Source organism: Globicephala melas, chromosome 12, assembly GCF_963455315.2.
Source record: "Globicephala melas chromosome 12, mGloMel1.2, whole genome shotgun sequence".
Lineage (NCBI taxonomy): Eukaryota > Metazoa > Chordata > Mammalia > Artiodactyla > Delphinidae > Globicephala > Globicephala melas.
In genome coordinates, this window is record NC_083325.1 from 69,998,110 (window position 1) to 70,245,101 (window position 246,992).

The window sequence follows — 246,992 nt, forward strand, 5'->3', positions numbered from 1 at the left end:
ACTCACATTAGGTGGAATTCACCAATGCAATCATGGGGAAATAAAGCTGGGACTCTCAAATAACCTTTTAAGAGGTTAGCACTTGCTCCCTTGCCCAATCTGTCCCTGAACTAGAGTATGATTCTGATTGCCAGTAACTTTCACAGACCTAAATGAAATTCACATGAACGGTTGCAACTGAGACTTTTGCTTCTGCAATGCACTAGCATACATGTTATTTAATGCAGTTCGGTTGTCAAAAAACTGAGAGAATTTTTAGTATGTTGACTAAATTTTTGAAATTTCTTTACATTTCATTAAACCCGGCAAACAGAAACATCTCCAAACGATAAAATAAATTTATTTCAATTGGGCACTGGGGAAAAAATGGTGTTATTCTAAAGCAGGACCTTCTTTATGATCCTAGCGGCTTCATGGTTGACTAAAATGGTTAGAAGTTACAAATGAGTAATCCAAGGCAAAATCTGTCCCTAAGCAAGAGAACCACCTTTTACCTCTAATAAAACAATGCAAATGGTTCTCTGATACTTCTCTACTTTATTAAGGTTAATCAACATGGTATTTATATATCTAAACATTTACTGTAAATTTTCAGTGATGTTTAGATTCTAAATTACCTTTCCATAATTAGGTTAAATTTAGGCACATTGGTTTGTATTTTATAGAAAACGTTTATCTTTAGGTCACAAATAGGAATGAGCTATAATTTGCAAATGTTACAAAGGTGATTCCAAATCTCAGCTAAATTCTTTCCAAAATTGCAACCACTCTTTCAGTCTTTCATAAAAATAGAGACCAAACATAATTGCTTAAACTTATCACTGTTGAGAGATTCTGGTAACTAAGAAATTCCTGAAAGAGTAATAAGCCGTGATTATTGGAAAGCTCAGAACACTGGCAAGGCTTAACTGCAAAGTACTTAACAGAAGGCCACAAATTTTGTTTTCCTAAGAGGAGCTAGGAACTACAGATGTCACTGAATAGTGCATTGAAATGGCATTGCCTAGGGTGAGTGTTGCACAGAAACTCCAGGTCACCTCTTCTTGATCTATTATTTTGGATAAGCTTCCACTATCATAGCATGGCCCTGTAAAGGAAAATAAAGTTCAATTAGAGCAATCAAATGCAATGAATCCAGCCAGTACAGAGGCAGCATAGAACAATGGGAAAAATATAGGCTTTGGAACTTAATCCTGGCTCTGCCATTCAAACACTGTGTGATCTTGGGAAAGTTATTAGCCATTCTGAACCTCAACTTCCTCTCTAAAATGGGGTTCACGGTGCCCACTTCAAAGTGTTTTTGTGAGCACTAGATAGCATACAATGTATGTATACACACACATACATGTATACACATGTGTATCAGAGTCTATCTAGAAGAGTCTGACTCCTAGTAGATGCTCCGTAAGTGGTTACTATTAAAATAAGCCAGAGGGGCTTTTTTAGCTGTATAAAAATAAACGCAATACAGTGAATCCAACAACAGCCTTCTCTCTCTCCTAGATAAGAAAACTGAGGCTTTGAGAGGTTAAGTTACTCATCCAAATCCACAAAGCTATTAAGTAACAGGGTCAGGACTTGAAACCAGATGATTCCAAAACCTGGTCTCTTCTTTACTACTCTATGCGGGTGAAGATGATGATTTGAGGTCCCACAAAGGTAAAAAGGCAGAAGATCCCTTTCCTAGTACTAGGCACAGTGCTACATCCAAGTTATCTCCCTAGTTGAAACCTAGTATAGAAATTAATGATTTCATGAGTCTAAATCCTATCTGATAATCATAGTCATTCTATCTTTTGGACTGCTATCGAACTAGTTAATAGCCTAACTAATCTCCCTGCTTCTAGATTCAATTCAATCCCCACAAATATTTATTAAACTATTATTTATAAGGCACCAAGCTGAACACTGTGTGGGTACAAAGTTTTGCTACACGGTCTGTATCCTCAATCTAACATACACTGTAGTTCAAAACAAACTGCTAAATACCTTGATACAGGCACAAGCAAACAAAAGAATATGGATGGGAAGGATTGACTGACTTGGGGTTGTCCTAGAAGGGCCCATAATAAGGTAGAATATTCCTTCTCCTGTTTTATTTCAACTGTGTTGTTTTCATGTTCCAAATCTTTTATATTGCACTAGATCAGTGGTTCTCAATGGCAGTGATTTTGCTCCCTCCCCTCCCCAGAGGACATTTAGCAATGTCTGGAGATATTTCTGGTTGTCCCAACTGTGTGTGTTGGCAGGGGGGCAGGGGGTGGTGGGGGGGAGTGAGGGGGGTGGTTTGCTACTGGTATCTAGTGGGTAGGGACCATGTTAAACACCCTACAACACACAGCACAGTCCCCTCACCCGCAACAAAGAATTATCTGGCCCAAAATGTTACTAGTGCCAGAGCTGAGAAACCCTGAGCCACAATGATGGATTCCTCCTTTGATCTAATCATGTTTGTAGCACGCATTTGGCTCTTGATGAAACAATGCCAAGTTTAATCTAGTTTCTAAGATGCATCATGTCCTTCTTCACTATACTGTAAACTTCTAGAGGTAAGTAATAATACTGGATATTATTCTTTGTTCATCCACAAAAGCACCTAGTATTGTGTTATTAATCCTCTATGTGCTAGATTAAAAAATTAGGGAACAAACACTCAAAACCAAAGGACATTAACCTATGTGGACTATGCACTGTGTACAATGCTATGCACTAGTTACCTCCCGCATTTAAATTTGGCATAGAAAGATAAGAGGGAGGGCTCCAGTCCTGATTTACCATGGTTTTCTGTAAATGAAGTTACAACAGATTAGAAAATACTTCTGATTGTGAAGTCTAAAATATTCCAACCTAAAAATAACTGATCCCTTGCTTCTTCAAAGTCTCTGAGAAAAAGCCATAAATAAAGGCTTTTAAATGTAAGATGTTTATACTTTTACATATCTTATTCATCTTGGTCGGCAACAGATAGTTTCTGTTATCTGGAGAAAAATCAAATCTGTTTCCATCAGGGTTGGGAAAAAAAAAAAGAAGGAAGTTTTGTAGGAAGTTTCGTCAGTAACACAAGTAAAGCAGATAGAAAAAAACTGTAGAAAACCATAATTTTCCTCAGCTAAAGAGCAATAGGTTATCCAGAGGCAAATTAATTCTCCATTAAGGTATAGTTCAGTTCTCAAGAAAGACTTGGAGAGATTTTATGGATAACGTCCCATGGTGACTACATAAATGGATAAAATTTTATTATTAAAGAAGAAAATATATCGAAGTGTGAATAATGATAGTGTCTGATGAGGGGATTATAAGTGATTGTAATTTTATTTTCTAAATACTTTTTGTATTTTCATAATTTCCATAAGGAGCATATATAACTTTTATAAACAAAAAACATAAACATTATTTTAGGGGAAAAAAATAACTTGGATTTAAATAGATTCTTCCTTTCAAAGTACTATCAGAATTAAAGTTGTACTCCCTCCCCACAAAAATGGGCTGCTTTTTTCTCAGTTGTCTGTCATCAGAAAAATCGCTCTAAGACTGTTTCAAATTAAGCTAAATCAAACATTCTTGGATGAATTTGCTTTGTTTCCAAGAAAATGACTTTCTGGAAGCTCCTATGAAGCTTCTGTGACATACCTGCCCTCCAGCTGCACAGGCGGCAACTAACCCATACTGGCCTCCTTCCTTCTGTAATCTGTTGGCAGTTGCCATGACCAACCGACAGCCAGTGGCTCCAAACGGGTGCCCCAGGGACAGTGATCCACCCCAGACGTTAAACTTCTCCAAAGGAGGCGATCCAACCTGGCTCCCACAAAAATAGACACAAATATAAAGATGAGTTTACTTAAGAATCAGACAAGGCTCGTAGTTAACAGGTAGTAATGGCAATAAAGGGAAGTAACTAACTTAAGCCAAATCACAAGTTATTTTACTGCAAAAGAAAGAGATTCTAAATCAATTCTGAAAGCCAAGGGCCCACTTATTTTTCATCTAACATCAGAATGGATGAACAAAGACAACCTAAAATTTTGCTTTTATTTTATTTTTTGTTTTTTAACATCTTTATTGGAGTATAATTGCTTTACAACGGTGTGTTAGTTTCTGCTTTATAACAAAGTGAATCAATTATACATATACATATGTTCCCATATCTCCTCTCTCGTGTCTCGCTCCTACCCTCCCTATCCCACCCCTCTAGGTGGTCACAAAGCACCGAGCTGATCTCCCTGTGCTATGCAGCTGTTTCCCACTAGCTATCTATTTTACATTTGGTAGTGTATATATGTCAATGCCACTTTCTCACTTCGTCCCAGCTTACCCTTTCCCCTCCCCGTGTCCTCAAGTCCAATCTCTACACCTGCATCTTTATTCCTGTCCTGCCCCTAGGTTCTTCAGAACCCTTTTTTTTCTTAGATTCCATATATATGTGTTAGCATACGGTATTTGTTTTTCTCTTTCTGACTTACTTCACTCTGTATGACAGACTCTAGGTCCATCCACCTCACTACAAATAACTCAATTTTGTTTCTTTTTATGGCTGAGTAATATTCCATTGTGTATATGTGCCACATCTTCTTTATCCTTGCTTTTATTTTTTTCTAAAGAATTTCCAGGAGGTATTTTTCAACTAGGAAATACATACATGTAATGAAACACAACATTCTTCAGAAGCAGCAGCAGCTTTCCTCTTCATATATTTTTTTTAAACCTCTTCATATTTTTATTAGCAGGTATTAAAGCTCCAAATATTAAAGTGCTTTGGAAATTCAAGCTGTTTTTTGGCTACACTGCACAGCATGCAGGATCTTAATTCCCCAACCAGGGATCGAACCCGTGCCCCCCTGCAGTGGAAGCAGAGTCTTAACCACTGGACCACCAGGGAAGTTCCTCGAGCATATTTTTAACCAGAAACTTACCTTGGCTTTTCTACCCATGTAGTTTTGTGCAAACCAGTCAGAATCCATGGCTTTCAAATTAGCCAAAATCTGACCCTAGAAAGGAAAATAACTCAATAAGGACCTTGTTAGTAATGTCCCTCAAGGCGTTCTTTGAGTTTGTCTAACTTTAAAGCTAAGCAAATCTTTAAATCAGTTTTCAGTGAATATTTCCCAAAGAAACAATCTGGTACTTTTGAAGGGCCTCAAAGTGACAGCTTCAAAAGGTATGTTTTTTAGCACTGTGTGTGTAGCCCTGGATTCCTCCCATCATGCCCTTCCCAGCAGTGTAAGTCAGTACTTCAAATATAAAGCTCCACTCTTGTTTTACTCATATTAAATGATTATAGTCCTTTGATATGTGTCTTTAAAGTGACTTACTGAGAAAGCTTCATGAAATTCAAAAGCATCAATATCATTCATTGTTAATCCTGCCTTTTCTAAAACTTTTGGAGTAGCATATGTTGGTCTGAAAAGAAAAAAATAAGTGATACAATATTAAAACTTTAATTTTTAACCTAAGAGCTCCTTCATATTCCCCAAACTGAGTTCTACATAATTATCAGAGTGTCTTCCACTCACTCACTGATTCTACTGTACAAATATTAAGTGTTGGTGATACAATATTAAACTGAACAGACATGGCCCCTGCCCTTTGCAGTTGATATTCTGGACTCAGAGAAATAGATAATAAGCAAGTAAACAATTAATGAGAAGGACAAATTAATAAAGTGAAGAGCTAGAAGAACACAGAGTTCAAAGGGCAGAGCATCAGAAGGGGCATGGCTAGTTAAAGGACATAATGGAGGCTAGTGAGGGTAGAGCCTCGTGAGGGAGGGAGAGGAGTCTAAACATTAGGAGGTTTTTATAAAAAGCTATTCTGAAGACTGTTGCAGAGTGTGTGGCAATATGAAAAAAATGCTTATGACATCTTAATGTAAAAGAAGAATACAAAATTGTATATATATTGTAATTATAAATAGAGAAGTATAGGAAAAAGTGGAAAAGACTCTAAAACTATAAAATGATAAAGCAACATAAAAGATTACTATTATTTAAAAAACCCAACTCACAAGCCAATTATGAACTCAGGGCTTAATGTACTTTAAAATCTATGTAAGAAACATTGGTAACCAAGTATTTTTCATTATAATCCTAGGATACACATGCTACCTACCCAAGTAAAAGCTGATCTTTCGGATCCTGAGACACGTACACGAAATCCCTAGGTAAGAGAAGAGAGGAGTCAGCTCTAGTACTAAAATAAAGAAACCAGAGGTAATTTATTTCAACACTTACTTTACCTCAAATATGCCTTCGGTTTATAACCCATGGCCAGAGCTTTTTCCTCTGCCAAAATCAGCACTGCAGATGCACCATCGGTCTGAAATGTTGACCGGAACAAAAATGTTAAATTCTGCAGCCTCTCTGGTGGTCTTTATTCAGCCACCTTCTATGCCCTGTTCCTAAATCTACCAACCAGTGACACTTATACAGTGCCTCTATATAACAAAACCTTGGCATTTTATCCATCGTTAGGTCACAATTCAAACACACACACCAACCCACTTTTGGAAGACGAGGGTACAAGAGCCTATTCAGAAAGTACCGTAATTATCAAAATGGATGAGGAGAATAGGTAACTCTAGAAATATGTGTTCATGATAAACTAAAAGTTTTTTGCTTTTAGTGCAGAATATGAGGAATTTTATGAATTAAAACAATCTCCAAAAAAAATCTATTTACTGATTTATTTTTACATTTTCTGGACTGTTTCCCAGCTGCTTCCTGCCTGTGGCTTCGAGGTGATTTTCTTCTATTTATAGACTATAACAATGGGAGAAGAAGAAATAGGTAGATAGCTGAGAACATAAGAACCATGGCCTTCCCTCTCTGGACCTACCCCACGTGCTTTCTTCCAACTGACAACTGAGAAGTTGGGGGACAAAGAAGTACCACTCACAAAAGCCCTTTACCATTGCTTCAAAAAAAGAGTTCAAAAAAAAAAAACAAAAAAACCCAAAATTCCAAAGGAAAGGAAACTACTCCCTAGAATTTGCAAAATCAAAACAATTTCTACCACATCAGACCATAGTTTTACAACTCAGTAACTGTGAAGAGGCTATGTAGCCACTACTGATAGGCGGGCATAAAGTCTGGAAACACAGGTGACTATACATAATGATATCACATCAATAACATATTCAATGTGCAGTTGTGCAAAATTGCAGTGAATGTGGTGCGTTAACAAAACCTCTGAAAATCCATGTATTTGTGATGCATTACCTCTGACGATTCGTGTTTCTGACTTTTGATGAATAAACCTGAACCTTTTGCACACCCCACGAGTAATCAAGGGGGCTCAGATCTGCCAGGAGTGTAACCCATACCATATGGCCCTATCATCCAACTTGGTTTTGGAAATAATCACCTAACCAGCCCTTCACCACTCAGGCTTTACAGAGCGGTACATCATCCTGTTGGAACCACTTCAGGCACCCTTGCCCGAGCTCAAGAGCAGGCATTAAATCATCATTTACCAAAGTCAAATATGTCAAACATTTGCCTATGTTTCTAGACTGTATACCTGGGTAGAGGAGTTACACTGTCAAAGAAACATTGACCAGATGAACTATATCCAGAAGACTACACCCAAGGTAGTAGGAGAAGGGAAACCACATCTCCCATGCAGAAGCAGAATCAGCAGGGACATTCAATTGAGGAGAAGAAAAAAACCCCAAGCAAGGACATGAAGCTACCTGCATATAAGTAAAATAACAACAACAGAAAATGAGGGTAGATTTATTCCACGATGCTTATAGGAAAGTAATTTGCGGGCCGGCATAAAACATAATTTTCTAACAATCAGAGGTAGGAGATGTATCTCGTCACTCTCTCTGCCTACTTTCCAAGTCTTATACGACTCCCTGTATTCATATCCTATGTTCCAACCAAGCTTTTCCCCAAAGAGGTCCTTGCTCTCGTAACTAACTCCTGATTTTGCATTTGCTGTTCCTTTTGCCTAGAATGCCATTTATACACTACCTGAATTGGCTTGTACTCTTCCTTCAAGATTCTCTGAGCAAGGGTCACCTCCTCTAAGAAGCCTCTTTGACTCACCCATCTATGTATCTTCCCCAAGAGTCTATGCTTATAGCCTTCACAGCACTTTCTCACTACATTACAATAAACTGTTCTTTTTATCTCCAGTGCCTAGCACAGGCAGTCAAAGTTTTTTGACTGCTGAAGTGCCTGAAGAGAACAGCTGTTTTGTAACAGAATGGTGACTGGGTCACGAGACTACTATGGCTTTAAAAACTGTAATTCTATTTTAATATTATCTTTGTAATGAGGAAGTGTATTTTTAAGTCTCTATTCATAATACACACAAATAACTCTATTTCAGGCTTTTCTATTGAGAGTACACAAATATAAAAGATCACTAGTAAACACATATAGCACACATAGTTACCAGAAAAGAAGAATTTGCAGCTGTCACTGTGCCATAGGGCTTGATGAATGCAGGTTTTAGTTTGGCCATTTGCTCCAAGGAGGAAGGACGAATGCCATTATCTTGAGTAACTGTATCTTTTCCTATAAAAATATGAAGTTTTTAACTCTAAGGCACAAGCTTTATATATCTTCTCCAGAGAAATACACTTTAAAAATTACAAGAACAAATAAAATGTAAACCACAGATATTCACTAAAAAGAAAGCCTTTTATAGTTATCAAGGTATTACCAAATTTGAAAATAAATTCTTAAGACTTTTGGGAAATAATCTAAATGATTTAACATTAGAAAGGAAACCCTATTTTCTTAAGATATTCATTCACATTTGGCTCTTCTATACAGAAGAGATATGAATGAAGAATTTTAAAAACAGGTATGCACATAAGAACTAAAACATATCTGCAAGATCTAAAGGAGACATAAAAATTTCTCTTTTTAGAAGTTTTACCAGGGACTTCCCTGGTGGTCAAGTGGTAAAGAATCCACCTTCTAATGCAGGGGACACGCATTCCAGCCCTGGTCAGGGAACTAAGATCCTACGTGCCTTGGGACAACGAAGCCTGAGTACCACAACTACTTAGCTCGCGCACCTCAACGAGAGAGCCTGTGTGCCGCAAACTACGGGGCCCACGCACTCTGGAACCTGCGCACCACAACTACAGAGCCCACACACCCTGGATCCCATGCACCACAACTAGAGAGAAAAAACCCGCACGCCACAACTAGAGATAAGCCTGCGCGCCGCAACGAGGAGCCCACATGCCTCAATAAAGATCCCGTGTGCTGCAACTAAGACCTGACACAGCCAAAAATGAATACATAAATAAATAATAAAATAAAATCTTAAAAAAAAATGTTTACCTACTGTTACAACAAGGATTGAAACTTGAGTCCATGTTTAAGAATAAAGGCTGAGTGTTTTGGAAAGAGAACCATCATATTTACTGGAAAGTCACTGGGGTCTTTGGAGTTTTAGAAGAAATCCAGAACTCCCTAACAAGTATCAAGAGCATTAAGAGATTCTCCCCTACAAAGTGAAGCAAACTGTTTTACCCGGTACTTTGAAGGGCACGACATCAGAAAGGAGTCCTTCATCCTGTGCCTTTTTGGCCAGGCTGTGTGAGCGCAATGCATACTCATCCTGTTCCAGCCGAGAAATAGCAAAGGCGGCAGCCAGTCGGTCTGCAGAGTGGCCCATGGTCTCATTGGTGGAGAACTCGGCCACTGCTGGAAGCTGGGAAACGAGATATTCAGGACCAGACACACTGTTATCAGGTGCTATACCACACCTAGGGTTATTTGGGAAAGTTAAAGTCTACTATCAATCAAGACCAAGACAAGGGAAGTTCCTTCTGAGCAGGGCATCTCTAAAAAGGGCTTACAAATTCAAATCTTCGAACCACTATTTTTTCTTTCTTTCCATCTTGACCAAATAATTAACCCTTCCCTGTAACTAACAGAATCTGCAACTGCTAGAGCATAACTGAACCGATGCTGTCTCCCCTAAGTCTAAATCTCTGCAATGGGATGCTTCGGCAACACAAGTCTTTATGTAAGCGTTCACAATTCTCACCTCGGGTGACAGGAAATTCAATCTGAATTTAGAGATTAAAGACAGTCGCTGACCCAGCGTCTTGGCCTTATTGAGATCCAGCATCATCTTCCTCATTTTCCTTGAGTGGCGAATAGGGACGTCAGACATTAACTCTACACCGCCTGCCACGACCACGTCACACTGGCCGGAAGCAATCAAGTTGACAGCTACAGGGCACAGGGCACAAGTACATGAGCATCTCTTGTATAGATAAACAGGTCATTGGTAATTTAAGCTGCTTTTCCTTTTTTTAAATTTAGGCTTCTTGATTTAAAAATTGTATGATAGTTACTAGCATTGTACAACATGTGTAATTAAGGTTTTTAACTCTTCAGAGGGATTAGGGTAAGTTTTTGAAATGACTAAAAATACATTCAACGCACTGGAGAAAAACAAGTTTCATTCAGGCTGTATGGACATCAACTTCCGGAAGTATCCACTGGACCAACTCTCAAACAAATCGTATTCTAAACCAGAACTTTTGGCATATTTTATATGCTCCCAGCTTTAGTTTCCATAATGACTTTTTTCCTATAAAGAGAATTTCAATTTCTACTAGAAGCTAGAGAAATTCTGGCTTTTAGATAGCAGACAGCCCCTTTCCCTCTTTATGGCCACTGGCAAGTATTGTGTCACTTTACCCAGAAGCGGTCCCATGCTGCGTGGAGTGGAGAATGCCCCCATCCCTGCCTCTGGCTTTATCCCCTGCCACCCCTTAGGTGGCAACCTGGACTTGATGTCACTAAGAGAGCACATGATGACCGTATCTTTCACGTTTCCTGTCTTTTCACAATAAGGGTTGATGCTACAAAATGTCCCACAGATTTGCTACGTTTTTTAGGAGAATTTCTAACTAATTATAAAAATGCCTAGATGTGGGGAAAAAGTAGAGGAGAAGAGTTGTATCACCTAAAGCAGTGACTTATCACTGTGACAATGGTAGAGGGAGGAAGGCCACAATCTTCGTGGGGGAGTATCATATTAGAATCACCTAACTAAAATCTAGCAGGTTATAAACTTCTCATGCCTCAAATCTGGAAATATCCCTCCAACAAACAATCCCTGAGATAGCCAGCCACACTACTGATGGAGAAACTACAAGAATGGTTGTGGTCCTCAGGTATGGAGGGCAGGAAAAAGGGTTGAGAACTACCGTCAAAAATCAAAAACTTTTGGGCTTCCCTGGTGGCACAGTGGTTGAGAGTCCGCCTGCCGACGCAGGGGACACGGGTTCGTGCCCCGGTCGGGGAAGATCCCACATGCCGCGGAGCGGCTGGGCCCGTGAGCCATGGCCGCTGAGCCTGCACGTCCAGAGCCTGTGCTCCACAACGGGAGAGGCCACAACAGTGAGAGGCCCGCGTACCGCAAAAAAAACAAAAATGAAAACAAAAACAAAAAATTTAAACATTACCTTATTTTTTGAAACACACAGATCATTTATTTCTGTTAAGAGTAGTTTTTAAAGATCATATAAAAGACAAAAAGAACCAACATGTACCTTCTGCGGTCAAAAAAACATACCTGTGGTCATGGCTTGGTTGGAAGAGATGCAAGCCATGGTGACAGTGTGAGCAGGAGTCCTGTCAGAGAAGCCAGCTCCAAGGGCAGCCTTCAGGAAACAGTGAATGAAAGCATCACTTAGGAAGGCAGTGCTACATGTAAATGGCGCTTTAAGCGATACTTCACTGTATGGTACATCAGGAAAGGATTTGAGGTCAATAATCCATAGAGTAATATTTAAAATAAAACTAAGCACATCACAGAAATGGTTTACTAATTTTTTGTCTAGCCATTAACTGACAAGCACTCTGCCAAGTTCCTTGTAGCCATTTTCTAGTGTGGTATACAAGCCTACAACAGTCTTGCAGTTCACCTAATTTCTTAGCAATGCTTTTCTCAGAGCTTTAAGGACATTAATATGTAATTTGATTTTAACTTGTTTAAATTTGCAAGTAAACCTAAAGTAAACCTGCTAGACACAATTGAGGGAATGATGACCTATATCATGGTGTGGGGCTCTCATGATCTATGTTCCTGCAGTTATAAGGCTTAGTAGTAAAGCAAAGTCATCAAACATGAAACTCATTTCTGAAGAACTGACTCATCATGAACAGATTCCCACACAGGTCCCTGCCTGCTTACACGCGTCTCTACTTTCACTGACTGCCTGATATTTCAGACAGCACACCGTGATCCAACGCAAAGAGGAACTGGAAAACACGCCAAACACGCAAGAGTTCAAGTTGATGAAAGAAATTTTGGAAAACTGCCTGAGCCTCAAGTGAACCTCTGATAAATAAGGAAGGGTTAGACCAGTTAACAACTGGAAATGAGAAAACTGGTCAGGATGATGACACAAGAGGTGCTTCAAAAGAGAGTAATTTGAGGGGCCTTGAGAAAAACTGAGGCCCTCCTTTAATCTAAAAATGGACATGAGGACATCTATTATTTTATTATACTATTTATTGAGTAAATTATGCTGCCAAAAAAACAATGAATGCCTGATTCCATTTTTGTTTATGTAAGTAACTAATGCATAGGTGCAAAAATAAAATACTTACTTTTATAATATTAAATTTTCACTTTAAAAACAAAGCTCTCAACAGCTCATCTCCCCCACCATCATTTACTATGAAATTCTGGTTCCTATTAAGAGAATTAATTTTTAGTGGCCTTTTTCTCAAACTATTTATCCTCAGAATACAAGATTTTCTATAATTTGGTAAGGTTAACATGTTTCCAAAGCTGAGATTAAAGGGTTCTGCTTCTTAACTGATTTTTGTCTTCATACTTATACTACCTATACTAGTTACTGCATTTACCACCATTCACCATAATCCATAGGGACAGAAATGTGTTACAGTAGTGTACATGCAACATGACCTTACTCTGGTCTTTCCAGTGAGGCCTGATACTAAGTGCCCAACACTCTGTTGAAAACTACCCACTGGCAAGTGCACCTCAGCCTCTCAATGTAAACCAACCCAGAAGGAAGAGAGAGGCAAGTCTCCAAGGGAAAGGGGAGGAGAGCTTCCCAGTAGGGCAAGTGTAAAGGGCACTGAGGTTGTAATGGCCTGATCCTCACGTGGTCCTTTCTAGCCTGTGTCACACCCTTGGCCCCAAATGACTCTCAAGATTGAAGGAACTTTAAATAGAAGTGGTTGATGGTGAACCTTGTCTACATGTTTCTATTTAAAGTCTGAATAGCTCTCAAGGCAAGCTTAGGCTCTAGATAGTACAATGAGGGGAAAGGAGGAAAATGCCTCTTAGTTAAGTTGGAGAGCAGGGAAGTATGCTGAGGCCTTTCAGTGAAGTCAGGTTCATGGGAACTCAGCAGCAGAAGCCTTTCAGGATTTCATTATTACACTATTAATACAGACAACAGGTGCTTAAAGTTTTCTAGCTGGTAGTCACAGTAGCCTTTAGGTTACAAAACAACTATAGAGAGACATACTTATAATATATCCCCTCAATTTAGCCTTTAGTATTAGTACAGGGCTGGGAGAGGGAATCTACCACATGTCAATCAATAGCTGAGATTTGCATATGGACATAAAATTTCCAGAAAAAAATTTAGAAAAAAAAGCATTATGGCTTTAGTGTTGGGATAGAACAGAAATATAGAGAAAACTGAAACAGATTTAATATTTACTTTTTAAGCACTCTTACAAGAGTCACTTTGTTTTTTTCAGAATATAAAAGTTGAAAATGTTGATATACTCACGAAGTTGTCATATTTGATACATTTAGAATTGTGAAGGTCCAGGAAAAACAAAAAAATCAGGACAGGGAAAAAAAACCCTCTTCCTGTTCTTTTTTTTTTTTCGCGGTACGTGGGCCTCTCACTGTTGTGGCCTCTCCCGTTGTGGAGCACAGGCTCCGGACACGCAGGCTCAGTGGCCATGGCTCATGGGCCCAGCCGCTCCACGGCATGTGGGATCTTCCCGGACCGGGGCAAGAACCCGCCTCCTCTGCATCGGCAGGCAGACTCTCAACTACTCTCAACAGGAAGCCCCTCTCTTCCTGTTCTTAATTCTTTCCTGCCTCCCTTACAATATACAGTAGCTGATTATGGCGGACTTCGGTAACACCAGGCCTTGAGCAGTCTTAACATATACTAATGAGTAAAAAGGGGGGACAAAACAAATACTTTCAGTCCTGCTCGTTTCCCCTTCTCTTGGCTGACAGTGGTGAAAGTTACTGACCTTCCAACTATACTGAACACAATAATATGGCAAGCACAAACCAGAAATAAAGAAAATGCTTAGCACACTGAAATGTGCTTTGGAGCCAACTTTACCCAAATAGCCACTGTTGAATTGAAACAAAGCCCAGAAAATGTTTTTGGACTATTCATTATGAAATGCCTGTAGAACGTGCTGCAGAAGTTCCAAGGCCTGTCATATCTCAGCCGCCCAATAAACACTACATGGCGCTTTGCCAACTAGGGTAAAAGTAAACACCTGTGAAATAGTTAAAAAAAGAAACTGCCCTATGTGTCATCTAGTCAAAGGGAAAAAATGAATAAGCAAGGCTGCCTCCAACAAAAACCGTGTTATGAAATAAGTTCTTTATAAAATGTTGAAATTTTAAGTTAGAGGCCACAATATCTAGCATTACTAAAAGTCACATCAACCATACTTTGCCATAATCTCTATTTTCCTAAGAGAAAACAAACTAAAATATCACAAACCAGCTTAAATAATTGATTTGGTATACAGTATAAATATGTTCTAGTATAGTGTACATCATTTGATTTATACTATAATTCTTTGAAATATAAAATAATTCAAGTAGTAAAATCACATTTAAGTCAAATATAACTTTAATGAATTTTAAAAACTTTTAAAGAGTAAATTCTATTAATTAAAACTCAAATTGATTCTCCTATCAATCTTTAAACAATACAAAGTTTGTTTTACTCACCTCTCTAGCCACATTGCTTGTTTTCACTTCCTGTATAACTGTGCCGAAGATGATATAATCAACAACATCCTTTGGGACACTGGTCCGATGCAACAAACCCCTGCCAGCAGAAGTCCAAAGCAAAGAAACATTTCACACATTCAAGATAGTGCCATAGATCATCACATAAAGCACTACAGTTAACTTTGGTTAAAAGGTTAACTTTGGATTTAAGAGTAGAGACTGGATCTTTTCCTTAATTTGACAAGCATGTGGCGCCTTACCAAAGAAATTAAAGTCTAATTTAAAAAGTCAACCTCTGATGCTCAATTTAAATAGGAAGAATCATAAATAATTTGGAATATAATCTATAAAAGTTTTAAATCACTATGTTGTACCCCTGAAACTAACATAAGATTATAAATCAACTATACCCCAATAAAAAAATTAAAAAAAATAATTTGAAATAGGATAAAACAGATACATAAACCAAAGTTTTCAGTCAAAAATCAAAGAGGGAGCTTCCCTGGTGGTGCAGTGGTTAGGACTCTGAGCTCCCAATGCAGTGGGCCCGGGTTCGATCCCTGGTTAGGACACTAGATCCCACATGTGTGCTGCAACCAAGAGTTCGCATGCAACAACTAAGGAGCCCGCCTGCTGCAACTAAGACCTGGTGCAACCAAATAAATATTTTTAAAAAAAGAAGAAAAGAGAAACAAATAGAAAATTAAAGAGTAAAATCCCAGTTATGTTAAATTTGAAATATCAATATAAACACAATTTAAATAACGTATTTTTCTAGTTCTGATCACTGATAGAGACTAGAAGCAATAACACTCCAGTAGGAATGAGCACATCTTGAACTCAGACTTGGTTTCTAAATGCCATTTACTAGCAAAGGTATTAACTTTTCTTTTTAAATTAATTAATTAATTATTTTTGGTTGCATTGGGTCTCTGTTGCTGTGTGCGGGCTTTCTCTAGTTGCGGCGAGCAGGGGCTACTATTTGTTGCGGTGCGGAGGCTTCTCACTGAGGTGGCTTCTCTTGTTGCAGAGCACGGGCTCTAGGCGTGCGGGCTTCAGTAGTTGTGGCTCGCGGGCTCTAGAGCGCAGGCTCAGTAGCTGTGGCACACGAGCCTTGTTGCTCTGCAGCATGCGGGATCTTCCTGGACCAGTGCTCGAACTCGTGTCTCCTGCATTGGCAGGCGGATTCTTAACCACTGTGCCACCATGGAAGCCCTAAAGGTATTAACTTTTTAAAAAATGACTGAGGCCAGGTCTAAGGCAAGAAAAGTACAAAGTGAACCTCTCTGATCTTTTTTTGTGCCAAAAATAAGAAAGCACTCAAAGATTAATGGGACCATAGCAAAAACAGGAACAAGGGTGTACACATTTGACAAAATTCATAAAACTATATACTTAAAAATATGTGCATTTTATTGTATGCAAATTACACTCAAAAAACAATATTATACTAAAAAACAAAAGGGCCATAGAAGCCAACTTGAAGGAACTCCCACAGATAAACTATGGGATAATCTGAGCTTCAAAAAGAACAGTGACCAAGCTTGGCTTTAACACAATTAATAAATAAAAATTTATAAGTCCACATCACTTAAAAAAAAAAAAAAAGGAAAGCTGTTCTTTACAGAAAAATACCAACCAATAAATATAGGAGGAATAAAAGAATGATCAAAGTCATAATTTTGTAATCTCTAATGTAATAACTGTAATAATGTAATAACTGTAATGTAATACAGTTAACTGTATAACTGTATACATAACTGTATAACTGTATACATAACTGTAACTGTAATGTAATAACTGTAATAATCCAGGCAAAAATTGTCAATGAATGCTAAGATCATTTGGTCAAAGGTTGTTGGGGAACAAGATGTTTACATGGTGTTAAGATATCACTTTACAGGTGACTTACTAATTGCAAAGGAAAAAAATACACCTTTATAATCAAGAGATCTAGTGGTCTGATCACCATGACCGAGTGATTAGATTTAACATTACACATCATGCGCCTCTTAACATGATGCAATACCCATGCACTTGACCTATGAAGCATTCTTACCAAAAAATGTTTAACCTGAATCTAATCAAGCTTAGAGATCTAACTTCCAGTTTACAGGAAGTTCAGAGGAAAGTTAAATATTACTACAAAGAAACATCCAGAATGTGGGACATTCTACAGGCCAGCTGGCCTGGTCTTTTCAAAAAGTCACTCTCATGGCGGGTGAAGTGCAGGGACATCCTAAATTAAAAGAGACCAAAGAGACATGTTCATTTGTAATATGAACTTTGACCAGGTCCTGGTTTGGAAAAAAAAAAAAAATTAAAAGAAAGGGCATTCTTGGAACAAGTGTGGGGGATTTGACTATGAACTGGTTACTAGAAGTTATCATACAATCATTATCATCTTAGCTATGGTAATGGTATTGTGGATAACAGAGAAGGTCCTCATTCTTAGGAGTACTAGCTGAAGAATTTAAGGCTGAAGTATCAAGATGCCTGAAACAATGTCAAATGCTTCAAACCATATAGCTATAGAAAACATGGCAAAATAATAACACTTATTAATGCTAAGTGAGGGGTATTTAGGTGTTCACTTTCAATTTTATTGTACAGTTGACATCTTTTAAGACAGAAAGTTGAGGAAAAACCTGTAAATCTCCAGCCTGGGACCATAATCAGAAACAGCACCATTATCAGGAATGGGAAAGTAAGCTGGCTTCAGGGAAAAGATAATTTTTATTTTTTACATGCTGAGCTTGAGATACCTAAGAAAACAGGTCAAATTTAGAGATTTGGAAGTCCTCTACATAAAAAAATAAAGATTAAGTAGATGAGATTTTTAGGGAAAAGCATGCATACAAAGAAATGCAAAGTTCTAAGGACTAAAACTTACTAAATACCTTTAAAAACGAGATAGAAGAAAGGATCCAGTTTTTTAAGAAGTAGAAAAGAAACAGTCAGAAAATGGAAGGAAAACCGTAATGGCGTAACATGAAGTCAAAGGAAGACAGTTTCAAGTACAGCTGACAATGTCAAATGCTACAGAAGACAAAGTCATTGAGGTCTGAGAAAACATTGGTGCGTTTAGTGATACAGTCATTATTAAGAGAAGCTTCCAAAGTATAGTTACTGTAGAGCAATGGGAATGGAAGCAATTATGGGATTAAGGAGAATAAATGGATAGTAAGAAAAGAAAAGCAACTGCTGCTTTCATTCATTCTTAGAGGTTGGCAGGAAGAGAACAAACAGAACAAGATGGGCAAAAAGGTGCAAAGAAGGGTTTTTTCAAACTATGAAAGACCTGTAGCTGCTTAAAGACACAAAGGCAAAGCATCAATGAAAGATAATGCCTTACATGTTGACTCTCATCAAATTATTCTTCCATCTCAATCTCATGCAACCACATCTAATTTTACATTTTTATTTGGTTTGCACAGGAACCTTCAGGTCTCATTCTAGGCTTTTTTCTAGATAAATAACCACATCCCCATCCCACCAGGGATACCAAAATCTGAGGATGCTCATGTCCGTTAAATAAAATGGCAGAGTACAGTTGGTCCTCTGTATACACAGGTTCTGCATCTGTATTTGCATTATTTGTTCAGCTATCCTCGTACAGTATGAAGTTTCTAAGATAATCATCAAATATATGTATTGTATTTAGCCTGATCAATGTAGGACTAGCCTGATCAATCTAGCCCTACATTGTTTACAACCAGCAGCTAGCTACAGTACTCATCAAGGAATACTGTCATGCCAAGAAATAGTCACGCCTACAAAATAAAGGTCGCTGACATTCACCAGCTGCTTGAATTTGTGTAGCACATGTGGCTAAAATGAAGAATCAATGAATCCGGTAAAATCTACTGTTTTTTCTCACCACATAAAAGTTAACATATCTTAGATATGGAAATTCCATTAAACATGCTATTTCAAGTGTAAAAACTAGAGAGAAGTACTTTTAATGAAGTAAGAACTAAAATGAAACTGCATTTACTTACGAAAGCGCTGCTCTAGCCAAATCATGTGGCATCAGGTCTTTATATCTGGGGAAAGAAAATAATTTAAACCAAAAGCCTAGAGCTTTAATAAAAAATGTTTTTCATTCTGTTTGAAATACGTAAAGAAATAATCTAACATATGATGCTATAAATGCACTTAACATCATTCCAAATGAAGAAATAGTGTGACTTTGCTATTTGTCAGCCTTAAAAATCTGGCAAGCCTTGACTCCTTTTGAGCTGGCTAAGAAGCGAACAAGAATCTTGCCTACTGTCGTATTGTTCAGCATGACACATGTTAAATATTTAACATTTAATATTTTATTTAATAAAATATTTTTATTTAAACCCCACCTTTTAAGTTCTCCTTTATTTTATTTATCTTTATTTTTTTTGCAGTACGCGGGCCTCTCACTGTTGTGGCCTCTCCCGTTGCGGAGCACAGGCTCCGGACGCGCAGGCTCAGCGGCCATGGCTCACGGGCCCAGCCGCTCCGCGGCATGTGGGATCTTCCTGGACTGGGGCATGAACCCATGTCCCCTGCATCGGCAGGCGGACTCTCAACCACTGCCCTTTATTTTTAAGTCAAAGATTTAACCATTGGATTAAATAAGAATATTCATTCTTTAAATTCCTAAAAATTAAAACCTAAAAAATCCAAAAATGTTTTTATTTTTACTCTGAATCACAGAAGAATCATCAGTAGTTTTAAAAATCTTTCATAGGTAAAACCAGTTCCCTCAAATTTAGAGCAGAATAACTTGGGAAAAAGTTGTGTGTCAATTTTAAAATGTCTGAATCTATGAGTTCAATAATTATTTAGCATTTTACAATCTTTATTCTCATGCTCCTATACCCCTCTCTACCAGGATGCGTGATAGACTCCCAAATGTCACTGCTGCAGTGTACTCCTAGGAGTGCTTCCAAAGTGCTTTCTACCTGTAAGAAAAACTTGGTTTTTCAAATATCACTCAAGTTGAAAGCAAAGCTTCTTCAAATCAAACAGAAAAAGATCTTTTTCTACCTAGAAAATGATCTTCTATTATAGAAGACTCATTTGTCACCTCAATCATAAGATTAATAATATGACTTAACTATTTGTCTTCTTTATAAATTCTTCCTTCTATATTATTTTTTGGTCACTTTTGTTCTGTACATGAATATTACCTTAAAATTTTTATTCTTTCTTCTCTATTAATTATATTCTCTTACGTTACTCAATGCTCTTCTCTGTGTCACTAAATTACTCATGAACTTTATCTTCTTTCTCAATTAGGATCCTAAATTAAACTAGAACACAATAATAAAACACAACAAAAGGAATAAACCCTATGCTAATGTGAATATCTCAAACTTCACGCAAATACCAATTATCAAAGCAAATGTTTAAATAATGTAAGTATAGTTGAGTGTGTTTGTATTTTTTTTAACAGCTAGTAAAACAGTCGGAATCAAACTTCTACACAGTATACAAACAGCCCTTACAAAAAAATGGTCTTCCTAGCCAAGAACTTTTCTCTTGATGGAACTTTCTTTTCCTACCCTGTTACTGCTGAGTACAAGGAGGATCCCCTCTCATCACTTCTCTGCTGCTAAAGCTACAGATTCTTACTCTTACTGCTGTTGTGTCAGTACAGGAAAGTTATAATACTATATTGAGAGAAGAGGGTGAATGAAGAAACTTCACCAGCATTCACTTACATAAGAAAAATACTCTCTAGGTTCTAAACCATCGTTTAAAAATGAACGTTTATTGTTTGTGTACGTATGCGCGTGCACACGTACACACACACAGGTCTGTATCTTCCACAAACGGTGCCATTATACACACTGCTCTGAACCTTGCTTTTTACACCTAACATATCTTCAAGATCTTCCCATATTAGTACAGAAAGGTCTCGTTATTTTTAGCAGATGCCTGGCATTCCCTAGCAATATTTTTAAGTTAGTAACTGTTAGTTCAAAATACAAACAATAGAACAATCTAAACAGAATAGAACCAATGTTTCATTTAGTTTGCACCTAGTTCCCAAAGCCCATCGTCAACTTTTGGACAGCCTGGGCCTCACTTGGGGACGAAAAAGGAGGAGAAAAGTCTAGGGAGAATAGCAGTTTGGTTCTGGGGAACTTGGGGGCTGGTCTAGGATCATTCTTATTCCATTTATTTGGGGTTGTGCTGTACCAGGGTTTGGACCAGTCCATCAACTCCAATTCTGATAATTTCCAGGAAACCAAAGCCACAGACTAAAGGCCCTTCAGAATGCCCATGGGCCCACATCCTCCATATTCAAACTTCTGAAGAGGCACAGAAACAACGTACAGTACTTATCTTCAGATGAGGAAAGGATATCTCTGTTAGAAGCAAACTATCTGGTCCCACACTAGGTTTTTAAAATATGACTGGTTCAATCTAACACTACATGAGGCTTACTCAGCAGAATGGATAAAAAACAAATTTTGTCACATTATTTCACCACTGGCTTGACTTATTCTGTATTAATTTCATGAAAATGTTTTTCATATATTAGTCTACTAGCAATAGTATTACCTACTGGGTTACACTGACAAAGATCCCTTTTGAAAGTGCCTTAAAAAAAGGAATAAATAAAGTACATGGGGTGATGGATGTGTTAATTAACTCGACTGTGGTAATCATTTCACAATGTATATACATATATATATACAGTTTTTTAATATGTATATATATACATATATATATATACAGTTATTATTTGTTAACCACACCTCAATACAGCTGGAGAGAAAAAAGAAAAAGACAGAAAGAAAGAACATGTAGCAAAATCATTTCATACTTACGAAGTGCCTGACAGCAAAAATGGAGTGCGGACACCATCCACCACCACAATGTTCCTCAGGTTGGGTTTGGCTAAGGTTCGCTTCGATTTCGCCTGGACAGCTTTAAGAGAAAGTTCAAAGAACAATTAACTAAAATATATGAAGTCAGGGATTTCCCTAGCAGTCCAATGGTTAAGATTTCACCTTCCAATGCCGGGGGTGCGGGTTGGATCCCTGTCAGGGAGCTACGATCCCACATACCTCGGGGACAAAAAAACCACAAAAACATAAAACAGAAGCAGTATTGTAACAAATTCGATAAACACTTTAAAAATGGTCCACATCAAAAAAATCTTAAAAAAAAAAATATATATGAAGTCAAATGACTTTTTACATTTTTTTTTTTTTTTGCGGTACGCGAGCCTCTCACTGCTGTGGCCTCTCCCGTCGCGGAGCACAGGCTCCGGACGCGCAGGCCCAGCGACCACGGCTCACGGGCCCAGCCGCTCCGCGGCATGTGGGATCCTCCCGGACCGGGACACGAACCCGTGTCCCCTGCATTGGCAGGCGGACTCCCAACCACTACGCCACCGGGGAAGCCCACTTTTTACATTTTTAAAGACAGACATTCTAAGAAGAATTATATCATTCAATGCCAAGTTGCATTTGTCATTTACCAAACCACTTCAACTAAAAAAAAAAAAAAAGATTAAGAAATTAACTAGCATTTACAAATTTCCAAAAAATATTTAAATACAGAGATTATACCTAATGATAAGGTTGTTTATGCCATTAACAAATTGTTTCTTGGATTTTTTTTAATCAAATGTTTGACAATCTATTCCACTGAAAGCAATCAATTAAGCCTGCCCCTAATATTAGAAGTTACAATGACTGATATCGTTTAGTCTTCATATAGCTTAATATTCTTGCTTTTCTATGTAGAAATAAAGGCATTTGGTTGGTGACTACTGCCATTCTACAAAAACCCAGAATGCTTCCTGAATTCTGGCTCAATTTGTCTAGTTATTTTCTAACATCAAAAGAGCAACCTTGGGGCTTCCCTGGTGGCGCAGTGGTTAGGAATTCGCCTGCCAATGCAGGGGACATGGGTTCAAGCCCTGGCCCGGGAAGATCCCACATACCGCGAAGCAACTAAGCCCGTGCACCACAACTACTGAGCCCACACGCCTACAGCCCGCGAGCCGCAACTACTGAAGCCCGTGCTCTGCAATAAGAAGCCTGTGCACCGCAACGAAGAGTAGCCCCCGCTCGCCACAACTAGAGAAAGCCCGTGCGCAGCAACAAAGACCCAACGCAGCCAAAAATAAATATATAAAATAAATTTTAAAAAAAGAGAGCAACCTTTCTCTAATGTTTTAATTAAAAAATAAAACATGAACATATCCCGGTGGTTAAAAGAAGAGAAAGATAAACATAACTAAAATATGGAGAGTAAAACTAAAGTTCCCTCTTTATGTCCTCTGCTGCCATGTAATTGCCTTCCCAGAGGTAGATACTGCTAATTTGGTGTATATTCTTTACCACTTTTTTTCTTTTTATGCATGTACATGCACACACTTGTGTATTATGTTTACTTTTCTGACTTAACAATATAGCTGGAAGATCTCTGTGTTTGTGTATCTACATGTGTCTCATTCTTTTCTTATTGCCGTTAATGCTGAAATTCATCTCCTATCACCATTCCTTCATTACCAGAGATAGAGAAAAATCCTAAAGAATTGGTAATAAAATTTTAACAATCACCTTACCACACCCACTTATGTCATAGAGAGCTACTTATGATAAATATCGACAACCAACTTTAAGAAAATAGTAGTGAAAGCTAAGAGTCATGATAAAATGGGGTACAAAGATTCTCCTCGCAGCTCTAATTGGTTGGTGAAGGAGATACAGGCACGTGGAGATTATCAAGGAGACTGTAGCAAAAACAAGCCTGTAGTGCTAATGGCCAAAATAAAGGCAGTATCATTGTGAATGGAAAGGAAGGGACCAATACAAGAGATTTTATAAAGGAAGACTATGTATTTTGGTGACCAATCAGATATGGAAAGAAAGGAAAACAGGATTATAAAGGAAGCTTAGAGACTAAGAAAACCTAGTTATTCTACACAGAGTAAGAACTGGTTTTGGAAGAAAAGTGACCTCAATTTTAAACATGCTAACTTTGAGGTGATGGAGAGACACCCAGGTGGATATGTACATTTGACAGAGAGCTAGAAATGCAAAACTAAAGCTCCAAAGAGAAGTGAGGTGTAGCTGGGAGAGCCATGATATATATGCATTTTAGAATACAGAAGAGGCAGATGCCCCCTTGGTCTTGCCTGCCACTCCCTTACGTTGTACTCAATAAATCTCGCTTTCTACCCTCACTTCTGGCTTGGTAAATTCTTTCACCACCCATGTTGCCAGCCCCATTGCCACACTCTGTGGGCATTTTGATGGCCAGTACAGGGACCAGACCACTCTCTCCTCTCTCTGCCTTTTCTGATCCGGCTTCCAACAGGTAGCGATCGGCCTGCTGACTCAGGGCAAATGGCCACGTCTGCTCCTTGGTGGGACCCAAAGGCCTCCAGGACGAGACTCCAACTTGCTCTCGCTCTAAGGGGTACATTCTGGAAATGGTCTTTTCTCCTCTTCAACACTGCCGATGGTCTGAGGTCCCTGGAGACCGGGGGACTGCGTATCCTGGCCAAGGCAACTCTTCAGCGGACCTAAAACCCAGTCCCATACCGACCAACCGTCCCTGCCTAACCGGGTGGCAATGTCCTTTGGCCCTAGCCTTGGTACTCCTCACTTCCAACGCCTGGTGCAGTCGGCAGCAGCGGCTTGGCGAATCCAGGCATGCTGTGAGATTCCCCTTCTCTTTCCATCCTCCCTTGAGGACCGTCCATCCTGATCCACCAACATTTCCAGGTACTTCAAGTGAGTCACTAAAAAAACGATTTCATTCCATCAAGCTACAAATGGTGACAAGACAAGGATTCCAACCACTAGAATCAATATAGTTGACTACTCTTGAACAGGCCTCCCCAAATTTCTATTCACACACTATCCCACAGCCCCAGAGCTGATCAGCAAAGCCAACTGGGACCCCACATCGCCCCTTCTCAGCAGAAGTAGCATGAGATGATATTGTCACCCAGATGTCAGTGATTTGACTTTGCTGATCTGTTGGGGGGAAATGTGGAGCTTAACAATACAACAGCCATCTTAGGCTGGGGAGGTCCTTTCAAGATAAGACAATCACACCCTCCCCCAATGGAAATTACCAACGGTCGCAAGCAGTTGGTATACCAGGAAGATTGAGCTATGACATACGTAGCCCTAACCACCATAAGGGTAGAACATTAATCCAAGCGTGACCAAAAGGGACCAAAATGAAGCCCAGTTTCTCTTCCCCCAGGGAAGACCCCCTCTTGGTCTCGCCCGCTGCTCCCTTGCAGTGTACTCAATAAATCTCGCTTTCTACCCTCAAAAAAAAAAACAAAAAACAAACAAACAAAAAAAACAGAAGAAAAGTAGAGACATATTTTGCAGTGCCTGCTCACCCATAGCCCCCTCTAAATGGAGCTGCCCTGCTTAGAGTCCCTGCAAAGGGGCAATCATAGACGTCATGTCCCTAAGCCCACACCCAAAGCTGGTTAGATTCAGGGTGGGTACTACCTGACTACCTGAAGTCAATCCATAGAGTGGCCAACCAGTAACCCACGTCATCTACCTACGAGTGATAATCTGCATCTGATTCTCTCTCACAGGAATCTAAGCAAAGCATGGAGAAAAATACCAATTAGTTGAAGCTGAAAAAATGCCATGAGGAAGAACCAGGGTGATAATAAACTGAAATTATTTTTAAGTCAGAGTTATGGGGCAGCAAGAACCCTGAGCGAGCAAAGAAGCCAGCAAGAGGAGTGAAGAAGAATATATATAAAGAGAAGCAGGAAGGCCAGGAAAGTGACACACCATGTGGCCATGACTGAGACAAAGTGGCTGCCCCTAGAGCTGCTTGGTTCCTAATACCTCCCTAGCTGTAGTACTCAAGCCCTCTTCTCCTTAACTTGAGTGGGCCCCTTACTCACAATAAAGGACACTTGGTTTTGTGATCTCCCCACATTTAGAGGGCAGAGAGAAAATGTGGGACAGAGGGTAAACTTGAGAGGTGGTAGGAGACTGAGGAGAAAACAGTACATGAAAGCAAAGGCAGGAGAGTATCAAGGAGCAGAGGATGGTCAAATATTTCAACACTCAAGGAGAATGAGGACTGAAAAAAGGCCGCTAAGTCTGAAGATCTGCAGATTACTTGTCACTGACCTTGGAGAGAATAAAGTGATGCGAGGAAAAGTCAGATGACATACCATCACATCATTCCACTTTTTAAGAACTGACCGCATGTTCCTTTTACACACTTTCAGATAAAATTCAAATTCCTAACTCTTCCAACAAATTCCTTGCTTTACCTGGTTCCAACTGAATGATCCAAAAACATTCTCCACCACTTCTCAACATGTAGCAAGATGAGCAAGCCCCCAGTGCCTCACAGCCTTGACTTCATTGCACACCCCTTGCCTTCATTCATATACCCTCCCATCTGAGTGGCTCCTTTCTGTCCATCTAATCCTTACCTACCCTTAAGGCCTAGTTCACATTCCACCTCCTAAATAAAGCCTTCCCTGATAACTACAGCCACCTGTAGTTCCTGCCTCTTAACTTCTAGGGCAACCTATGGGGCAAAAATTGGCCAAACAATTTAGCATATTATAAAGTAATTAAAGTAATACTGGAAGTCACATTTAAAAATAATATTCATTATATATTGAACAGTCATCCAAAGGACTCTAATTCTGTTTCATGTGAACACTGGCTCCTAATCACATCAGAATTTTCTCAAAGGCTCTTTTTTATATATTCCACAGTGCAATGCGCACTCAGTAGCAATGTAGTATAAGAATCTGAATAGGGGGTTAAAATATCTGGGTGCTAGTCCCTGCTCTGCCAAAAATTTCTTATTTGCAAATATGGGAGCTAGATTAGATGACCTCAAGCACTCCTCCCAACTCCAAACCTAGTATTCTATGGCTGACATATACATTCTGTATTTCACATACATAATTAAAATCAAAGCAGAGGGCTTCCCTGGTGGCGCAGTGGTTAAGAATCCGCCTGCCAATGGAGGGGACACAGGTTCGATTCCTAGCCCAGGAAGATTCCACATGCCACGGAGGAACTAAGCCCATGTGCCACAACTACTGGGCCTGTGCTTAGAGCCCGTGAGCCATAACTACTGAGCCCGCATTCCACAACTACTGAAGCCCATGTGCCTAGAGCCTGTGCTCCGCAACGAGAAGCCACCAGAATGAGAAGCCCGCGCGCCGCAATGAAGAGTAGCCCCCCCTCGCCGCATCCAGAGAAAAGCCCACGCACAGCAACGAAGACCCAATGCAGCCAAAAAAAAAAAAAAAAAATCAGGGCTTCCCTGGTGGCACAGTGATTAAGAATCCACCCGTCAATGCAGGGTACACGGGTTCAAGCCCTGGTCCAGGAAGATCCCACATGCCGCGGAGCAACTAAGCCTGTGTGCCACAACTACTGAGCCTGCACTCTAGAGCCCACAAGCCACAACTACTGAGCCCACGTGCCACAATTACTGAAGCCCGTGTGCCTAGAGCCCGTGCTCCGCAACGAGAAGCCACTGCAATGAGAAGCCCACGCACCACAACGAAGAGGAGTCCCTGCTCACCGCAACTAGAGAAAGTCCGCGCACAGTAACGAAGATCCAACGCAGCCAAAAATAAATAAATAAATAAATAAATAAACAAAAAAACCTTTCATTTAAAAAAAAATCAATCAAAGCAGAGAGATGACATGCCATATAGTATACCATTGTTTTATATATATGTATGTCTGTGGATATAGATATATAGATAAACAGATGGTCCTTGACTTTCCATGGTTCAACTTATGAATTTTTAACTTTAGGATGGTGCAAAAGCAATACACATTCAGTAGAAACCATACTTTGAATTCTGAATTTTCATTTTTTTCCCAGGCTAGCAGTAAGTGGTATGATACTCTCTCATGATGCTGGGCAGCAGTGAGCCATAGCTCCCAGTCAGTCACACAATCACAGGGGTAAACGACCAATACACTTACAACCATTCTATACTCATACAACCATTCTGTTTTTCACTTTCAGTACAATATGCAATAAATTACATGATATTCAATACTTTATTATAAAATAGGCCTGTGTTAGATGATTTTGCCCAACGTGTTCTGAGCACGTTTAAGGTAGGCTAGGCTAAGCTATGATGTTTGGTAGATTAGATGTACTAAATGCATTTCTGACTTACAATATATTCTTTTTTTTTTTAACAAACTTATTCATTTATTTATTTATTTTTGGCTGCATTGGGTCTTCATTGCTGAGCATGGGCGTTTCTCTAGTTGTGACAAGTGGGGGCTACTCTTTGTTGTGGTGCGCAGGCTTCTCATTGCAGTGGCTTCTCTTGTTGCAGAGCACAGGTTCTAGGTGCATGGGCTTCAGTAGTTGTGGCACACGGGCTCAGTAGTTGTGGTTTGCGGGCTCTAGAGCACAGGCTCAGTAGTTGTGGCGCACAGGTTTAGTTGCTCCGCGGCAGGTGGGATCTTCCCAGACCAAGGACCAAACCCATGTCCCCTGCATTGGCAGGCGGATTCTTAACCACTGTGCCACCAGGGAAGTCCTGACTTACAATATTTTCAACTTATGATGGATTTGTCAGGATGTAACCCTATTGTAAGTCAAGGAAGATGCATAGTATATACAGCCATCAAATAAGTCAAAATTTCCATCAGACACATTTCCAGTCAACCTGATGACTGGAAACATCAATAAACCTGTACCCCTCTATTCTAATTCCTTCATCCTAACAGCACCGTCAAGCATATTCACATGCAATTCACATGCAATCCAAGAGGAATTAGTTACAAAATTACTGCAACCTAAAACCTGTTCAGCATGGGTACATTCCCACTCCCTCCCCTCAAATCAGCTGGTTACGTTCCTTTGTCTTATCATGTGCCCCCTTGCACCACTATCACCATCAACGTTAACAGAAATCGCTAGGACAGTGTTAGACACCAGGGACTCTAAAAGTCTTAAGTCTCAGAAGGGCTCACAACATAGTTGGGGAGACAGAAACACAAAACACTTTAAGAGCAATATGAAATAGAATACTCTATGTGCCACAAAAATGCCTTCCCTCTGTTGGTATGCAATGTGACCTTCTTCTGGTTGGCAAAGAATCAGATCTGTCTGACTGCAAAGTCCTGGGTGAACATTAGAATTAGGGAAAAGGTGAAATGAGATAGAAAGGAATTATTCTTTGTGAGCCTATACAAATCTATATTCTAATTAGAATTTAGAGGCCACAGAAAATATATTTGTTACATGGCAACGTGAAACTTTTCTAGGTGAGATTAGGCAACAGACCCCTGCTAATATACTTATGTAAAACAATATAAAAATATCATCTTGTACATATATATATATATATATATTTTTTTTTTTTTGGCCGAGCCACGTGATATGCGGGATCTTAATTCCCCAACCAGAGATCGAACCCATACCCCCTGCAGTGGAAGCACAGAGTCCTAACCACTGGACCTCCAGGGAATTCCTACCTTGTACTTATATTGAGTTTACAGTTTTCAAAGTGCTATGAAATATCTTCATAACTACTTGAGGTTAACAAGACTAAAATTATTATTCTTTTTTAGATAAAGAAACTAAAGCACAGGGAAGTAAAGTGATCGGTTCAAGGCCAAACTGCCCAGAAAGAAGTAGAACTGGAACAGAGCAGAGGTCTTCTGAATCCTAGTAAGACGCTTTTTCTATTAAGCTATTATTCAAGTAGAAACACCATAATAAAACCAAAATCAGAAGTCATAGTCAATACAGGACCCAGGCAAGGAGAACCTGTCTGGGGATTTTTAGCGCTGGACAGTGAAGATACATACCTACAGTAGGTTCTGCAAAAGTATGTATTCAACAGTGAAGAAGTCTTTACCAAGGGTCTAAAAGACCATATAAAATCAACAAATTTCCTTCCTTTTTCATTTCATACTGACTGAACAACCTTCCGTTATTAACTGGTTCCACAGTCACACCTATTTCATGCACACATCCTCTTGCACATGGACTAAGAGGATATTCATTAACAGAGAAGCCTGTCACTGAAAGTTTGAAAAGTTACCTTTTGGCTCCACAGCAGTCTCCAGAGTGTTTGTACGCTAATCATCTCTAGGACTGACAGCCAGTAGCTGATTAAACTGACCAGTAAGGTTCATGGAACCTGCGTGACTCCATCAGGCTCCATATCCCAGAAAGCAGCCTCCTGTCAACATCCTCGATCCCACCCTACACCATGTACTGTTGTTACTGATTGGTCCTATATTGTTTTAATTTAAAGGCAACAGTGATGTTCATGTTGCTCAACAAAAGGGAGAGTTAGCAAACTAGTTTTGGTTTTTATTCAAAATTCACAAATTTAGATTCTAGAATCTAACTTCTAAATCAGACTTTTTTTTCTTTCTTTCTTTTTTTTACAAATTACTGTACCTGCGGCAGCTCGTAACTGGGAGGAACAGCTCAGAGGTCTCATAGCTGGAAGACAAAATAAAGTGTTTACAAAAAGCAGTACAATTCCATGTCTGTGCAAGATGCTTACACAACCAAATCTAATCTTAAAAAGAAAGAAATGAAACTTACAAAATCTGAGGGTCCATTGTGATGTACTGGGAAGATATTTTAAAGTGTAAGTCAAGAGGGAAGTCATTCTTAAATCTAAAAAGAGAAGAACAAAAAGACTTTCTGGGTTATTTGAACAATTTGTAGCTTAGAGTGTAGTCTATGATCTCTGATATCTCATCCATGACTACTATAAAATACTTTAAAATTTACTCTATTACCAACTACCCTTCCTCTAATAATATAATAGCTACACTGACATAGTATACAAACCACTAATCTAAGCAGTAACCCATCTAATCCTCACAAGGACCTATGAAGTACGCATGATTATTACACCCTTCGTAAGAGATGAGAAACGGAGGCATACAGGGATTGAAAGACTAGTAAGAGGCAGAGCTGTGATTTGAAGCCAGATAGTCTAGCTCCAGAGTTTACGCTTTTCTCTAGGGCCAAAGGAGTAGAGCCTGCTGGACATGATCATGAAGCTACCAATGTGAACTTCCTGATTTTGATGGTTGTATTGTGATTATGCAGAATGCCTTATGGAATGTTTGTATTTGAAGGGGATACACACTAAAGTATTCAGAGATAGTGCAGTATCACATCTTAACTGCTGTAAGAAAAAGAAGTTCATACACTGCACTTGCTACTTTTTTATAAGCTTGATATTATTTCAAAATAATAAAAATATAAACCCCTCTATGTTAAAATATATAAAATATATTAAATACTTCCCTAAATTCCCAAAAATGAGTTCCTACAAATCAGTAAGAAAAAAATTGGCAAAGGATATGAACAAACCGTTCACAGAAACAGAAATATCAATACAAATGGCTCTTAGATACATGAAAAGATGTTCAATCTCATTCATAAGGGAAATACAAATTAAAACGGCACCGAGGTATAATATTTGACTTAAGGGCTGGTATTCATCATGTGGGAGCCTGCACACACAGGCTCTCTCATACACTGCTGCTGAGGGTGTAAACTGATGGCACCTCCACAGGTGCATCACTATGGAGGGCAATTTGGCAATTATTGTAACTGTCAAAAAACTGCAACTGCACCTAACTTTTGATCAGTAATTCCACTTCCCTGAATTCTTATTTACATAGTTGGTCTGTGTAACAAAAGAATACATCAGCAATGATGAGATGTCACTTTCGAGATTAGGCTGTTAAGAGATCCTGCAGCTCCCGTCTTGGTCCGTCTCTCAGATCACTCGGTCTAGGGGAAGCCAGCTGGCACCTCAGGAGCAGCCCGATGAAGAGGCTCTGGTGATGAGGAACTGACACCTCCTGCCAACAGCCATGTGACTGAGCTTGGAAGTGAATCCTCTAGCGCAGACAAGCTTTCAGATGACTACAGCCCTCGCCAGCATTCTGACTGCAACCTCATGAGAAAGTCAAAGTCAGAACGACCCAGCTAATTTGCCCCCAAATTCCTGACCGTCAGAAACTGTATGAGATAATCAATTTTTACTGTTTTAAGCTGCTAAATTTTGGACTAATTTGTTACACAGCAACAGCCAATATAAAAGCCTTGTTTAACTTTTCTTAGGTCATCATTGACTAAAAACAGATGCCCTGTGGCTTCCAAAAAGAAAAAAAAACCACATTTACCAAATATATGGATTGGAAAGAGATGGAGGAGTCCAACCTCTAGGCTTACCAGCCTAGGTATACTCAAGGGACTCTGGCCCTGGAGACACAAATTGGCCCATGAGATGGGCACCACTTTTCCAGAAGCTACATTTGATGCCACTTGAGTCTGGAATATAAATCCCCATAAGTAAAGTTCCTCTTGAAATAAAATTCATGAAACTAGTCAAGAAAATATTGATTGAAAAAAAGGGGGACCTTGCTCTAACAGATATCAAAACTTTCTATAAAGTACCAGTAATTAAACAGTTCAATTCTGGCACAGTAATAAATGAAACTAATCAACAGAACAGGATGTAGCAAGTTCAGAAGCATACTCATGTGTATGAGCATTTAGTATGTAATAAAGATAACATTTCAAATAAGTGGGAGAAAGGTGAATTACTCAATAGATTTGTTGGGAAAATGGCTAACCATTTGAAAAAAAATTAGATCCATAGCTCACACTATAAGTACAAATTACAGATGCATTAATCTAAATATATATTTTTCTAGCTTACTACAAGAATATATCAGAGAATATTTTTATAATCTTGGGGAAAGGCTTCCAACATATGGTATAAAACCTAGAGGCCATAATGGAAAAGAATAACTAAAAGAACTGATTAAAGAAGCATTTAAAATATCTACATAGCAAAAGACACTAAAATAAAGTTAAAAGGCAAACAATAGATTCAGAGAAAGTATTTGTAACATGGAAAACAAAGGGCTAAATCCCATACTCCATAAAGAACTTCTACAAATTACAGGAAAAAGAGAAGCAATCTATAATGGAATCTGTGGTTTTCACCCCAATATCCATTTCACACCATTATGTAGTTGCCACATGTGGTTTACATGGGACTGAATCCAGCTCAACTCCAGGGTTTAAACCAATCAGAATAATCTCATTCTCTTTGGTTCAGGCAACCAAGGCCTAAAATAATGGTGCATGGTATTGCCTTGACCACTGGTATCGATTTAGGGATGGTCTTAGTCAGTCTGACATTCAAGTCTTCTGCCTGGAATTCTGGAACATACTCTTTCCTTCTGAGGCTTGGCATGGCTAGAGCAGTTTGCAAACATGATAAAAGCTAGTTTAAGGGTAGAGCTGGTCTCAAAGGAGGACAGAGCTGAAAATTCAGAAAAAAGAAACTAGAGCCCTGATTGAATCGTATCTGAAACCCACCCTCCCACTGTGCTTTTCCGTTCTGTGAGTCAACAAATCCCCTTCATTAAGCCAATTTAAGTTTAATTTTCTGTTATTTGCAGCTGGAAGGCTCCTTCCTGAAACATGACCAAAAGGAAAAATGAGCAATTCACAGAAGAAAAAAAAATGTCAAATAAATAAAAATTTAAATGTTCAACCTCACTAACAATAAAATTTTTTTTTAATTAAAACAAGGTCATTTTGGGGTTAAGTGGCAAAAATTAAAAATATGGTTAGCACACAATTCTTGTGAGAATGGATTTATTTAAGCACTTCCATATACAGTTGATAAAAGTATAATTGGTAAGGCCTTTTTGGGAGGCAATTTTTATTTCTCTCTCAGATTCTGAATTGTGAATTTCTGAGCCTAGTAATTCTTCTTATTGGTCTTTAAGCAACAGAAATATTCAAGTTGTATATGTAGCAATCATAGATCTCTAGCCAATAGAAATACTCAAGATGTAGATGCATACAGGAGGAAATGGTTAAATAAATTATAATATTACAAACATACCATGGAATACTGTTCAGCAGTTTGTAAAGAAAAATGAAACATAATGACATACATGTATATAATGACATGCAAAGATGTCCACAACATATATTAAATGAAAAAGCAGACTGCAGAATAATATATATATAGTAAGACTCCATTTTATGACAGAAAGAGACGAAAATCCATAAAGCTGAATCTATATATGGAAGAGATAAAGAGGGACTGTCATTTTATATTCTTCTGTCTTCTTAAAATTTTTTTTACAATGAGCATCTTATTTTTAATGTACAGTATAATTCTAGTTTTATAGAAAATCTGCATATACTAGTATCTTGATAGATAGATGAAAACATACAAATGCATTTAAAAAGTCCAGAAAAATACAAAGCAAATGTTAACAGTAGTTATCTTTGGGTGGTGGAGTTATTGGTATAGTTATTTTCTTTAGACTTCCTGAAGTTTCTGGGAAAAAAATTAAATAGAATATACATCCCATCAAAAATTAATAAAAAGTAGAGACAGATTTCAAAAGAAAGAAGGACTAAGCAATATATGACCTAGTTATTGTCATCCGCTTTAAGCTTTAGGAAATACATTTTGACTCAAGGATTTGGGGAGCCTGGGTAGGCTTGAGTAGGGTGTGCAACTACAGAAAGATGCATGAAGTTGCAGGAACCTAGGAGCAAGTAACATGAAGAAGGGGCTAAACAAGTAATGAAAGCAAGATGGAGTGGCTCTAACAGCTCATTATTACAGTATCATTAAGACACAGTCCACAATATCCTTAATAGCACAAACACTAAAGGCAAACCGCCCAATCCAAATCCTGGCTGTACCCTAGCTGTATGACCTTAAGCAAGCTACTTAATTTGCAAAAAGGATTCTTGATGACCTCCAAAGGCCATTTTCTTTCTCTGTTTTAGGAGTAAGATGTAGATAATTCATCTGTAAGATGCACCTGTAAACTGTAGATAATTAAAGTACCTACTTCATAGGTTGTTGTGAGGTGTGTGTGTATATATATATATATATATGGCACTTAGAACAGTGCCTGATACATAGTAAGGGTTATACATGTGTTTGCTATTAATTTTAGTGGGTGATGGTATAAATGTATTTAGTTACCCTTTATGTAAGACACAGTGAGAAGCATAACATTTCTGCCCTTGATGGAGATTATGATTTTGCTCAGAATACAGGAAACAAAAAAATCAAGAGCCAAAAGCGTGACCTAAATCAGGGGATGGCAAACTTCAACCCATGGGTCTCTAGCTAACAACAGATTTTACATTTTTAAAAAGTTGTAGAGCAAAACAAAACAAGGAATATGTGACGGAGATCAATGTGGGTTGTGAAACCTAAACTCTTTACTATCTGGCCCTTTACAGAAAAAGTCTGCCACTCTTGATCTAAACAGTAAGTGCTACACCGAATTAGATGCAGAAAGAGCATTATGTGGGCAGGAGGCAAGCTTTGAACTGTAAAAACCTTATGAGATGGAGGGCCTTTGGAGGTCATAAAGAATCCTTTCTGCAAATTAAGAGATCACTGCTCATGCAGTTTCTGCTTAAGGTGTTCACAGTGATGAGGGATTCACTATTTGACTTGAACTTTAAACAGAAACCTCTCTTCTTTCTTTCCATACTCCTCAATTCAGTCTCAACTTCCCTGCCATTTACCCCTGCCTCTTCCTGCTCCCTCTCCTGCGGAACAGTCAATCCGGTGAACAGTGAGACTTAAATTTATGGCCGAATCCTGGCTCTGCCACCTACCAGAAAATTTACATAATCTCCGAGCCTCCCAAACTTCATCTACAAAATGTAAATAACAATTTTGGGATCGTGAAGATTAAATGAGAGGATGGTGAAAGGGCCTAGAGGGCCCTCAACATTACTTTTTGTAGTCAATCACTTGATTCCAGGACTCAAGCCTATCTTTCCAGCACAAAAACAGCTTTCAGGCAATGCAGAGCTCTTGACTAGAAGTTAACAGACCTCTAGGCCTATTTCTACCACCTGCGGCCATGGGTAAACTCATTCACCCTGATTCATGGGCTTCACCGATAAAGTGAAGGGGATGATGAATGACCGGATGATCTCCGGGTTCCCTCCGGATTAGAAAATAATCTTGAGCCCTGGATCTCGGAGCGGGACACAGGCATGTCTCAGCTCCTCCCACATTCGAGTCCCGAAAAAGCCACACGACCGAGACCCACCCTCGGTAACATAAAAGGGGTAAACCCCGGGCCCTGTACCGAATCTCTATTGCCGCCGGCCTGGCTCCAGGCAAAGCAGGTGAAACAACAACACTGGAACACAGGCCAGCGCTTTAAACCGACACAAACACAAGCCAACAGTTCGTTAACATGCGATGATAAATTAAAAGACACAGGCGACACCGCTGCTCTGAGCTACAAACCGAAGGCTAGGCCAAATTACTGCCCAAATTGCACTGGTACGGGAGAGCCCCATTGAGAAGCTTCCTTCCGCTCCCTCGAACTCCACAGCCCCAGGGAGAGGAGGAGGCCGCGGGCGTAGTAGGTGGGAAAAGAAGTGCAGAACTCGCCGGGGAAAGGCCAGGCGGAAAGCCGAGGGCACGCGCCGTCTCACCTTAGCTCGCGTGGGCTCAGACTCCAGCTGCCAGCAAGGTTTGGATCCGAGCGACGGGCCCCGACTGGATCAAGGGGCGGGCCCTGCCGAGAAAGGACCCTTCAACCTTCCCACCGGCTCCGCGGGCTTCGCAGGCCTTCCGGGCTGCCCTCCGGCTGCCTGACTGGAAAATCCGGAACGCTGTCCCTCTCTTCCCTGACCTTCCTTCCTCCCCGCGGAGAAGGTGTCCTTTCCGCCCGGTTAGCCAGAAGCAAAGGGCGAGGTTAAGGAACCGGCGGCAGCTCGCCATAGCGGTTTTAGTCAGGCAGTACATCGGGCACCTGGCCAGAGCCAGACTACGGAAAGAAAAGTCCTCTGCTTGGCTCCCCCGACTTGAAGCGCCTTCCACTTTCGTCCGCTTCTGCTCAAGATGGTGGCTTCCCGGGCAGTTGGCAGCCTCAGCCGCTTCACTGCCTCCAGGATGCTCCGTTGCCCAGGTGAGGCCTGGTTGAGGGCGCCCAACAGCCCCGGGCAGAACTGCTACGGAGACCCGAGCTTCCCCGGAGCCTCGTCTCCCCATCGCTGCCACCTCCCTGCCCCGGCCCAGGGTCCCAGCCCTGGATAAGGGGGAGGGATGCTGCTCTGGGATCTGGTCTCTTGTTCCCTGGCGCAGGGACTGACATTTCCTCTCTCATGAGTCCTGCAGCGATTTCGGGCTCCATAAGCCCTAACGTTTCTGAGCCCTGTCCACCCGGTCTGGCACTTTCCGCTGGTCTCCTCATTTCATTTAATGATGGCCTTGAGCCTGTTCCTACGAGATTGGGAGGACTAGGAGGACTAGGACAGTCCAGTCTGTCACATCTTTGTGGCTCCATTGCACCTTGCCTGTAACAAGAGGCATCTTAAAACCTTGTGTGAAATTAACCAGCCTTGCAAATTACTGCCATTCCCTGCCCCTTTTCCCCAAAACCTTTTTTGTACCTATTACCACACTTCAATAGGAAGCTCAACTCTTGCAGTTCCAATAATCCCAGTATGAACGTATAATATATTGATTTTCAAGGGGTAGGTTCTGCAATTTGCTAGAAGAAGCATTTTTTTAAAATTACGCAGATACTCTCTTTCTTAAGGAGCAAGGTGTTAGATAATTTTACAACTATTTCTACCCTTGTTTCTGACGATACCCAGTTAGCTTGTATTAGCTATATTGTCTTTTTGTCTTCAAACTGGCGGTGAAAGTTAAAGTGGGTGACTGTGGAAAATCAAGCATTTTCCTTTCATCTCAAATCTTAAGGTGAAATGTGACTTTTTATTGCATGTTGTACTTAATATCGGTTACTTAATTAGAAATATAATTTATAATATGCCTTCCTCCTTCTGAACCCCCCGGGGTAATACCGCATGCTGTTTTTGGAGGAGTGCCTGGAATCTCCCTTTACTGTAAGGGACTAATTTCGAATGATTGAATCTCTTCTGCTTTCTTATTTCGACCAATGTTTTTAGTCTCCACAGGACTGCTTTGTGTGTGTGTGCGCGCGCATCAATCGTAAGATTACAGAAAATTGAAATGCTGTGAAGACTGGGGAAAGGGATTAAGAAAAAAAGAATCACCCATTCCCTTACTACTCACATACCTACTGTTAGCATTTGGTCATGTGACCTGACAGTTTGTCTGTTTTCCACATTTTTGGTTTAACACTTTAAAAATATCAAATGTATATTTTTGAGCTTCCCCTCCATTGATTTTAAGGTAATGCAATTAAAAGCATTAAATTTGGAGTCTGACTTCTGGGTTTGAATCTAGCTCTGCCTTTTACCCTCTGGTGACCTTGGGCAAGTAATTTCTGTGTCTGTTTTCTCATTTGTGAAATGGGGAATAATACCACCTTGTGAGCTTTAAAGGAGTTATTTTAGGTGTAAAGCAGTTTTTCGTGGAGTAAGTGCTACTGTTAACGTTAATAAACGTTAGCTGTTATAACTCTTTCCTGCCCTGAAGAACTATGATTCTATTGATACAGATATGAGACTTTTTTAAAGTAATTTTTACATTTTACATGTGATAAAAGGTTACACGCCTAGTTTTTCTATGTTTTTTTATAGAAATATATATACACACATGTGTGTATATATTTTGCATTGTGTTTTAACCTATAAGAAAATATGGCTTGGGGAAGGAGGGTTAAATTGGGAGATTGGGATTGACATATACACACTACCATATATAAAATAGATAACTAATAAGAACCTACTGTATAGCACAGGGGAACTCTACTCAATACTCTGTAATGACCTATATGGGAATAGAATCTAAAAAAGAGTGGATATATGTATATGTATAACTGATTCACTTTGCTGTACAGCAGAAACTAACACAACATGGTAAATCAACTATACTCCAATAAAAATTAATTTTAAAAATTAAAAAATATAGCTTATTATAGCTATTGCTCCTTTTAGTAGCAATGTATAAATTTTGAAAAAAAGTCTAGAAAGTGAATTTAAAATTACCTGCACACCTGGATTGCCATTTAGACTCAACAGACTAACCCTAACCCTAACCCTAACTGAAAGTCTATGCCAAGGCATTGCCAAACATTTAATGAGATTATGACGTTTAATGATGGATGATTAAAATCTCTTGATGCTGCTTTGTATTTCTTGAAGTTTTGACCCATTCCTGCCTGAGTGCTACAATTCTGAGTGTGACTATCAAATGAAAATCACATCTTGACCAAAATATCTTGTTTATTTCCCACTCTTACTCTAAATTCAAATTCCTGATTACCTAAGTGGTAGAATAATTTCACAGGAAAAGAATTGGAGGCAAATACCTTAGTAGATGGTGTATATTTAAATTTGACTCTCACTTCCTTAATCCTGTCCCTTCCCCCGGTACTAAATATTGAGAAAAGCTGTTGATTGTTACAACAAAACTAACACTTTCCTATTTGAAATTTGTGTTAGCAGTAATCCAGCTCTCTGCACTGCTGTAGTCTTCGATCTTGTAGGTATCTTGTAGGTATCTTCTCGAGTTAAATTATTTAAATGATTACAAAGTAGGCCAGAGGTTTCTCTCTCTTTTGCTGGCACAGGAAATATAGGCTAAAGTTCACCCAGCTGCTCTACCGCAGGGGTTCCCAACCCCCGGGGCTGCAGGCGAGTGCCGCCTGAACCATCCCCCACCCCACACCCCCACCGGTCCGTAGAAAAATTGTCTTCCATGAAACCTGTCCCTGGGGCCCAAAAGGTTGGGGACCGCTGCTCTAAAGTAAGCTCTCCTAATTAGGAAGTGAGGAAGGCTGGATTCCAAAAGCAAAGCTACTGAGTACTTCAACTTGATTTAGTTGACTGTGGTTTGAAATTGTTTTCCAGACACGTTTGTACATTTGCTGGTTTTTTCTTTGTTTCTTGTCTCTATTGATTTAGAGGAGGTTTTGTGTATGTCTATATGGGGGGGAAAGGTAGGTTAGTGGATGAGAGTTTATGGTTTATAAGCTAATGAGCTCAAACCTGTTGTCTCAAATATTTGGTCTTCAGAATTACAACCCACGTCCAAGCCCCTTCACCTGCTCTGTTTTCTTTTTTCCTTAGGCACTTATCTTCTAACATATTTATTTTTATTGTCTTTTATCTGTCTTTCCACCCCATCTTCTCCCACCCTGCATTCCTGATCAGTTCCTTCTCACTAATTCAGTTTACCCTGTTCTAGCTAGAATTGCCTATTATCTGGCTCCCCTCCCACAGAATTTCTACTTCATAGGGAAACTCCTTTCTATGCCAGGCCTGTTTTCACCTCCTCCACAAAGACAGGGATTTTTGTCTTTCTGTTCACTCTAGGCCACACTAGATTTTTGTTGTGGAATATAAATGACTATGAGATGATGTTGGAGGAGATTACAGTTTAGTTGGGGGAAACACCTGCTACAGATGCAACGATTAGAGAACAAAACAGTGAGTAATAAAGATAAAATTTGGGCAGGGAAGGCAAAGATACTTGTAGACAGAATCTCAAGATAAGGCGTTGTGGAGCCATGATACAGATATAAAGAAGGAAGAGTCACAAATACAGATGACACACATCTCAAATGATGGAAAAGCAAAGGGAAGTATATCGTTAGTGAAGTAGAGGCACTGGAGATTGAGGAGATGGCTGGCTTCTCTTATCTTAATTTACTTTGGTGTAGGACTTTGACTTATAGGTACTTTTATAATCATTACATCACTTTTACTCTATCTTTATAAGAACACTGAAATGCTCTGAGAGACTTGTACATGGTCATACAACTAGTAAATAATAAACTTGATGGTCGAACCCACGGCTTTGGACTCTCGGGTCCTTTGTCTTTGCACCATGAGGGCTGACTTGGATTGCTTAAAGAAAAACAAATGCAGACAGAACCAGCGATCACCCCACTCTGCTTCTGGTGCCATCTAGTTGTTTTTTTTTAAATAGTATGTTGTTTTGCCTTTGAAAGCAGTATAAAGCTGCTTTTTCCTGTGCCTTCGCTTCCCCTCCTTTAAAGAACTGCCGGATAGAGAGAAACATGGAGCCTCTAAAGCCCCTTGATTTTATTTTTCATGACACTGGAAAGTCCATCTCTCCATAGAAATGCAAGAGGACCTGGCTGGAGAACATGCTTGAGATATATTTGGAATACATTCGGAACTAACATTATGGATCGCTTTGTAGATTACTTATTTCTTAGTGTATTTGTTTCCTATTGTGGCCCTAAATTTCCACAAGCTTAGTGTCTGAAACAATAGAAATTTATTATCTTACAGTTACGGATGTCAGAAATGAGTCTCACTGGGTTAAAATCAAAGGTGTTGGCAGGGCTGTGTTCATTCTGGATGCTCTAAGGGAAAATCCATTTCGTTGCCTTTTCTAGCTTCCAGAGGCTGCCTGCATTCCTTGACTTCTTCAAAGCCAGCAAAATGAGTTCTCGTGCTGCCATCTCTGGTTCTTTTGCCTTTTCTCCTCCTTTGTAATTTCATGGGGTGTACCTGAATAATCCAGGCTAATCACCCTGTATTAAGGTCAGCTAATTAGCCACCTTAATTCCATTTGCAGCCTTTATTTCCCTTTGCCATATAACCTAACATACTGGGTTTCTGGGGACATGGGCATCCTTGAGAGGCCATTCTTCCACCCACCACATTTAGTATCCAGATAATCATTTGACCTGATAATTGAAACAAAAAGATACAGCAGTGGTCACAATAATGGCTTAGAACACTTTGTTTTGTTGTGGTTGTTATAAAGTCCAGCTTTGTTATGTATAGCAGGTACTATGGAAATTCTGTTTTGTAAAATAATTAATTTTGAAATATCTTTTTCTTACAGGTTATATTTGCCGCAACTTTACAAGGTCCTCTGCTTTGCTGAGTAAGTTTAATTTCTTGTTGACATGCTTACATTGCTTTTTATACTTATTTAGCAATAAACATGTTTACAAATAAATTTTCCTTCTCTTTTTAGCCAGAACCCACATTAACTATGGAGTCAAAGGGGACGTAGCAGTTATTCGAATTAACTCACCCAATTCGAAGGTACCTAATTCAACTTGCTGCAGTTTATTTCTACTCACTACATTCATTAATCCAGTCCTGAATGGCAAAGAAAGAAATCCACCAATTTGGCAGTAATCCTATCACATGAACTTACAGTTTTGATGGTTAGAGTTTGAGAAATTGCCCAAGGAATGCAGTTTTCTTCAGCAGAGGTCCTTGTTTAAGAATTCCTCCTAGTTGACTTTAGTTGTCAGATTAACATCAAGGATTAATAAAACTATCTTTTTGTTACACTGTAGAATGATAAGGTGGTTTATTAGATAAGAAGCAAATTATAAGCTTTGTTTATAAGAATTAAAACTGACCTACCCATCTTAACTATGAGGTTATTAAATTGGCTTCCTTAACCTGCCTGACATAAGTCATTATTCACAGTAATTTGGCTGGGTTAAATGTCGTTAAGTTTCCTACGGGACCTGAATGACCCGGTGCAGTTCATATATTAGAACTCAAGTTCTGTTCAAAGTGGAGCTTCATTTGTTTTTGGCAACTTCAAAAAAGCATACAGCATTAATCCAGTCTTTTGCCAAGAAGAGCTTTACTGCAGGAACTCATGCTTTTCCCTCACCTAAAGTTGGTGTAAAGATTTCATATTTCAGAAATCTTATTACCAGAGGCCTCAATGAAGTAAGAGGGCCTAGATGTAAGCAATTAACGACTATCACAAATTAAGGAAAGTAAGAGGCAGTCCCCCTCACTAGAGTAAATCTTAGCATTTACTGAGCAATGATTCAAACTTAAGACATTTTTTGTAAGTTGACCATTTTTCCTGAACACAAAAATAACAGATACCTATAGTAGGACATTTTAAAGCAATAAAGAGGAGAATAACAATCATTCATGCTCCAAACCCAAAGATAACCACTTTTAACATTTAATCCAGTTTCAGCAAATAATATTCTAAAAATTAAGATCATACTATATGTCTAATTTTTTTATTTTTTTTTTTTGCGGTACGCGGGCCTCTCACTGTTGTGGCCTCTCCCGTTGCGGAGCACAGGCTCCGGACACGCAGGCTTAGCGGCCATGGCTCACGGACCCAGCCGCTCTGCGGCATGTGGGATCTTCCTGGACCGGGGCACGAACCCATGTCCCCTGCATCAGCAGGCGGACTCTCAACCACTGCGCCACCAGGGAAGCCCTATATGTCTAATTTTGATTTCTTTTTTTCCTTAACATTATACAAATTTTTTCCATGCTGATAAATGTTTGTAGACTTAATTATAGCCTGCATATGATTGAAACTTAGGAATATGACCTCCTCAGGAATACGAGTTCCTCCTTTAAGTAGAAATATTTTTAGAGGGAGGGGTGCTTACAGTTGCCCAAAGCAGCTGAATAGACAGCTGCTGGGTTGTTTGTTTGTTTCCCTGTCTCTTTCTTTTAACAGTATATTTCTCCTGGTTAAACGTATTTCCTATAATCAAAATAGCATTTGATGGCGATTTGCATATCTGTTACTTCGAATTTAAACCCTTAGATTTATATGTATTTCCCTTTGGTAGGTGAATACTCTGGGTCAAGAAGTGCATTCAGAGTTCATAGAAGTAATGAATGAAGTCTGGTCTAGCAATCACATCAGAAGTGCTGTCCTTATCTCATCAAAGCCAGGGTGCTTCATTGCAGGTGCCGATCTCAAGTAAGTTTTAGGAACTTTGAAGTCACCTTTTACCTTGGCTAACGGTATGTTTTTTTAGGCCTAATCATTTCTCATTTTAAAAGAAGGTAGAAGTAAATATTCTCTGCAAGTTTTTTTAAAATTATTTTCATGAGTTTAATAAAGTTAATAAAAAAGAAGGACTTGTTGCTTAAACCTTATAAAACTGAATACAGCCTTTCTTTAAAGAAGTTGAAGTAGTAGTTCAAGGAGCAATGTTTGAGTAGAATGAAAATAAACTAACAATGAGATACCCTTTTTTTCATCCACCAGACCAGCAAACATTTAAAAGTTTGAAAATATATTAGCAAGGACTTGGGAAAATGAGAAAGTTAAATATTACTAGTAGGAATGCAAATTGGTACAGCCACTTTGGAGAGTAATTTGATAAAATTTAGTAAAACTGAAAATGCACATATCATATATTCAAGTGATACCTCTTCTAGGTATATATGCTAGAGAAATCCCACCCTTTGGTTTTAAGGACCCGTGCATGCATAGGGATGTTCAGTCCTGTATAGTTTTTTTAAAATAGTGAAGAATTTGAAACAAGCTAAACGTCAGTCATGAGGGAAATAGATAAGTAAATGTGGAATATTCACAAGATAAAATACTACAAAAACAATTCAAAGGAACTAACGATCTACAGCATAATGTTAGAACTCAAAAACATAATGTTAAGTTAAAAAAAAAGCAAGTTACAGAATGTTTGATACTGTTTATAGTTTATATAAACATTTAAAAACCATACATGAATACTTCTCTGTATTATTTATGGATACAAATATGTAGTTGGTTTGAGGAATACACTACAAACATGAAAATGGTTGTTTCAGGGTAAATGAATTGGCTGGTAGAACTTCAGGGGTCAAAGGCTACTTTACCAATACAGCTAATATTTTCTTTTTTTTTCAATGATATAATGTACGTATATATAACTTCTTTAAAATTCTTTAAAGCAAAAGTAAGGAGAGATGATGCCTTAATATTAGTTTACTGGGTTAAAATGTTAACGGTTATTAATTCTGTCAAAATATGGGTATTTGTTATATTATTTTTTGCAGTTTAGGCAATGATAGCCAGCATTATTGGCTTAGTAATTTGTATGTATGGTGTTTGTATATTTTTAAACTTTGTTCAATATTGTATACCCTTCTTTTTTTATGTATAGTAATTAGAAATTCATAAATATTCTGTTTGTTTATGTTTATTTTTTAGAAAAAGCAAAGTTATCTCCATCAAGTGCTTTCTCTTCTAGCTTGGTTATTTAAGCCTAGTAAGACACTGATGTACCTGGTAGTAGCTACCTAAATCCATAGGAAAATACTTGTAGCTTGTGTGAGGCTAGCTGAACAAGTCCCAGCATATAAAATGACAGAAAATTAGTTGTCTTTGGTCAAAAGTAAAAAACCCACAGCTTAAATGTGTTCAGAAACAGTAAGTAGCAAATGAAACAAACTGAAATTAAAGGACATTGAGGACAACATTATTGTAATAGAAGCCTTTTTTTCTGTCATTCTGATTGATGTTTAATCCGAAAGCTACCTGATAGTGAAAATGTTTAATCTGCTTGTGAAAATATTTACCAGAAGATGATTTTCTCATGTACAGAGCTTTGTAATCTAATGATTTGTTACCAAAACAAACACAAATTTATTCAACATGTTTTGTTTCATGTTCTCTGAATCCAGAAATTTAACACTCTTTATCGAGAGATGATATCACTGATATTAGTGCTATCTGAGGCAAAATCATTCTTAAACTTCTGAGTGTTTGAAGATTCACTACCGAATATTGATATATGATAGGATAAGGATATGGTGGATGAAGTATTGAACAAAATAGGTTATGGTTTTATCTTTGGTTTCTTTTGGTTCTCTTCTCTCATGTTTACTGCAGCATGTTAACTGCTTGCACGACCCCTCAAGAGGTAACACAAATATCACAGGAAGCACAGAGAATGTTTGAGAAAGTTGAGAAGTCCACAAAGCCTATTGTGGCTGCCATCAATGGATCCTGCTTAGGAGGAGGACTTGAGGTACAGATTTATTCCAAAGTCATTGAGACAACGGTCCAGCTCATTGTTGGGATTCACCTGCTGCAAACCTTTAGCTACTATTTTGCCTTAAAAAAAGTTGTTGAGGGAGAATCAGCCTTGTTTTTAGCTACCAAATTTCTGGATAGGTTTTTATCCTTATTCTCATGGCACAGAGCAAGTGAACCAAAGTGTCATGTTTTCATTTACAAACTGAGAAGATTTTGAACTAGCTCTCTAAGGCCCCTATCAATTCTAAAAAACCTTGTTAAAGTTTGCGAGGCAGAGATTGAAAAGTGTGATGCATGCTGTTGAGCTACTGAAGTCTAGTTGAGACACATAACGCATAATGTTCGTCAAGCGTATTGTGAGTAGTAAAGATGGTAAATAACACAAGATTTGAGAGAAGAGATGCTTACCAAACTGGAGCATGTAAGAAAGAAGGAGGGGAAAAGAAAATAACATTTATTGAACATTTATCACATGCTGGGTTCTATACTAGACACTTTCACGTGTATTAATTAAGGAAACCTGTGTCTGGTCCTAAAAGATAGGCAGAATTTGATTAACCAGAAAGTAGTGGGAAAACATTCCACATGTGGCATGGTGTGAGCAAAGACAAGGATAAACAAAGCCTAATTAGGGCACCGTAAGTAGGCCTGCTTGATTGAAGAGTCTTTACATCACACAGGGTTTCTTAACCTGGGGTGCATATATAATTATGTGTGCATTTTTCTGTTGAGAGCTTCCATACCTTTCAGCAGATTTTCAAGGAGATCTGCAACCCAAAAAGAGGTTGATAACTTAGGGGAAAGGTATGGAGTAAGGCCAGAAAGGTAAATTGTAGAAAGCATCAAATGCCAGCCTAAGGAATTTCGGTTTATTCTGGGGGCACATTCTTGCTTTATGAGTAATATTTAGACCCTCACATATCCTAAGATGTTACAAACTTACATTTTTTAACACTCTAATTTTCTTTCATTTGTTTGAAGCTTGCCATTTCATGCCAATACAGAATAGCAACAAAAGATAAGAAAACAGTTCTGGGTTCCCCTGAAGTCTTGCTGGGAATCCTACCAGGAGCGGGAGGCACACAAAGGCTACCCAAAATGGTGAGTTTAAGATACCCATGTTAACTTGAGAACCTCGGTCCTATGTGCCCCTTTAGATCTATTTCCTCTGTACAAAAGGTATAATATGGGTATTCATTGTAAAATTTAGAAACTGGACTTCCCTGGTGGCACAGTGGTTAAGAATCTGCCTGCCAATGCAGGAGACACAGGTTCAAGCCCTGGTCCGGGAAGATCCCACATGCTGCGGAGCAACTAATAAGCCCATGCGCCACAACTACTGAGCCTACACTCTAGAGCCTGTGAGTCATAACTACTAAGCCTGCGTGCCACACTACTGAGCCTGCGCTCTAGAGCCCCTGAGCCACAACTACTGAGCCCACGTGCCACAACTACTGAAGCCTGCACACCTAGAGCCCGTGCTCTGCAACAAGAGAAGCCACTGCAGTGAGAAGCCTGCGCACCACAACAAAGAGCAGCCCCTGCTCGCCGCAACTAGAGAAAGCCCGCGTGCAGCAAAAAAGTCCCAACGCAGCCAAAAATAAATAAATAAACAAATAAATAAGTAAAATTTAGCGCTTCCCTTGAGGCGCAGTGGTTGAGAGTCCGCCTGCCGATGCAGGGCACACAGGTCCGTGCCCCGGTCTGGGAAGATCCCACATGCCGCGGAGCGGCTGGGCCCGAGAGCCATGGCCGCTGAGCCTGCACGTCTGGAGCCTGTGCTTCGCAACGGGAGAGGCCACAACAGTGAGAGGCCCGCGTACCACACACACACAAAAAAATTAGAAACCAAATACAATGTGAATATATAGGATCAATAACATTTTATTCCTGATATTTGTTTATTTTTTCAATTCTACTTTTTATTTATTTTTTCAATTCCTTGATCAAAATGATTGATCAGGGTCCTTTGTTAGTCCCTGAAGAAGGGAAGAGATAGATAAGATACATGTCTTGCTTTCTGGAACTTACAGTTTAATTTGTTCCTTCTCTGCACAGTATGATCTTACCAGTTTTTCAAATCCCTGGGTCTTATTTCATGATAACTGTTAAGAGGCAGACCTTTCCCCTGATTTGGATGATCTCACTGTTGTATTCTATAGACCCAAAAGAGGCCCATCAGGCTTTTGAATTCTTAAGAAGAAGGGAAGGACAGTCAGACCTGGGGGCTGCAGAGCAATCCTAACATCAAACTCCCTGAACCTCATAGCCTCTGGTACTGTGGGTTCTTCAGGGAAAACAACACTCAGCAGAAATACTCTTTGCAGAGAAGTCGATAGGAGTTGGACATAGAAAAATGGGAAAGTTTATGGTATTTGTTTTCTGATAATAAATAGTGTGCATTCCTTCATAGGAATTGCCAAGAGGATTTACTGAAAGAATGAATAAGCCTATATGTGTATAGAAAATATTGCTGTTTCTTTTGTTTTGTTATAGTTGGTTCTTGAATGTAGCTAGAAGCTGTTCGAGCACCTACATACAAAGCCCTAGTTGAGTTCTCTTTTTGTTAAGTCTAAGATTCTTTCTAAAGACATTGTCAAAACTATGAGATTTCTCAGTCTCTACTAATTCTGGTATAGGAATTTTAAATATACAAATGATAGAGAAGAAACTCAGAATGACATAAATGTACAATTCTAGGAAACATGACATTTTTTCTCTACTTTATCAATCCATAAGACAGAAATCCTACATATTGAATTAAAAGAAGAGATATAAAGACATTTTTAACTTCAGGCAGAGGTTTCTAAAACTAAACTTTACCTAAATGTGTATCAGTATATAAAATTTCGTTGATAGATATATAACATAAAAATCTGGTTTGAGTTTTCTCATTTTAATATTTATTTTGCTCAGTTGGATGATTTGTAAATTGTAATTATCACTGATTTTTTTCCACCTTTGCTCTAATCCTTGCTTGCTTGTTAGGTGGGTGTGCCTGCTGCTTTTGACATGATGCTGACTGGTAGAGGCATTCGTGCAGACAGAGCAAAGAAAATGGGACTGGTTGACCAACTGGTGGAACCGCTGGGTAAGTGCTAACATGCTTCAGAATTGAGCCTTATGAAGTTATTTATTTTCTTAAAGAGTTAATATCTTGAATATTGGTTATAGTGAAACCCAAACACTTAAGAAATGAGTCATTATTCTGAAGAGTGAAGTTTTCTAAAAATAGCTAATACTAAATCATTTTCAACATCACCCCAATTTCTATTTTACGTTATTTATAATTGGGACATTAGGAATACAGAATTGAATCAAGTCATTATTTTTGGTTCTTAAATTACCTGTATCATTATCCATGATAACTATTCTTCAGTTTTTTGTGTCTGTTTTAATAATATAATAAACATGTATGAAACAACCAACCTAAGGATATTAATAATGGACATCTACTAATGTGCTGCTTCCTCCCATACAATTTCCTTGCCTCTTCTCATCCAAAGAAACCACTATTCCAGATTGTATGTTCATCACCCTCTTACATTTCTTAAAAATCAGCATTGTTGAGATGTTATTTACATGATAATAAATTTACCAGTGTTTAATGTACAGTTTGCATTTTGACAAACGTATATAGCTATGTAAACACCACCACAATCATACAATAGAACATTTCTAGTATGTATCTTTTTGTGTCTTTCATTTAGCATACTGCTTTTGAGATTCATCCATGTTGTTATATGTCAGCAATGTATTCCTTCTTGTTGCTGAATGTCATTCCATTGTATAGATAAACCATAATTTGTTTATCCGTTCACCAAATGATAGACATTTGAGGTGTTTCCAATTTAGAGCTATTCTAAATAAAGTTGCTATGAACATTCATTGACAAGTCTTTATGTGGAGAAATATTTCATTTCTTTTGGACAAATACTGAAGAGTGAATTGGCTGGACCATATGATAGATGTGCTTATTAGCTTTTAAGAACCTGTCAAACTGTTTTTCCAAAGTGGTTATACCATTTACATTCTTACCAGCAGAGTATGAGAGTTCTAGTTACAACCACTTTGCACGCTCAGTCTTTTTAATTTTAAACATTTCAATAAGAGTGTAGTAATATGTCATTGGGGTTTAATTTGTATTTCCCTAAAGACCAAAGATACCGAACTTATTTCATGTGTTTATTTGCCTTCTGTATATCTTCTGATAAAGTGTTCAAATGTTTTGCCCATTTTGTTTGATTTAGCTGTTTTTCTTATTACTGAGTTTTCAGAGTTCTTTATATATCAGGATATAAGTCCTTTATGAGATTTGTAATTTGCAAATATTTTCTCCCTGTCTATCGCTTGTCTTTTCATTATCTAAGAGTAGAAATTCTTAATTTTGATGAAGTCCAATGTATCAAAGTCGTCTTTTATGGGTCATGGTATTGGTGTTTTAGAAATCTTTTCCTAACAAGATTGCAAAGATTTTCTCCTATGTTTTCTTCTGAAAGTTTTGTAGTTTAGCTCTTACATTTTGGTCTGTGCTACTTCAAGTTAATGTTTATGTTTGGTGTGAGGTAAAGATTGAGTTGTTGTTGTTGTTGTTTTTGTTATGTGATTATGAATATCCAAAATGTCCTGGCACAATTTTTTGAGAAGACTCTTCTTTCCCATTGACACCTTGACACCTTGGTGGAAAATTAGTTGATCCTCTGTGTTTGGGTCTATATCTAGGTTTCCTATTTCCAATTTATATGTCTTTACTTAAGACAGTGTCACACTGTCTTGATTATTGTGTTTTATAGTAAATCTTGATATCTGACAGTGTGACCCCACCCTCCACCTTGCTTCTCTTCTTTCAATATCATTTTGCCTATTCTAGTTTCTTTGCATTTACATATGAATTTTAAATCATCTCATCCATATCTACAGAAACATCTGCTAGGATCTTGATTGGAATTCCATTGAATCAATGTATCAATTTGGGGAGAATTGACTTTTTTTTTTTTTTTTTTTTTGCGGTACACGGGCCTCTCACTGTTGTGGCCTCTCCCGTTGCCATAGCTCACGGGGCCCAGCCGCTCCGCAGCATGTGGGATCTTCCCGGACCGGGGCACAAACCCGTGTCCCCTGCATTGGCAGGCGGACTCTCAACCACTGTGCCACCAGGGAAGCCCGAGAATTGACATTTTAAAAATACTGAGTGTTTTCATTATGAACATAATATAACTTTCTGTTTACTAAGGTCATCTTTAATTTCTCTCAGTAGTGTTTTATACTTTTCATTGAACATATCTTGTACACATTTTGTTAAATTTGTACCTAAGTATTTCATACTTTTGTGCCATTATACTTTTTTAACTTTAATTTCTCATTAATTACTAACATATAAATACAAATGATTTTCGTATGTGGACCTTGTATTCTATGATTTTGCTAAATTTATTTATTAGTTCTACTAGGTTTTTCTGTAGATTCCTAAGGATTTTCTACATAAATAATCATGTTATCTACAAATAAAGACATTTTGGCTTCTTCCTTTCCCATCTGGTTGGTGTTTCTTTTTCTTGACTTACTGCAGTGGCTAAGATCTTTAGTACAATATTGATTTGAAGTGAAAGCAGATATTATTAACTTGTTCCAATCTTAAGAGAGACATTCACGTGGATGCTGTAGGGTGTATAATGTTACATAGGTTTTTCATATATACCCTTTATCAGATTGCAGATGTACCTTATTTATAGTTTGCTGAGAACTGTATTGCTTTTTCTGCATCTAATGAGATAATTGTTTGGGTTAGTTCTTTTAGTTTATTAAGTAAAGTCATTTACATTGATTTTTGACTATTGAATTCATTCCTGGAATAAACTTCACTTGGTTGTGATGTATTATCCTTTTTATAAAGTGCCGGCTGAATCAGCTAAAATTTTGTGAAGGATTTTTACGTCTGGTCATGAGAGATAATGGTCTCAGGAATAATATTTTTTTTCTTGTGATATTATTGCCTGGTGTTGATATCTGGGTAATTCTGACTTCATAAAATGAGTTGGAAATATTTCTTCCTCTTCAATTTTCTGGAAGATTTTGCATAGAATTGGTATTATATTTTCCTTAAACCCTTGATAAAATTCACCAGTGAAGTTATATGGACTTGGAGTTTTGATTCTTGGGAAGGTTATAACCTATGAATTCAATTTCCTTAGTAGATATGGGGCTATTCAGGTTGACTATTTCTTTTTTCCTTTTTTTTTTTTTTTTGGCCTTGCCACGTGGCTTGCAGGACCTTAGTTCCCTCACCAGGGATTGAACCCAGGCCCCTGGCCATGAAAGCACCAAGTCCTAACCGTTGGACCACCAGGGAATTCCCAGGTTCGCTATTTCTTTTTTCTTTCTTTCCTTTTTTTTCTTTTAATTGGAGTATAGTTGATTTACAATGTTGTGTTAGCTTTGGATGTACAGCAAAGCAAATCACCATACATTTACTTATATCCACTCTTTTTTAGATTCTCTTCCCATACAGGTCACCACAGAGCATTGAGTAGAGTTCCCTGTGCTACACAGCAGCAGGTCCTTATTAACTATCCATTCTATACATAGTAGTGCAGGTTCACCATTTCTTTTCTTTTTTTTTTAAATTTTTTAAAAAAATTTATTTAATTAATTTTTTTGCTGTGTTGGGTCTTCATTGCTGTGCTCAGGCTTTCTCTAGTTGCGGTGAGTGGGGGCTACTCTTCGTTGAGGTGCGCAGGCCTCTCATCGTGGTGGTGTCTCTTGTTGCGGATCACGGGCTCTAGGCGAGCAGGCTTCAGTAGTTGTGGCATGTGGGTTCAGTAGTTGTGGCTCGCAGGCCCAGTAGTTGTGGCGCATGGGCTTAGTTGCTCTGTGGCATGCGAGATCTTTCCAGACCAGGGCTCGAACCCATGTCCCTTGCATTGGCAGGCGGATTCTTAACCACTGCACCACCGGGGAAGCCCCAGGTTGGTTCACCATTTCTTGAGTGAGCTGTAGTTGTTTGTTTTGCAAAGATTTTGTCCATTTCATTTAAATTGACAAATTTATTTCAATAAAGTTGTTCAGGGACTTCCCTGGTGACTCAGTGGATAAGACTCCACACTCCCAATGCAGGGGCCCTAGGTTTGATCCCTAGTCCGGGAGCTAGGTCCCACATGCATGCTGCAACTAAGAGTTGGCATGTCACAACTAAGGAGCCTGCCTTCTGCAGCTAAGACCCAGCACAACCAAATAAATAAATAAATATTTTTTCAAAAGTTAAAAAAATATAAAGTTCATAATACTTTATTATTATTCTTTTCATATCTTTACACTCTATAATAATGCTCCTCTTTCATTCCTGATATTGCTAATTTGTGTCTTCTGTTTTTTCCCTGATGAGTCTGGCTAGAAATTTATCAGTTTTATTGATCTTTTCTAAGAATCAGCTTTTAATTCCATTGGTTTTGTTTGCTGTTTTATTGATTTCAGCTGTCTTATTATTTATTTCTTTCTGCTTGCTTTTGGATTTAATTTGCTCTTCTTTTTCTAGTTTCTTACTAGAAACTAGTTTCTTTCATTGATTTTAGGCCTTTCTTCTTTTCTAACATAAGCATTAAAGCTATATATTGGGAATTCCGTGGCGGTTCAGTGGTTAGGACTTGGCACTTTCACTCCTGGGGCCTGGGTTCAATCCCTGGTTGGGAAACTAAGATCCTGCAAGCCGTGCGACACAGCCAAAAAAAAAAAAAAAAAGACAAAAAAAGCTATACATTTTCTTCTTGGCATTGCTTTATCTGCATGTTTTAATGTTATGTTTTCAGTTCCATAAAGGTCAAATATTTTCAGATTTCTCTAGTGATTTCTTCTTTGGCCCATGTATAATTTAGAAGTATGTTGTTTAATTTCCAAATATTTGGGGATGATTCAGATATCTTTCTGTTATTGGTTTCTAGTTGAATTCTGCTGTGATCAGAGTATAGTCGATCCTTATTATTTGAGGTTCCCTGTCTGTGAATTTGCCTACTCACTAACATTTGTCATAACCCCAAAAGTGATACTCGTGGTTCTTTTGCAGTCATTCATAGACACGTACAGAGTGGCAAAAGATTCAAGTCTCCCAACGCACATGTTCCCAGCTGAAGTCAAACAAGGCACTGTCTGCCTTCTCATTTCAGCTTTTATAAAACCAGCAAGTGTCCTTTCCATGGTCTATTTACTGCCACATTTTCCTCATTTTGTGCTTTTTGTTTGTGATTTTGCTGTTTAAAATAGTGAGAGCTAGGAGTGGAAAAGAATTGAGTCAGAGTGAGGGAAAATGTCTTTAAGGTTTCTCTTTACTCCCCCAGTAAGGAGGCCTTAGCAGAGGTACCTGAAGAAGACCTCGGTTGAAGGTCCCATATAAAGAGACTTAGGAATGAAGGCACATGGGCTCGGAATGAAAATGTATGTAAGAGCATAGCCAGTCAGGGAGACCTGAGTCATTGACTGCAACTCCCATTAAAGACTGCAGTGCGTCGGCTGGGCACCAAGTCTGGTATGGGAAGGACAGCTTTCTCCATGATGCCTGCGAGGCCTGTAATTGCCTTTGCTTGGACCTGAAATATCACATAGGTTTTTGGTTAGGCCTGGACCCCTCAATTTCTGCAAATAGTCATGTGGCCATAACAGGTATTTATAATTACCTACTTCTACCCATTCCATATTTCCTTTGCCCTTAGGGAGTACATCAGCTGGTCACGGTTCTTTGTCTGGTAGGGTGACCTTCATTCCTAAAAGGTCTGGGCCACTAGCAGTCCTGCATGAATTGGATTGTTGTAATTTTCCACTAAATAATTGTAGGTCACAGTAGCCCTAAGAGACACCCCAAGAGATCTCCCATATTTGAGACATACTCTCCCTTACCTTCATTGTAGTAGCAACCCAACTTCCCCTGGTAATCAGGATTAATCACCCCAGCCAGTATAGTAATCCCTTCTCTGCCTGTTTCAGAGGCATGAGGGGCCCAGAGTGACCAGATGGCAGTCTCATCTTCCAGTTCAATAGAATCATTGTTATGTCTCCTGATGGACTTTGGAACTAAATCCTCTAGACCAGCAGAACCTAAGGTTGTAGGACAGAAGCACATTCTTTGTTGGTAGATCACTAGGGGTAGTAGCAGAGCCATCTCTATATGTACTTCTGGATTCCTGGACCCGTGAATCCTTGCTATGGAAGATACGACACCGTATATTGGAGGTTGATTTAGAGCATATACAGGATCCTAGGTGATACTGCCCTAGCCTTACAAAGTATTACCACCTACCTAGTGCTCTGAGTCTTTAAAAGTCTATTCCAACATTCTCTCAATCCAGCTGCTTCACGGTGATGGGGCACGTGGTGAGTTCAGTACATTTCATGAGCATGGCCCATTGCCACACTCCATTTACTGTGAGGGGAGTTGCTTGATCAGAAGCAGTGTTGTGTGGGATACGTGATGGTGGATAAGGCATTCCATAAGTCCACAAATGGTAGTTTTGGCAGATGCATTGCATGCCAGGAAGGCAAATTCATACCCGCAATAAGTGTCTATTCCAGTAAGAACAGAGTGCTGCCCTTTCCATGACGAAAGCAGTGCAGTGTAGTCAATCTGCCAGAATGTTGATCACCTTGGGAGGGTCCTGGTATGAGACAATCAGTGTTGGTCTGTGCTGCTGATTGGGCACTGAACAGTGATTGCACCCAGGTTGGCCTTGGTGAGTAGTTGTTGCTAAGCCCACGCACAGCCTCCATCCCTGCCATCATGGCCACTTTGTTCATGAGCCCATTGGGCAGTGACAGGGGTGACTGGGGAAAGAGGCTGACTGGTATCCACAGGATGGATTATCTTTTCCACTCGATCATTAAAATCCTCTTTGAGATCACCCCTTGTTGACCATTCACATGAAACACAAATATTTTCACATTCTTTGCTGAGTTTTCTCTTTCCCAGTCAGCTGCTCATAGGGAACTTCCATGAGGCCATAGGTGCAGGCTGAGAGAGAAGCAGGAGTAAGGGTATTTTGGCCACTTCCTCATGCAACTTGTACCTTTAGGGTCTGCTCAAGCCCAGTCTCATGTATACCACTTCCATTTGATAATGGAGTGCTGTTGCGCACACCCAGCTTTATGGCTTAGTGGGTTAGACAGCATCCATTTCATGACAGGCAGCTCAGATCACATAGTAACTTGGCCCATGGTTAAGCTTAGAGTCTCCACTAAGGCCCAGTAGGAAGCTAAAAGCTGTTTCTCAGCAGGATAGTAATTATTAACAGAGGATGGTAGGGCTTTGCTCCAAATTCCTAAGGATCTGTACTCTGATTCGCCTGTAGGGCCTGGCAACGACTCCAGACAGCATCTCTGTCTACCACTGATGCTTCAGGCGCCTTCAGGTCTGAATCGTATGGTCTAAAGAGCAGAACAGCTGTTCTAGTCCTAAGCCCAACTCAAAACTAGCAGCCTTCAAGTTACTCAGTAAAGGGGCTAGAGTAGCACATCCAAAAAAGATGTTGCCTCCAAAATCCACTAGGTGTTGTGCCTGTTTTTTGTGGTGGGAGGGGCCAGATGCAACAACTTATCCTTCACCTTAGAAGGAATGTCTCAGCATGCCCCATACCACTGGACCCCTAGAAATTTCACTAAGATGGATATGTCTAGAGTGGTTGGTACTTCCAGCTCACGAGGTCCATTCAGCGTAATATCATCAATGTAACGAACTGGCATGGTATCTTTTGGAAGGAAAAGGCAATCAAGGTCCCTGTGGGCTAAATTATGACTTATGGATGTAGAACTGATCACTCCTGAGGTAAGACAGTAAGGGTATATTGCAGGCCTTTCCAGCTGAAAGCAAACTGCTTCTGGTAGTCTTTACTACCAGCTATCAAGGAAAAAAGCACTTTCCAGATCAGCAAATACACAAGAGGTAAAAGGAGATGTGTTAACTTGCTCAGGCAATGAAATTGCATCTGGAATACCAGCGGCAGTTGCCGTTACCACCTGATTAAGTTTACCATAGTCCACTGTCATTCTGCAGGAGCCATCTGGTTTCTGCACAGGCCAAAAATATATAAATTGAATGAGGATGCAGTGGGAATCACCACTCCTGCATCTTTCAAGTCCTTAATGGTGGCACCAGTCTCTGTAGTCCCTCCAGGAATGCAGTATTACTTTTATTTTACTATTTTTCTGGGTAGAGGCAGTTTTAGTGGCTTTCACTTGGCCTTTCCCACTATAGTAGTCCTTATTCCACAGGTCAAGGAGCTAGTTGCTGAGGATATCTATTTCAATCGTGCATTCTGGAAGTAACCAAAGGATGAGTTCAGGAACCCACTAGGCCCACTGAGATAGAACTGAGCTAATAATCCTTTTACCACATGACCTTATAAACCCCTGTCCTGTCTGGTGGATCACAATAACATTTTGAGTCTTTTGGAATTACTCTCAGTTCCGAGCCAGTGTCCAGTAATCCCCCAAAAGTCTGATTATTTCCCTTTCCTCAAGGTAAATGACCATAGAGTCCCTTTGGGGAAGATTAACAGTATAATTCCCTCAAGGAGCTACAACCTCCCCTTTATTCAAGGGGTTCTGGGTCTTTAAACTGGCTCATTTCTGAGAATTGATGAGGGCGATGACTTTCTCTTTCCTTTCTTTTTTTAAAAAACAATTATTTATTTATTTATTTTTGGCTGCGTTGGGTCTTCGTTGCTGCGCACGGGCTTTGTGTAGTTGTGGGAGCGGGGGCTACTCTTTGTTGCGGTGCTCGGGCTTCTTATTGCGGTGGCTTCCCTTGTTGCGGAGCACGGGCTCTAGGCGTGCGGGCTTCAGTAGTCGTGGCTCGCAGGCTCTAGAGTGCAGGCTCAGTAGTTGTGGCGCACAGGCTTAGTTGCTTCGTGGCATGTGGCATCTTCCTGGACCAGGGCTCGAACCCATGTCCCCTGCATTGGCAGGCGGATTTTTAACCACTGCGCCACCAGGGATGTCCGATGACTGTCTTTGGTAATTCACGTTATTCTTAGGTTTACTAGACCTAGAATTCTGAATCCAGTGGGCCACCCATCATCTGTTTCTTTCCTAGGAATGCCATGATAAACTAGCCAACGCCATAGGTCTCCACAAGTCAAACTATTCTGATTACTATTTACTTTGGCTCTGCTCTCCATTTTGGTAGCCATGCCCCATTTGCTTTTGGCAATTGAGTGTTGCTCCTTGGCCCCTGCCACCCCAGAATCCCATTATCCCCACTGCATTTAGGGATCCTAGTTGATGGTAGCAGTTCCCACTGTAATTTCTGACCTACAGAGAGGAGCAACCACAGAGCTCTTCAAGGATGCTGGGACTCCCCTCCTAAGTTGATTTCTCTTGGTCGTGGTGAAAGGTGTGTCCTCTGACCCTTCCAGGGGGGCTGAGCAGGTCCAGCATGATAAATCCAGGCTAACATTCCAGTTTCCTTAAGCCTTTTAATATTTCCTCTACCATACCAACATGGTTCTGGCATTTTGGCTTCGTTCAGTACTGCTTGTTTTCTATATGTCCCATCTGTTCTTTGTTCCTTTTTTCTTCTTTCTGCTTTCCTCTGGATTAATCTTTTTTTTTTTTTTTTTTTTAGGGGGGGGGCCGTGCCATGTAGCATGAGGGATCTTAGTTCCCCGAGCAGGCATTGACCCCATCTGCCCTGCAGTGGAAGCACAGAGTCCTAAACATGGGACTGCCGGGGAATTCCACCCGGATTAATCATTTTTTATCTTCACTGTTGGACTTTTACTTTGCTTTACCCTTTTAATGGTTGCTCTAGGGTTTACAGCATACATCTTTTTTTTTTTTCTTCTTATTTGTTTATCTTTGGCTGCGTTGGGTCTTTGTCGTTGCACGCGAGCTTTCTCTACTTGCGGCGAGTGGGGGCTATTCTTCATTGCAGTGCTCTGGCTTCTCATTGGGATGGCTTCTCTTGTTGCAGAGCACGGGCTCTAGGTGCGCAGGCTTCATGAGTTGTGGCACACGGGCTCAGTAGTTGTGGCTCGCGGGCTATAGAGTGCAGGCTCAATAGTTGTGGTGCATGGGCTTAGCTGCTCCGTGGCATGTGGGATCTTCCCGGACCAGGGCTTGAACCTGTATCCCCTGTGTTGGCAGGCAGATTCTTAACCACTGTGCCACCAGGGAAGTCCAGCATACATCTTTAACATGTAATCTGTCTTGATATATCATTTCACATGTAAGGTAGGAACCTTTAAAGGGTATACTTTCATTTCCCCCCATTCTTTTGCTATTCTTGTTATACTTCTGCATGTATTATACATTCCTTAGCGTATTACTATTTTTGTTTTAAACAATTATCTTTTAAAAAGATTTAAAAAATGAGATGATTCTTTTCTGTTTACTCATATATTTATCATTTTTGGTGCTCTTTATTCTTTGTATAGATCCAGGTTCCCATCTGGCTTGATTTTCCTCCAACCTGAAGAACTTCCTTTAACATGCTCTATAGTGTAGGTCTGCCGGCAGTTAATTCTCTCACTTTTTGATTTGTTTGAAAAAGTCTTCAATTTCGAAAGGTATTTTTGATAGGTATAGAATCCCAGATTTCCAGTGTTTTCCTTTTGGTACTGTATAGATATCTACATTGTGTTGTCGCTTGCATAATTTCTGAGGAAAAGTCTGTTGTCATTTTTATCTTTGGTCATCTGTATATAATGTGTCTTCTCCACTCCTACCCCAATCCTCCCCAAACTGCTCTCACGTTTTCCCTTTATTACTGATTTTAGCAATTTATTTATGATGTGTCTTGGTGTGTGTGTGTGTTTTAAATGTTTGCTATACATGGGATTCATTGAGCTTCTTAGATAGTGAGCTTGGAGTTTTCATCAAAATTGGAAACTTTTTGGCTATTTCTTTTTTTTTTTTTTTTTTTTTTTTTTGCGATACGCAGGCCTCTCACTGCTGTGGCCTCTCCAACTGCGGAGCACAGGCTCCGGACGCGCAGGCCCAGCGGCCATGGCTCACGGGCCCAGCCGCTCCGCAGCATGTGGGATCCTCTCAGACCGGGGCACGAACCCGTGTCCCCCGCATCGGCAGGTGGACTCTCAACCACTGTGCCACCAGGGAAGCCCTTGGCTATTTCTTTAAATATTTTTCCATCTCCTCTACTGCTTTTCTTTCCTTTGTTGTTGTTGTTGTTCAGGGTGATTTTTCTTTATTTTTTATTTTATATTGGAATATAGTTGATTAACAATGTTGTGTTAGTTTCAGGTGTACATCAAAGTGATTCAGTTATACATATACATGTATCTATTCTTTTTCAAATTCTTTTCCCATTTAGGTTATTACAGAATATTGAGCAAGGTTCCCTGTGCTATACAGTAGGTCCTTGTTGGTTATCTATTTTAAATATAGCAGTGTGTACATGTCAATCCCAAACTCCCCATCTATCCCTCCCACCCTCCCATCCCCCCTGGTAACCATAAGTTCATTCTCTACATCTGTGAGTCTGTTTCTGTTTTGTAAATAAGTTCATTTGTATCGAATTTTTTTTTTAGATTCTGAATACAAGCAATATCATATATTTGTCTTTCCCTGATTTACTTCATTTAGTGTGATAATCTCCAGGTCCACCCATGTTGTTGCAAATGACATTATTTCCTTCTTGTTTTTTTTTATTTCCTTCCTTTTAATGGCTAAGTAATATTCCATTGTATATATGTACCACATCTTCTTTATCCATTCATCTGTCAATGGACATTTAGGCTGCTTCCATGTCTTGGCTATTATAAACAGTGCTGTGGTGAACATTGGGGGTGCACATATCTTTTGAACCATGTTTTTCTCTGGATATATGCCCAGGAATGGGATTGCTGGATCATATGGTAACTCTATTTTTTACTTTTTTAAGGAACCTCCATACTGTTCTCCATAGTGGCTGTACCAATTTACGTTCCCACCAACAGTGTAGGAGGGTTCCCTTTTCTCCACACCCTCTCCAGCATTTATTGTTTGTACATTTTTTGATGATGGCCATTCTGCTTGGTGTGAGATGATAATTTCATTGTAGTCATGATTTGCATTTCTCTAATAATTAGCTATGTTAAGCATCTTTTCATGTGCCTCTTGGCCATCTGTATGTCTTCTTTGGAGGAATGTCTATGTAGGTCTTCTGCCCATTTTTTGATTGGGTTGTTTGGTTTTTTGATATTGAGCCACATAAGCTGTTAGTAAATTTTGGAGATTAATCCTTTGTCGGTCACATTGTTTGCAAATATTTTCTCCCATTCTATGGGTTTTTTTTGTTTTGTTTATGGTTCCTTTTGCTGTGCAAAAGTTTTTGAGTTTAATTATGTCCCATCTGTTTGTTTTTGTTTTTATTTCCATTAGTCTAGGAGGTGGATCGAAAAAGATGTTACTGTGATTTATGTAAAAGAGTGTTCTGCCTACGTTTTACTTTAAGTTTTATAGTATCCCGTCTTACATTTGGGTCTTTTATCCATTTTGAGTTTATTTTTGTGTATGGTGTTAAAGAATGTTCTAATTTCATTTTTTTTACATGTAGCTGTCCAGCTTTCCCAGCACCATTTGTTGAAGGGACTGTCTTTCCACCATTGTATAGTCTTGCATCCTTTGTAGTACATTAATTGACCATGGGTGCGTGGGTTTATTTCTGGGCTTTCTATCCTGTTCTGTTGATCTATATTTCTATTTTTGTGCCAGAACCATACTATTTTGATGATTATAGCTTTGTAGTATGGTCTGAAGTTAGGGAGCCTGATTCCTCCAGCTCTGTTTTCTTTCTCAAGATTACTTTGGCTATTTGGGGTCTTTTGTGTCTCCATACAAATTGTAAGATTTTTTGTTGTAGTTCTGTGAAAATTTGATAGGGATTGCATTGAAGCTGTAGATTGCCTTGGGTAGTATAGTCATTTTGACAGTACTGATTCTTCCTATCCAAGAACATGGTATATCTTCCCATCTGTTTGTGTCATCTTCGATTTCTTTCATCAGTGTCTTATAGTTTTCAGAGTACAAGTCTTTTGTCTCCTTAGTCCCCTACCCCTTTCCTGAGACTTCAGTCTCACATATTTTAGATTACTTGATATTGTCCCAAAATGAAGCTCTGTTTCTCTTTTTCAGTCTGTTTATATTTCTCTTGCCATGTATTCAAGTTTCCTGATCTTTTCTTCTTCACAGTATAATTTGCTATTAATCCAATTGCCTATATTTTTTGTTTCAGATATTGTTTTTTTCTCATATTTAGAAGTAATAGTTGATTCATTGTCACATCTTCAATTTCTCTTCATTATGTTTCTGTTTTCCTCTGCCTTCTTTAACATATGGCATGAATTCACAGTAACCTTTCTAACATTGTGTCTGCTTATCCTATCTTTTTTTTTTGCGGTACGCGGGCCTCTCACCGTCATGGCCTCTCCCACTGCAGAGCACAGGCTCCGGACGCGCAGGCTCAGCGGCCATGGCCCACGGGCCCAGCTGCTCCGCGGCACGTGAGATCCTCTCGGACCGGGGTACGAACCCATGTCCCCTGCATCGGCAGGCGGACTCCCAACCACTGCACCAACAGGGAAGCCCTATCCTATCTTTTCAATTCTGCACCTGTTTCTATAGGTCAGTTTGTCTCCTAGCTGTAGGCCATGTTTTTCTTGCTTCTTTTCATGCCTTTATGTTGGTTCTTTCCCTGGCCACAGGTAGTTTCCTCTCATGCATGTGCAGAATGATACTTCGCCTTAGTTTCAAGGGGCCCCTCTGTAGATCTCTGGAGCTCTCCTTTTGTGTAGCAACTGCTCTCCAGTATTCTTCCGTAATTCCAGCATTACATTATGACTTTTGCGGACCCTGTGCGCTTTTGTCATTCAGACGTTTGGGGCTTAGTTCATTTTCTTCCTCTTCCACGGAGGCTGAAAGTAGGGCAAATGTCTTAAGGTGGAGAATGGTTGCATATTGTTGCAGGCTTCTCCCTCTACTGGGATTTTGTTCCCTATACACCATAAGAAGGCACAAGATTGGCTTTTCAACCTCAGCCACCTCTCGCTCCAGTGTGGCTCTTACAAGCCTTTGACTGAGAGCCTGGTAAGTGTCTGTTTTCATAGCTGTGTGAAAACAGCCTTTGGCTCTTCTGAGTCTTTGTCTCCTGCCTCCAGCAAGTTTGGTGTCAGGCTCTGCCTCAAGCGAAAAATCAGGTGCATGTTTTTGGCATGTCCCTCTTTCTGTACAAGTACTGCATGTGCTAAACATTATGACACTATAAGAGATTTCCCTCTAGCTTCCAGCCTCTTGCACCACCTTAGAACTTCACAAATGTTCCATGCGGGAAAACTAGCTTTGCGTCTGGTTTCTTCTAGTACTGACTTGTTGTGTATGACCACCAAAAACTCTGTTCATTTCACTTTCCCTCAGTAGCATCCTTCTGCTTGAGCCAAGTCCAATCTTCAGCCCACACCCAAAAGCATCATGTACCCCCAGGAAAGACAATGTCCAGCAATCATCAGTTCACATTGGACAGGCTCTTCCCTCTCTGGAATTCTGTTCATATAACCTTTGTTGCTTCCACAGCTCTCCAGTGTCTTTACAAATGTGATTTTGCAATTGATTTTTTGTTTTCCAGTTTTGCAGCAAGAAAACAGGCCTCATGAGACATAATACATCCTACTCAGAAGTGGAGGCCAGACTTAAATAGGGCTTAAGACTTGTTTTCTACCAGGAGGAGGTTGTTGCACCTTCGCTCAGTGTGACTTCTCTTTTTGAGTCCATAGTTCATGACATTGCCACCTACCGGTCTCTAGTCAGACTTAGAAAGCTGCGCTGAAAGTGGGTGCTGGAGCCTTCGGCTTTGGCCTGCCTGGGTTTGGCCCACCTGGGACTGATCCAAGCCTGATTTACATTCCAGTCTGTTGTGTTCATCTTTACAGGACCAGGAATAAAACCTCCAGAGGAACGGACAATTGAATACCTAGAAGAAGTTGCAATTACTTTTGCTAAAGGACTAGCTGATAAAAAGATCTCTCCAAAGAGAGACAAGGGATTGGTAGAAAGTGAGTGTCATTATTAAAGAACTAAGGCAAAGCTTCTTTCCCGGGAATTTAATTTTATTTTCTATAAATCTGAAATGAGGAAGAGGTAAGTGCATTATTTACTCTTAAGTGTAAAGTCAACCTTAAAGGATGCAATAACTCTTCTCTAGGCTCAAGTCCTGGACCTTACACTGGTTAAAGACATTTTTTTTTAATTTTTTATTTTGGAAAATTTTAAATAATACCAAAATAGAATAATGTAACAGTGTATTAAACACCCATGTACCCAACACCAAGCTTTAATACTTATCAACTAATGTTTAAAGAAGTGCTTAGGTTGAAATTTAGATTGTTTATGTCAGAGTAAAGAGCAGTTCTTTCAGATGGCTAGAATCACTGCGTTTTTATGGAGTTTACAGAACAAACTAACAAGGGAGGCTGGGCTCTTTCCAGTAAGGATCTAAAAGCATTTTACCTTACAGAATTGACATCGTATGCCATGAGTATTCCATTTGTCAGGCAACAGATTTACAAAAAGGTGGAAGAAAGAGTACGAAAGCAGACCAAAGGCCTTTATCCTGCACCTCTGAAAATAATTGATGTGAGTTTTTACCCCGTACTCCCACATTTCTCATGTTTCTTCCCTTTGTCTAGAGCAAGTACTCTTCGTTGCCATTCTGCACCATGTTTGCCAGTACTGAAGTTCCTCATGCTGCTATCAAAGTACTTACCAAAAATAACACAAGAGCATAGCAAGCTATGAGGATTTATATAAATGGATATTTGGGGAAAATTAGTGCCAGGCATACTTTTTAGTTGATGAGCTTAAAATTACCAGTTATAAACCAAGAAAGGAACCTATGTCATATCAGTATAACAAAACCAGTAAAATATTGGACATTAATTAAGAGGTAGTTGAAACAAAATTAATGGCTGTATTCTGTCCTTAGTCAAAACCATTGTCATTACCTAAAATGTCTCATTGACTTTCCATTGCCATAATTATGAAAAAGATGTAATGATATAGAGAAGTTCTGGAAAAGCTCAAGGAGGATGATTAAAATGATCACAGAGTTGAAGTAACATCTGTCTCAAGGTAGACTTTAAAACTTATAAAATCTTCAATCTGGAAAGTCCCAGATCAAAAGAGCAATAATTGAAGACAAGATCAATAATCAAAGATTTCAGAATTGGAGAATGAATTAGTCAACAGGTATATTTTGAGCCAAAGACACCAAAGTATATAAAATATGAAACGTGGTCCCCTACTTCCATTCACCTCACACAGTCTGGGTTGGGGAGATTAAACACATATATGTGGTAAGGCAGATGGCAGGATGGGGTGGTATGTAGCTGCATAGGGTTAACGCCAGCTAACTGGGACAGAGGAAGTTTGCTAAATTCACTGAGGAGGGAACGATCCCTGAAATTGTTAGAGAATACATGATGAGAAAGCCAGGTAGGATGGGCATTTTGAGCGAAGTTACAGAAGCTGGAAAGCATGAGGCTCTTCAAGGAACATCAAATCAGATCAGTTTTTGTAGGAGGATAATGCAGTGTCTTCAGAAAGGCAGACCAAAGGTGGATTTCAAAAGGTAGACAGTAATTAATTAAGAAATTTCATCTTTGTCCTATATAGATCATAGAGAACCGTTTTCATGGCAGTGAGTAAAAATGGATTAGAAACAGAGACAAAGTAGATCAATGAACTAGGAAACTGTTCTGGTAATTCAGACTTGAAGTTTGAATAAGACCCCGAAATAGAATAGTAAAAGCAACAATACGAAGGTAGTAAGAGACTTGCCAAAGAGAGTTAGGAGTCAAGGTTTAGAAGTGTTGAGATTAGGTATTCAGGAAATTCAAGCAACAGTAGTTTAGACAGAGAAGTCGATTAAGGATATAGATTTATTTGGTTTTTTTTTTTAATCACCATTAAATTATGGTGATTGAATACAGGGTTATTTCTTTTATACTTGCTATTGTACTTAGGTTAGTACTTAACCTCAAATGTTAAATTGAATTTCATGGAGTTCATGATTAATGTGATAAACTAAATGATGTTCCTGAGGAAGAATAAATAGAGGGGGAAATGGGCTGCAAGTGGGACTTTGGGGACCTGCCCACATTTGGAGAACAGGAGAGGAGCCGGAAGAATAATTCAAGCAGGAGGGAAGGGAGTTAAGAGGAAAAGGTAAACCTATTATTGGACTCAGAAAGGGGTGATGACAACTCTTTCTCTGACAAAATAACAGGATTCAAAGGATAAGGAGGTGGAGTTTGAGCTGTGGAACCTCTGTGCTCTTTTCCTATTCTGACTTCTTAATTCTCTTTCCTTCTGTTCTATTTCCTTCCATTGTATACTAGGTTGAGCAGTAGCCTCAGAGATGGAGAATTAAGTCAGTCTTAAGCAATAAGGCACTCCGTCCTCTTCTCTTGCTCACTCCAGTCTAGACTTTTGACTTACTCTTTGAAGACTAACAACACTAGCCACTTTTTTCAGCATTACTGTGTATCTTGCCAATCGATTCCAACAAGTACTTTATCTGTTTTTTAGGTAGTGAAGACTGGGATTGAGCAAGGGAGTGATGCTGGCTATCTCTCTGAATCTCAGGTAAAATTATTTCCTTTCAGTGTTTTATTATTAGAGACAGAAAAAGCGAGATCCACAATGCTGTGTAAAACTGGAAAAAGGTAAAGTATTCAAAGCCTAGTAAAAAAATGTTTTCCTCCAGTGGTTGTCATTTCTTACGATTAATCTCAGTGAGCAAGTAGGTGCTAAGAAAACCATAGTAGTCCCCAGATATTTGAACTTGCTCTCAATAAGGAGGGTGTAACTAGGAAAAGCAGGGGCAGAGTTAGAATCCTTTCAAAAGGAATCATTTGGACTTTTTGTTCTGTAGTTGGGCTGGTTTTGTTGTGATAAAGTGAGTACATTGATACAAAAATATGGTTCTTGTTAGAGCCTGGAGATAAACCTGTGAAGCCCAGCCTTCCTTTGGTGAATTAGGAAATGAAGGGAAATGTTTTGCACCCACTAAGACAAGAAAACAGAGCAACACACGAACCAACCTCACCCCTTCCACTTCCTAATGAGTTGGTGGTATTGTAGATTTTAGTTGTTTGGGTTGTTTTGAAGTTTTAAGCAATCATTGAAGGATTATTGCTCTTCAGTAATAGAATAAAAGATATCTGAAGAGCTCAGGACAAGTTCCAGAGAAAACATTTCTTATACTGGGTTGCTTACTGCAGTGCACTCTGATTAATTCTTTTACATTATCATGAGGTACACATATACATATGTACAGAAAGATTGAAGCATATTTCCCAAAATAATTAGCCTGTACACTGTACTCAGTATTTTCTATTTATTCTACTTATCACAACCTGCTAAATTCAAGACCACTGATAGATTTCTACCCGTGGTTTGAAAATCACTGGTTTATTGAATAGAACCTACTTTGCCAAGATTAGTAGAACATTGTTTCATGTTCTCTTCAGACATGAAGGCAACATTATTAGAGGGATTCCTTCTTTTAAGTGCTGTTTGCAACCATGTAATCGTACCAGTAAATTCTAGTAATATTGATGATGGTAATAGCTAACATTGAGGCCCAGTCATTTTACTAGTGTTTTCATTTACTTCCCACAACAATACTGTAAAATAGGTATTGTTTTTCCCATTTTAAGGATGAAGAAAGCTTCACAACTGGGAAATGGCAGGGCCAGTCTTTAAACTCAGTTCTTTCAAATACAGACTCTAAATCTCATGCTCTTTCCCACTAAGTTGAGACTTGTTCTCTGTAACTGTTAAGGTCCTTTTAAAGTGGCAGATATCACATGGGGCAGCCTGCTACCCTGGAAGGAGAACTGGAGTTGGGAGTCATACTGCCTGGGTTCAAGTTCTGTTTCTGCCCCTTTGAGGCAGTGTGGCTTTGAGCGAGGTCAAGTTCTGAGCCTCCTCTTCCCAGTCTTTAAAATGAGAGAGGTGGTTGAGATGATTGGTCCATTTTGGCTCCGACACTCTAATTCCATGAAAAAAGTTACCACAGCCTCTGGTGTAGAGAATCTGAGAGCTCAGTTATATCCAGAACCTTTCAAAGCAGTAGTTGGAAGTGGAACAGATGAGGAGAGTTAAAGAAAGATGCTCAGCAGGAGACCAACTTCAGCAGCTCAGGACCTGAGGCTTTGCATGTGTTACCTCTGCTCTGCAGAGAAACTGACCCCAAAGAATCCACGTCTACAAGACTGAGAAGTTCTACCTTTTCTTCTTCCCTTTTTCCAGAAATTTGGAGAGCTTGCAATGACTAAAGAATCAAAAGCCTTGATGGGACTTTACCGTGGTCAGACCTTATGCAAGAAGAATAAATTTGGAGCTCCGCAGAAGGAGGTTAAGTAAGTCAGCTCTACGTAGGAAGCCCCTGTGGATTTCAGCACATGCTACGCTTGTCGATGTCTCTGAAGATCCATAGAGCTAGATTTATGCCTTCAGTCTTGCCCTAAACCTCTTCTGTCCTGAGCACTTTAGATCCCTATTCCTAGGAAGGATTTTTTGGCTTTCAGAGTTCTGCCTGTGCTGAGTTTTCTCCTGACCTCTCTAATGTCTCCTGTAGAGGCATTTTTGTCTCAGTATTGATGTCCCCTAGAAATATGGTTTAGGTTCCCCTTCCTAAACCAATACACACACTATGTGCTGTTTAATGACCTTGTCTCTCTCTGTGACTTGAGATACCCTCTCTGGGAACTCACACTTCTCCCTCATTAAAAAAAGTAAAGCCTCATTCTAGTCGTTAAAGCCTTGTCCTTCGTTTAGCTTACAGCCTAAGCGTTTGAGAGCCTACTTACCTGTTTCATATCTATTCTCTTCAGCGAGCCTTTCAGTGTTATGCTGCCTAAATAGCTCTTCAGCATCTTAAGTTTAGTAATGCCCCTAAACTCACCCCCTTGCTCAGTGGTTCTTAACCTGGGCAACGTTGCCACCAGGGGACACTTGCCAATCTCTGGAAATATTTTTGGTTGTCACAGCTGGGGAGGGAGGGATGGTACTGGCATCTGGTGGCCAGAGGCCCAGAATGCTGCTAAACATCCTACAGTGCACAGGACAGCCCCACAACAAAGAAGTATCCAGTCCAAAATGTCAGCAGTGCTGAGGTTGAGGAACACTGTCTACCTGAATTACAGAGAGGGATTTGTGAAAGCAGCTAATGTTACTACTTTCTCCAGCCGCTCACATTTAATGAGATTGCAATCCAAAGCAGAAGAGGAAATTAAGAAGAAGCCCAGGTGAGAAGACAAGATTCTTGCCAAGAGGGCTGATTTCCAAATTAGAATATGAAATACAACTGTAACTGCTTCTCCAGCACACGTGGTGATCGGTATCAGTCGGGTTGTCTGTGTACCACCTAATGTTGACAGTATCTTGCATTCAGTGGGTGAGATGAATTACTTCCACGCTGCAGTGGAATGATGATGTGGCCACTTAAATCTGAATCTCTTCATACATACTACAAAAATTACTCTTAAATTTTAAATTGGACTTCCCTGGTGGCACAGTGGTTGAGAGTCTGCCTGCCAGCGGTTACACGGGTTCAAGCCCTGGTCCGGGAAGATCCCACATGCTGCGGAGCAACTAAGCCCCTGCGCCCCAACTACTGAGCCTGCACTCTAGAGCCTGTGAGCCACAACTACCGAGCCCACGAGCCACAACTACTGAAGCCCGCATGCCTAAAGCCCGTCCTCCGCAACAAAAGAAGTCACTGCAATGAGAAGCCTGTGCACCACGATGAAGAGTAGCCCCTGCTCGCTGCAACTAGAGAAAGCCCGCGTGCAGCAACGAAGACCCAATGCAGCCATAAATTAATTAATTAATTTAAAAAATATTAAATTATAAAATGTTTACTCTTAAGCTGATTAGCCACTCCTGACTCCTACTCTGGTCTGCATGTAACTCTTACTGTTATATGCAGATAGCATATAATACCACCTGGAGAAGCTGTTATTGTGTACCAGTACACAGAAAAGACAGGCAGCATGCATGTGAAACTCACGTAAGAAGAAATAAGAAAATGAGAATCAAAATACTTAAGCTTACAAAAATTCTCCCCCCAAAACAACCACAATGCAAAACTATAGCAGAATGCTTCCAAACTTGAATTATATATCCTTAAATAAATATTTACAGATAAGAAAAGAATCACTTTGAATCAGAAGTTCAAAAACTCAGAATTAAATGGGCAGAAAAACAGGATGATGTAAGAGTTGACCTAACTTGGGAAATGAATTGAAAAAAGGTAACATCATCTTAGAAATGAAGAATAAATTATAAGGTATGCAAGGCAGAATAGGTTGAACTGAAAATTTAATAAAAATCATTGAAGAAAGGGCATCCCCCTTCCTGCTTTCCCAGTTGTCAGTAATAGTTCTACTTCTGTCTCTCTAGGCCTCTTCTCCCTTGCCTCGGATAATAATTTGAATTCCTTATGTATTTTCTCTTTTTATAAATTAATTTTTTATGCAAAGAATGCATTCTTAATCTCCTTTTTTAAACTATTATAAGGAAGTTTGAATACTAGATGAATGTTTTGTGTTTATGGTTTGAATGTTTTAATATAAAAGGAATCCTTCAGTATGAATCCTATAATAATCCTTTTTAGTCAGTGGTACGACTTGGAGACTGTGTATGTGGGTACATACCAGTTAACTTGTTCCTTTTCTTCTTCTACTGAAAGATTGATGACTTCCAATTTTTCATTATTGTAAACATTGTATGACTGTTCATCACAGCATATCATCTTGTGCATAAGTGCATTTCTCTAGAGCAGATAGTAGAATTACTGGGTCATAGAAGATGCAATTTTTGGTTTTAATACATTTGACCTCCTATATAGGGCTAAGTATATACTTCTATCAACCATGCATGAAAGAACAAAATTTTTTATACCCTCACTGTTACTTTTTAAATTTTTGCCAATCTGATGGGGAGAGAATACATTTTTTTAAATTTGCATTTCCCAGATTATTAGGGAAATTGGGCATTTTATTGGCAATTTGTTTTCATTTTCTATGAATTGCTTTATATAAACCCCTGCCCATTTTATTGGGTTGTCTTTTTTAATTGATATTTGTGTTCTTTATATTTCCCCAGTAGTAATCCTTTGTCTGCTATACCTGTTGTCATTTGTCAAGCAAATTTTTAATTTTGGTGCAGCAAATACATGAATAATTTTTTCAGCTCCTATTCTTTATGTTTTTCTACCCTATTTTCTCATGTTCTCCAGTTACTTAACACTCACCATATAAAAATGTGTATTATCACAAAGCTGCATTTGAAAGATACTCCCAGGAGTTGAAGTTAGGGTGCCTTTTCAGGTCTTGAATATGATTTTTGAACATTATAATCAGAATTGTTTTGAATGAAACAACTCTAATTTAGGTCTATGGTGTTGTAAACTTGGGCTTCTTTTATGAAGGAAGTTGTTCTGAAAATTTTTTTTAGTTACTTATGGGAAAATGGCATATTGTTCCAAAACTATGGAAAACTAAAAAGAGTCATCAGACATGATCTCTATCCCTCAAAAAGCTTAGAATTTAGTTGATGAGACAAAAATGATGTACATGAAGCTGTTCCAAAATACTGTGGGGTAAACCAAATGGTCCTGATAAGTTCAAGGGAATTCAGGGGTGGAAAAGGCAGTAATGTGCGTGTATGGAGGTGTTTGAGGGAGGGGTAAGGTCTGGAAGCAAAGAAACCATCCAAGAGGCTTTTGAACCAATCCAGGTAAGGGGTGAGAAAGGCACACATTTCAAGAGAAATGAAAGATGACTGGAAAATGGCAAAATCACTAGCAAGTAAGTGGTTGGTAAAAGAGAGATTAGTCTTTAGGCCTATCACTGCAAGTTAGCTTTTGTTTGAAGAAAAATACTCGTTAATTTAAGCGTAATCCATGTTGTTTTGTTTTCAGTGATCTCAGGTATGATTGAAGATCAGTATAATTCTGTCTCTTTGGTAGACCAATTCTTTTAGACCTAATGGATTTTTGCATTTAACTTTGAAAATCAGTCATTTATGAAAGATATCTTTTTGTAGGTAAAAATTATTTTAAATACCTTATTGTTGTCCCTGCTTTAGTTGGTTTATTGGAAGATGACCTGGGCAATCTCCCACTTTTACTGAATTAATTAAGATTTATACCAAAAGTCATTTCATCCTTTCCTTTCAGGCAGCTCGCCATTCTTGGCGCAGGGCTAATGGGGGCCGGCATTGCCCAGGTCTCCGTGGATAAGGGCCTACAGACTATACTGAAGGATACTACACTAGCCGCGCTGGGGCGAGGACAGCAGCAAGTGTTCAGAGGGTAAGCCTGCTCTCTGCCTTTGCTGGGAGAGTAGCGTGTGTTTTGGCTTTTGCCGTCACCGTTTCCTTTCTGCTGAACATGATCTGTATTGGATACTCCATTGTTAAGTCTCATTTCCTTTGCTTTTTAGACATGCTAATTCCTTCTTTCACTTTTTTTCTTTTTTTTTTTTTTTTTGCTGTTGTTGCAGACAATGTTATTATAAATCATTAACATCATTGGAGTCTGAGTGCAAAAGAGAAAACCTTATCTATTAGACGTTTTTAAATGCCATATGGTTTATACTTTGGTATCAGACTAGAAAGTCTCATGTTTGTGAATTGTAATTGCTGTATTGTTATAGAACATTGAAACAGCATGACTGTGTCTATAGAGAGAACTGAGATAAGGATGAGGAAACGTGTAACTGCATCTTGAAGGTAGGGCTGGGATCAGAACTCATGAACCTCATATTTCTTGACTGGCGTTACCATAGAGAAGCAGTTAACTGATTTGGCTCCACAATATCTGGATCTTATGGACTGTGTCTCCATCTTACTTCTGAATTAATAAACGGGGACTATTATTCTCCCTCCTGCCCGTCCCTCCCTCCTCTCCCCCACCCAACACACATACGGCCTGTTGTGCAGAGGGGAAAAATGGAGCAGCCACTTGGCCAAACTGGGAATTTGTTTCAGCTCATTTCTCTGCTCCAATGTAATAGACTGTCTAAGGCTGGCTGAACTTTGATGGTCTTGCATGTGACTTTTAGTTGAGTTAGTTTTTTTGTTTCTTACGTGGATTATGTAGCTTAAGTGTGTTTTTACCCCTTTTCTGCTCATATATTGCTACCATAATACTGTGCAGGACCTGGCAGGTTTAATCATGTTGGCAGATAGCAACTATCTTAATGTAAGATAGCAAGGCATTGTAGTAAAAGATTCTGACCCCCCAAAATGGCACGCGCTCGATAACACCATTGCCCTGAGGCCAGCACGCGAGTGTTCCCGGAGTTTCATACAGTCACCAAAATGAGAAATTGCTCTAAAATCGCTTTTCCCCCGCGATCTCTCTTGGATCCAGCTGTCCCGGCTTGCCCTTTTTGCATTAGAAACATCGGGCTCTGGTGAGTGCACCTCACTGTACTGCTGACTTGGGACATACATATTTCTTGTCCTGTCGGGAATAGTTTCATTAGGCATTAGAATTAGAGCAACTAATAATGTTTTGAACTCTCACAAGAATCTTGCTTGCTGACTGCTGACACGGTTGTCAGAAACCAGGATATTTGAATCCATACCTTTGAGACTTAAACTGACTACTTCTTTGAACTTACCTTGTGGCTTTAATTTTTCTTTTGGTTAAGGAAACTAGTGAATGGGGTGTAGCTTCATTCTTCTTTCAGAGGAAAACTCTAGGTCATTTATTCTCAAAGTGCGGTCAGATTAAAACCTAAGAGAGCCTATTTTCCCTGGCAATAAAAAACAATCAGTTAAGTGTCTGAGTAGCAGGAATCCTTTTTAGCTCCCTGTGGGGAAGAAGAAACCTTGAGTTAATATTTTATGTAATCAATATGATGTGCTACTAGGTACTGACCAGGAAATGGATTAAGAATATACGACATAATGCTTGGTCTCTGTCCTCCGGTAGATCACAATTACAGAATAACAAAATGATATGTAAGCAAGTATAAACTCATGGTCTAGGGCCCGTGTTGGCTGTTTCCCCTATCGTAGGTAGAGAATTACTAGAGCTGCTCTCTTGTTTGCCATTATAGTGTTCACGTTTACTCCTCTTGGCAAATTTAACTGTTTTATTAGTGATACCGTTTATGCAGGTTGGGCATGTAGGGGCATCTTTTAGTAGAAAGAATATGGATGTGGGGGTCAACCTGTTTGAACCCTAGGACCCTCCCTTAACTCGCTCTTGGACCACAAGTCCCTCTGAGTCTCCTTGAGCAGCTCAGCTCCCTCAGAATGGGAGCTACCTCACTGAGTTGGTGAAAAACACACAGCACACTATCTGGCCCATGGACACTCAATAAATGTTAGTTTCCTGTTCTCCTCCTCTGACTAGGAATGTGTTTTTTTCCTAGACTGAATGATAAAGTGAAGAAGAAAGCACTAACATCGTTTGAAAGGGACGCCTTTTTCAGCAACTTGACTGGGCAGCTCGATTACCAGGGTTTTGAAAAGGCTGACATGGTGATTGAAGCTGTTTTTGAGGACCTCAGTCTTAAGCACAAAGTGCTCAAGGAAGTAGAAGCTGTAAGTAAGGGGCCTGCTGTACTGAATCCTAGTGTTGTGAGTGGAGAACACAGAGACAGGGTTTTTTAAAGGAACTATAGGAAACTTGTGGTTCTTTTTATAGGGCCATTCATTCCCAGATGTAAGGGGTTTTGTATGTTTGTTTGTTTGTTGGAGGTGTGAAGTAGAAAAGAACAGCTTTATTGCTTTGCCAGGCAAAAGGGGACACAACAGGCTTGCGCCCCTCAAAACTGTGTCCCCCAAATGTAAGTTTTTATGTGAACCCATGCACACTGTAAAAAGGGCAAATCAAAGTCCTAAGAAAAGACAAACAAGTAGCTTATTAACTTAAGCACAGGGTTCATTAGCCTTATATGGGAGTTCAGTCACCCAAACGTACAAATAACCTCATGGACTGTAGCCAGACGTCTTGACATCATTGGTTGGCTGCAAGCTATAACTAAACTAATTCAGGTCTAGGCAGCAGAGGAAATAGGGAGAAACAGTTTCTCCAGGCAGGATTCAGATGCTCATTTTGTGGAAATGCTACTCTGGTCTTGAGCCCAAAGGCTGTGTGTAGTCAACTCTTGATATGGGATGATATGAACAAAACAAGTACTTGAACTGGGTGGTATGAAGAAAGAGGAAAGAAGGAAAGAAGAGATGGCAGTAATCCAGGCAGGAGGTAGAACCGGGTACAGTTAAATAAACAGAGTGTAGGTTAGTAAATGGTGTAAATAAAATGGCACTGACTTTGCAGCATTCTGGGGTATCTTGAGTAGTGGGCTGTACTCCTAAGACTCCCTTCCATGGGAGGACAATCTCTGCTCTACTAAAGAATGAACCTAAGGAGGGTTTAGAAACTAAAGACAAGCAGCTCAGTTTGGGATGGATTCCACTTGTGAAACACACATTCCAAAATCTTTTCTTTAAGCAGAGTGTAATGTAGGTTCAGCTGAGGGAGTGAATTCAGAAGAGCTGGGTAGGTGTGTGTTCTCTCTGTGCAAGGTGGCACTGCAGCAGAGAAATGGACACAACGTTCCCGGGGCTTTGGGGGCCCTGCTGGGCCAATGGAAGGTAGACTGAGGGGCGGCAAAAACAGACGGAGCCGTTTACCACTAAAAGAGCATTTGCCACCTGACTGGGTGATGGTATTTGCTTTTGGAAAATCAGGATTTGGGAGTATCTGAGTGCAGAAAAGTTTGTTAGTTTTAGCAGTTGGGAAGCCAGTGGTCAAGGAAAAGAAAGAGAAAGAAGAGGGATCAGATCAAGAGAAGTGCAGACTATGAACAAATCGATACAGTAGTTCCCATTGAAACATAAAGGTTAAGGGAGAAGAGAAGGGAAAGAAAGAAAGAAAAGAAAAGGGGTTTTATATGTCTGTGAAGTCCATGGACTGCGGGAAAGGGAGGATATTCGGGGAATCATGAATTTTTAGCAGATAGTAAGAAAAGAATAAGAAGATTATTGCTAAAGGTAAAATCCAAAGTGTTACGTATGTTGTAGTTGTTTATGTAACATGTCACAGGCCTTTACCTTTTTAGAGAAGCTAGTGAAATCATCTAAGGTAGGAGATACTCAAAGAAGTTTTTCAGAAAGGGTGGAAAAGAGCAAGGTCCAGAACAGATCTGTATTTGGAAAATCAAAGAATTTCAAGTGAAAGATCTTTAGGAAGCCACCAAGTCCATCCTCTTACCTGGCCTCTCCTTTCTTTACAGGAAGATGGTAAAGCTGAACCTACATGTGGTATTCCTCAGGGATTTAAAATTTCTCTTCCTCTCCACAGAACTAAAGAAACTCACTCCTTTGATATCTTCATAATTCTTGTCTCCAGACCCTCACTGTCTTGCTTGTCTCCTTTACTGTCTTCACCATGTCTCAGTGTTCTCTTGGCGTGTGACAAACCACCACAAAAACAATGACCTTTTCACAGTTCTGCAGTTAGGGCAGGGCTCTGAGAGGCGGCTGGCCCTTAATTCCACGTGGCTTCCCAGTGGGGTCACTCGTGGGACTGCATTCAGCTGAAAGCTTGGTTGGGGCGCCTCCCACTCCCTGTGGCCTGTCCTCGCTTAGTGGTCGAGCCAGAGTTTCTCTGCAGCATGGCTGCTGGCTTCTAAGAGAGCAAGGCAGAAGTCAGTGGACTTCATAAGGCAAGTCCTGGAACTGGCAAAGTCACTTCTGCTACTTTCCATTGGTAAAAGCAAGTCATAGGCCAGCCCAGATTTAAGAGGAGGGGAAAGAGACTGTGCCCCTGGATGGGAGGAGAGACACACATGTACAAGAGGGGAAAGATTGTTGCCAGCCATCTTTGGAGACATTGGTTTGCTCTTCATAGAGAATTTTACCACCAACATTAGACACCATACCATTAATAATGCAACTTGAGACTATGTTAGCTTTCTGATCATCGGGCTCTACTTTTGACCCACATTATACTTTTGTTGTTGTTGTTGTTGCGGTACACGGGCCTCTCACTACTGCGGCCTCTCCCGTTGTGGAGCACAGGCTCCGGACGCGCAGGCTCAGCGGCCATGGCTCACGGACCCAGCCGCTCTGCGGCATGTGGGATCTTCCCGGACCGGGGCACGAACCCACGTCCCCTGCATCGGCATGTGGACTCTCAACCACTGCGCCACCAAGGAAGCCCCTATACTTTTGATTAAATAAAATCATGGGCTCTTTAACACAAGTTTACTGCCAAGCCCAGGTCTTGCCCATTAGGTGCCTACTCAGTTATTTTTTTCTCTTTCTTCTCTTTCATAAAATCTTAATGCAGTACTTTACCTTCATCCTCATTATAATTGATCTTATTTTGCACTCAGTTCTTCAGCGTGTTGAATGTATCTTGAATCTTGATTCTCAACTCTGATGTTAGGATTCTGCCTGCCCAGATTTGCACACATTTGACAGGTGTGCCTTCTATGTTTCTCATCCAAGTATCTGAATAAAAATATGAATAAGCTGAGATTGTGGGCAGAATGCTGAGAAAATCTCCGTTAGACACTATTCTGCCGGTTGATAAAGCTAATAGTTGTATTCATGCACTGTAGATATAATTATAGTGCTGTACCATTTCTTAGTAACACATGTGTAACATGAAATAGGCATGCACATTATGGTTGGTTCTCTCAAAGGTGAAGGGTGGGCGGGGCCCAAGTGTCACTCGTTGGCTTTGCTTTGGACTCCAGTCATCTCCCAGGCCTACATGACACATTCTTAAATGCTTTTCTCCTGCAGGTGATTCCAGATCACTGTGTCTTTGCCAGCAACACATCTGCTCTCCCAATCAACGAAATTGCTGCTGTCAGTAAAAGACCTGAGAAGGTAAATTCTGAGGAGAGGAAAACCCTGAAATGTTTTACTGCTTCAGGCTCATTGCTGAAGGCTTAGAATATGAGAAGGGACTGGTATGGCTTATGAAGTGGATGAGGGTGAGGATGTAGTCCCAGAAACTGGGCACAGAAAAGCTAGTACCATGACCAGTGTGAGATGCAGGAACAAGTGAACTACAACTAGAATATACCTTTATAGGTGATTTGCATCCCTAATGGGTATTATTATTCAGGTTCAGACTATAAAACCTACGTTTATTACATTTGGGTATTGAAAGATAGACCCTAAAGTAAGAAGAGATGTTCCAAAATAACACTTGAGCTACAGAGCAGACTCTGGTACTGGCGGGGATGGGTTTGGTTCCAACTCCAGATCCAGAAATGGAAGGTCAGGGGCTGTGGTGGGATGTGTCCAGCCCGGTTTGCTTAGAGCTTCTGCCCAGGACATGAGAGGGGTGGATGTAGAAGCACTTAGAGTGAGTATCTGGAATGATGCCTAGAAATCTGTCTTTGGGCTTCTGCTCTCTACCAGGGAAATCAAGTGAAATCATTCAAGGAGAAATAAAACAGTTCGCCTCTCTGGAGGATAGCGGTTAGCCTCAGCGAAGCAGAACCAGCCAAAAGTAGGCAGGAAATATAAAAGGCCTTTAAGCAGCTGAAACTGTTAATACAAAGTCCATGTACTAAAAACACGAAAGTCTTTTTATTCCCATTCTAATAGCTTGCTAACTCAAGGTCATCTTGTTCCCTAGCACGCAGCAGATTAGAAGTGGTGTGGGCCTGATAGAGGCAGGTTCAGTGATGGCAGGAGGAGGTCGTGGGGAGAAGTGGCAGCTGAGGGAAGACACAGACATGGAGTAATGGCAGATAGACAGTCTGGCCACGTCGTAGTCACTCACAGAAGCTCCTCAGCACTGGAGGGCAGCAGAGGAGCCCCTGTTGCTGTGCCTTTGATGCTAACCTCTCCTTCTCGCCGTGGAGCAGAACAAGCTTCACACTTAGCAGTCCTCGCCCCCAGGGATCTTGAGTAGCTTTTAGCACCTGCTTGCCTAGGTCATTCATGTAAGAGGAAGGCCACAGGGGCACAAGTAGGGCGACCCACCTCGGTTTGCCCAGGACACAGGCCCTCCAGTGCTACAACTGAGAAAGTCCCAGCAGTCCAGGACACAGCCGGCCACCTTTTGGCACAGCTTCTTTGAACGATGTCAATAGGTTTTGCTTGGGGTAGTGATTACGTGGGTAGATACACAGTTGTTAGAACTCATCAAACTGAACACGTTAAGATCTGTGCATTTTTTTTTCACTTTTTTTTATTTTTTCATTTTAACATCTTTATTGGAGTATAATTGCTTTACAATGGTATGTTAGTTTCAACTTCGCAACAAAATGAATCAGTTATATATATACATATGTTCCCATATCTCTTCCCGCTTGCGTCTCCCTCCCTGCCACCCTCCCTATCGCACCCCTCCAGGCGGTCACAAAGCACCGAGCTGATCTCCCTGTGCTATGCAGCTGCTTCCCACTAGCTATCTACCTTACGTTTGGTAGTGTATATATGTCCATGCCTCTCTCTCGCTTTGTCACAGTTTACCCTTCCCCCTCCCCATATCCTCAAGTCCATTCTCTGGTAAGTCTGTGTCTTTATTCCTGTTTCACCCCTAGGTTTTTCATGACATTTTTTTTCCTTAAATTCCATATATATGTGTTACCATACGGTATTTGTCTCTCTCTTTCTGACTTCCATCACTCTGTATGACAGACTCTAGGTCTATCCACCTCATTACAAATAGCTCAATTTCGTTTCTTTTTATGGCTGAGTAATATTCCATTGTATATATGTGCCACATCTTCTTTATCCATTCATCCGATGATGGACACTTAGGTTGTTTCCATCTCTGGGCTATTGTAAATAGAGCTGCAATGAACATTTTGGTACATGACTCTTTTTGAATTATGGTTTTCTCAGGGTATATGCCCAGTAGTGGGATTGCTGGGTCATATGGTAGTTCTATTTGTAGTTTTTTAAGGAACCTCCATACTGTTCTCCACAGTGGCTGTATCAATTTACATTCCCACCAACAGTGTAAGAGGGTTCCCTTTTCTCCACACCCTCTACAGCATTTATTGTTTCTGAATTTTTTGATGATGGCCATTCTGACTGGTGTGAGATGATATCTCATTGTAGTTTTGATTTGCATTTCTCTAATGATTAGTGGTGTTGAGCATTCTTTCATGTGTTTGTTGGCAGTCTGTATATGTTCTTTGGAGAAATGTCTATTTAGGTCTTCTGCCCATTTTTGGATTGGGTTGTTTGTTTTTTTGTTATTAAGCTGCATGAGCTGCTTATAAATTTTGGAGATTAATCCTTTGTCAGTTGCTTCATTTGCAAATATTTTCTCCCATTCTGAGGGTTGTCTTTTGGTCTTGTTTATGGTTTCCTTTGCTGTGCAAAAGCTTTTAAGTTTCATTAGGTCCCATTTGTTTATTTTTATTTTTATTTCCATTTCTCTAGGAGGTGGGTCGAAAAGGACCTTGCTATGATTTATGTCATAGAGTGTCCTGCCTATGTTTTCCTCTAAGAGTTTGATAGTTTCTGGCCTTACATTTAGGTCTTTAATCCATTTTGAGCTTATTTTTGTGTATGGTGTTAGGGAGTGATCTAATCTCATACTTTTACATGTACCTGTCCAGTTTTCCCAGCACCACTTATTGAAGAGGCTGTCCTTTCTCCACTGTACATTCCTGCCTCCTTTATCAAAGATAAGGTGACCATATGTGCGTGGGTTTATCTCTGGGCTTTCTATCCTGTTCCATTGATCTATATTTCTGTTTTTGTGCCAGTACCATACTGTCTTGATTACTGTAGCTTTGTAGTATAGTCTGAAGTCAGGAAGCCTGATTCCTCCAGCTCCGTTTTTCGTTCTCAAGACTGCTTTGGCTATTTGGGGTCTTTTGTGTTTCCATACAAATTGTGAAATTTTTTGTTCTAGTTCTGTGAAAAATGCCAGTGGTAGTTTGATAGGGATTGCATTGAATCTGTAGATTGCTTTGGGTAGTAGAGTCATTTTCACAATGTTGATTCTCCCAATCCAAGAACATGGTATATCTCTTCATCTATTTGTATCATCTTTAATTTCTTTCATCAATGACTTATTTTCTGCATACAGGTCTTTTGTCTCCTTAGGTAGGTTTATTCCTAGATATTTTATTCTTTTTGTTGCAATGGTAAATGGGAGTGTTTTCTTGATTTCACTTTCAGATTTTTCATCATTAGTATATAGGAATGCCAGAGATTTCTGTGCATTAATTTTGTATCCTGCTACTTTACCATATTCATTGATTAGCTCTAGTAGTTTTATGGTAGCATCTTTAGGATTCTCTATGTATAGTATCATGTCATCTGCAAATAGTGACAGCTTTACTTCTCCTTTTCCGATTTGGATTCCTTTTATTTCCTTTTCTTCTCTGATTGCTGTGGCTAAAACTTCCAAATCTATGTTGAATAAGAGTGGTGAGAGTGGGCAACCTTGTCTTGTTCCTGATCTTAGTGGAAATGCTTTCAGTTTTTCACCATTGAGGACGATGTTGGCTGTGGGTTTGTCATATATAGCCTTTATTATGTTGAGGAAAGTTCCCTCTATGCCTGCTTTCTGCAGGGTTTTTATCATAAATTGGTGTTGAATTTTGTCAAAAGCTTTCTCTGCATCTATTGAGATGATCATATGGTTTTTCTCCTTCAATTTGTTAATATGGTGTATCACGTTGATTGATTTGCGTATATTGAAGAATCCTTGCATTCCTGGAATAAACCCTACTTGATCATGGTGTATGATCCGTTTAATGTGCTGTTGGATTCTGTTTGCTAGTATTTTGTTGAGGATTTTTGCATCTATGTTTATCAGTGATATTGGCCTGTAGTTTTCTTTCTTTGTGACATCCTTGTCTGGTTTTGGTATCAGGGTGATGGTGGCCTCGTAGAATGAGTTGGGGAGTGTTCCTCCCTCTGCTATATTTTGGAAGAGTTTGAGAAGGATAGGTGAGAGCTCTTCTCTAAATGTTTGATAGAATTCGCCTGTGAAGCCATCTGGTCCTGGGCTTTTGCTTGTTGGAAGATTTTTAATCACAGTTTCAATTTCAGTGCTTGTGATTGGTCTGTTCATATTTTCTATTTCTTCCTGATTCAGTCTTGGCAGGTTGTGCATTTCTAAGAATTTGTCCATTTCTTCCAGGTTGTCCATTTTATTGGCATAGAGTTGCTTGTAGTAATCTCTCATGATCTTTTGTATATCTGCAGTGTCAGTTGTTACTTCTCCTTTTTCATTTCTAATTCTATTGATTTGAGTCTTCTCCCTTTTTTCTTCATGAGTCTGGCTAATGGTTTATCAATTTTGTTTATCCTTTCAAAGAACCAGCTTTTAGTTTTATTGATCTTTGCTGTCGTTTCCTTCATTTCTTTTTCATTTATTTCTGATCTGATTTTTATGATTTCTTTCCTTCTGCTAACTTTGGGGTTTTTTTGTTCTTCTTTCTCTAATTGCTTTAGGTGCAAGGTTAGGTTGTTTATTCGAGATGTTTCCTGTTTCTTAAGGTAGGATTGTATTGCTATAAACTTCCCTCTTAGAACTGCTTTTGCTGCATCCCATAGATTTTGAGTCATCGTGTCTCCATTGTCATTTGTTTCTAGGTATTTTTTGATTTCCTCTTTGATTTCTTCAGTGATCACTTCATTATTAAGTAGTGTATTGTTTAGCCTCCATGTGTTTGTATTTTTTACAGATCTTTTCCTGTAATTGATATCTAGTCTCATGGCGTTGTGGTCGGAAAAGATACTTGATACAATTTCAATTTTCTTAAATTTACCAAGGCTTGATTTGTGACCCAAGATATGATCTATCCTGGAGAATGTTCCATGAGCACTTGAGAAAAATGTGTATTCTGTTGTTTTTGGATGGAATGTCCTATAAATATCAATTAAGTCCATCTTGTTTAATGTATCATTTAAAGCTTGTGTTTCCTTATTTATTTTCATTTTGGATGATCGGTCCACTGGTGAAAGTGGGGTGTTAAAGTCCCCTACTATGAATGTGTTACTTTCGATTTCCCCTTTTATGGCTGTTAGTATTTGCCTTATGTATTGAGGTGCTCCTATGTTGGGTGCATAAACATTTACAATTGTTATATCTTCTTCTTGGATCAATCCCTTGATCATTATGTAGTGTCCTTCTTTGTCTCTTCTAATAGTCTTTATTTTAAAGTCTATTTTGTCTGATATGAGAATTGCTACTCCAGCTTTCTTTTGGTTTCCATTTGCATGAAATACCTTTTTCCATCACCTTACTTTCAGTCTGTATGTGTCTCTAGGTCTGAAGTGGGTCTCTTGTAGACAGCAAATATATGCATCTTGTTTTTGTATCCATTCAGCCAATCTGTGTCTTTTGGTGGGAGCATTTAGTCCATTTACATTTAAGGTAATTATCGATATGTATGTTCCCATTCCCATTTTCTTAATTGTTTTGGGTTCGTTATTGTAGGTCTTTTCCTTCTCTTGTGTTTCTTGCTTAGAGAAGTTCCTTTAGCAGTTGTTGTAGTGCTGGTTTGGTGGTGCTGAACTCTCTCAGCTTTTGCTTGTCTGTAAAGGTTTTAATTTCTCCATCAAATCTGAATGAGATCCTTGCTGGGTAGAGTAATCTTGGTTGCAGGTTTTTCTCCTTCATCACTTTCAATATGTCCTGCCACTCCCTTCTGGCTTGCAGTTTCTGCTGAAAGATCAGCTGTTAACCTTATGGGGATTCCCTTGTGTGTTATTTGTTGTTTTTCCCTTGCTGCTTTTGATATACTTTCTTTGTATTTAATTTTTGACAGTTTGATTAATATGTGTCTTGGAGTATTTCTCCTTGTATTTATCCTGTATGGGACTCTCTGTGCTTCCTGGACTTGATTAACTATTTCCTTTCCCGTATTAGGGAAGTTTTCAACTATAATCTCTTCAAATATTTTCTCAGTCCCTTTCTTTTTCTCTTCTTCTTCTGGAACCCCTATAATTCGAATGTTGGTGCCTTTAATGTTGTCTCAGAGGTCTCTGAGACTGTCCTCAGTTCTTTTCACTCTTTTTTCTTTATTCTGCTCTGCATTAGTTATTTCCACTATTTTATCTTCCAGGTCACTTATCCGTTCTTCTGCCTCAGTTATTCTGCTATTGATCCCATCTAGAGTATTTTTCATTTCATTTATTGTGTTGTTCATCATTGTTTGTTTCATCTTTAGTTCTTCTAGGTCCTTGTTAAGTGTTTCTTGCATTTTGTCTATTCAATTTCCAAGATTTTGGATCATCTTTACTATCATTATTCTGAATTCTTTTTCAGGTAGACTGCCTATTTCCTCTTCATTTGTTAGGTCTGGTGGGTTTTTATCTTGCTCCTTCATCTGCTGTGTGTTTTTCTGTCTTTTCATTTTGCTTATCTTACTGTGTTTGGGGTCTCCTTTTTGCAGGCTGAAGGTTCGTAGTTCCTGTTGTTTTTAGTGTCTGTCCCCAGTGGCTAAGGTTGGTTCAGTGGGTTGTGTAGGCTTCCTGGTGGAGGGTACTAGTGCCTGTGTTCTGGTGGATGAGGCTGGATCTTGTCTTTCTGGTGGGCAGGTCCACGTCTGGTGGTGTGTTTTGGGGTGTCTGTGGACTTATTATGATTTTGGGCAGCCTCTCTGCTAATGGGTGGGGTTGTGTTCCAGTCTTGCTAGTTGTTTGGCATAGGATGTCCAGCACTGTAGCTTGCTGGTCGTTGAGTGAAGCTGGGTGCTGGTGTTGAGATGGAAATCTCTGGGAGATTTTTGCTGTTTGCTATTATGTGCAGCTGGGAGGCCTCTTGTGGACCAGTGTCCTGAAGTTGGCTCTCCCACCTCAGAGGCGCAGCACTAACTCCTGGCTGCAGCACCAAGAGCCTTTCATCCACACGGCTCCTTAATTTGGGATGATTCGTTGTCTATTCATGTATTCCACAGATGCAGGGTACATCAAGTTGATTGTGGAGCTTTAATCCGCTGCTTCTCAGGCGCTGGGAGAGATTTCCCTTTCTCTTCTTTGTTCTCACAGCTCCCAGGGGCTCAGCTTTGGATTTGGCCCCGCCTGTGCGTGTAGGTCGCCAGAGGGCGTCTGTTCTTTGCTCAGACAGGACGGGGTTAAAGGAGCCGCTGATTCGGAGGCTTTGGCTCACTCAGGCCGGGGGTAGGGAGGGTCACGGAGTGCAGGGCGAGCCTGCGGCGGCAGAGGCCAGAGTGACATTGCGCCAGCCTGAGGCGCGCCGTGCGTTCTCCCGGGGGAGTTGTCCCTGGATCCCGGGACCCTGGCAGTGGCGGGCTGCACAGGCTCCCCGGAAGGGGGGTGTGGATAGTGACCTGTGTTCGCACACAGGCTTCTTGGTGGCGGCAGCAGCGGCCTTAGCGTCTCATGTCTGTCTCTGGGGTCCGCGCTTTTAGCCGCGGCTCGCGCCCGTCTCTGGAGCTCCTTTAAGCAGCACTCTTAATCCCCTCTCCTCGCGCACCAGGAAATAAAGAGGGAAGAAAAAGTCTCTTGCCTCTTCGGGAGGTCCAGACTTTTCCCCGGATTCCCTCCCGGCTAGCCGCGGTGCACTAACGCCCAGCAGGCTGTGTTCACGCCGCCAACCCCAGTCCTCTCCCGGCGCTCCGACCGAAGCCCGAGCCTCAGCTCCCAGCCCCGCCCGCCCCGGCGGGTGAAAAGACAAGCCTCTCGGCTGGTGAGTGGCGGTCGGCCCTGATCCTCTGTGCTGGAATCTCTTCGCTTTGCCTTCCGCACCCCTGTTGCTGTGCTCTCCTCCGCGGCTCCGAAGCTCCCCTGCTCCGCCACCCGCAGTCTCCGCCCGCGAAGGGGCTTTCTGGTGTGTGGACACTTTTCCTCCTTCACAGCTCCCTCCCGCTGGTGCAGGACCCATCCCTATCCTTTTGTCTCTGTTTATTTTTTTCTTTTGCCCTACCCAGGTACGTGGGGGGTTTCTTGCCTTTTGGGAGGTCTGAGGTCTTCTGCCAGCCTTCAGTAGGTGTTCTGTAGGAGTTGTTCCACGTGTAGATGTATTTCTGGTGTATCTGTGGGGAGGAAGGTGATCTCCGCGTCTTACTCTTCCGCCATCTTCCCAGAAGTCCCACTAATGATTATTACAAAGAATATGTAATCAAGATCTGTGCATTTTATTGTGTATAAATTATACATGGTAAAGGCTAATTCCTTTTGCTGAGGAGTGCAGTCTGAATCAGGTCCTGTCTTTTTAAGTATTTTAGACAGAAGTAGAAGGATAATTTAGAGGTTAGAAGCAACTTTTGGATTGATAAGTTGATGTAACATGCAAGTGACCTGTGTGTTACACAACGGGAAGTGGGCAGGCTGTGGAGACAGGCCGACCTTGATGGCATCCCACTCTGCCATTTACTGACTGACCCTGAGCTACTAATTTTAACCTCCTGATGTCTTTCTTCCTCATCTAGGTAATTAGACTGACTAGTTCACCGAGTTGTAGTGGATTAAATGGAAAGGATAAATGATAAATGTGTTAATGAGTTGTGGACAGTAAGCAGTCGGTCAGTGGCAGATAGTAGTTAATACCTTATAGCTAAAGTGGGGAGTGGAGGCAAAACTATAAATTAATGGATAGACTTCTTTCACAGTTCAGTTGTGAAGACTATCTAATCGTTAGCTTAATGAGGCTGTTCTCAAACTTGAGCATGTATCAGAATCACCTGGAGGGCTTCTTAAACCCAGATCTGGGCCCTGCCCCCGGAGTTCCTCATTCAGAATGCCTGGGGAGGCCCTGAGAATTTGCAGTTCTGACATTCCCAGGTGATGCTAGTGAGGCTGGTCCGGGTACTTGACTTTGAGAGTCATCGGTTTAATGAGCCTTGAGGGAATTTGAGTGTTAAGAAATGTTATTTAAACCCAGTAAGGTCATCCCTGGGTATCTGTGGGGGATTAGTTCCAGGACCACCAGGAGATACCAAAATCCACAGAAGCTCAAGTCCCTTATAGAAAATAGTGTATGTAGCACAGTGAACACGGGCAGCCCTCTGTATCCTCAGGTTTCAGATCCAAGGAGTCAGACCAGTTGAATCTGATTCAACCAGTTGGATCTGCGGTTGGTTGAACCTGTGTATGCGAAATCTGTGGATACGAAGGGCTGACAGTATCCTGGTGGTGAGATGCATCGACGTAAAATCCGAATGTATCTCTGACAGTCCAGCATAGTAAGTAATGCTTCTGCCTGTCTCCCCCCACACCCCATAAAAAATGGACCCTCTCACCCAAACCATCAGCATCATTAATATAAATGGAACCCTCGTTCATTCTTCCCCAGTAAATCTAATTTGGCCTTTAGCTGCGATTTTGGCATTAACTGTTGGTAGGATCCATTGCCCTTAGTGAAAAGCCCTAGAAGCAGATGGAAGAGCATTCCAGTTAGCTCTCCCCTGAACATACTGGACTTTTAATCAAAGAACCATGGCACCAAACCACTTGACGGTACCAAGCAGTATTCCTGTATTACAATCGCCTTTCTCTGCAGTGCTTTCCTAGCAAAAAAAAGAATGCTGTTAGTTTCCCCTCTCAGAGTTCTTCAATCTGTCGGTGTTTGGCCCCTCCCAGGTGATTGGCATGCACTACTTCTCTCCTGTGGACAAGATGCAGCTACTGGAGATTATCACAACTCAGAAAACTTCTAAGGACACAACTGCTTCTGCTGTAGAAGTTGGTCTCAAACAGGGCAAGGTCATCATTGTGGTTAAGGTAAGGAGCTGTGTGTCAGAGCAGCAGATTCAGAAAAGTTCCATGAAGACTCCTTATATTTCCAGGTTTGCTTGTAACTCTTGAGTTTAAATATACCAGCTTTTGATATTATTTCCCCTTGGTGGTCTACAGTATGGACAGTGGTGGACCGCTGAGTTAGGGGCTGGGACATGGCGGGTTCTCCCAGCCATTCCAGACCTTTCAGATGACTGTGAGGCTGTCTGCTGTGCTCGTGGATTCAAGCCAGGCTGCCCCTGGCTGTGGCTTCCCCTGCAGTTTAATATTAAGGATTCTGATGGAGATTATAAATCACCTTGAGTTTTGAAGTGGCTTCCGGGGGAGAGAGACCGCTTTCAGACCTGGGAAGTGGCCACAACTGAGGGGCCCATGAGCTCATATTCTCTCCCTTGGCAGGACGGACCTGGCTTCTATACCACCAGGTGCCTCGCACCCATGATGTCTGAAGTCATCAGAATTCTCCAGGTTGGTATCAATCTCAGAATGTTTGAGGCATCTTCCACTCTTTCAACTAGTTTTCCAAACTGGTAATGTTAAGGTGAGGAGCAGGCTTCCTTCTAACACACTGACTCCTATCTCTTCTCCAAGGCCCTTTGGTGCCCTCTCTTTCCACACAGGGCTGGGAAGTCATGGGCTAACACTGCACTAAAATGGGCAGAATTTTACCTCTGCTCCCTTAGCGTCCTCCCTGCTCCAATAAGCCAAAGGCCTCCGACATGCTCTGTGCGCGGTTTCTGCGTCCCCATCCAGAACAGGGCCCATTTGGTCGGATTGGTGCTACACCCGTTTCTGCTGCACGCAGACCCCTCCAGTGGCCGTACAGGTTGGTCACTGGTGGGAAGCGCGTGGCCACTCCTCCCTGGGGTCTTATCACACCTGGGCATCACAGGACTCTACAGTACTGCTCCTCGGTAATGTCTCTTCTCTCAGCATCGGGAAACTTAGCCCTGTCTGGCGTGGAATCTCGTTATTCATGAGATCCAGAATTGCGAACAAGAAGGAAATGAATAATTTGTTCATCTCTAGACTTCCTTAAAATTCTGTAGGTTAGGAAAGGCTCGGACTTTCCCCTTGTGGCTCCCAAGCCTCTTTGTGCTTCCCTGAGTGAAACAGTCCCATTCCTGGGCCTGGCGAGGCGGCACCCAGAAGAGAAGTGGGTGCTGCCCAAGGCCATTTGTGAGGGCAGCACAAGGAGCCCTTAGGGGAATCTGGGACAGCCCTCCCTGAGCTGCGGCTTTACTTCCAATCCAGGAAGGAGTTGGCCCTAAGAAGCTGGATTCCCTGACCACAAGCTTTGGCTTTCCTGTGGGCGCTGCTACACTGGTGGATGAAGTTGGCGTGGATGTAGCAAAACACGTAGCAGAAAATCTAGGCAAAGTGTTTGGGGAGCGGTTTGCAGGTGGAAGCCTAGAAGTGCTGAAGCAGATGATATCCAAGGGCTTCCTGGGTGAGTAGCCGCAAAGAAACGTAACTAGCATCATTCGTGACAGAAGGCCCACGTGGAAGAGTGTGTTTTCTAAACGTAGAGCCCACTGTCATAGGGAATTTAAAAATGATTTCTCATGGCCACCTCTTTTTAGGCTGGGCCTGTAGATTATGGACAAAAGGCAGAACTCTGGACTCCTGAGGCTCTGCCGTTGCCCAAGCTATGCAAAATTGACAGGCATTTCATCGTGCCCAAGGCCTCTACTACACCCGTGATACTGCAGGAGCGTTGTGTCCAGGCTTTCCATGTTGTCTGACCACCTTTGTGGAGGAAGTAAACCTCTAAGTAGAGGATGCAATTGAGGCCCACCAGAGAGGTGGCTTTCTCTCTCGGCAAAGTAGCAACAAAATCAACACTAGGACCCGGGCATCCTAGGACCTGGTGTTGCATACCTGGACATTAAAACTCACCCACCTGGCCTTTCCTACCCAGATACACAGATTTCCAAGCTCCAGGACACACAAGCTCTTTTTTCCTTCCCTGTCGACTCTTCTGACAAACACCAATTTCTAGAGTAGGCTAGATCTACAAATTCAGGAATACGGAAGAGAGGCTAGAGCTTTATAACGGACTAGCGGAGAAGAGAACTCTCAGGCCCGGGCTCTGAGAATTTGTTAACGCTCCCTTTTCTCGCTTCTTTCAGGTCGCAAGTCCGGGAAGGGCTTTTACATCTACCAGGAGGGTGTGAAGAATAAGAATTTGAATTCTGACCTAGACAGTATTTTGGCAAGTCTGAAGATGCCTTCTCAGCCTGATGTGTAAGTTCATTTGAGGGGCTGTTGGTGCAGAAGCGTGTTTCTCACCAGCCCGAAGCTTCTTGGACCCTCTGCCATCATTTTTGTAATGATCACCATACGTGACCAGAAAGAACATTCCTGATGCTTAACACTTTTTGCCCTTCCACATTCCACCTCGTCCTCTACCAGGCCTCAGGGTAAGGACTGCAGCCCAGCCTTGGGAAGACCCCTTGGGAAGCCTTCCCTCTGAGGCTCCCAGAGAGCAACTAGAAACACGGTTCTCCTAGGCCTGCTCTCCCTCCGCACTGTTTGTTATCGTTTGTAACCAGCAGCTGCTGATGGCAAGAGATGCCGTCTACCCCGCCAGACCCTGTTCTCAGTGCCCGGCTTCGGGTTAATGAGGGCAGGTAGCCCTCTGCTGTCTTCTTCCAAGGGCAGCACCTTCTCTAGCATTGGAGGTTCACAAGGGCTGGCCCGGAGCTCCAGCAGCACCAGCCCTCACTCCCATTCTGCACCGGGGCGCCTGCGTCCTCCCCTCTTACCCTGCCCCTCCCTGAATGTCTCTCCCTGTTGGCAGCTCCTCGGACGAAGACATCCAGTACCGCCTGGTGACCAGATTTGTGAACGAGGCTGTCCTGTGCCTGCAGGAAGGGGTCTTGGCCACGCCTACAGAGGGAGACATCGGCGCCGTCTTCGGGCTTGGCTTCCCCCCCAGTCTTGGAGGTCGGTCTTGCAAGTCAGGAAGGTAGCTCGCTTCATCCCGGAGCTCGTTTCACTTCTCCTTGAACAACGTCCTATTTCTCCTTTTAGGGCCCTTCCGCTTTGTGGATCTGTATGGTGCTCAGAAGATAGTGGACCGGCTCCGGAAGTACGAGGCTGCCTATGGAAAACAGTTCACCCCGTGCCAGCTCCTTGTGGACCACGCCAGCAGCCCTAACAAGAAGTTCTACCAGTGAGCAGGCCCTGAACCCTGCTCACTCACCCACTAACGCCAACCGCGGCAGCGCTGGTTCTCGACAGAGTGGCATCTAGGTTTATCAGAGTAACCAGAGGAAAACAAATTCTGGCGTTGGGTGTGCGCCTCGATTAACGTGCCTTCAGCTGTGAGCATCTCTCCCTCCCAGGGAAGTCTGGCTGTGAAGCAGTTTGTACTTCACTTTGGAAGGTGGAACCCTCTGTGCACACGGATTTGTGAGCCCCGAGGCCCCAAGGAGCAGCGTCTCTGGAGCCATCCTTGCTGCCTGTTCCTCCCAGGAGACCAGTGGTGGCCAACGGTGGTGAGGGCAATTCTGCACCCAGCCAAATACTTAACGATAAAAATCACTTTATCAGCTTCTCTGCCTGCCTACTGCTTTCTCTTCTGTCTTTGCCCTTGTGGTTTAACCCCCTTTCCTCAAGGGGTGAGCTGGAATAAAGCCCTGTGCTGCGGGGTAGGAATGTACTGGGGCAGCACCTTAAGAGAGAAACGGCATTGATGGCAAGTGGGATTTTATGAGCCTAAAGCCTTTTAAACCAGCTGTATTTAAATGCTTTGGCTGGGCTTCCGCTTACAGTGGGGAAGAGGCCCGGCTAAGCAGAACAGGGGGAGAGGTGTGGAGGGCCAGCATAGAGGACTCCTTTCCGCTGCACAGTTTCACCCAGTTCTTTCCTTGGTGTGACTCATTCACGTGCGCACCTCAGGATGTTTGCGGAACGTTGGCATTAAGCAGAGGAGGTGACGTTTTCCTGGCCAGCGTATCCTGCATGTCTTGGCCGCCCCAGAGCACAGAAGGTGGACGATGCCTGCACAGTGATGACAGGCATCCCGCGTGACCCACCGCCACCTCCCCTCTGCTAGAGCCTCCACCCTTCCCCTCCCCCTGCCCTCTGTGTGGAAAGTTCCTACACTTGTGTTCTGGCAGAAGCATGGCCCAGTCCAGGTAAACAGCTTTGGGCTCCTCACTGGGCCTGGCAGAAGGATCCACACCGTGTGCGTGCAGAATCATAATTCAAGTCCCATCACACCCCGCGCAGTCTCATCTTTGAGATGTCACCAGTTCCTCCTGCCTCTGCTCCAGCTGCGAGTACTTCAGATATCCCCCTGGATGGCTCTGCTATGGAGGCTGGCAGGCGGGAAGCTCAGCTCCAGTTCTGCTCAACACTCAACAGTTGGTTGCTAGGAAGCCAGACTCTAAAACCAAGGCATCTCCGAGTTGGGAGTTTTCAGGTGACCCACAGAAGGTGGAGAACTGATCCTCTGCCCCAAGGCCATTAACAGGCTTCTGGGGGCTGGGGGTGGGGGTGTGTGAGCAGCCTCAAGGCAGGTATTTGGACAGGGCAGGAAGTTAAACCTGGGTAGTGGCTTGGAGCTTTGAAGTATGACCTTTCCACTTAGCAGCACTAGGTAGGTGTGAATTATGTTGAAACATCAGTGGGAATTGAGGGTTCTTGTAGTTGAGGGGCTGGTGAGGGTTTTTCAGAAGGGAATGAGGGCCACTCCACCAGCTGCCTCTGAGGAACAAGTGGGCCGTGTACATACAGCGTTTCTGAAGTCCTCTCCTGCCGGCGGGCACATACATTGTGCCAGTCGGTCCCCACGGCCCTCTGAAAGAACACAATTGACGCCCAGAATTCCACCTGCACTACTCTTCAGTGGTCTAGCATTTATTTCACTAGCCCTTGAGGATTCACTGAGTGATTGGCAAGGAAACCCAACGTCTCAGCATCCCAGTTTCTGTGCTCTACTTCCTGACTCCCCTTCCCTCAGCACTGAGGCAGCCTGCTTGGGATGAGCAGCAGCCCGGCTTCGCTCCTCTTAAGATAGAAAAACAGAGGAGATAAGTATCTCGGTAAGGCAGACGAAAAGGCTGATAACCCCTGGGCCTGACGCTAGGAGGATTAGTGTGCTTCTGGTAGGTGAGACGGGGACGAGCACGGGGGCTGGGTGGTCGGACACGACAGCCAACCTGCTCTGGCTGCTGGCAGATCACCGTGCTCGAGATACAGGGCGCAAAGACCTGCTTTGAAGCAGGTGAACAGGTGCGAGAGGACTGAACTCCAGGAGGAAAAAAGCAGGTTTTCCCAAGCCATCGTGCTTTCTCTTTCCTCCCCATCCCACCTGTGCCAGTGACAGAAAGCCAGGAAGGGACACCATGTGTTTGCCAGGGTCAGGTGATGGGGCAGGAGACCGATGGGAGTGATGGAAGGCCACTTGCCTCAAGAATCAGGGAGCAGCTGCCCTCAATCCACCTGCTCTTGCACAGAGTCTTCGTGGACTGGACCCAACAGGCAGGATGCAGGTCTAGTTGCAGTGAGCTCGCGTCAGAAGCCAGTGCACTGGAGACGTGGGGGAGCATCTGCCTCCCTAACTAGATAAGCAGGTCGAGAGCAGAGCTGGGCTCTTCCAAAGCCATCACCCAAGAACCAGAGCCCACAGGTGGAGCCTCTCGGGTGTGGTGGCACAGGCTTGTAGTTGATACACCTGTGTTCAGGGCCAGGGGCCCAACACACAGTGGAGCAGAGGGGAAAGGAGGGCATCCCCGAGATACAGAAATAGGCACCCCGACTCTGGGGCAGCTAGGCCAAAAGCCCACAGAGCACAAAGGAGAGAGGGCACTTGGGGACTCTGTGCTTAGATCATGGACCATCTTCCCTTGTCTCCAGCCTGCACCTACAAGCTATGAAGTACGAGCTATCAGCGGAGCTCTGCAGCGGGACGGAGGGGGCTGTTAGGTCACCATGAAGGCCCGCTTTTGAACCCCCGTGGGAATCGCAGCAATGTGTCACCAGGCCCGGGTGTGCACCGGCGCCTCCAGCCCCTTCCCCGCGTACTCTGCACACTGAAAGGCAAGATGCATGCGGGGCTCTGGCCCAGAGGACCCCGTTTCCAGGTGTGTCTCCCCTGGATTCACTCTCCGCGGCTGCTTAGCAGCCTCAGCCTTGGCATAGGTTCTTCCTGCAGGCAGGCCCCGCCTCTGGGGGTGCCGTCACCCTGCAGACCCAGGGCTGGTCCCCCGGGGCCTCCGGGCCAAAATTCCAGTTGTGCAGCCCCGAGCGGGAAAGTCAGATCTTGGGCCGCCAGCCTTTGATGAACTGCATGATCTTCTTGACCTGCAGCTTGGTGAGGTGAAAGTCATCTGCCAAGATGTCCTCACTGAGCTGCACGAAGATGCTGCCGTCAATGCGCTCTCGGGCAAAGAAGCTCACCACGTCCTCCGAGAGCCCGATGAAACGCAGGCTTCGCGAGACCTCCTCCAGGGAGAGTGCAGACAGGTCAGCGGGGGGCTGCCAGGAGGAGGCATCCCGGCCGCCCCAGCCTGTGGCCCCATCCCGGGGACTGGCCGGAGGCCCTTCCAGGCGCCCCTGGGTGAGAAGGAGTCGTGCTCTGCCTGCTTCGGGCCCCTGCAGGGCCACGGGGGACAGGGGGGCGGGGACGTGCCGCAGCACCAAACCTTCAGGCTCAAAGGCCTTGGGGGGTCCAAGTGGCAGAAGGCCAGGCCCAGGCCCAGGAGCCCTCACAGCTCTGGGCTCCTGACAGCGCAGCAGCTCCGGCTCTGGAGAACTGCCCCGGCCCAGCTCAAAGGGATCAGAGGGCTCCAGGGCAGGTGTCTGCCGCTCAGAGGAAGAGGAGGAGGAGGTGGGACAGCAGGAGGAGGCAGCCGCGGAACAGGCCTGGCCTGGAGGGCCCGGGCCCGGGGAATGAGCGGGGCTGGAGGTAGCCAGGGGACCTGAGCTGGCTGTGGGCCCAGAAGAGGAGGCAGCTGAAGGGCCTGGGGGGTAGGCAGGTCCGGAAAAGGGGTTCAGAGCTCCAAGGGGAGCGAAGCGTTTCTGGGGGTGGGAGGGCTTGAATGGAGGCGGGCAGCTGTGGTAGGTCTTGACCGGGGTGTCGGCCCCCCAGAGAGAAGCAGCTCCACTGCTCAGGGGCTCTACAAGGGCCCGGGAGGCCTGGCTGGGCTGCGTAGTCGAGGGCAGGGGTCCCGGGCGTGGGCGGCTGGGGGACTCGCCCACCTTGCAGTCTCCCCAGGTGCATGGGTAGCAATAGAGGGAGTAGGTATCCGGTGACGGAGAGCCACTGCCACTGCGGGAGCCCGCCCTGTGGGCAAAGAGAAAGACACAGATGGAAGGGTAAGCACAGCAAGAGGAAAACGCGACAGGGCCACACACACGACACAGCGAACCACTTCTCCACCAGGTCCCAGAGGCCGCTGCTCCGATCTCAGCAGCGCTGGCCCGCGCCCCAGCCCCCAAGGCCTGCGGCCCTCGGAGATTGCCCAATTCTTTCTCCCGGCACCCCCCTCCCCAGGAAAAATTAAACTAAACTGAATTACATAGAAAATTTTCAGTAGCAAGGAGCACTCCACCCCGTGGCAGAGCCCACTCTGGAGGGAGACAGAGCAACACTCCCAACCGACTGTCATCCTTTAGGAGAGGAGCGAACTGAAGCAGGAAGCCCGGACCCCAGAGCCCCCTCCCTCAGGTGCTGCTCAGAACCTCTGAACCCCGGTCCTGAAGTCTTCCTCTTCCTCAGCACTGGCTCCCCTCCCCACCCTCCCCTGCTTCAATCCACCTGAGGAGGCCCAGGACCAAGAGAAGGAAGTGGCTCACCCATCCTGGAGGCCAGAGGAGTAGTAGGAGAGGCTGGAGCTGGGGGAGTGGACAGGCTGCAGCTTGGGGAAGCGTGGGGGCACCGGGGGACTGCCCGAGAGCCGGCCATTGGCACTGCCACCTCGGGGGGGCACAGGAGGGGCATTGAGCAGGCGGCATTCCTCCTTCACCTGCAAGCACAGGGCCATGACGCCACCCCCGGTCCCCAGGCAGCTGGGCCAGGGCGGCGTCTGGCACTGACACTGCCCCACTTTGCCAAGAGCCTGCCTTGCCTTACACCCCAGCTCCTCACCCACCCACCCACCCCTTCCCGTCTCTCCAGCCCGTTTCGCTCATCGAGAGCCGACAACACACACACTGTCTCCCGTGGCCTTGGAAATCCACCTTGAATGTAAGAAAAAATAGAGAAGTAGATAAACAATCAGTTAAGTAGACATATTCCCTCCTCAGGGAAAAGGAGAGAAATAAGAAGAAAAACGTGTAGTGAGGAGAAGAAAGGGAAGGAAAAGTACCTGCCATCTGGCTCCCTGCCTCACGGGTCAGACACTCAAAAGTGGACTACATGGGATGCTCGTAGGTGTTGTCCATAGTCTGTGGACAAGCTCGGTTGGAAAATTCTGTGTTAAACACAGATAAACGGGCTTCCTTCGTGCAGAACTTCTCAGAGCCTTTATTATACCAATACTCTGCGGCTCCAAAGTGAGGAGGGGGAAGGCTGGGCATCACAGACTACATTTTCTAAACTTACGTCACCATAGAACCTTCTTTACACTGGACAACTTAAAGGACTCCTTGTTCTCTGGAACCTTCTGGGTAACACTGTTCTAGGCTCATCCCCAATTCTCTGAGGCTGGCGACCTGCTGGCATCTTCGTCCCCACAACTCCCCTGCCACCGTCCCTGGTATCCCTTCCTACAAATGCTCCTGCGTTTCCTTCCTCCTTGTTTTCTCCCCTTTCCCCACCTCGGCCACCCTCTGTCACACACTCTGGGGGGCTGGAGACCGAGATGCCAAGGCTGGGGCCCAGGAGAACGAGCTTTTCAAACCCAAACCCTGACCCCTGCCTGGCCACCTCCCTGGAGGATGGGGCCCACAGAGCTCAGAGCCCGGCCTCCCCCCCTCCTCGCCTCCACCGCGTCCACTCACCGCCTCGGATTTGGGAGGCACTGGAGGCGGGGCCGCCTCGGGCTCCAGGTGGGGCGGCCCGGTGGTCCCGAAGGAGATGAGGTCGGGCCCCGGGAGCGGCCGGGTCCTGCCCTCGGCGAAGCCTTCAGCCGCCTGGTGCGTCCACAGCTCCTCGTAGGGGATCTCGGCGGGTGGCGCTGCGGGCTCGGGCGCGCCGGCCCAGTCGGGACTCACGTACTCCTCCTGGTCGCCGTCGCCGGGCGGGCCGGGGCCGGAGGCGGGGGCGCGGGCGGGCCGGAGGGCGCGCGGGGGCGCGGGCAGGCAGAGGCGCGCGCGGCGCGGGCTGGCGCAGTCTTCGGCCAGCTCGGCGGGCGCTTCGCGCACGGCGGTCGAGTACTCGTCGGGGTCGAAGCGCTCGCGGCAGTAGGAGGCGCTGTCGCGCACCAGGCGCTCGACACGCGGGTCCCCGGCCAGCAGGCCCTGCGGTAGCGCGAAGCGGGGCGTGTCGGTGAGCAGCAGGAAGTGCAGCGGCGCCGGGCCCTCGCGGCGCAGCGCCAGCCCCAGCACCACCGTCTTGGAGATGATGCTGACCAGCTTGTAGCAGTGGCCCTCCCGCACCGGGTGTAGGTCGTAGGGGTTGCGCGGCGGCCGGCTGGGCACCAGCACGTTCACCGGGAGCCGCACGCGCTCGATGATGGCGCGCACCGTGTGCTCGCCCTCCTGCATCTGCAGCTCCAGCGGGCTGCGCGTGCTGAAGCGGCCCTGGCACTGGAAGGGCAGGCTCAGGCTCTCATTGGTGCGGTGGTTCATGCAGATGAGGCAGGGCATCTTGCCTTTGATGGGCCTGGCGCCCCCGCTGCCACCCGCGGCCCCCGTGCCCCCCGGGCCGCCGCCGCCGCCGCCGCCCACCCCGGCCAGGGCCCCGGCCCGGCCCAGCTTGCGCAGCAGGGTGGTGAAGCGTGAGCGCTCCTTGGTGGTCTTGGCGCACAGGATCTCCGCCTGGCCCATGAGAGTGAGCTCGTCGCCGGCGTGCAGCGTGAAGTTGTACACCTCGCTGTCCTCGCTGAACTCGCCTGACACCACCTGGGGATCCCAGAAACGGCAGGAGGCCTTAGCCAGGGCCCCAGGAAAGCCACCGGGACGGGACCCAGGAGGACAGCGCTCCTCTTGGGCCTTTCCCAGGGCTAAGACCAGATCAAGAGCAGTTGACTGAGGACCTTCCATCCTGGAGGGGCCACGTGGTGGCTGTGCAGCCTTCAGTGAGTTACCTCTCGGGGACCTTAGTTACTTTTACTTGGAAGAATTGCTGTAAGAATTAAATAGACTATATGTACAATGAAATACTTCGAAAATACTCAGTATATGGCAACTTTTGTTATCATTTTTTACAATTAGGGCGATAACCATCCTCCACCTATTCAACAAGACTACTCTGAGGAGAAATGAATTGATGGATAAGCAGAGGGTTTATAAACAGGCAAGAACCACCTGTACGTAAGTGGGGGACCGTGTGCACTATGTGCCCCACAGCTATACTACCACCACCAGTGGCTGAGAGGATGGCTGCCCTGAAAGACTTCCCAGTCAGGCCGTGACCCTCCACACACACTTCCTGCTTCCCACCTTTTGCAGGAAGCTCCAGGAAGTTCATACGCCTAGCCAGAGGCTTTCAAGGGGCTGTCAGAAGCCACACTGTGACACTTATACCTCTTAGAGCTCAAAGGCCTCCCTCCAGCCAGGGTCAGGCTTGCCCCTGAGGATAATGGAAACCTGGGGGCACCATGCCTGGTGCAGAAAGGACTAACCTTGACACTGAAGGTGATGGCTTCCATCACAAATATGCGATCGGGGAAGACGCTGGCCACCTCCTCCACGCTGCTGAAGTACCTCACTGGCTCCCGAACATCCCGGGCCTGCTCCAGGAGCTTGAACTTCCCTGCACAGGAAGGAATGTAGGCTGCTGCTAGGGTGGGCCTGCTGCTGGGAGCCTAGCCTGCATCCGGAGAGGCCCCACTGTCCCCGCTTCTTGTTCCCCTCATCTCAGCCAGCCTCTCTGGAACTCAGGTGGTCAGAAGGGCAGGTTTGCACTAGTGGAAGGAGCTGGTCAGCTGATTCAAGCCTCAGCTGGGAGGTGAGCACAGATTCCTAGCAACTAGAGCCCAGCCCTCACCCAGTGGACAGCTTGTGGGTGTGTGATAAGGCTAGCAGCCGCCTGCCCAGAGAAACCCAAGTGCAAACTGGCACCCAAACACTTGGACACAGTGCTATCCTCGGACCAAGCGTTAGTGTGGCATTGGGGGTGCTGATTCGTAGCTTGGTCCCAGCCCCACTCTGATTTGCTATGACCCTAGACAAATCCCTTCCCTTCTCTGGGGCTTGAGTCCTCAGCTGAGGAGGCTGGAGCAGATGCTCTTGGGCCCCACCTGGATCTGGCATTCTACGTGTCTGCGGTGGATTGCTAACCCACACTGATGCAATGGGCAGACGAGGGGCCCAGCCCCAGTCTTTGGAGATCCAGGGAGAGCAACTCTGACTCCTAATCTGTTCCCAAGTCCTCCTCTGATCCAATCTCCAGCCCCACTGTCCCAGAGGCCTCCAATCTGAGCCCAGCAAAGCCTCCTCCCTCGGATGAGGTCTTCCCAACCTGCAGTCCAGGGCTATGTTTTGGCTGGCTCAGCAGATGCCCCCAGCAGACACAGACTTTAAAGAATGATGATAATCCGTAAAGCTGACACCCCTCTGTGTAAACTGTCTAACCTCACTGGCCACACATCTTTTATGTGCCCACCTATGTGAGCACAAAGACAGGCTGTGAACCATGCTGGCATCTGGACTGATGGCCTCTTCTTAGCCCTTACACAAAAGGAAGAGAGTCTTGTACAAGCTGAGAGAAGACAAGGTGGCTCTAGCTTCTGTAATGTCTCTGGTGGCTGCTGCAGTCATAGTCCATTCATTTATTCATTCCACAAACATTTGCGGAGCACCCACTATGTGCCAGACACTAGCCTTGCCCCGACAGGGGGTGCACATCTGGGTAAGATAGTCTGCCCACAAGGAAATCCAGATATATGTGATGGCAGGATGTGACAAATGCTACACCAGACTCATGACAAAAGAGTGAGAAGACCGCTGAGTTGGGGGAAATCTACCTGGCAGTCTGAGGGCATCATAAGAATGCAAAGAGTTTTACAGAATGGACATTCCACATGGAAGAAATAGCATGAGCAAAGACACAGAGTCACGGAAGCAGACTGCCTGCCCAAAGTGATGAGTGCCTGGAGGGTAGGACTTGGGGGGGGGGGTGATGACAGGGGTGAAGCAGACAGCAACTGGGTTATGAAAGGCTCTGAATGCCATATGATAGGACTTTATTCCGTAAGAATGAAACCCCCTGGAGTGTTCTGAGCAAGGGAAGACCAAGATCAAAATTTTACTCTATAAAGATAACAGGGACACCATTCAGGTAAATAACTCAGTAACGAGTTCTGGAAAAGAGCCAGGGCAGCAACTGAGGGAATAACAAAAATGAGCAGACCAAGAGGTACTTTCAAGGTAGGGAGCCTCCTCAGACTGTGGTGAGGAACTCATCAGACTGATGAGTAGGTGGTGGAGGAAGGGACTCGGGTCACCAGCCTGGTCAGAAATGGAGACGGCAGAGCTGTTAACCAAAACTGAGACCCTGGAAGGAACGAGTTGTGGAGCACCGGCCAGACTGGGGAGGCCAAGTGAGGCCCTGCAGGGGGTGTTCCTGGGGCAGGCGAGCGTGTGGGTGCAGCGCTTGAGGATGCCTAGTCAGAAGTAACAGACAGAAGGTCACCAGCCCACAGGAAGCAGCGTCAGCTGTGGGGCAGGCAAGATAGCTCAGGAAAGAGGAAGAACAGAGGATCTTGACCCTTTGGGGACCCTCTTCCCAGAGAAATCCCACAGTGTAACCCTAGCAGGAACACACAAAAAAGCATTTTGTATATAGTACAGGGGGGCGGTTCTTGAAGGCCCCAAAGCCCACCAGAAACCGGGATTGAGACACGCACTCCCTAAGGCAGAGTATGAAGAGCAGAGGGCCAGCGGCAGAGCCTGCAGCATCAACACCTATGAGCAGGAAAAGTGACAACCCACAAAGAGAGGGGGAAATGCCCAGGAGAAAGCTGGAGGGAACAGACCCCACGTCCCATCCTCCATCCTTCCCCAACCACTCTGAGACCCTGGTAGGAAGAGGCCTCGGATGAGCCACAGCCCTCGAGGGCAGCAGGGATAAGCTGGGGAGGGGACCTAGCAAGGAACAGTGATCTGCAGGTCAGGAAGCAGGAGTCACAGGTCTGCTACCATCCAAGAAAAGTAGCCCCCATCCCTCACCCAGTCGCCTCCCCAATACCCACACACAAACCCCCCAACTCCAAGCAGCCAGGCAGGGAGAAGTGCCCACTGCCCGCTGTGGGGAGAGCTGGAGCCAAGTCAGGGCTAGAGCCGGGGGGTGGGGAGGATGTGGCAAAGAAGATCGATGTAACCATGGTAGCCGGCACCACCCCCTCCGCCGCAGCCTGAGCCCAGCACCGGTCATCGCTGCCGGGAGGAAGGAAGGTAGACCTCCCGGGAGTGATGCTCTGGCCCCTGGAAGCCTTTTCCTCCCTCTGCAGCCCCACTGGGGGCAGCTTCCTCTCCTGCCTCCCCCTACAAAAGACCCGAGGTCCCCTGCGGCTCTAGGGACCTGCCGCACCCTGGCCTGCCCCTCCTCCCTGTCCGTGAGTCCCAGAGCACGTTTACGCAGCCCCGACCGTCCCTTCCAGCCTGAAGCAGGGTCTTGTTTCTCACCCCTCCCTGCCAGCACCTGACCCATAACAGACGCTCCATAAAGAATGGTGGGTAAATGCACAGACCTGGGAGTCGGACAGACCTGGCTGAATCCCAGCTCTGCCACCTACCACCTGTGCGGCCTTGAGCAAATTATTTAATCCCCATGGGCTTCTGTTTTCCCACCTGTAAAGTGGAAGCATACTACTCGGCTCAAGGGACGCATCTGCCCCGTGCTCCGCAGGGTCCGCGGCCCGCGCGGGGAGACGCACCGCGCAGAGGGCAAGGCGGGGAGCGGGCGGGGTGGGGTGGGGGGTCGTCCCGGAGGAGTCCGGTCTCCCCGCCTCCCCGGGCGGTGGGCCTTGGCCTGGAGCCCGGCTCTCCAGCAGCGGCCCCCACGCCACTCGCTGCAGGGCATCGCCCTGAGCCCTCCTCCCCTCTCCCTCCACCGCCTCCCCGCCTGCCCGCGCAATTATTAATTCATTAGGAGGAACCAGCTCGGAGCTGTGCACTCAGAGCTTCCTCATTAACCCGCCGGCGGCCCAGCCCCTCCCCCTCCTAGGGGGGGGGCCTCGGCCACCCAGCCCCCATCCAGGCGGGGCCCGAGCGGCCCACCGGAAAGATGGAGCTGGGGATGCGACACCTCGGCAGGCCAGCTGTCACCCGCCTTACACAAGGGCACTGAAAGAGATGGGGGGAAAGGGCCAGGAGCCCCGTGAACGCAGAGTTCCCCAGGAGGCTCTGTACCTTGGTTTCCCGGATTTTTAATGACACAACCGAAATGGCACAGTAAGTCACATTTCTGTCAGTGAAGGCTTTTTCCAATCTTTGCTTTTTTTTTTTTTTTTGCATCGAACCTGTGCCCCCAGCAGTGCAAGTGCCGAGTCTTCACCACTGGACCGCCAGGGAAGTCCCCCAATCTTTGCTTTTTTTATCGAAGACCTGGGACCTCTCCCTGGACCAAGGCCAGATACCCAGGCTGAGAAGTTTCTAGCTTGGGCAGGCCTCCCCAAGGGCTCCAGGCCAGGTCAGAAAGACACTTGAGACAGTTTCCTCATGTTTAAAATGGGCTGTGGGGCTACAGGAGTACAAGGTGCACAGGGCGCTGTAAAGAGCAGAAGCCCCGTAAAGGGTTTAGTCCTGTCCCACTGACTCCGGGGAGACCCAGGCAGCGCCAGAAGGGGAACAGCATACCTGTGAGGAAGGGACTGTGAGCCTTCCCAGCTCAAAGTATTCCAACCTTTGTTGGGGGGTGGGCAGCAGATAAACACAGAACTGGGCTAACTACTAACTCCTGGAGCTTGATAAAACTTCCTCACAGGGTTGCTGTGAGGATGCAATGACAACAACGCTCTGCCCAGTGTCTGAAACGCAGCGTGTGTTTAATGTGCAGGAGCTGTGGGATCCTGGGCTCACATGGGGGCATCTCTGGGATGGGGCCACCAGACTCACATCCCTCCCACACAGGGGACAACAACCCTGCATTCCTGATGTGGCAGCAAGCAAGAGCCCAGGAGTCAAGATACCTGGGTGCTAGCCCTTGCTCTGCTGCTTACTAGCTGTGTGACCCTGGGCAAGTCACTTCCCTTCTTAGGCCCTCTGTTTCATTGTGTGTAAAACGAAAGGGCTGTACTTTCTTTTTTCAGCAGCAGAATCCTTTCTTCAAACAAAATCTTTAGGACATCAGCATCATACATATAACAGATAAAAGTAGAAATTCACTGCAGAATCTTATTTAAAAGCCTAAAATTTTAACATTCACTTAAGTCAATCAGTGAAAACAATAAGTTTAACACAAAAATTGGGAAAAACAGGATTAGAGCAGGCAGATGCAGCCACATAATCAGCCTGAGCATCCCTTTGTTTCTGAAGTCTTTTGGTTGCACAGTACTGAGAGGATCCTAGCAGGAGATACTACTCTCTTTGAGGGTCTGTGCAAAAAGTGTTAATGAGGCAGAGGTACCACCTGTATGTAATGGCACACACTGAAGGTCTCTAGTCAGGGTTAAGGTTTGATCTGTAGCAGTTTGAGGGTGTGGGTACTTTTTTTTAACATGAGTTTCAAATCTATTTTAAAACAAAATGGGAATCAAAGGTTTGCAACCAGAAACCCAGGGCTCCACAAAACAGTATGGAAACCACTGAGCCCTAACTCTAACCCTAACCCTAATCACCACCCTGCCAGCCATGACCTCGCTCACCCCTGTGGCTCTAAGGGAAAGCCAGTCACCAAGTTTCCTCCAAGACCTCCCCACCCCTACCCCCCTGCCTACACCTCCCACCGGCTCTGTGCCGTCTGTCCCTGGCTGGGCACACCTGGGTACTGCAGGGGGATGTCAATCTTGGGCCCGATGACATAGTGACCCTCCTCCAGGGTGTGGGCTGTCACCGTTGTCCACTGGCGGCAGGAGTGAATGAGCAGGATGTCTCGCTCACTGACGCCCTCGGCATACTCCCCTGAGAGGGGAAAGGAGGATAGAGGAGGAAGGACAGAAAAGAGAACATTAGGAGGGGCAGAAAGAATAGGCAGGGTGACCTCCTACCTCCTCACCGAGACTCCACCGGGGACAGCTCCCCACGATCCCTGTCCAGATCAGCAGCGCTCAAGGGACAGGCAGGCTGCCAACTGTGACCTCGGGGCTGAATCAGGCCCCCTCTCTCAGGGCTCAGGCTCCCGATGGGGCCCCAGCAACCGGCCCAGCCTCCGTCCTGCATTCATCATTCGATTGGACTGCCTGCCGTCCCAGGCCCTGTGCGGGAGCCAGGGGCTCCCAGCGGATGAGCCCAGCCTCTGCCCTCCAGGAGCCCTTAGGCCCAGGAGGAGGTGGGAAGAGATGTGAACAGAGAATACAGGCCAAGTTTGAGGCGCTGAATGGAGGCTGTGCGAGTTCTCACAGAAGGGGCAGTAAACTGGCTGAGGGGGAGTGTGGGGCAGGAGGGAGGATGAGACAGTGCTGAGCAGCAGACACTTGAGCTGGGCCTCAGAACCACCTGAACTGAGACCAGCAGAATTCTCAGCCCCCGAGTCGGCTCCTAGGCCAGGAAAGGAGGGCCTTGGTGGGGCACAGAGAGGGCCGAGAAGGGGCCGTCCATGTGAACCCCAGAGCTATGTGGGTCACTCGGGTCAGGAGAACGGCAGGGCTTACAGGAGCTGACTCCTGGCTCTCTTTGGGCTCTCTTTTCACCCACTGCCACAGACAGTCTCCTGCGCACAAGGGACCTCAAAGGAGAGAGGAGACAGTCTCAGATACCCGCTGATCCCACCTCAGAGAAGCTGCTTCTTGGCTCGCCCTCCCTCAGCCCTTCACCCCCCCAGTCTTTGGAACACAGTGATGAAGGCCAGAGGAAAGGGGTGGGTTTAGAAGAGTGATGGGGGCTAGTCCTGGGGGAAGCCATCGGGAGGGGCCTGGGCCCCAGAGGCTCCAACCCCAGCACCAGTTTCCAGGAGAGCAGAAGGGCTGGCCCAGCTTCCAGGAGGCCTTTGAGCCGTCTCCTGGTTGCAGCTGGTGAGTAGGGTGGGGGTGAGGGATGCCTCCTTCCCAGCCCCCTCAGACGCAACTTAATATCTGCCACCCAACCAAATGGGAAGTGGTTTACTCTGATGGCTGGGGACTCCCTGAAGTGTGTGCACTTGGTCAGGGGAGGGGAGGATGTGTTCAGGACCTGCAGGAAGGGCCTGGCTTCCACCCTGTGTATGGGGGGGGGGGTGAGCCTTTCTCCTCAATTCCTCACCTGAGGCAGAGGAGGCTTTCCTACTCTGTAACCTCCTCTTAGAGCTCTCCTACGCCCCAGGCTGCCCTTCCTAGGGATGCAGGCCACAGTCACACAGGACACACACCAGCAACCATGGGTCATGGTCACCAGTAGCTGAGCCAGCACAGCCCCCTGGGCCACAGTGATAGGGGCTTATCACCCCAATGACACAACTCAGTCCCATGGTCCCACTAAGGGGCCCCTCCCAAATACACAGCACACAGAGACCTTCAAGACGTACTTTTGATCACATTTTCACACTCACAGTTTTGATCACATAAGGTGACCACAGCCATAGCCACCACTGTCACAGACAGACACCAGGCAACTGGGTCATCACACCAGTTGCTCATTCCCTCATTCATTTACTCCTTCCATAATCTTTGTTAGGCAGGATGCCCTACCTCAAGGAGCCTGCAGCCCAGCAGAAGGACAATAAACTGACCATTACAACGGGTTACAGTAGGAGACAAGACAAGGGTGCCAGAGGTGTCAAGGGAGCCCAAAGGAGGCCTGCCAGATTGAGGAGCTCAAAAGGGACCCCCCCCCCGGGGGGGGAGATACCAAAGAGAATGTGTGGGAAGTGGCCAGGCACAACCTAGGGTCAGTATATTCCATTCACACGCAGACACACAGCCTTGCTGTTGACATGGGCAGTCTCGGCATCACACGCCGATGATCCAGGAAACAAGACGTTGGACTGCCAGGCAACCCTGCCCGACGGCCCAGGCATAGACGCTCTCACCGAGCCCGCTCCTGGGACACGGTGACGCTCACTGTGCCCACTCCTCGCCGCCGCGGGTCGGAGGAGTGGCTGCTGGCCCCGCGGAGGGGAGAGGAGAGGAGCCTGTGGCCGCGGGCTCCATTAGCATTCAGGGAAGCAAGTGTGCCAACGCGGGCCAAACCCCTATTCTTCTCACACACAAAACCCCCGGCCTGGCTGCCAGCCCCGGCTCCTGCCCCTCCCCCAGCCAAGCAGCCCCTCTTCCCCCAAACGGTCCACTTGCTCGGCGCAGCCTCCGGGCGCCCCTCTCGGGCCCGCAAGCATCAGCAGTGCAGCCTGGGCCCCCGGGCCCCAAGGAGAAGTGGGGCAAGATGTGGGGAGGTCCGGGGGCTCGGGGACCCGCCCGGCGGAAGGACTCGCTCACTCAGGCCCAGAGGTAGTCTGCCGGCCCCCGGGGACCGGAGGCTGCTCCCCAGGCCGCGAAAGGAGGGTGCGAGAAGGGTCCCAAGAGGGACAGAGCGGGGCTGGGGGGCGGCGGCGGTGGGAAGACAGAGTCCGAGGCCCAAGGGATACGGGAGGATCGAGGTGAGAGGCCGGAGACAAAAGGATGGAGGGGGGCGCGGCCCGGGCGGGGGTCTGAGGGCGGCGAGGGAAGGGGGTGCACCGACGGGGCGGACTTGGCGGCTCCGCCGCGCTCCCGGCTCCAGCTGGGCCGGAGAACTCTGTCCTGGGCCCGGCCCCAGTCCCTGTCCCAGGTTTCTGTCCCTGTGCCCGTCCGTGGGGCCCAGAAGGAGGCGGCCCCTCGGTTCGTGGGCCCCGGCTCTCCTGGGAGGCGCTCCGGGAGCAGCGCGGGGCCCGCGCCGAGTAGCGGGAGGGCAGGAGCCGCATCCTCACGGCCCCGGGGGAGTCCCCGAAGGCCCCGTGGCCCCCCAGTCGCCCTTCCCAACACCCCCGGTACCTGGCCCGAGGCAGGCAAGCGTGGGCAAGCGGCAGCGGCTGACGATGAGGTCGAGCGGGAAGGCGCCCATGCTCCAGCGCAGGCCCGCCAGCCCGGCCGCCAACTTCTCCATGGCATGGGCGTCCCGCGGGCCGCCGTCCCGGGGCCCCGACGGCCAGTCCCGCGCGGCCCGGGCTTCCGCGCCCGCCGCCACCTCCTGGGGCCGCCGCGGCGCTCCCCGCCTGGCGGCCCGGCCGGTGCTGCGGGCGTCACGTGGCCGGCCTCCCAGCGGGGCGCCGGCCCCCGCCCCCCGCCCCTCGCCCCACCCCCCGGCCCGCGCCCGCATACGCCGCCAAGGCCCGCCTCTACGCCCGCCCGGCTCGCCCGCCCCATCCCCGAGCGTCCAGGTGACAGCCGGGGACCGAGACCCCCGGCGGGCGCCAGGAGGGAAAACGTGGACGCGAAGCGGCATCACCGGGGTCGGTGGTGGGGGTCGGCCTCCCCTTCCCCGCCGAGCGTGTTCGTATCCCCCTTTCCTCGCCCGCTGGTGCCCCGGCCTCCGGGAATCGCCTCCGGTCCCGCTCGGGGTCCTGCTTCACTTCCAAAGCTTCTGCCGCCGCGATCCCAGCAGCTGTTGCTGCCTCTAGGACGTATATCACCTCCAGCTTCACGCATCCTGGCGAGGCCGCCTAATTAACCCCATTTTACTGATGAGCAAACATACTCAGAGAGGTCAAGTAGCAGCTTGGTTTGAAGCTAGGTTTAACTGCAAATCCCACTGCCTTCCCAGCTTGTCGCCGAAGCCTAATACCGCCCCCTCCGCCCCCACTTTCCAAGTTCCCGGCGCCTTCTCACCGATTGCCACCAGTCTGTGAGCCAGATAGCTCCAGCATAGACATAGGCTGGTGCTGAAAGGGCTCCATGGACTCTCGTCCTCAGCCTCGGTACCCCAGAGAGATTCCCCCCTCAACACACACACACAAACGCTCTCTTCGGAGGTGACTGACATCCCACATCAGGTGACCTGAACCCCAAGAGAAACGGCACCAGACAAGATGAACACAACTTCTCAGAGGAAGAGACATTTCAGATCACTGTTCAATCTCCATCTTTTGCAGAGGAAAGAAACGGAGACTCCAAGAGCAGAAATGCTTTGCTCCAAGGTCACACAGTGGGAAAGAAGCAGAGCTGTGACTGGAAGGCAGTTTGTCATCCAAACTGGGACACTTTTGAGAGTGCAGGAGGTGCTAACAGGGATAGGTTTATAGGCATAAACCAGGACAGAGGGTGTAAACCAGGACCAGGCCATTCGGTCACCCTATCTCTGAGAGAGGCCTCTGAGCCCTGATGTAGACGCCACATCTGCAGCTTCTAGTCCTCAGCATTGCTGGTTCACCTCAGCTCTAGACCTCAGTTTCCAGCTAAGCCCCTCTATCCCCACCGAGGCATTCACAGGCGTTCCATTTCGACAATCACACTTGAACCCAGTCCTCTTTCCTTTTCTATCCCAGCTAAGGACATCACCTTTCACCTGGTCCCCCAACCTGGAACTCTTCTTAATCCTTACATGCAACTGGTCACCAAGTCCTGGCAATTCTGCTTCCGCCATTTGTCGTGTGGCCCTTCCTCCTCTCCAACCCTGCTGTCCCAGCCGGACTTCAGTTCCTCCTCTGATCTTTCCTCCAGGCCACACTTCGTATTTCATACCCAAACCCGTGTAACTCTGGATTTTGGCTGCGTCAGGGACCACACAGGTGTGAGAAATCAAGCAGAGCTACCTAAGTGGTTGGACGCACCCCCTAATTGTTGTAGAATGTTCCAGAGCCTTTCTAGGGCTTTTTAACTGGTGGCAACTCTCCAGGGACCTCTATGTGCACATACATACAATCCCTTGACTTGTTCAGGGCTCAAGAGCCATGTAGGAAGGAAGTCAGCTTCACTTTAAGTCAGAACCGCTTAGATCCTTCCTTGGGCTGAGATTGCTGGAAGACAGCTGGCAGCACGGAGAGCACAGGATGCAGCCCGAGGGAGGAGGATACTTAACAGAGAGGCCAGAGGGAGCAGCTGGGTCTGGAAGTGAGGGGCTGGGGGCCTAGGTGATGTGTGAGGCTGTGCCTGAGCTTCACCCTCTGGGAGAGTCTGTGTGGGGGACAGAGAGGGCTGAGGGGTGGAGGCAAGAGCTGGGTCACTGGGATCCCAGCTGCTCTGCTGTGGGTTCCCCCTCTGACAGGGCTGGTGGTGACAAGTAGAAGGGAAGACATACAAGAGGTCAGTGGTCTGAAGGAGGAGGCAGGGAGGGGGGCACGGCCCCGGCAGAGGCCCACTGTTGGTCCAGAGGCCAGCCTGTGGCAGAGGTCGGCCAAGCTGCCCGTGAGTGGGCAGAGTGGTCAATGGAGTAGAAAGATGGTGGAAGTGGCCAGCAGCAGCTCAGGTTATGTGTAAAACAAACCCACTCCACCCCACCTAGGACGGATGGCCTTCTCCGAGCCCATGAACTGGGGGAGGCCAGAAAACATTTGGATAAGCACCTCTGAAAATTCTAGGAAATGTATCCAATTTTTCTTTCAGAAAATTCTAAATGTAAACTAGAGATAATAGTATTATGAATCCCCCTGTACTCATCTCCCAGCTTTAACACTTACCAGCCCACAGCTGATCTTATTTCTGTTTATTTCCCCTCCTTATAGAATTTTTTTAAACAGCTTTATTGAGTTATAATTCACATACTATAAAATCCATCCATTTAAAATGTACAATTTCGGTGTTTTTAGTATACTCACCATGTTGTGCAACCATCACCATGATCTAATTTTCAAACATGTTCATCTTTCCTTTAAAAGAAACCCCTACCCATTAGCAGTCAGTCCTTTCCCCAGCCCTCCTCCTATCTGTAGACAATCGCCAGTCTACTTCCTGTCTCTATAAATTTGTTGATTCCATACATTTTCATACAAATAATAAAATGTGTGGTCTTCTGTGACTGGCTTCTCTCATTTAGCAGAAGTTTCAAGATTCACCCACATTGCAGCATGTATCAGTACTTCATTATTTTTATGGCTGAATAATATTCCAGTGTGTGGATAACCACATTTTATTTATTCATTAATAAGTTGATGGACATTTGGGTTATTTCCACCTTTTTGGCCTCATGAATAATGCTGCTATGAACGTTTGTGTACAAGTTTTTGTGTGGACATATGTTTTCACTTCCCTTCCTTGTGGTGGAATTGCTGAGTCGGATGGTCTATGTTTAACATTTTGAGGAGCTGTCGAACTGTTTTTCAAAGTCACTGCACCATTTAACATTACCACCAGAAATATACTGGGTTGGCCAAAAAGTTCATTTGGATTTTTCCATTAACATCTTACAGAAAAACCAGAACGAACTTTTTAGTCAACCCAATATGAGAGTTCCAATCTCTCTGCATCCTTGCCAAAGTGTACTGTCTGTCTTTTTAAGTCTAGCCATTCTAGTGGATATGAAGTGGTATTTCATTGTCGGTTTTTTTTTTCTTTCTTTCCCGATACGCGGGCCTCTCACTGTTGTGGCCTCTTCCGTTGCGGAGCACAGGCTCCGGACGCGCAGGCTCAGCGGCCATGGCTCACGGGCCCAGCCGCTCCGCGGCATGTGGGATCTTCCCGGACCGGGGCACGAACTCGCGTCCCCTGCATCGGCAGGCGGACTCTCAACCACTGCGCCACCAGTGAAGCCCTTCATTGTGGTTTTGATTTATATTTTCCTTAATGACTAATGGTTCTGGGTAACTTTTCATGTGCTTATTGGATATTTGTATTTTCTTTGGAGAAATGACTATTCAAATCCTTTGCCTTTGTCTTTTTATTGTTGAGTTGCAAACCTTTTTATATTCTGGATATAAGTCCTTTTTCAGAGATATGATTTGTGAATATTTTCTCCCATTTGATGGGTTGTCTTTTCACTTGATGATACTGTGTGCATCACAAAAGTCTTTGATTTGATGAAGTCCAATTTATCCTTCTTTTTCTTTTGTTGCTTGTGCTTTTGGTGTCATATCTAAGAAAACATTGTCTAACTCAAGGCCACAGAGATTTACTCCTGTATTTTCTTCTAAGAATTTTATAGTTTTAGCTCTTACATTTAGGTCTATGATCTACTTTGAGTTAATTCTTGTGTACAGTGCAAGGTAGGAGTCCAACTTCATTCTTTGGCATATGGATATCCAGGTGTCCCAACGCCATTTGTTGAAAAGGTTATTCTTTCTCCCATTTAATTGTCTTGGCACCCTTGTTAAAGATCAATTGAACATACATGTCCTCATAGAACTTTGAAAAGATCTTAGATATCACTTCCTCTATAAATATTTCAATATGTATATCTAAAGATAGGAACCTTTTTTTTTTACAAAATTTAACTGCAGTGATATTATACAACTAACAAACTAACAATATTTTCTTAGTATCACAAAATATGTAGTCGATGTTCATATTTTCCCAACTATCTTGTTGGAGAATTTATTTACAATTTATTTAAATCAAGTTCCCAGTAAGATCCATACATTTTTTCCTTGCAATTTATTTGTAGAAGAAATTGGACTCTTTGTCCTATAGTGTTTCTCACAGTCTAGATTTTGTTGATTCAGTCCCTGTAGGGTAATTTCATTTGTTACTTTGTTGATTTTCTCTAAATTGGTAGTAGACTGTAGGTAGTAAATCAAATTCAGAAGGTTTGAGTTTTGCTTTCTTGTGTTATAGGAGGTGGTGGTCCTTCTGTCAGGAGGCACACAGTGTCAGGTTGTCTCTGTTTCACGATGTCAGCAGCCATTGTTGATAGTTGCCTAAGTGTCACCTTCCCTTTAAAACACCTAATTTCCCCAGATAGGACTGACTCATCTTTTCTCAGTGTGCACACCACACCACTCCACAGAATGTATTACGTTGTACTATTAAATACACCTCCCGCATCTTATCTATTCACATGTGATTCTCCACAGGCACTAATATGTATCTGGCTTACAGCAGGCATCAACAGATAAGGCAAAATGGTCCTAGAGCTGAGAGGATGACATTTGAAGTCCAATGGCTGTACGAGTGACTTAATCTCTTTCCAGTGGTGGCAAGAGCCAACTGTCAACATTTCAGGAATTTCACAAGTGGGTTATTAAACACAGCTCTTATCAAAAATTAAATTATAAAAAGTTACAAATAAACAACTTATATTAAACAACCATAATAAATAATTAAAACTCATTACTTCCTCATTTTATTACATTTTACTATTTTCTATGCTCTAAAGGTTATTTTTGTCTATTGTTTCTGTATGGTGGCAAAACTATATAATGGTGTGCTACTGTTCATCTCTTCCCAGCTCTGTGTTTGGTGATATCATGTTGATAGCTTGAAATTGGCCATAGTGGGATTATTTACACCATGGAAATTGGTAAATGCTATGGATCAGGGTTTTTTTTTCCTAGAGAGTGGTTATAAGACATTTACCAGTACACCATTGTCTCTCATTGTTAAATGGGGATACAAATAATACCCACTTCATGTAAGATGTACATAAAGCACTTGGCACAGTTTCAGATACACATTTTAATAAATGGTAGTCATAAATTTTATTACTGGTATCTCATCTCATCTCTGGACTGGGGAGCTGAGGGAAGCTGTACTTTCATTAGGCATTTCTAAGGCAAATATAACATGGAGTACTACACACTCATTAAAAATTGTGCTATGAAAGTTAATAAACAGAAACCTCATTTAAAATGTAGTCGGGAGGCCAGAGGGGTAAGCTCTCACGCCTTACCATTCCAGTGTCAACTGCAGACCCAACAGGAACAGACGGTACCTTTGTATCTCTAATGGGAAGAAGGTTACCACTCTACTACCTAGCAGAAGGAAGAATTTCTCCCTGCCAGGAAATAGCCTAGCCATTGACAGACTGTCACAACTCAGCTAATGAAAAGCCACTACACTCTGAATTCCCAGTTTCCTCCAATGGACTCTATTTATAATAGCTCCTCCCAACTCCCCCTTCTCCTCTATAAAAGAGTTTTCTCTCCTTTGTTCTCCAGACTTGCCTGTGGTTCCTTGTAGATTGCGTGTCCCAAATTGCAATTCTTTTTTTTCTTTTATAAATTTATTTATTTTATTTTTGGCTGCGTTGGGTCTTCGTTGCTGCGCATGGGCTTTCTTTCGTTGCCGTGAGCGGGGGCTACTCTTCATGGCGGTGTGCAGGCTTCTCATTGCAGTGGCTTCTCTTGTTGCAGAGCACGGGCTCTAGGCGCACGGGCTTCAGTAGTTGTGGCTCCCTGGCTCTAGAGCACAGGCTCAGTCGTTGTGGTGCACGGGCTTAGTTGCTCCACAGCATGTGGGATCTTCCCAGATCAGGGATCGAACCCATGTCCCCTGCAATGGCAGGCAGATTCTTAACCACTGCACCACCAGGGAAGTCCCCCAAATTGCAATTCTTGCCAATTCCTGAATAAACCCATTTTGCAATGAAACAGATGAATTTAATAAGGTCAATATATAAAAATCAACTGCATATTCTGTTCTTAAATTCATCTATTAGTTTTTATAGCTGTTTCGTAGATTCCTTGGGATTTTCTGTGTACCAGATCATGTTGTCTACAAATAAAGACAGCTTTATTTGATCCTCTCCAATCTGTAGGCCTTTTATTTTGCGTCTAACTGCATTGGCGAGGACCTCCAGTCCTATGTTGAATAGGAGAAGTGGAAGTGGACATCTTTGCCTTGTCTCCGATCTCAGAAGGAAAGTCTTTGGCCTTTCACTATTGAGGACGGTGTTAATTGTAGGTTTTTTGTAGATGACCTTTATCAGGTTGAGATAACTTACCTACTATTTTATTGTTTTCTGTTCACCTCCTCCACTTTTTGTTCTGGTTCTTCCTTCCTTGCCTCTTAAAGAAGTCTATTTCATTTTTTTCTGTTGGCTTTTTAGCTATACTTTTTTTTTCCACTTTTTTTTTTTGGTGGTTTTTCCAGGGATTACATTATTCATTCTTAAATTTTTACAGTCTATATAGAGTTAGCAGTACACTAAATATAGAAAACTTGTAACATATAGATCCATTTATCCCTTCTCCAGTATACATAGCACTGTGTGTATACATTGTATGTATGTACACACATTTACATGTATTTCATTAACCCCACAAGACAATGTTGTCATTTTTAGGTGTAAAGAGTCATACATATTATAATGAAATGAAGAAGAAAAAACAGACTTTTGTATCTACCCACATATTTACTTACTGATGCTCTTTATTCCTCTCTGAGGACCCAAGTTTCCATCTGGTATCATACACCTTCAGCGTGTAGGAGTTCCTTTAGCATTTATTGTATTGCAAATCTGCTGGCAATGAATTCTTTTTTTTTTTTTTTTCCTCTTTTAACTGAGAATGTCTATTTTCCCTTTTTACTGAAGGATGTGTTCATGGGATATAGAATTCTGGGTTGACTTTCTTTTTCTTTCAGCCTTTAGAGATATTGTTTCACTTTTATTTTTTTTATTTGGTAAATAAATAGTTCACTCTCTAGGGGCTTTATTTAGCTGATTTTTTGTATAAAGTCCAGAGTTTATCTTTTTTTAATTTTTCCCCCTGTGGAGATTGCTTTCATAGGATTTACTCAACCATTACCGGAAGTGGAAGTGCCCCAACCTTATTTTTCTATTAAACTTTTTATTTTGAAAAGAGCTAGACCTATAGAAAGGTTGTAAAAATATTATAACAAACTCCCATGTGCCTTTAACCTTGATTCACAATATAATACGTATTATTCTTTTCTTTTCTGAGCCATTTGAAAGCAAGTTCAAGACATCACACTCCTTTGCCCATGAATACTTCAGTATGTGCTTCCTAAGAAGTAGGACATTCTCTCACACAGCCACAGTTCAATTATTAAATTCAGGAAATTTAATATTGATACATAATATTCAGTCAACATTCAATTTTTTATCCCAGTATTGTCCTTTATAGCATCTTTTCCCAAGATTTAATCTAGAATCATGCACTGTATTTAGTTACCATGTCTCTAAGCTCAAACATTTTCTCAGCCTTTTTTTTTTTTTTTTTGCTTTTAAGACATTGGTATTTTGAAGAGTGTAGACCATGTGTTCTGTAGAACGACCAGTTTTGCCTGATGCATCACTGTCAGGAATACTCAGTGCACCATACCAGGAGGCAAGTGATGTCAGTTTGTCCCACTTTTTGTGATGCTAACTTAGATCACTTGGTTCAGGTTGTGTTTGCCAGGTGTCCGCGCTATAAAGGCACCTTTTTTCCCTTTGTGATTAACAGAGAATTGGTGGGAAGATGTTTGTGACTGTTCACAACATCCTGTTCCCCAGCACACTTGCACCCAATGATAGCATCCATTGCTGATTCTTGCCTGAGTCAATTATTACTGTGATGTTTACTAAATGGTGAATTTCTAACTCTGTCATTCCTTAAACCTGTATTAGTTGGCATTCCACTACAAAGAGGAGCTTGCCCTTAGCCCCTTATTTATTATCAATTCATGAATTCTTTTAAATTCTTTATTTTGATGCTCAAACTGTCCTATATTTGACCAAAGGGAGCATCTTTCATCTAGTTCCTGTGTGCCATTGGCATGCATCCATAATTCTTTGGAATTTTCCTTACTTTCTGAAACAATAGGATGTTCCAGGGTCATTCTGCCCTTTGCCTGCCCAGCTCTGGAATCAGCCATTTCTTCAAGGACTACTGCTTCCTTTTAGTGATTTGGGGACTGTACTCCCAGCAGCACCATCTGTAGAGTCCAGGTGATAGAGGCTTTTCAGAGTTGAAAACAACTAAGAAGTCTGTGTTGTCCTCTGAGGGAAATATGTCCACAATTCTGTCCACTTGCTACATAGTTCTGTGGCTGGAACACCATAAGCACTTCCCCCTCTGCTAGCAGGCTGGATAGACCAAAGAACAGTCTGGAAGTCTTCCTGTTGATGTTTGAAGCACCATATGGATATTGTCACTGTGTGTTCTTTTTTTTTTGGCCCAGCCACACAGCTTGTGGGATCTTAGTTCCCTGACCAGGGAACCCTCGTACCCTCGACAGTGAAAGCGTGGAGTCCTAACCACTGGACCACCAGGGAATTCTCATGTCATCGTGTGTTCTTATAAAGGGCTGGGAATATTTATTTTAAAGCCATTCACTTTTTTCTTATTTATTTATTTATTTATGGCTGCGTTGGGTCTTCGTTGCTGCGCGGGCTTTTCTCTAGTTGCGGCGAGCAGAGGCTACTCTTCGTTACAGTGCGCTGGCTTCTCATTGCGGTGGCTTCTCTTGTTGCGGAGCACGGGCTCTAGGCACACGGGCTTCAGTAGCTGTGGCTCGTGGGCTCTAGAGCGCAGGCTCAGTACTTGTGGCGCACGGGCTTTGCTGCTCCGCGGCATGTGGGATCTTCCTGGACTAGGGCTCGAACTCGTGTCCCCTGCATTGGCAGGCAGATTCTTAACCACTGCACCACAAGGGAAGCCCGACATTTTTAAAATGAGCTCAATTTGTTGACTTTCAGCCCTCATTTTGTCATCGCGTAACATTGTGTTAATTTCCTTCTCATAAGTTCTCTACAGTTAAGAATTCATTGAAGATGTTCTTTCTTATTTCTGTGGTGTGAACTATAAAGTGTCTTAGAATCCTGCAAAGTAGAAAAGAACCACAGTTTGGTTGACCTTTGTAATTTACCTAATGTAGTTCATTAGGCAAAAAAATGTAGAAAGGAGCCTATTCAAGGGGTGTGTTTTTTTGCATGTTTATATTTTATCATAAAAGGAGAGAATGTTATAGGCATAAAGAGGAATTGGAACCCAATCCTTATCTATAGGTTGTTCCTGAAATGCTCCTTCCAAAAAATAAATAACTCATGAAATATTTATTTCGGGAAGTTAGAATTTTAAGTTTTGGTCAATAGTGAACACAGTAAATCAAACTACACGTCTTATAAGTTGGGTATTTTGTTAGTTGATACACTTTTTTTTCAAGTAAATAATACATGTTTTAAACAAATAAAACATTTTGACTCTAAATAGTATTTTAAATAATATTAGGAAAGAAGTAACAAATAATCAACATGTTTCATTATTTTCATTATTCCATATTTTTCATTTTGTAAAATTTCTTCTAATTAAGCTTCACCATCACTAAGATGTCTTTAAACTGAAGCTTCATTAGCCTTTTCATCTCTTGCTTTTAAATGGTGGTGTTTATGTTCATGACTTAAGCTTCAGAATCCTTTAAAAATGACTTTATTCAAATTGTTTTCTAAAAAAGAGATTTTTGTGCTACTTGTTTTTCATACCATTCAGAACCACACTTGCCTGAATAAACATTTCAGATGGCCTTGGTATCATCTGGGCCCAAGCGACAGCAAATAACCAAGCAAAACTGTAGAAATTGTCCAATGTCTTTTCTGTGAATCAAGTCAACGAATTAGCTGAGGCTCCTACAGCTTTGCTTTTGTTGCTGAGACAGACTGTCCAATAATTCCACTGATATTCCAATCTGAGCAATAAGACAAATAGATCAATGGAAGAGAATAGACAGCCCAGAAGTAGACACAGGCAAATATGGTCAGCTGATCTTTGACAAATGAGCAAAGGCAATTAAATGGTAAAAGAAAGAATAGTCTTTTCAACAAATGGGGCTGGAACAACAGGACATCCACATGCAAAAAAGAGAGAGATAGAGAGAGAATATAGACCCAGACCTTACACCCTTCACAAAAATTAATTCAAAATAGCCCATAGACCTAAATGTAAAATACAAAACTATAGAACTCATAGAAGATAACATAGGAGAAAACCTAAGTGACCTTATGTTGGGCGATAACTTTTTAGATGCAACACCAGAAGCGTGATCCACGCTTTTGAAAAGAAAAAACTGGTAGGTTGGACTTCATTAAAATTAAAACCTCTGCTCTGCCTATCTGAGCAATAGAGTCTGGATAATATTCATGGGTCTGAAAGATGTGAGCTTCCTTCTCCAGACTTAAGATCTGACGTTTTGAAGACGGCCACACAACATGGTTGATATTTTTATAACTGGGCAAGTTGACTTACTACAAATCACAAATTTACCCTTACCACTTGCTTTGCTGCTGTTTTCACCAGTCTTCTTGCCACCAACCAGCCATCAGGGATGGAAGGCGGCAACTGAGAGCCCTGGGCTTACTGTCAAGCCAAGAAGCTTCCAGAACTTGTGGGAGAGCTCCCACTCAGTCACTCACATAGTGACTGAACAGTTGGTAGGAATGCCTTCTGGGGAAGTTGGATTCTTGACCATGTATGTGAGGGTTTATTTCTGGGCTCTCTATCCTGTTACATTGGTCTATATGTCTGTCTTTATGCCAAGACCATATTGCTTTGGGGTTTTGTTTTTGTTTTTTACTGAGGTATAATTGACATATAACATTATTAGCTGCAGGTGTATAACATAATGATTCGATATTTGTATACACTATGACATGATCACTACAATAAGTATCGTTAACATCCATCACCATACATAGTTACCTATTTTTTTCTTGTGATGAAGACTTTTAAAGTCTAGTCTCTTAGCAACTTTCAAATATACAATACAGTATTATTAACTGTAGTCACTATGCTGTACATCAACAAAATGAAAATGCAACCTACCAAATGGGAAAAAACATTTGCAAATCATATATCTGAAAACCCCAAACAACCCAATTTAAAAATGGGCAGAGGATCTGAATATATATTTTTCCAAAGAACACATACAAATGGCCAACAGGTACATGAAAACATGTTCAGCATCACTAATCATCAGGGAAACACAAATCAAAACCACCGTGAGATATCACCTCACACCTGTTAGAACTGCTGTTGTAAAAAAGATAAAAAATAACAAGTGTTGGCAAGGATGTGGAGAAAAGAGAGCGCCCCGAGCACTGTTGGTGAGAATGTAACTTGGTGCAGTCACTGTGAAAAACAGTATGAAGGTCCCTCAAAATATTTAAAATAGAACTACCATATGATTCAGCGATTCCACATATGGGTATTTATCTGAAAGAAAGAGAAACACTAACTGGAAAAGATATCTATGCCCGCATGTTCGTTACAACATTATTTACAATAGTCAAGACATGGAAACAACCGAAGTGTCCATCGATGGACAAAGAAAATGTGAACTATGTATATATATATGATAGACATATACACATACATACACAATGGCATATTATTCAACCATAAAAAAAGAAGGAAATCCTGCCATTTTCAACAACATGGAGGGTATTATGCTAATTGAAAAATACCATATGATCTCACTTATATGTGGAATCTAAAACAAACAAACAAAAAAACAAATGAAAAAACGAGCTCATAGATACAGAGAACACACTAGTGGTTACCAGAGGCAGGGGGCTGGGGATGGAGTGAAATGAGTGAAGATGGTCGAAAGGTACAAACTTCCAGTTATAAAATAAGTCCAAGGGGTGTAATGTACAGCATCGTGACTGTGGTTAATAACACTGTACTGTATATTTGAAAGTTGCTAAGAGAGTAGATCTTAAAAATTCTTTTTTTTTTTTCATGCGATACGCGGGCCTCTCACTGTTGTGGCCTCTTCCGTTGCGGAGCACAGGCTCCGGACGCGCAGGCTCAGCGGCCATGGCTCACGGGCTCAGCCACTCCGCGGCATGTGGGATCTTCCCGGACCGGGGCACGAACCCGCATCCCCTGCATCGGCAGGCGGACTCTCAACCACTGCGCCACCAGGGAAGCCCTTAAAAATTCTTATCACAAGGAAAAGAAAATCTGTAACTATGTCTGGTGATGGGTGTTAACTAGACTTATCGTAGTGATTGTTTTGCAATATATACATACATTGAATCATTATTTTGTACACCTGAAATGAGTATGTTTTATGTCAATTATACCTTCATTGAAAAAACAGTATGTTGTTTAATTTTCATATATTTGTAAAATTTCCAGTTTCTCTTCTATTATTGATTTCTAGTTTCATTGTGGTCAGAAAAGATACTTTTAAATATTTCAATCTTTTAAAATTTATTGAGACTCGTTTCATATAATGCTATTTTATAAATGACCAGAGTCTATTCTATTTGCTTTTTATGTGAGCACTTATTATTACAATATTATGGGAATTTAAATTTTAATAAAAGACATTTAATCAGTTCTAAAAAACGGACTTGTAAACTCTAGTCAGTTGTGTATAACATCCCTCTATGTGGTGCAGGGTCAAGTCCCATACTCAGATGATATTATAGTATACACATGTCTCATATTATTTTCTAAAGTACTGCTCTGTTTTTACAACAGATATCAAGAAGTGAAAGTGGCCATCCATTAGGGCATGGACTTCCAGGGAAAGTAAGTGATCAGGTATGGGAGTCAGACCCACCTGGGAATGGGCCTGAGTTTTCCTTTCTGCTGGTGTGATTCTGACAAGTTACATAATTTGCTGAGCTTGTATTTATCCACTTGCCAAATGCAGACAACAACACATACCTCATGGAGTACGTGTCCTAACTCAGGATTAGCTGAAATCAGATTATCACAGGGAACTCTACTCAATACTCTGTAATGACATATACGGGAAAAGAATCTAAAAAAGAGTGGATATATGTATAACTGATTCACTTTGCTGTACACTTGAAACTAACACAGCATTGTAAATAAACTATAATCCATTAAAAAAAAAAGGAAGATGAAGAGGACACTGGCTCTGAGACTGAGGAGAGCAAGTGAGGGAGGCAGAGAGCAGTGTCCTGGGATCCAAGTGAAGGAGGTGTTTCAGGAAGGAGTGAAATTAATGAGTCAACATCTCAGATTCAGCATCGCTCTGACCTCGGCAAGAGCTTTCCTGATGGGGTGATGGGAATGCAGCCCTGATTTCACTGAGCAGGGAGGAGAAGGAGCAGTGGCATCTCTGGACATCTGCAAATTAAAGCCCTGCAATATGATTTCTAAGTAACCTGTTTGTCCCTCAGTTGTCCTTGCTTTCTTGAGAATTTTGCTATGCATTTAAAATTACATTTATCCTGTATTTCTAGGTGTCTGCTGTATTGCCTGGCTCAAAGCACATACGTGAAGCTTCATCAACTCTCGTTTATGCGTTCATTCACTCACTCCTTTAACATGATTTACTGGGCAACTTCTATGTGCCAGGAACACTTAGGCACTGGAGATCCAGTGGCAAACCGGGCAGATTTTATCCCTGCTCTCAGACAGCCTGGTCCCTAGCCTGGTCCCTTTCCTCATTCTTTTCACATGCTCCATCAGCTCTGTAACATCCATCACCTATCAATATTATTTCTCCCACTTGCGTTTCTGGAGACCACGTCCTCAGTCCACTCGAGATCGGTTGCTTCCTAGGCCAGCGGCACCGCCCTGCAGGATCTCAGGTCTCCCTCTTTCCTGGTGTACTTTTTCATTTTGCTAGAATATATCCTCCAATAGATTCCTGAGAAGGCGAGTAAGGGAATGAAACATTTACCTCTTTGCATATTTGAATACATCATTTCACATTTGACAGGTAATTTGAATGAGTATAGAATTCTACATAGAATATCCTTTTCACTCAGAATTGTTTTCGAGGTCTCGGTATTACTTTAGGAACATTTAAATCATTCAGGTCCTTGATTCTTTTGTATGTGACCTGCTTTTTCTCTGTTTTTTTTTTTTTTTTTAAATCATTTATCTTTGGAATTCTGAAATGTCATGATGACATTCCTGGGTGCAGGTAATTTTTTGTTTTTCGTGCTAGGTCTTTTCAATCTGGAGACTAAAATCTCTCAATTCTAGTAAGTTTTCTTATATTCTCTCTTCGATAACCACCTTCCTTCAGCTTTCCTCTCTATTTTCTTTCTCTAGACCTCCAACTAATCAAATTTTGGCTTTTAGATTGGCCTTCTAAATTTCTTATCATTTCCTCCCATTTTCCATTTCTCACTCTTTTTTGTGTGTGTTTTACTTTCAGGAAGATTTCCTTGACTTTTATCTTCTAATTCTCTTGAAACTTTTATTTCAGTTGACAGTTTTTATTTTAGAGAATCCTATCTCATTCTTTATTTCTTTTTTTTATGACATCCTTATCTTGCTTTTTGGATACAATATCATCTCATATCCAAGAATATTAATGAAAGTGAGTTTGATTTTCTGCATTTTTTCCCCCTTTGTTTCCTTTTTCTGTTGTTTGTTGTTTTATTCTCTCATTTATGTTAATGTGAAGAACTGAATATCTGATTGAATGCAAATATCTGTTAAGTCTGAGGGTCAGGAACGTGGATTTTTATTAATTTGTCTATACGTTTCTGTGTTTAAATGATCTCATATATATATTCTAGGTAGATTGGAAACTTTATGTATATTCATCTATCTTGATGACTGGAGACCTTCAACATAGAGTAATCTGCAATGAGACTAACTTGTAGTTGGTGAATCTCCAGTATTTGTGAGTCTTTTCTTTTGGGACAGGTTTTCCAGAGAGGACATTCCAAATCTTTGGCCTGGCTGCCAAAATTCTGGGAAAGGGAGGGGAGAAGGAAGGAAGGAATCTGAGGAGCTCATCGTTCAAGATGCAGATATTGGGATTTCCCTGGTGGCACAGTGGTTAAGAATCCGCCTGCCAATGCAGGGGACACAGGTTCGAGCCCTGGTCTGGGAAGATCCCACATGCCACGGAGCAACTAAGCCCGTGCGCCACAACTACTGAGCCTGCGTTCTAGAGCCCGCGAGCCACAACTACTGAGCCCATGAGCCACGACTACTAAAGCCCCTTCGTGCCTCAAGCCCGTGCTCCGCAACAAGAGAAACCACTGCAGTGAGAAGCCCGCGCACCTCAATGAAGAACAGCTCCCGCTCACCGCAACTAGAAAGAAGCACACATGCAGCAATAAAGACCCAATGCAGCCAATAAATAAATAAATAAACTAAAAACCCAATGCAGATATTCACTGAACTCCTGGTGTTCGACCCTCTGACTCACCTCCACCTTTCCCCATGCCCTGTGTCCTCATCTGGAGGTTCTGTCATTCCATTTCTGCAAATAATAAGCCTCCAGCAAGAGTGGCAGCAACTCCTGGAAGCAAGAGGTGGGCGGGGACACCTGGGGATCCCATTATTTCTTACACAGACTTTCTACTCATCCCCATTTTTAACCCATCACCACATGTTTATCATCTCCATGGTCCCTGGTACCGCTAAACTCTGGAACTCGTGGGATTCAGGGTGAATCTGCTCACTTTTTATTGGCATCCACCTTTGAAAACACTTAGGTTGTAACTTTTGCTCTAGAATAGTTAGCTCTGTTTTCTATCTCCCACTTTTTAAAGACCTAGGTCAATATTTGCATAAATAAATTTTTTTATTCTTACAGATGATTCTTGCCTTTTTTTATTTGGTTTTTGTAGGATTGATTATACTTTGTAAATTCCTTTACTCCCATCTTATTGGAGGTTGGGAGAGAGAATTTAATTTTGTGTGGCTGTGTTTACCGTAAATTCTTGATGATGGATCTCAGACTGATGGGCTCTGGAGAAGTTTCCGGTGCACAATGAAGAAACGCAGTTCCCAGGAATGGTCACAAGGTGGCTCAATGGCTCTATTTAATTTATAATTTCTTCATAGCCATCCCTGCCAACTCGCAAGAGTTAAGAGTACTTTGAGTCTTGGTTAATCCGGCAGAGGGGAACCACAGAATCCGAGAATATTTACATTGGACTGAGTCTCCGAGGGCTTCCTAGCCCACCTCCTCCAAGGCAACGGAGATCCACGGAGTCATCCAGCTTATCCTGTGTCTGGAGGTAGTCGCAGAAAAAGGTTGGGCTTGAATTTTAAGGTTCTTTTATGGTTATATTTGAAGTTGCCTTTAAATTGGAATACAAATGTGAATGCATGAAAGTCGGGGTGGGAACAAGGAGGCCAGAGAAAGATGGAGAAGGCTGTCACTGGTTCACTGATCACACATCCTGAGCTCCTGCCGCTTGGATGGCAGTGCGCTAAGTACTGTGAAGACACAAAGGAGATGAGACAGGGTCCCTGCCCACCAGAGCTTACAGTCTGGTAAGGAGGTGAGCCAACATAAGACAATTAACCACAACCAAGGAAGTCTGCAATACATGCCCAGTGGAAATGTAGCTCAAAAGTGCTACAGAATGGATGGAGAAGGGCAAGGTCAATTCCCTGCTCAGGAGTAGGGAATATCCTTGCTGGTGGGACTTGGGCTGGCCTTGGAAGAACAGTGTAGATCAGTCCTTCTCAAATTGGAATGTGCATAACAAGCAGCACCTAGGGCTCTTGTTTCAAGATATGATTCTAATTCAGTACAGCCATAGTTGTGTGTGTGTGTGTGTGTGTGTGTGTGTGTGTGTGTGTGCGCGCGCGCGCGCCTGGCATTGAGATTTTGCATTTCTAACAAGCTCCCAGGTGATTCCAATGTGGCTGACCTAAAGACCACACTTTGAGTAGCAAGAGTGTAGGCACTGGTTCATGAACTTGGCCGCACATGGCAATCACACAGAAAGTCAAACAAGAAAACCACTAACAGTCTCACCCTAGAGATCCTGTGTTACTTGGCCTGGGGTGCAACCTTAACATTGGTATTTTTAAAAGCACTTCCCAGATATTCTAACAGGCAGTAAAGTTTGAGCATCACTGACACCAGGGGCATTTATCATTCATTTTGTCCGCCCAGCACCTGAATCCCCGACCCTTAGAGTCAGAGCCCACCCCCACTTTTGAAGCTGAAAACAAGAGATACTCCCTTTCCCTCACTTGCCTGGAATTTGGGCTCCACCAACCAACCCAGACTTTGCAGCGAAAGCTACTGAAAACAAAGAAACAGAGGCTGAACTATATAGACTTAGCAAAGATTTTGCATTGGTGGCAGCTATATTGTTTCAGTGACAATTCTTTTTTTTTTTTTTTAATATTTATTTGGCTGCAAGGGATCTTTTAGTTGCGGCATGCAGGCTTTTAGTTGGGGCATGCAGGATCTAGTTCCCTGACCAGGGGTCAAACCCATGCCCCCTGCATTGGGAGCGCGGAGTCTTAACCACGGGAACACCAGGGAAGTCCCTATTTCAGTGACAATTCTTGGGGCCTGATGCTCAGCAGCAGGGGCTGTAGCACCTTAGCAGACCAATCCTGCTAAGCTTGATTTTGAGCATTGGTCTCGGCTGCAAAGCCTCTCAGACTGGTTCTATAGTCCTGAAAATTGTGATATCATTTAAACACATACACACGCGGCACCCTTTATGGTTAATATAATACAAACTTTAAAACCCACATAGGGCAAATGTGTAGATTAATGTATTGCTATAAAGCAAACACCCTTGTAAACAACATCCATGTCATGATAGGATTTTGCTATCCCCCAAACCCTTCATGTCCCCCTACAATGTATAACTCCTCCATCCCTAAGAATACCCCTCCCTGACTTTTTTTTTTTTTTTTTTTTGTGGTTCGCGGGCCTCTCACTGTTGTGGCCTCTCCCGCTGCAGACCACAGGCTCCGGACACGCAGGCTCAGCGGTCATGGCTCACGGGCCCAGCCGCTCCGCGGCATGTGGGATCTTCCCGGACCGGGGCACGAAGCCGCGTCCCCTGCATCGGCAGGCGGACTCTCAACCACTGCGCCACCAGGGAAGCCCCTTAATATTCTTTATATTATTTCTGTACTTCCCTAAACACATTAAGGTTTAGTTTTGCCTGTTGCTTTTTTTTCCTTTCCATCTTTTGTTAATTTACAATCTCTCTCTCCATTGGAACTTAATTGTTGAAGAGACTGGATCAGTTATCCTGTAAAATTTACCAGTCTGGATTTTGTTGACTGATGTAGTTTAATATATTCCTCTGTCCTTAGATTTCCTGTAAAATTGGTAGTTGGATCTAGGTAAGTTTGACCTGAGGTTTGATCTTTTTTTTTTTTTTTTCTGGCATGGCCTCAGCATAGAAAGTATTGTGTTCTTTGTCAGAAGATAAAATGTCTGGATTTCTCTGAACTTGCACTGGAGACATTTCCACTTTGTACTTCAATGACAATTAATGTTAGAAGTTCCTGAATTTTTTGCTACAGACTTTTTCCTAAGCAACTGTTATTCTCCCTTTGACTAGATGCAACAGGAACACACCACCTCTTTTTATCTTGGTGCTGGAAGTTTCAGACCTAAATTCGATGTCCCAGCAAAACATTCTGACTTGGAGCACTCACATCCCCTACATGACTTGATCTTCGGGAGTCACACTGATCTCAAATCCACCTAGGAAGTTGGCATGAACTTATACCCAGCTGCCTTTGCTCCCCGCCCCTGTATTTTGACTTATTTCACTACTATTATTCACTGCTGTGGCCATTATTAAGTAGCAAAAGTCCCCCTCAAAGTACATAGCCTCAGACAGCCAATTAAGAGAATCGTGAAAAGCAACTTCATCATCATTTACTTCTAGCCACGAGATGGTGTGAAGTAGGAGGAAACAAAATTAACAAGATGGTAAGGGGTAATATAGGTTTCAAGAAAAAAAGTAGTAAACTGTGCTAAGTACTTTTCAAGGGCATTGTTCTTTGTTCGAGGTACCAAGGTTAGGCTAAACGGCTACGTTAACTCGATAAGCTAAGGTTACACCCCAGCGTTCTATCTTTCTGTTGGCTCTGGCGCGTTTGTTTTATTGCCCCCATTATAATCAGTATAACCAAACCTTAGGACCTTATCCTGAGAAACTGTGATATGGAGAAGGTGAAAATAGACTGAGCACTGGCTTGGTTTCGAAATCCAACTCCAGCACCAACTGGCAGTGCAACCTGAAGCACATTACTTCACCACGAGACAGTTTACTTCGTACAAATGGTACTACTTCACCAGGCCGTTGACGACATAACCCAAAGAACAGTGCCACAAGTACCTAATCCACTTCCTAGTAGGCAAGAGACAGTCTTTCTCTTTCACATACTCCCCTGTATATTAAGCCTGCCCTCTGCCATCATTTTAGTCTGGTCTTATTCAAATCGCAATAATTCAGCAACCTTCTGTCTGATCTCTAGAACCCTTGTGTCTCCTCTTCCAACCCACCTAGACTCGCCTTCCTCAAACACACTGCTCTCACCACTCTGCAGGGCTCACCAGGACTCCAATTGCCTATCACATTGTCCAGTTGGACTTATAGTCTGCCACACAAGCAAAGCTTGTTTCTAATGTGCTCGTGGTCTCTTCTTAACCTCCCCTTAGCCCTAGCCATTCAATCCACATACCTGAGGACCAATTCATGTCCCTCCCTCCTCTCTCAAACACCACCCCAACTACTCTCACCAACTGAACCTGCTCTTCTATTAACACAGCACTTAAATCTGGATCACAACTATTTGGCTCTTGTATATGTTCACCTGATCACTAATTCCTTTTGCTTTCTAAACTAGGTCATAAACGTAAGGGCAGAGGCCATGGTCTGTTTTCCTATACCAATCTTAAAGGCAGAAATCATAGGCCCCACCCGAGACACAAAATTCCGTGTTGATGGGAGTGAACGGGGAAGCATTAACATCACTCTAGGTGATCCTTATAAAAACTGCACTATGAGAAAACCTCTATATATCCTTCCAGCAGAGATAATCTTGTCAACAAGTATTTATCTTTATTTATTGACTAATAAGGCCTTAATACAGGATCAAACATTTCTTTCATCAATACTACATATAAAAAAAGCCAAAGTTGTTTTTTATGGTTCACAAAAAAGGTAGGAAACACTTTACATTTTTCAGATAAGAGGACAGTCACTGCTAAAACAAGGGTTCATCCTCCTGCATGGCAGCCTTACCTTGGTGCCCCTGGGTAATCAGCTGACTTCAGTTGGAGCTGGCCTCTGGCACATTCTAGCAAGTGTTAGCTGGGGAGTGACTACGGTTGTACACTTGATGCCAGGATGATTCTGCTTTTAAAATGCAGTGTCTTCCAATGATAGCCCTTGAAATTGCCTTCCCAGCATTCCCTAGTTGAAAGAGTTATTCTCCTTCTATTTCTGCTCCTCTAATATCCAGTTTGCTATTCTGCACTATTTTCAGAAGGAATCCTCCATCTTAAACTCCATAAATAAATGAAAACCAAGCCACGCAGTTGGAAATCAAGTTTTGTTTTTATATGAACAGAAGTAGACCATCTAGAAATATTTCAGTTTATTTAAATTGTTAAGTAGAATATGAAACCGAATTTGTAGCTAGTTACCAGAGAATGGACTTAACTGTTTGGTGTTGAATGAGAACGGCTTCTACACAGGATCCCAAGAGACTTACAGAAAAGGGGGCAAAGCCCTATTATTAAGCAAATAAAACTCATGTTTCAAACAGGTTATACAAAAATTGATTTATACTCCATTTCCCTTTTTTTGATATTTAGAAAGTGCAGATTTAACAAAAGGTAGCCATATCCTTTCTATGTACAATGCCAATTATAAGTATGCAAACAAAACTGTCAGTCTGTTACCCAAAAATCCCAGTGTTTAGCTCTCAAACCTTAAGTCACTGAACTGAGTACGGATTAAAAGAGGGTTAAAAATAAAAAAAGCTACTGCCACATTCCAGATAAAGGAAAGCAACAAACACATTAAAATTAATCTAACAACAGTAGGTTTAACCTAAAACTTTTTGAGAAGCTTAACATCATGTCATTATTATTTTTAATGGAAAATTAAGGATTATTTGGCAATGCTGCTTTTACTAGTAGTAAACAATGATAAAGTGAGGCAAAAAACCTAACAACAACCACCAGTGAGGCATATAAAATCACTTTTAGGGCACTATCTGAAAATTCATGGATGTTCATAGCAGATACGTCCCTATGTTGTTTATGTGAGCCAAGAGGTCATTAAAATGCTACCCACGACACAAAAAGACTTTTCAATGGAAGCTGCTGTCCTAAACTCAGCCTCTGCGAGAAATGAATCATGCTATTCACAATTATTTCAACAAAGGTATCATCTTAGGATGCTAGCAGCATAGCAAACTTAACTTACCCTATCCTAATGATAAGCAATGAAGCAAAATTAGAAAAATGAAGTGAAAAAATGACAGTGTGAGAGAGAGCTACAGTATCTTATCTTCACATGAAAAGCCTTTGTTGTCCTTTTTCCAAATCCATGGTAATACAAGTTTTCCAAAGGGATGTGAAGATAGGACTTAAAATTAATAATATTCTAAAGTACTTCTAAATCTTAAGGTAAAGACAACTTAACACTGAAAGAATGTTCTTCGAAGGCCAAATCTCAATATATTTGGCAAACATGTTAATAAATTTCACTCCTCCTTCCCACCTTTTTGAAACAACCTTGACTGGGCTACCAAACTGCTAGAGGAGTTGCCAAAATGGAGACCATTCAAATTTAGGTTAAGAGATTTATTCTAGGAAAGTGAATAGGCTATACACCTAATTAGAAAGACAAACCACAACACCCTCCAAACACTAGTGCATGCAATTAACTCTTCCATTTCATAAACTCAGTGGAGAGACAGGAAGGGAACAAAGAGGGAAAGAGAAGAGGAACATGAAGTCGAACAGCAAATGAAGGAATCTGGGACAGAAGCTTTAGGGGAGAGAGAAAATGAGGGGAGGACACAGTTAACTGACATTTGATAACAGGCAGTTAGAATTTATCTTTCAGTTTACTTAGCAAGTTAAATCAGTGCTTTATGTTAAACTCGACAAACCTGCTAGTTTACCCCTTTCATTTTTAAATAAATCATACCACAGGGTGGTGGGGGAGAAGCAAATAAAGCAGCATGCAGGAAGAGACACAAGGAAAAAGTGGCCAAGGAAAAGAATCGGTGGCAGGAATAGTTTTAATTATAAAGGCCACTTAAAATGAGACTCCACAAACCAAAGCTATCATTTCTGCATTATCCTTTGTCCTCAATTAACTACTTTGAAAATTACAGCCAAGCAGACCACAAACATTATAATGCTTTATGTTTTGATGATATGTCTCCTGCACATGCTTCCACCAAAACAAAAAAAGGAAAAACCAAAGAAGTTCCTTTCCACGTAAGGCACAGGACAAAATCAACCCCATTTACATACACAAGGCGAAAATGAGTGTTTTCCTGGCTTCTGTTTCTTTTGCTATCACATGTCTATAGATTATAGGGACTCAAGCACATTATCCATGACAGAAAATTCCACTGTTGTACAAAATAAAATTGTTAATTCTAACTTTTATTCTTATACAATTTGCAGAATAGAGTTGAAATGATTGCTATAGGTTTTAATGTTGATAAGAACTGGACTATAATACAACTGAAATGCAGTGGTGAGCTGAGCAAGTACATTTAAAAATGAACTCACAGACATGATTTTTCTATACATTTTTTTGTTTGAAGAAAATTATAAAGTCAGCAAGCAGTCACAGATGAAAGAACAAATAAAACAGGTGGACTAGGAGTTAAAAGATGAGGAACAAAAATATCTGTTGAAGAGTTAAAAATGGACAGAGTGGTTTATTTTGCAGCAGGAAGAGGAAACAGGGTGGTGGATGGCAACTGATGGAACAGGAGAGCGTTCAGCAACATTTGCTCTTCCAGCCTGTCACGCCTCCTCCACTGCTGATATCTACGTTTTCACTGTTGGGCTCTTTTACAGGGGTCTGGAACAAACACACAAGGAAAGCAACCCGTGAAAAAACACTGCCATGGATAAATCAAGATTTAACAGCAATATTCTCACAAATGTTAATTTATGTAACAGTGCAATTACAGTCACATGAGATAGGTTTTCTCTCCCATGCAAAGTAAAGAAATGGAAGTTTTGTTTTTGATCTTCATTTTGCCTTTTTCTTCCAAGTTGTGAAATGTCTTGAGGCCTCCTGGCTTTCCTTTGTAGAACTTCTGAAATCTTCTCTGCCCTAACTCTTGTGAAGAGAGGTGTATTATCTCCTGGCCTGACCCCTGAGTATTTAGTACTTAAAAAGCATCATCAAGCATATGTATAAAACCAATGTTGGATCATGTCTAACTTCAGAGAAGTGAAACAGCCCTTTTCTGTTTAGTTTTACTTGCCTTTTGAGATTGGAGCTTGTATTTCCATAGCATTGCTTTAAAAAGGCAATTTTAACCATGATACATTAAGTGGAGGGAATAGGGTGGGGCAGAATGCAAAGTTGTATAATTCATGTTAAAAATGGATACAGAAAAAAATCAAAATGAGAGACACCAAAATGTTAATAGTAGTAACCCCTTAGGTGGTGGGTTTATGAATTATTTTATTTTCCTCTTTGTATAATCCTGTATTACCCCAACATCCTAAATATTACTTGTATAATCAGAAGAATATACTATTTTAAGTGGATAGCCTATACTATATGTATGAAAGCAGAATTCATTTTAGGGATAGCATACCTACAGCAAAGTATACAAATCTTAACTGTGCTTGATGGATTTTTAATATATGCTGTGAAACCACCAGATCAAAATATAGAACATATATAATATGCCCCCAGAAGGCTCCCTTGTGTCCCTTTCCAGTCAGTACTACCCTCCTAAAGGTAACCAATACTCTGATTTCTACCACCATAGATTAGTTTTTTCTGTTTTTGACCTTCATATACATGGAACCATATTTCATGTATTCTTTTGTATCTGATTTCTTTTTCCTTTTACTCAGTGTCAGCCTATGCAATTTATCCTGTGTGATTTATCCATGCTGTTGTGTAACAGTGTTCATCATGAATGGAATTTTAAAAGCTAGGATATAAGTGGGAACTTATTTTCTCATGGAAACAATATAAAGTTAAGGTAGTTCAAGGGGAAAGAACTAAAATAATTTCTAAAACTCACATAGCCCAAGAGAGGCCTGCTGAATTCATACAGAGGTGAAATTTCTACTTGCACTTTGAGCTAACCCACCTAATCTCACTGCCTTATGGAATTCTTCTTTTCACTGTATGTTAAAGATGCAAGTTTTGCATTAAAAAGGTCTTTGTGAAAAATGCACAGAAGAGAAAGAGGCAGCTCAGCACCTGGCCACAGAAAAAAAAGTTGCATAGGAAGTACTCTTTCTCTGGGACTCCTGGGTGTGGGTCAGTTAAAGATATATGGGTGCTTATAGCCAGGGAGGTCACTACATTTATTCAGTTAGCATATCACTCACAGTCTGTCCTTGCACAATTTAACTTAGACCCTTGAAACAGACTCTCAAAAAAAGGGCCAATAACTAAACAGCAAAAGCGGGCAAAAGAATAAACAAAAAAGTTTACAGAAAAGGAAACACAAAAGTGCTTCGTAAACATATCTTTAAAAATGCTCATATTATTCATAAGAGAGCTGCAAATTATATCTGTGTTTTTCACCTGTCAGGTTGGAAAACATCTGAAAGTCTTATAATTCACTATGTTGGTCAAGAGTTTGAGTAAACAGACATTCTCATATATTGCTGGCAGGAGTATAAAAGGGTACAGCCCTCAGGCAGAAGGTGGCAAGCATGTATCAGAATTATAAATGTACTATATGCTCTTTGGCTACTTCTGGGAATCTGTCCTTCAAATATACTTGCACATGTGTAAAATAATATAAAGATTATTCACTACAACACAATTTATGAGATCATAAGGCTGAAAATCACCTAAATGTCCCTCACTGGGAAACCTGTTTAATTATAATAGACTACTCAAAGGAGTAGCACTCGGTTATTTTAAAAATGGAACTATTTTACTTATATTAAGTGCCAAACAGTGCAGAGCATGTTGCCTTACGTGTTTTTTTTTCTTTAAAAAAAAAAAGGGGGGGCTTCCCTGGTGGCACAGTGGTTGAGAGTCCGCCTGCCGATGCAGGGGACACGGGTTCGTGCCCCGGTCCGGGAAGATCCCACATGGCGCGGAGCGGCTGGGCCCGTGAGCCATGGCCGCTGAGCCTGCGCGTCCGGAGCCTGTGCTCCGCAACGGAAGAGGCCACAACAGTGAGAGGTCCGCGTACCGCCAAAAAAAAAAAAAAGGGGGGGGGGGAAGGATGGGAATAAAATGTATATATATTCATATTTACTCATATATTAGTAACTAAGAAATTAATTATTGGTTGCCCATGGGGGAGGGATGAGGAGTTGGGGGAATATAGTGAGAAACTTCTCTGTATGTTTACTCTTTTTATTTTAAATGTCTGAATCATGGGAATAAATTATCTATTCAAATAATTAAGTTTTAAATGTTTTAAATTGCTTTCATTCTAAAGTTCTTTTTTCTTTTATCAACTCAGGAGAAAAAGCACTGCACAGAAGGTTGCTAGTCAGGAATCACTACTGTATTTTACATCTTTTAAAGCAAGTTTACATTTGATGTTTTAACTCATAACTTTATCACACTGAAAAGTGCATGTATGTGTATGGGGAAAAAACGCTGCCTCACAATTGGGCCTGCCTACCTGGGGAAGACTCTAGACTGAGATCTTTCTTTATTGGTGCATCCATACCTTTTAACCTTTAATATGATAAGGAAGATCTACCTCACTGACACACAAATTATATGCCTATATAGCACTATTTTTTTGAAATGCAAAGATTTGGAAGCAGATCAAGGGATATAATACAGAAAGAAGTCAGAAACAATGGAGAAGACCAAATTTCCAGAAAGAGAAAAAACACAGAGAACACGGGTATTTCAGGAAGTTTTGTTATAATTCCTATAAGTACTGAAATAATTTTTCACTGTAACCCACCAATCTCAGAAATACAAAGTATTATACTTTCCACCAATTAAAGTATTTTTCTATCTGTTATTCCCTTCATTTAATTAAAAATACAAATGTTTTTTCGTAGTCTACCTAGTATTTTTCTGTTCTACTTTAATTTTTGTTTCTTACAGGAATCTTTTAAAATAAAAATATATTTCCTCAAGGAATTCTAATGGGTTTTTACCTATATCCAGCTGTGTAAAAATATTTTTTAAATTGTTTTTATAACTTTAAAAAGAAGCAAGTTAAAATTTCAAAACAAAACTGTACATGAAGTAAAAGTGATTCTGTCCTGTATCCCCTTCCCCTTCCCACCATCACGCTAGAGTACTCACTAGATAGAGTCTGGTATATATCCTTCCAGATCCTTATTTGCTAAGCATAACCAAATGTGTGTGTGTATATGTGTACATGTGTTTTTGGTATCACATATAATTTTTAAAAGATCATTTACCACACATGTTATATCCTAACTTGCTTTTTATTACTCAATATGTCAATACATTATAGATATCAGACATGATATGCAGGATGTCAGCAGATGTGAACAGGCACAACTTTTGTAGTTACTCTAAACAGCAATAAGTGATAACTGTTTTTTCTAGTTTGAACACTATAGTAAACAGATAGCTCTCCCCTCAAAAAAATTAAGTTGCTTGGTTCCTCAGAAATTTCATTAGATTTACACTCGATAATACCATCTCTATTACAGCTTAGATTTATATGTGTGTGTGTGTATGAAATTTGAGGGGCTTTTTGGGGGCGGGGAAATACTGATATCTCAAGTATAAAAATAGGTTACCAGAAGCAATTAAATTTTCTCCTATACAATGCTTGCTCCTCCCTCAGGATTGTGTCAGATTTTCTCTATTTTACTTGCATTTTAAATACACCATAAGATTGAATAGCGAATTCAGGACTCATAACCTTAATTCATAACTGTGTATTTTATCTAGTCATTTGAGGGGAAAATATGAAAATCAGATTTCCCAATTTTGCTACAAGTTACTTGTACTGGCAAATTTTGGGATTCACGAATTAAACCCAGAAAGTAACCTCGAGGTAAAATTCCCCGAGATCAATTTTCAGCTTTTTTTTTTTTTTTTTTTTAACCTTACAAGTTGAAATGATTGGGTAAATGAAATTTGGGGGCAGACTTACTCTATTTATTCAGTATATAGTATATACATGCCCCTCACTGGCACATCTGAGAAATGACTATATAGAAGAATAGTGCTTTTGTAGCAATAACTACATCATAGATTCACCTCTTATCTTAAGTTTTTTATCTATGGGAATGCAAAGGATATATAAGAGAAATGAAACAGAAGAGCCATAACACCATGGACCAGACAAAAAGTTGGAAAAAGGAGTATGAAATTAGGCTAGAGACTGAGTACTGGAGCTCAGAGTGTCAACTGTTACCACTGACTAGATCCTAGAGATTTCTAGATGGCTGCCTGTTCCTTCCAGTTCCTTTCTTTACTTTGGAGGATTATATATTGGTGATGGGTAAACGTTTAGAAACAATACCACCCAAACCCAATTTCTGTATGTAAATCTAGTACTTTAGAAAACATGAAATGTTCAAATGTGACACCAGGCACCTTAGCAGTAAAAAAAAAAAAAAAAAAGAAAAGAAAAAAGAAAAAGAAAAAAGAAATTTACCTTTCGAAGGATATCTTCAGCTAATGTGAGGAACGCCTTTTCGATGTTTATATTTGCTTTTGCACTAGTCTCAAAAAATCTAATACCATGCTCTCTTGCAATCTAAAATAGAAGCAAAATATCATCATAAAATTATCAAGTATAGGTTACCAATTGATGACTTTAGCATCCTAAAGGAAACAGTAATATTATTCTAAAGGTAGTAATCTCAACTAGGTTATCTAAAATGAACAGATTATTTCAATGGGTCAAGACTCAAATGGTCAAGCTCCTTAGAAAACAAACAAAAATTCACTCAAATGATAAGCTATCATTTCCTATAGCATTTTTAAAAGGATGCAAATAGCTCAAGTGCACTCCACTACCACTAACATAAAAACAATCAAATGCAACACCATCTTCACAAAGAAAGGGCAGCATATTAGTCTCATTCAGAGCTTTTTACCTGTTCTCCTTTTCCTTTAGGTACAACTCTTTTATCATCCATATCACACTTGTTTCCTAGTAACATTCTTTCCACATCTTCATTGGCATGCTAAAATGAAATAAAAATTTAATTTACACACTACCATGAATTATGGCTTAATAAAAATGACTTTATAGGAGGCTGTCTAGTTTCTAGAAACATTCTCAACAAGAGAGGACATATGCAAAAGATCTGAAACTGTAATTTCTTACACATAGTCTAAATCCAAGCTGGATCACGATTTTAGATAATGTGTATTACCCTATAAGAAACCTTAGTTTAAAATTCTATAGAGCCCTTAGTCTCAAAAAGTCACATTGCTAGGGGAGTCCATGCACAAAAATCAGTTAAAAACAAATGTTGCTCCACTGAAATCCTAATGAAATCTTTTGCACAAATAGGAAAATCCATCTCTAAAATTCATGTGGAATATCAAGGGACCCTGAATAGCCAAAACAATCTTGAAAAGAAGTACAAAGTTGGAAGATTCACACTTACTTCCTGATTTCAAAACTTACTACAAAGCTACAGTAATCAAAACAGTGTGCTCCTGGCAATAAGGACAGACATGGACAAAAAGAACAGAATAGAGATACCCGAAATAAACTCTTGTGTACACCATCAAATGATTTTCAACAAGAGTGCCAAGACCATCCAATGGGGGAAAGGACAGTCTTCTCAACAAGTGGTGTTGGGAATACCAGATATCAACATGCAAAAGAATGAAGTTGGACCTTTAACTTACAACACCATACTCAAAATTGGATCAAAGACCTAAATAGAAGACCTAAATCTATTAAACTCTTAGAAAAAAACATAGGGAAAAAGTTTTATCACCTTGGAATTGATTTCTCAGATATGACACCAAAAGCATAAGCAACAAAAAAGAAAAAACAGATAAATTGTACGTCATCAAAATTAAAAACTTCTATGTGTCAAAGATCACTATCAGCAGAATGAAAAAGCAACCCATGGGATGGGGAAAATATCTCAAATTGTCTATCTTTGGCCCAATGCACCTTTCCCTGAAATATCCCTGCAGCAACACAATTATGTTCTCTGGACACCAAAAGTAATTTACGAGACTTGGTTTGTCTTAAATTTGAATCCATCATATTATTTCCACCAGCCCCATCCTCATCTGGATACCTTCTACTCATCTTTTCAGGTCTCAGCTTAAACGTCACTGCCTATTTCAAGACTGTTTGGCTATTCTGGGTACCCTGAATTTCCATATGAATTTTAGAATCAGCCTGTCAACTCCCGCCGCTATCCGAAAGAAGCAGCTGGGATTTTGATAGGGATTTCACTAAATCCTCAGAACACTTTGGGCAGTACTGCCATTTTAACAATATGGAATCTTCCAATTCATGGACATAGGATGTCTTTCCAATTATTTAGATATTCTTTAGTTTCTTTTAACAACATTTTATGGTTTTCAAAGCCTTGTGCTTCTTTGGTTAAATTTTTCTTATTTTTTTCTTTTTGATGCTACTATAAATAAAATTATATTCTTAATTTCATTTTTTGATTATTTGCTGCTAATGTATATAAATACAACTGATTTTTGTATACTAATCTTGCTTCCTACAACCGTACTGAACTTGTTTATTAGTTCTAATAGTTTTATTTTTTGGTGGAAGTGTGTGGATTCCTTAGGATTTTCTATATACAAGATCATACCATTTACAAATATAGTTTTACTTTCCAATCTGGGTGCTCTTTTTTTTCTTTGCCTAAATGCCCTGGCTAGAACCTCTAGTACAATGTTAAACAGTAGTGGCCAGAGCAGGCATCCTAATCATGTCCTTGACTGTATGGGAAAGGATGATGTTGTCTGTGGGATTTTCACAGATGTCTTTTAGATTTTGCCAAATGGGTTTTTTTGCGTGTGTCTGTTGACAAGATCATATGGTTTTCATCTTTTATTAATATGGTGAATTACATTATTTCATACGTTGCATTCCTAGGTAAATTTCTCTTGACCATGATATATATAATCTTTTCTTAAATGTTGCTGGATCAATTCAGCTGTTAAAGTTTAAATTTCTACAACACATTAAAAATTAGACAAAGTCTATCTCTTATATATCAGAAAAACAGATTTTTTTTTTTAATGGCTGGGTTTTACGTATGTTAGTTCTCATGCTGGGAAACTTAAGCCATCCAGCCTACCAAGTTAAATGTATGACCCTGTGGTATAATAAAAAACATATTTTTGGTCTTTGTTCCTATTCCTGGCACAGTGCTCCTAATTTGCTGAGTGATAGGAGTGTCTTTTGTTATTCATAACAAGCCTCTTTCTGTTTACCTAAATTTATGCTAATAGAGGACTCTCAGCAGGGCCTCTACAGAGTTTCACAATGGAGGCTGGTCACCAGAGGAACCAAACACTGAGGGTTCAGACTTTTAACCCCCACCCGCCACGAGGTGAAGGGGGCTAGAGATTAGGGTCAATCACCAGAGGTCAGTGATTTAACTATCATGACTACGTAACGAGGCTCCCATTAAAACCTGGAAACAATGAAGTTAGGGTATCTTCTGTGTTGGTGAACACATCAAGGTGCCAAGAGGGTTACATGTCCAGAGACAGCCTAGAAGCTCTGCATTCTCCAACCCCCATACACTGTCTATGCATTTCTTCCATTTAGCAGTTCCAGAGTTGTGTCCTTTATAATACAATTGTAAGTATAGCTCTTTCCTGAGTTCCATGAGTCATTTTAGCAAATTACCGAACCACAAAATGGGTCATGGGAACCTCCAAATTTGTAGCCAAGTCACACAGAAGTGCAGGTAGCCTGGGGGACCCAGAACTTGCATTTGAAGGAAGAGCAGTCTTGTGGGACTGAGTCCTTAAACCTGTGGAGTCTGACACTAAGACTGAGTAATTAGTGTCAGAACAGGATTGAATTGTAGGACATCCAGTTGATGTCACAGAATTGGAGAATCGGTTGCTGCTGGAACACTGCACAGTATCTCTATATAAATTGCTCTTATTACACATGCTACTTGGCCAGACAATAAAATAAAGGCTAAGGAAATTTTAAAATGGAGGCTTTGTTTTTGGTTTCAAAATCTGTCTCATTAACAGATTATTAAATACTAACAGACTTCTTGTAGCAATGGCAAAGTTAGTAATAAGCCCTTAGGATTGTTACCATTGAAGATATTATTACCTTGGGTCTAATACTGGCTTAAGACTTGGTCTTTGTGTTTCCAGCCAAAAGTTGCTTTAAAGAGGTTTTTTATTTTTGGCCGTGCCACACAGCTTGCGGGATCTTAGCTCCCCGACCAGGGATCAAACCCGGGCCCCTTGCAGTAGAAGTGCAGAGTCCTAACCACTGGACTGCCAGGGAATTCCCAAGAGTTAGTCTTAATGAAATTCAAAGCATAGAAGGTAGAAATAAGACATGAAAAATAATTCCAACAAGAAGCTACCTATGCTGCAGCACAGAAACAGGCAAGCTTTGACACATTACCTTATAAAAACTGACATCTTCACGTGCAATGATATGGCACTATTTTCTTGGTTAGCATTTTACTGTATTAGTACTCTGTATCTTTCAAAATGTCTAGAAGTGATACGGTATTTCCATAACTTAAAAATACGTTTTTATTTATTTATTTTTGGCATGCCACATGGCTTGTGGGATCTTAGTTCCCTGACCAGGGATTTGAACCCGGGCCACAGCAGTGAAAGTGCCAAGTCCTAACCCATGGACTGCCAGGGAATTCCCAAAAATACGTTTTTAAAATTACTATTGAAAATGTAATTCATTCATTCAATAAAAATTCCCCAAGAAAGAATTCATTTAGACAGGTGTGTAAAACCACTGGTAGCTTCTAGTTGGGGCCATCTTACAAGATGACCGTATAGAGTTTCTGGGTAATCTGGTAATTGCCTTGGATGGGGTTCAAAACAGATCTGCCCAAAATTTTAAGAAAAAGGTAGGCAAAAAATAACATTACCCTGTAAACAAGTAGAAATATTCAACAGTAATGATAGCAAACACTATAAGATCAACTGGAATATTTATTCTTCTTAACCAAGGACACAAATGTGTGTTTATGTAGGGTTTACGCAATTTCTAGGTCTTACCTCATCTATGTTTCTAAGCCATTTGCTGATGTTTTCAAAACTTTTACCATTGGTGATGTCATATACTAGCATGATACCCATTGCTCCTCTGTAGTAGGAGGTTGTGATGGTGTGAAATCGCTCCTGGCCTGCCGTATCCCTGAAATAAACAACCAATAATTTGCACTGAGCAGTTGATATTACTAAGTTCTAGATAAAGGGCAAAACAGTAGAATAGTTTGGTAAAATAGAGATTAAAATCCACTATATGACACAAAACAAAATAGAACCACCACTCATTTAATTCTTAAATAGTATACAATTAAGGTTATTTGTAAACATATATATGTGCAAATACTTTTTAGTCTAAGGAAATTAACAACCTACCAATACTGGATGAAAATCTGAAAGGGAGAACAGTACAAAGTGACATAAAATTCTTTTTAAAGTTATTTAAAGACGAATACCAGCAAGTGTGATAAAAACTCTTGGAATTCCATTTATTTAGTGATCTAGTTCCACAATGTAATACAAAAGCTTGTGGAATTTTGAGAACATTAAAGGACTACACCATAGTATAGCCACATTTATCTTTAGAATCATTTACAAAAAGTTGTAAAGATAACCTCATTTATAAATAACAGGACAGAAATACGTAAACAGTAGTATTTTTCAATGCTTTCAAGCTAAAGATATTTTGCTCCTGTAATTTTTCCCTCATTTGCATCACCAATTCCTTTTTATGGATCATTATAATTATAATTAGCATATGTACATGTTTAAGTCTCCCCCCCCTTTCTTAAAAAATTTATTTATTTTTGGCTGCGTTGGGTCTTTGTTGCTGTGCGCGGGCTTTCTCTAGTTGCGGCGAGCGGGGACTACTCTTTGTTGTGGTGTGCGGGCTTCTCATTGCAGTGGCTTCTCGTTGTAGAGCACGGGCTCTAGGCGTGTGGGCTTCAGTAGTTGTGGCACGCGGGCTCAGTAGTTGTGGCTTGCAGGCTCTAGAACACAGGCTCAGTAATTGTGGCGCACGGGCCCAGCTGCTCCGCAGCATGCGGGATCTTCCCGGACCAGAGCTCGAACCCGAGTCCCCTGCATTGGCAGGCAGATTCTTAACCACTGCGCCACCAGGGAAGTCCCTCCCCTATCTTTTCTAAAAAAAGCAAAATTCAAACAAACAAAAAACCCCACTCTCAACCCCACATCCCTCCAACTAACACTGCATTTCTCTGTTCCCCTTCCCAGCAAACTTCTTTTTAAAACTTTTGTTTTAAAATAACTACAGCCTCACAGGAAGTTTCGAAAACAGTACAAAGAAGTCCTGTGTATCCTTTACCCAGTTTTTCCCAATGGTAACATCTTACATCATAGTACAAAAAGAAATTGACACTGGTACAATCTACAGACATTATTAGAGTACTGTTCTCTGCAATTTTATCACATGTATAGAGTTGTGTAGTCACTGCCATAAAGAAGGCAGAAAACTGTTGTATCACTCACTCCTCTCTCTACCTCCTATATAGTCCCTACACTCTGGCTAATAATCTGTTTTCCATTTCTCTACTTTTGCCATTTCCAGAATGTTATATAAATGGAATCATGCATAATGCAACCTTTTGAAACGGTTGTTTTCACTTTTTCCAGCATAATGCCCTTGAGATCTACCCAAGTTGTTGCATGTAATACTAGTGTGTTTCATTTTAGTGCTGGGTAGTATTCCACTGAATGGACTCATCACAATTTGTTTAATCACTCACCTGTGTAAGGATATTTGGGTCGTTTTTAGTTTTTGGCTATTACAAATAAAGTTGCTATGAACATTCGTGTACAAGTTTCTGTGTGTACATAAGTGTTCATTTCTCTGGGATGAACACCCAGGAATGTTCCTGCTGCGTCAGATGGTAAGTATATGTTTAACTTTATAAGAAATTGCCAGTAGTAGCTACTAGAGTAGCTATACTACTTTAATACATCCCCACTAGCAATGTATGAGAGACCCAGTTTCTTTGCATCCTCATCAGCATTTGGTGTTCTCACTATATTTTATTTTAGTTGTACTAATAGGGCATGCAGTGATATCTCATCATCATTTTAATTTGTATTTCTCTACGGCTAATGATGTTATACCCTTTTTCATGTAGTTATCTGCAATCCATATATCCTCTCCGGTGAAATGTCTATTCGTGTCTTTTGCCTATTTTCTTTCTTTTTTTTTTTTAGCTGCACAGTGCAGCATGCAGGATCTTAGTTCCCCAACCAGGGATCAAACCCGTGTCCCCTGCAGTGGAAGCACAGAGTCCTAACCAGTGGACCACCAGGGAATTCCCTCTTTTGTCTATTTTCTAATTGGATGGTTCCCCCCACCCCTTTTTTTTTAACTATTGAGTGTTGAGAGTTCTTTTTACATGTAAGTCCTTTGTCAGGTTATGTGGTTTGGGAATATTTTCCCAAAGAGTCCGCCTGCCGATGCAAGGGACACGGGTTCGCACCCCGGTCCGGGAAGATCCCACATGCTGCGGAGCAGCTGGGCCCGTGAGCCATGGCCGCTGAGCCTGCACGTCCGGAGCCTGTGCTCCGCAACGGGAGAGGCCACAACACTGAGAGGCCCGCGTACCACAAAAAAAAAAAAAAAAAAAGGTATACAGGTTTGGAAGGAAGACATAAAACTGTCTTTGTTCACAGATGACATGATCATCTATGTGGAAAATCTGAAAGAACTGGCCAAAAAAAAAAGTAGAAACAACCTAAATGTTCATCAACTAATGAATGGGTAAATAAAATGTAGTATATCCATACAATGGAATATTATTCAGCCATAAAAAGGAACGAAGTACTGATATATGCTACAACATGGGTGAACCCTGATAACATTATGTTCAGTGAAAGAAATCAGACACAAAAGATCACATATTGTAATATAATTCCACTTATATGAAATATCCAGAACAGGAAAATCTACAGAGACAGAAAGTAGGTTAGTGGTTACCCTGGATGAAGGGTTTGGGCAGGATGGAAAAAGGCTGCTAAAGGGTATGGGTTTCTTTCCAGAAGTATAAAAATGTTCTAAAATTGTGATCATGGTGAATATACCTTGCAAATATACTAAAAAACTATTTAATTGTATACTTTAAATGGGTGAATTATAAGGTATGTGAATTATGTCTCAATAAAGCCATTACAAAACAAGTAAACAAACGGAAAACATGACTAGGCTTAAAAAAACAAACTAAAAATTCCAATGGCGATTCATTATAACCAGAACCAATCCCAAAATCCTTACCCTGAAGTTTACAAAGTATTACAGGATTTGTACTTTTCACCAGCACCCCCCCCCCAAATTCTGAGGCACTCTTTTCCCTGACAGCTAGAACCACATTTTTTCATGTCTCCAAATTCACAAGCTTGGTCTCACCAGAGAGCTTCTGTACTAGCTGTGCCCACAGTCCTGTACATGGTTGGCACCTCATCTTTGCATTTTAACCATCACCTTATCAGAAGCCTTCTCTGCCCATCCAATTTAAATAGTCATCCAGTCTCTCTCTATTCCATCTCCTTGCTTTACCTCTCTGCAAAGCACTTATTATAGATTTATTTACTGTCTCCCATGTCCTCTAAAATGTAGGTTACATCAGAGATTTGTTTGTCTTGTTCACTGCAAAATCCAGAGTATCTACATGGTGAATAAACACTCAAATGTTTGTTAATGAGTCAGTATTTCAGAATCTTACCTAGCAGTCCTTTATTATATTTTAGAATCAAGGCATTCCAATTTAGTTACATGACCCTTAAAAACGTACATTTTTAAAAATAGTGCTTATATGTCTAAAAATATGAGTAGCAAGGAACGTAAAAGAACTACCAGGGCTTCCCTAGTGGTGCGTGGTTGAGAGTCCGCCTGCCGATGCAGGGGACACGGGTTCGTGCCCCAGTCTGGGAAGATCCCACATGCCGCGGAGCGGCTGGGCCCGTGAGCCATGGTCACTGAGCCTGCGCATCCGGAGCCTGTGCTCCGCAACGTGAGAGGCCCGAGTACCGCAAAAAAAAAGAACTACCAATACGTTAATATTCCTTACATTTAATCACAGTGTGCATTATATGTTCATATATCTGACACCTATCCATTTATCCATCAATTCAAATATATACTGAGGGTCTACCATGTGCTAGGCATTATGCAAGAACACACACAGAACATGGGTCTGGAGTCAGATCCAACTTTATTGTCAGGTTCCAATCCTTCCAGCTGAGTGACCTTGAAGGTATTTAACCTCCCTGGATCTTTGGGGTTTTTTTTTTACAAACAAAGTAGTAGGGATAACTAAAGTAAAATTTTATAATTAATTTGTATTTATTATAGATAACCCCAAAGAATCTATAGTATAAAAATATGCAAACATGTAATAATATCATTATATGTGACCCAAAATTTAATTGTGCTTTTAAAATGTCCTAAGTCAAAACCATCTCTACAGAGATGCTCTATGTCTATGGTATTCAGAGCTCTCTCAAGTTAATAGTTGTGTGTGTTTAAGCTATAATCAAAATTGTTTCACAAGCAAAACCCTGGCTTTGCCTGAAGCCTATTTCTGTATGAAAGTAATATAATATGTTTTTTTATTTAGCCAAGTTAAAGGTTTGGCTGGACTTTTCAATTTTCTTAAGAGAATCTCAGCCCTGTCATACAAATTTCTGGAGTTACACTTCTTCAGAGGGTGAAAAGTGTCAAGAAGACAAAAAGTAAAGAGACTAGGGGCTGATGCTGGGGATGGTGCAAACAAGTGAAATTTTAAACAGAGTAGAGGAAGTGAAGGGAATAAGGAAGTGAGCCATACAAATATGTGGGAGCAATGGTATTCCAAGAAGGGGAAAGAACAAGTGCAAAGGTCCTGAGGCATGGTTGAGGAATAGAAAGGAGATCAATGTGACTGGAATGGAAGGGGTGAAGCCAGACTAGCAGGAGATCAGAGAGGTGGTGGGGCGGGAGTGCAGATCATGTAGGATCTTATAGGCCTCGGCAAGCATCGCAGCTTTTCCTCTGAGTGAGATGGGAAGTCTATTGGAGAGTTTTACGAAAAGAAATAACTTAATCTGGGTTTAAAAAAAAACTGTTCTGTCTACTGTGTTAAAAATGGGTGTGTGTGCAAAAGCAGAGTTAGGAGGTAATGTAATACCTATCCAAAAAAATGACATTTAAGAAAAACCATCTAATAGACTTGCTATCAATTCTATGTTGCATCCTTAAATTAGGTTAGACTACTAAAAGGCCATACACACAGACACGCACATGTATGCATTTGTATTTATGTATTTATATACCTTCTTAGACACAATCTTATCTCCATTATCTCAATATTATGTCAACAAATTAGAATCATTACAAATAGCTTTATGAAAACTTATTGTGTATTAGTTATGACCTGCTTTCCTGCTTTCCTGCTTTCTTTACATTATTTCTGAAAAGAATAACTTACTTTTTTTGTTGGTAGCCCTCCCTCCCTGCCCTTTTTGTGTTGGACGCCAAGAAGTTTATAGGTAAACTTTACAAATTAAGCATAGCAAATGAGTTGTCCTTTAGAGACAGTATATTTACATTTTTCTCAATTCCAAATTCTTATTTTATCTTTTATTAATCTATTTAGTTACAAGTTGCCTTAAAACAGATGTAATTATAAATGTTTTCATGAAAAAACAATAAAAATTTGTCCTATCACAGTAGAAATAGTTTAGTTCTTTTGTAAATTGCAAAAAGAAGTATAAATTAACTAATAATTCTATCCCACTAGGGAGGGGTTAAAGTTTCCTACCTAAAATCCAGGCTAAAAATGTACTTATCCAGGGCTTCCCTGGTGGCGCGGTGGTTGAGAGTCCGCCTGCCGATGCAGAGGACATGGGTTCGTGCCCTGGTCCGGGAAGATCCCACATGCCGCGGAGCAGCTGGGCCCGTGAGCCATGGCCGCTGAGCCTGCGCGTCCGGAGCCTGTGCTCCGCAACGGGAGAGGCCACAACAGTGAGAGGCCCGCAAAAAAAAAAAAAAAAAAAAAAAAAAGAAGTACTTATCCAAGACAAAGAACATACAGGACCGGGCTTCCAGTAGTGTCTAACAGCTGTAATGTAGGAGGGATAGAAAACTTGCATTTCGATTTTTATCATAAGTAATAACAATTTAGGGAAAAAATCTTCCACAGCATTCTGCTATGAATACCACCCCCAACACTGTCTAACATTCTTGGAACACTGTTACACCCAGGTATCCATATGGCTCACGTCCCCATTCATTCACAACTAGCAAATTATATACACACTTCAGTGTCAAATCTATGACTACATTCTCCACCAAGAAAAAACACACTGCAAAGAAACTACTTAGCTAAATCTAAATCAATGGCACCTGGAGAGGAAATTTTATTTTTGTATTATTATGCTGCTTAGTTATGAAATACTGATAAAAAGATATTGAAATATTAATGGCCCTTCTGAAAAAGTAATCATGATTTCAGAACAAAATAAGAGTTTTTGTTTTCACTGATGGCATACTACTCCATCTGTTCTTTGATTTTTGTCTCCTCCATCTCCCAAAACTTCTTACAACCCCTCTTCCTTCTTTTTATATGCTCTCCTTGCTAAGTCTTTTAAAATTATCCTTTTCCTGGATCCTCCTATAATACCAATCCCTACCAATTGTTAATGCAATCAACAATTTATTTCAAAGCAGAAAGGGAGTCCCTGCCTCACCATCTCTAGGCTAATTGGTGACCCTCCGCCCAGGGCTAAAAATAGCCACAGCTGCTAATTCATGGTCAAATTATTTTTAGGTTTGCATAAAACCTAAAACACATACACCCAGGTCTAAAGACAGCAGGTTGACTCCAATCAGCAAAAGCAGGTGTTTATTGTCTGAAGAGCAATTAAACACTGTATATATTCACATTACCTTTTCATGTCCCATATTACAGGTTTTTGAGCCTGTTTTCAAAACCACTTGGTTTTCCTCTCCTATTAAAAATTTTTTCTTCTCAGCCTATGTAGTATAATCAGATTTCTGAAATTATGAATCAATGGCAATAGAATTTTCCTTACATAAAATGACAGATGCACAGCTAAGAGAATGTTGTAAAATCCTATTTTTTCCCACTGACATATAATGAAAGGAGTGATATATTCCTAGGAACTAAAAGAGCTTATTTCCTTAACTGTTAGTCCCACACACAGGGTCAAAGAAGCCGTGTGCTCTGGCTGCTATTATGACAGCTATTTTTAGGCTGGACACTGACAGCACCAGAACAGGCCAGAGACAACATCAAGCTCCTCGGCAAGGCAGAGACCCCAAATTTCGTAACTTTGTGCTTTTGGTAACATAATGAAGTTATTTACTTTATAAATTAGGATGTTAAATTTCTCACATTGGGTTTTATCTTAACAAGGCCTGGATTTCCTCACAGATATGCAACTTCTCTACACCCAAAATACTGTGAGTTTAATTTATGCTCGTCTTCATCGCCCAAAACGGGTCAAAAGTCAAAAGCCTGATACCTACCCTTGCAGAGCTTACATTACAGTGGGGACAGGAACAAACAAGTAAATAAATATGTAATTCCAAATTGTGATAAACCTTAACAAGGTAAACAGGGTAGAGTGATGAAGAATGACGTAAAGGGGAGGGAGGAAGCAATCTTGATAATCAAGGAGGTCTTCTCTATAGAGGTGATGTTTAAGGTAAGTGAGAAGTGAAGTATGAACAGAAACCAATCAAACAAAGTCATTCAGTCAACAAATATTTATTCAGCATCTGTATCTGCCAGGGTCTGTTGTAGGGGATGGTTACATAACCACAAATCAGACAGATGGCATCCCCACCCTCAAAAAGCTGACATTCTAGTGAGGGGAACAACAATGAACACATTTTTTAAATATGGTAAACTTAGATACTAAAAAAATACTATGACAAACATAAACTAAGATAAACATGATAGTGCCTAAAGGACTGGGGTGGCTTTAGTTTGTCATCATGCAGGGCCTCTCTCAGAGGCTAACAATGAACTGAGATTGAATGAGAGAAGGCAGCAACACTAAGATCTGATAAAAAGCATTCCAAGCAGAAGGAACAGGTGAATAACAAGGGCCCACAGATGGGAATATGCTTGGCATGTTCAGGAGAGGAAAAAATGACCACAGTGGCTGGAGCAAAGCTGGTAAGAGATGAGGTCAGAAGGGGCAGTAGCCAGAAACTGGAGTTTTCAAATTCATTTCTGTTGAAATGGGAAGCCTCTGGAATGGAGTGGTACTTCAGAATGCTTAGTCTAGCTACACTTGGGTGGGTTAAGGGGGATCTACAGGGTATGTACAAAGGTCCTAAACTGGAGAAGAGCTTGCCATGTTCATGGAATTGAAAGGAGATCAGCTGTGGGGAGAGACTATATATACAGGGAGCATAAAAGGAGGTCAGAACAGCGGGCAGGGGACCACTCTGTAAACTGTGGAAAGGAGTTTGGATTTGGAATTTCGGCTTTCATTCGAAATGCAAAGGAAAGTCAAAATGGTTATAAATAGGGGAAGGAATGACAACCATGATCATATTTATATTTGAAAAAGGTTACTAAGGCTGTTACCTGGGAAAAGTACTGGAAGAAGGCAAAGGGGAAGTAAGGACCTGTTAGAATATTAAAAGCCTACTGCAATGGTCCAAAGAATAGGTAATGGTGGCTTGAACTAGGGGGTAACAACGGAGACATCAGATTGTATTTGGATTCTAGACATATTTTAGAGACAGAATCAACAAGACTTGCTAAATTGGATGTTGGGGTTAAGGGAATGGGAAAACTCAAAGACGGCTCCCGTGTATCCGGCACTTTATGTCGGTAAATGTTTAATTTCTCTACAATATGATACTAACTGGTTTCTGGTAACTGTGCTGACGTTAAAATCTGCTGCTGGTACAAGATACAAATGTTGACAGTGGCAAACATTTCTGACCCCCCCGCCAAAAAAAACCCCCAAAAATAACAAAAAAGAAAAAAACCGAAAGAAAAGGCAGACTTAAAGTAACTCACTATGACTGTTTTCCTGGCAGGACCCACTACTCTACGGAAAATGTAGATAGCAAAAGACACTTCGGTAGAAATTTTCTAGAGATCTGGGATTTTAAAAACCATAGCTAGCTGCTTCTCTATCAGCCAAACAAGCTAATTTCAGGCCCACATACATGTGCCTTGGACAGGTGAGACCCTTATGCAACAGTTAAACTAAAAGATTCCTAGAAAGAAATGAGTGAAGACCATTCGAGTAAGAAAAATAAGACAAAGCTTTAGCACAGACTAAAGAAAGTTTCCAAAATTAATATTCAATCACAGAACAATTTTTCATGCTGAAACAAGAACCTGAATATATTCATTCAAACTAAAGAGAGATAAAAATCACTGTGCTTTTTAGTAGCAACTGGAAGCAAAGTACTGAAGTTGAGAATAGCATTTTGAATTTTGGTATCATCAGAAGTTAATAGTAATGGGGTTTTTCCTCCTAAAAGCTTTCTGCAGCATATCCCAGCAGATCTCTTAACCTGGAGCTACATGACTTTTTTTCTCCCTGGAATATTAACATGCATATCAACTCAAGCAAAGAAAACAAAATCAGCTGGCCTAATGCTAACCTCTTGAAAACTATTAATCACAAATTTTAACCAGTCACTCATTCCTAATCTTTACAAGAAAATGGATATTTAAAATTAAAAGCAGGGCTTCCCTGGTGGCGCAGTGGCTAAGAATCTGCCTGCCAGTGCGGGGAATGCGGGTTCGAGCACTGGTCCGGGAAGATCCCACATACCGCGGAGCAACTAAGCCCGTGCACCACAATTACTGAACCTGCGCTCTAGGGCCCGCGAGCCACAGCTACTGAGCCTGCATGCCTAGAGCCCATGCTCCACAAAAAGAGAAGCCACCGCAGTGAGAAGCTCGCACACCAGAAAAAAGAGCAGCCCCCGCTCGCCACAACTAGAGAAAGCCCGCGTGCAGCGACGAAGACCCAATGTAGCCAAAAATAAATAAATAAAAATTAATTAAAAAAAAAAAAAGCAGGGCTTCCCTGGTGGTGCAGTGGTTGAGAGTCCGCCTGCCAATGCAGGGGACACGGGTTCGTGCCCCGGTCCGGGAAGATCCCACATGCCGCAGAGTGGCTGGGCCCGTGAGCCATGGCCGCTGAGCGTGAGCGTCCGGAGTCTGTGCTCCGCAACGGGAGAGGCCAAAACAGTGAGAGGCCCGCGTACCACAAAAAAAAAAAAAAAAAAAAAGCAGTCAATTGTATACATGAAAACCTAAACTACATCAAATTTTCCTTCTAAAGTGTTATAAACTCTAAATTATAAATGTTGCCATTTCTCTGCTATACTTGATTTTATAGGTACACTAGAAATCTTTTCTAGATTAATCTTGAAGGCTACACTGGAGGACTTCTTATTTCAAAAGAGCACCTTCTGAGGAAGGCTCTCTTTAAAAACAAGCATTACGTGTTACTCTTTACTTCTGAAAGCTACAGAAACTAAAATGGTAAGAGGAGGGAAAAATGTTTAAAGCCACAGGTCAAGAAACAGAAGGGAGAGTCTGTGGAGGACAGAGTGTAGGAGGAGGAACAGGACATATTCAGTAGGGCAAAGGTTTTATATACTGTATAAAGAAAAATATGTCTTAAAAATATTGTTTTGTATGCTCCTGTTTCTGTTATATACACACACATATACATGTATATTGAGTCACAGAGTCACAATGTAAAATGTATCTTACCTACTGTCAAAAAAGTTTGAGAATTATTGGCTTAAATAATAATTGTATCCCCTATACAGAGGGGATACAGTTAAGAAGAGAGCCAATCAGTCTGGCAAGGCCTAGGAGGGCGCTTGAAACACAAATGTTATGTAGGGACAAGGTCGGAATAAGACGTGAGGGGCTGGTTGAAATTCAGAATAAGTAATTGACACCCTTTCCCTTGAGATCACTTTAATTATAATGAAATAGAATATGAGGCATTTTTCATTTGCTGGGTTATTTCCCAGTTAAAGAAAAGAAAAAATCAATGATCATCAAGTGGGTTGTGCTTCAAAGAGAATCATTAAATTTAGGAAATGCTTTAAAATGTCTAGATTTTATTTAAATTTGTATTAAATTTTAAAGATGTTATAAAGATTGTACTTCTAATTACATGGTCAGGTAATGAAGACATTCTGGTTAGACATACTGGACTTCTAATTATACCTAACTTTTTGAAACTGTCTTTTGGATTCTGGGACATTGTTCTCTCCTAATTCTCCTTTCTAACTCTCCAACTATGGGTTTGCAACCTCCTTTGCTAACTTGTTCCTCTGCTCAAAAATGTTACCATTCTTAGGGTTCTAGCCTCAACATGGGAGATCCCCAAATAATAATACCTACGATTTCTTGAACATTAATTATGCACTGGAGACTGCTCTAAGTGCCTTACATGTATCACTAATCCTCATAACCACTCTACGATATGTCCAATTACAGTAAAACCAAAGATTAACATGAATTCATATTTAACACAACTGTTGACTGGCAATGAAGAAAGAAAAACGATAGTTACTGAAAAGAGCAGCAAAATCAATTGACAAACTACTATTTATAGGAGGCAGTATAGCAATTAAGAATGTCACTCTCAACCCTACATTCTGAGCATGTAATGCATCCCAGCTCTGCTATTTACGTGCTGTATGACCTTGGTTAAATTATTTCAAAATGCCTCCATTTCATTATCTATAAAATAGGAATAACCCAAGAGAAAAGAAAGCATTTGCCTATACAAAGATCTGTAGCAGCTTTACGGTGAATAAACAAGTTGTGATTTATCTTAACAATGGAAAACTACTTAGCAATAAAAAGTAATGAACTTATTGATACACATAAAATCATTGATAGTTTTCAAAATAACTACGCTGAGTAAAGAAGCCAGACCCCTCCCCTCAAAAAAGACAAAGAAAAATAACACATTACATGACTGCATTTGTATACAGTACTAGAAAATGGAAACAGGTCTATAGTGACAGAAAGCAGAAAGGTGGTTGCCTGGGGACTGGGGATAGGAAGGCAAGATTACAAAGAGGCTTAAGGAAACTTCTGAGGTGATGAATATGTTCATTATCTTGACTGTGGTGATGGTTTCACAGATTTATATATATGTCAAAGCTTACCAATCTGTATACTTTAAATATGTGTAGTTTATCGTGTGCCAGTTATACCTCAATAAGGCTGTTCAGGAAAATTTTTTTAAAAAAGGAATAATATATCTCTCACAGGGTCATTGTGATCACTTAATATTCACTGAAAAATGCTGCTATTATAATTTTAAAGTCTATGATTCATACCTGAATACAAATTTAAAGAATTTTATTGTGCTTCTACGGGGCAAATCCTATACAAACTAATGAAAATAATAATGCCTATAAAAAGTTATAAACACATTAAGTACATTTTTAGCTTAAAGACTCTCCAAACAACAAAAAGATTATATTAATTTTTTTATAGTGTTTCTGAGCAAAGTATTGTGCTAAAGGCATTACCTAGATTATTTCATGTAATCCTTATAACAATCTTTTGAGATAGGTGATATTATCTCCATTTTACATATGAAGATATAAAGGCCTCACAGTGATATGTAACTTACCCAAGTTCATACTGTAAGTAGAAAAGGTAAAACACTCAAGCCAGATCTCACGGACTCCGAAGTCCATGGCAACAATTTTTTTTTACATCACTGAAAGAAGGTCACCTGACTACTGGCTTAGAATGGGAAGTTTCCTAGAATTTAAACAGTTGACAAGGAAGGATTTCACTGCCTAACCTTCAGGAAGTTAACATTCTACTACATAAAGTGAATAAATTAGCATTACTTACCATATCTGTAGCTTGATCTTCTTTCCTTGCAATTCAACTGTTTTGATCTTAAAGTCTATTCCTACAACATAGAAAAAAAAAGGTAAATTGTATCTATGGCTCTGAACATGGCTATACTAAAATTAATTGGTGTAAAAACATACTTTCAAAATTTGTTTGTTTGGTTCTGGAAATTTACTATGTATGCAATTCTGAGCAAAAGTGTCCAACTGTAAACCTCTGTGATATAAGATCCAAGACAGTAGAAGAAATAGTTATATACAGAGATTTTACAATTAGGAAATTTAAAAAATATTTTTTAATATCTAATATTTTAATGCAAAAGAATAAAAAGATGTTTCCTATTAGCAAAAAACATACCCTTCACTAGCTTCCAGAAAAGAATACTACCAGGGATAAAGAGGGTCGTTTCATAATGATGAACAGGTCAATGAATTTAGAAAGTGTAAAAGTACTAGATGTTTATGCATCTAGTAACACAGTGTGTCACAGTACATGAAGCAAAAGTATTATAGGTTCCCCAGGATCTGTCTGCTCTTTAACTAACTAAAATCTTCAATTTGGCCCTTTCAGTTTGTTTCCCATACCCAATTAAAATAAAAAAAGAGGGCCATTTGTCTGACACTTACAAACCTCAGACTATGTCTACAGCCCATATTTTTGTTTCTCTAGGAATTACTGAGAAAATCGTCCTAAAATGATCTGGTTGTCAAGAACAACTCTGAACAGGACTGAACAATCCCAGTTAGGCATAGAATTTGTTAATTAATCTTAATGACAAACCTGACAACCAATACTATTTCAGAAAACTTTCCTGAATAGAAGTGAAATTAGGACAGTCTGAAAGCTCTAAACCCTTTGTGATGGAAACCAGGTAACACTGGAAAACTTCCAAGAATTTAGACTGTTTTAAGCCATCCACCTAACTGTTCAAGACAGAAACCTCATCCTAGACTCCATGATTTTCCCTCTCCATCTCATGTTGTCTATCCTCAAAATAATTAGCAGCAGTTGAAGCAGTTCTTCATTCTTTTCTGCACAAAAACTCTGCTAGTGTTCCTACCTCTCCGGCCACTCATCAATCTTCATTACTGGTTTCTCCTCACCTAACTTTTCTAAAAATTGGAGTGAACGTCTTTTCCCTGATTTTATGGCTTTAAATTCCATGTACACACTGGCAACTCTCAAATTTTATATCATAGCCCAGACTGCTCCCCTTAACTCCAAACTTAAGATACCCAACTGCTTACTGGCTATCTCCAAATCTAATCTTTCACAAAGACTAAAAGCAAAAGTCCCTAAAATAGTCCATAAGGTCTTACACATTCTGCCCACCTCCCCCCTGTTCACTCTGACCTCAGCATTTTCTATATCATCTTTTTAAAAAAAATATTTACTTATTTATTTATTTTTTAAATTTTGGCTGCACTGGGCCTTCACTGAGGCATGCGAGATCTTTAGTTGCAGCATGTGGGCTCCTCAGTTGTGGCAGGCGGCATGCATGCAAGATCTAGTTACCCGACCAGGGATCAAACCTGGGCTCCCTGCATTGGGAGCATGGAGTCTTACCCACTGGAGGACAACCAGGGGAGTCCCAGCCATCTTCTATATCATCTTACTCTGATCTCGCTAACGGTACTGGCTTCCACAAGTTGTTCCACACACAGGTCAGGCAGATTCCCACCTCAAGGTCTCTGTATATACTGTTCTCCCATCCTGGAATACTTTCTTCTCCATCAGAGCTCCTTCCCCTAGCTAACATATCCTAAGCTGCAACTTTTCCTCATGTCCGTTACCCCATGTCCATTATCTGTTAATACTCCCTTAACCCTATTCCTTACTTTTTAATCTTTAACATTCCTTAAATATACTGTATATATTTACTTTTTCTTTTTCTTTTTCTGCCTCCCTTTGCCAAATATAAGATCCAACAAGGGTAGGGATTTTTATCTGTTCAATTCTATTAAATTCCCAGCACCTAGAGCTATGCCTGACATATAAGCAGGCATTCAAGAAATCACTGTTGAATAAACAGATAAATGACATTTTCTAGAGAAAATAAAAGGGTCCCTGAGAAAAGACACAGATGCTTCACCTTTAGGGTGAAACTCACCACTTGACAAGCTCCACACTTGCCTGCTTAGCTTCCAGTCAGCTTTTTAGAGTTTCAGGCAAAAGCATGAAGGACAAAGTTCCAACGAGATATCAAAATAAAAAAGCAAAAACAAACAAAAAAGGAAACCTGGAGGAAACAGGGGCAATACAGAGGAAAAGATATAGTTCTTTTTATCTTCTCAGAACAAGATGGGGGGTTTGGGGGAAGAAACAGTAATCTGAACTAGAAAACTCCTGGAAATTAAAAAGGCAGAAATAATATACTCAACAGAAAGGCTGTAAGGGAAAATTAAGATCTCTCAAAAAATACAACAAAATGACAAAGAATGGAATGTATGTGAGATATGATAAGTCAAAAGATCATACCAGGAGATCTGACATCTAACTCATAAGTTCAAGAAAGAACAGAGAAAATGACACACAGAAAATAGTAATCTAAAAATTATGCAAGAAAACTTAACAGAATCAAAGGAATCTATTTTAGACTGAAAGACTCACCTAGTGCCTAGCATAATGAATAAAATAAGATCTATACCGAATTATATCATCACGAAATTTCAGGGCTGAAGATAAATTTCAGGAATAAAGATAATATTATAAAAGCTTGCAGAGAAACAAACCAGGCCATATTAAACAATCAAGAATAACAACTCTGAACTACTCAACGGCAACACTAGAATCCAGGATACAAAAAGTTCTCGGGGGCTTCCCTGGTGGCACAGTGGTTGAGAGTCCGCCTGCCGATGCAGGGGACACGGGTTCGTGCCCCAGTCCGGGAAGATCCCACATGCCGCGGAGCGGCTAGGCCCGTGAGCCATGGCCATGGAGCCTGCGCGTCCGGAGCCTGTGCTCCGCGACAGGAGAGGCCACAATAGTGAGAGGCCCACGTACTGCAAAAAAGAAAAAAAAAAAAAGTATTCTCGGGCTTCCCTGGTGGCGCAGTGGTTAAGAATCCGCCTGCCAACGCAGGGGACATGGGTTCGAGCCCTGGTCCGGGAAGACCCCACATGCCATGGAGCAACTAAGCCCGTGCGCCACAACTACTGAGCCCGCACGCCTAGAGCCAGTGCTCCACAACGAGAGAAGCCACTGCAATGAGAAGCCCGTGAACTGCAACAAAGAGTAGCCCCTGCTCACTGCAACTAGAGAAAGCCTGCACGCAGCAACGAAGACCCAATGCAGCCAAAAATAAATTAATTTTAAAAAAAAGTATTCCCAACCTATATCCAGCCAAAATCAAATAAGAGTAAAAAAAAGGCATTTCTAAAGATGAAAGATCTCAAAATATTTAGCTCTCGTGCATCTTTTCTAAGACAGCTACTAGGAGAGACTGCTTTACCAAGAATAGGAAGAAAAAGAATCCAGCAAAGAGAGTGATATAGGGAATTCCCTGGTGGTCCAGTGGTTAGGACTTGGTGGTTTCACTGCCGTAGCCTAGGTTCAATCCCTGGTCGGGAAACTAAGATCCCGCAAGCCATGCAGCACACTCCTCCACCCCCCAAAAAAGAGTGATGTAAAGGGCAGTTCAAACTGGCCTAGAGAAGCAACCAGTTCAGGAGAGAATGAGGAAAGAAAACAACAGGACAGAATAAAATGCTAAAATGCAGAGAAAGTGCCAAGAGGTATGCCTCCTAAGAGAAGGAGGGGATGAAATGGTATTAATGGAATTTAAATGAAAAGAAGAGTTCAGAAGGTCTGGCAATTCTGTTGTAGAGTTTGGGATAAAGTATGAATAGTGCCTTGAAATCTAAGCATATGTAACAATGAAGGGACTGTAAACTCAGTAAAAACAGAAAACTGTCCAAGAAAGGAAATGCAATTATAGTACACTACTTGGTTTAGCAGTTAACAAAACGTGTTATAACTATTTGAGAAGATGCAGGGAGAGGAACCAAGAATGCCTCATGGTATTAAGAGTATTCCAATTCTCATCTTCCGTAACAACAAGAGGAAATTTCTCAAATTAGTCTTTTTAAAAGTTAAATACATATGACTAGGGAATATGGGGTTGAGTATCAGAAGTAAAGGCCAAAAAATGTTTGGGAAAGGTAACACACAAGTGAGCATGGGGCAAGGATTTATTGTTGCTGCTGCTGTTGTCATAGGCCTTAAAGTACTAACTTCTAAAACTCTGTAGTTATTACATTAATAGAAACAAAAATTAGGTTAATAGAGGAGGAGGTATGTTTACAAATGTTCTCTCCACTACACAAACACTCCGACTTGATCACCTAACTTCTAGCATGGCCCCAAGCCACCCCTACAGTCTCATTCCTTCCAGCCTTTTTTCTATAGTCACTCTCAAAAACAACTTTTACAACTGTGCACTTTTCCCAAGTAAATACCTTAGTCACTCCAGCACGCACTTTCCACACCCTCAAACATAGGTTGGAAAAACCTATATTTAAGATAGAGTAGAAAAGTTGTTTTTTGTTTTTTTTTAATACCCGTTGCGGAGCACAGGCTCCGTACATTCAGGCTCAGCGGCCATGGCTCACGGGCCCAGCCGCTCCGCGGCATGTGGGATCTTCCCGGACCGGGGCATGAACCCGTGTCCCCTGCATCGGCAGGTGGACTCTCAACCACTGCGCCATCAGGGAAGCCCTAGAAAACTTTTTGATACAAGTTAAAGATTAGGGCAAAATCAATAACTCAGCTGCCAAGAGAAGCTAGGAAAACCTATCACCCTTTAAGATTCTGCCAGGAAGAATCAGATTCTCCTGCAACACTATCATTTGTTAAATTACCACAGACTAGAGCAAAATCATAGGGTTTGATCCAACCAGCGATTCTTTTCCAGCTTTTGCTTACGTAAAAATATACTAGAGGAAATCCCCACTTTTTACAGATTCCTGGGACCCAGTTCAAACAAGTATTTCAATTTACCACAGTCTAATTCGTTTATCAATTTTCAGTTGCTCAGGAAAGTGAGAAACAATATCAGGCAAAACATTTGCCTTAATGATGTTGCACCATCCAGTGGCAAGAAAAGTAACTGCAACTTCTAGTCATTATAAATATCAGTTTTCCAAAACTTGGCTTCTGATGACACATCAATAGTAATTAATGCAGGCAGAAACAACCTATATAATAAACTCCAGATAACCGAAGTTCAACAACGTATAGCTAAATGATCTATATCTGTGGTTTTTAACAGGTGAAAATCAAGTGTTTTCACCACACCAGGAGAGGAAATAGGAATCGCATACCTACAATCCTTTGAATGTAGCTTAGTCTGAAATTTAAAAGACCTAGTCCTAGCTCTGTCATTAACAGCACAAATTTTGAAAAGGCCATTTTCCATAATGGACATCTCCATATGGATGTGAAAATGGAGAATGCAAAAAAGTTCCCTCTAAAGATCCTTTCATTTAATAGTAATAGCTTAGTAAACACTTTGAGAATTTACAATGTGCCAGGTACTGTTTTAAGCCCTTTGCATAGATAACTCATTAAGTCATCAGAACAATCCTAGTCCATACTATTATTTCTATTCTACAAATGATGAGTGAAATAAAAACCAATAGCAGCAGCAAAAGAAAAATCAATTAACACTAATATTCACTGGATAATTAAATATTGTAAGCATTTCACATATACTATCTCATTTAATATTAACAAAAATCCTCTGAGAAAGTACTAATATGCCTATTTTATTTTACTTTGGCCGTGCCACACAGCTTGCAGGATCTTAGTCAGATCAAGGATCACACCCAGGCCCCGGCAATGAGAGTGCCAAGGCCTAACCACTGGATCGCCAGGGAATTCCCCTAATATGCCTATTTTATAGAAGACAAAATATACAATAATTTACTTAAGGTCATAGAATTAATAGGTGGCAAAAACCAGGACTCAATTTCATGTCTGTTTGATTGCAGACCATACATGCTCTTAGCCTATTTTCTACTGAGGTAAAATTCACATAAAATTTACCATTTTAAAGTGAACAATTCAGTATATTCGCAATATTGTACAACCAGCACCTCTATCCAGTTCCAAAACATTTTCATCATCTCAAAAGGAAACTCCATACCCATTAGTCAGTGGCTTTCCATTTCCCCTCCCACCACTCCCCTGGAAACCACCAGTCTGCATTCTGTCTCTATAGATTTACCTATTTTGGATATTTCATATAAATGAAAGCATGTAACATGTGACCTTTTGTGTCTGGCTTCTTTCACCTAGCATAATGTTTTCAAGGTCCATCCACGTTGTAGCATGTATCGGTCAGTACCTCATTCCATTTTATGACTGAATAATATTCCATCATATGTATATACACCATTATCTGCTTATCCACTCATCTGTTGACGGACATTTCGGCTGTTTTCACCTTTTGGCCTTGGTGAAGTGTTGCTATGAATATGCATGTATATGTGTTTATATGAGTACCTGTTTTTAATTCTTTGGGGTATATACAAGAAGTGGAATTGCTGGGTCATATGGTAATTTTGTTTAACTTTTTGAGGAACCACTGTTTTCCACAGCAGCTGCACCATTTACATTTCCACTAGCAATGTATGAGGGTTCAATTTTTCTACACATCCTAACCAATGCTTATTATTTTCCTTTTTATAAGTCATTCTAGGGGGTGCATAAAGTGGTGCCTCACTGTAGTTTTGATTCGCATTTCCCTAATGACTACTGATACTAAACATCAGTTCATGTGCTTGTTGACCATTTGTATACCTTCTCTGGAGAAATGTCTATTCAAGTCCTTTGCCCTTTTTTTTTTTTTGCGGTATGCGGGCCTCTCACTGTTGTGGCCTCTCCCATTGCGGAGCACAGGCTCCGGACGCACAGGCTCAGCAGCCATGGCCCACGGGCCCAGCCGCTTCGCGGCATGTGGGATCTTCCCAGACCGGGGCACAAACCCGTGTGCCCTGCATTGGCAGGTGGACTCTCAACCACTGCGCCACCAGGGAAGCCCCCTTTGCCCATTTTTAAATCAAGTTATCTTTTTGTTGTTGAATTGTAAGAGTTCTTTATATCTTCTGGAAAACAGAGTCATATCACAAATATGGTTTGCAAATATTTCCTCCATTCTATAGGCTGTCTTCACTTTCTTAATTACCTTTGATGCATCAAAGTTTTTAATTTTGATGAAGTCCAATTAAATGATCTGTTTTTTTCTTTTGCTGCATGCCATTAACTACTGATTTTAATTTTTGAAATGTATGAGACAGGATAAGTTCCTGGGAACTGAGAAATTACTGACAAAACCAAAGCTAACTTCAACTCTTCCAACTACATCCTAAGATGTAATAAAGAGATAACACAAGCATTTCTAGTGCAATGTAATATATATGTCTATATATGTATTATCTACAAGCTATTTCACATTATAGTAATGTGTGTTACAGAAGAATAAACCACACTTACTATATACTTGACACTAAATGAAGCAGACAAAATCCTCTGTTGACGGGATTTACATTCCAGGGAGAGAAGACAAAAAAAAATAAAATACGTGAGGAGAGTGTTTCAGGCAGAGGAAACAATAAGTGCGTAGGGTCTGAGGTAGAAATATGCTTGGCATGTTCAGGAAAGATAAGTAGGAGTTTGGGTACAGTGATAACGAGTCTTCTGATCCATGAACATGGTAGATGAACATGGTTCATCATCCATGAACATGAACATGATCTCTGTTTATTTGGGTCTTCTTTAAGTTCTCTCAACAGTATTTTGTAGTTTTCAGTGCCTAGGTCTTGCACATATTTTGTTAAATTTATCCCTACTTCATTTTGTGGATAATACCGTAAATGGTAATTTCAAGTTTTATTTTCCAATTGTTTTTTTTTTTTGCTAAATATAGAATACAATTTATTTTTGTATTGACCTTGTATCCTGCAACCTTGCTACATTCACTTATTAATTACAGTTGCTCTTTTTTTTTGGGGGGGGTGATGGTGGCTTAGAATTTCAATGTATATAATCAGGTAGTCTGTATAAAGGCACTTCCATATCATCTTCCTTTTCAACCTCTATGACTTGCTTCTTTCCCTTGCCTTATTGTACTAGTTAGGACCTCTAATACATTGTTGTTTTGTACTTGATCCTCAAAAGAGAAAGCTTAGACTGAAAGTTTCACCATTAAAGTATTGTGTTAACTGTACATCATTTAGTTGGTTGAGGAAATGTCCTGTTCCTAGTTTGGTGAGGTATCATGATGCAAAATGAGGTTGCATTTTGTCAAAGGGTTTTCTATACGTATTAAAGATGTTCATGATTTTTCTTCTTTATTCCAGTAAGGTGGATAATTAAAATTGATTTTGAATGTGAAGTCAACATTGGATTCCTGAAATAAATCTCACTTGGTTGTGACATATTATTCATTTTATAAGTTCCTGGAATTGATTTGCAAGTTAGATAAGAGTTCTTATATACATGTTCATGAAAGACATGTCAATGATCATTTGGAATAGGTCTTATCTTTATATGGTTTTAGTATCCAAGATAAAGCTGGTCCCATAAATGATTTGGAAGTGTGCCCTCCTCCTATATTTATTGAAGTAGTTTAAGATTGGTATTTTCTCCCTTAAACATTAGATAAAATGCATCAGTGGTGGCACAGTGGTTGAGAGTCTGCCTGCCGATGCAGGGGACACGGGTTCGTGCCCCGGTCCGGGAAGATCCCACATGCCGTGGAGCGGCTGGGCCCGTGAGCCATGGCCGCTGAGCCTGTGTGTCCGGAGCCTGTGCTCCGCAACGGGAGAGGCCACAACAGTGAGAGGCCCACGTACCGCAAAAAAAAAAAAAAAAAAAATGCACCAGTGAAGCCACCTGGGCCTTGAGGCTTCTTTCAGAGAATTTTAAACTAAGATTCAGTTTCTTTTTATTTCTTTACTATTTTAATTTTTTTTTAATTTTTTGGCCACACTGCACAGTATGTGGGTTCTTAGTTCCTGGACCAGAGATCAAACCCGTGTCCCCTGCAGTGAAAGCGCTGAGTCTTAACCACTGGACCGCCAGGTAAGTCCCTCAATTTCTTTAATATATGTCTACTTAATCAATTACTAAAGAGGAATGTTGAAACATCCAGCTATGTAATTGTACATTGTCTATTTCTCCTTCCAATTCTGTCAGGTTTTGCTTCAGGTATTTTGAAACTATTAGGTATATAAATATGATAAATTGACAACTTTACTGTTCTGAAAAGTCTGTATTACTGTAAAGTCTGTATTTATCCCTCACTCTGAAATCTATTTTGTCAAATATTAATAGTCATTTGAGCTTTTTTATGATTAATAGCTTATTAGATATCCCTAATTTTTTTTAAGTGGTTGCACTAGCATTTATAATATACATTTTTAACTTAGGACAGTCTACCTTCAAACAGTATTATACCACTTCTGGTATTAATATAAGACACTTATAGCAGTATACTTCCATTTTCTCCTATTACTGGGCTATTTAAAAAATCTTTTTTCTTCTACATGTTACACTTCTACGTTTTCTAAATATTATGAATCCTATAAAACATAGAAATCTTTGCTTTAAATAGTCAATTGTCTTTGAAATAAACTAAAATGAGAAAAAAGTGTTTTATATTTCCCCACATATTTACCATTTCTTAATCTCTTCATTCCTTTGTGCAGATCTGAGTTTCCATCTGGCATGATTTTCTTCAGCCTGAAAAACTTCCTTTAACATTTGTAATAGTGCAGGACTGCCGGCAAGAAATTCTCTCAGCTTTTGTATGGAAAATGTCTTTATTTTGACTTCATTTTTGAAAGATATTTTTGTTAGGATTAAATTCTAACTTGATAAGTTTTTTCCTTTCAGAACTTTCAATATGTAATTTCACTGTCTTCTGGCTTGCATTGTTTCTTTCTCCAACTCCCCAATGTGGGGAGAACTGTAGATTTAAGAAATTTTTTATTTTGCAATTATTTTACAAAAAAGTTGCAAAAAATAGCTCAGAGTTCACATATACCTTTCATCTAAGCTTCTCCTAATGTTAACACTTACATAACCATAGTACATTTATCAAAAATAAGAAAGTAACACTGGTACAATGCAAACTACAGAACTAATCCACCAGTTTTTGTTTTTTGTTTTTTGTTTTTTTTACTAATGTCACTGTATTCCAGAATCCAATCCAGATTCCCACTTTGTATTTAGCTGTCATACGTCTCTAGTCTCCTCCAATCTGTGACAGTTACTCAGTCTTTTCTTGTCTTTCATGACCTTGATACTTTCGAAGAATACTGGTCAGGTATTTTGTAGAATTCTCCCTCAATTTGGGTTTGTCTGCTGCCTTCTCATAATTAGAGTAAGATTTTGCATTTTTTGATAAGAATACCACAAAACACCACAGATGTAATGTTTTGCCTTTCTTGGTTCATTATACCAAGTATATATTGTGGATGTCTTCTTTCTATGATATTAACCTTAATAACTTAGTTAAGGTGGTATCTACAGAGCTTCTCTCCGCTGTAAATTTGCTGTTTTTCCCTTTGTAATCAATAATTTCTAAGAGAAAATACCTTGAGACTATGCAAACGTTTCTCATCGTACCTCCACCCAGTGGTTTTACCTTCCATCACTGGACTGCCCGTGACAACTATTACTGCAGTATTTGCATAACGGTGATTTTGTTTCAGTCACGGTTTTACACTTATTAATTGGAATTCTTCATTTATGATTTGTCCCTTCTACCCACCAACCTATCTGTTTGTTTTATACATACCAATATGGACTCATGGCTATTTTATTCTATTGGTAGTAATGCAATATTATAATTATTTCATTACAGCTTTGGACATTAGAAGCTCTTTCAGGTTGGTTCTTACATACTTTTTTTAAATTAATTAATTAATTTTTGGCTGTGTTGGGTCTTCGTTGCTGCACGCAGGCTTTCTCTAGTTGCAGCGAGTGGGGGCTACTCCTCATTGCGGTGTGCGGGCTTCTCATTGCGGTGGCTTCTCTTGTTGTGGAGCACGGCTCTAGGCACGTGGACTTCAGTAGTTGTGGCCCACGGGCTCAATAGTTCTGGCTCAAGGGCTCTAGAGCGCAGGCTCAATAGTTGTGGCGCATGGGCTCTAGAGCACAGGCTCAGTAGCTGTGGCGCACAGGCTTAGCTGCTCCGCTGCATGTGGGATCGTCCCAGACCAGGGCTCGAACCTGTGTCCCCTGCATTGGCAGGCAGATTCTTAACCACTGAACCACTAGGGAAGCCCGGTTCTTACATACTTTTGACATATCCCATCCTTTTCTGAGCACTTCTTCATTTTCTGGCACCAAAGATGCTCCCATATATCCCAGTTCTGGAGGCAGTCAGTTCTTTTTAAGAGTCCTGGTTCCTTTTGTTGAAAAACTGAATGTAGAGTCCAAGATCTGGGCACTAGGCATGCTCACTGCTTCTTCTAGGCATTCCCAGAGGACAGAGTGAGAAAATATATTTATGTACACTAATCCATGCATATACACACACCTGTATTTCCACAACCACCTGCATGTATAATATATAAAACCATGAGTTCATACTGATAACTCTGATTCCAATTCAACATCACAGAGTTCCTTCTAGTCTTCTTCCTTTCCTTAACCTCTTTAATAGTAGAAACCTGGCTCTCATTATCTAAAATATATTTACTTATGTGTTCATTCCTAGTATATAGTTTCCAACTTGCTAACCCATACCACCCTTGTGAGAAATCAGAATCACCAAAATGCATGTTTACAGTCCTTTTTACCTTTAGTCTTACAATAGCTAATCAAATACTGTTTTCTAAAGGTATTTTGATTATTCTTTTCTTCTTCCTCAGTGTGGTTATTTGCTCATTTGTTGGCTCATATTGTTTCATAAAAAGTCAACAGCTGTTCTTATCTTTGTCCCTCTGTATATGTAATGTGGTCTTTTTTCCCTCTGGCTTCTCTAAGATTTCTCCTTGTAACTGGTTTTTAGCCACTGGGTTAGCACGTGTCTCAGTGTGATTTTCTCTATGTTCATCCTACCTAGGTTCATAAAGTCTATGGGATTACAGTTCTCGTCATTACTTGGAAAATTTTCAGCCATTATTTCTTCAAATACTTCTTCTGCAACCACAGGACCCCCACCTGCCGTCCTAGAGTCCAAATGCACATGCATGAGACTGCTTGATAATGTCCCACACATCACTGAGGCTCTCTCCTTTTTTTCCCTTTTTCCCCCTGTGTTTCATTTTGCACAGTTTCTATTACCTTACACTGATCTTTTCTTCTGCAGTGTCTTTTCTTGTTTTAATCTGCTGTTAAGCCCATCAGCTGAATTTTTCATTTCAGATATTGTGTTTTTCAGTTCTAGGAGTTCTAATAGGTCTTTTTTACATCTTACATTTCTCTCACGTTCATGCTTCCTTTTTTTTTTTTTTTTTTTTTTTTTGCAGTACGCGGGCCTCTCACTGTTGTGGCTTCTCCCGTTGCGGAGCACAGGCTCCAGATGTGCAGGCCCAGCGGCCATGGCTCACGGGCCCAGCCACTCCGCGGCATGTGGGATCCTCCTGGACCGGGGCACGAACCCGTGTCCCCTGCATCGGCAGGCGGACTCTCAACCACTGCGCCACCAGGGAAGCCCTCATGCTTCCTTTAAATGCTTCCATGGGTTTCTTACATGTTGAGTTTTGTTCAGGTGGGCAGCTAAATTAGTTGAGAATCAGCTTAATCCTTTTGAGGCCTATTTTTCAGCACAGTTTTAAGGTGGGACTTGAGTAGCCCCTTTTCTAAAGTTACTTTGGCCCTACTCCTAAGGAGTACCGTATCTGGGGACTCTCCCAAATGGTTCTGATATTCCACAAGGTCTCTCCATTCTGGCTGGTCAAAACTAGAAATACCTCACAACCCAACGTTAAGTCCCAATACTTCTACCAAGTCTCTGGTAGTTGTTCTTCCTCTAATAGTTAGTTGTTCTTTGCCCAGCCTATGGAGCTCCACCCAGCTTAGTATCCAGCCAAAGAGTCAAAGGAGCTCCTCTGCAGATTTCTGGATTTCACTGTCTGTGTAACCCCATCTTCTATGGTAATCACCCCTGCAAATTCCAGCCTCTCAAGTCTATTCTCTGACTTGTACCTCCTTGGCCCAACAAGACTGCCTCACCCTGCTTAGATTCTAATTAACTTAGATTCTAACTGGAATCTAGTTTCAGAAAGAAAGCCTGTGAGATTCGCAGGGCTGAATTTTATTTTCCTTCTCTCAGGGAATGCAGTCCTGCCCTGCCTGTTGTATGTGTTTTGTCCAAGTTCCTCCTTATTTATGGCCAGAGGGCTAATCTGGTACCAGTAAATTACTCTGTAATGTCCAGAAGTAAAAGTTCTCAACAGCTTTATTGTCTTTTAAAGGTTTAAGCAATCCTTAATCTTTCCTGGGATATGTTCCCAATCATTTGAGAACCTAATGAAAATCATGGATCCTTTGCACATGCCCTCACACCAATGTGCATACATACAAAATTTGTAAGTAGAATTTCAGGGAGTTCATAGCCTCTGCCCCAGTCCCCCCACCTTCTATTGTTCCAGAGGGCTGTAACTTATAGTATTGGTACACTACACTATCATTCTTTCCAGGTTTTAGGGCCAATTTTTATTTACTGAAAACTTGCTAAGTGTGAAATTAAAGTATTTGAGCCAAGGAAGTTTTTTTTTTTAAATCAAATGAGACTTTTTTTTTTAAGTTTATTACGAAGTTCAGAAACAATCCAGCTATTATTCTTTCTCCACCTGTGACAGATAAAATTTCTCACATATCTTCATGATGATATACTGGCAGTCTGACACTACAGAGTGAAGAAACAAAGCCAAAGTCATCTGGACTTTGTACCCGATTTCGTAATTAGCTTTTTTCATTATATAATTATTAAAAGGTGAATTATTTTCTTTTACTATCCCAAATCTAGCCACCAGCAAGAGCAACACTGATACTGAATTATAAATATATATATTTCATATACATACTTACTCACCATTCTTCTCTAACCGCTGTTAAAAGCTGGCATTCTTCTAGGATACAAGTCCTTAGAGTACATGCCAGCTCTGTCAGGCCAGATGTATGTGAATAAATCACCTCAGAAGTCACCCTAGTCCTATGTGCTCACAATAAACACCTGTTGATTTAAGTAATGGAAGAAAGTTGAGAGGGTAGAGACAGAAGGGTGAATTGGAAAGGACAGTACTTTGGGGTACTTAATATCTAATTAACAAAAATCAATTGACCAGAAAATTAAGGGTTTATTTCTGAACTCTCCACTCTAGTCCACTGATCTGTATGTCTGTCTTTACACTAGTACCACACTGCCTTGATTACTGTAGCTTTGCTTTAAGTTTTGAAATCAGGTAGTGTGTCTTCCAACTTTGTACTTCTTTTCAAGGTAATTTTGGCTATTTCCACATGACTCTTAGGGGCCACCTGTCAACTTCTGCAAACAAGCTAGCTAGGATTTTGATAGGAATTGCACTGACTGTGTAGGTCAATTTGGGTAGTACTGCCATCTTAATATTGTCTTCCAGTCCATGAGCAGTGGGGTAATCTTTCCATTTACTTAGATCTTCTTTAAGCTCTTTCAACAGTGTTTTCAGTGTGCAAGTGTTGCAGTTCTTTTATCAAATTTATTCCTAAATACTGGTTTCTTTTGATGTCACTGTAAATGGAATTATTGTCTTAAATTCGTTTTTGGATGTTTCACTGCCAGTGTATATAAATACATTTCATTTCTGCATATTGCTCTTATAACTCATTCACAGACTTTTAAAAACCAAAGTAGCTAAAGTATCTGTACATTATATTACCTTAAAATTACATGACAAATGCCAACAAAAGTCATTCTAACAAAAAATAATTTCATCCAAGTAAACCAAAGAAGCTGACATCACACGGTAATATATAATAAAGCCCAAGAACTGCTGTATCTGTAAGTCAGGATGAAGAAAGTCTTATTTGTTATGCACTAATTTTAGAGACACTCCTCTAATTCATAAAGTCATTAGGTTTCTCACAAGTAATATAGTTGGAAAAGACAGCTGGGAAATCTGACAAATTCCACATCAGTTAATAGACAGTAATATAAAAGCAAGAGAAGCAATACCACAAAAACAGAAAATTAACATGTTTCTCTATGCACAAAAGATGTGATGCCTTTTCTCGACCTGCCAGAGTAAGTTTTCCTATTTGAAAATTTAAAGTTTCCTTTAATATCTATATTTGTAATACCCATGTGGCATTTTAAATATTTACTTAGAATTTCCATTTTACCACCTACCAAATTTGGTAAAAATGAAAAAAATATAACCAATTCACACGTACATCTCACACAATTTCTGAAAACCCAAATGCTCTGAAAAAGTAAAAAACACAACCCACTTACTATGTCTTAATTATTTTGAATTCAAAATTAGTGTAGTAGAAAGTAATAAGCTTTGCTCTGTTTCACAGAAGTCATAAGATTTGTTTCATTGGAGTCACACATTTCCAGAGGTAGTTTTAAATTTGGCATGTGTAGTTAACTCCTTGAGTCCCTAATGAACTTCCTCCATTCCTTTATTCCTGAGCTTCTTTTATAATGCTCCTTTGACACTTTTCTAAAAAGGAAAGAGAAACTTTTTTCATGTCAAAGAACTGAGCAAGTAGATTCTGTGATAAAACACCATTAGCTGCTTTTGTTGCTACTTCCACTACTCAAAACTTTGGAGGCACCTTCCAGAAGCTAGTGTTCTCTAGAACATGGCGGTATCTTCATATGTTCTTATTTGGTACCACAGCATCAAGAGTAACTCTGCCTCAAATAACTATCATGATCCCTCTAAAACTATTCCAATCATACTGATGATCTGTTAGGTTATACACTACACATCAATAAGCAAATATAAGGTTAGGGCTGACAGTGAATTAACTTTAGGAATTAAGAAAGGCAGTATGGACCACCGTGATTAAGAGGATACAGACAAACATGCCCTCTGACTCTGCCAAGTACTAGCTGTGTTGCACTGGGTGAAACTTTAACCTCTCTAGACCTGTTTCCCTCATCCACAACAGGAATTAAAATTTCTATCACCAGTATGCTGCGAGGATTACATGAGAATTAATGTGTAAAAAGTCTAGGATGGCACATAAAAAGCCCTCAATGAAGCTATTACATTGGTTCTGAACATTACTCTAGCTACCCAATTTCAGCCTTCTCCCAGTCTTAACGCTTTGCCGTTAGTGAGTCAAACTGTCTATCTTCTTTTTGGCCTGCCCTTATCTTATTCTCCTGATACCTCCTTGATCCAGACCAAACTGTATTCCAAGCAACATCTCAAGGCAGCAACATTGTTCTCAATTTTTCCAGAACTTGCTCACTCACCTTCTAACCCTTTGTTGCTTTCTATCTTCCTTCCCCTTTTATGGATATTTGCAACTTTTCAAGTATTAAAAGGTTTTCTAAATCATTAAAATGAGTTCATATACTATCTCTAAAGGCCACCGAATCTCCAGAATCTAGGACTTGTTGATCAACTGTTTCAAACTTATTAATGCATAATGCTTATTACTCTCTAAGTAACATGACAACTTGCTATTTAGCCACGAAATTTTTACATCAGAATAATACTTTGCAATGGCATTTGTTTATTCTGTATTAGATAAAACATAGCCACTTTAAATTCCTGCTAATCCACTTGACTTCCCCAAATCTTTAAGTCCTCCTCCCCTTTAGATTTCAGATGAGGTTTTATTTAATGTTTTTCGTTTTTAGTCTTTTTTTTTTTTAAATGGATTTATTTTTGGCTGCATTGGGTCTTTGCTGTTGCGCGTGAGCTTTCTCTAGTTGCGGCGAGCAGGGACTACTCTTCCTTGTGGTGCTCAGGCTTCTTATTGCGGTAGCTTCTCTTGTTGCAATAGCTTCTCTTGTTGCGGCAGCTCCTCTTGTTGCGGAGCACGGGCTCTAGGCGCACAGGCTCAGTAGTTGTGGCGCATGGGCTTAGCTGCTCCGCAGCATGTGGGATCTTCCCAGAGCAGGGCTCGAACCCATGTCCCCTGCATTGGCAGGCGGATTCTTAACCACTGCGTCACCAGGGAAGTCCTCCTTTTTTTAGTCTTAAGAAACAAAAACAAAAAAACCTTTCAAGCAACCCTCTTCTCTAGCTTATTTATCAGAGAGACAAAAACATCTGCTTAAACAAGTTAAATCTGTGCTGATCCACTCAGGACACTGCCAGCCAAAGCACAAAACCATTTCAATTCCAACAGAGAGCCGGGAGGAGGTGGACGGGAAGGATCTTCAAATGGCATCAGGCAATAAATGACTTAATGGAGGGGATGAGGACTGTTTTCCCTACTGGAAAATAAAGGATAGTTCTACTTTTGGCACTTAAGAATTTAGGAGGCATGGCTTGTTAAGAATGTTTGATGTGGGGAAAGGGGATGTACTAATAAAATTTAAGCATAATGTTCTCTAATTCCTTAGCAATATTCCACTTTCAATTATCTCATCTTGGCATCTTTTTTCTTCTACTGTCTAGGAAGCCTGTACTCTCACGTTGCTGCATGTATCTGCTTCAAAATTTAGAACCAGGCATGCCTCTTCAAGACCTCCAAATTAAGCTCAGTTTCCACTCACAACAAACATGGGCCCCAACTTCTTATTCCTCCCAGAGGTCCCTGGCTTTTGTTACTACTTTTGTTTTATCTAACATTTATATACTGCTTACTATGTGCCAGACACAAGCACTTTACACCCATTGACTCATTTAATCCTCATAGTAGCTCTTAGGGTTTTGTGGATGAGAAAAATAAGGCACAAGGAAGGTAAGTAATTTACCCAAGGCTAATTTACACATGGCTAAGACTGGCTTTTTAACTCGTCAGTTTGACTCCAAAGTCCACGCTCTTAACTATGAATGCCACCGCTTCCGTTTTTTACCTTGAAAAATAAAATCTGTAACTTACAGAATGCCTGTGCAAGAAATCAGACCAATGGCTCTCCCTCCTTTATAGGACCAATCTAATGTTGTTTCCAGAGGTGACAGATGACAAAGAAAAGGTGGAAAGATTTAAGAGTCCTCAAGATCCAATCAATGTAACACTACCACTGCTATACAGCCTTTCCCTTTACTGCTCCCCTTTGAAGCCTCAAAGTAGTGTATAAGTTATTTTGCATATCAGTTAAGTCACTTTCCTCCAAATCTCTTAAAGAAATGTTGCTTTATTCTCTCACAGAGGCACTACTGCTGGTACACTGCTATTTCTCTATATGTAGGACAGCACAAACCATCTCTCAGACCATGCTAATACAGGAACCACAAAGACAATCCATATAAACCCTAGTACAGTTCCCAGCACCTTAGTTAGCCTAAGTGTTAGATCGTATCACTTTTATTACAGACAGGAAATGAAGGCCAAGATATGAAGTCATTTGCCTATTAAAAAAAATTATTGTTACCAAAGCTAGTTTTCTGTCTCCAGTACAAAGTTGTCTACTATTATACTACCAAAAGATTACTACAGAGCAGAGCAAAGAAAGTATTCCAGTTTATAGCCTCTGCAATTAGTTTAAAAATCCAATTCATTCAGTCACTCAACTCTTAATCTCTCCATTCCATAACTTTCATCAACTGCTCTTTCTTCTTCTACTCTTTGTGCTACAGAATGATGATGAAAGGCACAAATCTAAGAAGTTCAAGGCCATTTCTAACTCATATTGGTTTATATCAACCTCCCATTAATTGGTTACCTTGGTTCTCTTTCACTGCAAACACAGAATAAGGAATTGTTTTTCTATTTGAGGGTTCCTAGACTGCTAAAAACATTCTACTAATACACTGTTAAAATTAACTATTTCTAAATCAAACAGAAATTAACAATTGTAATAACAATATAGAAAGCATTAATTCCAAACTTCCTGAAAGGAGTACCCTCATTTGCTCTTTACATTTCCTGAAACGTGTGATTCCATGCATGCCCACGGAAGTCTTCCTTATCTACTGATAGATTCCAAGTCACAAGGCTGTAAAAGGAAGCTGAAGTTATAACACCATGAAAATACTAATAAATACACAACTTACTAGCATCTATCCCTCAGCCATCACATAGACATCGTTGGTATGTCTCTTACCAGATGTTCTAATAATATAGTGTAAACTTAATTATAAAGAGAGACTGGAAATCCAGTAAAGATGCACTGAAAAATGATAGGGAAGAAATAAGTCACTGACAAACAAAGGAGTGGATAGTTAACATATAAACAGAAATAGATAAGGATGGCAGCACAAGTGGGCCTAAAATTAAAATTACACGAACAGGGACTTCCCTGGTGGCGCAGTGGTAATGAATCCACCTGCCAATGCAGGCGACACGGGTTCAAGCCTTGGTCCAGGAAGATCCCACATGCCGCGGAGCAACTAAGCCCGTGCGCCACAACTACTGAGCCCATGTGCCACAACTACTGAAGCCCACGTGCCTAGAGCCTGTGCTCTGCAACAAGAGAAGCCACCATGATGAGAAGCCCATGCACCGCAATGAAGAGTGGCCCCCGCCACTGCAACTAGAGAAAGCCCATGGGCGGCAACGAAGATCCATCGCAGGCAAAAATAAATAAATTAAATAAATAAATTTATATTTAAAAAATTATATGAGCAAAGGATTAAGAGAGTCCCTTGAAGAAATGAATAAGACTCTTAAACTTTTTTTTTTGAAGGTGTTATGTATGTTTATTTTTTAAACAAATTGTAATAATAACAGTATGTTATTGTGTTACTTTTTTGGGCGAACTGAGGTAATATCACTTCAAAATAAAACAGTTTGAGATACTGCCATGGATTTAATGTATTTTCCATAGTTAGAATAGCTTCTTTGTTGGATCTCTCTGCCCTATTTTAATCTCCTGTTATTCCATATTGTTTAAACGTGTTTTTAATGGATTTTTATGTTCATACTATAAAAAGTCAAAAGATTCAAAGATTTTATTTATATACTTTTGTCAGATAAAGTATGCCAACACTTCCAACATTAGATTCTTTTTCTCAGTGCTGAATAGTAACGAGGAATCAAAATTATAATCTAAATTTTGTCAAATACAAGACAAAACAAACTAGGTGTCATAAGTTTTAATTTTATTTCTCAACAACTTCCCAACATTTTTGTCTGTTTTCCATTACTTGTTAGGAAATTTCTTTTACTGTTTTGAATGGATTCCCTTTAAGTGACTTTCCTCAGTACCATTATTTCATACATTATCCTACCATCTGACTTTTCATTTTGTGTCAGTCTATCCTACTAGATTATAAACTGAGCTAGGATGGACCATACATAGAAGCAATGAAAGAGGTAGACCACCAGGACTCAAACTTTTTGTGCTGAGGAACCCTTTATACTTCTAAAATTACTAAGGAGCCCAACAAGCTTTTGTTTATGTGGATTACATCAATTTATACTTACCACATTAGATATTAAAACTAAGAAACATTTTAAAATATTTATTAATATATTTTAAAATAACAACAAACCCATAAATAACATATTTATGAAAAATAACTATATCCTCCAAAACAAAAATAAACTGTGAGAAGAGTGGCATGATTTTATAGCTTTGTAACTTTAAAGTCCAGCTTAACAGACCACAATTTTCACATCTACTTCGGCATTCAGTCTGTTGCAATATGCTCTTCTGATTGAAATGCATGAAGAATATGAAGTATATGAAGAAAGTCTAGTTGCATGCAGATATGTAGCTGGAAAAAGGAAGAATATTTTAAGAGCCTTCTCAGATCACCCTAGATATTCTTCTTCTTCGACACTACCAAACTCAACAAGTGGTACTTTCTTAAAGATTTGTTGCAATGTGGAACCTAAAACCATGTCAATGAATTTTTCATATTCTATTACATTAAATCCATCAGTTACTTTACACTTTGAGTGGATCTTTTTATCCATGCATGATTTTATAACATATAAAACATTAATTTTTTGGAAAACATCAGTTCACTAAGCTTAAGAACATAAGTTCCAAATGTTGACACATCTCATTACACAATATGAAAAAAATCATATTCATTAATATCACCATGGACTTCATCAGGAGAATCTCTAAGAACTGGAAAGCTGTCAAGCTCATGGAGGCAGACCCAAGTTTTCCAAAATTCTAATTTTCATTTAAAAGCATGAATTTATCATTGGCAACAAATACTATCATTTCATTCATTTGAGAAAGTATCTGCCAAATACTCGTTTGAATAACCATACGATGCCAGTTTTCTTTCAAGTATAAATCAAGTTCCTAAAAAAGGTCGCCAATTTAAACAATTTCACAAGTGCTTTTCCTTGAGACAACCATCACTCTCACAGAATGAGGCAGAAGTATTTTACATTTACTTCCCATTTTGTCACAGAAAAAAGATGTGTGCTCATGCGTCAAGATTTAATAAAACTGAAAATTCTTTCCGCTTCATCAAGGACATTTTTAAGTGAAATTAAGCTTTGTTTTCTCCTGTTAGAGTCCATGGTGGTGAAGAATACAATAACTAACTAGGCCAGCTTGGTGCCATTGTCTTAGTTCACACTAAGACCAGCAATTTTACATACCATTGTTTCTGTACCATGATGAAAATGGCAAATAACATCTTAGAATTAATATGAAAATACTTTTGACTATCTGTCAAAAAAGATCCCCAGGTGGGGTCAGTGGAGATCCAAATTTTGAGAACCATGGAGGTACACTAACATCTGTTGATAATTTACATGCCATACGATGTTAGACGCTTTCATTATGTATTTCGTTGGTTCCTTTTTTAAAAAAAACAGATAGGGAGGACTTCCCTGGTGCACAGTGATTAAGAATCCACCTGCCAATGCAGGGGACATGGGCTCGAGCCTTGGTCTGGGAAGATCCCACATGCTGCAGAGCAACTAAGCCCGTGCGCCACAACTACTGAGTCTGCGCTCTAGAGCCCCTGAGCCACAACTACTGAAGCCCGTGTGCCACAACTACTGAAGCCCACAAGCCTAGAGCCCATGCTCCGCAACAAGAGAAGCCACCGCAATGAGAAGCCTGTGCACTGCAACAAAGAGTAGCCCCTGCTCGCCGCAACTAAAGAAAGCCCGCGTGCAGCAATGAAGACCCAACACAGCCAAAAATAAATAAATAAAATAAATAAATTTATATATATAAAAAATTAGGGCTTCCCTGGTGGTGCAGTGGTTGGGAGTCCGCCTGCCGATGCAGGGGACATGGGTTCGTGCCCCGGTCCGGGAAGATCCCACATGCCGCGGAGCGGCTGGGCCCGTGAGCCATGGCCGCTGAGCCTGCGCGTCCGGAGCTTGTGCTCCGCAACGGGAGAGGCCACAACAGTGAGAGGCCCAAGTACAGCAAAAAAAAAAAAAAAAAATTAATTCCAAAAAGGAAAAAATAAATCCTTGAGGTTCAAAAAGATGTACAGTCACTCTATTGACTGTGAAAACTTAATGTTTTTTAAAATGGTAAAACACACAAACAGATAAAACCAGATTTAATACTGTTTTGCTCAAATCACAACTTCATGATTTGATCTAGTCTTCCCCACCATATCTTATTGAGCTCTCTAGCCTATCCTTCTGAAGCAAGCTCGAATTTCTGAACTTCCCAGAAGAGCCAAAAAGAAGTCATCTACACTCTGTGAAAAAGCCAGGAAGTCAAACACAGAAAAAGAGAAACTTAAAGCCAAGAAAACCAACTTCCGTGATAAAGCCAAGGATGCGTAGCTTCAAGTTCAAGGGCCCAAGCATTAAAAATCAAGGAGCTCTCATTGAATACTTGTAGCTTACACGTCCATTATGGCTCAATATAACAGGCAATGAAAGGTAAAGAGAAATCTAAGACTAACACGCAATGAAGTACAATGCTCCACACCAAGACTGTTACCAACAAAGCTATCTGAGCACTTAAAGTTTTTTGCTATCTAATACATTAATATCTTCAAGATATACCTCAGAAAGTTTAAATTATGGAAAAACATAAATCTGTAAATGCTGGAACACTGCAATCCAATAGTTCCAGGGACAGTTAGGATTATGTTTTTTATTTACAGAGGCAAAGATGCAGTTTTACTGATGCTACTAGGTAGGTTCTTGCTACTGGTGACAGGACCACTAGCTTCAACCACGGTCCTGCTGCAGAAAATTTAAACCACTTCTATTAAAGCCAATTTTGGGGGCAAAAAAATTCCAAAGCATCTCAATGCTGTTTAGAGGGAAAAAGAGGCTGCGTTAGACACTAAGAATGTATTAGCAGCTCAAATTTTTTTAAAAATATATGAGATGATAGACATAATAGGCATAAGGCAAATCAGAAATTCTTAAATTTAAAATAGAAGGAGCTGCCTCAGTAGTCCTGTCCCCTAGCTATAGTGTACTGTATTCTCTCTCCTCAACAACGAATCTGCATGAATTGATATGCTAACTGCTCTGCAAAACACCCTTTTATTAAAAAACAGTAAATAAAACATACACACAACGACTCTTTCTTTCCCCTGACTTCTACAGATGAGGTATGAGATAAATCATTAAGTTTAACTGGCCTTTATTAAGCCTTGCCCACATAATCAGTCTGAGAAAATGACTCAGCAAGACTCAGCCCATATGAGTTAAGCAATTAACACAATTAGGTTAAACACACATTTCTCTAACATGCTCAATTTACAGATAAAGAAAGAGGCTCAGAGATTAAATTACTTGCTCAAGCTCACAAAGCAAATTAACCATGATTAGAATTCTGTCCCCCGGCTCAATATTCTGTCACATATACTTGGGCACTAAAAGATTATTTCCAAAAAATTAAAGGCTCATTGTCAGCCACCAGTAGGCACATTCACATATACTCTCTCATGATCCTTAAAGATTAAATCACTCAATATACAAACAAGAGTTTAAACACACCTTTGTTAAGTCTTTCACTAGAAAATTCCAACTCCAATACATTTTGCACATTGTCTGGGCCACTCATCCTTTTAAAGCTGAATCTAACCACATCACATACCTGCTTAGACCTTCACTGGAATTCAAATCGTTAGCATGGACTACCAGGCTCCGGATGATCTGGCCAACGCCTACCTCTTCAACATCTACTGCTCTGCTCAACTTACCTGACTCATACCTGCAACACAGACCTTTTCGTTCTTTGAACTAGATAAGCTTCTTTACTCACCAAGGACCTTTTCCTGACTATTTCCTCTGTCTGGAATGTTCTTCCTTCTCTCCTCACTCTTTTCTCCTACCTAACTTCTAATAATATCTCAGATAACAGCATAAATTCCAATTCCTCAGGACCAAATTCCATGAGCTGTCTCCCCATTCCCTGAAACAGATTAAGAACCTGTTTATTCTGATCTCACAATATATTTTGTATTCATAGTAATTATCTAATTAGAGATTACTCTGGTTTGGTGTTTTTGTTTGATGAATATGCATCACATCACCCCCACCAAATTGCTGCAAGTATGGTGATCATTAAGTCTGTTTGACCAAAACAGTCTTCATTTGTCATGTTTCCCAATGTCCTGTCCAAATTTACTATGTCTCAGATTTCATATTTTTAACAAAGCTGCGTTAAAGTATGTGGAGAGGGTTTGGCAGACCTTGAATTGGTACTAACTTCTGCCAAGGTCTTACCAAGTAGTTATGTGAGACAAATGTCCAGTGTAAACAGTTATCACTTTCTAACACATGGTTGCATCTAAAAAGATAACCAGTGATAACCTGTTGCTCTTTCCCAACCCTTTACAAATGCAAAATAACTGACATTTCCCTTTCCAGCATAGCAAGCTGACAAAGTGTAATAAAAGGCAGCCAGTTCCCTGTTTTGTTTTTGTTTTTTTTGGGGGGGGAGGGGGGTAGCACACCGCTCTGCTCACAGGATCTTAGTTCCCAGACCAAGGATTGAACCCAGGGCCATGGAAGTGAAAGTGCCAAGTCCTAACCACTGGACCACCTACGAAGTCCTCAATTCCCTCTGGTTTTAACAGATGCTGGGAAGAGAATGTTTGAAGCTGCTGCCTCAACAAGATGCAAGAAGTCATCAGGTCACCAGTCAGTGGGATAAATGGGTAACATGGAAAATTATACGTGTATGTGAAATGTTCTTTTATAAGGTATACAGAGAGTAAAAATGTTTTTGCTACGATAATTTTATATTATACAAGTATATATAAAATCAATCTATATATTTTGCAGTAAGCCCTCTAGGCAGCAATTTACTCAGAAAAAGTTTATGTTTAAAGTGATAATACTGACGAGAAGAAACAAATCTGACGCAGCATCAGCATTTAATTCAGAAGGTAGTAGTTACTGTAACACTGTGTCTGAAGATGACAATAACACATGCAGCTACAAAAGATGCCATTACAAACATTCTGTGAAGCATGACTTAATTTAGGTCAAACCACCGTTCCTCTAAATTAATTTTTCATTTTTTCAATTCCAAGTTTCTTGTCACTCAAAAAAATTTTTAATGAATCAATAATTATTAATCTGTTGGCTTCATTAGCAGAATAACTTGACAAAGAGATAGTCATGTTTAAAACAGAAAAACCATCATCCCATTAATGGCATGTTTTACTTAGTCCAATTTATGGAATGAAAATTAAGCTTTTGGCACTGAAAACAGAATAATGTAATTTGAAAACTACATGTTAAGAAGTTAGTTATATATGAACACTATGGCAAAATGGTTATGTGTACTTTTTTAAATTTTGAAAATACTGTATTTTCAAAGTCAGTCCCAGGGTCATTACAAGTGCTTTCTAAAAACACCAAATAAGCCTTTACGTGAGCAACAGGAATAGAAATCACTTTAAGGCACATGGTAAAAAACTGGAGACTTTATTCTAAAGAAGTTTTGTTTCACAAGTGGACTCATCATGAAAACACTAGAGAATTAGAACTTGAGCAACTATTGGTTTTGCCATACTCCCATTTACTAGGCACACCTCTCCCCTATAAAGTGTTGTGGGTAAATAAATAATAATAAGAGTAAAGCTTCTGTAGGTTCAGTCTGTTGAAGATGAAACATCTGATATTACTGTGAATGCTACTGTGAATTGAGTTAAAAATATATGCAACATTAAAGACAATTTTTTTCTCTTAGTAATAATGAGGATACAAATTCCAGTGGAGTACAGATGTCATGGTAAGACAGTATTTCTACTAAGCTTAAAAAAAAAAAGAACCTATACAACAAAAAATATACTTGGAATGATTGTGGAACACATTATTCATAACTGCAGGGACTTCCCTGGTGGTGCAGTGGTTAAGAATCCGCCTGCCAATGCAGGGGACACGGGTTTGAGCCCTGCTCTGGGAAGATCCCACATGCCGCAGAGCAACTAAGCCCATGCTCCACAACTACTGAGCCTGCGCTCTAGAGCTGGCAAGCCACAACTACTGAGCCCACGTGCTACAACTACTGAAGCCCTCGTGCCTAGAGCCTGTGCTCCACAACAACAGAAGCCACCGCAATGAGAAGCACGCGCACCACAACAAAGAACAGCCCCTGCTCAAAGCAACTAGAGAAAGCCTGTGCGCAGCAACAAAGACCCAACACAGCCAAAAATAAACAAATAAATTTTAAAGAAAATAAATAAATAACTGCATATAAAAAGGCTACAATATTCTACCAACTGAAAGACAAGCTTTAGATGTTAAACCTTAGAAATACACACAGTGACTCAACTATAAAACCTGTGATCAAGCTGTTAATAATACATATGAATGAACGGGCAGCATGTGATTTGTTACATGTCCTCAATCATATTTTAGAAGTGTTTGAGCCTTTAAAGAACTACTTCATGAATCTAAGTATCCTACAATGGTACTGAACTTTTTTTTAATAAATGAGCCTTCTAAATTTTGGTTGCATTTTTAAAAATCAGCTGGAAGTATTTAATCAAAGTATTTAATGAAGTGAAATGCCAAAAACATCTTAAGGCTTTTTTACGCGGGCCTCTCCCGCCGCAGAGCACAGGCTCCAGACGCGCAGCCTCAGCGGCCATGCTCACGGGCCCAGCTGCTCCGCGTCATGTGGGATCTTCCCGAACCAGGACACGAACCCGTGTGCCCTGCATCAGCAGGCGGACTCTCCACCACTGCGCCACCAGGGAAGCCCCATCTTAAGGCATTGAAGCCTTTGGCAAATTGCAGTTCTTGAAAATGAGGCTGCAAACAGGGAAGTGCCAAATGAAATTTCCAATTATGTATTTGCAATATATAAACCCTAAAATACAACTCAGAGAACTGCTGAAAACTCTATTTAAAAAACACAACCATACTGGAAAAAACACATTCTTCACAGAAATACAAGGGACATGGCATTAGAGACACAGTTAATAGTTAATAAAGGTATATGACTATGACACAAAGACTATTCTGCCTTGATTATCTTTTTAACAATCAAATATTTGATACTAAAAAAAGTGTTACTTTCATGAATACAGACATTCATTTTTAAGAATTAAAAATTCTTATTTTTAAAAATAGTTTTGGAATAAATAAAATCAGTGTCAAATATTTCAATAAATTATGTAACTATTTTCTGCACCCCTTTCACTCTCAATACTTCAGTCTGGATGATAAATTACATGGTCACTCCAGCCACTAGGCATACTCAATTTTGTTCACTCTCCACCAACCTAGCACAGTGCCCGTAGTGAGTACTGAATACATGTTTGCCAACTTACTGAAGAGCTCACCCCTTTGATCTTTCCAATAGAGTTTATATGGATTAGTAGAGACCTCACATAAATGAATTCACAAATAAGGGGAGGAAATCCCCATCCCCGCCCTACCATTAACTACTTCAGTTAAAGATATCAGTTACTAGTTACCTAAGTTAGGTCCCTTGATCTCACCAATCTTGTCCCCAACACGAATCACACCAAATCTTTAATATGTTAATTCTCACCTTCCCAGCTCGGATCCTCATCATCTCTCTCTCTTGGATTCTACCTAGCATTTTGCAAATCTGTCTCTCTGCCTCCATTAATTCCCATGTTAATATTTTGGTATATATCTCTTTGTGTTCTTTTTAACACACACATCAAAGTATACATACAGTCATCCCTCGGTATCAGTGGACACTCAAGTCCCTTATGGTTGGCCCTCTGTAACTTGGATACAGAGGGCCAACTACAGCACACTTTTTAAAGAGAGGAAAATGTCATACTTTAAATCTGAAGTCATTCCCCTACTTGATGATATCTTAGAAAATCCAAACTCCTTAACAAGACTTTTGAGGTCTTCTACAATCTAGCCCCAATTTATGTCCTGTCATGCCTCGAATTCTAGCCTCTATGTACTACCTGCAGTCCCCAAACACACCATGTACCAATGACTCCTCCATTCCTATATTCCTATATATTCTGGCTCCAGAATGTCTAGACTCAAACTCTCATATTGCACAATAGGAAATCAACACATAATGTCTAAAATTAATAAATACAGAAGTATAATCATATGATTTAGAAATATGACTTAAAAAAAAAAGTCAGGAAAATGCTTGCTTAATCATGGCCATGTTAACACAATTCTAGCTAATGAAATGTGAAAGTAAGCCGGCCAAAGGGCTTCTGGTCAGAGTTTTTATGCTCCTAAAAGAAGATAAAATGGGGGAATTCCCTGGTGGTCCAGTGGTTAGGACTCGGCAATTTCACTGCCGGGGCCCAGGTTCAATCCCTGCTCAGGGAACTAAGATCCCGCAAGCTGCGAGGTGTATCCCACAAGCGGCGAGGTGTGCCCCCCACCCAAAAAAAAGAGAAAAAGAAATGAGAGAAAGGCAGTTTTTGCAACCAAAAATGTAATAACTGATTCATTCATAGATCAAACCAACAGGTAAAATGTTACTAGAGAATAAGATAGTTGCACCATCTCAAAGCATCACCCTACCTATCATTTATTAATTACAAAGGGGGAAAGTACCTTTAATGGAGAAATCTGGCAGGCTCTATCTTACCCAAGGGCTCAAACTTAGTATCTCCAATAATAGGACAAAATGACATTATGCACTGAGATGTGATGCACTGAGAAAGACACATCACCTAGGTAGTATTTTTGCCAAAATGTTTAATTTGAATCTATTCATGGGGAAACATCCAAAATGTGGGCCATTCTTAATAAAATATTTAGACTCATTCAAAAAAGTCAATGTCACTATCTTATTTATTCTCGATTAACAAAAGTAAAGAGACAAGACAACTAAATTCAATGCATAATCTTGAATTGGACTCTGGACACCTACACCACCAACCACTCCCCAAAAAAGGCAAAAATGTTGAGGCAGTTTGAATAAGAACTATAAAGCATATATTACTGACTAATATTAAATTTCTTGGGTGTAACTATGAGGTTGTAGTTCTATAAGAGAACATTCTTGTTCTGAGGAGATACGTACTGGAGTGTATTCAGGGGATGAAGTGTCATGATATCTGCAGCTTACTTACAAATTTTCAAATCGCTTAGCAAATAAAAGAAATACAAATGGTATGAGTGCACAAATGCAGCAAAATGTTAATAATATAGAAAATCTACATGAAGGACATATATGTGAATAGTTACACTATTCTTTCAAATTTTCAGTGCATTTGCACGTTTTTAAAATAAAAAGCTGGAAGGGAAAAACAGAGACACGAGGGCCTTCCCTGGTGGTGCAGTGGTTGAGAGTCCTCCTACCAATGCAGGGCACACAGGTTTGTGCCCCGGTCGGGGAAGATCCCACATGCCGCGGAGCAGCTGGGCCCGTGAGCCATGGTCGCTGAGCCTGCACGTCCGGAGCCTGTGCTCCGCAACGGGAGAGGCCACAGCAGTGAGAGGCCCGCGTACCGCAAAAAAAAAAAAAAAAAAAAAAGAGAGACATGAGGAAGAAATTGTCCCTTTTCCTCTGGATGATGTTATGACTCAGTACGTCTGGAGCCTAAAATTGCTGCATGTATCTCTATACCAATGAAGAGAACTAGCCTGAGGACAAACTGACTTAGTGGCAGGATGTAAAGATAACTTGGGTTCTTGGTGAGGATGCTGAGCATTTAACAAACTAACCCTAAAAGTGACACATCTTCAAACATTTTGCTGTTGTTTAAGCCAGTTGGGTTGGGGGGGGCAGGGAAAAGCAAAGAGCTGTCACCTCCTAATACATAAATGTACTGAAAAAAAGTATTGCCATCAAAATTACATTAAGGATGCGGAACAAAGAATTAGCAGCAAAGAAGAGGGACATCACAGTACTTATCCTTTCTATGCTATACATTCTAATGCTATGTTTTTAAGCTAATAGGCATTACTTTAAATATAAAATTTTTAAAAAATATTATTCAAATAAAAACAGATGCACCTGTCACTGGAAATCACTTTCCTGACCCAGGAGTAAAGGCACTTACTACAGTGATTTACCACACGATAAAAACATTCTAAACCAAAGAAAATGTCATATATAGAAACCAACTCCATCCCTTTTCTGAAAGCTCCTAGAACCTTAGGTTGGTGGTAGTTAGATTTTGACATTCCAGTGAGTCCCATTTAAGGGGTATGATGTTTGATGCTGGGAAGAGCAATGGCTGCTTAAAATTATCAACAAAAGAGATAAATGGGAAAAAAAATCTCAACTACGTATCAGCTCTTTCAACCTAAAAATATGAAGTCAAATTCTTTGTCTATAAAGAAACTACATCTAATCTGTTTATAACCATCCCCAAAATTATGTACCCAAAGAAATTACTCTCATAAAGATATTTTTCTTCTCATTTGTGTGTGTGTGTGTGTTTTGATAACTACTTCTATTTTTTATTTATTTATTTTTTGCCTACGTTGGATCTTCGTCGCTGCGTGCGGGCTTTCTCTAGTTGTGGTGAGCAGGGGCTACTCTTCATTGCGGTGCGTGGGCTTCTCATTGCAGTGGCTTCTCTTGTTGCAGAGCACGGGTTCTAGGTGCATGAGCTTCAGTAGTTGTGGTGCACAGGCTCAGCAGTTGTGGCTTGCAGGCTCTGGAGCGCAGGCTCAGCAGTTGTGGCATATGGGCTTAGCTGCTCCGTGGCATGTGGGATCTTCCCAGACCAGGGATCAAACCTGTGTCCCCTGCACTGGCAGGTGGATTCTTAACCACGGCGCCACCAGGGAAGTCCGAAAAGATACTTTTCAATAAAGTTTTATGAGTCAAATAATGGTAGCCCTTGTACCAATATTTCAGGCCTGGCCAGTATTGTTTTGTTCTAGGTTTTTAAAAATGATTTCACTTTTGTAAAGGTCTGTATTTCCAGCTTCTCTGGTATAATGTACTGGAAAGAATATGGGCTTTAGAGTCTGAGAGACCAGGATTAACAATTCTCGTTTCACCACTTACTAGCTGTGTGACCTTCTTGGCTCAATTACTTAATGTTCCTAATCCTCAATTTTCTCATTAACAAAATGGGGATAATACAAATTTCCTCAGAGGATCAGTGTGAGAATGAACTGAAATAATGTACAGGCATACCTCATTTTATTGCATTTCACTTTATTGTGCTTCAAAGACATTGCGTATTACAGATTGAAGGGTTTGTGGCAATCCTGTGTCGAGGATGTCTGTTGGCATCATTTTTCCAACAGCACTGCTCACTTCCTCCTGTCTGTCACATTTTGATAATTCTCGAAATATTCCAAATTACTGGAGGTTTGTTCCAGACCACCACAGTAAGGCAAATGCCACAATAAAGCAAGTCACATGAATCTTCTGGTTTCCCAGTGCATGTAAAAGTTATGTTTATACAACGCTGTAGTCCATTCAGTAATAGCATTCGGTCTAAAAAAATGTACATACCTTAAAGATACTTTATTGCTAAGAAATACTAACCATCATGTGAGCCTTCAGCAAGTCACAGTAACATCAAAGATAGCTGATCACAGATCACTATAACAAACACAATAATAATGAAAAAGTTTTGAAATATTGAGAATTACCAAAATATGACAGAGACACGAAGTGAGCAAATGCTGTTGGAAAAGCAGACTTGCTCAATGCAGGGTTGCCACAAACCTTCAGTTCGTAAAAAGTTAAGAATCTGTGAAGAACAATAAAGCAAAGCACGGTAAAATGAGGTACGCCTGTACTGAGTGCGCTTTGGACATGACCATGCTGGTATGGCCTGAACTATGGATGCTATACAATCTCAACCTAGTTGTGATGTGGGTTTTTTTTTTTTTTTTTTGTGGTAAAAACAAGTACCAGGGCTTCCCTGGTGGTGCAGTGGTTAAGAATCCACCTGCCAATGCAGGGGACACGGGTTCGAGCCCTGCTCTGGGAAGATCCCACATGCCGCGGATCAACTAAGCCCACGCACCACAACTACTGAGCCTGTGCTCTACAGCCCATGAGCCACAACTACTGAGCCTGTGTGCCACAACTACTGAAGCCCGCATGCCTAGAGCCCATGCTCCACAACAAGAGAAGCCATCGCAGTGAGAAGCCAGCACACTGCAACGAAGAGCAGCCCCCAGCTCACCGCAACTAGAGAAAGCCGCAGCAAAATAAATAAATAAATAAATAATAAAATAAATTTATTTTTTTAAATAGTACCATAAAATTTACCATCTTAACCATTTTTAAGTGTACTGTTCAGTAGTGTTAAGTATATTCACACTGTAGTGCAACAGATCTCCAGAACTTTTTCATCTTGCAGAACTACGTGCATTAAACAACGCTCCTTTGCCCCTTTCCCCCCAGCTCCTGATAAGCACAAATGGTCTTTGGGTTCCTTCCACCTCATGGCTACTGTAACAAGTGCTGCTATGAACACGGGTGTGCAAAATCTCTTCAAGACTCTGCTTTCAATTCCTCAGGATCTATACCCGAAGGTGGGACTGCTGAACCATATAGTAGTTCTATTTTTTAAATTATCTGACTAGTTATGATACTTGTAATCCTAAAATACTCACGGTTTTTGCCCCAATAAACCTTTGGAATATTTACCATGTACTTCTCAAATTTCGCATTTTGGTTAAAAAAACTTATCATCATGCCTGTGAGACATGCTCCTAACTAGCATATTCCGTAAGTTAGTGGCACTGATTCGCCCAGCCAGTGGTAGCATCAGGATTATGTGACATGGATCTAATCCTGCCACTCACTACCCCATCTACAGGATGAAGTACAAGCTTACTGCCAGACCATATAAGGCCCTTCACAGGCGGCACCACATAATTTCTAAACACTTTATGCTCCAGACCCAAAATGTTGATAAACAGGGAACTGGTTAACTAAATCGTGATACATCTAATGGAACACTATGCGCAGTTTTAAAAAAATGAAGAAACTAATCATGAGGAATGATCTCCAAGATACACTGTGGAGGGAGGAAAAAAAGTAAAATACAACTATTTCTGTGATGTATTTAATAGTACAACCTTGGTTCTCAAACTTCAGCTTGTATGGAAATCATCTGGACGGCTCCGTCAAAACACAGATGGCTGGGGACTTCCCTGGTGGCACAGTGGTTAAGAACCTGCCTGTGAATGCAGGGGCCACAGGTTCGAGCCCTGGTCCGGGAAGATCCCACATGCCGCGGAGCAACTAAGCCCGTGTGCCACAACTATTGAGCCTGTGCTCTAGAGCCCATGAGCCACAACTACTGAGCCCACATGCCACAACTACTGAAGTCCGCGCACCTAGAGCCCATGCTCCTCAACGAGAGAACCCACCGCAATGAGAAACCCACACACCGCAACCAAGAGTAGCCCCCGCTCGCCGCAACTAGAGAAAACCCGTGCACAGCAACCAAGACCCAACACAGCCATAAATAAATAAATAAATTTATAAATGTCAGACTATGCGTGTTAAAAAAAAAAAATACAGATGTATGAGTCCTACCCAGGGAATTTCTGATTCAACAGTTGACAGGTAGAACGTGAGAATTTGCATTTCCAGCAAGTTTCCCGGTGATGCTGGTGCTGCCGTGAAGAGGTCCACACTTTGGAACCAGTGTCTTCACAGTCACTGCGTATTTTAAAAAATGGATCATTCTTTGTTCATTGCAGCACTATTTACAATAGCCAGGACATGGAAGAAACCTAAATGTCCATCAACAGATGAATAGATAAAGATGTGGCACATATATGCAATGGAATATTACTCAGCCATAAAAAGGAACGAAATTGAGTTATCTGTACTGAGGTGGATGGACCTAGAGTCTGTCATACAGAGTGAAGTAAGTCAGAAAGAGAAAAACAAATACCAGATGCTAACGCACATATATGGAATCTAAAAAAAACTGTACTGATGAACCTAGTGGCAGGACAGGAATAAAGATGCAGACATAGTGAATGGACTTGAGGACACAGTGGGGAAGGGGACAAGGTGAGAGAGTAACACTGACATATATACACTACCAAATGTAAAATGGCTGGCTAGTGGGAAGCTGCTGCACAGCACAGGGAGATCAGCTTGGTGCTTTGTTGACGACCTAGAAGGGTGGGAAAGGGAGGGTGGGAGGGAGGCTCAAGAGGGAGGGGATATGGGGATATACGTATAGATATAGCTGATTCACTTTGTTGTACAGCAGAAACTAACACAAGACTATAAAGCAATTATACTCCAATAAAGGTATTTTAAAAAAAAGGATCATTCTTTATCATCTTTAAAGAAAATCAACCCACCACAGATTGTTCAAATTCAATGGCTGAGGAAAGCCAAATATGGTCTTAAAAGAAAATCATCCACTGAAGCAGATCATGGTAGTTATGTGAGAAAATTCAACTGACAAATAGCAAGGAGGATGAGGCAAGCTGTAATAGTACTCCATTTCAAAATCTACAAAACAACATATGTACAATTGCATTGCATATATCATACAATACCAAGCAGGCACACTGACACCACTGCTTTCAGGAAGATGTGTTTTACAGTAGAAGAGTCAAGAGCAAACTAACAAAAATTTTTAATTATTTACTCTTGAAATTGAGTTACCTATAATGCTTTCCTTAAAATTAATGTTTTAAGACCTCCATTTCTTCCCTTCTAGCCACTCATTTCCATCAACCAAATTCACCTAACAAGAGATGATAAAACAAACTGTATTTGAAAATACAGTTCTCTAAAAAACTCTCACTCAACTGAAGCAATTTTAAACTCAGTAGGTTTGCTAAAATTCAATAGAAGATCAGGAAAAAAGGCAAATGTTTGAAGAAACAAATCCATTCAGCAGGGGCTAAAGTATTCCAGGGGGCTCACGCATTCCAAGGGAGACAGAATGTCAAGGATGAGGATGTTACCTGAGACTGAGGCAAGTTTTAAAAGGCAAACTGTGCTTAATTAAATCACTGCTGGAGTTGGAAATCATCATTTAATAGAAAGACCACAACCTAGGGCAAAGAGTAATAGCATTTATATATATATATATATATATATATACACACACACACACACACATGTGTATGTATATCTTCATCACCAATGACTTAAACAGTGCCTACTAAAAAGCATAACGTAGAAAAAAAGTAAAAAATCAGCTCAAGAAAATGTGTTGGGGGCTAAAGAAGAAAGTTTAAAAAAAGTCCTGTAATCTGTGGCACCTACATATAGACATCTTACTAAAGAAAGTTTTTCAGAAGAGAAATTGAAGAAAAATTAGAGGGGGAAGGGGCTTCCCTGGTGGCACAGTGGTTAAGAATCCACCTGCCAATGCAGGGGACACGGGTTCGAGCCCTGGTACAGGAAGATCCCACGTGCTGTGGAGCAACTAAAGCCCGTGCGCCACAACTACTGAGCCTGCGCTCTAGAGCCCGTGAGCCACAACTACTGAGCCCACTCGCCACAACTACTGAAGCCCACATGCCGAGCCTGTGCTCCACAATGAGATGCCCAAGCACTGCAATGAAGAGTAGCCCCCTCGCTGCAACTAGAGAAAGCCCATGCACAGCAATGCAGACCCAAGGCAGCCAAAAATAAATACATAAAAATAAATTTAAAAAAAAAAGATGAACCAAAATTGATAGGACCACTTTGTAAAATCGTTCAGTACTATGTGTGAAAGCTAGTACCTACCAAAGCTAAATATATGCGTACACCATGACCCAGCAATCCCACCCCTAAATACACATGCAAGAGGACTGTGTGCGTATTTTTAAAAAAAGAAAAAGAAAAAAAAATTAGAGGGGGAAGTTGTGATATTATAGTGTAAAAATTAGTTATTTGAGTGTATCAGGTTAACAATGAAATTATTTTTATTCCCTTAAGCACCCATTGATCATCAGTCACAAATACCCCAAAAAGGAAACTGTCCACCTGTTGCTTAATTTATAGTTACCTGTGTTATATAAGATATTACTATTAAACACTTTTATTAGAATATTTTATTGTACAGAGAAATACAAACTGCTAAACCCTGTCTGACTTATCCAAAAAGCCCATTATTCTTTTTTTTTTTTTTTTTTTGCGGTACGCGGGCCTCTCACTGTTGTGGCCTCTCCCGTTGCGGAGCACAGGCTCCGGACACGCAGGCTCAGCGGCCATGGCTCACGGGCCCAGCCGCTCTGCGGCATGTGGGATCTTCCCAGACCAGGGCACGAACCCGTGTCCCCTGCATCGGCAGGCGGACTCTCAACCACTACGCCACCAGAGAAGCCCAGCCCACTATTCTTGAGGGAGGCATATTAAGTTAAGAGCATGGCTGACTTCCTGGAAGTCCATCTTAGAGCTTAGGTTTAAGCCAGTTTCATTAAGATGCTATTTATGGTCCTGACATTCACAAACCTGTGGAGACCCTTTTTGAATCCATTTAAAATAGAGAAATTACTTCTGTAAATGTTTCATTCAATATGAAAAAAAAATCCTTATATTTATCCCCCAAAACTGGTTCACTCACATTTTAAAGGATAATCCTCCAACAATCCTAATACTTGAGAACTAGTGAGTAAATCTTAAATTTACCTCATCCAAGCTCATAATTTTGTTTGGATTATATTCACCCTCAGGCTTCACTTTTCCATCGATGCATCCCAATTTTTAAAATTCTTTCTGAATACAAGAAATAATTTCATTTTATTATAATAAAGCATTTATCTAGCATCTTGTGGAAAAATTATTCCACAAAAGTCAAACTCTGATTATACATACATAAGGCAACAAAACTCATTTTTTATTATGTCTCCAAAATATATCAAACTTTCTACTTCAACAGAGACTACAGAAGATAAAAGAACTTCTAGGGAATTCCCTGGTGGTCCAGTGATTAGGACTCAGTGCTTTCACTGTCACAGCCGGGATTCAACCCCTGGTCGGGGAACTAAGACCTCGCAAGCTGTGCGGCACGGCCCAGAAAAAAAAAGGAACTTCTCATTGGCCATAATCATCAATTCACAAATCTGTAACTGTATCGTATGGTAATACAATCTTTAATCTTTGTCTTAGTTTTCAGTTCTCCTACCTAAATGTCTATCTCGTCTCATTTCTGCTGGCTGGACATGTCACCTGCATAAAAACAAAAGTCTGCTGCTTCTTCAGGGTCTAATAAAATGGAATTAAAAAACAAAGTCAGTAAGGCACTAAGAAAACACTAAGTACTATGTGTGGCTTTAATTTAGGTGATTTGTGAATATACTATTTGTTTTCATCTGGATTATGTTCAGAGGTTAATGGAAGACTAATCTCTAGATACATGTAAGTGTTTCCACCTGACTGTTTAAAATTCTGTATCTTAAACAAAACAAAACTTTCTTTCATGAGGTATAGCAAACATAACTTTGTAAGACAAAACAGTAAAGGGCATAAAGCTTGTATTTCCCACAAATATGAAATGTCTTAGAAGAGCAGCAAAGATATTGAGAATCAGATTCTAACTTAGGTGCTGAGAAAGTAGTGGTATTTTGGTGCACTTTTCAAAATTCTCCACTAGAACTTAAACACCACAAGGATAGGCACCAAGTTGTACTACTCACCACTGCATCTCTGGCGCTCACAGAGAGTGCCTGACACATTGTAAAACCTCAACGGCAAGTGCAAAGGCTTATAGCTTAATTTCCTACTTTATTTTTGAAAAATGACTATGGCACACAAATCTTTAATCTATTTTGAATCAGACACCACTTCATACACAAAATAAACTATCTAAAGAGACATAAAAGCAAATGTAGCAAAATATTGGCAATTGGTGAATCTAGAGGAAGGATATAAGAGGATTCATTATAATAAGTATCTTTCCTGTAGGTCTGAAACTTTGCAAAAGAAGAAAAAAGTTTTCAGAATTCTTACTCACTTAAGCAAAGAGCTAACACTTGAACAGTTATTTTGATATTATATTTACCTTCCACAGCACTCTTGTCCATTTATTATGCTGAATATATATTCCCACACACAAAAATATGCAAAAAGACACTACTGGATTTTTAAAAATTCACACGTATCCATTAATGTCTAATTTAAGGAAGGCAAAGTTAGTAAGACTGAGAATATACAAAGAGGTAGAATAACTCTACTCACATTTTGTAGGGAAAAATGTTTACTAGTAGGTTTCAAACCAGCTAAAAATCAAGCGGGCGATACCTTATCATTCAATGCCAAGTGCTATAATATATAGGACCCATTGCAATCCTCTGACAGATTATGAGTTTGCCGAATCATTTGTTGGTCAGTATTCTATAAAATAGTATACATCGAGAGCAAAAGACTGAAATTTAAGACTACAGTCATACTCTGTTCAAAAAGCAAAAAATACTCTCCCTTCCCCCCAAGTAAATCAGCCAAGAATTATACATCTAAATTAAAGCTCTTTCCTTTAAATGGTGCTGTTGTGAATACTCTGATTCCCTACTACATTCATTTGACTATCCTAAATAACAAAAATATCAGTATTTTGAGGATGGACTAGATATTTACAAGAACAGTAGCAAAGTATCGTCCATCCCTAATCCTACTGGATGTTATTTATGAGTTAAAAAGTGGAGTCAAAAATCATTTGGAGTCAAAAATTACTTCAAATTCCAGTTAAACTAGAAGAGAAAAATCTTTCTGACCCCTTCTCTCCAAAATCACACCAAAACTTCAAGGAAAACAAGAAATATAAAGAGTTTACAAATGGAGAGACACTGTAACTAACCACAATAGATGAAGAAGTTTATGACCTCAGAACCCACTAAAGAAGATACCAATGAGGAGCAAGCCAATTCACATCTAAATAGGAGGTTTAGCAATAGGAGGTATTAGGTACCAGGCAGAAAATAAAGGCTGATTGAAGGTTTATATAAGGACACCCCAAGACGTAGCCTCCATTTCACATAACCAGATATTACCACTCCTCAAGACCTAGCAGGAGTCTAAAGATTTATTCTCTAGAAAATGTGAAACTGACACACTCTGAATTTAGGAACAAGAGGTTCAGTGGAGTGTGGAGATGAATCTAAAACCAGGGAGATTAAAAAGCCCCACCCATGTTTACAAAGCTCAGGAACATCTTTTCAAAGACCCATTCTTTTTTTTTTTTTGGCACTTTTTAAAAAAATCTTATTGAAGTGCAGCTGATTCAACGACCCATTCTTAATTATGAACGTATGTCCTGAAATCACCAATCATTTGAGAAAGGCCTCTAAAATAAAATACAGAATAAAACAAACATGGGTATGGAAAACTTGGAAGGAAAAAGAGAGTCAAGAAGAAAATGTCAAAAAACCTATCTTCCAAGAAAGATACCGTATTTATAAAACAGGAACAGAATGCTTAAAAAACAAATTTTAAGGAATAAAGCAGAAAAAGCACTAGAAATTTAAACATACTACAGCTGAAATAAAATCTTCAATAGAAAAGTTAAAAGATAAAGTCAAAGAAATCTCCCAGAAAGAACGAATTAGCAAAGCTAGAAAATAGAAAATTATACAATCAATCCAGGAAGTCCAACATCCAACTAAAAACAGAAAAAAAAGGGAAGAAAATCACAGGAGGAAAAAATGTAAGAAAACGTGAAGAAGTTAAGGACCTGGAAAGGCCCACCAAGTATCGAGAATGATAGATTTATTTTAAAAAAGACCCACCCACTAAGGTACATGATCTGTTACCAGGAATTCAAAAAAATTAAAAAATCTAAAAACTTACAGAGACAAACTAGGCCATAAACGATGGATAAATAATCAGAATGAGGGCTTCCCTGGTGGCGCAGTGGTTGAGAGTCCGCCTGCCTTTGCAGGGGACGCGGGTTCGTGCCCCAGAACGGGAAGATTCCACATGCCGCGGAGCGGCTGAGCCCGTGAGCCATGGCCGTTGAGCCTGCGCGTCCGGAGCTGAGCCTGCGCATCCGGAGTCCCGCAACGGGAGAGGCCACAACGGTGAGAGGCCAGTGTACCGCAAAAAAAAAAAAGATTCAGAATGGTATTGTACCTGCCAACAACATCAGAAGCTAAAAGACAAAAGTAATACTTTCAAAATCCTAAGGGAAAATTATTTTCAAACCAGAACCCTAGGCCCTGTCAAACTTTCGATGGAGTGAAAGGAAAGAACTTAGACATTATCAAATATGGAAAGTCTCAAAAAATGTCCTTTGCCATGTACCCTTTTTGCAAGAAGCTACTAGAGAATGATATGATCCAAGGCAATAAATTAACAACAGTATCTCACATGAGAGAGGCTAAGGGAACGGAAGCAAGAAGGAGAAAGACTTAGAAGAGAGGCATCCAGGAAGAAATATATATATATCTCTAATGGCTTGACTGTGTAGAAAGTCATTCTGAGAGGTTGTTGAAGGATATAGGAAGACTTGCTAATGGGTAAAGGAAATTAATCAAATAAAGAGAACTTTCAACTTCGGAGAAAAGGAAACAGAGTCATAACAGACTATTTGGCTTGATAGGGAATATTCACATGGCCATATTAACGTAACCACTGGATATCAATTTAACAAAAAAAACTGGGATAAAAGTGGGATGAGATTATAACAGGTTAAAATTTTCATCTAATATTAATACTCAAGAGGTGGCTGTATACCTTATATTTTGAAAATATAGGAGTATATAACAGAAGAGGTAGAAGATGCTTCTAAAGAAAAGGACTGAAGATGGAGAGGAAATGAGTCAGGAGACTGCTTTTTTTGTTACTATAAATCTCTTAGCAGTTTACTTAACTTCAAATATGTGTACACATCACTGGTAAAAATTAACTTTAAAAAGCTTTCAAGGGACTTCCCTGGTGGTGCAGTGGTTCAGAATTCGCCTGCCAGTGCAGGGGACACAGGTTCAAGCCCTAGTCCGGGAAGATCCCACATGCCACGGAGCAACTAAGCCTGTGCGCCACAACTACTGAAGCCCACGTGCCACAACTATTGAAGCCCACGTGCCTAGAGCCCATGCTCCGCAAGAAGAGAAGCCACCGCAATGAGAAGCCCGCACACTGCAACGAAGAGTAGCCTCCGCTCACCGCAACTCGCGTGCAGCAACGAAGACCCAACGCACCCAAATAAATAAAATAAAATGTATAAAGAGCTCATGAAACTCAATAGTAAAAAAAAAAAAGAAAAAAGAATGCAATTAGAAAATGGGCAACTGACGTGAACAGATATTTCACCAGAGAACACACAGATGGCAAATAAGAACATAAAAAGATTTTTCAACACCTCTGGCTATCAAGGAAATGCGATTTAAAACAACAATGAGATTATTACTACACACTTATCAGAATAGCTAAAACACAAAATAGTAAAACCACCAAATGCTGGTGAAGATGCAGAGAAACAAGGTCACTCACACGCTATTGAAGGAATATAAAATAGCACAGCCACTGGAGAAACAGTTCAGTAGTTTCTTATAAAACTAAACATGCAATTACCATATGACCCAGTAATTGCACTATTAGGCATTTATCCCAGAGAAACAAAAATTTATGATCATACAAAACCTTCTACACAAAAATTCATAGCAGCTTTATTTATAACAGCCAGAAACTGGAATCAGCCCAGGTGTTCCCCAATGGGTGAGTAGTTAACCAAACTGTGGGGAATGCATACCATGAAATACTACTCAATAATAAAAAAGGTACTACTGATGCATACAACTTGGATGAATCTCCAGGGAATTAAGCCGACTGAATAAAAGCAAATCCCAAAAGGTTACATCGTATATGGTTCCATTTATATTACATTTGTGAATGACAAAATTTTATAAATGGAGGACAAATTTTTGGAGGAGAGAAGCGGGGGTGGAGGGAGGAAAGGGGTATAGTTAAAAAAGAACACAAGGGATCCTTGTCTCTTGGAACTGTTCAGTATCTTGACTGTGGTGGTGGCTACATGAACCTACAGAAGTGACAAAACTGTAGTGAATTTCATACACACACAAATGAGTACAAGTAAAACTAGAGAAATTTGAGTAAGACTGGTGTGCTGTAACAGATGACAATATCCTGGTTGTGATATTATACCACAGTTTCACAAAATGTTACCATTAGGAGAAACTGGGCAAAGTGTACAAGGGATCCTTCTGTACTGCTTTTTACAACTGCATGTGAATCTACAACTGCCTTAATAAAAATGTCATTTAAAAAAGCCTGCGTAAGCACTGCTACTGATATGAAAGAAACAAATCAATACTGTCCTCTGTTCTGATTTTGCTACATTGTACTTTTTGGGTCTCCAGAATAATGTTTCTTTCCATTTTCTAATGTTTTACAACCTTGGATGCTCTGTTTGCTGGAAACTTAGTGTTCCATCACCAGTTGCTGTTTTCCCCAAAAATATGATTTTTCATCTCTGGAAAGAAGGATAAATATCAAGCAATTACTTTTGTTTGTAACTCAAACTATATGGTACTACTATCTTCAAATATAATGTTTTTTCTCATTTGAGATTTACCTTCAGATGAGTTTTCTTCACCAAAATTTTACTCTAGTCATCTTTTCAAATTCCTTTTCTTATGACCCAAATTTAAAGGACTTAATCCATTAACCCCCAATATTCACCTCTTTGAAGGAAGCAAATCCATGACCTTTTCAAGACTTTTATCAGTCTTTGGGTTCAGACAATGGTCTCAACACTTTATAGCTCTTTTACACTCTACCTTTATGACTGAACCATCTCCATAAGCAGTCTTCCCATGCAGATCTCTTAGCTATTCACAAATTTATATTTTGTGCTAAATAACGGTCTCTTATTTGTAAATCAACTCAACAAGCCCCTATTTCTCGGTTAATCACAATTGCTATCACAGCACTGGCTGGGCAACTCTGTACTGTTAAAAGTTGAAACAGATTGACAGTATTTCTCCTATCATTCTTTCCCTTTACAAACCGAACAGGAATATCAGTATTTCCTTTGCCACATCTCGTATACCATTATACATGATAATTCTTGAAAATAAAATAATCATTTCTAACATTATCAGCTCAGCTCTGCTGTGTTACACTCTGTTTGCAAAAGACAAGTAACCTGAACAAACCCCTTGGTATTTGGTGCTGAGACTTGTTACTTTCCCACTTCTGTCAAAACAAAGACAAAACAACAATAAACCACTGTAACTCCACTTTTCAAATTAAAACTGATGAGTAGGAGAATGACCCTATCATTAATTTTTTCAAACAAAACAATGAAATTCTCAGGATGAGAAACACAGCCATGAACAGGATTGGATGTGGATTTTAGTCAAAACTCTTTCACTAATTAGCCATATAATCTTCTGCAAGTTACCTCCCCTCATCAGTCTCAGTTTCCTGACTCAGTTTCCCTGGTGGTGCAGTGGATAAGAATCCGCCTGCCAATGCAGGCGACATGGGTTTTATCCTTGGTCCAGAAGATCCTACATGCCGCGGAGCAACAAAGCCTGTGCGCCACAACTACTGAGCCTGAGCTCTACAGCCCACGAGCCACAACTACTGAGCCCACGTGCCACAACTACTGAGGCCTGCCTGCCTGTGCTCTGCAACAAGAGAAGCCACTGCAATGAGAAGCCCACGCACCGCAACGAACAGCAGCCCCCCCACTCTGCTCACTGCAACTAGAGAAGCCTGCGCCCAGCAACTAAGACCCAACGTGCTAAAAAAAGGGAAAAAAAATTCATATTAGGGTATTTTCCTGTATTAATATTCCAAGGAGATCTATGTAGATACACACAACAAAAAGACAAACCTGCCTTCAGTATCTGAAAGTACAGACCGGTAATAATAAAGCATGGGAAAGTACCTTAAAGGATCCTCTTGACTCAATGACCACTGGTTAACAGTAGTTATCACATGAAACAGTGAGGGGCTGTCTGTGATTAAATGCCCTTTTAGAGAGCTGTGTCAAGTGGCAAAGAGTTTTTTGGGGGCTTTTTGGTAGTAAAATATACGTAACATAAAATTGACCATTTAAACCATTTTTTAAATTTCAGTAAAAAAAACACATAACATAGAAATATACCAACTTAACCAGTTTTAAGTGTATAGTGTAGTAGTGTTAAGTGTATTTGCATTGATACACAACAGATCTCCAAAACTTCTTCAGCTCATAAAACTAAAACTATACTATATCCATTAAACAACTCCCCATTTCCCCCTCCCCCCAGTCCCTGGGAGACTATCATTCTACTTTCTACTATTCTACTTTCTGTTTCTATGAATTTGACAACTTTAAATACCTCATATAAATGGAATCATGCAGTATTTGTCCTTCTGTGCATGTTAACCATTTCTAAGTATACAATTCTGTGGCATTAAATATATTCACACTGCTGTGCAACCATCACCACTATCCATCTCCAAAACTTTTTTATCTTCCCAAACTGAAACTCTGTACCCTTTAAGCAATAATTCCCCACTAACTGAAATTCTGTACACATTAGCCAATAACTTCCCATTACCCAGTCCCCAGGCCCTGGTAACCACTATTCTACTTTCTCTATGAATTGACCTATTCTAGGTACCTCACATAAATGATTTTATGCAGTATTTGTCTATTTGTGTCTGGCCTGTTTCACTTAGCATAGTGTTTTCGGTGTTTATCCATGTTGTAAAATCTATCAGAATTTCACTCCTTTTTAAGGTTCAATAATATTCCATTGTATGTATATGCTACATCTTGTGTATCCATTCATTGGTCTATGCACATTTGGGTTGTTTCCACCTTTCGGCTACTGTGAATAATGCTACTAAACAGACAGTAACAAGTGTTGATGAGGATGCGGAGAAATAAGACCCTGGTGCAGTGCTATGGCAACATAAAACTGTGCAGCCACTGTGGAAAACAATATGGTGGTTTCCCAAAAAATTAAAAATAGAATTATGGTATGATCTAGCAATGCCACTTCCAGGTATATACCCAAAAGAACTGAAAGCAGGGACTCGAACAGATAAGTCTATGACAGTTCTTTTTTTTTTTTTTCCAAAGTTAATTTTTGATGTCAGTCATCCTAATGGATGTGAAGTAACGTCACATAGTGGTTTTGATTTGCATTTCCCTAATGATTAGTGATGTTGAACATCTTTTCATGTGTTTACTGGCCCTTTGTATCTTCTTTGGGAAAATCTCGGGATAGTTCTTAATCAATCCTAAAAATACAAGTTCAAATGAAAGAAATTCCTTAGGCGGGCTTCCCTGGTAGTGCAGTAGTTGGGAATGTGGGGGACACAGGTTCGAGCCCTGGTCCGGGAAGATCCCACGTGCCGCAGAGCAAGTAATCCCATGCGCCACAACTACTGAGCCTGTGCTCTCAAGCCCGTGAGCCACAACTACCGAACCCACATGCCACAACTACTGAGCTCGCGCGCCTAGAGTGGGAGCTCTGCAATAAGATAAGCCACCTCAATGAGAAGCCCGCGCACCGCAGCGAAGACCAACACAGTCAAAAATAAATAAATAAATAAATAAATTTTTTTTTTTTTAAAGAAAAATTCATTGGGCACGCTGGCATTCCTGCAGCATGAGCCACTGCCTGGGTGTCACAGCAAAGTCCTGTCACGTTTAATATGAAAAAGGTTTTGCTCAATTCTCTAAAAAGCAGCCTCTCATATAAAATGGGCTCATTTCAATTAAATAAACCAATTCTTAAATGCATGTTAGTGGAACCATCCTACTCTTCCAACGCTTAGTAAAAACACTCAGAAAGACAACAAAAAGGGTGTGTTCATTTTATACCTCTCCCAGAGGCAAGAGCCTTTACCAATTTATTTATTTTTTTTTTCGGTATGCGGGCCTCTCACTGTTGTGGCCTCTCCCGTTGCGGAGCACAAGCTCCGGACGTGCAGGCTCAGCGGCCATGGCTCACGGGCCCAGCCGCTCCGCGGCATGTGGGATCCTCCCGGACCGGGGCACGAACCCATGTCCCCTGCATCGGCAGGCGGACTCTCAACCACTGCGCCACCAGGGAAGCCCACCAATTTAATTTTTTACATGGAACCCAGAGACTCCGTTTCCCAGTGAAAGACAGTCCTAACAGAAAAAGTAATATGAAGTCGAGGGGTGGAGGGAGGATTAACAACACCAAAAGACAGCACTTTCAGTAAAACAGCCCACTAAAAATTTCTGCTTTGGGACGAGTCCAAGTACCTACCATATCACGAAAAGGGTAATGTTTTCCTGAGCTCATACTGCCAACAGGGTTATAGCCAAATAAACCAATGAAATCTGCTCATCCAAAACCAGTAACTCTCTTTAGCAAATACTTCAACAATCTGAATTTCCAAGACCAGTTTTACCCTAAAATTACTCTATTAGCCAAACAGCTGATTTTCTTATGTAAAATCTGACCTCAATCTACTTCACATATTTAATGCTCAGAAAGTAGGTAGACAAGAAATGTTAAAATAAAACTAGCCAATTCTAGAGGATGCTGATTATACTTACTACCTGTCTGTCTGCCTGCCTTCATTCACTATTTACCATGCACCCATTAAATGCAGGGACTCTTCTAGGTGCTTAGCATCTATCAGCTAAAAGACAAAGCCCTCTGTCCTTGTGCAGCTTATATATTCCAGTGCCCTTGGATTCACTTTGCGATTGGTGAGTGTGGAACATACCAGTAATTTGTTTTTACAACTCTGTCTGCAATAAATCTGACCATAAACATCATACACAATTTCTGACACAGATGTGTGGGAAGTGAAAATATACAGAAAATTTTAAATACGGTAGTCTGTGTAAGCACTGTAAGTAAGCACCATAAGCCTATAAAAATTATTTCTTCCAAGAATCAATAGCCAATAAGTAACTGAAATGACTGTGCCTAAAATAATGAGGGCCAGCATTATACCGGCAGTTTGGCCCTACTGAACACCTGCAAGGTAACTACTTCTGTCCAAACCTCAAGAGGTTTTAACAATCAAGTGACAACTCAAATTTCAGTATCATTCATAATTAGAGAGTGCTCTAGATTTTTTAAAAAGCAAAGCAAAACAAAAAAACATCCTAGTCAACTGATGAAATTTAAAATGTCCTAAAAGTAGTACACATTCCAAGTATCTCTAATCATCTGCACATTAGCCAACTGGCTGGTTTATACTGTTTAAACATGCATTGTCCAATATGGCAGCACTAGCCACACTCAGCACCTGAAATGTGCTTAATCTAAATTGAGATGATCTGTAAATATAACATACACTCTGGAGAAAAAGAATGTAAAATGTCTCAACTATTTTTTAATCTTGATTACATAATAAAATTATAAGACTGGATAACATGAGTTAAAATTAGTATTAAATACTTCTTTTACTTTTTAAATGTGGCTACTAAAAAATATTATCTATGTGACTCACATTATATTTCTTTTGGATGCACTGGTGTTAAGATGCCAGCAGACTTCTAAAACCTGCACACAGAGCTAATACATGCAATGTGTTGGAGCTGTACTCAGAATTTTACACCCATGTATTTATCCATTTCTCAGCTTACACTGTTCAATATATCTTATATATCAAAATATCATACATATCACACTTTTATATCAAAATATTAAAGTTTCAGAATCTAAAGTGAAATTGTTTAGCAGAGCACTAACAAATATTTGTGTGAACACTGCATGCAGGGCATTCAATCCATAAAGTACCTTGTTCTGCCTCACTTCAGCAGCAGAAGGGTCACAAGTTCCACATACAGCTAATATGCATGCACTGTGCTCCTACAGTGTGCCTGGCACCACGCTAGGTGCTTTGCTCTCAATGACCCATAAAATCCTCACAACTACCTTATGTGATAGGTCCTATTATTAACACTATTTAAAGAAGAAACAAGCAGACAGAGATTAATTAACTTGCCAAAGTTCCCTAACTAGTAACCTGTGGAACTAGGATTCCAACCCAGCAGGTTTGATCCTAAATTACTACACATTTTCCCTACTAAAAAGACTACACAAGGAATTCCCTGGCGGTTCAGTGGTTAGGACTCCCAGCTTTCACTGCAGAGGGCGCAGGTTCAATCCCTGGTCAGGGAACTAAGGTTCCACAAGTCTTGCGGGGCAGCCAAAAAAAAAAAAAAAAGTAAAAAAGAAAGACTACACAAGAAGATTATGTCATTATCTTACAGGATTGGGCTTTAGTTGAGGGTATGCACTCATTAAAAAAGACAAGAGTAGATGGAGTTAATGTTTTGCTTCCTACCCTCCACCCCCTACCCTTCTCAATGAAAGGTTAAAGTTGACCACGTGAATTAAATCCCTGATCTTACTACAGGTTTATTCAATGCTCCCTTTTCCAGAAAGGCCCTATCCCACCCGTGTTCCAATTCCTATCTGTCCTTCAGACTTCATTTTAGACACCATCTCCATGCAAGCGCCTAATTTGGGCTAGTCACCCCTCCTTCCCATGCTTACCCCCACTGTAGCACTTTCCACACTCTATTGTGATTGTCCTCACTAGACTGCTCCTTAAAAGGTCTATTGTGTTCACTTATCTATCCCCAGTCCCTAAAACAGTGCCTAGCATTAGGTGCTCAATAAATATTTACTGAACTATCTAACTGCCTGACCCACCCAGATACAGCTAAAAGTGGAATATTAAAAGTAAACATAGTGGTAGGAAGTGCTAACCCACAGGCAGAGAACAAGTTCTAAGTTTCGTGAAATTTATGACAGGTCTAGAGAGCAGTATGACACTCAGGAAATAATGATTACAATGACCCCCTCCCCCCAAAAAAGGGAGTAAAATCAAAACGTAGTTTAAATGATCACTTGCCCAATTTAAATTCAGTAAAATTTGTTTTATGAGAATGAATTAAGTAGCTGACAAATATTTATCACAAGAAATCCAAATCAACGATTCCAAATGCTATAAACTGTCTGAAATCAGCTTAATTGTGACAACTACCAGAGTTCAAAGACTACAGTTGCTTTTTTAAAAACTCATCTTAATATAAAACTAGTTACACTTAAAAATGGGTTTCATTGCACTGCCCCAACGCTGTGTTCTGGGCCCCAAGTGACAGAGACAACTATGTGTCCTTTAAGATATTTATTGTGGGGGGGGGGAACGGATTTCGCATACAACCCATTTAACACAATTCGTGTTAATGCACTAAATTGTCTCAGCAGAGTCAAATGGGACTTTCCTAGAGCGTTCCCTTTTCTTTTCCTAAACGGGAAACCGATTTAAAAGGTCAATCTTTAGCTCTTATTTTCACACTAAATAATTCTGAAACATGAGGTGAAAAGTACATTAGAAGTCCCAAGGCTATGACTGGCAAGACACTTCCCTGTAAATTCTAGCGTAAACAGAAGGGAGAACTTCATTTTTTCGGGTTCGAGGACAGAAGCTGATCGTCTCCATTAGATTACTGCTTCTGTTGATGTGTCGAACAGCTCTGTGAGCAAACATGCCAGAGTCCCACCCCAAGCACGAAGAGCCTCCGATTGTTTGACACATCAATGGATTAGTCAACGCCGAGCAACTCACTTTTCCCTTCTAATTTGCCTTAATTATTCCTCACACAAATCCTCAAGTTTACTTTAAGACCATATGGAATCTTCTTTGCCCTGAAGTATGAATCCAGGCCTTTACCAAATGACTCCTAATGCTTCAGTCCCAACCACCAAAATAAATCCCTTACAAATATCGTACAGCCAGTAACGCCACACAAACATGGAAAAAGCCAATCCAGACGCTTAAAGAAATAGGATTCTGGAACGCTGTTAATGCTGCATATTTTGTAACAGCAGGCACCGAGCAGAGTGAGAGACTTGAAAGCAAAAGACCGGATGCAAAGCTTGGGAAGACCCCGCCCCAGAAAGCTCGATGCCGATTCAAACAGTAACTTGGGTCTGTCGCCTGGAATCAGAATCACTGAAACAAAGGCGTATATTACTGGAAGCAAGATGTCTGGAATAAAAGAAACGGTTTGCAGATGCAGAGACCGCACACCACCCTCCCACAGGTCTTACCTATGGTGGAAATAAAGGTGGTATTGAAGGCATCATCCGAAAAACGAAAAAGGACGCAGGTCTTCCCCACTCCCGAGTCCCCTATCAGGAGCAGCTTGAAAAGCAGGTCGTACGTCTTCTTCGCCATTGGGAGGAGCGGCACAGGCTCTCGCCGCCGGCGGCCCCAAGGGATCGGTCCCTCTCACTACGGCCAACTCCTCCTCTCTCGGGCGTTCTCAGGCCGGAGGACCGGGAAAGCGTGGGAAAAAGGAGGGCTCGAGAGGGCGCGGGCGACCTAGGAACAGCCTCGTCGAGGAAGCCCCGACGGTGGAAGCGTCCGGTGCCTCCGAGGGCGGCGACCGCGGCTCCGCAGCCTCTCCCAGCCGCTCCGCCCGGTTCCGGGGAGTCGGTCGGGACAAAATGGCCTCCCCTCCCCCCTCAGGGCTGCTCGGCCGGGACGCTCCCACGGGCGAGCAAGCAAGCTCAGCCGTCGAGGGAGAGCGGCGGGCGTGAAGACAGTATCCCTCGCGAGCAACCGCTCCGCGCTAGGACGCGGCGATGGCAGCGAAGGAGAACCCGGAGCCGACGAGCTCAGCTACATAGCCACAGGAAGCCGAGCCGCCCCGGCCAGAGCCACCTTTTCCCCGTGCCCTCTCACGCCGGCGTGCGCGCTGCCTGAGACGCACGCAAGGACGTACGCCCGCCCTCCCCTCGCGCCCTCGCCCTGCGGGCCGCCTCTGCGCACGCGCACCAGAGGGCGTGGGGGCCCGCGGGGGCGCAGAGTCGAGCGTTAGGTCTCCGAGCCTCAGTCTAAGCCCCGACGGAGACTAGAGAGGGGAGGGACGAGAGAAGGCGAGGCCGCGGGCGCGCTCCCTGCGGCCGTCTGATAGGGTGCGCAGCGTTACGAGCACGCCCCGCGGGGGGGCGCTGCCTAGTGACTGCGCAGGCGCGGCATGCTGGAGTAGCCCTTTGACATCCACCGTTTTCCTCCTCAGGTCGCTCACCGGGCTCAGCTGAGGATGCTTCGGGCCGCGTTTGGCGCGTGTGTTTCGCTGAGAGTCTTGGCGCAGCCAAGAGCTTGGGTCGCCGTGTGTTCCTGTGTAGCTGTAGCCGTAAATGTGAGAAAAAGTAGCGCCCTGGGTCATTTAATAGCCTCTTTGCTAAAATGAGGCGCATCCTGAGTGCCCTCTCTCGTGGCTAGTCGGGGCGGGGGAAACATTAAGCTCCGTCCCGGTTTACTTAAGGAACCAGAGTTGGCGTTCAAGAGAGCAGGAGTTTGAAATGGGAAAAACTGGCCACGCTGCTCAGTTGGGATGATGTAATCTGCCCTCCAGGGCGAGGAGTAGAGGGCCGAGGAACACTTGGGTGCAGGGCCAACCTCCCCACCAAGTGGAAGCGCCGGTGCTGTGCTCTACGTGGAGAACCGGCTCCAGAACTTGGACACTTTTTTTTTTATTAATTAATTTTTTTATTATTTATTTTTATTTTTGGCTGCGTTGGGTCTTCGTTGCTGCACGCGGGCTTTCTCTAGTTGCGGCGAGCTGGGTCTACTCTTCGTTGCGGTGCACGGGCTTCTCTTTGCGGTGGCTTCTCTTGTTGCAGAACACAGGCTTTAGGCGCCTGGGCTTCAGTAGTTGTAGCACTCGGTCTCAGTAGTTGTAGCACGCGGCCTCAGTAGTTGTGGCTCGCGGGCTCTAGAGCGCAGGCTCTGTAGTTGTGGCACACAGGCTTAGTTGCCCCGCGGCATGTGGGATCTTCCCAGACCTGGGCTCGAACCCGTGTCCCCTGCATTGGCAGGCAGAGTCTTAACTACTGTGCCAGCGGGGAAGCCCTTGGCCACCCTTTTGCAATAGGGAGAGCCCAATAGTACCATGCTGAGGAAGCGGGGCCCCTCCCTGCCGCCAGAATCGAACCATCAATGTACCAAATTGAGAGATAGTGAAGCCAGCCCCAACCCCGCTGTCTTTTCCTTGCACTTTCTTTTCATATGCCTAGCACTCTTCCTTCCCTCTCTTTCCATCAGTCTCAGGTATACCTTCCCTTTCTTCTTCCTTTCTGTAGTTTAAATGTTCATACTCCTGCCCTACCTTTCTTAGTGTGTGTCATGGCTCCGAAGCACACCTAGGATGTGATGGCAGAGTAGTTGAACCTGGTGGGCTGGTTCAGCCCGATACAGGAGAAAACCCTGAGACATCTGGAAAGCAAGAAACAGGGATTGGGGCTTCCCTGGTAGCGCAGTGGTTGAGAGTCCGCCTGCTGATGCTGGGGAAGCGGGTTCGTGCCCCGGGCCGGAAAGATCCCACATGCCGCAGAGCGGCTGGGTCCGTGAGCCATGGCCGCTGAGCCTGCGCGTCCGGAGCCTATGCTCGGCAACAGGAGAGGCCACAGCAGTGAGAGGACCGCGTACCGCAAAAAAAAAAAAAAAAAAAAAGCAACAGGGATTGGGAAAGAAGTAAAAACTGCATTTTTACGCCCCACCACCACCAAAATGTTTGTGTATTTAATATGTAATTAAAATTAGTCTTTAGGCAGTAGGGTAATCGTATTTCAGTCTCCCATTCTTTGAAGACTTGTCTTACATTCTTCTTTTCCAACTACCCCTAAAGCTTCGTTCGTTTCTGAAGATGCCTGTCTTCTCTAATCTCACTCTCCGTTCTGTTTCTGGAATTGCTCTTGTCATTTAAACCTTATTCTCTATGAATCATTCTTTCTCCAATTGGGAATGTCTTATTAGGAATAATGCCACAATTCTAAAATAGCCTAGCCATGCACATCACAAAATGAGCTATGATCAGTGCCTCACAGGTTTGTCATCAATTCAGAGTCATAACATTCAGGAAAATCATCAGTATTAATGTGATTCTTCCTTTCAAAAGAACTACAATTAACTCAAGCCCCAATGTTGTGAAGCATTTTAGAAAGTTATGATTTTTAAACATAGAAAGCCTAATTAGTTCCACTACATAAATGTTGGGGACAGTGGGCAACTAAAAATGAAAAATAATTTTTTTTAAATTTCTTTGTTTATCCCAGTTGTTTCCAACAGTTTTATCAGTTAGAGCCTTTTCTCCATGCACTCAATATTCTGGAACTTTAGTAATTAATTATACTATTAATGAAGTTTATTTAGTATTGTATCAGGATCCTAGAAGTTTAGAGCTGTAATATCTTTAAGTCATAATTCAACTCCTGCACGTAATTTACAGATGAGTCTAAGGCTCAGGGAGGTTAGGGACTTGCCAGAGGTCACACTGGCAGTGGCAGAGCCGGCCACTACATGCGCAAGGGAAAAGGGAAGAACACTTCTACAGGACATCATACTGCAAGAAGGCGAAAATTGGAAGGCTCAGCAAGTACTTAATGTTTGGCTTTCCTAAAATTAATTAAAGGTTTTGCTGCAGTGAGGCCTAAACCTCAAGCCCTGTCTACCACTGAAGGCCACTAGAGTGATCAGGCATGATCTCTGACTCTAGAAAATAAGAATAAAATGGGAGTCCATGTAGGCCTAAAGGTATACCTAGAGTTGCGAAGTAATATTTGATAATAATTGAAACAGTGAAAGAAAATGCCAATTTAGTAGTAGTAGCTTGGAGCTTATACCTGCTTTTAAAATTGCTCTGTACAGGGCTTCCTTGGTGGCGTAGTGGTTGAGAGTCCGCCTGCCGATGCAGGGGACGCGAGTTCGTGCCCCGGTCTGGGAAGATCCTACATGCCGCAGAGCAGCTAGGCCCGTGAGCCATGGCTGCTGGGCCTGTGCGTCCAGAGCCTGTGTTCACAATGGGAGAGGCCACAACAGTGAGAGGCCCGCATACCGCAAAAAAAAAGAATTGCTCTGTACAGAATCTAGTCCAAATATGTGCAAAGCCAAGAAAGAAAATAGGTATATTTATATGTTCATACCAGTAATTAAGGTATTGTCTCTGTATTTTTCTAGAAAGTGCACAGCTGGCCAGTTCATGGTTCCAGTCTTCAGCTTCAACTTTCAGGACCTGCCTCTACAACATGTAAGAAATCCCTGCGTGAAAAGATAGTGACTCAGGATTGTCTTTATCATTCTTCCCACATGTATTTCCCAGTCTCTCTCCCTGATTTCTTCCTCTTTAATCTCTCTGCCCCTTGCTCTCTCTGTTATTGTTAAGAGTGAAGTCTTCCCAGGGACTTCCTGGTGGCACAGTTGTTAAGAATCTGCCTGCCAATGCAGGGGACACGGGTTTGATCCCTGGTCCGGGAAGATCCCATATGCTGCGGAACAACTAAGCCCGTGTGCCACAACTACTGAGCCTGTGCTCTAGAGCCCATGAGCCACAACTACTGAGCCCGCGTGCCATGACTACTGAAGCCCGCGCACCTACAGCCTGTGCTACACAACAAGAGAAGCCACTGCAATGAGAAGCCCGCGCACCGCAACAAAGAGTAGCCCCTGCTCGCCGCAACTAGAGAAAGCCCGCGTGCAGCAACGAAGACCCAACGTAGCCGAAAATTAATTAATTAATTTAAAAAAAAAAAAAAAGAATGAAGTCTTCCCTTGAATGGCAGCCCCACTGCTAAGTCATCACATTGCTGTAAAACCTACCCCTCCAGTTCCTGGGACTTTGCCTATTTACTACTGCCTAGTTCCTGTGTTCACACTCTCATTCTTCCCCAGGGCCTTCTTAGAGGAAGGTCTTTGTTTGACCTTCCTGATGCTAAGTACTGATTGCCCAGAGGCTACCACTGTTCTTATCACCATAGCCTGCCAATATTCTGCTCTGCCTTCATATCTTGATTTAGTCCTACCTCCTGTTAGAGAATTACTGCCCCATGAGCCTTCCCCAGCACATTGGATGTGTTTGTTGTAGTCTGCAGGAATATCTCAGTTCTGAAATGCTGGCCTCCTCACCTGGCACTTAAGGAGCGCCAGGCCCTAGCCAACAAACTTTATTTCCTACCCTATCTATCTTCCACATACTAGTCTCTAGACAGGCTGAACTACTCATCTTTCTCACAGTTACTCTGTATCTTCTTGATTTCATGCTTAGTTTACTGTGGTTCTCTCCATGCAAAGTGCACACCGCTGCTCATCCCACCCACATCCCTTCAACTTAGATGTCCTCACCATAGCCTGTCTTCCACAGCACACTCTCTAAGAAGGAACTTGTTCCACCTTTGAACTCCCTAGCACTAAAAAATCAAGTATGTTTCCTCCTTTTCATTTCCACAAATAATACATATTTACTTTTAGAAACTTAAAACCTGCAGATAAGCAAAACAAAAATTTTAATTCTTAAAAATTCTACCCCAGAGATAACGACTATTAGCATTTTGGTGAATAGCTACGTGGATATTCTTCTTCCCACAACTCTTTATTTAGACATTTCTTATGACACATTTTCTACATTTTCTGAAAGACATTTATGTACATATCGTATTTTCTCAAACTGGAATATCCTTGAGGGCTGTGACTATTGCATACATCACTTTGCACAGTGCCTTGAATATATCAGAACATCAAAACATGTTTAGTGAAGGAAAAAGCAAATGAAATTCAGAGATAGATTCACTTTTTTTTTTTTTTCCTGGAAAACAGTACTAATTTGGAGAAACTTTCAAAATGCTGGGAGTGGGGAGGGATTGAAAATTCAAGAGAAGTGAATGGGAAGATAATACCTTTGGAGCAATATTTTATTAATTTTAGAAAATACATGAAGAACTCACCTAACTCCATTTTAGAGTTTATTTCTATGAACAAGAAATACTGTTAGTACTAATGGAGCAACTGTGATATAGTGGAATGAACACTTAACTTGGAATCAGAGAACATAGACTCAAGAACCAACTGTGTGGGCTTCCCTAGTGGCCCAGTGGTTAAGAATCCGCCTGCCAATGCAGGGGACACGGGTTCGAGCCCTGGTCCAGAAGGATCCCACATTCCGCAGAGCAACTGGGCCCATGCGCCACAAACACTGAGCCTGCGCTCTAGAGCCCGCAAGCCACAAGTACTGAGTCTGCGAACCACAACTACTGAAGCCCACGCGTCTGGAGTCCGTGCTCCCAGCAAGAGAAGCCACCGCAATGGGAAGCCCGTGCACCACAACGAAGAGTAGCCTCCGCTCGCCGCAACTAGAGAAAGCCGGAGTGCAGCAACAAAGATGCAACACAGCCAAAAATAAATAAAAATTTAAAAAAAAACCAATTGTGCTACTGACTAGCTCTGTGATTCATTTAACCTCACTAAGCCTCATACATCAAAAGAATATAGTACCTCATGAGACTGTTTTAAAAATTAAATAAGATAATGCAAGTAAATGTACTTTTTATACTGTAAAACACTATGCAAATATAAATGATTACTATTATTACTAAGAGATAAGAGCAATGAATTGCACCATAAGGAAAAAGAAAGCAGAAAATTACAAGTAAATTTAGAATACTTATAAATGATCAAAGCAACAAGCCATCCTGGACAAAACATGGTGCCAAAGGAAGTTGAACCAAGAACAGGAATAGGTCAGAAGGAGAATGAAATATTAAAACAGGGAGAAACAAGAATTGGAACTGACAAGCTGTGAAGATTTAATGGAATCATCAAAAGGAGACCAAAAGAAAGAAATACAATGGCTGAAGGCAGCAGACAACTGCCCCCTAAAAAAAAACTTCCCACCATCAACTCCAGCGGATGAATCTCTATTCACTTCTGTTGGAGCAATTGGTCCAGCACAGTGGTTATAAACATGGGCCTTGAGTTGGCTGGACCTAAGATTCTATATCTGTCACTTTGTTAGAGACCTTGGGTAAGTTACTTAACCTCTCTAAACCTGTTTCCTCATCTGTAAAGTAGGAACAAGATAAAAACTACTATAGGGTTGAGTGAGGATGAAATAAGACATAATGTTTGGCCTTTAGTTAATGTTCAGAAATGTTATTACCACCACAAGAACTGAGAAAACTTTTTCTGTTTGGGGATCATTGGCTTGCTGAAAAAAGCAAATCTAGAGGGACATAAGTTAAAAAAAAATCTCATAGTTTTGAGACAAGTAATGCATTCTGTTAATCTATAGGGATCTCCTAGAAGGGAAAAACTTCCCCTAAATCCATCTTTGCAACTCTATGCCTCTTCTAAAAGTGACTATCGGTCAAGCAGGAGCCCTAACCACACTAGGAACTGTATATTTACATTTACATATTAAAATGTAAATATGTAAGTTAATCTCTTTTTTTAATATCTAAAGGAAAACAAAAGAATCATCTAAGGCAAAGGATGATTATTTGCTAATAATTGGCTATTCAACTATATATTAAAGTAATAACTGCTCATTCATTTTTTACTTAGAAAATGGAGAGCACCAAGAAATGAACAAACATAGTGGTTCTCTGTTAACATGAAGAGGTGCATAGTAAACCCCCAGATGGATCAATACAAAAGAGGGCTATAAGGCACACTTCCGCTGTCAAAGGAAAACTGGGGTATTTATTGTAGCAGCGGTCAGAGCTCTGAAGAGCAAAAAAGGCTTTAGGTAAACTGAGAGAGAGAAAAGGGCAGAGAGCACAGGTTTTGGCAACTTGACATGCCTGAGACGATTGGAAAAAACCCTAGAAGCCACTAAAAGTTAGGGCAGAATAGAGTTGGAGAAAAAAAGCACTTCCTAAAGGCAGAACCCAGGGGAGCATTGGCAAAGTGAGGAAAGAGGTCTGCTCAAGGAAAGACTTGGAACCCCAATGGAACAGAAACTTAGATATCTCTCCAGAAAACTGTATCTCAAGCATCAAGACGTAGAGGATTCATCAGACTTAAAAAGACAATGACAAGAGGGGAATGCTTTAACCCTTTGCCAAGACAAGAAGTATGAAGCTACACTTAACATAAATTCGTAGACTCATGGCACGGTATAATGGAGTCACAATGATCTGATTTTTTTTTTTTTTTTTTATTTTTAGCTGTGTTGGGTCTTCATTGCTGCACACGGGCTTTCTCTAGTTGCGGCGAGCAGGGGCTACTCTTCGTTGCGGTGCACGGGCTTCTCATTGAGGTGGCTTCTCTTGTTGCGGATCACGAGCTCTAGGCACGTGGACTTCAGTAGTTGTGGCACACAGGCTCAGTAGTCGTGGCACACAGGCTTAGTTGCTCCACAGCATGTGGGATCTTCCCGGACCAGGGCTTGAACCCATGTCCCCTGCATTGGCAAGTGGACTCTTAACCACTGCACCACCACGGAAGTCCCCACAGTGATCTGATCTTGAATCGTTGTTCCATCTCATTTTAGCTGGGTCATCTTAGACCATTTCTTAGCATTCCGAACGTCAGTTTCCTCATCTGGAAACTGAGGTTATCAGTAGCTGTGAAATTCAAGCTATTGTAAAGATTAAACTAATCTATGCAAAGAACCTGGCAGGAGAACAAGTGGTTCATTAAACACTAATTCTCTTCCCCCATAAGATGTAAACCATCTAAGGAAGCACTGTTGTATCTCCTATAATACCCAGCCCAGTATCTTGCATGTAATAGGGGCTCAATGAATATTAATTAGGTTGAATTGTGTCTGCATTAGAAAAAAGTTTGGAAGTCATCTAAACTGATTTCTGCTCTGTGAAGAAATGCCGAAACCAACGTATGGCCTGTCCAGCCTCTGTGTGAACACTGCCAGTGAGCTGCTGATGGCAAGAAGGCTGATTGCAGGGCTGATTGCTGTTTGCAGGGCTGGATATTTCTGACGGAAGAGTGCACTGAGTCTAAGTGTGCTTCCATGTTATATCATCAACTTGTTTTAATTCTGTCCTCTGGAGCAACACAGAATAAACCTTCCCCTATATTCACTTGACAACTCTTCAACTATCTAAAGATAGCATTGGTATTTTCCTCTAAACTGCTCCAAACTAACCCTCTTCAAATAAGATGACCCTCAGATAACTGTTAGTGCCACCATTCTGATTTGCACGTGTCCGTTTTCGAGCGTGGCATCCATAATTGAACACTGTGCTTGAGTTGATAACATAACCCTGTGAAAATGCCCAGATCAGGCTATTACCTTATTATAGTAGTAAGGGCCAGTTGGGATACTCTGTAAGGCTGAGGTGGTTTGGTACCTGACTGAGAGGAAACTGCCTTCCCGGGGAATTCCCTGGTGGTTAGTCCAGGTGATAAAGAGTTGGCTTGGGTTTGAAAATTGGCTAATATGAAAACTCAGACCCAAGTCAAGTTTGTTATCACTTCAGTTTACTAATAAATTAGCAAACTTGCAAAGAACAATGCCTTCCTAGTTCCCCACAGAAACATGCCCCAATTCTGGTGATCAGAGCAGGCTTTTCAGAGGGAGAAAACTTGTCTAATGAGTTCAGTCAGGACTAAGTTTTTGTAAGATTAGGCTTGGGGAGGGGCTGGGTCAGCATTCAAGGGTCTACCATCTACCACGTAAGAAAACTCCTGTTGGGGACTTCCCTGGTGGTCCAGTGGTTAAGACTCCGTGCTCCCAGTGCAGGGGGCCTGGGTTCGATCCCTGGTCGGGGAGCTGGATCCCGCATGCCGCAACTAAGGCCCTACATGCCACAACTAAGAGCCCGCATGCCGCAACAAAGATCCAGCATGCTGCAGCTAAGACCTGGCGCAGCCAAATAAATAAATACATATATACACAAATATGTTTTTAAAATAATACTTCAAAAGAAAAGAAAAGAAAATTCCTGGTGTACTATTGGGCCTATAGCAGGCCCGCCCATGGCTTACCCCACATGCTATTGAATACCTTATAGCAATATTAAACTACTAACTAGCTACACATTCAGCAACATAGAAAACTGAAACAAAGGAAACAAACTGATTTATAGTACAATGCCATTCATGTAAATTAAAAACATGCAAAACTAAAAAAAAAAAAAAGCAAAACTATGTTTTATGAAGTTTCATGGGTATTTAATAACACCCATCCAACATTAGAGAGGGAACCTGTGGAGGGAGAGGACATTGAGAAGGGAAGAAGGGAAAAATATAAAATGAGATAAAACAAGAGGGGGAATTCCCTGGCGGTCCACTGGTTAGGATTCAGCGCTTTCACTGCCATGGCCCAGGTTCAATCCCTGGTTGGGGAACTAAGATCCCACAAGCCACACAGAACGGCCAAAAAATAAATTAATAATACATAAATTAAAAACGTCTCTTCAGATCATTTCATGTCAGAAAATGTCTTTTCAGACATTTTTTCAAAGAAGATGTACAAATGGCCAACAAGTATGTGAAAAGATGCTCAACATCATTAGTCATTAAGAAATGCAAATTTAAACCACAGTGAGATACTACTCCACATCCACTTGGATAGCTATAATAATAAAGGGAAAATAACAAGTGTTGACAAGGATGTGGAGAAATTGGAACTCTTATTCATTGCTGGTGGAAATGTTAAATAGTACAGACACTGTGGAAAACAGTTTAGTAGTTCCTTAGTAAATTAACATAAAATTACCATGTGACCTCATAATTTCATTCCTGGGTATACATCCAAAAGAAGTGAAAACAGGTGCTCAACAAAAACTTGTACATAAATGTTCTTAGCAGGACTATTCACAATAACTAAAAGATGGAAACAACACAAATGTCCATTAACTGACAAATGGATAAACAAAATATTATTTTAATAAAGTACTGATACATGCTACAACACAGATGCACCGTAACATTACACTACATGAAAGAAGCCAGTCACCAAAGGCCATATTATATGATTCATAAGTATGAAAATATTCTATTTTCACATGTATGAAAAGGAATAAAGTGTGATTCCGTTTACATGAAATGTCCAGAATACGCAATCTCACAGAAACACGAAGCAGATTAATGGTTGCTGGGGGAAATGGGAGCAGCTGCTTAGTGGGTATGGATTTCTTCTTGCGGTGATAAAAATGTTCTGGAAATAAGTGGTGGTGATGTTTGCACAGCAAAAAGAGTAATAAATAAACAAGGACTTTTAAAAAAGTGAGGAAGGGATTAACATTGTACATGGAGATAGAGGAAACTGATATTGATTGATACTCCTTATAGATATCAGAATAATAGTAAAGTGAGGGGGAAAACCCCTAAATATTTGGTTTGGTTTGATAAAAAGAACACAGATTCTGGCTGTTTGCTTTTATGCCTAACTGACACATAGCGTAACAATAGTCATGCAGATTTTAAAATTTGTGGCAGATTGATTTGATCACATTTATTTGATCACGGAAGCTCAGACTTCATGGAATTGCCTGTTCACAAAGCTTGTACTCTGCTCTCAGCTGTCCCTTGTCAGCCCTTGCCCAACCCTGTCTGGTCCCAGCTTTTCAGACTAAGCACCCAGTTATTTGCAGGCTGCCCCACCTCTTTCCCAGAGCCAGAGAGAGGGTAGAAGCGCAGGGTATCAAAAGCCCTCATGCTACATACCAATTGAATTAGACACTGCCAAGATAATATCTGAGCTCAGCCATCTCTTTTGTCCAAAATACCCCCAGGAGGAAGCGAGGCTCTCTCCCATGTAGCTTGTGCATCCAGCATTCCACTACCCTTTGCCCTACCTCAGGGCTCTGGTGTCCCTGACAGCCACATGGAGATCCTGTTTCTTTGCCTTGTTCTTACCAGTGCCAGTCCGCCACCCCTCACCCATATTCACACTCCCTTCCTTGTGTAATGGACATTTGACAGGTCTTTGGCTGCCAAGCCTTAAACCCCCTTCTTTTTTTTTTCTTTCTTTTTTTTTTTCCGGTACGCGGGCCTCCCACTGCTGTGGCCTCTCCCGTTGCGGAGCACAGGCTCCGGACGCGCAGGCTCAGCGGCCATGGCTCACGGGCCCAGCCGCTCTGCGGCATGTGGGATCTTCCCGGACCGGGGCACGAACCCGTGTCCCCTGCATTGGCAGGCGGACTCCCAACCACTGCGCCACCAGGGAAGCCCGAACCCCCTTCTTTGACTAAGAAACTCTCCACCGTGAGTCTTCAGTATGCAGAGCCCTCCTCCCACTATCTTCTCCTCCCCAGCACCCACCCCCACTGCACCCCCAAACACACAGCTAGGCTGTGGGGACATGAGTGGGGCTCTACCAGTCTCAAGCACCAGCCCAAAACCTTGACACAGGGGCTTAGGACACAAAGAAGCAGGCGCAGTGGGGTGTGTACTGAGAAGGCAGTGGGGTACAGCAGGAGCACCTGGTTTCCAGGGCACCCGTGGGCCCCAGAGCTAGGTGTATCCTCCGTCCAATGCTGGCCCTGCTGCCGGCTGCAGAATCTCTTTAGTGTCTAGAGAGGGCAGTGATGACCTCATTGTCTGGCCTCAACAGACTGCATGTGTGGCCTGTTTCTGTGCCCCAATTCCTTAGCCTGGTTCTCCAGCCTCCCCAGTAATTCTGAGAGCTTCCCAGTAGCCCTTCAGTAAATTTATTTTCTGCTTCTATTTGCCAAAGTCAGACTGTGCTGCAACCAAGATTCCTGACGGACACACTTGTTTCTGGTAGAACTCCTAGGGTGACTCCAACTTTGCCTGATATTCTCACCATATCCACTTTCTCTTTCCTATTTTCTGCTGCCCTTGCCACTTGGACCTGCTCAAACTTTGCCCCTGTCTGCCGGTCTCTCTCCCAAGGCTGCTGTACTGTTTTTTTTGGCTGCACAGCACAGCTTGTGGGATCTTAGTTCCCCGACCAGGGATTGAGCCCCGGCCCTCAGCAGTGAAAGCACAGAGTCCTAACCACTGGGCCTCCAGGGAATTCCCAGGCTGCTGTACTTTTGATCCCTCTTCCCTGTGTCTCCACTGCCTTCCTCCAGCTCCCTCCCTCGGGCTCAAGCACCCTGTACTCCCAGCCCATCCTGAGGCCTGGACAGCTGGGCAGTCATCCTAACCCTTTTGTGATGTCAGCACTGGACCTAGTACTGACCAGGGGAGAGAGTCCTCAGATAGAAGGAAGGGTCACCAAGAGGAAAGAAGGGCACAGGCAGAGAGATGGGAGGGTAGCAGAGACATTTCTTATTTTTATATTTTAATCTAATACTATAAGTTATCATTTACTGAGTTCCTACATTGTGCTGGCCCTTTACATGCATGACCTCACATTAATACTCTGAGGTGGGGATTATTATAATCCCCATTTTCAAATGAGGAAACAAGAGTTTAAAGGAATAAAGAGGGATGGAGTGAGATGATGCCTGGGATCTCCTTTAAAATAATTGGAGGGAGGTAGATGAGTAGGATGTGGATGAGACAAGTTGCCCATGGGTCGATAATTGTTCAAGCTGGGTAACAGGTATATGGAAATTCATACTGTTATGTCTAACGTATATATTTGAATTTTTCCATAATTAAAAGTATGTTTTGGGCTTCCCTGGTGGCGCAGTGGTTGAGAGTCCGCCTACCGATGCAGGGGACACGGGTTCGTGCCCCGGTCCGGGAAGATCCCACATGCCATGGAGCGGCTGGGCCCGTGAGCCATGGCCGCTGAGCCTGCGCGTCCGGAGCCTGTTGCTCCGCAACGGGAGAGGCCACAACAGTGATAGGCCCGCGTACCGCAAAAAAAAAAAAAAAAAAAGTATGTTTTGTTTTAATTTAAGAAACTTGATCAAAGTCATACAAATAATAAGTGATAAAGTTGGGTTTTGATCCCAGGCCCTCCTGACTTCAGCACCTGCTCTCTTAACCTCTGCACTGGATTCCTGGCAAGGTACCTAAAAAGATCTAAGGGGAACAGATCAGTGATTTTCAAAGGATTCAAAGGGAATTCAGAAGACTCGACTAATTTCTGCTCCTGTTCTCTAGGTACATTAAAGCAAGAATCAACAGGGTATGGTCGGGTTATTAATTCCCCACGCCTACAGCTTATTATAAAGAAGATGCCCCCATTTTCTCTGCCTGCTTCTGAGTAGGTGCAGAAGCAGCCCATGAGAGAGCCTTTGGCAGCCAGTTTTCTAAAAACACCCAGGCAACAGCTGTCCTTGGCTGTCACCTGACTTGCCAGGCCCTGAGTCAGCACCACGCCCCCACCCAGTGGCCCTTGCTGAGCCAGATCTGACTTGCCCTTTCCTGGCTGGGCTGAACTGGTTGGGCCAGCCCAGCCCTGCCCCATCCCAGCATCCTCTTCAGTGGGTGGCTTCTTGCTCCCTGACTCTTACCTGGGGTTCCCACCCTTGCACTGCCCCTGTCAGCTCTGAAGGGAGCTGAAGACCACCCCCGAGCTGTTGGAGATACGGACAGGGCTCAGGAATCTATCCCTGGGTAGAAAGGATGAGCTGGGCCCCAGCATCTCCCACCGTCTACCAAAGATAGTCTTCCTTTGCTTGGTGACTCTGGGATTTGCTTTAGGAGGAAAGCAGAGGAAAATACAAAGACATCTCTCCTCTCCTATAGAAGAGGATTCCACGCCTAGGCTCAAACCCAGAAGAGCCCAGGCCTGGGGCGACATGAAGACCAAATTCTTGGTCCGTGTTTTTGTGGAGAATGCTCAATGTCCTCTTTTTCTTTTTAATTAATATTTTAAATTCATGTATATTCGATTTACAGTGTTGTGTTCATTTCTGCTGTGCAGTAAAGTGTCTCAATTATACATGTATATACATTTTTTTATATTCTTTTCCATTATCGTTTGTCCCAGGATATTGAATATAGTTCCCTGTGCTATACAGCGGGACCTTGTTGTTTATCCATTCTATATATGACAGTTTGCATCTATTAACCCCCAAATCCCAGCCCATCCCTCCCCATTGTCCTCTTATTATACCCATTTCTTGGTCTAGATGTGAAGCTACAGCAAGTGCTGACACGATATATTCCCCAGGTGTTGGTGCCCTGGCATTGACCTCATGGCTAAGTCACTAAGGTTAGCTTTTCCCCCATGTCAGCTCTATCCTTCTGGCCTCCAGGCCAGCCTGTTCTGAATCCTGGCCCTGCCACTTAGGCATTCATGACCTTGGGCTAGTAACTGACCTCTATGAGCCTCAGATTTTTGGTTTTTAAAAAATATTTATTTATTTGTTTATTTTTTGGCTGCGTCGGGTCTTAGTTGCAGCGCATGGTCTCTTAGTTGCTGTGCATGGGCTTCTCTCTAGGTGTGGCGCCCAGGCTCCAGGGCCCGTGGGCTCAGTAGTTACAGTCTACAGGCTCAGTAGTTGCGACATGCGGGCTCTCTAGTTGGCTGCATGGGCTCTGTAGTTACGGCACAGGCTTAGTTGCCCTGTGGCATGTGGGATCTTAGTTCTCCGACCAGGGATCAAACCTGCGTCCCCTGCATTGGAAGGTGGATTCTTTTTTAAACTTATTTATTTTGTTTGTTTACTTTTGGCTGCGATGGGTTTTCGTTGCTGCCTGCACTCTTTCTCTAGTTGCGATGAGTGGGGGCTACTCTTCGTTGCGGTGCATGGGCGTATCATTGTAGTGGTTTCTCTTGTTGCAGAGCACGGGCTCTAGGCGCATTGGCTTCAGTAGTTGTGGCTCACTGGCTTAGTTGCTCCACGGCATGTGGATCTTCCCGGACCAGGGATCGAACCCGTGTCCCCTGCATTGGCAGGCAGATTCTGAACCACTGCACCACCAGGGAAATCCTGGAAGGTGGATTCTTAACCACTGGACCACCAAGGAAGTCCCAAGCCTCAGTTTTTATGTCTGTAAAGTAGGAATAAAATACCTACCTTGCAGGTTTATTGTGAGGGTCAGACAATGTTCTGTATGTATAGCACTTAGTAGGTGCACAACACCCATCAGTTTCCTTCACTCTGCCTGGGGATTGGCTTCTGCTCAAATTGGACTGACATCAAAGTTTTCAGGCCTGAAACCAAGTACTGCCCCAGCTCTTGTGTCTCATTTCTGGGTACTCAGACCTACTTTCCCATAATTCCCACATGGGCCAGTCGTTTTCTGATCATCTGCCAGCCCAGACCACACTACACCACTGTCCTGATGCCATGATTCTACACACTCTTAATTTGTTCCCTTGGCTACCACCATGTAGTCACACCTGATTATTTCTGTGTCGCCCACTAACTAATGAGCTTCTTCTTCCCTTTCTTTAGCTTCAAAACTCCTGAATGTGAGTGTTCCAGAAGAATGTTCCTTCTCCCAGCACCATCTCCTTGTGGATACCCAGTTTCTAAGGACCCTCTCTGCCTTGAGTCACACACCCAGATAAACAGCTAGCTCTCCCACTCCCTTCTCTCCAGCTGCTCTCTGGCCAAAGGAAGTGTGTTTCAGCTCTCTTACCAGGATCAGGGCTTTGTCTAAGTGTGCCAGTTTTCAGTCTCTCTGAAAAACTGTATTGGGAGCCACAATCAGGACAATATTCCAGGCAGGATTTGACTTGGTATGGTAGAAAAGACCCACCACATCTTGTGGTGTGCGTACATACTGGGGTTAATGTAACCTAAGTATATATTGGGACTTTGGCAACTATATCATAGTGTTGACTATTTTAGGTTTGTGGCCAACTGAAAATCCTAGACCTTTATTCACGAACTGCAGGTGTCTCCAGCATTTTGTACTGTTACAGCTGACTTTATAAGATTTAATTTTAGTATTACATCTGTTTATCTCTACTAACTGTCATTTTGTTATCAAGATTATTTTGGTTCATTTACAAATAAATTGCAAGGTAAAAAGTGGTAGAGAGGGCAACTGGTAGAATAAAAGAGACCTAACATATCAACCAATTACAGTATATAGACTTTGTTTAGATCCTGATTTGAACAAATAAACTGCAAAAAGTACTTTTTTTAATATTTGTGAGACAATTGGAAATTTGAAAAATGGATATTTTATGATCAAGGAATTACTGAGTTTTCTTTTTAGGTGTGATAATAGTGTTCGAATTTTGTTTTTAACAAATAGGATGTCTGGGATTTGCTTCAAAATAAAATGAAGGGAGGGAAGTTGGGGTGGGAGAATAGGAGAAACAAGATGGACCATGAGTTGAAAATTGTTGAAGCTGGATGATTGGTAGATAGGGTTTATTATACCATAATGTCTAAATCTGTGAATGTTTGAAATTATCCTAAAGAAAAATTAAAAGAAAATTATTTTGAATCTTGCCTCTGTCATCGAATGTATTAACTGCGCTTAGTCCTGTAACCTCTCTCCATCTAATAAGCATGATTTCTGTATCTGTATCTAAGTAGTTAATAAACAGGTCAACCAGGTCAGCACTAAGAGCAGATCTCTGTGACCCACCAAGATCTACTAGGTTGACTCATTCGTCAGTCCTTTCTGGAAATGGCTGATCAATGAAACGTGACTCCAACTAACTCAATTATCCAGTCTTTGTTTACAAAGGTATCATGAAAAACTTGTCTAGTGCCTTGCAAGAATCAAAATGCCAAATGCCAAGCATTACCCTTATCTGCCACTTTAGCAATCTGTTTTTTTAAATTAAGAGTTTTGATCCATTTGTTTAAGTGAATTAATGTTAGTTCCAAGTATCCATCTTTCTTTTCCAAAACACCCAAAGGTGACTTGTTCTAGATAATCCAATTCTGAAATTGAAAGCTTCAACAGTAACTCACTATAGTTTGTCCCCTACCATAATGCTGGGCCAATATGCCCCCCTTTCCACACACATGACCCAGGCCACAACAGTCAAAGTCTAATCCTGGATTTTTGTTGGGAAACACATTTTCTTTCCCTGCTAAATTAGGTTGTAATCCCATATTCACTGGTGGCCATCCTGCCATCACTTGGGGAGAGTCTGCCTGAGAATGAAGCCAACACAGAGGAAGGCAGAGCTGAGGGATCGAAAGATGGATTACATCATTTGAGTCTCTAGATTTGGCTATGCCTAAAGCCAGCAACCCCTGTAATTTTCAGCTACATGAGCCAATACATTCTATTCTTTTCTTAAACCAGTTTAAACTGGATTTCTGCCACTTGCAAAAGAAGTCCTGACTAATAGAGTGTGTGTTGTCGGTTGAGCAATGGAATGCATAATCTAAAATGCTCCATTTTGTATAAGAACTTTTTGTATGGTCATATGGTATAGGCAACATTTTTTAAAAACACCTTTATTGAGATATCATTCACACACCACAAAATTCATCTATTAACATATACAATTCAGTGGTTTTTAGTATAGTCACAGAGTTGTGCAACTATTGCCACCATCTTATTTTAAACCATCTTCATCACCCCCAAAGAAACTGTATCCATTAAGCATCATTTCCCAGCCCCAATTCCCCCCACAACCTTCCTTTAACCGCTACCATCCACTAATCTACTTTCTGTCTCTACGAATTTGCCTATTCTGGACATTTCATATAAATAGAATCATACAATATATGAACTTTTGTGACTGGCTTCTTTCACTTAACATAATATTTTTAAGGTTTTTGCATGTTGTAGCAGATGAATAATATTTCATTCTGTGGAAATACCACATTTTATTTATATATTCATCATTGATGTACCTTTGTGTTGTTTCTACTTTTGGTTATTATGAGCTATGCTGCTGTGAACATTTACGTACAAGTTTTTATGGGACATGTGTTTCAGTTATCTTGGGTACATACCTGGGAATGGAACGGCTGAGCCATATGGTAACTTCCTGTTTAACTTTCTGAGGAATTGCCAAACTATTTTCCAAAGTAGCCACACCATTTAAATTCCTACTAGCAGCATATAAGCATTCTAGTTGCTCCACATCCTCAGCAACACAAGTTATTTTGTCTTTCTTATTTTAGCTATGCTAATGGGTGAAGTAATATCTTACAGTGGTTTGGATTGGCGTTTCCCTAGTGATTAATGATGTTGAGCATCTTTTCATGTGCTTATTGCCATTTATGTATCTTCTTTGGAGAAATGTATATTCAAAACTTTTGCCTAGTTTTGACTTGTGTTGTCTTTTTATTTATTTATTTATTTATTTATTTATTTATTTATTTATTTTTTTTTTTTTTTTTTGCGGTACGCGGGCCTCTCACTGCTGCGGCCTCTCCCGCTGTGGAGCACAGGCTCCGGACGCGCAGGCCCAGCGGCCATGGCTCATGGGCCCAGCCACTCCGCGGCATGTGGGATCGTCCCGGACCGGGGCATGAACCCACGTCCCCTGCATCGGCAGGTGGACTCCCAACCACTGCGCCACCAGGGAAGCCCTGTATTGTCTTTTTAAATTGTAAGAGCTATTTATGCAGTCTCTTATCAGATATATGATTTGCAAATATTTTCTCCTATTCTCTATGTTTTCTTTTCACTTTCTTGATGGTATCCACTGAAGCACAAACATTTTAAATTTTGATAGAGTCTAATTTACCTTTTTTTTTCCCTCTCACTTATGCTTTTAGTATCATGTCTAAACAAAGCATTGCCTAATACAAGATCAAGAAGATTCACTCCTATTTTGTCTTTGAAGTGCTTTATAGTTTTGGCTCCTACATCTAAGTCTATGATCCATTTTATTTATTTATTTTTTAACATCTTTATTGGAGTATAATTGCTTTACAGTGGTGTGTTATATGATCCATTTTAAGTTAATTTTTTTTAATATGGTGTGAGGTAGGGGTCCAACAGCATTCTTTTGTGTGTGGCTATCCAATTGTCCCAGCGCCATTTGTTACATGCTTTCCTCCATGGATACAACATTGTTTTTGTAAACATGTTTTACTTAGAATAATATTAATGTAAATTTATATTCTCTGATCACACCCCAGTTGCTTTTGTCAGCAATGTGACATGCTGGAGATTGGGGATGAGGGTGATTTTTCTGTAGGTGATTAAACATTTGACTAGAAGATGATGAACATGTGTACAATGATACCCAATGCTAGTATGCATCATAATCACCTGAGGAAATTTTTTTTAATGGGAATTCCCGAGCCCCACCCCAACCTACTGCATCAGAATTTCCTGGGAACATTCTGTCTCTTACACATATAGAATCATAGAACATTAGAAATGGAAGAGCCCATAGGGTCATAAATTCACCTCCTCATTTTTAAATTGATGATTGACTTTGCTCTCCCTCCCTCTAAACATCAAGGCCAGCCTGAGCACTTTGTTTGTATCCTCCCCAATACATTCAAATTCAACAATACTTATGATTAATAAGATTTTATTGAAGGCTTCATGGGAAGATGGAGAAGAGGATTACTTCACACACCACAATGAAAAACTTAATTATATCCCTCCATTTGACTAGCTAGACCTGTTCTTCCGCCCAAAGTTTTCTCCCTTGCTACCCTATTGTCAGGTCTCTTCTCTGCATCTCTCCCACTATGCAACTCAATTTGAAATTCCTCCTTTTTTCCCAAACCATTCAACTATGGTCTCAAGGTTTTTTGTTTTTGGTTTTGGTTTTTTAATTATTTATTTATTTATTTGGCTGTGCCGGGTCTTAGTTGTCGCAGGCGTGATCTTCGTTGCCGTGTGTGGGATCCTCGTTGCGGCCTGTGGGATCCTCAGTTGCAGCATGCAGGAACTAGTTCCCTGACCAGGGATCGAATCTGGGCCCCCTGCATTGGGAGCAAGGAGTCTTAACCACTGGATCACGAGGGAAGTCCCTGGTTTCAAGTTTATACACACTCAACAAAGCAATAGTACAATAGCTACCTGAAAAGCAACCGACTACTTTTCCTCAAGCATTCTCCTTGGGAAAGTGGGAGGTGTCTCAGTTCATCCCATGGTCATAGAGCCATAAAATCTGATTTATCGTATCATATCTCGTGAAGGCTTATTAAGAACAAGACACTGGGCTAAGTACCTCATAAAAATGACTTAATGTCATGTAGCTCATTAATGGCAAATCTGGTATAGAACTTTAATTGTAAGGGTCAAAGCACAACTTCTAAGCCTCTCATATTCACAGTCTTCAATTTCTTTGGCTTCACAGCTCTGTGAGATACATGAAAATTTTCTATTATTTCATCTTTTAAAGATAGAGAAACTGAGGTCCAGTGACTATGCAGCTCAGTTAGTGGAAAGTTTTGATCTGGGGTCTAGGATTGTTTATCTTGAGCAGGTTATGTGAAATTGTGGCTGAAATCTCCCTGGGAAGCCACAGTGGAAAATGTAACCAATAAGGGACACTGTGTAATCCTCAACACTGTAACATGAGATCAAGCCTAAAGGACTGAGGCATTATTACTGATAAGGAGCACGGAGAAGGAAGAATGGGGGAGGACAGACTGTCAGTGTTTCCCCTACAGTGACAGGAAAGGGATGGCAGCGTTGGGCAAGGCAGGATCCTGTTTGGCAAGGGACGTCTGTCCCCATGTGGGAAAGCGTGACTCATCGGGGTGCCACAGCTCAGTGACACAATCTCTTAAGATCTTCCAAGTCACTTTGTCCGACTCTGTATTTACCAAGCAACTCTCAGATCTACTTTTGGCTTCTAAACTCCGCCTTCCCACAGAGTAAAGAACGTGCTGACTGGGGTTTCTTCAGGCCTATTGTCAATTATATTTTACAGGATGAATGAATAATGCTGTATCTGGTCTCTCCCTCATGAGTTGGGTTTAGAGTGAGTTTATTCATTCAATATTAATTCAACAAATATTTATTGAGTGCCATCCATGCAGCAGGCATTTGTCCAAGCCCTTGTGATACAAGTCAGATAAGATCCCTATCCTCATGGAGTGCACACACTAATGAGGCGTACCACGTAACTGAAAAGCAAACAAATCAATAGATCATTTCAAACTGTGACACTCCTCACCTAGGATTACTGAATTCCTTCCCACAGGCTCAACTACACCTCAAGTTCTATAAACCTCCCCCTCCCATACTCACTCGGAAGACTTAAGAGGCCTTAGCCCCATCTCAGAGGGTTCAGCATCAAATTTCCTTTCTAGTCTGACCTGGACCCTGAGAGGGTGTGTTTCAGTGAGATCCACTGCCTCCTTCACTGCTGGAGGTCTAGCCCCTGGACCTCAGTGGTGTTTCCCAGGCCATGACGATAACTTCATCCATTTGTTCACTGAATAGATACTTTCTGCACTCCTCCTGGGCACCAATAATTTGGGGCTGGGGCTCAGAAATGAATAAGACGTGGTCCCTGCCCTTCAGTTCACAGTCCAAGGGAGGAGGCACACACTAATGATTTCTGTGCTTCTCCTATGGGTGAGGAGAGAGGGAAGAGCAGGGTGCTGTGTGTCCAGAAGAGGGTTCCTAAGTCATACTGGAGAAATGGGTGATCAGGAAAGTGTCTCTGAGGAGGGGATATTTAAACTGAGGTTTTGTTTGTTTTAAAGTAACTTCTATTATTTTTTTCTTTACAAAAATAACAATTGTTGATATTTGAGAAAATACAGAAACAAAGGGCGTTTAAAGCCACCCATAAAGACACCATTGATAACAATTTGGTGGTGTGTACCTTCCAATCTCTTTGCTATTTGAACTTAGTTTTGGAGGGCATAGATTTACCTTGACAGTGAACACAGGGAGGAGAAAATATTTGGTAAAGGCAATTGTCCTTAGGTTGCTTTAAAAACCTGATGTAATAGGTAAAGACATAAAAGTATATATATACATATATATATATATACTTTTTTTTTTTTTTGGCTGCATTGGGTCTTCGTTGCTGCACGTAGGCTTTCTCTAGTTGCGGCGAGCGGGGGCTACTCTTCATTGTGGTGCGTGGGCTTCTCATCACAGTGGCTTCTCTTGTTGCGGAGCACGGTCTGTAGGCCCACGGGCTTCAGTAGTTGCAGCACGTGGGTTTAGTAATTGTGGCTCACAGGCTCAGTAGTTGTGGTGTGTGGGCTCTAGAACATGCGGGCTTCAGTAGTTGTGGCACGTGGGCTCAGTAGTTTTGGCTTGCGGGCTCTAGAGTGCAGGCTCTGTAGTTGTGGTGCACAGGCTTAGTTGCTCTGCAGCATGTGGGATCTTCCCGAACCAGGGCTCAAACCCGTGTCTCCTGCATTGGTAGGCGTATTCTTAACCAATGTGTCACCAGGGAAGTCCAGTATATATTTATATATATCTTTTGTTCATTGAAATATTGCTGGCATCTAGCCAGCACATGATAGACAGTAGTTGCTCAACATAGATTTGTTAGTTTAAAAAAAAAAAGGAAAAAGATGTAATGGAAAGATGAGCCTTTGAATATTAAAGCATAAAAGGCAGTCCCTTCTTGGAGGCCCAGCATCTGCACAATGCAAAAGAGAGGGTCCTAGGAAGGGGCCATGCTAGGCTGAGGTCTCCTGTCACTTGTTAGCAACAGTGTGAACTATACAAAGACTGACGACTGTGCTATCCTGGGAGAGAAGGTGTCGGAAGGAAGAAGGAGGCTTCTGGGTGGTCAGGTGTGAGGGACGGAGGAGGCTCCGACTGCTGTATGAGGTGGCCTGGCCGCAGGGATGTAGGTAGCCAGTAGGGGTTGCTCATCTACGCCCACAGAGCTCCTCCTGGTACTGTGTGGAAAAGTTGGCATGGAGACTTTGAGACATGTATCATATAACTAGCATTCAGGAAGGTGTGGAAAGAAAATAGATTTGATACCTCTACCTATTGTTTCTCAGGTGACTGGGAGGGGTTTTTCCTCAGGAAGAAGGAGAGGGGTTTTTTTTGTTGTTGTTTGGTTGGGTTTTTTTGCGGTACGCGGCCCTCTCACTGTTGCGGCTGCTCCCGTTGCGGAGCACAGGCTCCGGACGCGCAGGCTCAGCGGCCGTGGCTCACGGGCCCAGCCGCTCCGCGGCACGTGGGATCTTCCCAGACCAGGGCACGAACCCGCATCCCCTGCATCGGCAGGCGGACTCTCAACCACTGCGCCACCAGGGAAGCCCAAAGGAGAGGTTTTAGGGATCTTTACCCAGGGCCACCAGGTACAGTGGTTCAGATAGTGCACTCCACAAAGGCACCGCATTGAAGGAGGCAACTTTCATGGCCAGACAGGCATATACCAACCTGAATGAGAATGGGCAAGCAGTTGCAGACATTCTACGCCTCCTGGCTGGAGCAACCCCGGAGGGTTGCTATGTAAACCCCGACTTGCATACACAGCCATGCACAGACCTGACAGCAAACGCTTGCACATACTCACAGCCAGTGCCCAGCCATGTCTGTCTCAAGTGCGTGGTGGGTGGACCTGAGGTCTCTTTTCTCACCACTCGCGGCTCTCAGAGGCCCAACTTCTAACACTCACTCCTCCCCAACTCTAAACTTGACATAGTTCACCTAGGAAGCTGGGGGAAGGATGAAGGTGTGGTGGGCTCACAAGTTGACAAAGGGAAAGAAGTGGCATTAGGTTATGTGTGAAAGAGCAGGGGTGTGAGTAGGCCTGAAGCCACGGAAGCTTCGTGCTAGGACCCTGACCGGCTGCCTGGGCCAAGCCCAGGATTTGAGCCAGCAGTCGCGACTGCGCGGCTTGTGCAAACAATGTGCTAACTTAAAATGTTTTTAACTTGAGGAAGGGGACACTTTTCCTAGGGGCAGCCCTGGCCTTGCCCTATGTATTTCCTCCTCTCTTTTTACATCTTAACACGTTGTATAAATTCTGCTTCCTCTTGGGTTCCAAGGAGACAAGTTCTGAAAGGCAAATTCTGATGTTTCTAAAGCACGTAAAAGAGCTTTGAAAACATAAAGTACTAGTCAGGGATTGCAAACTCGTATGCATGCTGGAGACAGGAGGCAAGGAGTTAATCTACGTGTATAACGTGGGCCTTTATGTATTTAGTTCTGGGGGGTAAGCTTCATGGAGGTGTAATTTACATACAATAAAATTTACCAATTCAATGACTTTTGACAAGTGCATACAGATATGTAACCACCGCCATAATCATGATATAGAATATCTATTATACCTAAAGTTCCCTTGTGGCCCTTAGCAGTCAATCCTTTCCCTCTAAATTCTGGCCCCTGGCAACTACTTATCTACTTCCCTCACTGTTGTTTTGCCTTTTCCAGAATTTCGTATAAATGGATCCATACATTCTGTAGTCTTTTGTGTCTGGCTTCTTTCTCTTGGCATAATGCTTGTAAGATTCATTCTATTGGGCATGTATCAGTTGTATTTCTTGAATTGCATACCATTGAACGGGCATACCACCAATTGCTTATCCCTCCATTAATAATGGACTTTTTGTGTTGTTTCTGGGTTTTGGCTATTTTAACTAAAGTTTCTACAAACCTTCATGTACGTGTTTCTGTAAGACACACTTTTCCATTTCTCTTGGGTAAATGTGTGTTTAATTTTATAAGAAACTGCAAAACTCTTTTCCAAAGTGGCTGTATGATTTTTACATTTCCACCAGCAAAAACTGAGAGTTGCTCCACAGTACTGCCAACACTTGGTATTGTCAGCCTTTTTATTTTTAACATTTCTAGTGAGTGTGTCGTGGTATATCATTATGGTTTTAACTTACATTTCCCTAATAACTAATGAGGTTAAGTATCTTTCCATGTACTTATTGGCCGTTGCATATCTTCTTTTATGAAGTGTCTGTTCAATAGACACTTTGCACACACATGCACGCACACACAGTTAGTTCTGTTTCTCTGGAGAGCCCTGACTGGTACAGTTATTTTTCTCCAATGAGTATATTTCCTTTGTTTTAGCAGGGAATTTTCTTGACCAGGCTGGAATGGCAAATCCTGTTTCTTGTGCAGCATCTTCATCCTTTGTTCATGTCATTTATCTTTAGCTGAGCTACTTTGAGTCTGTTCCATGCATATGTGGTTCAAGAATCAGTAAGAGATATGAGTAGACAGAGTTTGGAGATCTCCTCTCTGGTTCTCTTCTTTCTGAGGTTCTACTGTCTTCAGTCCTCACTGTTTTCCTGGCTTCTTTTTTCTGGTTTCCCAGGCCATAAGGACTGTGTGTTTTTCCTTGTGAACCCATCTGCCCTTTGTGTGCAACCTGGGACACACTTGGCCTTGGGCTCAGTCTATCTGCTTCTGTTTACTCTCCACTAACTGCAGAGTACCAGCTCCAGCCTCAGTTCAGTTTGCCTTTAGCTGGGCTATTTTGTGTGCTCCATTCATGAGTCAGTGAGGTGGGTCAGAGAGGTAGGTAGAGAGTCTCCAGTATCTTCAGGTAGTTCCTTTTGGTACTGAGCCCAGATTTTACCACTGTTTTCTGTAGGGAAGATTCATGTGGTAGAATCTTAATCTGTCACACCTGGAAGCAGAGTCACAGCTTTTGTATTTCTATTTCACCTTCATTTTTGAAAGATATTTTCCTTCTTGGTTGGCAGTTTTTCTCTCAGTGCTTCATTTTTTTTTTAAATAAATTTACTTATTTATTTTTGGCTGCACTGGGTCTTCGTTGCTGCATGCGGGCTTTCTCTAGTTGTGGTGAGCGGGGGCTACTCTTCATTGTGGTACGTGGGCTTCTCATTGCGGTGGCTCCTCTTGTTGCAGAGCACGGGCTCTAGGTGCGCGGACTTCAGTAGTTGTGGCCTGTGGCTCAGTAGTTGTGGCTCGCATGCTCCGTACTTGTGGCACACGGGCTTAGTTGCTCTGAGGCATGTGGGATCTTCCTGGACCAGGGCTCGAACCTGTGTCCCCTGCATTGGCAGGCAGATTCTTAACCACTGCACCACCAGGGGAGTCCTCTCTCAGTGCTTTAAAGATGTCTCTCCACTACCTCCTGGTCTGCATCATGGCCAGCAAGATGTCTGCTACCATCCTTATCTTTGTTCCTCTGCACATCATCTGTTTTTCCCCTCTGCTTGCTTTCAACATTTTTGTCTTTATCATTGGTTTTTTAGCAATTTGATTATGATGTGCCTTGATGTGGGTTTCTTCATGTTTTCTCTGCTTGGAGTTTGTTGAACTTCTTTGATTTGTGAGTTTTTAGTTTTCATCAAATTTGGAAATTTTTCAGTCATTATTTCTTCAAATATCTTTTCTGTCCTCTCCTCCACCCCACCCTCTCTTTCTGGGACTCCAGTTATATGTATGTAAGGCTGCTTAAAGCTATATCAGCTCACTGATGTTCTGTTCATTTTTTTAACCATTTTTTTTTATCTGTGTTTTATTTTGGATTGTTTCTATTGCTATGTTTTCACAGTCAATAATCTTTTCTTATTTACTGTTTAATCTGCTATCAGTCCCATTCGTTGTATTCTTCATCTCTAGAATTTTGATCTGGGCCTCTTTTATATCTTCTACTTCACTCTCATGATGCTCATGTGCTCCTCTACCTTCTTGAACATCTGAAATGTATTAATAGTAGCTGTTTTAATGTCCTTATCTAAAATTAGCAGTATAATTTCTGGATCTGTTTCTATTGGTTGATTTTTCTTCTGCTTGTTTGAACAATAGGTAATTTTTTAATTGGATGCCAGATATTTTGAATCTTATGTTGTTGGGTACTAGTATATTTTTTTTGTTTTAGGATTTTTTCTTTTAGATATTTCGGTAGTTAATATGGGATGCAGTTGTTACTTGGAAACAATTTAATCCTTTTACTGTGTGCTTTTAAGCATTGTTAGGTGGGTCCAAAACACCTCTTAGATGGGAGTTAATTTGGCTTGGTATGTATGCCCAGTGTGTTGGGAGGTCTTTCTATTCTGGCTGGTGGGAACACCAACTCTTCAACGGTTCTCTCTCTCTCTGTGGTAGCCTGGAAACTCTCTCCAGACAGTGAGCGGGGACATTGGTAGGACTCATCTCATTTCTTTTCATTCTCTCAGGGATCACTGTCCCGTCTGTTATCCAAAGTCTTAAGACCATTGTTTTATATCTTTTGTTCAATTTTATAACTGACTAAGGCAGAGGATAAATCTAGGTCCTGCTACTTCATCATAGCCAAAAGTAGACATTGCTTTTATTCTTTTAAGTGATCCTTTTTATTGAAACATAGCAAACATACATAAAAATGTACAAATCCTAAGTGAAGGGCTCCATTAACTTCCACAAAATAAACACACCTGTGTAACCAACTCCCATATTAATAAATAGAACATCACTAGCACCCCAGAAACTTCATGTTCCTTTCCAGTCATTACATCTCTTCCCAGAATAACCACTGTTCTAATACGTAGCACCACAGTGCATGTTTTTGAACTTTATATAAACGGAATCCTATAGTATGTACTTTATGTCTGGCTTCTTTCACTCAACATATTTGTCAGATTCATCCATGTTGTTATGTGAAGCAATAATTAATTCATTTCCGTTGCTGTGTAACATTCCATTTTATGAATATACCACATTATTTACTCTACTGTTGATGGGCATTTGAGTTATTTCGAGTTTGGGGGCTATTATGAATAGTGCTGCTATGATCATGTTTGCACATATTTTTTGTGTACATATGTATGTATTTTCAGGAGTAGAACTGCTGCGTCATAAGCTAGGCATCTTTTCTACTTTAGTGGATACCACCAAATAGTTTTCCGAAGTAGTTATCCCAATTTACATTCCTTCTAGGTTTATATGAGAATTCCAGTTGCTCCATATCCTCACCAATACTTGCTATTATGTCTTTTTCTTTTTAGCCATTCTGATGGATTTTACTTACACTGCCTTTCAGAACACGCTACAGACATTATAAAACTACCAGGTGGAATGAGCTAACAGTGCACCAGTCTGAGACTCCTGTATATAAGGTTTTCTTCTCAATGGCTTTGAGCATTCCTAAAAGCATTCGGTTGTTACATTTGTGTTCATCAACATTATTTGAGTGGAATTTGTTTGATGATTCACCAGGTGAAGATATGGTGGGAGGGAAGGCAAACAGGGGCATTCTTGGCAGAGAAAGCAATACATGGAAAGGAAGTCATAAAAGGACCTGGCTCAGGGCTACCTGGTACAATTGTACATGATTCTTAGAATCGCTTTTCACTTCTTTGTCTGTGGGAATGGCACCTCCAGGAATTATGCAGTGCACAACTCATCAATCTGTACACAGCAGCCGTGCCTCTAATGGTCAGGGATGATACGAAATTTGCTGTGACTGGAGGGCAGGGTGGGTGGGGTTGAGAATCAGGAGAAGCCAGATCCGGAACTGAGACAGTATAACTGACTCAGATATTGACAGAGGCTTACTTTAAAGCTCCACCCTGCCCCCGCCCCTACTAGATGAAGGATCGTACAAGCTTCCTCGTCTTGGATCCCTCAGCCTCTGAGCCAACAGGGCTGCCACTGAAGTGGGGCCGGGGTGAAACCCAAGCCAGGAAGGAGAAATGCTGAGTGTGCTCCAGCTTGTCTTGCTACATGCCTCTGGTCTCAGCAAGTTGAGGAACCAACGCCCTGTCCTTCCTCTATGTTGGGCTTCCTCTCTTGCCTGCAGCCTCAGCACACTCCTGTGCCTGGGAAAATTGGTGACCCTGGATGGGACACTGTGCCCACCTAACTAACACCTAGGTTTGTGTCACTGAGGCACTGGAAGTGGTTTCTGAAGGCACAAGAAAGCGAAAGGAACATCCCAGGTCCCCCACATACCTCCCCATGACCTGCCAGAGTGAAGGGTATCCCTCTGAAAGAATGATACTTTTTGGGTCGACACTCTGTCTATAAGCCCTCATTACATTTTGTGTGTGTGTGTTTGTGTGTGTGTGGGGGGGGTATGCTTGTTAAGGGCATTAAATGGTTAAAGTAGGGCTACCTGTTGGGTTAGAAGGAACTATCCACCATCTGTCAGAGAGGGCAGGGTCTCTTCTGGAAGAAGAGGTTCATGTTCAAGCTCTGCCTTTCTTCCAGTTACTCGGACAAAAAGTACTTGGACAATATATTCCTTAAAGTAGAAACTAGGACTGATGGAAGGGTTCCAGGGAATGACAGAGAGACTCTCTCTTGGCTCCGGCAAAAAGAGGAGTAGCTCTAGAGCAGTAAGTGGTAAGGTTAGGGAGTTTGGGATTGACATGTACACACTGCTATATTTAAAATGGATAACCAACGAGGACCTACTGTAAAGCACAGGGAACTTTGCTCAATATTATGTAGTAACCTAAATGGGAAAAGAATTTGAAAAAGAATAGATACATTTATATGTATAACTGAATCACTTTACTGTACAACTGAAATTATCACAACATTGTTAATCAACTCTACTCCAATATAAAACAAGAAGTTTAAAAAATAAAATAAAAATAAATTGAATTAGAAGAATAGCACAAACTAATGATAATGTTATTAGAAATTAATCAGGCAAAAAAGATGGAACATCCCCAGTAAAGCAGTATAAAAAAAAAAAAGAGGGGCTTCCCTGGTGGCGCAGTGGTTGAGAGTCCGCCTGCCGATGCAGGGGACACGGGTTCGTGCCCCGGTCCGGGAAGATCCCACATGCCGCGGAGCGGCTGGGCCCGTGAGCCATGGCTGCTGAGCCTGTGCGTCCGGAGCTCCGCAACGGGAGAGGCCACAACAGTGAGAGGTCCGCGTACCGCAAAAAAAAAAAAAAAAAGAGAAAGAAAGAAAGATGTGGTAAGATGACACCTCCCCGGAAGGAGGCAAAAGCCAAAGCAAGGAACCTGGGAAAGGTTCCATGGTTGCACCAGAACTCTGGGACTAGAGTGTACATGGTGAGATCAGATGTCAACTGGAGATTTGGCCCTGGGACTAAGTTAACTAGGATATGAATAGATACCTTTCCAACCTAGCTTTTTGGCTTATTTTTCTGCTTCTTCGCAAGGTCAACTTTTTTTTTTTGGCCACACTGTGTGGCCTGTGGAATCTTAGTTCCCCGACCAGGGATTGAACCCATGCCCCTTGCAGTGGAAGCGTGGAGTCCTAACCACTGGACAGCTAGGGAATTCCCACAAGGTCAACATTTTTTTTTTTTTTTTTTTTTTTTTTGCGGTACGCGGACCTCTCACTGTTGTGGCCTCTCCCATTGCGGAGCACAGGCTCCAGATGCACAGGCTCAGCGGCCATGGCTCACGGGCCTAGCCGCTCCGCGGCATGTGGGATCTTCCCGGACCGAGGCACGAACCCATGTCCCCTGCATCGGCAGGCGGACTCTCAACCACTGTGCCACCAGGGAAGCCCAAGGTCAACTTTTAAATCAATCAACAGGCGTACACACCCCTGTGGCTTGAGACTTATGAGGAGCAGAGAACAAGAGACACAGGGTCTCCCCTCAAAGAGGCTACTATGTAATCAGAGAGGGAAGAATAAGGCACGTGAAACGCCTAAGGAATAGTACAACTGATATGATTTTGTGTTTCTATTTTAAGCCAAAATGAAAATTAGCATGAACTCCCTGAGCAGACACCAGCTGGGCAACAGTGAGAGTGTGAAGCATCCCAGGAGGCAGGGAGGAGCTGTCCTGATCCTGGGACTCAGAATTGTTTCCAATTCAACCGTAAGTGTTGATGAACCATGTGTGAACTGTCAAATAGACTGTAATATCCCTAAAAAAATGAATAAACAAGATAATGAAAGACCATATCTAATTAAATGCTAATCTATGTGGGCTGAGGGGATCCACATGTACCCAAGAGGTTCCAGCTTCTAGGAAATGTACAATTCTTGCTGGACAGAGCCTGAAGGAAGGGTAGGCTTGGGATAAACAAACAAAGGGCATTCTGGACAGGTGAACAGTGTGAGGAAAAGGCAAAGAAATATTCACCTTCCAAATCACTCCCATTTCCATTGAATTTGAAAGTTTTCAAAGAAACTTAATAGCCCTGCTCTTTTTTTGATCTTCTCAGCAGCCTCAAGCATTTGACAGAACAGAGATTCCCACTCACAAAGAAAGTGAAAACTCGAGAGAGTCTGTTGATTTTGTTTGCTCAGCCTCCCTCTCTCGCATTTTCTGCATCTAGCGTCCTGGTTTTCCTTGGAAAAACATCTCTCTCCACTCTCAGACCAACCAGTGTTCTGACTCCACCCCTGAATCCAGGGTGGGCCTAACCAGACCTGGTCTACTACTGAACTACCACCACAGTGGTTCAGGGATGGGCATGTGACCCAAGTAGGCCAATGAGACTCACATCCAGAACCTTTGCTGGAAAACTGGGGAAGAGAATAAAGCCAATGCAGAGGAAAGCAGAGCCAAGAGACCATTTTCTGTTGACATCGTTTGGGTGTTTGGGTGTGTTTGGGTGTTTAGATCCAGCCGTGCCTGAAGCCAGCATTATCCTAGGGTTTTTCTGAGAGGTGAGCCATTACATTCCCTTCTTGTTCTAAGCCAGTTTGAATCTTATTTCTGTTACTTGCTACTAACAGAGTCCTGGCTGATTCAGAAAGCTTAGACCATATATTTAAATTCTGATCCTGTGCTCTTAAACTAAGTATAATAACTGGAGTGATGGTACTGTGGGAAAGGATTATTAAGCATGGTGGGGTCAGCCTGGTAGGGCCTGACTAAAAGACATGCTAGGAAGTTAGACAAGGAATAGGGAGCCTCAGAAGATTCTTGAGAGAAATATCATATGATATTGCTTATATGTGGAATCTAAAAAAATGATACAAATGAACTTATTTATGAAACAGAAATAGAGTCACAGATGTAGAAAACAAACTTATGGTTACCAGCAGGGAAGGGTGTTGCGGAGGGATAAATTGGGAGAAGGGGATTGACATACACACACTACTATATATAAAATAGATAACTAATAAAGACCTACTGTATAGCACAGGGAACTCTACTCAATACTCTATGATGGCCTGTATGGGAAAAGAATCTAAAAAAGAGTGGATATATGTATATGTATAAGTGATTCACTTTGCTGTGAAACTAACACAACGTTGTAAATCAACTCTTCTCCAATAATTTTTTTTTAATTCTACAAAAAAAAAGATTCTTGAACAATTTAAAAGAGACATTTAAAGAAAATACCGGTATAGTCAGTGTTCTGTTTCTTAACATGGGGAATGGTTATAGCCCACATACGTTCACTCTAAATTATGCATGTATGTTTTTTACTCTCTTCTGAATAAAAACATGATATAATGTGTACCTTTGAAAAATGAAAAAGAAAATAAATAATGTGGAGGTGATGATTACGGAATGGAATGGAGAAGGGAGACCTTGAAATCAGAGATGCAGGAAGGAAGCTGGTAGTGAGATGGAGGAGTAGGGTAAGGAAGATGGCATAGAGCAGTAAGAATACGGATGGAGAGGGGTGGAGAGGTGAGAGATGCTTCCTGCAGGAATGAGGGCATGAGAAAAATATAGCTCCAAATACTGGTAATGATGACAGAGACAGGGTAGTTGAGAGGGAAGGACCTGGTTGGGAATATTAAGGGGGCGTGTATGTGGTTACATTTTGAACTTGTTCAGGTGGGAACATCCAAACTGTGGGTCTGGGGACTTCCCTGGCAGTCCAGTGGTTAAGACTCTGTGCTTCCACTGCAGGGGGCACGGGTTCGATTCCTGGTTGGGGAACTAAGATCCTGCATGCCATGAGGTGAGGCCAGAAAAAAGGAGACAAACTGTGGGTTTGTAATATCATTTGGTTGGAAGGAACAGAAGCTTCGTTGAGTTAGCGCGAGTGGGGAACTGGGAAGTCAAAAATGCAGGCTCCTCCCTCTGTATCTCTGGGGCACATGTGGTCTTTCCTCTGCTCTTCTCTGCATCTGCCGACCAGGTCCTTCTGCTTCCTCGGAGGGAGGGCCCACCTGGCAGAAGCTGGAGTGCCCTGCGAACCCCACAGGGAGGCAAGGCCACTGTGAAAGAAGCTGAGTGAAGGCACCAATGGAAATTCTGTCAAATATGTCTGGAAGTGACCAACTGGGTGACAAACAGTTCCTGACGTGGACAAGGTGTAAGGTCTGTGTTCAAGGAAAGCCACAGAAAAGAGAGCTTGGTTTTAGCCTGGGAAAGGGAAGCAGCAAGGTTAAGATCTGATGTGTCCAAGGATGCTAGAAGACCTTGCGGCCAGTAACATTCTCTACCGGACTCTTCCTTTCAGCTCAAACAGACTCTCCCATCCCCAGCCCACCTCCAGCTCCCCTACACCTCCCTTCCTTCGGTTCAAACTCCTTAAAAGCTGCCCATGCTCCCTGGCTCACCTCCTCCGCACTCCTCCACCCTCGGCACCATGCCTGCCCTGTTGGCTCTCCTTAGAAGTGTGCTAGCAAGGTCTCCGAGGACTTTCTGGTCGCCATATCCAGACGACAGATACTCCCCAGCTCTAATCTTGTTTCATTCATTTGTTGTTCATTCATTCATCGATTCAAAGAATATTTGTTAAGAGCCGCTACTTCCCCTGTGCTGGAGGTACGATACTGAGCAAGATCCATTAGGCAGAAGTTCTCTACAGAGACAGTGTCTACTTCTTCCTCCCAAATGCCACATGCTCACATATTCACACATGCACACGCACGCGCACGCAGGCACACGCACTTGCTTTTTCTGCTTACATCCTCCCCAGAGCTTCCCGCTAGGGACTCAGCTGCCAGGCATGTGATCTTTGAGGGACACAGACAAATGGGAAGGAAGTTAGGCCAGTAGCCTAAGGAAGCTGGGGAGGAAGAGGGGCCAGACGGCCTGGAGGGGCACCCCAGGATGTACACATCATCACCTGGCCATTTGCTAGTGGCCTGGAGAGTGTGTAACTCTGAATGGCAGGCACCCAGTGGAGAAGGGCACATGGCCAGGATCTCAGGTTCTGGCCACTTCAGGCAGTTCTCGAAGCAAGACCCTTCCCAGAGGGCCAGGGAGGCACCCAAGGGACTGGTTGCAGCCTTTGGGGAGACAAGGAGTCTGGGCACATGCCCGCTACATCATACGCCTTCACTGAATCCTGGCCTTGCTCCTGGAGCGTGCAACTCCTAGAACTGTCCCCACGAGGAAGGGAGTCTCTGGACGGGACCCTGAGTTCTGGGCTGAACACTGGCACCCTATAAAGTCGAAGAGCCAGCCCGTCAGGGAACCCCAAGGGTTCTGGTGATGGAAGGTCCCAAAATGTTCCTTTCTTTCTCTTCCTAGGGAATTATATAAAGTAAATGAAGAATAAAGAGGAGAAGGAGAAAGAAGATGGGGGAGGGAGAAAAGGAGTAGAAAAGGAAGGAGGAGGTGGAGAAGGAAAGCATTTTTTTTTTTAAAGCACAGCCCTGGGCTTCCCTGGTGGCGCAGTGGTTGAGAGTCCACCTGCCGATGCAGGGGACACGGGTTCGTGCCCCGGTCCGGGAAGATCCCACATGCCGCGGAGCGGCTGGGCCCGTGAGCCATGGCCGCTGAGCCTGCGCGTCCAGAGCCTGTGCTCCGGAACAGGAGAGACCACAACAGTGAGAGGCCCGCGTACCGCAAATAAAAAAAAAAAGCACAGCCCTGATCATAGTATTTCTCTGCTTAAAATATTTTAATAACTTCACATTGCTCATTGGATAACCACATCCCCCCTCCCTCTTCTCCCCCTCCCTCCTCACCCCTTCCAGTCATAGGAGGCCTGAGAGGATGTGTTCACACAGCTCTTTTGGGAAATTGCCCCATGGGGTTGCAACAAGTGAAACAGAGGGAGCACAACAACGGGCCCATCATAAGGAGCATTGAGAACTACAAGGAGGAGGGTTAAGGGGAATTTCCTGGCGGTCCAGTGGTTAGGACTCTGTGCTTTCACTGCCAAGGGTATGGGTTCAATCCCTGGTCGGGGAGCTAAGATCCTCCAAACTGAGTGGCCAAATAATTAATTAATTAATTATGTTTTTTAAAAAAGGAGTTTTAGTCCTAGGTCTGTGACTATAGGACCAAGGGAAAATCATGGTCTAAGCCTCCTTTTCTTTACCTGGTCAGTGGTCAGGGAGGATAAAACCTGCCCTGCCTGCCTCACTGGGTTACTGGGAGGCTCAGGTGAGATAAAGAGCCTAGAAACCTGTGTGAATTATCAAGTACTGAACAAATAAGGGATTGTTCCTACTATTGAGGAAACTACCTTGAGAAGTGTCAGAGGCCCACTCCTTTCATCTCTAGTGCTTTTCTTTCTAATAATCCTTCATGTCATTATAAGACCTTACGCTTTTCAAAGTACTTTAATATATATTGTGTCATTCGTTCTGACACCATCCCTGTGCAGCGGCCGGGCAGGGCTGCCCCTTGCTGGGCATATAAGGGCAGAGGCTCAGAGGGGTGAAGTCACCAGAAGGTCCGGTGTCACCGGGCAGGCATGATGTGGCCGAGCCAGGCCCGAGCTCAGGTTTCCTGACCTCAGCGTGGGGGCTGCTCTGCTCCCAGCACGTACTGATGTTGTTTCTTTAGATTCTAAACCTACAGAGGGTACAGGCAGGGTCTTCTTAGGGGATGAACTTCCCCATGGCAGGCATCACGGCCTTTGGGTGGGGCTATATCAGGGGACACTTGAGCTTTTGCCAGTGAGACAGGCTTGGTCTTTGAAGATCTACTCGCCCTGGGCCCCTGGGAATTTGCCCAGGCTCCTTTGTCACTCCTCTGTGTCAGTGGTCAGCCAACCACCAGAACAGAGGTGGGTCTTTTGGATCATTTTGGAATCCTTCCTCCAGGTGTGATTCTAACCACAAAGTGTGCTGATGCCTAGTGCCACACAAACATCATTCTCACAACCGGGGAGTGTCAGCCCTGTCCAGCCTCTGGGGTAGGGTGAGCACAGAAACACAGGCCTGCTCCCTGACCGGGAGTTGCTCACAGCTGGAGAAAGAGCAGCGCACGGGAAATAATGGCAAAGAGGACGGCGTGAGCACCCTCTCAAGGGGGCGACACGATGACCCTCCTGGATAAAAGACAGTATGAGCACAGAAAGACAGAGACCTCTGGGGACTGGGAGGCTCCGAGGCAGCTTCCGGACTGGGGACACCCGGTCCCCCTCCCCTAAGTCGGTCTCCAGTCAGACTGAAACATTCTTGCTGTTCGTGAACCACACCAGGAAAGTGCCTCTGCAACATTCCAGGATGCGAAAGCCAGGCCCTCGGTCTGACTGCTGATTGGTGGTGTGTGAGTCAGGGGAAAGGGCACTAGACGGCAGTCTCGAGATGCAGGACTCTGCGCCTTGACCTACACCAGAGCCGGAGGAGGCGAAGAGATTCGGGTGTTTTTCCTGTCAAGGTCAAATGCCCGGGTGGCCCCAGTTTGGCCTCAACTCAGGTGTCCCGAGTTTCTGTTGTAGGAGCCTCCCCTCAAGTCGGTGATGATGGCGAGCATTCCAGAGGGAAGGCGACAGGCAGTGGGAGATACGATCTGAAATTCAAGAAGGAGAGCAAAGCTAGAACGATAGCCCACCAGGTAGGCAATACCTCCCACCCCACCACAACCTCCACTTCCTTCCCCTGAGTCCCCGAGGGGCTGAATGAGACGGAGAAGAGTGATGGGAGTTGTTCCCACGACATTTATAATAGTTAAAAAAAAAAAATCAGAGACATCCTAACTGTTCAATACGGAGAGTGACCTGAAATAAATCATAAACTTAAGTAGCCATCCAAAACAATAAAGCTTTTAGAAAATAATATAGAATGTCTTTGTGACCTTGGGGTAGAGGAAGAGTTTTTAAGTAAAATGCATGAAGTGCTAATCAAAGAAAAAAATTGATAAATGTGTCTGTCTATGTGAAAATTAAGGAATCCTGGTTATAAAATGGTACCACCAAAAGAATGAAATGGGGACTTCCCTGGTGCTAAAGTGGTTAAGAATCCGCCTGCTGTGAAGGGGACACGGGTTTGATCCCTGGTCTGGGAAGATCCCACATGCCACGGAACAACTAAGCCTGCGAGTCACAACTACTGAAGCCTGTGCACACTAGAGCCCACGTGCCATGACTACTGAGCCCGCGTGCTGCAATTACCGAAGCCCACGAGCCTAGAGCATGTGCTCTGCAACAAGGGAAGCCCACGCACCACAACGAAGAGTAGCCCCCCGCTCGCAGCAACGAAGACCCAACACAGCCAAAAATAAATTAAAAAAAAAAAAAGAATGAAATGGCAAGCCACAGAGAAAATGCTTGCAATGCATGGAAGCCATAAAAGGCTCAAAGCCAAAATATAAAAGAACTCTTATAAAGCAGTAAGAAAAAAGTGACCCAGTAGAAAAATGACCAAGAGACTTGAAGGGGCAATTCACAAAATAAGACACAGAAGTGCCGTGTCATAAGCATGTGAACAGGTGTTCAACTCTATTTGTTGTCAGGGAAGTCCAAACCAAAACCACGCTGAGATACCAAATGTCTAAAACTAAGAATGCCGATATTAAGTGTTGGTTCTGATGTGAAGCCACTGGAACCCTCATACACTGCTGGCAGTGCATACTGTTATTCCCACTTTGGAAAACAGTTTGACGTTATCAGCTGAAGTTGAAGATATGCATTCCCTGTGACCCAGCAATCACACCCCTGGGTGTATGTGCAACAGAAATGTGTCCACTGTGTATAGGAGACATGAGCAAGAATGCTCATAGCTGCACACCTTGTAATAACCCCAAAATGGAAACAACCTAAGTATCCATCAGGAGACAATGATAGGTTGTATATTCACACAACAAAATATTATATAGTAGTAATGGATGAACAACAGCCAGACACAACAACGTGGATGAATCTCTCAAATAAAAGAAACAGGAGAAAAGCCAGACACGAAATAATACACTCAGGTAAAGCTCAAGAAAGGACAAAACAAAACCACAATCTTTAGATGGTAAAAGAAAAAACAAGAAGCAAGCAAATCATTACCATGGAAGTCAGGAGACAGGTTACCTTAGAGAGGAAGGAGGGAATTGTGACCACAGAGGGTCCTGCAGGGGACTCCTGGGATGCTGTCAATGTTCTGGTTTTGGCCTGGATGGTGGGTACCCGGCTGTTTTCTGAGAATTCTTTAAGTGGTATATTTATGTAATGCAACTTTCTGAGTGTGTGGTTTATTCAACTGAACTATGTGAAATTGACAATATTCAACCCTTTTTAACTTAATAGTTAAACCTACTGGCAATTGCATATGGTTCAACCTAATATTTCATAATTAAAAATAACTTAAGTAGCCATTCAAAATGATGGTCATGAAGGCTATTAATAACTTCATTCACTCATTTACCCATCAAACAGATATTTCCTGGGGGCTTGTTGTGAACCAGGCATATTTCTAGGCACCGGGATACAGAATAAAATTTGGTCCTGGTGCTCACATTCTAATGGGAAGATAATGTATAAACAGATACTGAAACATCGGGAATGTCATATTGTGATAAATGCTATGAAGAAAAACAAAGCAGAATAAGGATATAGAGTGGCATGAAGAGAGATTTTAGGAAGCATGGTTAGAAAGGCTTCTCTGAGGAGATGACATTTGAAAATGCAGCTGAATGACGTGAGAGAGAGAAACCATGTGTAACCATGGGAGAAAAAGCCTGTGGCAGAGGAAGGAGCAAGTGCACAGGACCTACGACTGGAATGTGCACGGCAGGATTAAGGAAAAAGGAGACCAGTGTTACTAGTTCAGAGTGAGGGAGGGGGAGAAGATGAAGACACGAAACGGGAGAAGTAACGAGGGACCCATCACAGAAGGCCAATGCAGCTTAGCAAGGGACTTCAGATTTTACTCTGAGAGTGATGAGAGGCTATTGGAAGGTTGAGAGCAGGAAGTGGTAGGATTTGATATATAGTTTAGAAGGAAGACTCTGGCTGTTCCGTGGAGGAGGGAGTCTAGGCGGGGTGGAATTACAGATTCCTGTTAAAATGCTACCACAGTGTCCAGGCAAGAGATGAAGGTGGCATGGACTAGAATGGCCATTTTGGAGACAGAATCAATAGATTTTGCAGATAGAACCCAGATAGGATTTTTTTGATGGATGGCATATAGGGGAAGAGGAAGAGGCATCAATAATAAGTATAATATTTTTCTTAAAAATAGGATGTGCAATTCTATATTTGATCAAAACTCTTCAAAACATGTTCTTAAATTACTTCTGTGATGAGAAACTTAAATACAGCAGAGCCTAAGAAATGCAGTTGGGGAGATGGGATATTTTCATAGATGGATGGATAACACCATAAAAAAAGCAGAAGCTAATTGCCACAGGAGGTAAGGAAAGGAAGAGACCCCAGAGGCCTGGAGGAGGCAGGGAAGTCTTTACTGAGGAGGCTGGAGTTGAAAGAAGAAGGTGGAGCTAGTCCAGGTGAGAAGCAGACTGAGAGCTGCGCCTGGGGGCCCAGTACAGGGTGATAGAAAGAGCAGGAGCTTTGGAGTTAGAGAAATTAGGCTCAAGTTCAAGTATTGCCACTTACCACTTGGGTTAGTGTAAAGGTTAGATAAAACAACTGTAACTCACCTATTAGGTGCTCAATACAGGGTAGCTTCTAAGGAAAGCTCTTTTTTAATATTCAGATTTAAAAATTTTTCAGATTTTTCTATTTTTTATTTTGGGGGTTGGGAGTGGGGAGTTAACTCCCCATTCACTAGAAATTACAGCAGAGACAGGAGAAAATAAGCTACTGGGAAAAGAGGAGCTATTAGTAATCTAGACTTGGACATAGCTGGGAACCCTTGAGTGAGATACTCTCACACTGATTGAGAGCCCAGAAACTTCCTGTTCATCTAGGGATGGTGTCACATAGTCATATCTCCCTCTGCTGGTAGAATTTGGCGTTGCAAGGTAAACCCAAATCTTGAATTACTTGCATCCGGAAATTTGCAGGCCCCTGGGAATATTGAAGCCCTAACTCTGCGTTCTTGGTATGGTCTCACCCAGACTGTTACTGAGACCATACTGGAAGAAGATGCTGGATGGGAATCCCCCGGGAAAAAAGAACTTTCATTGTCAAAGGAAATGAAGCAAAGGGAGCTTCTTCCTCCTACCAAGCCAACGATGGGTATGGACTCTTAGGAAACTGTCATTCAAACCAGGACTGAGCAGCAACTGTTCTGCCATCTTCACGGTAAGCTGTCCCCATGGCATAGGGGAAAGACCCCCAGGGTTTCAGTTTTGGAGTCTGAAGACTGACTATGCCACTTGGTGACTGGGTTTCCTTCCTTGGTCACTTAATTAGCCTAAAGCTTAGAGTCCTCACAATATGGGGATATTAATATTTTCCCCTTTCCTGGGGTTGATGTGAGGATAGAGTAATAGAGATGATCATACTCTATTAACTGTAAATCACTCTACAAATATAAGGGTTTAGTACTGTCGCTTCTTTGTCTTGCCTCTCCAGTTTCCTGCCCTGAAGGTCTTACCTAAAGTATACAGAGTTCTGTGCTAGATATGGGGAAAGGAGACACAAAGACAAAAATCACAGCTCCTGTCTTCAGGGGGGCACACGTATGGTGAGGGAGACAGATTCAGTTAACCACATTACTAGTCAGACTATGAGTACTATAAGACTAGTTAAACAACGAGCTATAGAATCATGAGGAAAGGAAAGATTAATTAGAAAGTAGAATCAGGGGAGTCAAAGAAGGTTTCCCAGAAGAGGTGATATTCATATGAAGCACAAATTCATATTCATTCATTCATATTTATTTTGTTTATTTATAAAAGTATTTATTGAGCATATCTACGTGCCAGGAATTAGACTACAGATGGTCCCCAACTTATGATGGCTCAAATAATGACTTTTTGACTTTACAATGGTGAGAAAACGATACGTATTCAATAGAAACAATGCTTCAAATTTTGAAGTTTGACCTTTTCCTGGGCTAGTGACATGCAGTATGATATTCTCTCCTGGCTGGGCAGTGGCAGTGAGCCACAGTTCCCAGTCAGCTACGCGATCATGATGGTAAACAACTGATACACTTACGACCATTCTGTACCCACACAACCTTTCTGTTTTGCACTTTCAGTACAGTATTCAATAAATTCCATGAGATATGCAACACCTTATTATAAAATAGGCTTTGTGTTAGATGATCTTGCCCAATTGTAGGCTAATGTAAGTGTGCCGAGCATGTTTTAAGGTAGGCTAAGCCATGGTGTCCGGTAGGTTATGTGTATTAACTGCATTTTTGACTTAAGATATTTTCAATTTACGGTGGGTTTATCGGGATGTAACCCCATCATAAGTCAAGGAAGATCTGTAGTAATTGTGGATAGAAAAATGAATGAAACAGACATGTATTGTCTTCACAGAACAACAGAAGAGGTAGACGAATAATTATTTAATTACAATTATGCTAAGTTCTATAAAAGAAATACAGGTGGGGAAGTCAAGAAAGGTACCGTAAGGAAGTGACATTCAAGCTGAGAGCTGAAGGATGAAGATCAGGTATCTTGGCAAAGATGGTGAGGATAAATGTTCTATGCAGCAGAAACAGAATGTGTAAAGGCCCTGTGGTAGGAGTTGGAAAGGAGGTGAAGAAGGCCATTGGAACTAGAATACAGGGAGCAAGGAGGAAAGTGGCCTGAGATGAGACAGGAGATATTGGGTAGGTACCAGGTCGTGTGGGGCCTTGGGGGCTGCATTAATGATTTGGACTTTAAGAGCAACGAGAAACATTGAAAGTTTTAAAGCAAAGGGTGACATGATCAGACATGTGTTTTTAAAAGAATACTTTGTAGAGAATGGATGGGTGGAGGTAAGAGTAGACCTAGGGAGACCAGATTGGAGGCTATAGTGGGAGGCCAGGCTAGAGAAGATGATGGCTTGGATTATGATATTGGCTGTGGAAATGGAGAAGTTGATAGATCTGAGAAATATTTACGAAGTTGAATTGATAGGATTTGGCATTTGAATAGATATGTTGAGGTTGGGGGAAGAGCTGTTTACAGAGCTAGGGACCATCCTTGGAGCAGCAAGTTTGGAGGGGAGGACGATGAGTTTGGTGTTAACAAGCAGAATTTCAGGTACTTGGGAGCTATCCAAGTGGCTACATCAATTAGAGAACTGAATATATAGAACTGGAGCACAGAGAAGTCTGGACTGGAAATACAAATTCAGGAATCATTTAGATACTAAGTGAAGCCATAAACTGTAGTGATCACTAGAGGGTGGCACTGGAAGAAAAAGAAGACTTAGGACCATTCAACGGTTAGAGTTGAAAGAAGTCAGTTGGTTAAGGATTGCTGAAAAGGGAGACACAGGATGTGAACAACCTTAAATGCAAAGGACAAAAGGAAGGAAAACTACTATTTCTTGAATGTCTTTTATGTTCTGGGGGTTTTCACATGCATTATCTTACTTAATCCTCATGTCAACGCTGTGAGCCAGGTAAGCATTCCTATCCTCACTTTTTCTACTGAGGAAATAGCTGTTCAGAGAAGTTGAATAATCTAGTTACTGTCACGCATCTTGTAATCAATGGGATTCCCTCCCGTGCTGGAGGATCTGGGCAAGTGCCTTGCCAGGTAGTGACATTGGGTGGGGAGCGCAGGGCCAGAATCCCTTTTACCCAGCACTATAGTGCCAAGCAGGTAAGCCAAAGCAGAGGAAGGGTAGTCCAAAAAGCAAAGCCAAGTGCAACAGGAAAACAGTTCAAGAGCCAAATGGTCCATTCAGAAGTCAGGTTGCCGGAGCCAAAACCTCACCCAGTAATTGGTCCCAAAATCAAGTGAATCACAAGCAGTAGAACTTGATCAAAGAGAAGGCTAAGGAAGGCCAGGAAACTTCAGAACTGGGGAAGCCACCAGCTAAGCCTCAAGCTTCCAGTTGAGCTGGCATTTGGGTCCTGGGTATTCGAAGATGGGGAAGAGGTGAGGAGACAGGTTTTGTAGAGTTGAAGAACTAAACAAATAGGCCCTCGAGAGAATAACCTGACTGGGAATGTTTTGTGGAAAGATTCTTCTGGCGCCTCTGTGAAGAAGGGCCTCAAGGTGGGAGAATATGGACACCTCGGATGCAATGCATAGACTCAACTCCCCTCTGCAGAGTGGAGCATGGGTAGGACGCTGGCTTGGTCCCTGGGCTTGAGGAATTATACTTGATTTGTATCCTAGAGGAAAAAATATGAAGACCCCAAAGTGGAACACCAAACACAGGCCTGGTCTGTCCAGGATTCTCAAGGAAGCAGGAGCTGTCAGGTAAGCCAAGCCAGGACACATGCATGTGTTAAGGGCTTGCTTAAAAATGAGTCTTCTCATTGGTACAGAACTTCAGGAGGATCAATGGTTTCATTTGAGCCTCAAAACCACTTTAAAACTAATTGTTTTAAATAGATGAGGAAACTAAGGCTAGGGCAAGGTAAGTGACTGCCCAGAGTCACACAGTTGGATGGAGATTAGAACTGCAACTTGAGTCCAAGTTTTGTTTTATGCAAATTCTGTGTCTCTCTCTGTTAAGGAAAAGAGATTGTTCAGGGAAGGCTTCACAGAAGAGGAGGTGCTTGAACTGCCCACGCGGCAGGGCACCAAGTACAGAAGAGTAACAGGGTCCTCCTGGCAAAGTCACAAAGATGCAACACAGCACAGCCAGAAGGAAACGAAAAATGGTTCCTAGAATTGTGAGGTCCTTGAGGACAGGAAGGTCCAGCTCCTAGAATAAGGCCTGAGGTTTAGCAGGTGCTGGGTGACTGTTTGAAGGAATGAATGTGTGGAACACAGAGTCTCTCTAGGAGAGTAGCTGGAAGTGAGGCTGGGAAGTGGCAGGAGTCAGAAGACGGAGAGGTTTTATACAATATGGAAGGCTAG

At 41.8% G+C, this 246,992-nt stretch overlaps 4 protein-coding genes and 2 long non-coding RNA genes across 8 annotated transcripts; 3 read left to right on the top strand and 3 right to left on the bottom strand.

The window, feature by feature from the left end:
* Nucleotides 1-322: 322 nt before the first annotated feature.
* HADHB (hydroxyacyl-CoA dehydrogenase trifunctional multienzyme complex subunit beta) lies at nucleotides 323-36,595 on the bottom strand. 2 transcript variants are annotated; one of them, XM_030858200.3, is made up of 16 exons: nucleotides 36,469-36,595; nucleotides 30,532-30,606; nucleotides 30,382-30,426; nucleotides 21,783-21,882; nucleotides 18,966-19,010; nucleotides 14,962-15,061; nucleotides 11,557-11,644; nucleotides 10,015-10,202; nucleotides 9,495-9,675; nucleotides 8,401-8,522; nucleotides 6,233-6,312; nucleotides 6,106-6,153; nucleotides 5,310-5,397; nucleotides 4,911-4,985; nucleotides 3,631-3,795; nucleotides 323-1,087 (listed from the first exon to the last, which is right to left on the bottom strand). In XM_030858200.3, the coding sequence occupies exons 2-16, from the start codon at nucleotides 30,596-30,598 to the stop codon at nucleotides 1,052-1,054; spliced, it is 1,428 nt and encodes a 475-aa protein (XP_030714060.2). In that variant the 5' UTR covers nucleotides 30,599-30,606; nucleotides 36,469-36,595; the 3' UTR covers nucleotides 323-1,051. The 2 variants fall into 2 exon arrangements, with proteins under 2 accessions (XP_030714060.2, XP_030714059.2); XM_030858199.3 differs by lacking the exon at nucleotides 323-1,087 and having other exon boundaries at nucleotides 2,300-3,795.
* Nucleotides 36,596-36,719: 124 nt separating this feature from the next.
* HADHA (hydroxyacyl-CoA dehydrogenase trifunctional multienzyme complex subunit alpha) lies at nucleotides 36,720-90,989 on the top strand. Its single transcript, XM_030858198.3, has 20 exons — nucleotides 36,720-36,944; nucleotides 41,792-41,833; nucleotides 41,927-41,997; nucleotides 43,524-43,657; nucleotides 45,575-45,713; nucleotides 46,703-46,822; nucleotides 48,710-48,812; nucleotides 63,622-63,744; nucleotides 64,206-64,324; nucleotides 66,278-66,334; nucleotides 68,006-68,115; nucleotides 71,940-72,074; nucleotides 74,149-74,320; nucleotides 77,537-77,623; nucleotides 87,272-87,412; nucleotides 87,827-87,895; nucleotides 88,682-88,877; nucleotides 89,560-89,674; nucleotides 90,231-90,376; nucleotides 90,464-90,989. Exons 1-20 carry the CDS (start codon nucleotides 36,878-36,880, stop codon nucleotides 90,607-90,609), a joined length of 2,292 nt encoding a protein of 763 aa, XP_030714058.2. The 5' UTR covers nucleotides 36,720-36,877; the 3' UTR covers nucleotides 90,610-90,989.
* On the bottom strand, nucleotides 84,221-106,765 carry GAREM2 (GRB2 associated regulator of MAPK1 subtype 2). Of its 2 annotated transcripts, XM_030858196.2 has the most exons (6): nucleotides 106,585-106,765; nucleotides 103,466-103,606; nucleotides 98,167-98,297; nucleotides 96,383-97,444; nucleotides 95,237-95,406; nucleotides 84,222-94,724 (listed from the first exon to the last, which is right to left on the bottom strand). In XM_030858196.2, exons 1-6 carry the CDS (start codon nucleotides 106,694-106,696, stop codon nucleotides 93,695-93,697), a joined length of 2,646 nt encoding a protein of 881 aa, XP_030714056.1. In that variant the 5' UTR covers nucleotides 106,697-106,765; the 3' UTR covers nucleotides 84,222-93,694. The 2 variants fall into 2 exon arrangements, with proteins under 2 accessions (XP_030714057.1, XP_030714056.1); XM_030858197.2 differs by lacking the exon at nucleotides 103,466-103,606 and having other exon boundaries at nucleotides 84,221-94,724.
* LOC132598284 (uncharacterized) lies at nucleotides 105,933-122,937 on the top strand. Its single transcript, XR_009566312.1, has 3 exons — nucleotides 105,933-106,211; nucleotides 119,889-119,951; nucleotides 122,046-122,937. It is a non-coding gene; the product is annotated as an uncharacterized lncRNA (long non-coding RNA).
* A 6,810-nt stretch (nucleotides 122,938-129,747) lies between these two features.
* Nucleotides 129,748-203,392, bottom strand: RAB10 (RAB10, member RAS oncogene family). The gene is made up of 6 exons (XM_030858205.3): nucleotides 202,726-203,392; nucleotides 152,371-152,431; nucleotides 139,499-139,637; nucleotides 135,379-135,468; nucleotides 134,934-135,035; nucleotides 129,748-130,192 (listed from the first exon to the last, which is right to left on the bottom strand). The coding sequence occupies exons 1-6, from the start codon at nucleotides 202,850-202,852 to the stop codon at nucleotides 130,109-130,111; spliced, it is 603 nt and encodes a 200-aa protein (XP_030714065.1). The 5' UTR covers nucleotides 202,853-203,392; the 3' UTR covers nucleotides 129,748-130,108.
* A 79-nt stretch (nucleotides 203,393-203,471) lies between these two features.
* LOC138842913 (uncharacterized) lies at nucleotides 203,472-219,757 on the top strand. The gene is made up of 3 exons (XR_011377891.1): nucleotides 203,472-203,822; nucleotides 206,639-206,708; nucleotides 218,689-219,757. It is a non-coding gene; the product is annotated as an uncharacterized lncRNA (long non-coding RNA).
* Nucleotides 219,758-246,992: the final 27,235 nt, after the last annotated feature.

Excerpts from the sequence above, each read along its gene's own strand:
- HADHA (XM_030858198.3), top strand. The coding sequence starts at position 36,878 with ATGGTGGCTTCCCGGGCAGTTGGCAGCCTCAGCCGCTTCACTGCCTCC. Across the intron at positions 41,998-43,523 it reads TTAACTCACCCAATTCGAAG|GTGAATACTCTGGGTCAAGA; the intron begins GTACCTAATTCA and ends TCCCTTTGGTAG. Across the intron at positions 87,896-88,681 it reads AAGTCATCAGAATTCTCCAG|GAAGGAGTTGGCCCTAAGAA; the intron begins GTTGGTATCAAT and ends CTTCCAATCCAG.
- GAREM2 (XM_030858196.2), bottom strand. The coding sequence starts at position 106,696 with ATGGAGAAGTTGGCGGCCGGGCTGGCGGGCCTGCGCTGGAGCATGGGC. Across the intron at positions 103,607-106,584 it reads GCTTGCCTGCCTCGGGCCAG|GGGAGTATGCCGAGGGCGTC; the intron begins GTACCGGGGGTG and ends TTCCCCTCTCAG. Across the intron at positions 95,407-96,382 it reads TGCCTCCCAAATCCGAGGCG|GTGAAGGAGGAATGCCGCCT; the intron begins GTGAGTGGACGC and ends CTGTGCTTGCAG.
- HADHB (XM_030858199.3), bottom strand. The coding sequence starts at position 30,598 with ATGACTTCCCTCTTGACTTACACTTTAAAATATCTTCCCAGTACATCA. Across the intron at positions 8,523-9,494 it reads CGTGCCCTTCAAAGTACCGG|GAAAAGATACAGTTACTCAA; the intron begins GTAAAACAGTTT and ends ATATTTTTATAG. Across the intron at positions 6,313-8,400 it reads CTGCAAATTCTTCTTTTCTG|ACCGATGGTGCATCTGCAGT; the intron begins GTAACTATGTGT and ends TCAACATTTCAG.
- RAB10 (XM_030858205.3), bottom strand. The coding sequence starts at position 202,852 with ATGGCGAAGAAGACGTACGACCTGCTTTTCAAGCTGCTCCTGATAGGG. Across the intron at positions 152,432-202,725 it reads CACCTTTATTTCCACCATAG|GAATAGACTTTAAGATCAAA; the intron begins GTAAGACCTGTG and ends TCTATGTTGTAG. Across the intron at positions 139,638-152,370 it reads AAGATCAAGCTACAGATATG|GGATACGGCAGGCCAGGAGC; the intron begins GTAAGTAATGCT and ends TGTTTATTTCAG.